Source organism: Coturnix japonica, chromosome 3 (genome assembly GCF_054131305.1).
Source record: "Coturnix japonica strain WE chromosome 3, WE-NBRP24, whole genome shotgun sequence".
Lineage (NCBI taxonomy): Eukaryota > Metazoa > Chordata > Aves > Galliformes > Phasianidae > Coturnix > Coturnix japonica.
Genome location: NC_140665.1, coordinates 75738724 through 76027081, shown reverse-complemented (window position 1 = coordinate 76027081; position 288358 = coordinate 75738724). Strand labels below are relative to the sequence as shown.

At 37.9% G+C, this 288358-nt stretch overlaps 2 protein-coding genes and 4 long non-coding RNA genes across 9 annotated transcripts; 4 read left to right on the top strand and 2 right to left on the bottom strand.

Annotated features, from left to right (window-relative positions):
* Nucleotides 1-23989: 23989 nt before the first annotated feature.
* On the top strand, nt 23990-41731 carry LOC107312023 (uncharacterized). 2 transcript variants are annotated; one of them, XR_014944204.1, is made up of 4 exons: nt 23990-24095; nt 35709-35771; nt 36202-36283; nt 41674-41731. It is a non-coding gene; the product is annotated as an uncharacterized LOC107312023 (long non-coding RNA). The 2 variants fall into 2 exon arrangements; XR_001554352.3 differs by lacking the exon at nt 41674-41731 and having other exon boundaries at nt 36202-36370.
* A 2876-nt stretch (nt 41732-44607) lies between these two features.
* LOC116653234 (uncharacterized) lies at nt 44608-56002 on the top strand. The gene is made up of 2 exons (XR_004306765.2): nt 44608-44705; nt 55585-56002. It is a non-coding gene; the product is annotated as an uncharacterized LOC116653234 (long non-coding RNA).
* Nucleotides 56003-136106: 80104 nt separating this feature from the next.
* HTR1B (5-hydroxytryptamine receptor 1B) lies at nt 136107-139111 on the bottom strand. Its single transcript, XM_015859058.3, has 2 exons — nt 137909-139111; nt 136107-137284 (listed from the first exon to the last, which is right to left on the bottom strand). Exon 1 carries the CDS (start codon nt 139109-139111, stop codon nt 137972-137974), a length of 1140 nt encoding a protein of 379 aa, XP_015714544.1. The 3' UTR covers nt 136107-137284; nt 137909-137971.
* Nucleotides 139112-159006: 19895 nt separating this feature from the next.
* LOC116652406 (uncharacterized) lies at nt 159007-194923 on the top strand. Of its 2 annotated transcripts, none has more exons than XR_001554358.3 (3): nt 159007-159447; nt 160606-160665; nt 165723-170277. It is a non-coding gene; the product is annotated as an uncharacterized LOC116652406 (long non-coding RNA). The 2 variants fall into 2 exon arrangements; XR_014944201.1 differs by lacking the exon at nt 165723-170277 and adding an exon at nt 194860-194923 and having other exon boundaries at nt 159135-159447.
* On the bottom strand, nt 166032-175043 carry LOC116653190 (uncharacterized). 2 transcript variants are annotated; one of them, XR_014944202.1, is made up of 4 exons: nt 174727-175043; nt 173261-173364; nt 169007-169042; nt 166032-166153 (listed from the first exon to the last, which is right to left on the bottom strand). It is a non-coding gene; the product is annotated as an uncharacterized LOC116653190 (long non-coding RNA). The 2 variants fall into 2 exon arrangements; XR_014944203.1 differs by lacking the exon at nt 169007-169042 and having other exon boundaries at nt 174727-175030.
* A 24800-nt stretch (nt 194924-219723) lies between the features above and the next one.
* MEI4 (meiotic double-stranded break formation protein 4) lies at nt 219724-273675 on the top strand. Its single transcript, XM_085542611.1, has 5 exons — nt 219724-219793; nt 221097-221375; nt 231325-231884; nt 243845-243976; nt 272660-273675. The coding sequence occupies exons 1-5, from the start codon at nt 219724-219726 to the stop codon at nt 272909-272911; spliced, it is 1293 nt and encodes a 430-aa protein (XP_085398737.1). The 3' UTR covers nt 272912-273675.
* Nucleotides 273676-288358: the final 14683 nt, after the last annotated feature.

Genomic DNA, 288358 nt, shown 5'->3' with positions numbered 1-288358 from the left:
GAAATTTCTGTTTTCACAATGAAGAAGGAAAGAATAAATGGGTGCTTTTTGAAGCTGTTAGTTTATTTTTAGTGAGTATTGTTGTTTCTGAATAATTTGTTCATTCTTGAAAATCTTCACAAGTACAGAAGTTAGATCTTACTCTCCTATATAATGTTCTCTGTATAGATATTTTATGGAGAAAAACTAACTGTGCATTTAGTTCAGGACGTAAGATGGATACTGGTATCAGATTATCACATTTCTAGTAGCATTTACTTCAGTGCCATGTTCAAAACTAGACCAGGAGAGTGATGTGTTTATGATTTCTAGGAAACTTTGCCTGCTAGAGGCTTCTTTCTAAAAATTACTTTGATCAGACTCCACTGGCCGTCAAGGGCATTCTTTTTGTGTACACTCAGCTTTTGGTTCTCCACAGACCAGATCTTCTCTGCAGATCTTAAACCTTCAAGAGATGAAGGAAAAGCTACTTTGGTTCATAGGGAAAAAAAAAAAGAAAAAAAAAAAAAGGAAGAAAAAAAAAAGAATTAAAAAAAGCATTTGATAGAAGGAAGATTACACTAGCTAGTGTATTATTCAGGGAAAAGGAATATGCATTTTTCCATGTATTTGGTTAAAATTATCACTATACTGGACTCCATGTAAAAATTACTGCAGAATTTAGTGGAATCAAAACTCAAACAGAGGACTGCACTAAAAAGTCACTCCAGACACAGAAAGCCATCTAGAAGAAAAAATGAGTAGAGGAGAACTGAAAAGGTGGGCTGAGGCCTTGAAAAAAGTAGTCTGCGGTCACTGCTGTAGTGCTGCTCAGGAGATGGAGTTTTGTTTCATCTCTGTTGTCAACAAATCACTGGGGTCTGACCATAAGGAATGCAGCTTCCACCCATCTAGTGCTTTTTCATATGGAAGAGTGTTACAGCTTCAGCTGTGGGTTGGTTTAGAAAATTCATAACCAGACACTTACTGATCTGAAAAAGCTAAACTCAGCTTGTTGCCATATAATTCTTTTCTTTTGTTCTGGTTTCTAATGTCAACAGACTGTGGAGATCTCTCCATATGTGTGAACAATGCTGGAAAGTGTATATTAGTTAATGGCTAGGGTTATTAGCAAAACCTGGGGAAACAGGACTGTTAGCATAAATACAATTTAGCTCCCTGACTGTGTACTTCTTGAGTATTCTTTTATTCAGTTGTCACATTTCTGTTTGCCAGTAGGTGACTTTTACTACACAGGGTACATCAATCCAGTGCACAACAATGAATTGTATTTGTGTAATGAAGGCTCAAGGGCCCTTGCCTGATTTGATAATGAAGTTGAGTATTACTGCAGAGAATAAGGGAAGTGGCAGAGAGAAAAAAGTCTCTAAAGGTTAAGGAAGATAAATATAAGCTTGGAAAATTGTTTTTTTTCTGTTGTTTTCTTTTTATCATTGCCTATGCCACAATGTTTGTGCATGAGGAAGGGCAAATTACTTAAGTAAAAATCTTCAGAACTGGACATTGAAAGGGCATTATCTAGGGATTCAAGTTGTGATAGCTGAAACATCTTTTTAATAATTGCTGAGTAATCACAGCTGCTGGCAGAGTTATTTGGAGATGTGCTTTGAATTTATAAATTGTTATAAAGAGTTTGTCTTAACGATACCAAAGTACTTCAGATTTACTACTTTAAAATCAATAGAAACTAAAATCTAATTGTTTGTTCCTTAGATGTAAAAATGAGAACAATAAAACTCAATCTCTAACCACCTACCCTTTTTATTAAAATCTGTACATAGTGATTGGAAGAGACCTCTGGAGATCATCCATTCCAACCACTTTGCTAAAGCAGATTCCCTACCATAGATTCCACAGGTGGGAATCCAGGCAGGTCTTGAAAATCTCCAGAGAATTTCTGCAGCACCTCTGGGCATCTTGTTCTAGTGTTCTGTCACATAAAAGAAGTTTCTCCTCATATTGTTAGGGAACATCCTGTGTTGCATTTTTTGACCACTGTTTCTCTTCCTGTCACCTGACCCCATCTATTTGACACCACCTTTTAGGTATTTATAAGCAGTGATGAGACCACCTCTCAGTCCTCTCTTCTCCAGGCTGAACATCCTCAAGTCTCTCACCCTTTCCTCACAGGGAGGTGCTCCAGGCTCCTCCTCGTTGTGTCTCTACATGGTCTCAATGAATCAGTGGAATAAATGAATAAGAGTGTGAAAAATGACCTCTAGAGATGGTCTCATCCACCCCCTCTTGTTGAAACAGATTCAGTCAGGTCAGGTTTAGAGATCTGTGTCAAATGAATTTTCAAAAACTTCAAATGATAGAGATACCACAGCTGCTATATAAATCCTGCTCCACTGTTTGACTACACTCAAAATAAAAATGTTTTTTATTGTTTATATATAATTTCCTGAAATTTAATTTGTGGCCACTGTTTTATGACAGCAACCAACGTTAGTTACGCTAGTTGATGTTTTACACTGAGCAGTGGGAGAGTGGAGTTGAGGTGAGAGTTGAAACATCCTGGATGCATTTTCACACAGCATGCTGTGCCTATACTTTCCATCCAGTGCCACACAAACATGATGTTCCTACCATCTGAAGGGATTTAAATATTACTACAAATTAAAAATATTATTAAGATATCTCCTTTTTTATTCCATCTTATTGAAACAGCAATTTATTATTATTATTATTATTATTATTTTATTTTATTTTGCCTTTATTACTGAGATCTAGAAAGAGCCCTGCAGGGTTTCTGTCTCTCTCATCCTACCGCAAACCCCTCGTGCAGAACAGCCTCTCCCTATCTCTCACCTACATGCTCTCAGCTGGCTCATTACCAAACAGCAGTTCCATTCATAACCATTTCTTTCTCACATAATCAGTCTTTACCACCCGCAATAACTAATGTCAGAAAAATAACCATAATACTCTTTCAAGGGACTCTTCCAATATCTGAAGAGTGCTTACAGTGAGAGCGGGGCAAGTCACTTCTCACTGGTAACAAGTGACAGGAGGAGGGGAAATGGCCTCAAGTTGCGTTGAGGTAAGTTTAGGTTGGACATTAGGAAACACTTATTTACAGAAAGGGTAGTTTAACACTGGAATAGGCTCCCCAGGGAGGTGGTGGAGTTGCCATCCCTGGATGTGTTTAAGAGCCGTTTGGATGTGCTGCTTAGAGATATGATTTAGCATAGGGTTGTTAGAGTTAGGGTACTATGGTTAGACTGTGGTTGGACTTAATGATCTTTGAGGTCTTTTCCAACCTGGGTAATTCTATGATTCTGATTCATCAGCACATTTGTCAGAGGGTGAGTTTTATGTTAAACTGTGTTTTACAGACACTTTTTCTATTAAAACAATTTCTTTCTCTGTGGTTGTTTCAATTGATGCCTCATTTTTGCAAGAAAAGTGAAAGTCTGTCAGAATGGAATTAAGAAAACTGATGTCAGAGGTTCCCTGGTCTCAAGACAGATGTTGATACAATTAGTCAAGCAAAAAGTCAAGGGTATATATCAACTCTTGATGCCAAATTTAACTGCACAGTTGTAGAACCATGCAGGATGTTTCTAAAGGTGATGCATGCTACGACAAAAACATATGGGATTTAGTACATAGTATGTTGCTAAAAGTTTTGATTTGTATATGTTTTCTCAATTGGAAGACATCCTCTCTACAGCACATCTCAGATAAAGTGGTTTAATCAGAGAACAGAAATACAGGTAAAGGATTTGTGTATTTATATGTCACAATTCCCAGTTTATTTTACTGGTTCTCTTAGCAGAAGAATAATGAGCTTGAAATCAATCTGGCAGCCTTTCTTCTTCAGGTCTCTGCCATCTAATGAGAAAATTAGGATCTGTTCCATACAACTCAGATGATGATTTGCACAACTTTAAATGCAAGTGATAGTTTGAAGCAACTAGTGAAAACCATGTATGTATATTTGTTTAGACAATAAATCCACAGCAAAATTTGCCTTGGGTTTATTCTACATAACCTCATCAAAACAAAACAAAACACTCAGCCAATTAGAAATATAGATAAAGGTCTGGTCTATGTTAGCAGACATTTTTCAGAAGATAGAATTACACTTACTTACAGTCAGATGAGTTCAGCATCAGAAAACAGATTTTATCCTTTACTTAAAACCTTTTTAAAAGCACCATCAAAGCTTGCTGCAAAAGTTAGATAAAGAAGGCAACCTGACACAAGATCATAGGAAAAATCAGATTGGAAGAAACCTCAGGAGTTCCCAGTTCCAACCTCCCACTCAGAGACAGCTCTGAGATCAAACCACAGTTCCTTGGTGATTAATCTGGATAGGTCTTGACAACCCTTAGGATGGAAACTGTGTATCCTTTCTGGGTGATTTGTTCCAATGTGGAAACTTACAAGGAAACAAAATCTAACATGCTGTACTTTTCAGAAATAATCATTGTACACTGATAATTATTTGAGTTGTTAAGAGGTTAAGCACTTCAGGTAAGACCAGCAGTCAGACTTACCAAAAATTCATACCTAGCATAGAAGAAGCTCCTCTTCTTCTGTACATTTCCCTCTTTCCCCTCAATTTAAGATGCAGGTCCTTGTACAGCCATGATGGTTGCCTGACTCCCCTGCTTGATTTCTTTTGCGGGGGGATGGAGAACTGTTGCACTCTCAAAATGTTGTCATTAAAGAGCTGCCAACACTGTTCTCCACCCAATGCTCTTAAGACAGTTTCCCACTCACCAGTTCCTTGAGCAGCCGGAAGTTTGCTCTCCTGAAGTACAGGGTTCTAGGTCTGCTTTTTGCTGGGCCTGCATTCCTCCAAATCACAAACTCCACCAAGGCATGTTCAGTACAGCCCAGGCTGCCTCCAGTCTTAACTTCTCTAATGCTCTCCTCTGCATTTGTGAGGACCAGGCCCTACTGGACCTTGGTTCTGTCCATCTATTACCTGGACCAGGAAGTTATCCTCAACAGACTCCAGGAATCTCCTGGATTGTCTGCCACCCACCATACCAGCAGATATCCAGGTGGTTGAAATACCCCATCATACAGGACACCTCCTGCAACTAGAGCAAAAAGGCCTCACCAACAGCATCCCCCTGATCAGACGGCCTGTAGCAGACCCCAACCACTAGATGCCCTTTACTGGACTGATTGTTGATTTTTACCCACAAGACAGTCCATGATTCTGTGATTCTATGATATAATATGGGAATGGATAAATGAAGAAGGAAACTTCAGATGAGTTAATCTCCTTGTTCTTTGATTTCTAGACATTGAGTGCAGGTCAGATTCTCAGACTACTACTGAGCAACTAGATAAAGGGGAAAAACTATCTGCCTTAGTTTTCAATCTGATTAATAGTTACATGTTTTCATTCAAGTTTATGAAATTTCTTTTTAGAAATTGCTAATTGAAAGAATGTGAGAGTCTTGCAGGATAATATTTTATTGCAATAAATCCTTACTTTACTTTTTTAAAAATTTATTTATTTAGTTATTTATTTTGAGGTCAACTCACTTGCAATCTATGTGTCTTAGTCTTAGTTTCTATTCTTGAACTTTTTCCAACAGTTATAGCAGCTTGCAAGGCATGGGATGGAGTGGTTTATCTGTAAATAAGAAATGAGCAGGTCCTGATGCTGAAGAATAACCAGAAAGTAGTATTTCATTTTATATGAAGAATTTTGTGACAAAGTACTTGCACAGAAAAATGTTCTTGGTAAATGCAATTTAAGATTACAGAGACCTCCTCATTTCCCTTTCCTTAATAAAATGACACTCCTTCAAGTCAAATTCCTTTATGGAATGAGATTGTAAGAACAGATGCAGACCATATTTTTGTACATTGTGTATGGCCAATGCAATTGAAATAAAGTAAACAAGCTCAGCTACCTCTTAGTGCTTCCACAACATTACGCAAACTCTGGCTTTCCTTAGAGCCTTTATGTAATGGTTGCCAAAATATTGTCAACTTAAGAATATGCAGCAATTTATATGCTAGTTCTTAAACCCTCTAGGATTCAGCTAATTGTACTCATTCCTTGCCTACACAGTAGAATAGATTTATAATCATTGTAACCTGAGAAAAGACTAATTTATTGGTGTTGAGCATGAGTTTTTTCACATTATAATAAAGCAACTAAAACTAAAGTCAGCAAGAGACTTTTCTCTGAAGTCTTATTGAACAGAGAACCGCTGCACAAATGTATTTCAGACACCTTGAATTATCTTTAAAAGCTGTAAATTCTCTTGTGATTTGTTTAGAAACCCATGCCACTCATGTAGAAATCCACATATTTAATTTCCATTCTATTATATAGAGCTTTTCAATGATAGCATATGATTTTAGTGTTTTGTGTGATCTATGGAAGTTTCCAAGGGTTTGAATATGTATGCACTACAAAACCTTCTTTAAAATTTGTATCTGGTTCTATTGATCAGGTAAGTAACTATTAGCAGAAAATAATAGTTGTTTTCTTGGTACAGAAACTGTAAACACATCCTTCTCTTCCACACAGAGGTAAATCATAGTATGTATGCAAATGGTCTTTTCTATTTTACAGATACTTTTCTTTGCTAAATCAAACTGGAATAATATCTCCCCTTTTCAGGGCTTTTCTCTGTGAAGAAACAAAAGGCATACAATCTCAACTCATAGTTATTTTTTGCCCCATACCAGCAAATAGGGTAGGCAAGATGCGTTATTTGTCTTTGTTCATTAATGTCTTATGTACCTTGTGATGTAGAACTTCCTTTACCTTATAGTCAAGTTGCAACTTATGGAGTTCAGAATTCTAAAATCAAGTTAAATGCAGGGCACTTGCATCCATCACCAGTTAGGTGACATTTTAGAGCTACTTAGGTTTTCAAATGACCTTTAGGGTGGTAGAAATATCTGTGCAGCCACTGCTGAGCCATCAGCTCTGCTGAAATCCAAAAATCTTATTGTCTTAAAAATATGTCCCAAAAGACATTACCCTTTCCAGGAAATAAATACTTTGATTTTTTTAAATTCATTTTCTTTCCTCTCTCCTTGCAGTTCTGTTCTTTGAAAACAGCTGGGTAAGTAAAGCTTTCAATGGAGACAAGTTTGACCCTGATTTAGAGTCTGCCCAGGTGAAATAACTTAAGAACTGAAATTCAAGTAAAAGTAATAATCTTTTCTATGTAATCTTTCTATACAGGTTAAGTGTTTGAGGCATTTGTATATGTTTCAGTGGTTTAAATGTCCTAGATTTTCTCAGAAAGCCCGCCCCACTTCTAAACACCCCTTCCCACCCTTTCCCTTCACATCTGGCCAAAGACAGGCAGTGAAGGGAAGGGAAGTGGATTTCAACAATATTTCATAGTTGTGTACATTTTTAAAAGAAGTACACATTATTGTTCACTGGAAGTGCTGTTACCCTAAAATTTTTAAATTTGAGGGTCTTTTTACAACAAAAGCAGATTTTTAGAACTGAAATTAATACATGACAGAGTAAGCATGTGGACAGAGGCATCATATTTCAGTAGCTGCAAATTAGATCTGTCTTAATGGAGAAAACTTTAAAAATTAAAAAAAATATATTTTTTCCAAAATTAAATGGAAGGTGGCAGGATGCTACATCCCTGCACAAGATGTAGCTATTACTAGTGCCAGAAGCCTGCTGAGTGCAACGACTCCTGCACTGTACTGCAAAATGTTTAGGCATTGCTTCCTCATGGCCTTGTTAGCCAGGGTTCTTCCCTTTCCTCAGGCTGTCTTTTCATATTGCAGTGTTTCATCCCCCTCCCATTTGCTGTTATTTCCGTTCTTCTCCAAGTTTCTTTCTCTAAATGTTCCCAGATTCACATTTGCTTAGTGTGCTTTATTTTTCTGTGATTCTTCCTTCCCAGTCCTGATTTCTGTCTCAGTCTCATTCTTACCAAAAGATCTTACTCTTTAATTCATTTCAGCAGCTCAGCTTCCACTGCTTCCTTCCCACATTCTATAAAAAAATCTTTTATTTCACAGTTCACCATCTCTGTTCTCATGCTTTCTCCTTCTTTCCAAGCTTGCTGTAATTGCTGCCTTTGCTCCTTTCAGTTTTTGTCTCTCGTGTCTTTTCCATTTTATGGCATCATCTTAAATACTAATTTAAAAAAGTTTGGGGCTAGACTGGAGATGTGAATAAACTAACAAATACTATTCAAAGAAATATTCAGATGCCCAAAGTTCTGATCCAGCAAAGTTTTCAGTAGACCAGAGCTTCACAGTCAGAGAAGGTCTCGAGGAGCCCTAGTTTTCATAATGTCAGATTTACGTAGCGCTTTCACTCACAGCTGGCACTTCTGAGAAAAAAAAGTGAAGATGCAAAGAGTGAGTTTATAACCTGGGCAATCTACTAAGGTATTAAATAAACAACTTAAACTACCTAGAAATGGCAAGTGAAATTTTGCCTCAGTGAAAGCTTGTATTAATTTAAAGCACAAATAAGGTCTTAGAAACAGGGATCAAAACGAGTACTGCTGCTATAAAATCTTGATACTTCATAGTCTGAGTTTCTCAGAAGAAAAACCAGAAGTTTCTTAAGCATGTATAGTGTATTGAGAGAGATGGGGATCTGATTTAAGAGCTTGCTAACAATAGAAAATACAGATAACTAGAAAGAGAACAGGAGTAAGAATTGAGGCTTATGAACTCATTGTGATCCTTTGTAAAATATATTCAACCTGTAAAAAAATAGTGAAACAATTAACCTACATGGAGAAGACAAACAGTTGTTTCTAATTGGCAGAGCTATGTATCTATGACATTTTCTCCAGTCTTTCTTAAGATTTGTATTGTCATATCCCATAAATTTAGACAACATGTAAAATGTACAAGGGTAAGATAAAACAAATAAAATAAAATTATATAAACACATGCAAATTGGGCTGTAGGAGCACACACTGAAAGCCAAATTGGGAAAAAAGTTGGCTGTTAAACTCAAAACATAGAAATGTGTGTGTGGGAGGGTATTATTATAATACATAACATTTCCTCTCTATTGAAAAATTAAGCTATATTCAAATATCTATAATTTCCTCAAAGGAAATGAAAGAAAATAAAAAATTTAAGTGCACACATTTCCTGCTGAATTTGTGTACCTAAAGAATGAAGAAAGTGCTTTTACTGATTTTTCAAGGCTAGATGCGTTAAACATTCTTCTTTTTCCATATATGCATGTATATGTCCCTGTAGACAGGCACAAGCTACATAGCCATTTAATGATGTACTTTCTTGTAGGAAAACCATCCTTTAAAGTTGTTTTATTTTGTATTCATTGAGGTCATCCTCTGTCTCTCATCTTTGCAAGCAACTCTCACTCGTGTCATAGGCAGTTTAGCAAACTTAAGCTCTATAGCATCTTTTGGTCCCAAATGTCTTCTGACTGAGCACAGTAATCACAATGCTACCAAACTCTGCTGCATATGAAATTAGTAATGTACAACACAGTAGACAACTCCGTAGAAAGAGATAGTAAATACAAATGTACAGTCACAGAAGAACTATGACAAAGATTTCATATTGTAAAATCTCCTTAATGCTCTGCTCCCCTTATGGGAGTCCTGCTTTTATCAAAGCAGCTGTCACAGTTTCATGGTTTTTCATTGGTATTCCACACCATAATATCTTGCAGTGGGCTGGGATTTAAAGAGTTAATGCTGCAGTTCCTTGGAATGTAAATATTGCTTTTGAAATTTTTTAAATTATTTTTTTAATTTTTTTGGCTTTATGGCCTCTTTGTCTACAGCATCAGAGTAAGGACTTATTAGGTTTCAAAAACTCTCTTTCTCATTTTAATTGATTTTTAGCTTCAATTCCAAACATGTTGTATTATACTGTATTATCATCTAACATTCCACTACAATATTTAGTAAACTAAGGTGTGTTTTTTGTTTGTTTTTTTTTCCTGTGGTTTCACACAGAGCTCCTTCTTCCTCCAAATAGGTAAATAAATAACAATTAAAAATCAGCAAAGAAATTCAAATCCCTGTACTAGTACTGTTTGGCTTCCCTTTCACTCCTTGGGACTACATCCAGTGGTATCCCCTTCTTCTGCCTCCCACACTTAACCACAGCCATTCCTGTGATGAGAGTCATGGAAGCAGACAGGAATTTATTTTGTTTCTGGGCATTTTCAAAAACAAAGTAAAATTCAGGCAAAATGAAGATGAAAAAAGAAAAAAAGAAAAAAAGAAAAAAAGAAAAAAAGAAAAAATAAAAAAAGAAAAAAGAAAAAAAGAAAAAAAGAAAAAAAGAAAAAAAGAAAAAAAGAAACACCACAGCTCTTTCACGGCTGGTAACTAACTGAGTTAGTTTTATATCTATGTGTGCTCAGCATGAGACATCCAACAGCACATCTATGGAAGCCTTGAGCATATACCTGCAGCTGAAATCACTTAAAATTTTGCTTTGAAAATACAAGGTCCTGTGAAATGCTAAGTGTTCAGGAGGATCCTGGCATCATATTTTTAAATTAGTTGCCCCACATTAGTGGTTACTTTTTGACTTCTTTCAACTTCTTTCAACTTTATTTCCCAGTGGGTAAAGCAAAGATAAGACCCAGTAATTTGAGATGCTGTCAAACTCAAATAATTAAGTTCTCTGAAACGCTAAGCTTATGTTGGAGAAGACTAAGAAAGACTGTGCTGAAAGCAGTATTTTAGTGTTTAAACTAACTGCCTTTTCTTCCCCCAGAAGCAACATTTATTTCAGAAGACTACCCTTTTTATGAAATGCTTGATGTTTGCCTTCCCAAGTTCTGTGAAATATTTTCAAACCTTCTTTATTGAAATTTACTCAGAGGAGACACCTGATATAGGAAATCTAAGATTGATGATTCAGGCTTAGAAAAGCTATATGGAATAAGAATGAGGGATGGACAGGCAATTGTCAGAGAATCGCATCTGTACATGTGCCAGATGCTGCTAATCTACCTACAGTATCTAGGTATGTCGCCTACATACTAGTGTCACTATTGAAGATTTAAAAGTGTGCGTGTCACAAGCTAATAAATATACCATCCCTATTCCTTCTTTATACTTTGCTGGGATCTTAGCAAGGGTAGAATCTGGAAACTCACAAACTGCTTTGTGTGGGCAAAGTCGACTCTGATGCATGGAATTTGAATCTTGGTCCCTGACAAATTGCTCAGCTGGTTTCAGTGACCTCATGCTAGGGAAAGTCCCAGGTTACATGCAATACAAAGTCTCAACAGATGGAAAGATGAACTCTTGATCCTCTCATTAGCATAATACATTTACTTGTTGTGAGCTAGTAACATCCCCAGCCTTGACATTCTTATATTAATACAAGAAGTGAATATCAATAATTTCATAGAAATCAGTATATATGAATGTAACTGGGGAATTTTTACTTAGCTAATTTTAAAACTCACTTAATTGTAAGATTTGTTTCTCATTTGATGATCACTGTAAAGTAAACAAGCTTTACGTGTCACTCCAGAGACATAACAAGGTAGGATCTGCACAGCTATGTTCTGTTTCTGGAAGAGATCTTAAATTCATCTTCATGAATTAGAGCTGCTAGAGCTACATTAGGGACCACTAAAATTTTATGGCCTTCAAATTAAGTGTTACTCAGCAGTTTTTCTAAACTTAACATCCAGTCACAACCAGATAATAAAACACAATATATACTCAGAAAAGCTATGAAAAAAACATCCCAACTCAAGGAAGGAATTTTGGGTAAATTTAGCACTTGATATTTTCACATTGAATATATTGCTTATTTTTAGAAAATATAAGAAACCTTGCAGAACTAATCCCACTACTGAGAAATTATTTCTGTCAGCACCTAATTCTTAGTAAATCCTTTGACACTAACAAAAGAGATGACATGTATGACTTCCCTAGAGTATAAAAATTGCAGCCAATGGAGGGAAAACATCACAGCTGCTTAGCACTTCGGAGCCATAAATGTATCTACAGTTAAGTAGCTGGATGGTCAGTTACAGCCATATCACACAGATCTTTCACTTGAAGCAGCAACACCTTCAATTTTATTATATTCATCATGTGGTTCAATTTAAAAAATAAAAAAATAAAAAATGAAATCTGGTGTTGAATATTTGTTGTGGTTTAACCCAAAAGGCATTGCAACACCTCACTGTCCTTTGTCCACTCCCCTGTCATTCACTGTAGGTATTACAACAATTAATCTATTTTCTTGTTTTCAGAGTCAATGCAACATAAGTTAACACTTATTTGGAAATCCTTTGCAGTTCTGCAGCACCATATTCAAGGAAAATGACACAGATTAGGATGAATTCTTAAACAAGATCCTAAACTGACCACACTACAAACTGAATATCCTACTATAAAAACATGACACGGTATATACTTGCTTGCAAACATTCTAGTCACTGCAGCTTATTAAATTAAAATTCATCAGCTGAGTGATTTGGAGGATTGTGAGCACATCTTAAGAAAAGCTGAATGCTCGGCGCAGCAGAACAGAGGTTTTATTGGATCTTATAACCAAGATGAACTTGGATGCACCCATCCAAAGGATCAATTTGGATTTTGGTTTCCACTATGTTATAAAAAATTATTAAGATCCAAGCTGAAACAGCAGGGTAGCCTTTTGATTCCCCAGAATAGGTTTTTAAGATTAATTTTAGTCAAATTTGATAATGAAACAGCACTTGAGAGTGAAACATATACCTAATGCTTCAAGATAAGATTATATATGCACTACATAATAGAGAGAAGAACAACGAAGTTGGTAAAGGGACTACAAAACAAGATTTATGAGGAGCAGCCAGAGGAACTGAGGCTATTTAATCTGAAGAAAAGGAGATAGAGTGGAGATCTCATCACTTTGCATAACAGCCTGAAATGAGGTTGTAGTGAGAAGAGTACTGGTCTTTTCTTGCTCCAAGTGCCAGAACACAAGGCAACAGCCTCAAGTTGCATTAGAGGAAATTTAACTTGGATATCAGCAAGAACTTCTTCACAGAAAGGGTGGCTAGGCATTGGAATGGGCTGCTCAGAGTTATGGTGAAGTCATCATCCCTGGAGGTAATTAAGAGACATGTAGATGACACGGTTTAGGAATGGATTTCTAGTTATGTGGATGGCTGGACTTGATGATTGTATGAATATTTTCCACTCCAAATATATCTAGGATTCTATGTACATAATTTTATGTGCATATATATGTGTGAGTGTGTGTTTATAAATATAAAGTATATATCTATACATAATATGCATAGACATGTATATAACGATAATATAAATCCTGAAGCAATAGACATTTTGTACATTCTGAAGTTGTGTAAAGGATAAATTAATTCTACTTAGCATTTGCTTTTTCCGGCTGAAAAAAATGGCACAACATTTCAGACAGTTTAGAGAAGTGTCTCCTCTTCAGCAGAATGACAATTTTTGCAGTACAGCACTGGGATGTCAGCACCAGGTTAGCAGCAGGTTTTTATTTTTGTAAAAGTGAATTATGAGGCTCACTGTCTTTCAACAGCTGCGGGAACACCAGCTAATGATGCAGTTCCTGGAAAGCAACATTCATTTCATTGCCATCTTTGAAGAACTCTGAAGCAGCAGGAATATGGGATGAGGATACATTGTCTGTACTGTAAATCACATTGTAGTCAGCCATAGTTTCCTCTGGTGAACTCATGGCTTCTAACAGCCCCTGTGGGATTTTGAGTAAAACAAACAACTTCTTTTTTTAACACATGTAAAGAAGAGTGTGTGGCAGTGGAAAGGGAAAAAAAGAAAAAAGAAAAAAAAACCAAAAAACTACTGGCTGGAAATGTTTTAAGGATTTCAAAATATATATATATATGGGAACTGATATTTGTCATGCTTCTTTTAAGATAATTGTTACCCAATTACATTAATCACAAATGAAGTAAAAATTCTCTGATTCCCAGTGATTTCTGTTAGTCCCACAATCTGACCGTGACATTATCAGTTACTTTGATTAGCAGAAATATTTTTTCTCTATGAGAAGAAATAGCTAAGATATTGGAAGCCTGGAAAAGGCTGTCCAGAGAAGTTGTGGATGCCACATCTCTGGAGGTGTTCAAGGCCACCTTGGATGGGACCCTGTGCAGTCTGGTCTAGTATTAAATGTGGAGGTTGGCAGCCCTGCCTAGGGCAGTGGGTTGAAGATTCATGATCCTTGAGGTCCCTTCCAACCCAAGTACAATACGTTTGCCTGTTAAAACCTGTATGAAAATCTGTAGTAAAAATCTTTATTCTGATATAAGGATTGCTACGGATTTACTGATGGTTGCAGCATTTGCTCAGTTCTAAGTCAATATTTAAGGTCTTAAACAAACTGACCTACTGATCTTCAGTATTGACAAAAAAAAATGAACTTGATACTGGTTTCTACTGAGAGTCACAAGAGACCTGGTTAACTGAAGCTGGAAAGTGCATTTTGAGAACTTGGGATAGTGCTTTTAAAAGTTGCAGTTTGATCCAAAATCAGTGTTATTTATTTGAACAGTCCTGAGAGTGGCAGACTTAGGTTTTTTTTCTGAGCCTTGGTGTTTGAGTACATGACATTTAGATGCAGGGCTGACAGTAAAGAGGTGTTGTGGTTTAACCCAGCATCAACTCAGCACCACACGGCTGTTCGTTCACTTCCTTGAAGTGGGATGAGGGAGAGAATTGGAAATAAAATAGAACTTGCAGGTTGAGAGAAAAGTTATTTACTAAGACAGAAAAGGAAAACAAACAACGAAAAAAGAGGTGAAGATAACGTTGTCTGTATCTGCAATGCAGTTACTCACCACTTACTGACTGATGCCCCACTAGCAAGGAAAAGCAAGGAAACACCTCACCAGCTATTTGCTGACACCCAGACAATCCCCAAACAGCATCCCACCTCCCACTCATTCAACTGCCTGCAGCCTTATGGCCTTCTGCATGGCATCAGTAGCATAGAATCACCCCTGGCCTTATTCATGAACCCGACCTGGCTCCACCCCACCTCCTGCTTCCACTCCATTAAGAGTGATGGCTCTTCCTGACTGACTGGCTTGGTTCTTAGTGTACTTCTGTCATTCAGAGGCAACAAAAGCATCTGTGTGCAATTAGTAATGTGTCAGCTGAAGCCAGGACAAATGGGTGAGGACTAATGCCAATTTTTTTCCTCAGCCATCTTCTGTAGCTACTCTCTACCTATCTTGTATCGGTTTTCTATCTGTAGAAGTATCAATAGCACACCCTTTTTAATTTTTGGCTCTTGGATTTTGGCATCTTCAAATTTTCAGATATGCATTTTACTCATTTTTGTGAATCACCAACTACAATATGATACATATATCATTGAGGGATGCAAATATGACTGGAGAACAAACACTAATTAATAGAGTTTTTCTGTCAAATTCAAGGCTCAGCTCTCAAACTCTTCTTGTTTGAAGATAGGAAGGTGGGTAACTTGTGGAGCTGGGAAGTCATCCACCAAAGAGAGTCACATAAATGAGATTATTGTGGTAGCCAAGTTACAGCCCTAAGTAAAAATTCAGTTTGAAAGAAAGTTTACTCCACTTCTGAGGAGTTTATACATAGAATTTGAGTTCAGATAATCCAGCAGCCTGCAGCATGCAAACTTTTCCATTTAAATTATAAATTTGTTTAAAGTCCAAATCCTTGAGGATATTTGTTTAAAATGAGGAGAGAAATGGACAAATGGGATGAAGAACAGTGCTTGGTGATTGACCAGTAAGCTATTTTTTCTTGTTCTCTGGTTCTGTATTTAATCAGTCTTGAAAAGAAATAAGGCTATGGGCAAGTACTGCAAAGGTAATTTTTGTGGGATGGTGGTTGTCAAAGGAAAGCAGGGATGGGGAGTTTCCATTCACTCTGTTATTTCCTTCCCACTTATGCTCAAATACAGTAATAGATTTTGGAGACAGGGTCAGTGGGCAGCTGTTGTGCTGGCTCAGCACCAATCTTTGGGCATCCTAATGGAGATCCTCAGTTAATAAGATGCCTGTGCTCTGTCTGGGAGAAGCAGTTCAGGTAGAGGTCACAGGAATTGGCCAGTGTTTATGGCAAGGACAAGCATCTGAGAGCAGTGCAAACATCCTTTCTGAGTGATCAGTGTGAACCATTAACATGGTTCCTTCATGTTAACTCCACTTTTTAGTATAGCATCTTCAGAAGCAATGGTTCCAATCAATAACTCCATAGGAAACTTCCATTAATTTTCCTCTGTGCATGTGTGTGCATGTGTGTTCATCCTCAGTGTATTTTCAAAGCTTTCTACCTCTGGAAATTATCAGTGAGGGCAATTAACTATCACAGCCCTCCTAGTGGAATCCACAGGCTTCCTGGTACCATTCTTTCATGACTCTTCTTCCCCCCAGAGTTTTGTCCATTTAGACCACACTGACAAGATAGGGGAGGAAATAACGGCTATGTCTCTTGACTATCTCAGGAATTAGTATTACATTCCACAAGCAGCTCTTTGTGTCAAGTGCTTGACTTTTGAATATTGTGCAGCCTAGTGCTGTGTGTACTATTAAGAAGGCAAAGACTATGCTGTGACATTGAGCCTTCCCAGGAAATGCCAGCAGTGAGGGTTAGCATTCTAAGTGCTCCAGGTGTATAACAAGTCCATTCCAGAGAAATGTGATTATAAGAATAGTGTTGATTCACTCATATTTTCCTTAGAAAATTTTGGCTTGCTTTCTGAATAAGTCTGACCATCATTAACCTCTTTCAGAGAGCGGGAACTAAAACCAGAGACTGCATTTCTTAGAAACATGAAGTGGGTTGTTTGTATGCTTTTGATTTGTGTGTTCGTTTGTTTTTGGTTTGGTTTTTTTTTTTGATAAGTGATTTCAAGCTTCAGCTATTAACCTTTATTCGTGAATAGCACTTTGTAATAGGAAACAGGAAAAAAAAATCCAGGACATCACTCAGATATTACAGGGCATATTACTAAGCTTAAATATCTCAGAGGGTGGCACTGCAAGATATTGTTTCTCTTGCCATGTCTGAGAAGGGGCATTTCTGATTCAGGGAGAGCAGTTCACTGAAGATCTGAACACTTCCCTGCAAACTCCAGCTGCAAAATGTGACATCCAGCTTTCTTTGGAGCACAGCCAACTCTGCTAGTGATGGATGAGAAAGGTGCCCCCAGAGGTAACTTGTACTATTACGCTAGTCCACCTCAGAGTCCATTATAACAGATGTTTTATAGAATGATGCTAACTGTACTCAGAAACGGGAGTGAGAGAGGAAAACCTGAATGTGACCTGGCCCTATCATGGCAATTCCAATTAGCTGGTCAACACTCAGCACTGTAAGTAAAGGGACTGCATAGCATGAGGTGAAGCAGGCATTATTATTTCCAGGGTGTTGTGTTTGGCAGATGACTTGGATGTAAAACAGAGCTGATGGATAGCCTGAGTACAGGCACAGACATAAAACTCAGTGTGATTCATTGTGGTTATTTCTGGGGTTTATGAAACATGCTATGCCTGTATACAGCACTCTGAATACTATGCTGAGGTTAAGCAGGTCATCTGTTACTCTGGGGAAACATTTTTCTCTCTTCAGACCCCCATATTTTCATTGTGACATTTCCTGTGCACTATTTTTGTTATATTCCTCCTTTACGTTCCCCAGTTGCCATGCTCCTTAGGGACATGTGTGTAGAACTAGTTATGACTGCTGTAATCTCTAAAGTCTTTGAGTTTTGAAATAGACTATGGTATCATTAAAGACATCCTTTCACTGGCCTCCTGCCATGCTTTGCAAGGAAGCACAAAGGTGAGAAAGGTTAGTGCTTCAGTATGGATAACAGCTAAATGCGTTTGAAAGGAACTGAAGGTTTTGTGCCTTAGCACAATGGTTATGTCCTCCTGTGCTGAAGTGACAGTGTTTGTGCATTCTGATATTCCAGGAGCCTGCAGCAGGTAAGATTCTCTATTTTATTTATACATTCTTTCTAAGTCTGAGATAGCTGAAATCACAGGATATGCTTCCTGGAGTTTAAATAATTTGGGTTTGCACAACAGACGTATTTGTCAGTGTGCTCTTTTGCTTTCTGCTTTACCTTTACAGCACAATCCATTTCTTTATCTGCTGGAAGAGTGAGATATTATTCCTGACATTACCTAACTTTATTCAGTGTTCTAATTATGCTAGTTTCTTCAGCCAAGTCAGCCAAAAAAATCTAAGACCATGCCAGAATGTATGTGGGCAAATCTCCTATTCACATTGTGCATTTCCTGAGGATTCCTTGGTTTCCTTGAGTCAAAATAATTACCACTTTTTATCAGCTGACTCTCAATTCTGTTTTGTGGTTCAGAAAACAAACTAAAAATATTCTATTTGTTTTACTGTTTACAGAGCTGAGATTTGATTCTATTTCTGTTTGGATGAATTTTACTGTCACATCTGTGACACAGAGTTAGCTGTGCCTATAATAGAGCTTTGAGTAGTGGAATGGTATTGAAGTGTTCATTAAAATACTTGTTTCTAGGTACAGATGCTGCCAATTCTATGACTGTGAATCTCTGCAATTCTGTTGTCCTTGGCAAGCTTGATCCTACTCTTTCAAAGTAAGCAGAGATAATATCTCAGAGTGAGGACAAAGAACTGTAAAAATAATGAAAAATACTTTCTTGATCTTTCCATCTTTCCTTTCAGCTTCAGGGAGCATGTCTACTATCCACAGTCATGAAAACTTGATTTTTGATTGACTCCAGTTTCCATTCTTTAGCACTTTTCCTTACTTTTCTGTCCTGAACTTTTTTTTTCTTTCTTTTTTTTTCTTTTTTTTTTTTCTTTTTTCCCTTTGCTAGGAAGAAGCTGCATAAAGAAATGAGTTTTGAATTAATAAAATGCCTCAGTTAATCTTTCATCCGTTGAGAGCTAATTCCACTACAACAGAGATAAAAGGTTAAGTCTTCATGCAGCACAGGTTGAGTGAAACTGTATCCCCTAACCACATCACATAGCAGACATTAATATTTTCTTGCAAATCCTTACTCTCTGTAGATCGCAGCTTACAGTGGTCAGTTGACTCACTTGAAGACTAATTTCGAACCCTTTGTCAGATTTCTTAAAATACTGAAATTGGAGGAGGAAGCCTTTCCAACCTGAATCCAAAGGATGGATTTTTTTCTTTTCTTTTTTCTTTTTTTTCCAGTTTTCCACTCTGGATGAAGAAAATCTCAGAAATATGTGTTGTGAAGGATCCTCATTGCAGTGATTTATGATCTGAGAGTAAGAAGGTAGAATCACAGAAACTGTGTGATCTCAAGGCTGAGTGACAACTACTGCACAGTGTGACTCATTGTCCTGTTTATACTGGGATCTATAGTTCTTTTTCTAAGGCAGTTCTGCTCTCTTGAAGGAACTCTACTTGTTTAGTCCAAGATCTTGTTATCCTTAAAGGGAAGAACCTTTCTATGTTGGGTGTTTCCCAGGAAGTGTTTTCTTTTTCTGACTATGTTGTCATCTCTCCAACCTTCTTCCAAGCTCTTTCCATGTTAGTATAAAATGTTCGCGTCAGAATCTGACTGTGGTAGCAGATTCATATTTCCCAACAGAGTTCATTATAACCATGACACCACCCTACAGCGTCATCAGTTTTCACAGCATTACTTACTATCTTTGCTTTCTAGCAGGCAGCCCAGCTTCAAAAGCTAAAGACATTATACAAGAAAAAAATCCTTTAAAGTTTGGAGAAAAAGAATTTTAGCTTCTGTTGAGCTTCCATCTTTCTCCAAGCTAAATCTGGTATTTCCCTTGCATATAATGAAATCACAGGAGTTTTTGCACCTCTTAGATTTTTAATACATTAAAATGGCATTTTCTTTGTCTGTACCTGTCTGGATATGGGGAAAGGCAATAATTCTTAATCTGTTTCAAAAAATAAACATCCAAAATTCAGAAGATTCAGGCTGTGTGGTTTAAAATGTTTAGAACAGTAGCTAACATTTCTTTTCCAAACCATCGATTTTTAAAATTATTTTATGTATTTTTGCTAAGTAATATTGTATTAAAGAAATACTAAAGCATCAGAGCTTTGGACAACTAATCATACTGACTGATGAGGCAAAGTATATGTTTGACAGCTACCATTCAGTAAATACAGCTTCTAGTTAAATTATATGTTTTTCAAAACAGAAACAGATTACACAGCCTTATTTCCTTATTTTTTTGAAGGGAGTTGTCAGAATCCTCTGTTTAGGAAGGCAAAATGGAGGCCTTGATTGACTATATGATTAAGCATTAAAACATTTTTTTTATTTTTTTTTTCCCATTCTGCTAAGGTATTCTATCCTACTGCCTACATATAATGCATCTTATTAAGTAGTTTTTGTTAACGCACCATATCAGAAAAATGTGGAATCAGAAGAGTGATTCAGTGAAGCTTTTAGCACAAATATGTGCTTCCATAGTTGTAAGGCAGTAGGCCTTTCCTAGATGGGGCCAATGTGTTACACCCATACTGCCATCCATTTTCTCTGTTTCTGTCAGCAATTCTATCTTCATCAACTCCTAGTGTCTACTGTGGCCCAAAATTCTGTGTCCTGTGCATTTCCCATGGCAACAGTGATGGGTTAGCTATTGCAGGTAGGAAGTCCACTAAGTTTCAGGGCCGGATATATATCAGTCATCTGTTTGAAATGGATTACTACAGCTCTCTGTGCATTCTGAGCCTTTATCCTGTCCTCCCAACACATGCATGCCAGACTGCCATCTGAGGGTGGTATTGAGAAGAAAAATATATGTCCACTTATTTAGTGCATGTCATTTACCCTCATCAGGTACTCTACCACAGATCTCACTAAGGACCTGTAGTGTCCAGTACAAGAATGTGGTCTTCCAAATCAGAAGAAACAAGGATTTTCAACAAAAGGTTGACAATATTCCTGCCAGTCCAATATCATTTCTGTTCAGTTCACAGGGTAACTGGAAGATTGTTCCAAGCTATTGTGTATTGTCTTGGCAAAGCCTTCTTCCCCAGCTGCATTCTGTCTTGAAAGGGTGTTGGCTAAACCATATAATTGATAATTCACCGCTACAGTGCTCATAGGAACAGTACTCACGCATATTTATTTTCCCTTTGGGGGATTCTTTCCTTATTCTATCAGTTTACTCTCAGACTATTGGCAACTAGGCAAGTTATGCGTGTTTGGTTGATACTTTCCTACTGCTAAAACTGCCTTTGATAAGTTGCTGGAGTGTTATCTAAAAATAGTCAAAGAAGGTACGGATTCTGTGCTGGCCAAGTTAACCCGATTGTGTTTCTACCTTAAAGAGACCCTACAAAATTAAATAGGTTGGACCAAAATTAATGCTTCCTATTTATTTCCATGTAAATAACAGCAGATACAAACAATGCAATATCACCATTTGATGCAAATTCTCACACTTTTTCAACATTGTCACCACCATTAGCCATGTATTTTCTCCAGCAATGAACAAGGACCTTCATGCCACACTAGTAAAAATCTGCACCAGCAGAGGTGACCCACCGTTTCAGTGTTTCTCCACCCACTGCCTCACTGTGCTCATATCCCCTATTTGGTCTCCATAAGCATTCAGCAAGCATTGATGAATGTCACTGGGTGCCATTTTGCCATTTCCATACATTTCCATGTCAGACACCATTCTGTCAGACTGTCCTGCTGTCATCTGTTGCACAGATTCAAAATACAACAGCATACTGGCAAGAAGGTTCAGCCTCTACTGTCTTACCATCAACATCCACTTTGGAAGTTGTGGCCCAACATAATAAAATAGGATTGAATTACTTTTGGAGCAGCCCTCATAAAAATATGTCTTTCAATCTCAGAAACATCTTTCAATATAAACATGAATTATGCCAATGGAGAACTAATTAAAACAGAGAGCTCTGGGCAGTGAGTAAGGCAAAGGTAAGAGTTCATACATCAGTTTATGGTCAGTTGTGTTATTCCTCTTTAAGGTCACTTTAAAAATCTCCCAAGGGCCTCCCATGGGCCATAAACTGCACAATTGCCTGTGCATCGTTAATATGACTCTTTCTGTGGGCAGCGGGTTTTCTCCTGGCCAGAGGCTTCTGGCTCTCTGTTTTCTTGGCATCTCTTTCCTGGCTGCCTGCCTCCATCCCTGGGAAGATATTCGTTCTTGTCATGCTCTTTTTCAGAATAGGCAAACTCTTGCATCTTGGCCAAGAGGACTAACTTGTTTCAAAGTACAGCCTCCTTCTTGAGGCTTCCTGCCTGCTGTCCAGCTGCAGCCTTTCAGAAGACAGAATACAGGACACAGTAAATGAACAAATTAACCAAATGTCATCCATTGCAAATCCTGAAAACCCAATCTAGAAGACTTTCATAGATTAGAAAAAAAAAAAAAATGGTTATGAGTTGCATTATGTGGCAGTCTCAGATATCACTACATTTGAAGCACTATCAGTCTGAAGAAATATAACATGCATACCTACCTGCACTGAATGATTGTACAGAAAGGAGTACAAAGCCCAAGCAAGCAGTAAAATAACAAGTAATTTTCCAGTGCATCGTTACAGTAACTTAAAAGAACATTAGTGCTAAAATATATATTTGTTATTTATTAAACAGATAAATTTGCTTTTTGAGCTATCAAATGTAAGTTCAATCTTAAATATTTTAAGGCTGCAGTCCTCAAATAGTGTGAGTTGTACTTCACTGTTCTCAGGCTAGTCATGTTCGAAACAGAAACAAACAAAAAATCCTTCTACTACTTATCCACTAGGTTTAACTGGCAACTAAGTTGTTGCTGATAAATCTGAAAGCAGGTATTTGCTGTAAGATCTTCCAAGCTGACACCATCCAACATAAAATGTGTTTCTATTCTAAAAGAAAATGTAGTGTAGACTGTGTAAAGTTTTTTTTCCCTCCTTTCGTCTGTGTCTGTTATTGGTTTGTATGTGAAAATAAACTGTAGATATTTTGAAAGCATTAAATCTTTGTCAAAATAGCTTTTGACCGAACGCTTCAAAAAATAAACATCCAAAATTCAGAAGATTCAGGCTGTGTGGTTTAAAATGTTTAGAACAGTAGCTAACATTTCTTTTCCAAACCATCGATTTTTAAAATTATTTTATGTATTTTTGCTAAGTAATATTGTATTAAAGAAATACTAAAGCATCAGAGCTTTGGACAACTAATCATACTGACTGATGAGGCAAAGTATATGTTTGACAGCTACCATTCAGTAAATACAGCTTCTAGTTAAATTATATGTTTTTCAAAACAGTGTTTCCTTACAGGATTTTTTGATCCATGAAACCATCTGTCAGAAAATATCACCAGTGTCAAGATTTTACTAGATAGCAAAAATAATGAAGCATTTATGTGGACTGGGAGAACATCCATACTCCCATTAGGCTGAGCTAAGATTATTATCATTTTTTTATTAGGGGTGTGATATTTGATCTTCCAGTTAAATCACTGAGAATGGCTCAGGACTATCAATTTATGTTAAGAGAATAAACTAGCCATGAAATTTATGAAGCAGAGGAAAGAAAATTAAAAAGCTGTTCTGCAGCTGTTTGTTGTAGGATTTCTTGTGACTTCCTGGTAAGCATCTAACCCTTGCCATGTTTAGGAGGTAGGTGATGAATTACTTAGGTGAGAAACGCTAATGTCCAATAATTATTCAGGCTCAGGCTGGAGTCTCAATGAAGCACTCTTTGTTCAGACATTTTTGCAAAAGTTGGTGTTCTAATGGGTAGGAATGCCATAACAAACAAACAGCAAATATTTATATCCATATCACTGACAACACTTCCCTCTCCCAGCTCCCCAAACTGGGTTATAGCCTATCTGGGGTTGAGTTTTCAATTTATTTCCTTTTAAGGCATCCCCTTGAGAAGGTTCTGGTTTAAGACTCCCTGGCCTTAATCTCCAGGGTTACAGAGTGTCAACATTACAAAGACTGTGACCCACAACTCTCCCAAAGTTACTGGTTTCCCAATTGTAGCTCAAGCCTCCTCCTCCTAGTTACATTCAGTTACCCAGTCCCTCATAGCAACAGGCTGCCTGGCACTTCCTGGAAGGACAACATAACATTCCATATATCACACTTGCATGCTTTTTCCGTAAGCATAAAGCTGTACGTATTGTACCTTAACTTTCTTCTCTCTCTCAACTTAGTCTATTTCTAAGATTTGTAATTTTCTTTTCCTATCCTGTTCCCACCACCTACTTTTCCTTCATATGTCTATGGAGATATTTTGAAATATGTTCAGTTTTTTCTTACCTGTAGAACATGAATTTCTTGCTGCTTTTTTATTTTTTGTTTTATGACTTTCTCAAATACTGTTGTTTTTTCCCCTAAGTATTTCCTTTGATATTACTTTTTTAAAATATCTGAAACATTTGCTAATTACATCTCTTCTGATCATAGATTAATTCTTCCTTTCAGACAACTCACAAGATGTTTTTTTCTGTCACTACCCTAGGAAAAATTGTTATTCAGTCATTAGTTCTGAAAGGATTTAAATCATCTAGCAGAGGAGGAGGAATGAAACTGAATATCCTTAATTTTTTCCCCCAAAAAATGATATATCATCCTATTTCTGCCTTGTTGTTCTCATGCAGCATTCTTGCACTGACAATGGTAATAGCACTTGTAAGTTCACAATGTTCCTGTGGGCTTATTATGGTTGATAAGCTGCAGTTTCATGGTTAACACAGACAGTGTTCATATATCTCACGTGGATTATTTAAGCCTCTTTTCATGGATACATCTGGCACAGCTCATAAGAGAGCCTAGCAGGAGAGGTACCCCGCTAGGTCTGCTGTTCACAAGCAGAGAAGGACTGATGGGAGATGTGGTGGGTGGAAACTGTCTCAGACACGACAGCCATGACATGTCAGAGTTCTTGATTCTTGCTCAAGTGAGGAATCGGATCAGTGAAAACACTACCTTGGACTTCCAGAGGGCACACTTTTAATTGTCTATGGCAATGGCTGGGAAAATCCCTTGTGAGACAGTCCTGAGGGGCAAAGGGGTCTAAGAAGGCTGAACCTTTCTCAAGAAGAAAAGTTTATAAGACACAAGAGCAGGTGTCTCGCTCCAATTTACAGGAGGGAGGCAAGGTTCTTTGATATGCATATATACCTGGCGTGAGATTAAGAAGCAACGGTTCAAATGTTGGTCCAACCAGTTTATTAAAGTCCTAGCCGTTTTTAGGGAGATGGGGAAGGGAAGGTAGGTGATAGGGAAAGTAGGAAATATAAGCAAGGAGTCTTTGCTGAGAGCAAAAGAGATAGTCACCACCGTAGGTCCAGTGAGGTACACAGTAGGTCCGGTGATCTCAGGAACTCGTCTGATCACCGCAGGGGATGGGAGACAGCCAGGGAGCTCCGCAGCAAGCCGGTCCCGGGGGTTCTTCTGACGAGGTTTTCCCCTCAGGGAATTCTCCGTCAAAGGTGCCTTTGGGAGTTTGTCTCCAAAGTCCCCAGTTTAGCAAGGGCCTTTTATCCCCCATTTCGGTGGGGGCTTTTCTTCTTCTTAACAAACACTTCTTTGTAAAATGATTTAAAACTAACTTTTCTGACATTCCTGTCCCACAGATAAGCCGGCAAGGGTTGGTGGTCTCTGTTGCCAGACACAAGATTTATCGCCCTCTGCAGTGGTCTGCTCCTTCCAGCAGCACCCCTGGAAAAGACTGCTTGTCCTGTTCCTGCTTATCTTTGCAATCCTAAGCAGGGATGGCACAATAACACCCACCATTCACCCTCCTGGATAGTTAGCAGTTGCCTGTCAGAGTCTTATCATCAGAAAGGCCTCACAAAAGCAAGCTTTGAGACAACAAAAGAAAACCAGTTCTGTCTTTCACAGCAGGTTGTCCCCATTTGCCATTAGATGAGCTGGTGGGGAAGAAGAATGGCCTGGCTGAACAGTGAAATTTTGCAGAGACTCAGGGGAAAGAAAAGAGTTTAGCACCTTTGGGAAAAGTGACAGACATCTCAGGAAGGGTATTAGAATGTTGCTAGGATATGCAGAGAGAAAATCAGAAAGGTGAAAGCCTAGCAAAAACTTAACCAGATTACTGTTGTAAAAGATAACACAAAATATTTTAACAAATACATTAGCAACAAAAGGAGGGTCAAAGTGAATCTCCATCAGCACCAATGAGGTGTTGAGGCATGGCCAGAAAAGGGCAATGAAGCTGGTGAAGGTGGTAAAGAGCACACCTTCATAAGAAGAGCAGGTGAGGTAACTGATTGTTTAGACTGGAGAAGAAGAGGCTCAGGGGAGAAACCTTATCGCTCTCTACAACTACCTGAAGGGAGGTTGTAGCGAGGTGGGAGTAGGCCCCTTCTCCCAGGTAACAGCAATAGGATGAGGGGGAATGGGTTTAAGTCATGACAGGTGGGTGCAATTTGGATATTAGGAAAATCTTCAGAAAAAGAACTCAGGCATTGGAACAGGCTGCTCAGGGAGGTACTGGAGTCCCCATCCCTGGAGGTGTAACATTTAAAGAAATATTTGGATGTGGTATTTTATGGAGGTGATTATTTGGTGTGGTGGTGAGGGTTTGATGATTGGACTATATGATTTTAGTGGTCTTTTTCAATCTTAATAATGCCATTATTCTATTACTCCATTTTGCTTCTGAATTTATCTCTTCCAGTATCTCTTCAAAACCACCATTTATGGATCTGTTTTTGTCTAGCTGAATACTGGACTCAGAGAAACTGCACTATTGCTACTCCAAGCACTGATAAACAATAGCTTTGATGCTGAAAATGCAGAGAATAAAAAGTCCAGACCAGATATCTCGTATTGGCATTTCAGTTCATCTTTCCAGACTGTGTAATTTTGCCTTGGCTTCTGTGTTTAAAGGTTCATTTTAGAGAATATGACTAAGACCTTTCTTTCTGAGTGCCATAGAGGAGAGAAAACTCATGCTTTTCTCCCTCTATAAGAATGAAGAGGTCCCTGAAGAGGTGCCTAACAGCATTCTGGAAGAGGGCTTATAAATGTTGGGGTGTTTTTGTTTGTTTGTTTGTTTTAAAGGAAGTATTTAGACACCCAAGTAATTGCAGTCTCACAAGATGCTGCAGATGACCAAAATGCAAAGGGATTCCTATTTATTATTTGCCAGATGTTTGATAATACAGTCATTGATTAACATTAAAAGGTATCCCAGAATAGATCCCTTTGTAGGAAGTCCATAAGCTACTGGAAGCATTTACCATGAGAAGGGCAGCTGTATACTTGTCTGCTTTTTAATTCTTCCCTATTTGCTATCAACCAAACTCAAAAGCAGGAAACTAGACTCATGGGCTTTTGGAGTAATAGTTGTTTAAGCATGTTTTGAAGCTTTCATGTTGCCCTTTATCTGACCACGTTCTTTTACCAGTATTTGTCCTGTCTTCCTGGTTATTCTTTCTCTGAATGCAGATAAAATGACTATCATTTTAAGCAGAGAACAGCACTCTCAAAGAGATGAGTTTTCACTGAACAGAATTTAGTTTGGTGTCAGTAATTGTGCTTCTAAATTGGAAAACTCCAGGTATTTAGGTGGGAGTACATCATCACTATTTGCCTTCATTAAAGGCCATTTTGTTACTTTTATTTATCTACAGTTTCTACAGTTCTGTGTTGCATCTGTTCAAGAAGCTCCTGAGTCTGTTAGAGAAAAAATTGTATCCAGCAGGAATGAATGTATTCTGTCTTTCACAAAAGCTCTGCTGCTTCCACTCTTAGGCGCTTATAGTATTACTACTGATGAACTTCTAGATTTATTTTTAGGTATGTGAATTTACTTCATTCTATTTATTACCATGCATCAAGTAATTGTAAAGAGAGTGTTTCCAGAAGGCTAAGGAATCACAGTTTTGTGAAAAAAAAAAAAAAGATCCACAATTATCTTGAAACTATCCCCAACTCCGAGTGCAGGCTACTGTGTTATTAAAATAGTAAAACACTGATAATGACATAAAAAGGCTGGGGCTCAGCAAGGGTGAGACTAGCAGCCCATAAGAAGAATGAGAATAGTATCTGCAAGAGCAGAAGGCAACCACTGAATTTGTATTCAATTTTTACAGTACATAATATAATCTTTTAATCTTAAAATTATATTTGTGTAATCTGGGAAAAAAAAAAAAAAAAAAGAGAGAGAGAGAGAGAAATTTCAAAATAACACAGGTTAAGTACAGGAACTATATTGTTAACTGCAAGTTCCATGAAGAAACAGATGGGAAGACTGGTTGTTGAAAACAGCTTAAAACCATACTTTAGACAACTAATCATATATCAATACCATAAGATTCCCAGTGTAATGCTCGTGTTACCGAGCCTAATGGAGTTCTTTTTGAAAGAGTTCTTAAACATCTGGTTTCGTTTTCAGGTAATTCTATGTAGAGACAAGAGTTGGACTCGATGGTCCTTTGAGTCCCTTCCAACTCAAGATATTCTCTTCCATTCTGCTCTGCTCTTTTGTGTCATGTTGTGCTTCATAATATTCTGATGCTCAATGCTGACCCACATTTCAAGCAGCATGTAGTCATTTTGATTTTATGAGAAGGATAGTTGAATATGTAGTGAAACATTTGTTCTATTTGTTCTTCCTGAGAAGTTTCCTACCACATACCCCTTTTATCTCGATCTCAGTGGGTGCATACGTTTGCTAAAACATTCAGAGCACCCTGCCAAGTGTGTGTGTCCCAGAATATTATCACACCAGAAACTATCTGGAAACACACAGTTTGATTCAAGCTTAAATTATGATGGTGCACTGTAGACCCACCCTTCATACTTGGTATTGAAATGGCTGAGGTGCTGACCTAAAGAAAAGCCCTAATGGTTTTTCTGAAGGGACTTCAATCAGAGGGAATAGCCAACAAGATGGGGGGGATTAGAGGAGACCTCTTCCTTCCCATCTGCCACCCACTTTTCAGAGACCACTGGTGCTACTGGGTTGACTTGCACAAAACAAATCTGCTGAACAGGAAACATTCAACACGTGTACTTGGCCTGCCTTCTCTATGCGTGTGGGAGCATTCTTCAAAGTGAGGAGCCACCAAAGGGTCTAATGCACCTCTCAGCTGTGGACTGGAGGGTGACTACAGTTCTCCTGGCATAGGGAGAAACCCCTGCTTCAGCATTACCTGATAGTTTTGTTCAGTAAAGACTGGAAAGAAAGAAAAAAAAATATGAGTACTTCCTCATTAGTCCACAGCAGGGCATGGCTAACTCCAGTGCTCACTGGGAGCTAATTTCATGCCATGTGGAGAAATGAAAGTGTTGGTTTTAGTTTTGAAGAAAAGCTGCTTCACATCATTATCTCAGCTGCTTAGCAAAGCACCCTATGAGATGTGATATGTGGATTTTAGCATCGGTCCTTGGACTCTTTTGAGCCATATCGCTACATCTGTGCTGTAAGGGCAATATCACCACAGGAGGATAAGTCACAGTCTGATTTTAGGAATATCTCCAACTTCTCATTGAAGCACAGGTCAAAGGGAGTAAGAAATATCAGCTGAATGAGTAGAAAGCAATTAGTGGTACATGCAAATATCTAATTTTCTTCAGCAGGAGCTTCATGAAATTGCAGTTGTATTATATTAGAACATAAAGAACCTGCATGGGGTTACGGAGCAAGAATGAATTTGCACATAGAACAGCACTGCAACATTTTATTTATTTATTTATTTATTGCTGTTGGGTAATTTTCAGAATGTTCAAGAGGCTGGACTGAGACAAGAGCAGAGTCTCTCCTCCATCCTGTATCCATCTGGCATTCAGCAAACTGGTTAAGATCTATTTAAGAGAGATGAAGGAAAAAATACAAGAAACTTTTCCTTCCTCATTTTTCTTATGCTCTTAGATCCTGAGATTGGGGTATACACTGGAGAATGTCTAGACAAAACCATGCTTGCGGAATCCTGCAGTAAGTGGCTTAAAGCGAGTCATTGTTGCGACTGCTGCAGAAGATGTAGATTTAAAAGTCTTGAGTATACATTTGTGCTCTGTGCTAAAGAAAGAAGAAGTGCTACTTTCTCCTTAGTGATATTCTGCTTTTTTTATTTGTTGGTAGCTTTCTTAAGATAAGGCTTATTTTCAAGCGTTGTTTGTGTTTGTCATTTAGTTAGACTCAGAGTTTAATTGGAGATGTAGTTCAGTATATGCATTTTTCTGCCTCTGCAGTAGCAAATCCTGCAGGACATTTGCATGCATATCAAATCTTTATTTACTAGGTTCAATTCCTCTATGGAATAATATGATTAATTTCTACAACATATCAGACTAAACTCTGGCAGGAACTATCTGAAGATTTTCCCACTGCTGTCTTTTTCTCAGTGCTCTCACAGAAGTCGTTTTTTCTTCCCAAAAGCCTCAGGTCTGTAGCTTCTGAAATAGTTCCCCTTTAGAGACATTCTTAAGAATGATTTAATAGATCTCACTGATGAAAATAATAGGGCCAACTGTTAGCTACAATAACAAATGAAATCCTTCTCTGAGCGTTTCCATGTGAACTTTCAATCAAGGTTACATTCAGTGCAAGGTCACTGTTGCCTGAAATTTTTTTCTGAGGACTAGGAGAAATTAAATATATGTTTTACTTTAAAATTGTTTTGAAGTTGACCCGAAGAGTGAAAGAGCAGTCTTAAGGGACCTGTGTCAGCAGCTTCTTGATGTACTCAGAAAGAAGTCAATATCAGTGCTGAACTTAGAACCAGAAAGGTAAAGGTGGAAGTTGAAATGCTGTAGAAGAGGAAGCCAAATTTAAACTCATGTGAAGTTGTCAGGAATGTTCTGAGCTCTAGTAAGTGTGTGAATGATGTTTGTTAAGATTGGAGGGTAAGCACAGAAGATAGTAGACAATTATGTCAGGGGTTTTTAATACAGCTTTCTGAATTTTGGGGTTTTTTTTTTATCTTTTTCTCTTTTGTGTGTGTGAGAGAGAGATTTTTGTTTTAATGAAAGAAACTTAAAAAATAGCACATATTCCTCTTTGTAAATAGAAAATTTAGAGGATATCCATTTCAAAGGAAAAAAATAATCCTACTTTTCATTTTGTTTCTCTCTCTCTCTGTGCATGTATAACTCCCATTAGAAAAAAAAAATTGAGCAAAGATTAATGCAGTATTAAGTGCAAATTCGCAGTCAAAGCCTTAGGTATAATTTTAATAACATCATCACTTCCTTGATATTCAGAGAATGAAAAGGTCAGAGGCAGAAAACACAAAGCAGGCAAACATTCTACATTACTAACAACATCTTTTGTTTTGGTCTTCTCATCTTCTGTTTTACTTTTGTATACCTGATCACAGTGTGCTGTAATGTTTCTTCTATTTGCTATTTGCTATTTGCTTAACATGTTTTAAAGTACAATTGTTTCCAATGAGGATTTAAAAGTTTTTGGGAATTTAAATGCTAGATGCTTTGTGTGTATAACATTGAGACCACCACAATGAAGAAACCAAATCAGACTGATATGATTATGCTGGTCCTACCATAATAACATTTAAATCTGCCTATTGCTGTAAAACTTTTTTTTTTTTTTGTCTATAATTGTAGGAAAACACAAGACCATTTCTTATTAGTATCATGTGGAAGTAAATGTGTTTTGGAATTCAGGTTACCAGGACTGGTTCCACTAGCATTAAAAGTTCAGGGCTGCTGTGAATGAGCTGTCAAGTCTACATGTTTTGTCACTTGGGATATTATAAGTAGAGCAAGCAAACTGGAAATCTAGGTTCTTTCTTCTAGCTCTTTATACTCCTTTCTCAGTCTTAAGAAAAAAAAAATATAACAAACTGGTTTTCCTTGAAAAAACTTGAAAGAATTCACCTGTCCATCTAGAAAGGCAAACGGTAGGAGGAAGACCATTGTCACACAGGAGCCTTTAAAAGAAAGTTGGAAAAGCCTCTTGCTACTATGACCTTTTCTACTGTTAGGGAAATCCATTTTTTCTTTTCCCATTTCCTTTCAGAACCACCTAAAATTTTGCATTAAACCTATTTCATTTTGTAATGAGTCACTATTTTCTCTGCTGTTCACCCACTGAAGGTCCTATATTTCCTCAATTCTGGCTGTTTGCAAACTCCAACTTTTAATGTCAGCTTCATTTCATCAGTTCATACATTTGAAGGCCAGCAGGGATCATTAGATAACTTAAAATGAGCTAAATATAATATCGGCAGTTCAATTTCACTTAAGCTCTGTGGTAAGCCAAATAACTTATAACGTGGCTCAGTACAGCCATCAGCCTTGATTTGATTATATCAGTAACTGGGAAAATACCTAAACTTTCCTTGATGATTCTGATAGTTCATCACTGCTGTAGTTAAACAATTCAAACTGATGAGGCAAATATGTTTACCTATAAGCTCCAGCCATTGATTCTTGTTAGATATATTTCTCCACTAGCTAAAAAAGCCCATTGTGTCCAACAGTTCTCTCAGTTCAGTATTAATGTTCACCTTCAGGGCAATCTATGCTGCAATAACTCAGTAAGCCTCAGAAAATATCACATTTGAGAGCAGTTAGACATTGACATTTGGATGCTTTCTTTACAATCCATATTCTGCAAAGTTTGCTGATAGCAGACTACTTGGATGTGCTACGTGTCATCTATGTTAGAGGCATCAATGTTGGGAACACCAGTATTGATTTATTTAACCTTGATTTGTAAGGAAATTAGGCTTTTTAAGTCATACGGTTTGTCCATCCCTCTCAATTCTCTTTTCCCAGGGATCTTGGGAAGATGCTTTATACTTTTTATTTGATAGGTCGGTAGAAATCAGAAAGCTTTTATGTTCCTTTAACTTTCTCTACAAGACAGAGGGATCAGAGAGGCTTCCATGCAGCTCTACCCATCTCTATCCAACTGAAGGAATAGCTGTTGCCTACTTAATTGGTGTCAGTGTCAAACTGATCATTACCTAGGTGGTTCAGAACCAGACACATGACATACCTTTTCACCATCCATCAAGGAGAAGCAGTGTGAAAAATTTAAAGGAGGATGAAGAGAAGGTGGTTACAGCATGATGGGAAGAAGAAGCAGGAATCACCTAAATGCAGGAATTACAAAAATGAGACAGATTAGAGGGACATCAAAATTCCCTGGAGGAAACTGCTTCTTTGGTTTAGCTTCTGAGCCAAACTGTGACAACTTATTTCTGCAATCAGTCAGAATTCTAAGTCTGAACCTAGTAATTCCTACAATATATTTACCAGAATCACAATCAACAGTCCACTGTGCAGTTTCTTTTTCTAGAAGGAGTGTTAGAGTTTAATGACCGTAGGTGTATATGGCCAGAAGACCTGCAACATGGTTGGAATATGCTGTTTAAAAGCAACTTTCTCAGTTTTTATCCTGCTTTGGGAGCACAAAATAAATAAATAAATAAATAATCATTTTCCTTGTGCTGTCATATTCAGAAACTACCTTTTAGGGCCAAAATATAAATTCAGGAAAAACAAAACAAAACAAAAAAACAGGTGTTTTTTTCTTTTACATTTTCTTTTAGATGTCTCTATCTGCTGTCAGGCTTATTCTACAGCCTATATTTTCCCTTTGTGTCAACAATATCTGAAAAGAAAATAACCTCTCTGAACTAATTAATGAAGATTATAACTCAGTGGATTAAATACGTTTAAAATAATTAACCATGGCATTTACTGGATGAAATTCTCACAATTTCTCATTAAGGTATTTCAATAATGGGTTATCCTAAAAGTTACAGTGGAATATAAATAGGTACCTGCTGTGTTCCTGACAGAAACTTCTAATGACCTTATTTTACTTTCCATTCAAAGCAGTTATATTTTCAACTGTCTCTCTCATGCATACAATTCAGACTTAAAAAAAAAAAAAAAAAGACAGCAGATTTTATACAAAAAAAAAAAAAAAAAAAGTTCTTTGCTGAGGGAGTCCTCTTTTGCAGAAGGAGGCCATTTCACAGCATTACCTGGTGTGTGTAAGGGAAAAAAGGTAAGGGAACTGAGAACTGGGCTTGTGCCCGAATTGATGCATGGACTTTGAGAGCAAATCTCATAAATTTGGTGTAATATTCTGGGGAATCTGAAGAGAGATACTTCCTCAAATATTTTTTTTCTTTTTTTGTTTTTTTTTGCTTTTTTAGGAATCTTATAATTCACTTGAAATATTTTTCTTCAGTCTGATCCCTCAAAAACAGCAATGAACCCATCTAAAATATTTTTCCAAAGATTTCAAAATGAACTTGAAAGAAAGATTGATATTTATAACTCTACTGCTGAAATTCTATGTTTCTCAGTGGCCCAAACCTGTAGAGACTGGCTAACATTAAAGGAAACTAATGGGAAAAGCAACCCTCTACCCTTACTGTTGTGCATAACTCTATTGAGATATATGTGTATTTTTGAGACTGCAGAACACTACACTGTACAGATCAGATGAGAGATGTTTTAAACTGACTTCTATTCCCCACATACAGTAATAATATCAGTATTAACTTCACTGGCAGCTGTATAAAACTCTAGACTCTGGTACTATAGGTAAATCTAAATACTATTTTAAAACCAATGGAAATATTTCTGCTAACTTAATCAGTGAATGGCCTGCTCCCTAATTCAAGGATCTCCTAATCAAAGAACTTAACTGGCTCAAATAACATAGAATAATACAATCTATTTTAATGCTCATTATCCAGCTTTCCCATCTCATGCAGTATAGAACAACTGAACAAAGCTTTGGTGTTCTATTTGTATAGCAGTCTCTCTCCAACCTGAGAACAGTTAAACAATTTCACAGTTTTAAGTAGTTGCTAAAATTGACCCTTCACTTTTCTAAACTACTCTTGACATCTTTGAGCGTGTTTAGGTTAGCCAGTTTTGGATTTCAAAAGCCCTCCATTCATGTTTCTAAGGTGATTAAAATGTATACCAAATTTCTTTGCATCCATTGCTTCTGATTGCAGCCAAAGAAGAACTGGAGCTAGATTTTATGATGGCTGATCAAGGATCTTTATTTAAAAGGGAGACAAAACCTCCACCAAAACAAAGATCAATTTAAATGTAACTGTGGATGAAGTCTTATAATTAAACAGAAAATAAGAGTTTAAGGCAGAAGACAGAATCACTGATAAAAGTGACAATTGGGCTGCAATGCAATTAGCACCTAAGCAAAGATGATAGGATGGGCAGCAGCCAGTTAAACACACTGTTCTGTTTATAAGGAAGTAAAATGACTTTTGGCAGGTTTGTGGTTGTGCCAGGCAATGTATTTGTAGGTAAGACGATTGTCATACACAGAAAGAAGAGATGAACTTACTCAGCTGCTGAAGTGGCTCTCTAGCAACACAACACTCCTTCTCCAGAAGTAGCTCTCTTCACCGGAGCTATAGCCTTCATATGCGCTCTAGTTTACACCTTTGTCTTTAGGTGTTACCTATTATGTCTAGGATAGAGATGGTTATTAATGATTCCAGATTAGGAGCCTTTAGTAGATTTACAAATCTTCTTCCAGACATTCCCAGTTTTGTTTATGTGTTTTTGTGCTTTTTTTTTTTTTTTTTTTTTTTTTTTTTTGGCACTGTTATATTGTGGGAAGAAAGGGGATTTGGAATGTATTTTGCACTTGCCATTTAGTCTTATGATTTAAGAAAAAAATCTCTAAAGAGAGACTGTTGTGTTAGCAGCAGCAATTATAATGACTTCTCTGTTAATAATAGTACATGTATAGTAATGTCATTATTTACCTTCTGTATTTATCTTTTATAGATCTCCTGGCGTAAAAGCATGGCTTTGGAACATATTCAATTGAACAGTCTTGTTAATGTTAGTGTAAGTAAAATCTGAATTTTAGTCAAATATCATTAATTGCTATCACGAAATCTAACAGAGATATACATCACTTCACCCCAAAAACCTGTCACTCCATAAGTAATATGATTCATGTTAATTAGTAGCCCTGATGTGATAGGTTTTTTCTTTAAACATTACCCAGATAAAAATCCTTCAAAAAATAATGTTTATCTATGTTTTCCTGTTTATTTTCTGTTTAATAAAGATAAAAATGACTGAATATTTGAGCCCAGAAGCTCAAATTTTTTTTTGTCTCAAATTTATTTTGTCTTAGAAACACAAATACTTAATCCAGCAACAAATATGTATTCTCTGCACAAATGTCTTCCTATTGTTCTATTCTATTAAACTCAAGAAAAACTATTAGGGCTAGCTCATGAGAATCACCTTATGCTGCACTTTCCATCAGAGTTCCTTAGGACACCAGAATTGAAATCAGTGGAAATTTTGGAGGTGAGAAGAACTACTCAGAAGAAGCAAGGATTATCCAGGTTACACCTCTACTTCTCTGAGTTTCTCTATTTCCTGGTAGTACATCTGTATCATTATTTTCATTAAAATCTTCCTGATTCTAAAAATGTGTAGTCAATTACCTATTGCACTTAATGTCGCCTTTTCAAGGGGAAAAAGGGAGATCTTGTTTGTTGGTTACTATTTTTCTGAAGCTTTGTTGTTGCTCTTTCTTCAGACATATGTGAATGTCTTATTTCTATGATACACTCAGTTCTTTTCCAATGCATATGGTTCTCATGTGATAAGTATGGAACAAAAGAGATTTGGTTACATAGCTCGTCTTATAGAGTATGACACATGAGTATTAATGAAACACGATACTTAGAATTAGAACTTGAGAATGAGAGGTGGGGACTCCAGGAAGTTCAGATGTGAAAAAGTTATTCCTGTCTTGTCTCATATCAGGATCTGGGTGTGGGAAGGAATTGTTAGTCATGGATGGGTTTCAGGTTCTCTGAACAGACTGGGTAGAGAGATGTAAACAAGGCTGCAAAACTAAGGGAGGAATCCCACAGTTGCAGAAAACCATGTGGCTGGTAAAGCTATAATCTTGCAAAGGGGGACAAGCAATCACAGGGCTTGTACAAACAGCATGTAGATCCCTAAGGGATCCTTATTTATCCTCCTGGAGAAGACAAGCATCCTGTGCCTCTAGAGATACTTGTGACCTGTGCTGGAGAACTGTGTCCCAAGAGCCCTAATTTGACTTAAGCTGTGAAGATGAATAGATACCTGATGAAAGGGATGATTCAGTACAGCTTTTATTAGCATGCTAATTTTGGCAGAAATCATCTGCCAATTTTTGAAAAGCTGTCAAAGGCTGCTGTTTCAGTATCTTGACATTGAAAACGTTTTGCTGGCTTCAGTCTTGTGAATTCTTAAACCACCTGGGACAGCCTTTGTTGACATTTAATGATTTTAGTTTTCTATATAATTTTTCAAAATTTAGTTATATCTCTATTAAAGATACTGAAAAACAACAACAACAACAACAACAACAAACAATTTCATACAGAGAATGAGTGTGCAGAAAGAGCACCCTCTGATCCATGCTACAAGGACTTAATTATTTCTCAGGTCGCTCAAGTTGCTGTGCTGACATGCCATAGAGGTGTGGGCAATTTCACGGTAACAACTGCTTTGTCTTTTTCTGCTATGTATGTAAGATTTTTTTCCCATCATGTTTATTTTTTTCATCTACTTCTGCAGTTGGTATGTCTTTTTCTTATCCTTGGTACCTAATGCTTTTTTTTTGTTTGTTTGTTTTGTTTTGTTTTGTTTTGTTTTTAAAGGCATCATTAAAGTTGTGCATTTTCCTGTTCCAATTTTCTTTCTTTAAAGAAAATGTTTATTCAGGGGATGCCTTTGCCTTCTTTGGTCTGGGATCTGTCAGCGCTAGCACACTCCCTAGAAATTCACCTGGTTATTGAAAAACACTTGGTTTTATTGTGATAATGCCTCTCTAATTGCCCTTATCAGGACAGGGCATAGAGAATTCCCACTCTACTTGTAACTCACAGAACTCATTATCCTCATTCAAATGGAATTTTTTTCACCGACTTTCTCAGGTCACCTAAATGAGACAGCAGATTCTCCTTTTCATTACATTTGATGTTTTGACCCCTGCTGCTGGGGCAGATCATATGTTAAAACCAACTAAAACCTCGTTCTGCTCTCGGGGTTGCTGCTGCAGAGAGGATACAGGCAATTTTTTTTGGTGGCAGGTAGCTTGCCCAGTTCACTGCCTTCATTACTTGGAGCCCAGAGAGCTGCCATGATGACCTCTTCCTCAAAACCACTCATGCCAGTTTCACTATCCAACAACAAGGCAGCAAGCATAGAAGGAGATGAGACAAGGCACTGCTGGGGAGACTGAAGAAAGGCAGGAACTCAGGTGCTCATCTTGTCAGGAACTGGGTTGAGGGTTTGTAGGAGGCCATATTTTGGCTAATGGCATTTTCTCCTGTTTGCTGGAGATGATATTGATTACACACAAACAGCACTGCAGCCTTTTAAGTCAGTTCTGACAACACATTCCAGCAAGGAGCCAGAGCTTGTGGGGAGGCCCTTTGAAAGAGAAAGCAAACTAAAGCCTAACTCAGTGGGAGCATTAAATACCTTCTGACTGAGTTTACAATAGCATTGTCAAAAAGAAAGTTTTCAGTTTTGAGTGGACTGGGGACTTGGAGGAAGGAGGTACCTGCAGAAAAGAAGTTTCAGCTTAATTTTCAAATGTTATACATTTTAGCTAGTTACATGTATTCAAAGGCATTTTAAAACTGTGTGATATTTTAAAGGGATGTAGAAAATTCTTTGGAGCAAAAGGAATCACATGGGATTAATACAGAGAAAGCACATTTAAATCTTTCAATGTTCTGCTTTTTTGAGGTGGAAAATTGGGAGGGAAAAATATTTTTTTTTCTTTCTTACTCTTGAGATTTAGCTCTGTTCTATTTTATCAAGCTTCCTTGTGTAAGAAATGAAAACTGGATTGTAAAAAGTAGTAATTGAAAACAGTTATGTGATTTTGGATGTATCCTGGAGTATTATTCTGAAACCTTTAAATACTTCCAATTTAGGAGTCATCAAGTGCTGTTTCTTTGGCTTTACACTTTTTATGATTATGCCTCTGTAATTGCAAAAGAGAAAAGATTTTAAGCATGTTTGAACTTGGAAATATGTGAAAAGTAACATGGCACGAAAGTTCTAAATATAAACAGGTTGAAAAGTGTAAATATCTTTCTTTGGCTTTGGAAATACTATAGGAAAATATACTTCAGACTGAAGAATAGTAACCCACTATTAATTGTATTGTGTTTCCACAGTGTGAGGAAATTTGACACTTCAGAGAAACGCCTTGTTGTAAATAATCCAAAAAGATTAATGAAACCTGAATGACATTGCATTAAATGTCATATGTAAAAGTGAATAGCAGAGGTGGAATGTGCTTTATTCCAGTACTAGCATATACAGCATTTCATCAAGCATTTTCTTATGAAATGCTGACTGAAAAAAATCAGTCCCAAAATTAAAAAAGATCTAATGGATCAACTCAAATATCTATGTGAGTTTTTGTCTTCTTGTAGGAAAAAATCTGTACCTTATAGGTGAATGCATAATTGAGAAATTGTTGTTCAAGTGGATAAAACAATTTTGGCTGTCAAAAATAAGCTAGCTCTTTTCAGATCTCTTTTTATAACTTCTTCCTTAGTGAAGTCACTACATGCAGTACCTCCACCTCCTCCTAACAACCCTCTGCTAAATCATGTCCCTCAGCACCACATCCAAACAGTTTTTAAACACATTCAGGGATGGTGACTTCACTTCTGTAGTGAGGACTGGCTGTATGGAACAGAGGTATTGCTACTCAGCAAGGCATTAACAGTTGTAGTCACCTGTGCTCAACAAGGTTATCAGACTGGCATGTGGAAATCAAACTTTATAGCCACAAAGTAGTTATAAAACAGGTATGTTTAATCGGTGATGTGCATACACTCTGGTGCAAGAAGAATAGCTCCACCTAATTTGCACACTGTATGGCATAAGCTTGGTATAGATACAGGCAGAACTAATACATTATCAATGATTTTCCCAGAATTCATATACATATTCATTATATTTCCAAGAACCCCTTAGCATGCAGTCCCTCTCATTCGTGCATGCATTGTGAGCAGTGGGGGTACCCTCCTGGTGGTTGTGGGATGAAGGCTCATTATCTTCCTTGAGAAGGCTCATAGTGTTACTCACTGTAAACTTTCAACCCCATGGGAGAGGTAGCACCCGAACCAGTTCTAACTTGCTCTCTGACCACCTTATCATCTTATCACCTCCTCTCCATGTGTTCTTGAGCTGTTCTCAAACCCTTTATCTCCTCTGTCCCCTGCATAGTCCTAATCCTAGCTTGTTACTATTCTTTTCTTCTAGTGGCCTCTATATATTTTTCTTTTTAAACTATCTCTAACTCCCTTCTACCCTCAGTTCCTGTGGACTTTTTATTACCCTCCAATTTTCTAGCTTCTGTGAATCCTTTCTTAATCTTCAAGACAGTGCTGCTTTTTAAATAAGAGACAAGAAGTCTGACCAGGAAAAGTGTTGTGGGTGTGTTCTAGCTGACTTAACAACTGTATTCCTTCATCCTGGAGGGCTTCTTCTATGTGATCTAAGGGACAGAAAAGGGGTAAGAAACTGTTGCTATCTATCTATCTCCTCTTTTTTTTTTTTTTTTTTTTTTTGTTACACCAAGTAATTCCCACCAACACTTTCATGAAGCAATACATTTCTAATGATCTAAGCCTGGAAAATTTCCAAATCTGAACATGTGTGGCTTTTAAATGTTACAGATGTACAGAGCAATATAATGAAATTTAGCATGGGTTCTTAGAGACACAAAATCCCAACAGGATTTAAAATATTTTGTATTGAAAATCTTATTTTTTTGTAAAAATGAAATGTTGAATCACTATAAAATTTAATTAGTCTAATCTAAAGTAGCTATTTTGCAGGGAAATGCCAGGGAAAATGAACAGTATTTGTTCCTGCAACTGACACTGATGTTGCTCTTGCTGAAATATTGCAGTCTGGTACTGGAGCCCATAGACATCCCAATTTTAAAAGATATTGATAAAATGGCGCAAAGAGTTGAGAGAAGTGACATTGATCTGAAAAATACACTTTATTAGTAAGACTCAGGACATTTGTTCCCTTCAGTTTGCAGAAAGAGAGTTAAGGATCCTTATATATGAGGCATGGAAAAGCTATTCTAAAAGATACTTCGGTTCAGCAGACAAACAGAAGCCACCAGTGGCTACAAACTGAGGCTGAAAATATTCAGACCAGAAATAGGAAAGATAGTTTTATTTGTTGTGACAATAAACTCCTGGAAACATTATGTGCACAAAACTTTGTTACAATAAATGTCATTTATTTTTCTTTTCCTAAAAGCAATGTCCATCCTTTTTCAAAATAAATTTAAATAAGGAGATCTTTTTGTGTAATTGAAATGATCCTAGTTGTTTTATAATATGTGGAATCCTCACTGCAGTGTAGGAACTTTTTATAAATTTATATATTTATATATATTTTATTTGCTCTATAGGATAGAACCACCCTATGGGAGTGGTTCGTGTGGAATAAACACATGGAGAAGAGCCTATGACCGATTATTTTCAGTCAACTTAGAAAATGCTGGGTTTTTTGCTTGTTTGTTTGTTTGTTTTTTAACAGCAGCTACTCAAGCTATAATGAGAGGTGCTAACACACTGCTCCCTTGTACAAAGTTGTGTACTTTGCTTCACCATTGAAGCAGTTTTGAAACTTTTGTTGGGCTTCTTAATGGTTCTGAGCTATGTCCTTTGATCTTTCCATTTAGTCTTCATACCTCGGGGCGTATATTGTAGTTTTCAACAGACCTTCATTTTTTTTGCAGGTAAGATCCACAGATATTTGGTAATGTCCCAAAATAATCTTATTGCTATATATATCCTCTCCCAGGGCTCTGTCTTGCAGTCTAATCACTGAAATTTGTAACACAGAAGGTGCAAAGAAAGATTTCCAAAACTTAAGCTTTACTTCAGTCAATCTAGCATACAGATCCTGTCCTTCCAAGCCTTTTCTCTTCTCTTCTCTTCTCTTCTCTTCTCTTCTCTTCTCTTCTCTTCTCTTCTCTTCTCTTCTCTTCTCTTCTCTTCTCTTCTCTTCTCTTCTCTTCTCTTCTCTTCTCTTCTCTTCTCTTCTCTTCTCTTCTCTTCTCTTCTCTCTCTTCTCTTCTCTTCTCTTCTCTTCTCTTCTCTTCTCTTCTCTTCTCTTCTCTTCTCTTCTCTTCTCTTCTCTTCTCTTCTCTTCTCTCTCTTCTCTTCTCTTCTCTTCTCTTCTCTTCTCTTCTCTTCTCTTCTCTTCTCTTCTCTTCTCTTCTCTTCTCTTCTCTTCTCTTCTCTTCTCTTCTCTTCTCTTCTCTTCTCTTCTCTTCTCTTCTCTTCTCTTCTCTTCTCTTCTCTTCTCTTCTCTTCTCTTCTCTTCTCTTCTCTTCTCTTCTCTTCTCTTCTCTTCTCTTCTCTTCTCTTCTCTTCTCTTCTCTTCTCTTCTCTTCTCTTCTCTTCTCTTCTCTTCTCTTCTCTTCTCTTCTCTTCTCTTCTCTTCTCTTCTCTTCTCTCTCTCTCTCTCTCCTCTCCTCTCCTCTCCTCTCCTCTCCTCTCCTCTCCTCTCCTCTCCTCTCCTCTCCTCTCCTCTCCTCTCCTCTCCTCTCCTCTCCTCTCCTCTCCTCTCCTCTCCTCTCCTCTCCTCTCCTCTCCTCTCCTCTCCTCTCCTCTCCTCTCCTCTCCTCTCCTCTCCTCTCCTCTCCTCTCCTCTCCTCTCCTCTCCTCTCCTCTCCTCTCCTCTCCTCTCCTCTCCTCTCCTCTCCTCTCCTCTCCTCTCCTCTCCTCTCCTCTCCTCTCCTCTCCTCTCCTCTCCTCTCCTCTCCTCTCCTCTCCTCTTCTCTCCTCTTCTCTCTCTTCTCTTATGCTTGGAGACAGGCTTCCTGAATTCCACATTATTAATACCCTTTCAAAAAACTTAAAAACATGTGCTTTTTTTAGTCTCTCCTGTCATCTAATTTCACAAAATCTCCATCATTTCTTCAAACCTGTTACTTAATTGGTTGTGCCTTCAAGTATGCAAATTTCCTATATTTGGCCACTTTCTTTAACTTAGTGAACTAATGATCTCCTATAACCACTGTCATTGCCATTCTGCAATAGAGCAGTGGCACTCATTATGTGATGATATATGTAAAAGTCACCATAGTTTTACACTGGGATTCACTGACTGTACATAGCCTCTTCAAATATTCAGATCTTTATAGCAGGCATCTTAATTATTTGGAATTAATTATTTCAAATGATTTAGAATTAAACATTCGGGGAGTGCTGAAATATTATGTACAACAGCATCCAACTTTTCTGGAGAGGTTGTTTTTTCAAAGTTATGTTTATTATTCAGAAAAATCAAAGATGTAAGATAGGATCAAAGCAGTTGTACTTCAGAATGACACAGAAGGAGGGCAGTAGGAAGAGAATAAAGAATTCTGACCTACTTGAAGGCCCTTGGGTTAACTTTACTTTTTGGTTGAATGCATCAGCAATGCAATATTACATCTCTAAAAACAAACATTTTGGGGCAGAGCTTATATCAGTGTTAATGCTTGCTAAGATTGTGATTTTCTGAAAATATTTTTTTATGTAGGGCAGCTAGAATCATAGAATCACAAAATAATTTAGAATGTCAGGAGGTCATCTCTCCAGCCTCCTGCTCAAAGCAAGGCTTTGATGTTTTATTGGGTTGTTGTTAGGTTGGGGATCTGTAAGGGAGGATCTTAAATATAGAAGACAAAATTCTGCCCTGTTACTGCATAAATCTAATCTACATCAATTTATGTCTATTGCGAATAACTATGTGTATCCCAGATCATTCTGAAAATATTTTCTTTTGCACTCTTTATAACAAGAATTATGCTTGATGAATGAATTACTGTCAATATCAGGCAATATTCAGGATCTAGCAAATAAATGCGTTGGTATGGCATTATAATTTCCTGACTTTGAAATCTGTGAGATTTGGCTGTATTATATTTGTATTGCCTAGGATATTATTATTTTTTGCTTTTATGTGTAATTAACAATAAAAGCCAACAACAAGAAAAGCAGGAATTAATGTAGTTCTTCAGAAATAAATAAATAAATAAATAAATAAATAAGAAACTTAAATAAACTATTGTGAAACCTGAAAAACTAAGAGAAAATCTTAATTCTCAATACATTTTGCACTCCCACGATTCTATGGTAAGGATTCAATTCAGCATTCATTCCAGAGTTGTTCTTGAGTGTTGTAAAGAAAAGTGTCCTTTCTCTCTTTAATTTTACTTCTAGATGTAAGTATGTAATTCATTGTTCTGTCTGGGACCTGTTGATCCCACAGAAACTAAGTATTGTTTTCATTGTTGGCTAGAGATTTTTTTATTTGTCTGAAGAGAAAGTTGGCTAGGGTGAAATGAGGACAAGAAGCGAGTAAGGATTTTAAAATGATTGAATTTAATAAGAATGTGTATTCTCTGAGCTAATGCACATGTAATTCTCCTTCCCAACTACTCAAAATGCAGCTATCAATATTCTCTTGATGACAATAATATTTTTACACTGCAAATCCTTGCATGGATCCCCTTGTTTTGTTGTTGATTGAAGGATCATGTAAAATTCTTGTGAACATCTTTCTGACAATCTGAATTTTTCACATCCATCTTGTCCCCTGGTCTCTGGTGTTTTTTCTGCAGATAAAAAATTCTCCTTTACATGAGATATTGGCCTGGGAGAACTATCAACTCTCCTTTTTCTTTTCATAGGTAGGAAAACCAGCAACAGAGAAGACAGGGTAAGAGATTCAGTACTTACTTTGCTTTTACCATTTATTTTGACAAAGTAGAAGGTCTCTGGGAAGAGATTTGGGTCTGCAATTTGTCACATTTTAAGTACAATTCAGAATTCAATGCAATAAGCTTAAAGTAGCTATTTGCTGCTGGATTGGGCAAGGCAGGTAGGTTACAATTGCAGCATCTAAATCTGGGAAATTCAACCTTTTGCCATCAAGCTGCACATTTGCCACTTTGATATCTACAAGCAAGCAACATCAGAGCTTGAAATACTCTGTGCATCATTATTATGGAATGTTTTTATGTTGTTTTTTCAAAGATGAACTACCTTATTTTTTTAAGTCTTTGTAACCATTAATTACATATTTCACTCCCTGTCTTCTTTCCTATTATGTTTTACTGCAGACTTAAGAGACAAGATACCAAGAAAACTGCCTGATCTAAACTATCCTAGAATAAGAGTCACTGCTGCTTAATCATTTGGCCATGCCTCAGAGTAGTGAAATTTGCCAGGAGTTGACCTTTGAGCATATTCTTGATTGTATTTCTTTGAGCAGGCCATTTACAAAATGGCAAAGCAGTGTGACATTCATTGCTTCACCAAGAGAGTAGGGCATGAACTACATAAGTCTATTTTCAGTGTAGAAATTACTGCTTTTTCTCTTACTGGCAATCTTCCCAGTGCAATAATGATTAGTGAATTAGTGTGTAGCAAACATTTGTGATACATACACTTCCTCAAGCTGTTACCAAATAAGAAATGAATTCTATCACCAAGAGCCTTGGAACTCTTTAATGATTTTCAGTAGAACAGCTAACCTGATTTCTGCATTCACAATCTTGGCTGTCCAATACAAAACAGTGAAAGTCATCAAATACTCATGTGGATGACCATCAAAGTCTTCTCCCACAGCTAGTGCTGCTAAGTTGGCAAAATAGTATAATCAGTGCCACTATCAAATGGGATGTGGGTTTATCTATAGACCACAACAGTGGGTTCAAAGGATTTTGTAAAACATAGAGTCACAGAAGCTTTATTTGTCAAAGATTTCTATTTATTACAGATCACCACTAGCAAACATACTATGATTAACAAGGCAAGGATAGCTAGATAGATACGCTATCACAGACTATTCTGTGGATAAGGAATTTGTTGAATGATCGCAGCCACAGTATTATGATCAATGCTGTCCAAGTGGAGGCCAGTGACAAGTGATACTTCCCAGGGTCTCTTCCAACTTGGGAAACTCTATGATTTTCTGAATATCTACTTTTTTTTTTTTTTTCAGTAGTCACCGCAAATTTAAAAGAGCCAGAAAGTTGTTTTCGCAATAATAGCCTCACTGCTGTAGATAAGGACAGACAATTAACTGAAATTAAAATTTTTTACTCTATACTCAGATGCTGGTTTAAATGTTATTTCTTGTAATGAGATTGATTGTATCAGTTTTACTATGACTGAGAACCCTGATAGTTATTTGTGTTCTTGTAATCAATGATTATATAACACCTAACAAATACTTATTATTTTGGGGAAATACACAGGAGGTGCCATCATTAGCTTGTTGTATGATGTTATAAAGAATTCAAGAGATTTACTGAGGTCCCTGACATAATTCAGTGGACATCTTGACCAAATATGGGAGAACTTGACAGCAAAAGTCTTTACTGCATGAGGCAGAAATCTAACTAAATCCACTACACAGGCACAGTCTTTTGGTGTTTAGTGATTCCTGAACTTCATACAGCATGTAGCATCCCTATTTTAAAGACACCTTTACACCATGAAAATTTCAAAGTCTCTGTGAATCCAAGGTAACCATCAGCATTCCCAAGCAAACATAATCCTACATTATGAATAAGCATCAGAAATATGTCCTCTTATTCCTCTTGAACTTGCTGCATCATAATTATACTTCAAACTCATTAGTTGTTTGTGGAGAAGACAATAACCAACTGTTCCTTGTTTTCTGTCTCCATGTCACTTGTGATTTTATTTTACCCCCCTTCAGCCGTCTCTCCATGCTGAAATCACCGCATTCCATTTTTCCTCATACACAAACCCCTTTGCATTTTAGTTGCTGTCCTTCTTCGTATTAGTTCAAAATGAACATATTTTGAAAAGTAAAGACAAGGATCACACAGAGTATTCGAGAAGTTTTTCACTTTATATAATTTTAAGGTGGTATATTTTTTTCCTCATTCTTTTATTCTCATCTTCTACACCCTATTTGCACTGCTAATTACTGATAAGAAATGAGTTCTCCTTTTCATCAAACTAGTTTAGTCCCTAGAGTCCATTCATGAGTAACAGCAGCTAATATAAAGCCTTTCTTTATGTATGCAAAAATCAAGATCATTTCCTCCCCGTGCAAATTGTTTCTCCATACAGACCGAAACACAAGCACAGAAGCAGAATTGGGTTTCACTCCTCTATTTATTTTTATTAAACAATGTCTCAGTAGTTTTTGGATTACCCATGTATGTTGTTTTATTCCCCATATCAGGAGGATGTTTCAGGAGAAAAAAGAACAGCACCTAGTGAAACTCTACAAATGACAGTGGCATTATCCTCAGCTACAATACTGTCTGTAACAGAGCTACCAAAGTACTTCAGATGGGTGTAACATACATGTGCTGTGGTTTAATGCACTCCAGTAAACTACTGAATTATCTTCCAAGAAGCTTGAGAAAATGTATGTGGTTCTTATCCACTGAAGTTAACTCATGCAAATTGCTGATAAAGTATACAAACATGGAGATACTATGTTTTTTTATTAATGAAGCAATCAAACCAATTCCTGATCCTCAGGGGAAACCTAGAAAACATCACCAGAAAAATAAGCATAGGAGCTTTACCTGTGCAGGATACTAAAAATCCCAGACTGGAGAGGAATATTTGTCTTAAAATGCATTATAATCTTACTTTTCTCTCTCAACAGTCTCTCCACTTACTACTGGTGATAAATAACCTTCCTCAGTCTTATATCCATGGGAGATAATCCCTTTCTCACCTTTCCCTGCTATTATTCTTCACCCCTTCCTCCCCTTCCCCAGTCCCAGCTCCTGCATTTTACAGTTACTTTTTTCTCTTTGGTGATGAACTAAAACTAGTTAAATCCAAGGCAGTTTTTCTCCACCTACATTTAGGTTTGAAATTTTGTTTCTGCGCATTTATAAACCAAAGTTTGCCCATTATTTTCTAAGTAGAACAGTAAGTTGAGATATTTTCCCTACAAACCTTTACCTCATCAGAATCTTGAAGGTGACTTGTTAATTATTTCCTTCCAAATGAGTGATTGTTTCATAAGATGCTAAAAATTCCAGTGACCCTAGGTACTCCTGTCAAGTTTCAGAGTATTGAGTACTCATCAGCTAAAAAAACGAGATCATTAAGCACCTCAGTAACTAGTACTAACACTGTAGAGTTTTAAGAAAGGAGTAGACGTTGGGAAACTCATTCCTCCATTCCTCATGTATGCTTATTAAAACTAATTTTAATTAAACACTCATACATTTTGTTAATTTCTTTGAGTTTTAATATAATATAGCTAATTCTTCAGCTTCTTGAAGGCTTCCTCTTAGCTATGACTGAGTTGTGCTTGGCACTTAATTATATATGAAGAGTACCTGGCTACATGGATGCTTTCTGTGGGCTGTGATAGTGAGAGAAAAGTTCATTTTCCTCAGAGATGATTATTTCTATTTCTTCCTGCACTTGACATATTTACATCTTAATGAAACACAGTGTTCAAAACAAATTAACCTTATCATTATCATACCTCTCCCTGCTACTATTACTATAGCCTAAATTTAGCACAAACTTTTGTAAAACATGTACAGAGTATTTGTGCCTTTGAGGATCAGTGCCAGAAAGCAGGAAATATGCCTTGAGACATGTTTAGCTTCATGGAATTTTCAATTTCATCCACTTTTATTTACATAATTTCAAAAAGAAATCCAGCTCAGAGTGGTATTTTCTAGCTGGGAATATTCATACAGTTCCTGTGTGGACTGACATTTTGGAAATGGAAGGTATGTGTAACCTTCAAGGGTTACAGAGTCCTTGTGCAGCATAGCATTTTGCAGATCATTACAGCTTAACAGACCTGTTAGGTTTTGGTCTCTGAGCAGGACTCCCAGCCTAGATTGCTGACTCATATCTGTGCCATTAAAATACTAACACATCAAGTAGGGGTTTGGAGGTGTTTGCTGTTTTTCTTTGATGTATATGCCATGGCAGAATGACTCTGTGGAGTAATTCTGTAGCAGGTACACTGCTTGATATTTTGTGACCATAATCATACCAAATTCTCAGTAGTGGCTGAAAGGAACAGTACTGCTTTGAGACAGAAATTAAGAACTGAAGAGTAGAAATAAACCGTGACTTGGCAAGCAAGATGTTGAATCATGGCGTCCCTTTTAATATTTAATATTCAACAGATACTGTTGAATACTTGTCTGTATGAAAGAAATAAGAGAGCATAGTATTGTCAGTGTTGCTAGAAAAAACAATTCTGTTTCACTATTTGAGATATCTGGAAGCTCTGGATCCACAGCAGGTGTGTTAGAAAACTTGCAAATCAGGCAATAGCAGCCCTTCATAACTAAACTTTGCTAACTTGACAGTCATTGACAATGCAGGTTGCCAATGATAAATTATCAATTGTTAACAAGCATTACTGTAAGTTATTGATAGCAGTCAGTCCTTAAATTCATATTGTGCTTTATCTTTGAGTTTACAACACTAGGAAGCTATGTCTTAAAATCAGACCTGATAGGTAATACAGTGGTAGTAGTTGGTCTTTGGCAGCGTTTGTCTTTGGCAATACATATCATTGTGAGCAGTGCCACATAGAGTAAAGGATTTATGAAGTTTTTCAACTTCTCATACTGTCCTGTCAGTGAGGGGCTGTAGGAGCTCAAGAAATTAGGAGGGGACAAGAGCAGGACAGCTGCCCAAACTGGTCAAGGGGATACCTCTTGGAAGCTGGAAGGTATAAATCAAGCATATATTGATTTTCTAATACTCGAGGTAAGCAGGTTTCAGCTATTTTATTTAGCTGATAAAAATTAAGATATACCAAGTTATATACCAAGGTATATCTTAATCTAGATTTTGATCAGACAGACCACTTTTTGCACACCCCTGTAATTGCCTTTAATCTCTCTTACTGGAGACTCTTAGATTTGGATTACACAGAATCACAGAATGACCTGGGTTGGAAGGGACCTCAAGGATCGTGAAGCTCCAACCCCCCTGCCTGGCAAGGCCGCCAGAATTCCATGTTTACTAGATCAGGTTGCCCAGGGCCCCATCCAACCTGGCCTTGAACACCTCCAGGGACGGGGCACCCACAGTGTCCCTGGGCAGCCTGTTCCAGTACCTCATCACTCTCCTAGTTCAACCTTCTTTCTTTCTTTCTTTCTTTCTTTCTTTCTTTCTTTCTTTCTTTCTTTCTTTCTTTCTTTCTTTCTTTCTTTCTTTCTTTCTTTCTTTCTTTCTTTCTTTCTTTCTTTCTTTCTTTCTTTCTTCCTTCCTTCCTTCCTTCCTTCCTTCCTTCCTTCCTTCCTTCCTTCCTTCCTTCCTTCCTTCCTTCCTTCCTTCCTTCCTTCCTTCCTTCCTTCCTTCCTTCCTTCCTTCCTTCCTTCCTTCCTTCCTTCCTTCCTTCCTTCCTTCCTTCCTTCCTTCCTTCCTTCCTTCCTTCCTTCCTTCCTTCCTTCCTTCCTTCCTTCCTTCCTTCCTTCCTTCCTTCCTTCCTTCCTTCCTTCCTTCCTTCCTTCCTTCCTTCCTTCCTTCCTTCCTTCCTTCCTTCCTTCCTTCCTTCCTTCCTTCCTTCCTTCCTTCCTTCCTTCCTTCCTTCCTTCCTTCCTTCCTTCCTTCCTTCCTTCCTTCCTTCCTTCCTTCCTTCCTTCCTTCCTTCCTTCCTTCCTTCCTTCCTTCCTTCCTTCCTTCCTTCCTTCCTTCCTTCCTTCCTTCCTTCCTTCCTTCCTTCCTTCCTTCCTTCCTTCCTTCCTTCCTTCCTTCCTTCCTTCCTTCCTTCCTTCCTTCCTTCCTTCCTTCCTTCCTTCCTTCCTTCCTTCCTTCCTTCCTTCCTTCCTTCCTTCCTTCCTTCCTTCCTTCCTTCCTTCCTTCCTTCCTTCCTTCCTTCCTTCCTTCCTTCCTTCCTTCCTTCCTTCCTTTCCTTCCTTCCTTTCCTTCCTTCCTTTCCTTCTTTCTTTCTTTGTTCTTTCTATTTTATTTTTTTTGAAGAAAAATATTTTCAAAGTATCTACATATTATGTTTTTCTTGTTTTTGGCTTGGTATTTCTCTTTCTCACTCTCTCTCTCTCTTTAATTTTACTGAGATAAAATTTCTGAATGCATTACAGTCACCTCACTTTTGCTCCTGTGAAATTTTTGAACATTTCGTGAAAAGGTTTTAAACTCTTGCTTGTGTGGGTTGTAAAAAGAAAATGATAGTAGTTCAAAACTGACAACCATTAAAACTAGTAAAACTCATAGAAATGTATGTCCATATTATTAGTTTTGGGCATTAACAGACTTATTTTTAGAAATTTTCTGACCATAGGATTTGAGCTTTCAAAAGTATTTGTGCAGAGATATTTATCAGGAAATGTCATTTGTAAAGCTTTACTCTAGTTAAATATGTGGCTTTCAATTATCATCTTTCATAAACAGTCTAAATTCATAAAAGAGACATTTTAGTGGTTATATCATAAGAGATATGGTCTGAGATCATGTAGTGGCCACACTCATATGTCTCTAGATACTTTCTCCTTTGTACTTTTTTTGTTGTTGTTTATTTTGTGGCAGGAAGTCTAAAAATACAAAATAACAAAATCAAACAAGAAAAAACACACGCAAAAAAAATCACAATTATTCCACTTCTAACTTCAGAAAATTGAACTTTCTTTCTATTTCTACCATTACAGTCATTAATAAGCTTCTAGACATTTTGCAAGTATTTTGACCTACAATCTTGTTTGTTTCAAAGGTGAAGACCTTGAAATGCCATGCAGTTGGTAGCATGGTTCTTAATCATGCTGTCAAAGTGATTGCCAGGAATTTAATCTTATTAAGCAGCTGTAAGTTCTAAAACCACAGCTGTTAAGTAAAGTGATTGCTGGAAACTGGAAAATAAACAGAATAATAACAAACAACAGAAACAACATCAACAAACAGATAACAACAACCAACAAAACAAAAAGCCATAAATTTCAGTATAAAATTGGACTCATGTTTGAATTTACCTGATGGCTTCAAAACCATATCCCCATTTGATGTGTTGCTCAGAATGTGACACTCTGAAGACTGTGTAAATCATTCAAGACAAAAAGATATTTGGGGGTCAGACTCTTCTTCCCTGTAACTAGCACGTAACTAGCAACAGGATTAGAGGGAATGGCCTCAAGTTGCAGGAGGGGAGATTCAGATTGGACATTAAAAAAAACTTACTCTCCAAAAGAGTGGTTGGGCACTGGAATGGGCTGCCTGGGGACGTGGTGGAATCACTATCCTTGGAGATGCTCAAGAAATGTTGTACTGAGTGAAAGTGGGAAATACTGGTGGCAGGTAGAAGGTTAGACTGAATGATCTTGGAGGTCTTTTCCAACCTTGGTGATTCTATGATTCTAAATAATAGAATCTTAGAATCACTTTGGTTGGAGATGGCCCTTAAGATCATCAAGTCCAACCAGTCATCTAATGTTACAGTACAACTGCTTAACTGGGTCCCTAAAAACCATACTCGCATACATCTAAATAAACTCCTTCAGGGATGGGAACTCTACTGCCTCCTTGGGCAGTCTGCTCCAGTACTTGACCGTCCTCTCCATGAATAAATTCTTCCTGATCCAATTTAAATTTCCCCTTGAGCAACATGGGATGATTTCCTTGCCTCATGTCTCTTGTCACCTGAGAAAAGAGACTAACACTTTCTGCAGCTTCCCTTCATGTAGCTGCAGAGGATGTTGAGATCCCCTCTCTGCCTCCTTTTCTCCAGATTGGGTAGCCCCAGTTCATTTATAAACTCATTTGTCTTGTTTTCTAGTCCCTTCACTAACTTTGCTGCTCTTCTCTGCACATACTTGAGTAACTCAGTATCTTTCTTGTAGAGGGGGGCCCAAAACAGAGCACAGTACACGAGGTGTGGTCTCATTAGTGCAGATGGACAATCCCTTCCCTAGTCCTGCTTACTACAATATTTTTGATGTTAAGGATGCCACTGGCCTTCTTGATCATGTGGACAAACCACTTACTCGTATTCAGCTGGCTGTCAACCACAACCCCAAGGTCTTCCCACACTTCTTCAAGCCTCTAGCACTGCATGGGATTGTTGTGACCCAAGTGCAGCAGCTGGCAGTTGGCCTTGTTGAATGACTTGTGACTGACCTTGTCTATTTTATATTCAGAAGTGACTACATTGTTGACTCAAGCCTTACCCGTAGGTGTTAGCTGTTTCATTGGAAACATTATATTCTGAGTGGAACCCAGTAAAATGAACAGTATGTTTTATGTTCCAAGTGGCACCAAACTTGCAAATAAAATTGTGGCAAAGTATATACAAAAGGCAGGAAAATTAAATTATACGAATGTAGTTGGTAAGAGGCCTTGATGCTTTTCCCTAAATATATTTCTAGCATTCTGGCTCCACTATTAAATGGTCTATTTAAAAAGTAAATAGAAATGCTACCATAATTTGACAAAATGTCTCTATTGATTTTAGGGTTTTATTGAAAATATGATTTTTTATTTTTTTTTAATGGAAAATGATTTCTTAGTTCTCACACTGAAAGATGTGGGTTAACCTGTCAAATTGAAGTGCACTTTACCACAGGTTTCTGAACTGCTCAACGTGACCTCAGCGTGAGGTGCAATCAACGAGGCAGGTAATAGCATGCCAGCAAGAATATGATCTACTGAGAGAGACCAGTTTCAAGGAAACTAGACAGCATGAGTCCTTTGAACTTCCATTGAGCACTGCAGCAGGAATAACTAACATAATTTTAAGCTGCCCTGATAGTTTCTATTGTCTGACTAACTGAACTACTTAAATTTATTTGGAGTAATCCTCATCAACCTTTAAGTTAGATTCTCTGATGGATACACTTGGGTTTAGTCTAGATGGTTTTCTTCCTAAAGTTTCAGCGAGCAATGAAAATTCTCCTACCACTATGCACTATATTGTAGCACTTTGCTTATTCACTGAATTACTTTTACTGATTTTTTGTACTATGCTTTTGGACACTTGACATGGATCACCAAAAATGCTTTCTAATTTATCCACTTCACATATACTGAGTAGCATTGTGGAGACCAGGGCACCAGACCAAGATAAATGTTGCATCCTCCTTTGCATCTGGCTTTTGTTCCTGGGAAAACCAAGGAATGAGTTGTCTTTGAGCATGTATTTTGGGTGCATGTAGGTGAAAAAATTGTCGGGAAAGAAACATCTTGAATTTACCAAGAGTAAATCCTGCCTAGCCATCTATGTATGATATAATAACTATGCAGATAGATGATGGGAGGGCACTGGGTTCCATTTACATCAACTTTGGCGAAACTTTAAAACTGTCCCTGGATTAATCTTGTATCAAAACAAATGGATGGACAAATGGATTGAGTAGCTGGAAGGATTGGCTCACAGAGTTGTAGTTAATTGACCATATTCTACCTGATGATTGACACAGATGGACTACAGTGAGGGGCTATCCTGGGACATAACCTGCTTGTCTTCTTTCTTGTCATAGAGGAGCTGATGGCAGACACCTTTATCTACATTGCAGATGATTTCAGGGAACACTCAATACGCTTAACAGCAAGGTGACCATTCAGAGTAGCACAGAGAATTTGGAGGAAAGAGACAATTTTTTAAAAAGTCAGCAAATGCAAAGTGCTGCCCCTGGGAATGAAGAACTCCTGGCATCAGTGCAGGTTGGGAATTCCTGACTAGAAAGCAGCTCTGTGAGTAGGATCCTGGGGGACTTTGGTTGGTAGTAAGCTGAGTGTGAGCCAGCAGAGGCCCTGGCAGTATCAAGGACTATCATCATCCCAGACTTTATTAACAGGAACACACTGCGCTGATGGAGGGAAGGGATTATTGCCCTTTACTCACATTCATCACATCTAGACTATAGCAGACTTGTTTTGATTTTCCTAGTACATGTAAAGCATCAATAAATCACAATAAGTTTATTGGAGATCAAAAAGTCGGTGATGGCTGGATCTCTTGCTCTGTGAGAAAAGGCTCAGGGAGCTGAACTTAGTAAGAGTGAAGGAGAAATGGCTCTGAGGGGGGGCCTAATAGCATTCACTACTGCCTGCAAGGAAAGTATTAAGAGGACAGAGTGCTCTTTACAGCAGTGCAAAAGATATTTATCATTGACTGAATGAGCAAGGCAGAGAAATTTAAGGCTATGTTTTTCTCAACTTCCCAGTCCACAATGTACATATTAAAATAATCGTATGGTCGAGAGCTGTTAGTATTATAACTTACATTACCGAGACCTGTGTGGATAGGAAGCACTACAAGTAAATCACATGCAGGAGATTTCAGAGTTTCATGGATTTCTTGAGATGGGAAAGAATGAAATGGAATCCTCAAGAATTTACTTAATGGCTCATCACTACCTGTAGTCAAATGTCTTGATTATACAGCACTCACATCCTGTTTCAGGCCTAGTGTTGTTCATGTGAGGCATAGGAAGCCCTCTTGAACTCTCTGAAAGCTACAGTTTTGTCACTACTGTCTTAGGCAACAGGAATTTTATTATTTGAGCTCTGTGTGAAATCAAAATCTGTAAAGATGCTCTGCATGAGGACGTGCCAATTCTGTTCAGAGAAGATAAGTGAATTTATCTGTTTATGTTTTCTTTCAGATACACCGCTTCGGCATGCTGTAGGCTCAAGATTGCTGTGAAAGATCATGCCATTCTATTTCCACTGACTTCTGAAACTTTTTTCTTAATCTGTAGTTATAATTTCCTTACAAAGTCATCCTCCCTTTTCTTTCCTCTCCCCCCACAATAAATAAATAAATAAATAAATAAATAGATTTTTTAAATATTACACAAATGGTAAACATTCTAAGTCCATTCTTTATAATCTGACATCTCTTTATTTCCACCAGTCTTTACATTAATACAAATCTAATTGCTGAATTTAGTTCAAAATGGCTTAATGTTCAAAAACGATCTTGGCTTTAGACAATGTCAGAAGAGAAGTTTTCCTTCCACAGAGCCTGTACTTGACAAAAGTGTCAAATACGTTGAATAAAATATGCTTCTTTCTGTGATATTTCTGTATGTGCTTCTATTCCTTTTTGACATTCATTGCAGTGAAAATGTGAATACCTCCCCATGAAAATAATTTTACATAATTTTATATTTGAAATTATGGAAGTATCTGTAAGGTAACTGTTAAATTACGTCCTGTGTTTAAGAACTAATGGAATTTTCTTTAAAGCTGCACTGGGCTATCAAAATATAATCTATGGATGTGTTTTTGTTGTACCTTTTTACATATGTCTTCCGGGCCTTGGAAAGACAGATGATCCAAGCCACAGGAACATTTTGACCATGTTAGGACTGGGAAAGACTGAAGACTGCTGGTGCAAGTTCCTCTCGAAGAGCTGGATATTGGTAGGACAGGACTAATATACATAGGGAAAGGGGCATTCTCCACACCAAAAATGCAAGCAGTGCTAAGAATTGTCTGGACCTGGAAGATTGCTTTCTTTATAAATAGGTTATAACATAATAAAGCTTTGCTTCATATTTGCTTGGGGATATAGAAAAGTGATAAAGTATCACCCTTCAAAATAAAGGCATTTGCAAAGTTTGGTTCTTAGTATAAGTATTTTGATGACCTATAAATTCTCAGAGACCTTAATTGTACTGTTAATATAAAATTGATAAATTATGCAAATGAATGAGTGTTTAACCAATTGAATAAAGTACTCAATGTGTAAAAAGAATCTATGACTCCGTTGAGCTGTAAGTGAATATGCAAATTAAATAGCTTTGGTTATGAAAAGACTTCTGTAAGAAGTAATTACTTCTTGCTTCCTATAAGCTGATGCAATATTTCTTGGCTATTACAGATTTTTCAAGAAATTATTATGAGGATGAGCAGGATAGCAAACCGCTAGCAAGTTTTTTGTTTAGTTAAAGCTCTTCTTTAGATTACTTTAAAAGGAAAGCTAATGCTTTTATTTCAATTCTGCTTAGCAGAAATGATTAATACTAATTGGGCTTAGCATAAACTCACTTTAAAATGACAATCAACACAGTAAGTTCTTCCACAAGGCATGTAAACTGTAAAACATGTTGTCAAAGCAAGCCACATCTGGCTTACACACTATTGGTACGAGAGGACCTGAGAGAAAACATTTGAGACAATAGTGTAAAAGGGATTATTTCTCTAAATAGAAATGGCACGTATTTAATGTCTCCTTAAGGAATTCAAGGTCAGAGTAGCATCCCTTCAAAGGCAGTCCCCACAACTCAGGGTAGAAGAGCTGCTCTTTGATATCATGATTTAGTCCTTAATTTAATGTTTGTCTTATTTATTTTCTCCAGAAAATAATAATAGTAATGATAAAAATATATATTTAAAAAACAATGCAAATTCAAACCACCTGTTGACCAATGCCCAACCAGTCACTGAGCAGTGGCTGCCCTCCAGCCAACTCCCCATATTTTCAGTATTTTTCACATAACATCATGCAGTATGGAATACCGCTTTGGCCATTTTAGGTCAGCTGTACTGATTCTGCCTTCTCCAAGTTCCTTGTACTCCTTCATCTCCTTTGCTGGCTTAACAGTACAACATGCTGAAAAAATGAAACATCCTCAGCACTATGCAGCACTTCTCAGCAAGAAGCTGAAATAGCCTTGCCTCTGTGAAGCTGCTGCTCAGCAACAGATAAAATACAGGTGTGTTATCAACATTGCTTTTCTCCTAAAGCCAAAACACAGCATCATACCAGACATGATGACAAAAACGAACTCTGTCCCAACTGAAACCAATACAATACATTCTGATTAAGCTTTTTTTTCAGACATTGAACAAAGTGTATAAATATAATCTCCTAGCTTGCTTTGATGGTTTGTCAATAGTAAACCCAGTCTCAGTGCACAGACTTGTTCCCTCAGCTCTCCCCATCACATGAGCTTCCTTTGCACCTCTGACTAACTCAGCTTTCTGCAGGGAGGATTGGCTGAGTAGTCACATACACCTACTCTCAGTGTCCCACCCAGACTTAAACCTGGCAAAAAAATTTAAGTTCTCCAAGAACCATACGGACAGGCTGAAACTTGCCTGAAAATGAGATTGCTGCCTTATGGCTTCAGTCAGAACATTTTTTGAGGGGGTGTGGATTGTAAGGGGTGGTGTGAACAAAACCAAAACGAGACACAGAAATGAAATGAAGAGTAAAAGTCATAGTGTACTAATCAGCAATTCATTCAGCTTCTTCAGACATTAAAGAGATGAGCAGATCATGTTGACAGAGAAATATAATATATAAAATTTCCAGATCAACAATTGTTTTGTGTCTGATTCAGACTTCAAGAAGCCACAGAATCCCTTTTTTAAAAAAAAACAAAAACAAACAAATAGAAAACTTTTCTGTTTATTTCTCCTAAGGGCACTGGCAGTCCCCATGGTCTCTTAAAACTAAAGAACTGGAAAATAAACTATACTGCTCACTTAATTGACCCTGTCCATGCTGGATTGTGACTTACTTTTTCAACAAAGAAAATGCTATTCTTCTTGGTGAGTTTGGGTCATGACTCACTGTGAACTAGAACAACAAAACAGAAAACTAGGTGGTAAGTGCAGCTGTAATGACGTTTTGCATATAACACATTTTATATTGGAAGAATGTGAGATGTTCCAATGCAGAACTTATTCTCCTACAAAAGAGAAATGAATAAATATATTTACATATGGAGGTAGAAAAAATGAAATATAAAAAATGTGGAGAGAAAAAAATAGGTTTGTTTCAATATAGCAGAATTTCATCTTTTAGTATAAGTGCAGAGTGTTATGAGGTTGTACTCAGTCAACTGCCTTTAGCAGAAAACACTTATGAAGAAGGCAGTGGGTTTGATTGTACTTGAAAAAGGATGTACGCATCATATTCCTGTGTTATTCCTAATATTAGTACTTTTAACAGATAGGAACTTTTAGTGAATACTAAAATAATTACAAGATAAAAACTTCATATTTCTGTATGAATACTTGGATAATTATTATTGAAAAAGCAGTCTAAATAAATGTATCCATTATGAATTTCAATACAAAGAGGAAGACAATAAATATAAAAGAAAATCAAGTACTAAAACCTGCATTTTTGGTTGGGGAAAAAGGAGAAATTTGGGAGGCTGGAAATGATCGCATTCATTACATAAATATTTAATTGAATGTGTACCTCCTAGAATCATAAAATTATAGAATTGCCAAGGTTGAAAAAGACCTCCAGGAGTATTCAGTCCAACCAACCACCTACAAGCAATATTTCCCCACTAAACCGTATCCCTCAGTACAACATCTACCTGTTTCTTGAACACTTTCAGGGACTGTGACTCTGCCACCTCCCTGGGCAGCCTGTTCCACCACTGGCTTTTGGATAATATGTTTTTCCTAGGGACATCTTGGTACGCTACAGTACTCACAGCATATCTTGGAATCGATAAATGCATGAGCAGAGATTCAGTGATTTCACTTTAAATGTAGTCATTTTAGACATTCAGTGATACAAGGCAGAAGAAATATTTAAGAATTAAATATTTATTTAATTTAAAACTCCTATGCTAATGTATTACTGGGGTCCCTACAGCAGCCTAGGTAGATGACACAGGTGAAAAAATGGTAATGTTATGGAGCTTAAAAACTAGTCTCTCGTAATTAACTTTTATAGCCTGTTGTATGGTAATTGTTAAGTCACAACTAGAACCACTGATTGAGCACCCAAGGAAAGGACCTGGTTAGCCCGGAGAACACAGGTGAAGGCAAAGGGTGGAGCCTGGCTGCACCTCATGTAGACCTCACTTAACAGCTGACTGCCACTGGGGAAGGATTATTTTCTGAAGATTCCTCTTCTGTGGCGCTCTGCCTTGGGAGCCTAGATCTTCAGAGATGGGTGAGCAGTCCTTTATCCTTCCCTTATAATATCTTTCTGTAGCGTTGGTCTCCTTGTCATCACACCTCTTATATCATCTTTCCACTGTTACACTTGCCAGCAAAGTAGTTGAGCCTTACTGAATTTAGACTGCCTAAATTAAGTAATTTGTAACATTTCAGATCAGGTGAGAAAGTCAGCTTCTGACAGGAAAGATCTTGGGGATTCATGAGACTCAACTAGTTTCAAGACCTAAATTTAGACCATGACCGGTCTCAGTGCTGAGCAAGTCAAGAGCTTGGAATCTGTCCAGAGTATCTGCATACAGGCACGCAGTTATGTGTAGTCAGGCTTTGACACCACTTAATTGACAGCTAAGTTTCTGAAACTGTTGAGTGTTACTGATTGTAAGCTGCCTCATTCATAGGTAAAATGTACTAGAATGTGCCTTGGATCAATAGTTTTAGGAGGTCTATTTTTGCCTGGGCCATTCTAGGAGTACATGGGCGTGGATTAAGCTGATGAACACTAATAACTCAGAACTGTTGCCACTGTAACTCAGAGATGTTAAATACTGTGTTTCTGTCCTTTCTTTGATCTTTCAACACCAAAGCATTATTCAGATTGATTCTCTTAGCTTATCTCCACCTCTAGTTTCCTCTTAATTGTACTCAGTAACTGTTTAAAAAAATAAATAAATACAATAAAAGTATAAAAGAATAAAACACATTTTCTTAGAGGAAGGTACGTGAAGTAAGAAAGGATTCAGTCGCTACCACTTTGCCTTTTTCAGCTGGAAGTTATTTCATTTGTACATACCCATAGAGGTAAATGTAGCTGTGGGTGATGTAAGATGTGAACCCTGATTATGGTTCTCCACCCACTGACTGTACAGCAGCACTCACCTTGTTCTTAGCTATTCTTATGCTACAGGGGGCTCTCTGCCTTTGTAAATCAATAAAAACGATTGTGGAAGGAGAACAAAGAGTCTTGAAAGAACCTCTTCTTGCATTTCAAAGATACGCAGTTTGTCTTGGACATAAAATGTGAGAGTCACTATTCCTTGTAGCTTTTCTCCTCTGTTTCCCTGAAGGGGGGAAGTAGTAGAAACTAAAACTGTTTTATCTTGACTGTAGTTTAAAATAGCTAGTATAATTAGTCCAAACTATCACTGCAAGAAAGCACATACATTAGTCAAGTAACATCTGCCATTCAGTGCCTAAGCTTAAACATTATCTGTGTATCAGAAAAACTCTTCTAGTAATTTTAGTGCAGTTTAATATCATTAACACTGAAGTATGCAAACAAAAGCAGACTAGTTCCAAAACAGCAGCAGCAATGATATTCCTGCTGTTGTTACTTAGTACCCGTGGACTGTGTACAGCTTTTTTTAGAAATCAAGCCTCTTGTAGACCCAACATCAGCAAGACTCATACTGTGGTTTAACGTTACACATCCTGTACGTTACATCAGTTTAGTTTCACATGTACTAAGAACATTGTATGAAGACAAAAATTTTGCTGTGTTTTTAGGCTGAATTTAATATTTGCCAGATGCCACTACTCACAGAACTATTTAATTTTAAAAGCATTTCAAATTGGATATCTGAAAACTGACATATCATACGAAGTATGTCGTATCATGTCACTTTAAAGCAGCAGCACAATGTCTGAGACCCCAGGTGGTCCAACTTCATTTCACAGTGATAATGTACATGGAGCAGGGACCATCCTTTGTTTTATGCTTTCACATTACCATGGCTGAATTTGGAGGTGCTACAACAGTATGGTCTGTCAGGCAGACGGTGGCAATTGTATTATTTTCTTGCTAACAAATACTGCATACCGATATTCTTCAGGTCGTTTGAGAACAGAACAAGAAACAATATGACTTCTCTGTGCTTCCAGTCCTTTCCTGGGTGGTTCTGGTGTAGTTGTAAAATGTTACAAACTGGGGACCACAGTTTTGTGACCCAAAGAAAAGAGAATTCTGCTTAATTTTATTTGGGTAAAGGTGGGAGAAGTATTGATCAGATTACTGCTACTGACAAAAGGCAAAAGGCCAGCCACCTCAAGGGTGTGTATAACAGGGGGTTCTCTTGCAACCCTCTATGAATGCCTACATCTTCTGCTTGGTTTTCTTCTCTGATGCACTTGCATACCAGTGCGCACAGCATGAGGAATGAACAGGAAGAATTAGAGATCTGTGTGCAATTACAAGGCCGTAACCTCAAATCTGTCTTGTCTGTACCACAACTGTAGGGGTCCATGGCACATACTGGTCCAGAGACTGGACCTGAGGATTGTACCCTGTTTATTTAGCCATGTCAGTATAGTCACAGGAATCTGCTGTGCTGTTGCTCCATTAGCATAGTCTACTTCCAGAACTACAAAACCTTATCTTAGCACCTCTCAGATCACTTTTTCTATGGAGAGGTCACATAGGGGTTAGTGCACTAAGGGGTTTATGGTGTACTAGTTCCTGCTGAGTCTGTGTTCCAGCGTATTTGCCACTTGCTTGCTGCTTGTCTGCAGCTGCTGTGGGTAGTTCTTAATTTATAATAATATTCAGTGATACAGTCCACATACAATCCACATCACTTAAGTAATGCATATTTGACATAATTGCTTTTTTCTCAAAAGGGCTGTTTCCCTAGGGCTGTGTTATCTCAGTGAAGCAGCATGTGTTTAATGCCAAAACTTCTCTCTGCTGTTTCAGTGTAGTTGTAGTACCATATTCAAATGTAGTTTCCAGATCTACATGCTCATCAGGCCTACTCTAGCATAAAGCTTTACCGTGAGTCAGCTCTTCTGCTCTCCAGCAGTTACCTGTATTCACTCTCAGTCTTCTGTCTTAGAGGAGTTGCTTTTCCTGCCCTTCTTCCTCTACACCACACTACTGATTACTTTAAAAAAGGTGTACTTCACATTTCCCATCAGCATCAACACATTTTTGAATAAGACATTCAGTTCAACTGGAACAGAGGTTGTATACATTCCTGTGATTTTTCAATACTTCAGTAAAATTAAACACCAGTAATAGATATTTTCTGATGAGATCATGCATTCCTGAGTCAATGATATTCGAAGATTGTCTGTGCTGGGACGAGGACTGTCAACTTCTGACACTCACACTGGTCAGTGGGAATTACTGAAGCAGTCTCACATCAAGTTCTGCCCGTGAGTTTTGTTTCATAGCATCTGACATCTGCAGGAGTGCTTACAAAACCTATTTTTCTCAAATGTAAACATCTACAGGGTCTTTGCCTTTAGAAGGCATGTTTAAGTTGTCATGACATCCAAATACTTAATAGTTTGCCAGATTTGGTTATTCTCATTTTATTTTTCTGATAAGGATATTTATATTCTGAAACATCAATTTTAATGTCACTGAACAAAGAGAAAATAAAACAGGGAATTCCCTTCTGAGTACATGTGAATTTCTAATAGCAGAATCTTGATAGTTTTTCCACACACTGTACCTCCAGCTGGCTCAAGAACTTTGACTGCCTCCATGTAGTAGAAAAATTATACCCCTGCTGTGCACTTGTGTTAAAATTTCTGTTAAGACTCAAAATATAAGGCTCATGCCACCCTATTATCAAAGCTGAAAAGGCAAAGACTCCTTCTCGTGATATTTTAAATAATACCAGAATTTAATTGTGATTGATTTAGAACTCTTTTGTAAATAAGTGAACTATGTTAAATAAATGGTTTTCTGTTGAATCTGGGTTTGAGCAAAACCAAGATTAAAAAAGACATAAAATAACTCAGAATTTACTGTAACCTAGAAAATTTTTAGCAAGGCCTTTATTGTACAGTTATTCCCTATTATACTGTATTCTAGACCTTACATTCATCTGTATATTAAAGGAACAGTGTACTGTGTTAATGTATTATATCTTTGCTTACGTTCACACTAGTTGCTTGGTATTCTTACTGTTGTCTTTTGGTAGGACTTTCATTTTATTTCATGCTTTATTTTTGCTGTTTTCTTTTTAAAAATGATCTTACAGATAATGCCTTTTATGTTCCTGTCTGTAACAGTTAAGCAAATATATATAATAACTACAAGATGGAGAGATTAGTGAGAATTGTCTTTGTCTTAAACATCTGAAACTGTCTGTAAATTACAAACATTTTAAAAGGTGAAGGTGACCTGCTGTGTAGCTTACTTTCAGAAAACAGAAGTTTCAGGTAATTTATTTATTTTCAGTTTTCAGTGGGCATCTTCTCTTTGTTTTCATAGTGAAAGTTAAACAAAGATAGTAAACAGAGCTCTGAGAATTTTGCAAACTGGAAAAACATTCTTTAGTTATTTTTGAGTCAAAGGCTTGAGAATAACCAAAAATGGGATGCAGGCATTATTAGATAGATTATAGTTAGGCTTTCATGAATGCAATAGGAGAGTTATCTGTTTGATCCCATGCATCCTCTCTGCAGCCAAATAAAGGATGGCTACTGTCTCTGTCCTTGCACTCTGAAGTGGGAAAGAGACTATGGCCAGCAGTATTTCCTGCCCAAATAGATGAAGTGGACTGCACCTCTGTCCTAATTAAGGCCAGCTGTCACGTTCTACCAGTCACATGCTCCTATTTTTTAATTTATTTATTTTTTTATGTGTGTGGGAGTTGCCAGTTCCCCTTTCCCAGAGACAACAGAGCATATATGACATCTCTGAACTGTGTGTTACATTCTCAGTAAATATATCACTTTTTTTCACCAGCCTGTGTCATAGCTTACTGAATGAGCTTTTAGTAAAGGTACTTATTTTCAGACTTCTATTAGTGCCCACTGAGCAAAGTCAATAGAAATCATTGCATCTCCAGAAGAAGCACCACTCATTGCAATACTATCATAAAAATGAATCATCTGCAAGCTGCTTGCACTTACAGCTGTCTTGCTTAAGTTATTGGATGGCGTGTTGCCTGCTCATGTGGTGTTTAGATATAGTACAGGGAATAGGTGTCAGAAAAGATGATTTTACTGGGGTAATTTAAATAGAACAACAACTGTTAGCTTGTTAGCAATAATTTCCCTTTTGGTGACTGAACAAGAAAGCATTATTCCCTCATGAAGCTTTCCAGCCTGCTGGCACGTTCTCCCTGCTTCAGCATTAGGAAGTTGCAGTTAGTCAGGTTCCAAAACTTTTCATGGCTGAGGGCCATTTTTGTCAGGGATACCAGCACATCAAGGAGACATTTTTTTCACCTTACTCAAAGTATAGTTCTTGCTTTGATGTCAGAGACCAGGAAAGTACAGAAGAGGAGATGTTTCCTAGCCAGTGGTGTGTCATATTTTCTTTCTTTGTCTCCTTCTGGACCTAATTCTCCCCAGAGTATTTATCTTTTCAACTGGACAAAGTGTTCTGAATTATTATTTTTTTAAACCTCTTGCATCTTTTGTAAAAACCTCATCAAAGATGATTTCTGAGAAAAGGCTAAGCAAAGCCATGGCCTCTGTTTTTAAACACTCTGAATTTTTATGAAGGAGACACTGACTCTTTCCTTTCAGGCGGGTCAATTAATTGCAGGAATTTGAGTTTGATTAGCCTCCTCTGCCTGTTTATTATTATTTTTTATTTCCAAGAAAGTTAGAAGTGTAATTAATTGTAAACATGAAAATAAAAAACTCTCACTCAGTTTCTCATCATAGTGCAACATAGTACAAACCATTTCTCTACTCCCACTTAACATTCAAAGAACAGAGCATCTATTAGCACCTGCCACCTTGCAGGATAGTGCCATATGTGATTATTCAACAGATTTATGTGGAGATATTAAAGACAAACTTAATGTAGAGAAGAATGTTTTCTACTGTGGGTTCTGCTTAGCTACCAAATAAAATGTGTGTGGGTATCCCCATGTACCTTTTGTCTTGTTTTGTTGTTTGGGTTTTTTTTTTCTTTTTTTTTTTTGTTTGTTTTTTTTTTTTTTCTTCATCTGCAGTTTAAATAAGATATGCCAGAAGTAAGACAGCAACGTGGATAAAGATGCTTGAGCACAGATATGGAACACTGCAGTGTGTTATTGATGTTTTATTTGCTGTTAAAATCTGATCATATATATCCTGAAAATATCACTTGAGGATGTTAAGTATACCCTGGTTTCAAGAACAAAAATGTGAATTTTTGTTCTCTGTATCTCAGTAGACATGATAAAAATATTTTTTAGTTATCTGAAATGGAAACTGATTAGCAAATTTATCCTTAAAATACTTGTGTATTGAATTTTATAGTCAAGCCTCATCAAATCAAGTTAAATAAACTATGAAAAGATCTCTGGAAGGAGAGCAGAATGTATTTGTTTCTTAAACTGCAGGAGTAAATGTTACCAAAGATGTGTATTTTAATAGCAGACTTCACTCTAGTCAGCTGACAGCACTACAATGTGTAGAGAATGTTTCTATGAAATGGAGGAAAATTAATGACTTTTTCCCATGATTCATTTGATTCCTTGTCTTCCTGTTGGAGGAAAAAAAAAAAACAAAAAACAACCATGATACATTTTATGAACAGCAGCTGTGATCAAAACTGACTTCTAGGAGAATTCATTAAAGATTTTCTTCATATTTATTATAATGAAAATTCAAGAAATAACCATGTTATACATAGTGGACATAATAAGAATGAATAATCTTCGTCTCTATCATGCATTAGCATACAAACAGTAGACATCTAATATTTTTAGCTGCTTTCTTTATTCTTTCTCCTCTAGGTGTATTTGACATGTCACTCTTGAGTTTTTCTCATACCAGCTGACTCTAAGAACTAACTAAATACTTGTTAACAATCCCGAACTATTTTAGTAGCTCTGGAAGCTAGATGCACCATCCAACTGCCCAACAGAAGCCTTGATGAGATCCTTGGAGTGTAGTTGTATAACCTGTAGAAAACTAATTAATTCAAATCAATTAAAAATAAAAGATAGGTACAGCCTCTGCTGCAGTCCCAAAGCTGCCGTAAGCTATCAACTGGAACTAGTGTTAACAGGAACTTGAGCTAATTGATTGAAATGAACAAGATTCAATGTGCATCTTGAAATTTTAGAATAATTCTCCAGTGCTATTCATTCTGAAGACAGGGAAGATATTCCCTGATGAACTCATGACTGCTAATAAAAGATTTTTAATTCAACAAAGGGTATTGTGGGTAGATTACCTGGAATACTGTATCCAGTTCTGGGCTTCCTGGTACAAAAAAACCAAACAAAAAACAAAAAAACAAAAATAACCAAAAGAAAAAAACAAGGATCCCCTGAGAAGAGCCCATCAGAAAGCCACAAAGATCATAAAGGTCCTAGAGCATCTCCCTATGAGGAAGGACTAAGTAAACTGGGTCTGTTCAGCCTTCAGTGATTTTTGGGGAAAGGACAAAGGCAAAGGGAAATGCCCGTAAGTTTGAGCACAGGAAGTTCCACTTCAACATGTGTAAGAACTTCTAGAACAGGTTGCCCAGGGATGCTGTGGATTCTCCTTCTCTAAAGATATTCAAGACCTGCCTGCATGCCTACCTGTGCAGCCAGCTGTAAAGGGGCCTGCTTTGCAGGGGGGTTGGACTTGATAATCTCTGAAGGTTCTTTACAACCCATATAATTCTGTGATTCTTCCACTTCCAAATTTAAACAGCTTGACTCCCAAGCACAAAAGAAGACTTTTACAATAGTCTGTGAGAGTCTCAGATGAGCAACTCTATGGATTCCATAATTTAGGAATAAGGAAATATAGCAAGTGAGTCCTCGAGAGGATGGAGAAATAACATGGCTCCTTACTGGCAAAGAGAACAATGCTTTTTATTTTCATGATGTTTTAATGTACCGTTTTCACTATGTTTGACATTTCTCCTGATGCACCTTCCATAAGCAGATATGAGCAAGAGGCTTGTAGGACAATGACAATTACCAAAATGGAAATACATAAGCTACATCATAGCTGAATTGTGCAACACAAATTCAGTCTTGCATATTATGGAGGAGGTGAGAAAGGCAGCGCTCTTTCCCCAACCTCGCACTTTCTCTTCCTGCTAACAGGAAGCTCCCAAATGGTTTTCTCACAAAAAGACATCCAACTCTTTCCAACCAGTTTCTATTTTTTCACATAAATGAGGAAAGTAGGAGGAAACAATCTATCGTTGTCCTACATGCATCATAATTTTTTTCAGTAGAACTATTTTACTTCATAAAATGGTGCTTCTTTATGTCAAACAAACAAAACAAAAAAATGCAACCATTTGTGGAAAGACAACAGTTTACAACAAGAAATCTGCCAGGATCCCTGGGGAGAAAAGAGTATTCAGAGACATGAATTTCAGAGGAGAATTAGCATCCCAGGAGGGGTGGTTTATATATTGAAATGCTTAGTGCTATACTGTGTACCAGCTGCAAGTGGCCTGATGCCAGCCCTGGGTGTAGAGCAGCTTCAAGAGTGGCATTTGCACCACTGGCTCAGGCACCTACGCTTTCCATGTACTGAACACAGAGAGCTGGGGATGCTGAAGAGTTGGGAAAGTGCACAGTTCAAGCCTCCAAAGATACTGGGCGAAGCATGTTCCTGAAGGAATACATTCCCACAGGACAAATATCTAGCTGAACTCTTTCTTCCTCTAATGTTAAAATGTTCAAAATGCTATTTTTCCTAACTGCTTGCACCTCCATGAGGACTGAGGAGGAGTACATGTACCTGCCTTGTTTGTGTTAGGTAACATGTAACACAAAATCAGTTTCAGATGACTAGCCAGATCTTCAGCAAAACTAAATTACATCCACCATGCCAAAGCAAAGTGAGGAGAGAGTGGAGTAGGTAAAAAACAACCAACCACAACTAAAAAAAAATGAGATAGATACATAAGATCTGAGTAGCGTAAGGATTATTCATTTACATCTTTGCTCCAGCTGGTGGGAAGCTGAGCTCCTAGGGAAAATGAGAAGTTAATGCTAATGCATACTCATGTATGTCCTCTTGGGTTCCTTCATCCCACTCCTCCAGCATGCTATTTCTCCCTCACAGATGATGCATGGTAAGGAGGAGGTAATGCGCATAGGAAGAGTTTGGTGAACAGTGGTTTGTGCCTGTGTCACAGGGCAAATAACATACTCCTCAGTGCTCCCCTGTTATAGCAGGAATTGTTTTGACAGATATAAACCTGGAGGAAGACTTGGGCAGCAAAAGAGGCCAAATGCTGTCCAATTTGATTATTACAAGTTCTAAGCAGCTAAGGAATGTGGGGAAGATGGAGAAGTGAGCAATAGTAAAGAGAGAAATCCTAGTGAATGGTTTATACAGCAGGATAGGGATACCTCTCTTTTAGTTCACCATGGCTTTCTTTAGTTGTCAGGGGACATCTATGTTTTGTTCGTATGGGGAAACAGCACATCCATAGTACGTGCCCCTCCCAGTTACCTTCCTGGGTAATTGGCAGTTGATCTCACAACTGTCACATTGTGGGCAGCTAGGTAAATACACTGACTACATGTTCATTCTCTCCTCTGAGATGATCTCCTTTAGTCAATTTGAGTGCCCCAAAGGAGCAACAGCCAAAAATGGTTTCCTCTGGTTACCCAGTTGCATACGTTTCTCTTACTGCTGAGCTCACAGTAATCATTAATCACAGAAGCTTACTGAGCAGGTTATGCCTTGGATGGGTACTGCTGAACAAGATTTGAGCCAAAAATTGTTCCAGCTTCTCACATCTCTACAGTTCATTTGTCCACAACACAGGACAACTGTTGGGCACTGCAGCTCTCTTCTTCATGCACTCAAGCTTCTTTAGACAGCTAGAGGAGAGGCCCATTTCTCAGGTTAGACTGGAGTTAGAGATGGTGGCTGAGGGCAATTTTCAAGGAACCAAGACAGCAGCATGCAGAATACCTGCCTGGCCAGACAGTCGCAACCACTGGTAACATCGGTCCAAATGTGAACAGGAACTTCTTGCTCTGAAGCAGGCTTTTTCAATTGGACCCCGTGCTTTGAAGTGTAGAGAAAGGTGAACACATCAGTTATTTGCAGCCACCTCTGTCTGCAGTTTCTACATCAGTAGGCTGGCATTATAAATGCAGTGACTTTACTGGAATATAGTCGTCCAGTCACATTTACAAAATGTTAAGAGGGACTATTAAATTCTTGCATTCTTGAAACACTTCTGATCTTTTTCATGTAGCCTCTCTCTCCCGACTTGAATAAAAGAAGTGGGAGTTTAAAAAAAATAAAATAAAAATAATAATAATAAAAAAAATTAGAACAAGGTCTGAAGAATCTCATGAGTATACAGTGTATCATTTGTAGGTGGTGATATAAAAATTACAAGAAATGTTTCTCTCCGTTACTGTATGCCTGGCTGGTTAAAGCTACCACAAACACACAGAATATAATTGTAGATGATGTTGCTGAACATCATTAACCTCCTTGTTCCAGTAACCTCATTAGTAACTCTGCCTTTGAACTCAGTTTCTGTGAATTTTTCTTGCTGTCTCAGGAATTAATTTATCTGTTGCTGGCTCTTGCAAACACTTGCTTATCCTAGCTAAGGTGGCACTGTGTTGTCTGAGCTCTGTGTGTCAGTCATATGTTACTCTGCATTGTGAGCTGTCATTCATTTTGATAGCTTGGGTCTTGTTCTCCTCCACTCCCAGGCTCTAGGGAAATTTCTATATTTCATTTGTAATTTTCAGGAATTATTGTCCCATTTCTCTCTTTTACTTCGTTAGATAGGAGAACTTTCAGCAATATCCCATTTTCAAGTTAGTCAGAAGTATAAACTTAGCTTTTCAAATAATGTCACTAGTATCTCGGGCAAGTACCAGAACAACTCTATTAAAACATTATCAGTGTGTGAAACCTTCATGTACCAGTTCAAATAAATGGAAGTCTTAACTTTTTTTCCCATTACTTTAAAAATATCCAGAAGAATATAGGACCGCCTGCAAAAGCATCTTCTGCAATGAAGTATTGATTTTGAGGAAGTTTTTGCAATAGAAAGGTTTATGAGATCCAGAACACTCCAGTCACTCCTGATGGCAGAAGGAACAAGAGATCTGAAATGAAAACCTGGTATTATTGATCTAAAATGGATGGTTTTGATAGAGTGCCATTTTTGAAACCAATAAAATATGGGATTTGTTCTACTGAGAAATACAAACTAATTTCATAAGACTGCCAGACTGTGTGGTGCTAATGAGTAACACGTCAGGAGGGACTCATACAGTTACAAAGATTAGACATTTCTTACTCATTTATTTTTGTTATAAAATGAATTCTCTGAATAGGGAAATCCCTGAATGGGTAGAAGATGTCATCTCTATTACAGCATTTGCCGAAAGTGGCTAATAATGTATGAAAAACATTCCACCTACAAAGAGCATCCAGATGTTCAAGGCCAGCTCTGATGCTAAAAACACCGCTCTCCAGGATAATGGACTGCGGGGGCAGCAGAGGCTTTCCCATTTCTGAACCTTGTAATACTGGGCTGTATGATGCGGCTTTCCCTTCATGAGTGAAGGTGTATGTGAGAATGTTTATTCTTAAAGGATGGCTGAGACACAAGACGATATCACAACCTTCCAGCAGCAGCTTCAATTGCTGTACCCATCATCTTGCAGGTGTCTGTAGAAAAAGTCAGTGATCTGAATTTCTCAGGGCCCTGCTGCTCTCCCAAGCTCTCCCAGCTTTTCCTGTTCTGGAAGCAGGCAAGACAGCCTGATAGGCAGCTCTGATAAAGGTATAGAATGAATCAGTCCTTTGTCATTAGAGACAAAGATACAGAGGTTTGTGGTTTGACTTCATCTGACAGATAAGCCCACCACCCAGACATTTGGGTGGAGAGGGGTAGTCAGCAGGGATAGGGAGGTGATTGTCTCTCTCTACTCGGCTCTTGAGAGGCCCCATCTGGAGTACTGTGTCCAGGTGTGGAGCCCTCAGAACAAGAAAGACATAGAGATTTTGGAAAGGGTCCAGAGGGGAGTAAACTCTTCGAAAGGGCTGACAATAGAAGGACTAGGGGAAATGGTTTAAAGTTGAAAGAGGGAAGATTTAGGTTGGATGTTAGGGGGAAGTTCTTCACTAGGAGAGTGGTTAGGCCCTGGAACAGGCTGCCCAGGGAGGTTGTGGATGCCCCGTCCTTGGAGGTGTTCAAGACCAGGTTGGATGGGGCCCTGGGCAACCTGATCTAGTAAACGTGTGTGTTTGGTGGCCCTGCTAGGCAGGGGGTTGGAACTACATGATCCTTGAGGTCCTGTCCAACCCGGGTCATTCTGTGATTCTATGATTTGCTCATTACCTCCCAATCAGGATGAGACAGAATCACTTGGTAGCCAAAGGGAGAAAATACTAATGTGTAGAAAGCAAAACAGTCTGGCTGCAGCAACCAAGCCCTTGTACAGTTAATGATCTTGTGTGACGTGGAACCAGAAAAAAGTGAAGTTCAAACCCTGAATTTTAGAAGAGCTAATTTTCAGTTATTTTAAGAATTCACATATGACGCCTCCTGGAAAACTGTCCTTGGGGATAAAGGAACAGATCAGAGCCCTCCATTTCAACATGTAAGAAATTAAGCAGGCAAGTCAAGAAACCAACATGGCTAAGTAAGAACCTGCTGGTCAAGGCATGTTGTAAGAAGGAAATGCATAGGCAGTGGAAGCAGGGACTTGTGGCCTGGAAAGAGTACGTGGATACCACCCAGACATTCAGGGATGAAATCAGAAGAGCCAAAGCAAAGTTCTTCATCATGTTTGAAAACTCATGGCTGTCAGGTGAAGTGACTTGTAGAAGGGAAATATCACTCACATTTTTAAGACGGGTAGAAAGGAAGACTTGTGGAACTGGAGAACACTGAATCCCAGCTGTGCCCAGGAGTATCATGGAACAGATCCTCCTGGAAGAGTTATTAATGCACATAGGGAGATTAGTCAGTAAAGAGTTAACAAGGCTCCACCAAAGGCAGAGATGGGACATTTTGGTAGGGCCTGTACTGATAGAATGAGGTAAAAGAGGGCAGATTTATACCAGATATAAGGAAGAAATTTTGCATAACAGGCATAGTGAGGCACTGAAACAGGACAAGAGAAGATGTAGAAATTCCATCTGGGGAAGAAGAATTCAGGATCAGTCTGGATGGGCTTGAGGCCAGTTTTTGTAGCAGAAGGTGTCCCTGACTATTGCAGGGGGAATGGAATTAGACGATCTTTCAAGTCCTTTCCATTGTAAAACATTCTATGAATTTAGATTTCATCATAATACACTGTATGAAATAAATAAAAACAATACAATTTTCCTTTGGTCTTTTCCATGCTCTCTTTTGATTTCTTGATAACGTTTTTTGTAATATTTCTTGTCCTATCAGCAGTTTAAAAACATGCAAGATTTAATTTTTAGTATAGTTTCATAAGTTTTTCAATAATGTTATTCTTTTAATGATTATCTGCCTTAGATCTTTTGCAAATAAACTGAATAGTTTTTCTCCTTTGTTTGCTTTTGTTTCCTCTCTGCTGTGCTACTCGTAATTTTATACAAAAATTAAACTTTTTTCTGCTCATGCATTTACCTTGCTCTAGACTGTTTTACAGACATTTTACAGACTTCTTTTCTGTATTTATAGTAGCAGTAGCAATTTTCATTTATTCTCAGATCCAATAAAAGCTTTTAGATTTTTTCCCCCCCACCAGAGAAAGTTTTCATTGATCAAATATTTTTCCTTCACTCAGTACCTACATATCCCTGAAGCAGTGGCCAGTAGTCAGATATTGGATTTTCCCAAGAGCAGATGAAGATAAGAGAGTTTTCCTCTAAAATATATATATATGTGTGTGTGTGTGCGTGTGTGTGTGTGTGTGTGTGTATGTGTGTGTGTGAGCTTCAGTTCCTTCCAATAAATTTATCCCTCTTATATTGTTTATATGTCCTCTTACCTAATTACTCTGCATCTCTGGAGCAATACTTTGCATGTCATTTTCTTCTTCTTTTGACCACAACTGGCTGTTCACCTTCACTCTGAAAAACTGCTGAAAAAGCACAGTGAAGTTTTCTTTCTATTTTAAAAAGCTACGGCAAATTAACTAGAGAATGCAAACAATTCTGAATAACATGTACATAAAGCAGATTTTTTTAGAATCATAGAATCACAAGGTTGGAAAGGACCTATAAGATCATCTAGTCCAACCATCCTCCCTTTACCATACTTACAGAAAACCCCTAAACCGTATCTCCTAGCTCCCTATCCAGGCGCTTCTTGAACACTGCCAGGGATGGCAACTCCACCACTTCCCTTGGCAGGCTATTTCAGTGCCTGACCGCTCTCTGAGAGAAAAAGTTCCTTTGTATGTCCAATCTAAACCTCATCTGATACAACTTGTGGCCATTTCCTCAGGTCCTATTTGTTGCCTGGCTGAAGAGGCCAAGCCCCTCCCCATCACAACCTCCCTTCAGGAAATTGTAAAGTGCAAATTTAATGTAAGAGCAAATGATTGACAAGCTACTGAGCAGAAACAATCCAACATCATTATTATCTGACTCTGGTATTGGACAGCAAACAATGTACTGGCAGTGCTCATTTTCTTTATACTTGAGATTAGAATAACTTTTAATCTCTACCTGTACATATGCCCATTAATTAAACAGATTTGTAACCTAAGAAACAAAATAGTGGTGGTAATTCTATTTATAAACAAATACTTAGCATAAATATCTTAGGCAAATATTTTCTAATTTCTATGTTACACATGGATAAAACTTACTGTAAATCTGCTTGGTTGTGCTATTGAAGTTTGAGTTCATAGTTCGTATTTCTGACATATGTTTGAAGGCCATAATGGCTGATTGTTTACATTACTGAGGCTATAGAGACTCCAGCCTGACAAAATCCATAATACTGTCAGACAATGAACAGCACAAACCACTCAATTCTGCCTTGAAATTCACCAGTAGCAATGCTGACACCGCTATTTAATGTTTCCCTTTCACAGTAAATGTTTAAGAAGGTTGTTAATGAAAGATTTCTCTTACGTGAAGGAAAAGTGTTGTAAAAATTTCTCAACATCTGAAGAGCCATTAGGCCCTTTTATATCAAGTCTGCATGTCACTGTTCTCAAAATAAGGCTTTCATTCTTGAAAAAGTGTTTTAACATTAACTGTCTTTAGGGATCACTTTAAATCAATTAAACCAATTTAAGACTTGGTAACTTCTTTGCTAAGTATGAACAGGAACATCTCAGGGACAAGGACAGGCTTTTTTTGTAAGGGAAAGACTTCAGCCCACCCTTTGAAGCTCTGTCTTCTGGCAATACTGTAGTTCTTTCCTTTGAGGAACTTACATATGGATTATTTCCCATAACAGAAATAAAACCTCATGTTTCTTGGGAGTGGATAAATGTTTTATTGGTAGGTTGCTAGCAGAAGAAAGTTCGCTGTGTCTGTGCTGTACAGGTTTGAATGATACTGCTTTCTCAGGGACTCTCCATATGACATTTCCTATGAGCCTTAAATTGTTTAAGAGTTCTTAAAGCATAATTGCAGAGACAATTTGTCTTCTATTTAAGTGTGCAAACTGAAATAAAATGCATAGCTTCTGCTGAAAAAAGAGTTGAGACAGTTCTAAGCTTCAAATGCTAACAGTTTAGCATAGCAGACTCACAGAAATACCACTCAAGAGAATCTGTAAAATAGCACCCCTTTGAGAAATTTGGATCTTTCCACATTCTTAAAAGCAGAATAAAGCTTTGCCCAATGAACCCTCTGCTTTATTCAGGCCCTGAAGTCTCACATAACTTCATATCTTCTTAAGACTAAACACTGTAGAAATTAGTCAGGAAAAATTTGGCCTCTTGTCAAGTCTATTGGAGTCCATGGAAAAATTTCCTGTTAATGCCACTTTTGCCATTGAACTCAGCAGAATTTTACCTCTGTTCTTATATTCAATAAAAAAACTATTTTAAAGGATGTTTAATGGACTCTGCAAATTAACTATCAGCTGTCTTTGAGTATTAATTACATTTCTATCATTATTTATCTAAAAATCAAATATTTTTATTATTTCTTATACAGACCAAAAAGTTTTGATCACCAGCAAGAACAGATGGTGAAAAGAATATATGCTTTTAAAAATCTGATGGTATGTTAGCATAGAAACAGGCTATAATATTTTGAAGCACACTGAGGGCATTGTATTAAGCTTCAGTGCTTTGAAGAAAAGCCAAGATGCTATTCATGGCACATATATATTACAGAACAAAGAGTTCATTGAATAAATATATATATATATATACTTCAAATTTAAGATACACCATTAAAATGTCTGTCATGGGCAATGCACTAGAGGAAGAAGATTACCAAAAGGGATCACATCTTTCTGTCACAGCACTGACAGGAGCTATGCAAAAGGAAAAGGCTGGTAAACAGGCCTGAAAAGTAGGAGTGTTGAAGGAAATGGTGAACACACTTGTGCCAATAGCAGTGATGCCTTTGTCCTAATCAGGTCTGTGAATATTGGAATAAACAAACACCACTGCACTGAGTTGAGCCAATTTCCTTCTCAGCACATGCTTTTCAGAACTTCCCTAATCAGAGAAGTTGAGTATCTCATGTTTCTCCAAGTACAAATATTTCTATATATTTTTATTGCAGTGCTTCTGTGGCCACCTTATTCTTGCACTGTGATGTTATCCAGTGAGACTTGCAACATCAGATGTGATAAAGAAAGAAATGTTACATTCCTATTGACAAGATCTTTTATCGACAGAACATTAGATCCCTGAAGACTGTGTGAATGCACGTGATGTATTCTGGAGTGGCAGTTTTGCATATGGAGTACAATTATCACAACAGTTATTCACATTTCAATTATTATTACTAGGAATCATTACTAGGAATCACTACTTAGCTCCTGGCAACACTCAGTACACAGAGGCATTCTGCAAACAGAGAACATAGTGAAACTTTAGAAAAACTAGAAAGAAACTGAGAGGAAAAATAAACACATCTTAAAGTAAATGGCACGTAAACAACAGAAATCTGGAACAATATTCATCTACTTGGTATTTAAGCAACACTATTTCAGTTATGTGAATTCTACCCCAACTACCCTAGTTTTCATTTGGTGCAATAGAAATGGTACTTGTTCAAAGGAATGCTTTAACATGTTGTTTTCCACACACTTGCAGAATCTGCTTGCATATCTCATTTTAAAGGTCGCCGTGTCTTTTATTGTTCTCTAATCAGATTTACCAACTTACATGCCTGACAGTGCTCTCTACGCTATAAGAACAATTCCTATTGCTCTTTTTATTTCTTTATTTCAAATTAATTCCCCCCACTGCTTCTGCAAAGTGGTCACAAAGCTTGGAACAATACCAGAGGCTTTTAACCACATAGAGGTAATAGCTATATAAGCCTCCAGATTGCAGGAACATGGGTGATGCATTATGGCTACATTTAAAAGTCAAAATCTCTTCTTACTCAAGTGATTACCCTAATCTTCTGAGGTTTACTTTAATTTTATAGTATATATATGGACAAAGAGTTATGCATTTCAAGCAACACTGTACTACCCTTTAGGCTGATCTTTTCTCTTCCCTCCCCCTCCCCCCCACTAAATACAGCATCACCACAGGACACTGCATTAGATACCATCTTACAGAAGGCTCACACTGACAGACAAAATGACTTCCCCAAAACAGTAACAGCACATCAAAACTTCAGTGTTTTACTAAGAGTTATCTGACCTAGAATTCAAGACCTTTCATATTTAGATGGAGAATTATGTAAGCTTATCACCTCTCAGATTTAAAATATATGATTTTCCTTAGACAGAAGTTTTATTGTAAACTAATTTATCACTTTTCTACCTACCGTTAATGTTATTCATGGAATAGGAATGCTATTCATGCAATATTACTATTGGAAATATTCTTCATTGAATAGAAAGAACTAATGAGAAATATTTTTACTTGCTCAAGGAAAAGTTTTTTTTCTGATTAGTTCCCAAACTATGTCATATTTTGCATAATGATGCATTACAGGACCACATTAGAGGCTTGTGTTGTTTGCTCTAACATTTGGTTCAGTTGCAGGTTTACAGTTTTAAAGCATAAGCTGGATAGGCACATACAAATATTTCTTCAATTCCAAAATATCCCTCCCTCCTCCCCCCATCCATCCATCCAGCTTCAATTCTGGTTGAGCTGTGCAGAGAGAAAAAATAAACAGCATCCTTCTTAGTAAGGAGCTGACTATAAGTCAGCAATATACCCTTGCAGCGAAGAGGGCAAACATCCTCCTGGATGCATAAGAGAAAATGATTCCAGCAGGTGGGAAAAGGCAACAAATACTCTCTACTCAGCACTGAGGCATCTAGCATACTGGGTCCAGTTCTAGGCTTCCCAGAATATGAGAGACACAGATATACTGGAGAGAACCCAACAAAGAGTCACTAAAAGGAAGAAGAATCAGGAGCAGAAGTCCAAAACCTCTGAAACTATTCAATTTGAGATCGTGCAGTTACCAATTAAAAGAGAGGATATCTGTCAGGGCATGGATACAGAAACATGCCCTTACACTGCTTCTTTCTATACCTCTTCCTTTTTTCTTTTCACTCTTTTGAACCCTTCACAAGAGTTGGGGGGGAGGGGAGGACATCATATTATTTGATATAATACAAGGAGTATTCCATAACCTTTCTTGAGTAAAGAAACTAAAGACCAGATAATGCCTTATTTGCTTCTATGGGATTAAAAGTTGCCTTCTTCCAGCATGAAATTATTTGTTTATACAGAGCATCATCTACATTGTGTCTGCACCTTCAGGAATTCCCCAGTGTTCTTCCTAGTTTCTAGAGATTTATTCTTATACTTCATCACATAAAACTTTTGGCTTCTGCTTAAAAACCATATCAGCGTCCATCAGCCCTAATGCCAGATTATATATACTAGATATGTCCCACTTGTCTCCAGGTCTCTTCTTGGGCCCTTCCAAGATATAATTCTGACTTCTCAAATAAATCTCTTCACTTTCATTTAATTCCACAGTCAATGAATTGATGTTTGGATTCTGTTGCAGTCCTTTGGAATGAAGTTGGGAGCAGTATTCCCTCATGTCCTGGCTGAGGTGTGCATGGATTTTTGCTGGTGCTAAACCTGACAGAACAGCTGGAAGGACTGTGTAAAGTGAAGGAAGCTACATCTAGGGGAGCTTCTGGTGCATACTAGAGTCCTTGATAGTTTGCATTCCCCAAATGATACCCAGTGTCACCCAGAGATCCCTACCTGATAGGTGTCAGTGCAGAACATGGAAGTCCTGCATAAATCTTGCAGACAGTCAGTAATGTAGTACATAAGACAAGGAATGAGTTGATTTGCCGTTGTTTTAATTGGTAGCATATAAAAATGACTCCAACATATGAAGCTCATCGCAGTATCAGGAAAAAGGCTTTTTTTTTTTTTTTTTTTTTTTTTTAAATTAGTTCTGTCAGTGGCCCTGTATCCTAAAAGAAACTACAGAATTCTCCTGCTACCTCATGAAACACCCTCATATTTGGCAGTAATTTATCACTCTTATTAGTTTCAGATTCATTTGTTATTTAATTTGGAAATAGAAACACTCCCACACTGGCTTCTAGCTGTAGTTCTGTGGCCCAAGTAGAGCACAGATATCAACCATTAAAATTATTTTTCCTCATAGTTTATCAATACTGATATTATAATAGATCATGAATACAAATACAGAGAGGTCATTCATGGAAAAGTAGTTAAGACCTGACTCAGAGCATATATATATATATATATATATATATGCACAAGGAAAACCTAGATACCTGAAATTAGTGAGTCAACCTATTTCTAATATCAAGAGTATTGACAGTACAATATTTATTTCAACTGAAATTGATTTTCCTCTTTACATTTCTCCACAGAGTTTATAGATTGACTTTCAACCAAACCTGAAACCTTGTACACACCTTTTTTATAGATTTTCCTTTCAAATTGTTGTCTCTAGACACATTTAGTTGTTGAGTGTTTGACGGACAAGCTCTGCTTTTGAGTCTTTAAAGTAATTTTCATTTTCCTTACAACATCTTGAGATGTCATCTGATGTATTTACTCTGATAAAGGAAAGAGAAACGAGTTGTCAACCAAGACTGATTTAAATGAAAAGAGAATGGAAAATAGGAGTTTAACTAGTACACCTAGCTAAACTAAATTGCTTTATCATATTGATTAACATCTTCAGAATTCACAATGGAAGGTAATCAAGGGATTTCATGGGTTATATTTGCAGTGACAGCTTCACTTTAAAGCACAAAGTGAAGTGCCTTTTACTTGCCCCTTCAAAGTTAGCAGACCACTATTTTTCCTGAATTGGATTTGGTTATATTTTGACATTCCTAGGCATGAAGCTCTGCTCTTATGTCAGACTGCACCTTCCTACCAATAAACTGATAGCTGCACTGGAAATTGGGAAGCTAAATGTAATTGCCTCATTACTGTACCTATACATAAATGGTACCTTTGGTCTGTGCAAACAGATGTATCTGCACACTATGGTTTCAGTATGGCTGGAGTGGAAAGCTTGAACTGCTGAACCTCAGCAGTGCAGCCCAAATGCTGAAATTGGAAGATGTTTCTCAGCTGCTTATAGCTTTGGCAAGCAGTAAAAGCACCTACAGTAAAATCATATCCCAGACTCCTGTTGTTGCACGAAGGGTAAGTTCAGATAAGAGTAAGGGAATAACAGATAAGAAGGAAGGATAAGACCTCTACAGGTTTTAATTTCCTTTCAAGTTTTTTCTTCTTTTCCAAACAGTTGCTAAATTTAATATTCATTAAAACCCAACCTTGAGCTGTTTTTCTCAGCTGGTAGATTTTACCACAGGGCATTGCTTTGATTTTTAAAGCTGATCTGACCCAATCACTCTAGTAGAGAAGTGTAATTTACATTGTTGCGGGAGATGACCAGAAGTAGCTGTACTGAAGAGTCTAACTCTTCACAGAAGAGAATAATCTTTTAATTGGAGAAACTGGGCAAAAATCCTAGCCATCTTTAGGGAGGATTCGATCAGTGTATTATATAGGGAATTGTGCAACATGGTTGCAGAGCTGGCTCTAGGCCAGGCAACAGTGGGTAGTTACTTAGTTTAGCAGAATTTCTGACAGGGACGTGGAAAACTTGGCTCCAGATCTTTAGGTGTACTAAAGTGCTACAGTTTCCTGTCATTTCTTTAGACTTTTTACAGTCTTAAATATTAAAAGCTCCTGACTACCAGGAGACGTAGCAAACAAAACAGCTTAAATACCTATCACTAATTTTGTTCTCAGTGGACTCTGACAAAATCTCCAGGGAGGAGTGGTATCATATCACAGCTTCTCCCACACCCACCCAGCCTCATCTTTCTTCATTGGTATGATTTCAGCATTGTTCTGCTTCCAAAATAACTGCTTTTGACAGGTTCTTGGCAATACCAGGTAAGTATCTGCAAGCAGTCCAATAGTCATACACAGAAAGAAGAACTCACCAAGCTTATGGAGTTCTCTAGCCATGCAGCATTCCTTCCCCACAAAGCAGTTTAAGTCCAAGAGGGAATCTTCCTTTAGTGACTGCCCTTATGAGTCCAGGGTGGCTCACCCTGGTTCCAGTACTTCTGGTTGGCAGCATAGGTGCAAACAATGTGCCTGTGCTCCCTGGGCCAGCCACACACCTTCCCCAGGTGCTTAATCACCAGTTCAAGACCTGAGATTACAGTTCCCCTGCAAGAGTGCCCCTTGAAAGTGCTCTTTCCTCTGCATGTTTCAGAGAGGACTACCTAGAGAAATCACTATTTGAATCTACTTAAAAAACTCGGTGTGTATCTCCCTGTGAGTCTTTTACTTGGTCCCAAGTTACATTGCTCTTGAGAAGTGACAACTGGTTCCCCCAGCAAAATAACACTCAAGTGCCACAATCAGAGATCCAATGAAGGCCAGCTTGAGCTGCAGTTGAGAGTGTGGAAGCCCACACAGAGCACATTAATGTGGTACATTAGAAGACTTCTGAAAAGGATTGAAGGTATCCCTGACCTAATCCCACAGCTTGAGTATCTTCCACTGCTCCAAACCAATCTCTTACTGTGTAAGAACTCAGGTGTCATCACAAGGAATTTGTCATGATTGTGACTTATGACAGAAGACATATTTCCAGCCTTTGATTGCTAAACACTTAGGAAAAAAATATTACCTTGAGTTTCTCTTCTTCTATGAAGCACAGTCTGTGATATAGAGACCTATCACACATGACTTTTGTGAAGGAAAATTCCACAGTGTATTTCAGCGTGATAGTATTTGAAACATGAGTGGAGAAGATAGAGGGTGCACTTTGGTGAGCATAATATTTGGTAAGAGAGTCAGCTTTCTGAAAACCTTGGTTGCTAGCTCTTGTTCAAATGCTACCTAGATTTATGTTAACCCAGCTACTGGGAGTCTGGCATAGTGAGACAAGTCAGGGGAGTCAGCAAGGTTAGAAAGAATACAGAAGAATGTGTATGCATTTTCTGAAGCATTTTGCTGTATGATTGCAGGGAAAAAAAATAGAAAAATAAATTATTTTTTAAAAAATGGGGGGGTGGGGGGGTGGGGAGGGTGAGGTTGGGGGCAGCATGAAGTAAAGGAAGGAGGTGGAATAGTATCTGCTTAATCATATTAAATCATATACTTTCTAAGTCACTGGTTGGGTTATAACTGGACTTTATTTGGAAAAAAAAAAAGAATCTGGCAGCTGAAGGAGCAATGGATGAGGACAATCTGAAGAAAAATATTAACTTATGGGGAAAAGTGTGTGATAGAGGACAGTGAAGACCTACTTTGGGAGCAAATCAAGCAAAATGGTTCTCTGAAGAGCAAGTAAATGAGATGCTATTGAAATATTAAATCATTGCCAGAAAATAGAATACATGAATTTACACAATATTTATGACAGATAAATTATATATCCTCCTAGAAAATAGAATTTAAGAGTAGCAGTTCTAAAGGATGCTTGGAAGATTCCAGATAGAGATCATTAAATTGGAGAATACCTAGTGAGTGGGTAAACAGCATCAGTCCTTCTAATCATTTAATGTATACTTTTGATATTAGCTGTTTCCTTTAGCTATTGATTTTAGCTATTTCCTTGCCTAACTTAGATTTGTTTCTGAAGTACAAGCTGGTGTTTCATACAGAGTCTGAAGATGACAGGAATTTCAAGGCTGGGTTTGGTTCAAGATATAAGACCTCCTTAAAAAGCTTATTCAAGAAGCCAGTAGTTAATAGATTCATTGTCCTTTAAAAAGAGAAAATGGATGAATAATACTTAAAATCATCCTTCATAAAATAATCACTTCTGGGTAAATAGTTCTGTGAGTCTAACTGTATGCAGTTTACGAGTAGATATATAACAGTATGTTCCACTAAGACTTCCTGTAGATAGATATCGTACAGGCACAGGACAAAGAAATTGAATTATCAGAAATGAAGTGTTAAAACAGCACTCTGTAATCACTCTATAACATTTTGACTCCCTGATCTGTACATTACATGAGTTTGATACTCTGATCTATAAGTTTTTGAAAAATGATTTCTAAGTCTCTTTTTAAAGTAAATTTTGTCATCTTTCAGGCTCAGTAGCTTTGTCCCATTTTATCACCTCAAGCTGGTTGCTATTTGTTAGCTTTCTTTGCTTGAACTGAGTAGTGGAATAGTATATTAGGCTTTTTTTTTCTTTCTTTCTTTCTTTCTTTCTTTCTTTCTTTCTTTCTTTCTTTCTTTCTTTCTTTCTTTCTTTCTTTCTTTCTTTCTTCCTTCCTTCCTTCCTTCCTTCCTTCCTTCCTTCCTTCCTTCCTTCCTTCCTTCCTTCCTTCCTTCCTTCCTTCCTTCCTTCCTTCCTTCCTTCCTTCCTTCCTTCCTTCCTTCCTTCCTTCCTTCCTTCCTTCCTTCCTTCCTTCCTTCCTTCCTTCCTTCCTTCCTTCCTTCCTTCCTTCCTTCCTTCCTTCCTTCCTTCCTTCCTTCCTTCCTTCCTTCCTTCCTTCCTTCCTTCCTTCCTTCCTTCCTTCCTTCCTTCCTTCCTTCCTTCCTTCCTTCCTTCCTTCCTTCCTTCCTTCCTTCCTTCCCTCCTTCTTTCTTTCTTTTTGAATTTTAAAATGACTTTATGTGATGAACACTGAACTGTGAGGTAGATCTACTCTAACTATTCATGGACTCTTCAGAACTTATAAATGTGAAATAGCTTCTTACAACCTGGCACTTTTTCAATAATAAAGTAGCAGAAGCCAGCAGTTCCCTATCTATGGGCATTAAGACTTAAATATTTGGGGACATGAGCCACTTTGGTGTACTTAGATTCAATTCTTACCACCAGTTTTGTCTATAAGCAGTGAAGAATACCATATTCATCATAAGACAGACAGTGCTTCAAACTGTGGAAACCTGAAACTGGTTAACCATGTCCCAAAGGGTAATCCCATTAAAAACAGTGTTAGGCCCATAGGATGCATTCTTTTTGGAAGCCATTTGTCTTCCACTGATAACAAGATAACAAGGAAACCTTCAAAAGCAGAAGTTAGATGTTAACATCAAAGAGTTAACCCTATATAAGCATTGTGTCATTAATTTTCAAGGCCTTTTTACCCATCCTTCCCAGGGAGAGGCTGGTTTTAGGCAGGTGAAATTGCAAAGATCAAAATGCTTATTAAAGATTTATTATGGTAACGAATATACTGTACGTACTATGGAAGATGATTTATATATCCTTCCACACTTCTGCAAACAGTAAATTTTAATAGATGCAGGGAAGGCTAAGAACTGTCTGAAAATGTGGTGGCAACTCATGTAGTAAATAGAACAGGCCAAGGACTGGCTCCTGAGGCCATCTGGCACAATTTATCCACAGGACAGATTTTTCTTCATCCCAAAACAAAACAGCAGCATACACACACCCATAGGATGTGGTCACTGACCACGTGAAGCCTAGTATCGTGCCTGGGAGGAAAGATAGTGTGCTTGGGACAAAATTTACTAATGTACACTGTGAACAGTTTCGTTCCAAAGTCCTATCAGGTCCACTAGTACTGTCTGTGTATTGGTACAGACTTAGCCAAAGACTACAGTGGAGCAGATGAAGAATTACAGGCAGCAAGGAAGGCAGCAAAGGCAGTGGATGTATTCAGGTCTGGGCTGAGGTTCAATAGATAAGGTGCAGATTTAGAATTTAAAAAATAGAGTTCAAACCATAGATGGCTGTTCAAGACACTAAACTCCTTATGTTTAGGCATATTCTCCCTTTTAGTGGCAATGAAGGATTTAGTATAATGTTAATGACATTTAAAGTGTCAGATGGTTTCTGCATTTTCTTTCACAGCTTCTGCTGTGTATCTAAAGGGATATATGAGGATAATTGGCAAATACCTTCTAAAAGCAAGGTAATTTACAAATATATGTGAATCACCAACCCACATAAAGCTATCAGCAGGGCAGTGTTGTGTAAGATTGCTGTTTAAAAATTGCTGTGCTTCACAGATATTAAATGATCACCGTATCCTTAAGATAAGAAAAAGTTTTGGGCAAGATTGTGGCCGGTTTCAAATGTGGCCTTTACTACAGATGTCATTCTTTCAAGTTTTAGTTTAGATAATTTCTATAATTTTACTATTTGTTACTGCACGTAGCTGTAGAGGTCTGTAGAAATACCACTCTGTAAATGGATTACTAAACTCTTCCCCCTAGCAAATAGCTATGCTGTTTAGTGGGAGTTAGTCATGAAGCGTGATCAACTCTTATGATGTTATTCAAGAATTATAGCTTTGTAATAAATTATAGATATTTCACGTGGGAAAAAAAAAATGACAGAAAAATTAGGAAACAGTGAACTGTTTTTATAGGAGTTAATGCCAAGGTATATATGAAGTCCCAAGGATCCTACAGTTCATTATGTTCATTACACTGTTACAAAGACAGAGTTTAAAAAAACCTTGAACTAAATTGTCATGGTGCTTGTGCATTATGTCAGAATAAAATCTGGACTGATGTGTCTGACTTTGTAAAGAAAAATTATATCTAGACAGTAGTCATCCAGACTTTTCTGTGGTGCTCCAGAGGAATGAGTTGTTGACCAGAAAAATAGAAATTCCATGTGGACCAGGTTCATAATATGTGAGGAACATGCTGAAGTCTAGCTTCTATTAAAATAAAAACCATATGCTTAAAGGTAAGCAAAAACTTAAAGTATTCTAACTTCTCTTTCTATTACTTTTAGTGAATTATTTTTTTATTAGTCAAGTTTAGAAGTCTTCTGTTGCTGTCTATGTTAATGCTTCTTAGATTTGATCTGGCTGTTAGCAACCTTGCCCACAGCAAGTGGTTGAAACTAGATGATCTTTCAAGTTCCCTTCAACCTAGGCCATTCTTTGATTCTATGATCTCAGGTATCTTAATTTGTATCTACTATGAATGGAGATCACCAATGAATTTCACATAGCTTTTCAAAAGATTCTGTTCTGTTGCCTACATCAGTTCTGCTGTAATAAACAGAAATAAATCTTCCAGTACATTCACCTCCTCCTGAGCTGTTTATCAAAGCTCTTTGTATCATTCTACTTCAGCTTCTGAGAAAGATAACACAGCCCAAAATGGCACAGCATCTGCTGGATTGCACAAAACCCTACATAGTTTTATTATAGAGCTGCCTGCAAAGTCTTAACTGTTTGCATATGAAACGATGACAAACATTGTTTCATGAAGTGGTGATATTTTGATTGCTGACTAGTACCCCTATGTCTGTTTGGATTGTGTGTATGTAAAGAGGTTAGTGAATTCACACTGTGTTAAAAGTGTATATGCAAAATATTTAGAGAAAGAAATTGCAAAAAACTACACCAAAACCAACAACAACAAGAAGCAACAACAAAACATGTGGCCAGCTCTGCTGGCACAAAACACTGGTTTCTATTTTGTTTCTATTTTGTCTGAGAAAGAAGCTGGCATGTTTTTGTTACCTTTGTTACAGAACCTCCCAGGCACATTGCATTTAGAGCCATCTGAGGAGCCAGGCCAACTCCGCCAGCTAAGAGCAGTCTCCAGGCAAGTGCCAAGCCAGCAGCATTCATTTGTTTGTGGATGGTAGATTTTCTCTGCTCACTGACTGTCCAGTACAGATGAAAAAGCACAAGGAATCATAGAATCACGAGGCTGGAAAGGACCTACAAGATCATCTAGTCCAACTGTCCTCCCTTTACCATACCTACAGGAAACCACTAAACCATATCTCATAGCTCCTCATCCAGATGCCTCTTGAACACTGCCAGGGATGGCAACTCCACCACCTCCCTCAGCAGCCGTTCCAGTGCCTGACCACTCTGAGAGAAAAAGTTCTTTCTTATGTCTAGTCTAAACCTCTTCTGGTACAACTTAAGGCCACTTCCTCGGGTACAACACTAAGCTGTTACAGCACATGCTGAAACTTTACCTCATGGGAAGCATTTCATAACCATTTCATAACTGATCAAATGCACCAACCATTTTAAAAGTGGAAAGATACATCTTCCTTTTGAGACATTCAGTCAAGTGAACAGCATGTGCCCTGAGTTTTTTGAGGCAACTTTAGAAATATTTATTTTTTCAATTTTATATTTAAAATCAATATATATATATATATATAAAAATAGTATGTATACTATTTATTTTAAAGTCAATATTGTCAAATAATACAGAGCACTTATCTGTTTTCCAAATCACTGTAGAATTTGAAAAAAACTGCTGCTGTAAGTGACAAGTTGTTCTGTGTACACATCTTTGTTTTGTTAGACATAATTTAAAAATTCTCAGTTTCACCTCAGCATGAAAGAGATCAGGAGGATCAGTTTCTTTTGCACATTATTCAGAATGATTCTTTCTGAGAAAGTTTATAAAATGTGGCAACTGTTCAAGGAAAACTTAATATCTGGAAACAGACATAGCATGTATTTCTTTCTGTTCATGAAATGATGACATTCTGGTATGCAAGTACAGAAGATGACTCCCCACTCTGTTGTCAGTATCTATCCTGTACAGAGGATTTCCTCACCAAAAACCTCTGAAAAAGAATTTTGTCAGTCTCCCTGAGGCACTGTGGCTGTTTGTTAAATCTTCCTTTGCCTGGATGCTAAGGCTCATCATATGACATTAAATACTCATACAGTGATATGGATCCACAAGTCTGATTTGCACAGTCTAGATCTGATTTCAGCCTTGCTGTGATTTTGTGCTGTTGGATCTCTTCACTTTCTTAATGTCATTAGAAATACTCTCAGATTACACCAGAATAACCAGAAAGTGAAATCAAATGTCTGGTCAGCTTCAGCTTAGCGTGGTCACGTTGTCAATCTAGGACTAATCCAGAATACCTTCATTGTTTACAAGATATTATAGTCATTAATGTTTCTTTTTCATACATATACTTATGAGAGCTATCTAACAGTCAGTGTTGTAACACTGTTGACAGTAAATTTTCTGTACACTTTTAATCCTGCTTCTTTTCCATAATTATGTCTGTAATAGATGTAGACTGCTAATCTGTATCAGTCACCTCATTTTTTGTGCAATACTAGTACTTTGAATCTTCTAGATATATTTTTTAATTTATTATTTACTTTGTGACTTAGTTTTTATATTACAAATTACCACCAGAGACCATTCCATAGTGCTGGTTGGTCACAGAATTTAATCTAGGTCACAAGTAATATTCTAATCTAAAGGCATCAGTACCAGACAGAAGGCTTAAATCAGTGTGTAGAGATGGTTATAACAGGCTGCTGTACTTTGGTTGCAGCCAGGCTCTGTGTTCTGGTTAGAATGAATGGGTAGAGGCTGTCCTGGAGGCTGAATGATGGTTTCTTCCAAAGACAGTGAGTACAAGGGAATCCTACCAGATGTTCTTGCTCTTCTGTGAGCCCCTAAGAGCTGCTGTTCTATAGGAGTGTCTCTTTTCTAATTTTTATTTATTTATTTATTTATTCCTATTCCTGGGACATATGAACTCCAAGTGCACTGGGAATCAGCAAGAAGAAGTGGCAGTATTTCAAAGTTGTTGTTTAATAAAAGTAATAGCTGTCTGATGGGATGATTCATGTAACAGAAACATTAATATGAACAGTATATCTTATTCAGGACAGACAGATAACAGAAAAAGATACAGGTGTTACCTTATGTGCTACTCTACATGAAGATATACTTTCTCGGAGATTAAGTATAAAAAAGGGCATGGAACGCTTCATTGTTCCCGAATGACATTTAAAGAGGAAAATGTGCTAATGTTTTGATGGCAGTCAGTAATGGGACACCTATCAAGGAGATGCCTTTGATGTGATGAGTATTATCAGATTTTTATCTTTACAGATACCTTTCAGATTTGATTCTCATAATCAGGTGAATGCATTAAGGAAAAAGCAACCATTAAAAATAACTTAGGAACTTGGTGAGTTATCATGAAACAGCAGAATTCGGGAGCAGGAAACATGCTTCAGCAGAACAGATCATAGGCATTCAGAGAACCAGAGAGAAACTGTGGGAGACAGTTCTGAGAGAGAATTAAAAATAGAAAATGGTTCTTTAAAGAAACTATGTTAAATGCAAGTTCACACAGAACTATGCAAAATAAACTAGGTGAAATGGCAAACTGTGACGGTATGGAGGAAGGATAGGAGATTTAGGTCTCTTACCAAGAATAAGACGTTTTCTTCACAGCATTTTGGTGCACTAACAAGTACAAGAAGCTAAGGAAAGACTAGATCCACTTCTCTGAAGAGTGAAGGCACTGGCAAACAAGGTCTGAAAGCCTAATACTATTTTGCTTTACTCTGAAGGTCAATTGTGAGCAGACAACATAAAAAACTTAGCACCCATAACAAACAAACAAATAAATAAATATAGGGAAGAACTACTTTGAGAGGGAAAAGAGATATTTTGATTTGTATAGATAAACAAAATATGTTTGATATGTTTGGTTTGTTTGATTTGTGTAGATAAACAAAATATGATATGTAATATCATCTAGAGCAATATGACATTCTCAAAGTCTCAAAAAAGGCTAGAAAGAGTTTCTATCTTTAAAAAGATAGTTTAAAGTTTGAAATTATAAACCAAGCAGTTAATTTCAACTCCTGCCAACATTGTGGGGAAAAAAAAATAGCATTTTTTTGGTAAGCATTTAGAAAATAGTATATGAAGAAGAAGTTTTCAATAAAAATCACACAAAACCAAAGTAATTCTATTCTGTTATGGGATAACATAGCTGTATAAAAGCAGTTAATGCAACATTATGATTTCAGTGAGTCCTCTGACATCTCCTAGAACACTCTCATAGGAAAGATAGGAACATATGGTCCATATGAAAATGTTGTAAGGGAAAGAAATCAAGGTACAGCAATACGTTGAGTGGGTTTTCTCAATAATCTGTTCATATTTTAGAATTAGTTGATATTTTCTTCAATGGCTTGTCTGACAAAAAAGAGAGGAGCTCGTATTTGCAAATGATGCCTGGCTAGAAGGAAATGCACATAGACATTTCAAACTGAAAATATTCTTGGTAATCAAGAGAAATGATCTGAGAAAAAGCAGGATGTAATTCAATAAGAAAAAAGCGTGTGTGTCTCTTTACTTAAGAGGTAATCACGATCTGCCCAAGCATGGTTGTAAAGGTGCCCATTTAACTATCCGTGTCATCTAGAGAGACCTTGAGAGGTGAGCCCATGCAAACGTCATAAAGTTCAGTATGATCAAGTGTTAGGTCCTAATCCTGGATCAGGGCACTACCAAGAACAACTACAGGCTAGGTGGAGAATGAAAAGTGTTTGGGAGAGTTGGCTGATGAGAAACAAGAGCCATCAATGTGCACTTGCAGCCAGGAAAGCCACCTGTATCCTTGGCAGCGTCAAAGAAGCCTGGTCAGCACAAGGTGAAGTAGTTAATTCATCCTCTCTAATTAGAACTAGTTTCTGTACACACTTCCTGGCTAAAAGACCTTTCTTAGGTATTTGAATCCAAAAAGCTTCTACTTGTCTGAACATTTTCCAAGGAGAGCTAAAGAAACTGAGTCACAGAACAATCTAATAAGAGCAGAGCTGCCACAAAGGTGGACTGTTCCATACCAACTCCAGAAAAGGCTTTCATCAAGTAGATACAATCAGGAAGAGAGAGATTTTGAAGGGTTCTGCCACTGTTATCTTCTAAATCTATCACAGTAACAGAAATAAGAAGCTTTCATAGCACTGCCATTGTCCCGGGAGTTACTACACCACAGCAGGCTGACACGTTCTGTTTGTGAAATACAATGTACAGTACATGTTTCCAGGAAAATCACAAAGGTATTTATGAATTACACTGGAATTATGTTGGATTCCCTTCCTTTCTCTCAAAAAGATGGATTCATTGCTGCCCAGATAAATAAGTCAGTCTCTTAGGGGGAAATATGAAAGTGTAGTGGTGACAAAAAGCACCTCTGATACATGACCAGATCATTGCATTACACATTACTCTTATCCATCCCCAGCCTTAACAATCAGCACTGAGATCTGCTGCAAAAATGGAACTGGCTTCAAATGCTGAGGAATTAAAGCCTTACAAATGGATTTTATATGAATAAATCACATGAAGTCCTCACTGTCAAGTCCTCAGAATGATGTAGTTTCTTTTTTTTTTTTGGGTGGGGGGAAGGTCACTTTGAGAAGAATATGAGAAATACATTTTGTGGCAAACTACTACACCTGTCAAATTATTAACATTTTGAATCCAAAAGCAGCTAAAAGCTGCTTAAGAGGTGATCTGATGAAGAGGTGAAGATGAGATCCCTCATCTACCTGTCTGATCACCCAGATGTTAAATTAATCAGAGATTATGGATTGCTGGGCAGATGAGATCAAGTGTTATCATGAATTCTTGTCATGTAACCCTGAAATTTAAGGTAATGTCAGAGTGTGTGGTTGATATGTGTATAAGACCAGTACTTTTGAAGAAAACAAATGAAATGTTATTATTTTTCTCTTGGGTTTGGTGACTTGTTTGTTGAAGGGAAATCACAAGGCTTCAGTAATTGCATAGGTCACTCCAAAAATAATGCCTCCTACTTATGTCTGTGGAAACTAAAACAGACACAAAGAGCACAGTAATATCATTTGATTCAGTAAATTCTCAGCTACAAAGCACTATCTTTCAGCATAGTCACCACCAGCAGCTATGCATTTTCACCAGCAATAAGCAAGAGCCTGCATTCCACACTGATATAAATCTGTGCAAGAGAAGGTAACCCACTGCTTCACAACTGCTATGGTGGCATCATTGCCAGGGAAATATTGTCCATCTTTCATTGGCCTCAATCAAAAGGGATCAGAAGGTACCAAATCCAGACTATGTGGTGAGGGGTGTTAGGACAGTCCAGACAGGATGGACAGTGTATTTGGACAGTGTATTCTGTCATTTTCAAACTGATGTGGGTCCTGGCATTATTGTATCAAAAGAAATGTCATCTTCTCTTGCCTGGCTCTGAAAATTTGAGCCTTCAGCTTAGTCAGTATCATGATGTAGTGGTCAGAGTTTATGGTTTGTCCAGGTTCCAGAAACTCTGGAAAAACCACCTCTTTCTTATCACAAAAGCTGGTGCACATAATTTTACCCATGACAATGGAGAATTCACATACTGCCACTCCATGGACTGCTCTTCTGACTCTGGCTCATAGTGGTGACACTGCAACTCACTGCTGTTAATGATGCAATCCAGGAAACCACCACTTTCAGCCTCATACAGGATCAATAGGTCCTGACAAACTTGCATACAGTGTTCTTTCTGTTTCTGTGAGAGTATTCTCACAGAATGGGACCCACCTGATGCAAACTTTGCAATATTCCAATGTTGCCACCATAGTTTCCAACTCACTGAAGCTGATATTCAGCTTCATACACAGTTCCCTGGTTGTAATCCATAAATTTTTGTGGTTGATCTGCTTACGACACTCCATTTTGTGGTGTGGCAGCTGTGCATGGCCATCCAGAATGTCTTGTGTTTCACATCACTGTCACCACTGCCAAAATGCATCACTGCCTCACTGTGCTCACATCCATGGTTTGTTCTCCATAACGTTCAACATGCATCAATGCAGATGCATTTATTTCTGCATGGAGGAATTCAGTGACATACCTTTACTTCATATGAACTTCCATGTCAGGTGCCGTTTTGTCAGACTGCCCCTTTGCTGCCATCTGTCACATGGCAACAAAATGTAATGGAATATTGACAGGAGTGTTCAGCCTCTACTTCCATACCACTGATATTCATTTCTGATGATGTGAGCTAACATAGTAAAACAAGTGGCATTACTTTTCAGAGCTGTCCTCACGTAGGAAAGTATATGAGTAACTATATTAATTTGTCCTGAATGTGAAGAATATCCACACTGCTTTAGCAGGAGCAGCTGCAGTTTCCCTGGACTTCAGGAACCTGGATTCAACACCTGGAGGTGGAGTACTTGTGGAATTCTTCCAAGCTGATGTGTGAGAAACCTGTCACTTGGGCTGTCATTAGGAACGGCAGCAGGCTTGATTATTTGTTCCCAGTGTGTTTCTGCACACAACCAAGCTAGAAGAATAATTGACAATAGATGCTGTGTATAGAACTGAACAGATTGATTTACTTAAGGGAAAAACTACACTGAGAAATTTTTACATTTTTAAAACATACGGTCAGTAGTCAAAGCCAATAATAGTCAAAACCAAAGTAGTAATATGTTTTCATTTTGGTCATGATGAAAGCTATAATATTAGTTTTGTTTATCAGTGGAGATCTGACTTTTTGTTCTTTAGATACAGATGAATAAGAACTTGAGTTACACATTTTATTAAATAAATGTAACTGTTTTGTTCTCTGATTTAGGAGCACAGATGGAATGTGAAAGAGGGCAGGTGAAGGAGTCTTGAACATGAATTTGTAACAGGAATGAGTAGGCTAGATTACAACTTGTAAGTAAGAGTCATGTGATATAAATATATTATGACCATGTGGCCCATTTGGACTCTACATTGAATGTAAAATAGCACCTAAATGTCTGGAAAGCAACTACTTGCCTGGCTATAAGACATCTGGCTTTTTTCCTCATCTTGAGAATAACTTGCTGCTACAGCCAACTGTTGTGTTTCTGGGACCTGTTTTATTTTCCAGCATAAAATGTAAGTGTAATGTGGCACAAACCAATTTCCTCTTTTAGATCATTATCAGAACTTTTTAGTTTGTTGTTGTTGTTGTTTTGCTTTGTTTTGTTTTGTTTTGTTTTGTTTATTTGGGTTTTTTTAGATCTCTGCTGCAGCAACCTCTGCTTCTTTTGCTGCCCTTTTTGGCTACCCTTCCTAACCAGTTTCCTGGACAACTAGTTGGGTTGGTTTAATCATATATTTGGTATAGATTCCATGCCTTTAAAAGACCCAATACCTTATCTTAAGGGTTATTTCATTAACACAGGCCACAAAAAGATCACTGAATAATAGAATTTCTTAAGCTGGAAGGGACCTTTAAAAGTCATATAATCCAATCCTTCTGCAATGAACAGGGACGCCTACAGCTAGATCAGGTTGCTCAGAGCCCCATCCAGCCTGACCTTGAACATCTACAGGGATGGGGCAGCTGTCACCTCTCTGGGCAACCTGTTCCTGTGCCTCACCATTACCCATCATTTTTCTTATGTCCAATCTAAGTCTCCTATCTTTTAGTTTGAAATTGTTTCTCCTTGTTCTACCACAACAGCCCCTACTAAAATGTCTGTCCCCTTCTTTCTTACAGCCCCTCTTTAGGAACTGAAAGGCTGTTCTCAGGTCTCACTGGAGCCTTCCCTTCTCCAGGCTGAGAATCCCCAGCATTCTCAGCCTGTCTTCATAGGAGAGGCACTCCACTTCTTGGATCATTTTTGTGGCCCTCCTCTTGGTGTGCTCCAACAGGTCTGTGCCTCTCCTGTACTGAGGACTCCACATCTGGATGCAGTACTCCTGGTGAGGTCTTGCCAGCACAGAGCAGATGAGCAGGATCACCTCTCTCAACCTGCTGGCCATGCTTCTTTTGATCCAGCCCAGTATGCATTTAGTTTTTTGGGCTGTAAGGGCACATTGCTGGCTCCTGTAGGACTTGCCATCCACCAGTATCTCTAAATCCTCCTCAGCAGGGTTGTGGTCTACCCTTTCTTCCATCAGCTTGTATTGACAATAGGAGTTGCCACAACCTGGATGTAAGTCCTTACCCTTGGCTTTGTTGAATCTCATGAGGTTCCCCTGTGCCCAGTGTTCAAACCTGTCTAGGTCTCTCCAAATGGCATCCTATCCCTCAGGCGTGTCAACCCCACAACACAACTTGGTATCTTCAAAACCCATGGTAAAAGTCTTGCTGTTTTAGGAGCCAAAATACAGTCATCTTAATGGTTTGGAGCTGGGAGACTGCCGCTACTTCTGTGTATATTACACTGTCAACGATGTCTCCTGGTGCTCTCTACCAACCTACAGTCACAAGAGTAACTTTCTTTAGATCTTTACTGATTTCTCACCCTCCTGAGGAATGCTGAAGCATCTAAAAAATAGTGTGGAAGCATTCACTTTTTGGAGAGTGACATAGTGGAACAGGGAGCTACAGCTCACAAGCTACAATTCTTTCTTTTTTGAAATTTCCTTTCTGATAATAGATGAATTGAATCCACTTCTGTATTTCTGAAAACCACTGAGCTAGATTAGAAGTCAAGTCTTCCACTTATATGTTTTCTTTATCTTCTATTTCCCGTCTTCAAACGTTTCGTGAAACAGTCTCTGACAGACAAAGAAGCTGAACCTAAAGACCACTCTTTCCCACTTGTTTTCCCAGGACTGGTTGGTATATAAATGTTAACTTTTCTGGAGTTATGAAATGATTATATCTACTCTTCTGAATAGTTGGGCTAGTTGACATATAATCTGGCTTCTGTTTGGGCAAAAATCAAATTAGGCATTTTGTGATATGTCTTTTAGGACAAACTATGGAAAAAGCATTAGTACATGTAATTCTGGCAACAAAGAATGGAACATTTAGGGAGCGAAATGAGTAATAATACTATTGACAGGCAGAAAAAATATATATCTGTATGTGTGTATTTATATCTATAACAACACTTAGAAAAATGAAAATTGTCTTACCGTCCTCTCCTGATGACTTTTTAGCTCTGAGCCAAGGTCCTTAGCATGGTCTTTTCCCCCTGCTATTCACAAATGGGTTGCAAGGTTTAATTTAACTACAATACAAATAACAAGACACTAATTATTGCAACTGAATTAACAGACTGAGGCAACAGAATATATGGAGTTATTCAACTACATTTTATACTGTATGGGTTCCTTCAGAAGAAAAAAGAAGCTATAGCTACAGCAGAATAAAGTTTCTCCCCCCAGAACGTCGTGTCTATGGTGTTTTTATTTGAAAACTCACTCTTTGGTTATGGTGCAACAGGAGGAGTTTTCACAGCAAATAAATTTAATCAAAACAATCATCCATTTTAGCTAAATTTGTATGTTCATGTAGTTTTAAAGAGAGCATGCATTCTTCTGTCCTTTAAAAATACATAATCTGATTTGGCAGGGCACGTTTGTGGTGCCTCTGTGGTAGGTTTTCTATTAAACTTATGTAAATGTTCCCATTCTTGAGAAAATAAGTCAGATGAGTTGGTCTGAGACATTCATTAAAGCCTACTCCAAAACATGTTTTATATGAAAAATGGCCTTGCTACTGAGAATGATTGGTATGTCAAGAATTTCATTTCAGGCAACATTTTTGTTATTAGAACAAGCTTCTGTTGTCTACACAGGGGTTTTGTTCAGAAAGATATAATGTGAGATAGGAAAAAAAGCATCCTTCCAGTGTTCTTATCTACTATGCAGTACTTCTATTGTAAGCATAGATAATAACAATTCTAATATTTTTTTTCATTTCCTTGGGTGCTGCTTCTTACATCTTATAATGGTCCTCATGATTTTACTGCTCCTTCTCTGGATGCTGGGAAAATAATCAGAGCTTGTTTCGTGGTGATCAGAGTACTTGTTTATTGATACCTTAGAACTGGAAGCTTTAAAGGTGATCTTTTAAATCCCTTTTTAAATTTCTGTATTTCTATGTAAAATGGGAAGACAATCACATTGAAATATTTTCCTTGTTGTTTCATACATCAACGCAGCATGATACAACCATTTCTCATTTTTCTGTTTAGAAAAATTACCAGCTTTTGAAAAGAGAATAAGGAGGCAAGATGGCAGATAAGTCACAGCTTTTATTGACATTGACCTCAAACTGCCCCAACAGCCAAATCATCCTTACATGGGGAGGAAAGTGAGAATCTTATTAAAACTGTTTCATGAAAGGTCAAAGAAGTTTGGCAGAAAATAAAACCCCGCGCATTCCACCTTGTCCTCAGATGTCAGAGGTTGGAGGCAACTGAGTTTAGATCCTGAGCTGTGTCCAATCCAGCACATTTAAATCTGGTCATGTTCTAAACATAGAATCATAGAATCAATCATAGAATCATAGAATCACAAGGTTGTAAAGGACCTACAAGATCACCTAGTCCAGCCATCCTCCCATTACCATTGCTACCGCAAGCCACTAAAACACATCTCATAGCTCCTCATCCAGACCCCTCTTGAACACTGCCAGGGACGGCGACTCCACCACCTCCCTAGGCAGGCCATTCCAGTGCCTGACCACTGAGAGAAAAAGTTCTTTCTTATGTCTAGTCTGAACCTCTTCTGGTACAACTTGTGGCCATTTCCTCAGGTCCTGTTGGTTTCCGGGGAGAAGAGGCCAAGCCCCTCCTCATCACAACCTCCCTTCAGGAAGTTGTAGAGTGTAATGATGTCTCCCCTGAGCCTCCTCTACTGTCCCTGAGCTGCTCCTCATAAGACTTGTGCTTCAGACCCCTCACCAGTTTTGTTGTCCTTCTCTGGACATGTTCCATGGACTCAATGTCTTTCTTGTAGTGAGGATCCCAAAAATGAACACAGTTCTCAAGATGCAGCCTTGCCAGTGCTGAGTACAGAAGGATGATTACCTCCCTGCTCTTGCTGGCCACACTATTTCTAATACAAGCCAGGATGCCGTTGGCCTTCTTGGCCACCTGGACACACTGTTGGCTCATGCTCAGCTGAGCATTGGCCAGCCTCCCCTAGGTCCCTTTCCCCTTCACAGTCATCCAGCCACTCAGCCCCAAGCCTGTAGCGCTGCGTGGGGTTATTGTGGCCAGAGTACAGGACCCGACACTTGGCCTTGTTGAACTTCATCCCATTCACCTCAGACCAGCAATCCAGCCGATCCAGATCACTCTGAAGGGTCTCCCTACCCTCAGGCAGATTGACACTACCTCCCAACTTGGTGTCATCTGCAAACTTACTGAGGGTACACTCAGTCCCCTTATCTAGGTCACCAATGAAGATATTAAACAAGATGGGCCCCAGTACCACTTGTAACAGGTCACCAGCTGGACTTAACTCCATTAACCACTATCCATTGGGCACAGCCTCTAGCCAGTTCCTTACCCAAAGGAGGGTATACCTGTCCAGGCCACGGGCAGCCAGTTCCCTCAGGAGAATACTGTGAGAGACAGTGTCAAAGGATTTGCTGAAGTCCAGGCAGACTACATCAATGGCCTTTCCCTCATCTACCTGTCTGATCACCCAGTTGTAGGAGATGAGGTTGGTCAAGCACAACATGAACTATCATGATTACAGATTGAAAAATAATTCACTGCTCACTTGTTCTAGCTACATTCTAATGGGCTCTCACAACTACCCTGATGGAATTTATCTGTACCCAGTAAGAACTCTCACAGATAGATTAAGAAATAGTGCAGTTAGTTAGAGCAACAGATTACAGATTCTTTTGCACTGCGGATGATAAACACACTGTCTGCAATACATTTGAAATTCACCAAGAACATGAGAAATATGGTGAACCACAAATGTGTTAAATCATGGAATAACTGTAGAGAATTCTAGGCTTCTAGGACAGCACTTGGCACACTAAATGTGTAGACCTGGCTCAGCCCATCAGCTGTTCCCAGGTCCTCCTCATTTATCTGTGATGGTATCTTCCCCAAAAATCCTACTCTCTTAAGACACTTTTATTGTATCTTCTTACTTTCAGGTAAAGCTTGAGTGACTCTAGTCAAATATACCTTTGTTTTTGGCAGAAAGGTGGAAAACTGCTGGCTCAAGGCTGACTCAGTAAGACAAGATTTCAGTAGTCTCTATTGTATCACCCTTGCAGGATGATCCTGGGGTTTGGCCAGAAGACTTCTATCCCATTCCACACTCTACCTTGCTTTTTCTTAATGTAAGAATACAAGGTTCCTCCATTGTTTGTTGACATATTACATTGCTTGGGAAAGTGTCATGGAACTAATTATCTACTATATCCTAAGCTGAAGGTTTATCTTCTCTCAAGAGGTGGACATTTTAATAAGTTACCCCAGTAAAAGTTCCATATAACCTGCCCTGAGTCTAGAATCACTCAAGCTTCACAATACTTAGAAGGAACTAAGGAGATCACATGCAGTGCTGTTACTAGGATCAGAGCTCCAGAGTTTCTTGGGCTGCTCAGTGTTTGTATGGTAAGATGGTTGGCTCACAGTCACAGTGTTTAGCAGAATGGTCCTGAGTAAGGCCTTAGGCATAACAGCCAGGCCAAAGGAGGAAGCTGGAAGAAGGGAGGAGCCTACCATCACAAAAGAAAAGCAAAACCAACCAACCAAACAAGTAAATATATCGAACCAATAATTTATGCAGTGGGTTTCTGTGGTTTCTGTTTAGTTTCGTTCTTGTTTATATCCTGTTCTACCCTTTCCCTTTTGGATATATTATTATTTTTTTTCCTCACACTTTTGTATGTGCATATGTGTGTACCAATAACTAAATATTAAAATACTCTCAGAACAATACAACCCAGCAGGCGCCAGAGTCTGTGTAGGACCATAGGTTCCTTTGAGTAGCAGATAGACATTTCTCTCCATCTTTGTAAACACCTACTATATTTTATTACTGTAGAGACTATTTTTAGACAACCCTTGTTTCCTGAACTGCAACTGCATTTCCAGAGGCTGTTTGCATATGCAAGTAGCAGATAAAGTTAACACGTTAAGCAGCTGAGGCAGCTAAAATGTAGGGATAATTCACAAAATGATGCTTCCTCTCTTTCAGTCTCTTTCTCTCTTTCTCTTCTGTTTTTTGTTGTTGTTGTTGTTGTTTTTTATTACCCTAAATTAAAGCATACAAACAAACAGAAAAACAAAACAAAAAACAACCATCCAAACATAAAACAGAAGCAGAAAATGGAAGTGTGTAATACATGCTGGAAGATAAAGCATCTCAGTGTCTGCTGCCTTGGATAATAGGCTGTTTGTCACCAGAACTCCACAGCTGTCAGATATGATGCACCATAAAACATCACATGATTACATGAGCTTCGTGGATCTGCTGTGAAAGCATCACATTGTAGCTTACTTCAACAAGTGTTTTCTAGTGCCATGGGTAGTAGGCTAGATTCCTGCAGCTTCTGAAAACACAGGAGCTGTTTGAACACCATCAGACAAGATACTAGCAACAAAGAAGACAAAAGGAAGATGAAAGTAGAAACTGGAATTATCTCATCACCCATTGTTCTTTCTGAGGTCAAGGTTAAACTGGGTGAAGGACAACTAGCAGTTTTATGTTTGCAAGCTGAGGAGCTGAATGCTGCCTCCTGATGGGGAGTGCTGCAACATGTCTTAATTACTCCTCTATCATACCTCTAATCAACAGAGTTCTGTGATTTCCAACTACTTCTCTGCTTGCTTATTTCTGAATGTCAACAGTAAGTAGAGCTGACATACAGTGGCTGAAGCACTTAAGGAATCTGCAATAATTAGTGAAGGAAGATTATAATTGTTTGGATTTGTACTTGATTATTTAAAGGTCAGCTCTCTTCTACACATTATCAGTTTTCTTTGCTTTTGTTTTTACTTTAACATCTGCCAAATCAAAATAATTAATGAGAAATTAAATATGGAGACAGCAAGGCACAACTTAAATGCACCAAAGATTGCAGAATCACAGAATGGTGAAATTGGTAGTGAATATTTGAACATCACCCGTTTCAGTGCCTGCCCAGGCAGGGACACCAATAACAGGTTGCCCAGATCCATGACCAAGAGGCTTTTTATGATCACCAAGGAGAAGACTCCACATTTCTTGACAACCTGTGCCAACATTTGCTCACTGATGGGTAAATCACAACCTGACATAAACTCAAACCTAACTGTGATTCGAGAAAGATGTTTGGCTGGAGATCTCATGATGTACTTTTCAATCTGAACTTTCTTTCTTTCCAACCTGAATTGAGCATATGATTCTCTTAAAGAAGAGTGACAGGTGGTTGCTGTCATAAAGGAAATTCTCATGTCAGTATTTTAGTTTTAATTTTTCAATTAAACTTGTAATATTCATTCTAATATCTTCACATCTTATATAAAATATATATATTTTTTTTTCTCAAGCACTGTCGAAAGTATGTCTCTGATCAAGAAAGCTCTAGAAGGCTCCATATTTTTGATTGTATGCATATGTGTTTATTTGTTTTTATCTTTAGGGTATTTTTGTTTGTTTGTTTGTTTTTTTATCTTGCATTTAGCATTGTGTGAGTTTGACAGTTTTACGTAGCAAAAGTGCTAAGGTCTTAGTTTTCCATTACAACAAAGCCTAGTTTTCCCCTTAGAGCATTTGCTACTTCTACCCCTGATTCCAGTACAATAGAAATATTCTATCCACCTGAATATGAGCATCTTACTCAGAAAGTTAGTTGTAGCTAGTGTTCAAACAGAAAGGGTCTCAAAACACTTCCATGGCTTGACTGACTGAACAGAGTAGCAAGCTGGAATGTTCAAATATTGCTTTTCTGTCAACTTGGCCTGTGTTCCACTTGTGCTCCTGTCAGAAGAAATCTGCTCAGTAGCTAGCTTTACATTTGTTGCTTTTTCTTGCTCTAGATCCTAATCTAAATTCAAGCCTTTACTTCTCAGTTTTGTTATAGGCTTAAGTGGTCAAGTTTGTATGAGTGATAACATCTGAATTTAGACTGATCAAGTTATTATTTTTGTCTTAACAATTTATTAATAAATACTTAATGGAAAGCTGCTGATAATCCATAGAGGTAAACTTATGCTGGATTGTAATAATCTTTGAAGTGCTAGCATTCTTCAAAGTATAAAAGGACATACTGTTGTGAGGTGCTTTTTATACATATTTCTCTGCCTAGGACATAATCCAGATGTCACTGAAAAAAAACCAAAATGCTCCAACAGAAAAATCCCTTAATCTGTGTACCATATATATCTGTTGTCATTAATGTCTCTACCTTCTCCTCTCAATTTACTTTATTTTTTTTCTGAAAGAATCACAATGTTGCAGTCTCCACACAACTGGCATTTTTGTTGAGAAGCCCAGGCTGTATCCTCCCTTGGCCTTTATTTCTTTTCTGTCACATGGCAATGGATTTGAACAGTACTCAGCTGTGATTAAAAATAACTTTACTTATTTAGTGAATCACTCAGCATCTTCATTTCATATGCAGAGTTGTCATTAAAGAACATAAAGTGTACAATAACCCTATGTACAATTTCAGAAGTTGATATAACTCCTGCTACTTCTGAAAATGAAAAGAAAATTTGATGTGTGTATTTCAACTGTTTTATTAATCTGTGATATTGGTAAACTAAACATGATAGTGTCACAGGTTACCTAGATTTACCTATGCCTGTGACAGGAGGGAGCCCCTGGGGCCCGGAAAGGAGGGGAAAAAGGGAAATGGAATAAAAACAGTGGCAATCTAAGGAGGAAAAACTTATTTTACTAAATATGATATCAGAATACAAGATAACACAATATAATATAATTGAGGCTAATAAATCGAATGAAACAGAGAGAGAGAGTCCCCGAAAAATGAGATGCCTACTGTGAACTCTAGGCAACACGGCAGGAATGCTTCCCACTCACCGAGAAGTCCGAGAGTGAGAACTCCAGCCTGGGAGCGAGATTATATAGTGTCCTGGTCCCGTGACTTATCCCTGACCGTGATGTTCTCTGGGATATGTAGTCTTCTTCTGTGAACTGCACATTCGATAAAATTATCCATGCTTTACATGACGTTATGATGTGGAATACTGATAGCAAAATTACAAAATTACAAAACCATGACAGATAGAAATCAGATATGAATAGCAGAGTTTTATTTGCAGATCCTTTTCAAAGGCATTCATAAAAAGAAGGATTCAGATTTGCTAAACAAAAAGATATTTAATATTATTCTTCACATTTTATCTCCAAGTGCTGCTTCATAAAGACCCAGGTCTCCTATATGTCCTGTATTATCTGGTAAACCATGCAGATGCCTCAGATACCCTAAAATGGTATCTAAAATGACTCCAAGTGCTTATGAATTCAACTCCAAGTACTTTTCGTACTCTTGATACTACTCTACATTATAATTAAGTTTTACCTGAAATTTAAGTTAAAATGTCATGGACTGTATTTGAATTTTGTCTTAATTTTTCATGATACTGTGTTATTTTAATCTTTTCAAGACACAGAAACTTAAAGAAAACTTTAAAAATATAATATGTGTATTTTGTACAGTAGTGAGGCAGAAGAGGCTGATGTGTGGAGCTTGTGTGTAATACTGTCAGGCATTCGAATGCCTAGTCTATTGTATTGTTTCTCAATGATGTTCAGATAACATAAAGCATTTTATGATGCTTATTGCAAAGTTTTTTCAATAAGCTTTATATATTTCTAATCCTTTCAGAATTGTTTCCTTGATTTAAAATCAGGCAGATGTATGAAGACAAATGATCTTACTTGTTTATGACGTGCCCAATCTGCTGACTTAGACTCACTTCATTTACATAATGACATTCTTGCTAAATAGTGAAATCTTACTAATAAGTACTAAGACTACTCTCTATTCATCCAAGCAGGCAAACCTTTACCATTCATTGGCTTACCTGTAATGGGTCAGTGTTTGGAGGGAGAGGTGATATTTATCACCTCAAAATTCCTTTAATTCCCTACAGTTTTTGAGCTCTTTCCTGTGGTTCTTGAAGAAGAAGTAAATGATGCATCTAATTACAATTTAGAATTCATTATCCTCTCCTTCTACGGGCCACCACAAATTAGTCAGTAGAGGCCAGTGTCAAATCATCAGAGGAGCTTGGCAGAATACTGAGAGTAGGAACAATTACCTGACTTGGAATAAGCAGTAAGAGGTTCGTTTAATGAAGAATATACCTTCTTAGATTGATTTCAGCACTCCCATCCATGGGCAGAATTTTGGGTAATACACTGAGTATGTACAGCCACAAAAGAATGCTTTCCAAATTAATTTCTGTCATAAGAGTTTGAGGTTTTGCACGAGCTGCCAAGAAAAGAACATTTCCCTATAGGATTTTTAAGCTGTCTCTGAAAGTGTGTATAAGCTCTAGTATGTATTGCATATAAATTAGCAACTATGTCTAAAATCAGTGGATAAGAAAAAGCCATTTTCAGTGGTAACACATATTTTATCAGGAAAGTGCTATCTCAATTGTCAAAAAGCTCATATTTTACTAATAATTTTAGCAAATGTTTTAGTGGATGCTGTTGATATGGTCAGAGTTTTTGGCTTCATGGGTGGCAGCGGACAGATCCTGAGAACAGTGCTGGCTTGGTAATGCTGCCTTTATGTAAAATCTGTGTGTCTGCATTTACCATTATGTAGTCTGATGATACCATAGAACTTTACGTGCCATGTAAGCTTATCAAGAAAGCACAGTGATGCTGTCTGCTTACAACACATGCTTTCCACAAGTCAGCTCACTGCAGAGTAAGACAGAGGGTGCAGGCAGCCTGAGCTCCAGTAGATTAATGAGTAACAAGAGACAGGATGTGTATTTGCCAGTCAGGAGATGCATGGTTTGGACTTCCTCACCATCATCCTGCTAAGCACATAGAGATTCAGAAACACTGCTGAAGGATGTGGGGCATTACACAGTAAATGGTGAATAAAAGAGCTAAATTTATTTATTTGCCCTTCTATGCTACACATTTCTTTATTTTCTGTGAAAATCTTAGTTCACACACAAGCAGTATATAAGCAAGCAGTAGGCACATTTAGGCATGCAAATCTGTTCCAATCTGAGTAATGCCTTAGAACATCAAAGGAAAGCATTCCTTTGTCACCTGCATGATTTAAAACAAGAAAAAACTCTGCAGTAAAATTTCCAGTTTGATTGTTTTGCTTTCAGTCATTGAAAATACATAATTTTTTTAGCTTGTAGAGTGTCGTGAAGTTAACACGCTAAGAGAGTAAAATGTATGCTTCATATGCTTTTCTTTCCTACCCAGGAGTCTTCTGACAGCCACCTGATGCCAGCTACATTTTCAAATATCCCATCTTTTCCTTATTGCAGATAATTAGAAGCATCTGCTCCATTCTCAAAGTGCACACTTGCATGCCTATAGCTGAAAACTGTGATTGCATCATATCCAAACATCTCTCCATCTTCCCAGCTTCAACATTTCCTAGCTTTGATCATGTACTAGAGTAAGGAGTTTGTTACTTTAAATGGTCTTTCCTTAATTTACGTCAACTTGAAGAAATTGCACAACTTTTGTAATTTTCAAGTCAATTCTTTCTCTGCTTGTCACCTGTGAAATAAAAATTATGTGCTTACCAAAAGAGACTTAGTAGCTAGTGGTCAGTGATAGGTTCCTCTACTATTCCTGAAATCTTGCAAGCATTACAGCTTGGCTCACACAGCAGCAGCAGTTCTGGGGTACAGGAGTACCTGTGTTTCTACAAAGCCAATGAGTTTAGTGAGCAATTCAATACACCCTGAGGCAGAGTCTAGGGGCTGATCTGATTCATTCCCTCCACTGACTATGAAGAGTCCTCAGATGCCTGTCTCTGTGACAGTAACATCTAGTAGATAGCTATAACTGGCTGTCTGAATTTGCAAATTGTATGCCTCCCTGATATCATTTCCATGAAAGGGAACTGCTATTGTAGGAGTTAAAGGCCCTGTACATGACTGCTTGGGGAAGTACAATTGGAACTGGGTGACACTAGGGGATTTCTAAACATTTCTTCCCACTCCTGACTACTTTTCTATGAAACAAAGATGAAAATACCTTTTCTATGCTCCTCTTGTAATTCATAATCCTTTCTACCACCTTCCCATTCTCTTTAAACCATTATCACTTTGAAGCTACCAGTACACACAGCGTTGCTTCTCCTTGTCCTCTTCCAGATTTCAAAATGATGAACAGCAATACAGGTGGTGTCTGAAAAGTGATATTTTAGTCTGAATTACACACCATGGATCCCTTTACAACAAGCCCTGCCTCCCATCATCATGGAGGTCCTCTCTGTTTTCCCCACCATTTTTGTGCTATCTGCCTCCCTTTGACTTCTTTCACTTAAACACTTCCTTTCATGAGTGCCACAACTCATCTTCTAATGCCCCATGCTTTAAGAGGCATTCCCCTGTAGCCAACATTTGTTGACATAATTTTCCCTTGTCTTGAAAATAACATGACTCCACTGTGAAATTATTCCTGCAGAGAATATCTTTATAAAATAGTATTCGTGAAAACTACCTATCAAATGGAAGATTGCAACAAGTATCTTCTTTCTCTGGTGGTGTTTGCCAGCAGTCATGTTTCGTGATGCCATGCTGGGCCAAAGAAAGCTGGCTCAATTAATGTTGTTTATTCCCAAGAGCTGCCTAATCCATGTAAATCAGCCAGGGCAAAATGCTTTCTACTTAGGAAGGGTATGTCTTCACAGTAAGATGCATACAGGTGCAGTAAATCTCTAGTCTGGAAACTATATACTCTACATGATATATTACATTTCTTTGGAAGGCCTGAAAGTACATCAGCTTGACTATTTGCTGTCCACTAAAGAGGGTTAATGTCGGGGAAAAAAAATCCCAAACCAAAACAAACAAACAAAAAAAAAAAAACCACAAAAAAACCCACATCAGTCTACACAGTGAATCTTAGTATAGTTTTGCTTTGATATTCTTTCTTTATTACTGAATGGCTCAGTTGTCCATTTCCAGCTTTAACTGGATACTCAATGACATTTTCCATTCAGAGCTTTCTGTGCTATTGGATGCTTTTTTGTCAAAAGTATAAGCAGGCCTAACAGCCACTCTTCTGAGAAGTAAGCTAGCAGTAAGTTAAATGTACTTTAAACTTCAGTGCATGAGACTCTATAATGGAATCCGCAATTTGAATACAGAAGACATTGCAAAAACAAGAGTCCAGGACTGCTGAGACCAGGTATCGGATCTGCTCAGAGGTGGTGGAGAAAAAGCAAAGAGAACTGCAGCCCTCATCTACTCCCAAGCCTGTCAATCACTCCCACTTTCTTTTCTGACAACTTTTGACTTTACTAATAGTTGGCAGGATCAGACGACAGGTGATATTTGCTTTATACTGTGAAAGTCAGTATTAGCCCAAGCACAGTGTTCAATAACTAAATGGTTTTTCTTGCATAACAACTCATTCTCATAAATTAATCATGTCACAACAGTCTCACTCTTGGCTAACTCGTCGTGCCATTTTAACTCATTTTCCATGTTCTGAATGTGGAAACATTAAATGTAGGTCAATATTTTCAGTAAATCCAATAAATTATTCACTGAATCAATTATTTTCTTGGGATGTTTTGTACCACAAATTTTTGACTTCACACCACAAAACCATTTTAACGTTCAAAGAAAGAAAACATTTTTTCCTTGCTAAGGAATTCTACAGACATGCATCTTAATTCTGAATTTAACATCACTGGGCATATCACAGCAGGTGGTAAGTGAATTTCAAGCCACCACATTTAATAATTATTATACTGAGATATCCTTGTTTCTATATCAGCTTATTCATGAAATCAAGAAAGTGAAAATCCTCTATTAATGCAATAAAATTTGTATATTCCTAGAAACAAGATGTCATTAAGTAATTTGTCTAACATTGGTTGTTGGAAACTGTAATATAGCTTCTGATCACTTGTCTAGTCTTCTAAATCAAAATGTGCTTGTCTTGGTTAAGCAGTTCTTTTTCTTGTTTACTTACTTCCATTTTTATTTTTGTAGCTTGCATGTAGGATTATCATAGCAAAACAAAGTAAAATAAAAAAATATATAGCTAAAAATGATAATAATCTATTTATTAGAATTATAGGTTTTCCACAGATTTGAACTGTAGGAAAAATTGCATGAAAGAAAGGTATAGACATCTGACATACAAAGATGAATAAGCAGTTCTAACAGTAAGTTCTGGGCAGACAGAAGGGAGGCAGGAACACAAGTAGGATGCAAAGAAATGGTTTGGAGGGCACACTGGGAGGCCTGTCAACATGGGGAGAGGCAGATTTAGACACAATGTCATGAAAAATTCACAGAACTCTACCACTTTAGATCAAAAGTTAAAAGGAAACCTTCTGGTAAAATCCTGTCAAAGCTGACATGCTCAGTGTGCTCTTCTTTACACATGCACCTCAGCCACAGTACTGGTAATGAATGATTTGAGCTGAGATGCTGCCAAAGAAGTTTCTGTCGTATTGACCAGCTGATGCTCATTGGCTGTGTCAGATGTTGTTAAAACTGGCAAACATGTCCCACTCTACCTGTCAAGTTTATCTTTCCTTTTCTCTTACGTGTTCCATTTCCCTTTCATCACTGTCACATCCGTCCTTCAGAACAGGTCCTCTTAATCAGTTGCAGTCTTAGCAAAAATTCAGCATGTCAAGCATGCAGGACATGATTAGAACCTTTGCTCCCACTCACTTATAAAAACTAAATCTTTTCCCTTCTCTTCATCCTTGACCTGTAAATGATGGTGGCGAGAGGAGTAAACTGCTAGTGCTGCTCCACTGCATTTGGATTTGAAATGTTCAGCATTGTTAGAGCTGTAATTATTATTATTACTATTTTTTTTAACCAGTTTTCCACACAGATTGACTAATGTACAGATAAAAGACATCAAATGCCAACTATGGCCTAATAAAATTAGACAGTGAAGAAATCAGAACCTGTGACTTTCTTAGTCATTTCTCCAAGTCTTTTCTCCAAGCCATTCTCTTTCAGGAGTTATCTAATTACATAATATTTTACACAGTAAATGCAATCAATGTACTTTGTTGGCATATCTTACATCTCTATTAGAAAAAACTAATTAGATTATATTTTCCATGTACAGGATGAATATGTGCTTTCTAAACTAAGATACATGGGGTTGAATGTTATGGTGATTAACAATGATTCAGTGCACAGTTTTATATGTGGGATTCGAACATCAGTGATAACAACACTAATGATGTATGTACAGTGTTTTCCATTAACCATCTGACATTTTGAGATAATGAACTATCAACTAAAAAGTGTTTCCCTTCCTCAGAGCTAAGGTAGTGAGTCCATATAATGACCCTAATGTTGTGTCATTGTTAAATGTCACCCAATGCTTCCATAGTGCAAATATTAATCTCTAAAACAAGTAAGTAGACATCAGTTCCATCCAAGCTGTGGACATGTCGTGAAACATGTGGCAAACACTTAGTATAGTTTAAAGCATGTTTGCAAAGCAGTTTGTTGTGTCTAAATGGCATAAAAGGTTGACCTTATACTAAGTTCTATATTATGCTTAACATTTGAAATTTTGTTACAAAACAATGGAAACAAACTCCATGTTAGCTCTTGTATCTCTGCTTAACCAGAAAAAGACTTCAGCACACTACAGCTTATATGACAAGACATTTCCTGTCACAGGATGGTCCCACTAATAAACAGAGAGAAGCTGGGAAGGTCAAGGATGACAAATTAAATCCCTGAAACACTTATTTTTGAGATCAGAACAGGAAGTGGTGAGAACAGCCATTTACTTTTATTCCGAGCATCTCAGCTCAAGAAAAATGAACAAATACAATGCGAGTTGTATTGGCAAGCAGTGAGTCATTGATTCCTTTTGTTGATTACAGCATAGAAGAATCCCTCAAGAAGGAAATAAACTCTTGAATTGGATCTTTGCCTCCAGCAGGGGCAAAATATGAAGCACAATTCTTTTGTTGCAGCTCTGTTGTGGTACCTGGCTATGTAAACCACAGCAAAAATTATTAATTTAAATATGTAAAGGAAAATGAATAGTCAGGGAATTATAGATAATCAACTCAGCTTTCCCTCTAGCCCCTTTATGGTGTCTGATTTGGTGTTACAACTACAGTTTCATGATTTCACTGACTCAGACTGCTGAGTGCTGCATAAGCATTGCTTTATCTTTTAGAAATATAAGAAAGCTATAGGCACAGCTCCTTAACAACATAACTTGTACTTAAAAATCCCTCTTGTGTGTTTTCTGGCCTTTAGCTTGATGCAAAATGAACAAATACCTCTGCAGCATCCTGCTACCCAGTGCTTGCTTCAGGCAGAAATGAGGAACTAAGTGGTGAGCCTGTGAACACTGAGCTTAGGGCTAGAAAAGATGGTGTCAAGAACCAACTTACTGTTGCTTACTGAGTTGCCTGGTGTGAAGTCAGCTGAAAGTGTATGGTAGCAGCTATATATCGCAGTGTAATCCTTTACACTGCTTCCTAATGCTCTGAGTTGGCACTAAGGAACCCCAGTGAAGAAAAGGTATTGATGTAAAAGTAGATTTTCTACTCATTAATTCTATTTGCAACTTGGAAATCCAGACAGGCCATCAAATTATCCTGTTTGATCTTTCTCAGTCTGTTGAACTGGAAAATAAATAAAAATAAAAATAAAAATAAAAATAAAAATAAAAAAAAATAAAAATAAAAATAAAAATAAAAATAAAAATAAAAATAAAAATAAAAATAAAAATAAAAATAAAAATAAAAATAAAAATAAAAATAAAAATAAAAATAAAAATAAAAATAAAAATAAAAATAAAAAAAATTTTTGGTCCAACTCAAGAATATTAGCCTTGACATAAGAGTAGGTTTCTTGTTTTTCCTAGCCTCTGACTCCTTGTAATGTCATCTATCACCTTTCAAATTCTACATTTTTCCCCGTAAATGTGACTTTTTGATTAGTGTTTTGTTTGATTGTTTGTTTGTTTTTTCCCCTTCTGTCCTGCTGCTTTTACATTTTTTTCCTTCACATTGAAGAAAGTTTTCACTTGTTGTTTCAGCACAGTTGAACAATGTTTCACTTTGTATTTCAACAGTGTGTTGCATTTAATAAGAGATATTTCCAAAAGGGCCGAGGGTCAGACTTTCAAGTTTGTGCACTTAACAGCTGCTTATGGTTGAGCTGAGTGCTGTAAAAATTCCCTGCTTCATAGCACACTGAGCATGGTCATGCAACACAATGCATTGTTGCATTACAGATTCCTGAAGAAAATCCTAGTGAGTAGGAGCAGCAGTTTGAAGATTTCCATGTCGGAGTATCTGGGCTTCATGATTTTCCACCTCCCAAGGCGATTCAGGTCAATATTGCCTTGACACAGTAACACTGTGCCTTCCAGGTGGGGAACTTGAATTAAGCTTGCTTTATAGCTAAAGTGGAACTAGCCCATTTTCTTCTCAGTTTCCTGCATATTTTAAAAGAATCTGGCTGTTGTAACAATGTTACAACAACTTCCCTAAATCTCTCTTTCTAGTCTTGAAGGCTGCACAGACGTAATGTGTCTTTGTAATTCACCTAAATCTAAATACCTGGCTTGTACTTCATGTCTACTGTAATTATCATTTTGCTGAACAATGAAAATAAAAAATTATATTTGTAGATAAGGATCAAATTCATGACCTTTAAAACAAAAAGAGATTTTTCTGTTCCAAATTCAGTGCTGAAATGAAGTTCAGTTTTTGGGAAGTTTTCATTATAGTTTCCTGGAAAACACATGAAGTATTTGTAGTGTTTTGCAGTGGACACTCTGCCCATGACAGATTTTTTATCACTTATTCTTTTTTTTTTTTTTTTTTTTTTTTTTTTAGCATAATATGTCCACAATTACAAGCAAGAACTAAGAAGTTTATAAATCATCTGACATTCTAACAGAATGCTGTTTTCTGACTTTAGATGACTCATTGTCATATTCATTAGCTTGTTCATCTATTAAATTGAACATGCTCTACAGCAAGTGACCCATTTCATTTTCAGTTCTTTTTGCCATTTTGGAACTTTCTAGTCTGACTTTCTCTCATCTGAGTGCCAAAGGTTAATATCTTACATTTAGACATCTAACAAAATTGGACCAGAGTAACTGCTAAAGGAACACAGCAATTATAACTTTGCAGCTTCATCACTTCTTCTCTTATCTTTCGATAAACAGAAACTTTCCTTCAAGGTTTTGACACAGTTCAGTTCTGAGCTAATAGCTATAACATTTATTGTCAAATTCAAACAGTTCTGAAGTTATGAGTAACAAAATAATTAGTATAGAGCTCTATTAAAATTTGTAAGTATTCTGTTCAAATTGGAATACTTGATTACACACTGACACAGAATATAAACACAAAGCACATTTTCATGCTAGATATACTTGAATAATAAATATATCTTGATTAGCACACATGGATGTGATGTAATCATCAATGCCACTACAAAACATACACTTTAATGGTGTTCAAGATTGTTGATGTCTGGCAATCTTTAAAACTACTTTAATATTTTATAGTAATAGTATTGCATTGATTTCCTTTAGGTATTTGTTTCCTCTGAATTGAGCTTGTGAATCTGCTGCAGGTTCTTTGCCATGTGTATCCAACATCTGTTCAAGATTATTGTGCCTTTCCTTCCATTCCACATATTGTTTTTTCAGCTCTCACTCTTCACTTCCAAGAAGGCCAGCATAAATGATTTCTGAGGCCATAAAGGCTATGTAAAATGTCTGGATGACAAAGTAATGAACACTTTTTGTGACTGGAGACAGCGCAAGTATTTATTGCTAAGCAACAAAGACTGATGTCAATGAGTTTTGCCAAATGCAGATGGTGAGTAGGTTTGTTGAAAAAATGAAATCACTGTAACATAATTCTTTACAGTGGATTCTAATATAATAGAAATGAAATGCACTCAGCTGGTCAGAGTGAAGGGCTCCACAGAGAGAGATGAGGTTAATTTAATAATACTTTCTGCTGGCTTGGCCTTATTTTAGGAAGTTGCTCATATGTGAGAGTACTCTTAACTGTCTCTTCTGAAATATCAACAGAAAAAACTTAAGGAAGGAGTCTTCTACAGAGCTTCCCTAAAGTTCCAGCCTTATCAAAAGCTACCATCCCAAATGTTATTGAGAAAAAGGGGAAAAAAGCAATTTCTGGGTTGTTGGGGTGGAGGGTGGATGGGGGAATATGCAGGTACAGCATTACTGGCCACTTTAGCTTCCCACAGTGTAAACAATCTTTAGTCCTGCACAGTGAATGCCTATAAATGCTTTTTCTGAATAACTCACCAGGTGTGAGAGATGGGCTGAGATTAATGATTATGTCACTGCGAAGATGAATGTGTGCCCTACAGGGAATGTCCACCAAACTCCTCTTATCCCTGTGTGAGACCAAATCTGCTGCAATGAAGAAAGAGAATGCTCATTTAACTGCTTTGAGAACACTAATGAAACACAGCAATCTTTATGCATATTCTTTAGGCAGAGCTCATCATCAAAAACAGATGCAAATTTTTCTTATTCCCAGGAAAGACAGACAAAAGCAGACTTTAGTCCCAAGCTGTGAGAAGGTCTACCTCTCACAATGTTCTGTTTGATCTGAAAAAGGTGAAATGAAATGGCTGTTGGCTAGCACTTAAGGACAGTGCAGAAAGCAATCTAATCAGATTTAATCAATCAAATGGTCAAAACAATTTGCTACGACTTCCCTTGATCACAGCTTGCACTAGGAAGCACCTTTTTCTTACCTGGAAGCTGTCTCACCTACGTACCTTGCTCATTCTCTCAGAAACAACCTGCACATATTTAACTTGACAGATCAGTTCTGCTGCCCAGCTCCCAGACATCCCTTATCTTCAGTGCATGGAGGATGAATGCCTGACCCAAACTCCTTGGTCCTTGGCCCTTAGTTGGGTAACATAGAAAGGATGGCATTTTCCTGGATTCTCTGTCTCCACAGTGAGTCATCCTTGCTGATCTATACCAATAATAGCATTGGCATAGGGGCTGGAACACTAGCCCATGAAAGGATAGGTATGTGAAATGATTTGGTGATGGCCATAAATTAAAATATACACCAACAAATCCAAAAGGCTCACATCTTGTTATAAAAGGTGTCCTAATTTTCTTCTAAGCAAAGATGCTACATTAAACAAGTCTCTTGCATGTGAATGAAAAATGAAATGTGTATGAAAATTACTATGTTAGATTTACTGAGAGAAAATTCACCCATGGCTCATATGTTGCTTAGCTTAACAGGAAAAATAAATAAATAAATAAATCTTGAAGTTATTTTTATTTCTGTTAGTTGTGTTAGGCAAGTAGCCATATCATATCAACCAGCCACAGCAGAAAAAATATGAGTAGCTGTTATATTAGAATTAAGTAAACTCACTTGATAAAAATGGTAGTCTTGAACAGTGATTATATTTGGGAAAGATTTTAGGAAAGGCTGTAATTTTTTGCCACTTGCTTTGCCGCTTGACATGTTGGTTTTTTCTCAGTTTGGATCCAGTTGCTCAGATTCAGTTCTACTGTTTGTAAATATTCACTAGTGAGAATAAATGACTTTTCAGAACTTGAGGTATTCAAGGATTATTCGTTTATGCAGTTTGTGGCTGGATATTTACTCACTTGATGTCCAATCAGGCAAGGAAAAATGGAAAGTAACTGGTAAAAGTGGTAGTGACAGATACATACTAAACAATACAAACTGATAATTTACTTCTTGGGTTTTTTTATTTGAGTGTTTTCACAAACATTCATCCATTAAAATATTTATGATATAATATGAAATATCATCTAGGTGCTGTCAATTTAATTTTAATTTTGGCTGTTTAACAGCAAACCCCTTCATTAATCTGTTTGGATAAGGAGAAATTCCTGATTTTTCAGACAGTTCTATTAAAGCTGCTTTCTCCCTGATCACTAGGTTTGTAAACAAAGCCACAAAATCCTGTTTTCTCCGTATCTAATGCACTGCTGAGATATCTAGCACACTCATGTCATTTAGTCTTAAAAGCTATTAATGCACTTGGAAAAGATGGAAAGCCAAATATCAAATCTTGTCAAGCCTTCTGAAAGCTGTAGACAGTCTTTTTTAATAAATATTTTTCAGAAAGTCAGTTTTGTCTATGATAAATGCAATTCTCCAAGTGCAATACTGCAGATTTAGTACACAGAAACTGAACTCTATATTCTGTGATATAACCAAAGTGGATACAGAGACAATAAAACTTTTCAGCCCCATCAAGGTTCTTTATGCTTGAGCTGCTCAGACCATCTGTAGACGTGAGAGGACACTTCCTTTTCTGCATCCATTTGGCTGACAGCCTTTCTGCTGAGACTGGCAACAAAGGATTGAATTAGTGTCAAAATGTAAGGGTGGAATTTAAATATTTAGCAGAGCGTGGACTTGACTCTTGATTTCCCACATGCCATGTGAGTGCCTAGACTGTAAAATTTTGTTGTCCCAATAAGCTCATTGTTGTAAAGAAGAGGAAGGACTCCTCCAGGTCAGGTCTGGATACACTGCCATCAGCAGCCTTGGGCTGTGAGGTGACAGAAGTTCCTCAGCCTAAGCCTCTATTTCCTAAATCCTGGACAACTTCTAAAGCCACTGGACAACTTGTGATACATGAGTTTCACACCCACCATGTCCACTAAGCTCTCTGCCTTCAGATCCAGTTGACTACAGAATTGCTGCAGGAAGAAGAAACACCAAACATGAGGCAAATTGTTTGCACCCAATCTAGAGTTTGCCAGTTTCCACGCAGGGTTCCTTATAATGTCCTATTAAACATAATCCTCCTCTTAAATAAGTTCAGTACAGCAAGCAGAGAGGGCCAAACTGACACCATGAGTATCTTACTCTATCTTTCTTCCAAATCATATACTCCTATGGTTCAAAACCTCTTGCATCTCATTTATTATAAGGGATATTAAATTGAATCTCACACTCAGAAGAACATTATGTAACATTTTACAAAAAGTTTGCTCCTTAATTTTGATCACAGGCAGCTTTGAATTAGAATATCAAAAGAGCTTAACAATTTCATGGAACATAGATATTTCTTGTCATTGCGATTTGAATACTGAAATAAGAGACTTCATCTTAATTTTGTCAAAAGGTCGTTAAAAAGCGAACTCTTCAGCCCTTGCAAAAACTTATTGCTGTTGTCTTAAACATTAGCAATCAAGAGGCAAGTTGAAATGAATAACAAATCCCAACTTAATAGCTTTCATGTTTGTCCAAACTTAATATGCAATAAAGATCTTTAAAATTGCATCTATCTATAATTTTCCTTGCTGTTTGAGTTATGCCATATATTAGGCAACTCTTGTCTAAACAGATCTCTCTGTATTCATGTGATAATATTGCCCTGCAGGTATTGATCTCTGAGCAGATACTATGGTGTTTTTGGTTTTTTTTTTCAACCAGAAACGCTTGTAGCAAAGGCCCTTTGAAAATTAAATTTTCCTCTCCGTTTAAAGCAAAGACTGGAAAATTCCACCAAGAATAAGGAGTCAACTGCAGTGCATATCTTCCTTATGTATTGATTGACAACAGTGTTGATATGTTGCAGTAGCCTTAAAATAATACTTATTATAATACTTATTATAATAATAAGTATTTATGAAAAATATTAAAATGTTATGAACTTTTATAGCCCTGATACTGATTTGTTGTATGTAATTTTTGGCTGTCAGCTGGCATTGTCAGGATGATGTGAAATGATATATTTCTTCCATGAAAACAACAAAAATTGAAAAGCTTGTTTTACTGTTATTCGTCTTGTTCAGGATGTGTGCTAGCCCATATCACATTAATAAGGGGGCTACAATGCACACCATAGTGTTATATGTGAATAAATTTTTCTTGGAGAAAACAGAGAAAGTTATTTGAGAATATGGCTGTCAGCTACTTCTGGCTGTGGTCCCAGAAGCCTTCTGGTAAATCTGAATTCAAATTTCAAACTTTCAGCTACGTCAAAATGTGTCAAATGAAAGTGCATTTATTTGGCTCCTTTGATGTGCTGTATATTGAACTGTCTGATAACTCACTTACAAATTCATGTCTTGTCTTTTTAGAAAGATGGAGGAAAAGGATGGGCCACAGAGGGACCACCTTTCAGAATCAGCATGTTTACTTGTTCTCTTAGAGAAGAAAACAAGGAAAAGTAAGCAGAAGCAGATGACATTTTATTTCAGAAAGCCATCTCTCAAAATTATGTAATATAAAATCTCAGTAACTCACGTAACCTGTCTGCAACGGAATTTATACTTGCTATTAGGCCCATAAATTTCTCTATCTATTGCTGTGAAATGTTTGAGAGAGATGAAGGTGTGATTCTGAAACAAAATCAGAGATAACTAATAATCAGTCACAACAAATATTTTCCATTGTTTCTTACTGAAAACTTGCTTGACATTCAAGTTAACTTCTTTTAAGGAAAAGAAGAAAAAAGGGAAAGGGAGAAAATTCCTTTCTTTTAAGGAAACTTCTTCTTTTAAGGAAAAAAAATACCGTAAACAGAAATAGATGGTAGTATTGATCTTTGTGCTGATGAAAATTAGGATACTGAAATGCCAGAAACATTGAAATGCAAGAATTTTGATCAACTTAGAAAATGAATTTTGAGTCTTAAAAAAGAAACTTTTTAAATTAAATCACTTATAAATGTCAGTGGAGTTTATCAGCTTTAAAATAAATGTACATATATATAGGTGCAAAAAAAATGTCTGTGTATCTTTTACACCAGCACAGAATTCAGCCTTGAAAAATATGTATCTTTCTTAAAAATTAGGAGGCTTCAACATATTTTTTAACTTGTATGCATGTTGATGTGCACAAAGGGGGATTAGAATCTGTGTGTGCATGTGTGTGTTTTGTGTGCATCTTTTTTATTTTCTCATCAGCTGCGGTACCTCCTGCTTTGCTAGAGCCAAAGTGATCCCTATTACCAAACTGTGTTACTTTGGATGTCTTGCTGAATGGTTCTGTTAGTTCATGCAAGAACACATTCGGTACCTCATGAAGAGCAAAGACATATACTCCATTTTTTAATGATTTTTATTGATGTGTTGATAACTTGTTAATGAACTTGATGTGATAGTAATTATTTTATTTTATTTTATTTCAATCCAAAAACATCATGGGTAAATATTAATGCACTAGGCTATACAAGTTAAGACAAAACTTACTTCGTCCAATGATATAAGGAAAAAATCTAGAGAAAAATATCTTATTCAGTATCCTGATACTCCTTTAGTAATCTAAACTTCCCTATAACAGTACCACACAGGCAGAAACAGCAAACAGATGATGGCATAAAGCTCTTAACAATGTCACCAAACTCCCAGGGAGGGGGCAGGAAAGGCCATCCACCTTGTTAACAATAAGCTCTATTCAGTGTGATAGTGTGATAGTTCCAGTAACACATTTTCTGAACTGCATGCCTACTATTCTGAAAAACATCTCCATATTAGATAAGAATAAAAGACATGGCATAAAGTACACAGCTTACACCAAAGCTTTTACAGAAAAGTAGTCACTCTATACAGTCTTGAAATTGCCTCATCTAATCAAAGCTTGCTAAGATGTTCTAATGCTCTTTGCTGAGAAGAGTTATAGTTTACATAATGATCATAACATTATTTCTGTGATTGTCTGCCTCCACAGAATCACTGAAATATCAAAATCTCTTGAGTCCATTACCGCTCTTTGTCCTCCTTTGAAGTAACTGTGTAGTGCAGTACTGCTGTATGTGCTCAGTAGAAGCTTGTTGGTGCCCCATCACCCTGAAGTGGTTAATCACAACTGTGTCCACTTTCAGTCAAGTGCCTATTTATTTTTGTCATGGGTTATAAGTATGTATCAGATATGTTAGAGAATATAAAATACAGTTGAAGATACATTTCTCCACGTTAGAGTCAAAAAGAGAGGAGAAATGTGAAGACTTTTCCATACTCATCAATGCAAAGGTTTATTAATTAGCTAGTCAAGGACTTTTCTTTAGAAAGAGAAATTTGCATCTCCAAGGAGCTGAAGTAGAAACAGTTATTTTAATTGAGAAGAATGATCAAATAGTCTCTTAGAAAAGGAAGGAAAATAATAAGTTTCAGGAAGAAAGATTTGATCTGTCTAAGCTCTTTAGAATGTTTCAAACAAGAAATATATTTTAAGAGTTCTTGTACCAATGGAAGAAACAGTGAGTATCAGGACTAGCTCAGTCCTCAGGGTATGCCACAAGCCTGCTTTGTTGAGTGTGCTCTGACCACATTCCAGCACAGCACTGGGAGACCTAAACAAAACCCTAGTCCCTTCAGACCTGTGGGGATACATCCTTGGATTCAGTCAGGCTGAGGAGTTTCTGAAGACAGCACAAAAAGGCAACAGCATCATGGACATTAGCATTTACATGGCTAGGATCATGTAGAGGCAACATGTTTCTGCCTCTCCTGAGAAAAGGAATCATTTATGGGATAATTAATGTTGCTATGCCAAGAAAAAAAGCAAGAAAAAGTGTCAGTCTCATTCCTCCTGTTCCCAGGAACAGGAGGAACAGCATGCCCAAATCCCCACAGCTGTCTTGCTACTGGCACTCAAGCTCCACCTGACTTCCATGGTAAGAAAGCAGGCCCTGGTTGCTCAGCCATGGTTTGTGAAAATTAATATCCACCTACTTAAATAATAAGCCTTGAGCAAGTGATTGAAAATGCATCAGGCATCCCTAGGTTCTCATTAAAAACCCTGTTTTTACAGATCTCAAACCATTTATGCAGCTCTTGTCTGAGTGTTCTTCAGGTCCTCACAGGGATTTTGGAGGGCAGTTAGTCTTCAGTAGCAGCATCACTAATTCTGCAGACAGGGATATTACTGCCCCTTTGTTCCCCTCTGCTTGTATAACCAGCGGGCCTTTGGCTTAAACCTTTTTTCCCTGGATTTGACTGGGCAACTGTGCTTATCTTGGTAATTTACTGATACCTTACATTCTTAAATCTCATCTCATTCTTGAATATGGGTGCTTCCCATCTGAAAAGCCCTGTTTATTATTTTGTTGGTCCTGATGTTGTTCTGGTGGAGATAATGCTTCTACCAGAATGTTAGAAATGTCTCACAGAAGGCAGCCTACAAGAATATAAAGGCTCAGAAGCTCTAAAGTGAGACTTGTTGGCTAGATGGAGGGATCTATAGAGTAAGTCCACCAGAACAGCAGATCTGCAACATGCTGCTAGCTGTTAACAGTGCTGTCTGAATTGCATCCCTTTTAAATAAAAATACAACCACATATAGGAGGAATCATTGCAAGAATTTTTTATTTGTGTAGAGATAAGATACCAGTTGGTAGAGCTTAAGATTACATAGCTTAGTTCTTCAGGCTAAGATCAATACAGCACATACACTGCCAATATTATTCTCTGTGGATATCTTTGTACCAGCCCGGGTGCTTCCTCTGAAAGGTGAGAGACTCTTCAGAATATCTCAGGAGTCAAAAGCAAAGAAAAGGTAACAAAACAGGAGGGAGGAAGGAGATAGTTAAAAGCAATTAGGAACTTCCCCACTATTGAGGAACTTGATAAAAGTTTCTTGGAGCACAGCAAAAAACCCAGTAGGAACTGCTCTTTTCTACCTGTAAAGTTGAATTGCTCCATAAAGGTGCCTTTATAAGGTCAGAAGAATAAGAGAGATGTCTAAGCACAGTCTTGATGTTCTGTCTTATCTTAAATTACAGTATTTTTTGCTTATACATTGTCTTCCCAAACACTGCATGACAACCCCAGAAAAGAAGCTCTGAAGAATACAACATCAGCAGATAACCCTTTTTCCCCAAAACTAATTACTCATGAATTCTAAATTTAATCACTGTCAAACATTTTGAGGTTCTGATAAGCTCTCCTTCTAAGCAATTTAAATTAAAAATGAGCCTAAGCACATACCCATGGGGCCTGGACAGGTGTCCTCCTGCAGAAATGGTTTAAGAATAGCCATCCTTGTCAATTTAATCTGACCCAGATGGCCTTCCATTGGAATAGGCAACCACACCAACCACTGTGGCACCCAAAGGCAGTAACTTCCTACAGTGCTTCAAAGAGATCCCAACGAGAAATGTCTCACTGAGTGCTCTAACACAAATCATAGTCTCTTCATAGTCGGCCACTGTTTAAATGAAAAATCACCTTTTAAATACAAATGAACAAAAGTAAAAAAATCAAAAAGTCAGAACACAAAATCATACAATTCAAGATCTGTACTTCGAAACTGTCTGGCCTGAAAGGCATGTTCCTCAAAAACAGCATTTTCATGTCTCTTAATCTATTTTACAGGCCTATTGTCTTTGTTAATGATTTTTAAATATTGTCAACTAAAACTATCAACTCGGTTTATTCTAGTGGCACACAGGCAAAAGCTCCTGCTCATTTTAATCAGCAACAAGACTGGGTCATTTATATCTGTACAGATGTGTGTCTTTAGAGACGGGAAGAAAACTGGATGTTAAAAAAGGAGCAAATTGGTGTGGGATGCTAGCTGCTCTTTGTAGTTCAGTTTGGAGCAAAGGATTTTCGGTAGTGCAAGAAATTCATGTCCAGTTTCCAGTTCATTTCATTGCTCTTCCCCAAGCACTAGCAGCACATTTGGATATCAGATGGGATGCCAGATTGTGTTTAGAAACTCTGGTGAAGAGGATATGTAAAGAATCCCACTCTCACCTCTGTGAACAGTCAACCACAATAGTTACCCAGGTTGCAGTCCTCCCAAGGGTCTTTATACAAATATGTACGTGTTGCTCTTCTCACCTTTCTTGAGCCTCCTGAGCCTCCTGATACTGTAGTCCAGGTAGCCATGCTGTAGTCAGTGTCAGTAGGATGCAGCCGGTAGGCATTTCATGTTATCCCTAAAGAGAAAGCATCAGGGTGCCTCTGCTCCCTCTGTAAGAAGGAATAACAAGAGCACTCCTTTTGTCTAGACTTGTTTGACCTTCTATCTGTATATCCCTTGTAGCTGTGGCCATTACTTCTAAGATTTTCACTAAAAGTACTTAAGAAAGGCAAGCTTGTTGACAACAAGTTTAAACTCAGTATACAAAAAAAAAATATATAAAATAAGACTGAGAGTCAGTGAGCTGGGACTCCTAGGGCCAACAAGCATTTCCTTCTTTCATGCTGTTGATACAAAAAGAAGAAAAAAGTGTTGCAACTTTCCTGACATTATTGAACATTCTGAACCAGTGATCAATGAGGTTTCAGACAGCTTCCCTGTCAATCTAATTTCACTAGGGAAGGAGGAGGAATTACTCTTCATATGGGCCTTCGACCCTCAACTGAAGGTCATGAGCAGGAGGATTGATTCTGCTTTTTCCATGCTCATAGGATTCTCTCTTCTGCACTCTAATGCTCTCTCTGCAATGCCTCTGGCTCTCAGCAGAGCAGAGGGTAAGAGCACTGTGAGACAGGAAGCACAGGCAAACATGTCCAGTTTGCAGCCTTGCTCCTCATGGACCAGAGAGGCCTTGCAGATGCTGCTGCCTTAGCTCCAACAGGAGAGTGGCAAAGATAGGAAAACATAATTTGTTTCTGTGCAGAACAGAAATAAATAAATAAATTTTATTTCTTATTTTGATTTTGAGGTTACTCTGCAGATGACAGCACCTAAAGGTGTAAGACAGAATGTTTCTTAAGGAATGAAACAGATTGTCAGTAGCCATATTATATAGAATCTATATGCAAAAGTTATACATGTTCATTCTTCTCTTCTGAGGCCAAGAGATGAGGACTAATTAAGTATATCAACAACCCACAGAACTGCAGTAGTAACTCTTTGACTCCCAGTGTACTGTGTGATGTTATGATGAGGAATAATTACAAAATCAAACAAACAAACAAAAAACAACAACAACAACAAAAACAAAGAAACAAAAACAAAAAAACATGGAATCATGACAATAAGGAAAGAAACTTTTGCCTTAAAAGCATCATGGTAAGAGACAAGGCAGGTATAAGTACTGCTGCCTCCATGCTTTAGACTCCTTCTCACTCTTTACTCTGATAATTTTATCATTAGTTTTTCACCTCCCAGTGCTGTCTACAGAATGTATCCGAGGTTCTTCTTTCCTATGACTTAGTTTGTACTTAATATGCTTCCCTCAAAATCATCTCAAGACACCCTCTAATAATTTTTGTGATCAAAGGGCAAAAATTATAATTAGCTCATCCTGTTACTGCCTTCTAATCAGCAGGATAAATGTTCTTCCTTGGTGTCTGTAGCCTGATCTTCTCCCAGTTAGCCTCCTCTTGCAGTGGAACTTTGAAGACTCTCACTCATCTTTTCCATGACCCAACATTCAGCAAAGTCTTTGCAATTGTGTTTCCTCTACTTTTTTTTCCTCTGAATAAATCATATTGGTAAATTAAATTCATCTACCTGCTCAAGGCTGATGATCCATCCACAGAAATCTCTCATTTTCTCCAAACTAAACCATTTGTTATGTTGACATTTCCTCTTACTTCTTTGACTTAAGACTTAAAGCTGAAATGCAATATGTCCAAAGAAGAATCCTGTCTTTCTCCTTGTGAGAGGAGAGCTTTATCACTGTGGGAGATGCTACAAAGACTTACAATCAAGAATTTTCTTGGAATTGACCTCTTTCTCCTTGTCTACTTTGCAGTTCTCTCTGCATAACACTTCTTTCACAGTTGAAACTTATAACTGCATTGCTCACTATCTTATTACTTACTTTCCACAATATTATTTTCTCCGACTATGACAAATACCGTCTTGCATTGCTTCTAGTCTGTCAGCTGAAAAGTTAGTTTTCTTAGCTCGTTTTGATTAAGTTGCTTATTCTCCTTGTATCCTATAACAACAAACATTCCTACTCTGAGGGCTTTCAAGATTTTCTGACTGATCTGTCCTTCCTCATTTACTGTATTTTCACAGTTAAAGGCCACATTCAAGTAAATAACCATACCTCAGATTCATCTCCACACACCACCTAAATATATCAGTTTCAAATATCCAGCCATATCTGCAGCCAGACTGTTAGCAACTGAGCATTAAAATGCAGCTTGCTTGGTATTTTCTGCAAGCTGAGCTGTGGAACAGTCTTTTCCACCTCAACCAGAAGTCATGTGATATCGGACAGCCCAAGTCAAAGGCTATGATGAAGATTATTAACGAATTATACAAATGCTTTAGTAAGCCAGTCATAGCATGAATTTGCTGACCCAATCTCAAAACCAGGCAACCAAACACAACCCTATATTCTCTGTGGTGCATATTTCCTTACTGTTGCCTAAATGAGAGACAGACATACTCTTACCTAAGATGCCTGCTTTGTAAGTATGTGAGTTTCACTATTGACCTCAATAAGACTGTGGCAGATTATATATTTAAAACTTAGTTTTGAACTAGACCCTAGAATTTTGTGCAAAAATGGGCAGCATTTCTTCTAGAATCAGGACTTCCTGACAGTAACAAATCTTCTCTTGATCATGACCTTATTGTCATTTTCTACTTTATGAGGCATACCAGATGCCACATTCAACTCCTTAGGGTATAGAGCTCCTGACCTCACTGAGTGCCAATAATCATCATATTGTCCCACACTCCAGATTTTCTCATTATTTACCTTTGTTGGAACAAATTCATCCAAGTCTTCAGAACTTAACTTAATCTCCATCAGCTATCAGTTTAAGCACATGGCTTCTTTCCAGCAATCAAACCTTCCACTGACTCAGTGGTAGATTTTTCTCTCACTAGTAATTACAAAAGCAAGTGGTGAAAGCAAGAATGAGAAAGATGTTTAAAATAACCATTAAATTAGATGGGGAAATAAAGATTAAGAAAATCAAGAACTCAAGTGAAGGAGGATTTTTTGTTAATCAGTATAGTTTAAAGTAAAATTGAAGTAAGAAACAGATAAACTTAAAGACTGGACAAAGATATGAAGAAAGGACTAGAAGGGCTAAATGCAATTAAAGAGAGACTAGGACAAAGGTAAGTTATAAGTACTGATGCTAAAATAAAATAAAATTGACATCTATTGTCTTAAATTCCTTAGGCTCACACCCACTCAGTGTTTTACTCATGGTTAGAGATATACTAAGACAAAGGTTGTAATATGTGCCTGTATGTATTATGCCATTCTAGAACATGAAATCTTCATTGAAAGCTTTGTATTTTCCATAGATCTTCTATTATAGTTCTTGAAGAGGGAGTAGCAGCTAAACAAATACATGTTGTCAATTAATTCCAAAATAAAATGTTCCACACTTTGATAAATTATTTTCTCTTTTGGCTTTAGAGTATCTGTAGCCTACATGCAATGTGTTGCTGGCCAAGTAATTATTTTCTCATAACGTACTGAATGACTCTTTAAGAGCAATGAACAGCTCAATGAACTTTTTCTTTCCCTTAAGATAAAAAATACCTTCTTAAATTCTTTTGACCTTCATGGTCTGCTCAAATTGTTTCTCTTGCTGCTCTATCACTTAGTGCTATGCTTTTAAGTTTTGTAGCAAACTGGGGTAAGGAATATCTTGCAAAATACCAGATGACTATCTGGATCTATTGCTGGTAAAGTAAAATTAATTGACTTTATAAATAGAGGTTGTCAGTCATAGAATACATTATTAATACATCTTAATACATCATTAATATTGCTCTTAACAATATATGTTCCTCCTGAGCAAATTTGAAGAGCAGTTATGTTCTACCTCATTCATTTAGATTTGGCTAGAATTTTACCTCCTACTATTCATTTAAACAGGGTTGATTTTGTCATGATTTCTTCTTCATCTGCCATAGGCCTTTCTTCTCCACTTACACATCTACTTGGGCATCCAAGAGTACAGGAAAAAAGTTAACCTCTTTCTGAATCATCTCAATGCAGAATGGCTCATCTCTTTAAGGAAGCATTCTTTCTCATTTCATATGTGTGATGTCACACAATACTGAGGACTGATGAACAATTCCACTTTCTCCCCTTTTTCTCCCTTAAGTTTCCACAAGCCAAACTGCTACTTTATCTCTTAATTAGCACCTTCAGCCTTCCTTTTTAACAATCCTCTTAAAGAACATACATAAAGCAACTAAAGATACATGACAGTTTCCATAATGCAGATCCAACTGCATGCTTTTGATTGTATGGATTTTCTCCTATCATATCAAGATGTATTTACATTGCTATGTACTCTATGTTGGTTAATGTACACATATGAAAAGTGAAGACCAAAGGATGGAGAAGTTTCTTTCTGAAGACTCTTCTGAATAGAAGACTTACAGGTGGACTTGTAATTTTCTAATGGTTTACTCAAGAGCAGAAGACCAAGTGAACTGTCTTTATTTACTATCTAGAAAACTCAGAGAACAACAAAAGTTCAAGGCTCAGAAGAGAGCAGAATTTTGCAAGTTGGAGGAAACAGATAACAGTTTTGTCAGGAAGTAAAAAGGGAGCTAGAAGCCTTTCCTGGCTGAGCTAGGGGGGAAGCAATTACTTAGAATGATGGCCTAACTGAAGAGTTGAGTCTGACATGAAAGTTTGGATCCACGTCTGGAGTACAAGACAAAGTAGAGACTAACACTTCTAGAGTTGGATAAAAGGGGACTGGATCTGAGCCTTTAGCATGAATGGCTGTGAGTGTCCTGGTCAGTCTAAACAGTGTAAGGAAGAAATGTAATCTAATATAAGTGACAGGTAAGAGTAGAGTAATTTCCTTGCTTTTTCCACTGATCTGTCTAATGTTGATGTACATACTTCTGTTTTCTTAACTTAACTGGACTTAATGGGTTTACAGGTAGCTCTTTAAACAGCAATACATTTTATCCCCCTAGCTTGGATGTTCCTCAAAATCAGGATCCTGGGACAATCTAGGCACAATCTGAAAATTGGTAATGGAGAAATAGGACTGGAAAAGTTGGTTAAAAAAGCTCTGTGACATTCAGCAATGTAGAGAAGAGTATGCAAGGACCCTGAATGTCCTGCAACAGCACCTGGAACTCATTAAGTGGAAGACCACTGGCAGCCCAATGGAGATGCAAACTAGAGGACTGGTGAGCTGCTCTATCCAGTTGTCAAGCAGGCCTGAATTTTGCACCACTTTGTATTTCTGTCCTGATATCAACTATATTTGTTTTTTCTCTCTTAAACTGTAAGTAAATCACCAGCTGCCATCAGCTTCATTTTGCAATGAGAAATAGAAATGCAGCTTACAGAAGGGAACTCACTTTGAGGCACACAAAATAGGAATTATGACAGGAAAAGAGTACTATGATTCTTGAGCTTTCTAGTCTGACTTGCAACAGGTAGACAGCAACAGTACCTGAAAGTGAAAAGGATTAATAATCCTTTTTGTCATGTTTTCCATAACTATGTATGGGGTGGGAGGGTGCAACTGTCATTGTTTTTGTTTGCGAAGCATTAAGGGCCAAATTATGTGAGTATTCTAATTAATTCCTACACTCTTGGAAATCAGCTCTTTACAGGGCTTACATAAATGTGCTCTGAAAAGCATAGGACAATAACAATAATTATTTCTCCAAAGGAAGACCAGCCTTCCTTAAGAGAGGGGCACTGAGGCACAGAATTACAGGTCAAACCCCTGTCTGCCTTTCCTATGCTCCCAGACCCATCTGACAATCCCTCCTAGGAAGTATGCTGTCTAAGGCAGCTGTAGCAGCAGCACAGAGAATGGTGCAATTATGGGCCATGTGGGCGCAGTGCAGGATAGGGGAAATATAGTTTTGGTAGCCACTACCTTGTGAAGGTAAAGAGTGGTAAAACATGGGGAGCAGAATAAAAATGGTTATCCCCTAAGCATAATGTCTGAGAGCTCCTCTTGCTTTGCATTTTAGAATTTTGAGGAAAACTGAAGTTGATGTTACATAAGCAGTAAGGATGGGGAGCTGCTAAAGTGCTGATAGAGGTCAGGCAATTAACATGTATTTCTCCATCTGCTGTTTCTGTTGATCACAAAATTCCTGACAGGATAGGAACAGGGAGCCACCTCACACATCCTTCAGCATCACACAAGCCTTACTGTCCTGCTGGACCTGGTGTTAGAAGTGTGAGAGCTGCTGCCAGCTGGCTCCCCAAAGGGGACGCAGTGAAGCTGGTTGACATGTACAGATGGAATTAGTCCTGAAAGTCCACAACTGCCTGGTCAGATCTAGGAAGTAGAATGTTGACTGATTTACAGCTATAATATCACTGCCTACTGTCCATCAGGGATAACTAAAATCATTCCCAACTCAAGAATCTTTGTCACTAATGGAGGACATGTTGCCTCAGCCAGAGGTAGTAGAATTACCCCAGCTGTTTCCAGTGGCCTTTTATGCATTACTTTAAAGTAAAATTGCAGCCATCACAGGTATTAAAGGAAATCAATATTTGCCAACATGCACTGTGCAACAGTTCTGAAAAACTACATGTCTTTACTAATCTAGTAGATGAGGAAATATGAAGTCTGTAGTTAAATGGGTCTTTTAGCCCTCAAAGTTTTCCTCTGGACTTGGAAGTGTTCGTGATGACAAATGCAGATCCCTCAGACAAAAAGCTACCACCACAGTTAGGCAGTCTCTCAAAGAATATATTGTTTACCTTGCCCATGCCCATTTTGATATCTCTTTCTAGTCATTTTTAGTTTGTTTGTTTGCTGTTACTGAAAGAACGTATGAGACATGGAAAGGGAAGTACATGAAGTTTGAGTTTGAGAAATGTGAATTTGAAAGTTGCAACTTTTCAAATAATCAAATTAAGTATGTAGGAGTATTTTTAGAGCATTAAAGCCTCCACTTTTTTCTTATAAAACTCATTTATGACTAAACAAACCACATTGTTACTCCTCTGCTTAGGAACAACTGCTTCATTAAATACAATTGGAAGTACTGTGTCACATTTCTTACTATCTTTTGAATTTTTATCCTTTAAAAATAAATGGTTTCTCTAGCTAACTCAAGAATTTAATCCTCATACATCACTCAGGCAAAAATCCCTCATGTAGAGGAAGTTGAAAGAATGTGAAAAGCTTCATTCTATATAATGAACTAGTAACCATGCTGCTTGGACAAAGCTTGGTAGAATCCCTTTAGGACCTTATCCCAAGCTTGATTAAAGGAACTCAATTATATCTGTTGGCAAAATTCTCAGAATATTTTGTATACTTTAACTGAAGTGTGACTGAAATGTGTCATTCAGGCAAAAAATCAATTCACTTTTCCTATAGTAAAATGTAAAATTCCCAGTTCTACTAACTTACTTAATTGAAATAAATACTGCTGTCTAAAAGGCTAGCTGGGCAAGAGTATCCTACAGGGTGTTGACATCCAACTGTTTTCTGTGGGAGCTGAGTTATAGCAATGCCAATTTGTGTATTGGGGAGGTCTGCGTTTTAACTAAAGAGAGAAGAGACAAAATCCTTCCACCGTAAGTGAAAGCTAATGCCCTTTAATTGTGTATAGATGAGGAACAAAACAGAAAAGCATGTGAGAGCCTTTTTTCCTCATAGCACTGGGAGCCTGCAGTTCTAGGAAACTGCAGCTTGATTACTTTTCCAAATATACAGTTTTTCTGCACATGTAGAGACACAGCATGTAGCAGGCCCCAGGAACTGAGCCCTGGAATTGCAAAGTAGTACACCAACTCCAGCAGCCTCACACTTTGCATGTCTAAGACCTAAGACAATGCTTGCTTTGAACACAATCTTTACTGTGTCATTCAATATCCATTTTAGTTGTAGCTTAATGTCTGACAGAAGGGTCATGCTGAGAGTCTGTGACAGAATAGTCAAGGGTCTTAATACTTCTGCCTAAAGAAGTAGGGCAGGCTGGGCTGGGGAATCAGCATTCCTTTGGACAACTGCAAGCAAGAAAAGTGTCAGAAATGTTTCCTTGGGATTTTCAGGCACAGTGGAATGAGGCTGAACTGGACAGCTTTTAGAAATGTGTCATTTTCTGTAAAAATGTTTGTCCTCTGAATGCGCCTGCTTTCTCTTGCCTCACTCTTAATTAAGGAGGAAGCCTCAAGCACAGGCTCATCTGTCTTGGTAGTGAGAGTGCAAGACTGCTTGTGTCCAAAAGAGGCTTCAAACACACTCTGTTGATACTTTTTTTTTTTTCCTGCATGTTTTCTAGTTCTACAGCACTGTTTCTGGTGTAGGTTTGACCTTCTTGTAATGCAGAGAATACAGGATATAGGAATTTACAAAATGAACGAATATCATCTTTGCTTTGTTTTCTGCATCCGATCTTTTGTTTGTTCCTTTGAGTGCAGCTGTTTTCCACAACACACTCCCTGATGTCTCTAAAAGTGGTTGTTTTTTGACTTCTATTTGTACATTCACAGTCAGGATTATTTTCTCCAGTGTTACATTACTTTGGCCTTCTCAGCATCACTCTTCTTTTCTTGCTGATTTTCCAGCCCCCCTAGTGTAAATGTTAAATAGCATATTTCCGGGACTTGGATATAGACTAAGAGGAGGACTATTCCTCTTCCCAAGGTCTCTGTGAGGTCTCAAATCACAGACTTTAGAGATCACCTTTTACTTGTGTTTGAAATTAAGGAAGTGATTGGTATCTTGATTTATCTATAGGTAAAAACACTGCTTGTGAGTATTTAAACATGTGAATACATTGCCCAGGTGTGAATACCTGCTCAGTGCCTTACTGACAGTCTCATAAGGAACTAAAAGTAGCTCCTGCTAGAATTTTAACCAAAGCACACACATATGAAAAAGGCTGGCTAAGTTATGATTTTCCTTCAATCATCTTTTCCTTTAGTGTGGATTTCATCAAAGTGCAGAAAGCTTACACAAAGGCACTTCAGATCTATCTGTCTGGTATGTAATATCTCAACTTGCGATATTTAAGATCTAGTTCTGGCCTGACACATGAGGACCTTGATTCTTCAGGGCCCCACAGCTGAGAATAGATTTGAATACTCATTTTTCCTTCTCGTTTTCTCTTGATAGAATCTATTTGTTAGGTTACATCCTGAAAACCTTCTCTGATCCCCCCAACCACCACCAAATGAACACAGAGATGATGGTAGGAGAGGGGAAGCTATCGAAAGCTCATTTCCACAAGACCAGAGAAGCACAGAAGCACAATGGCAAGTGATACGGGGGAACTCAATTTAAGGACCCATAAGAAGTGGGAAACCCAAATAAAAGACTTAGAAAAAAAGCCTGAACCCACGTGTCCAGGCCTGAAACCAATCACAATAAGTCAACAGAAACACCTTATGGAATGAAGGTATTACTGACAGTAGTATGGGACACACAAGATGCAAGGGAGAGCATTTGGGTTTTGAACAAGACTTAGAGTGGAATATTTAGGGAAGGAATTGAAGTTGGAGGAAGGGAGATTTAAAAGGGGTTTGGTGAGGAGCAAGTGTTGGAAAAAGAGATGGTAATAAGGGGATAAAAGGGGCTGGCCCTGTGTTGTCTGATTATATTGCAGTCTAGTGATGCCCTATGCCTGACCAGTGTAGTCTGTCATGTCCTCTTAAACTCAATTTTGAACTTTTGTGGGTGAGGAAGCCTGTTTTGTGTGCATGTGTGTGGCTGGGGGTCCAAGAATCAGCAGGACCACTGTACTCAAGGTGCAACAACTGGAGAGACCAACACAAACGTGCCTGATTGCTCACAAAGATGAAGCTAAACTAGCTGGAAAATAGGCAAGATGCTCTGGGAGCCAGGCATGTCTGTATCTAGGGGTAGAGACACATGAGTGTGGAATGCACAAGAGGCATTAGCTACCAGTGGGACCAAAGGACTTCCAGCCAGTTTCCAACAAGATCTTGTGTGCATGTGGGGCCTAGCAGTGGAGCATCAGAGAATAGTAAGGATTCAGAACCAGTTTCTTTCTGGACTTCATATCCAAGGCCAGTTACTATGGCGTGTGTGTTTAAAACCTCGACATTTTGTGCAAGGCCTAAGCTTGCTGTACAGTTCTGTTTATATCGTATCCGTGTACCCCAACTCTACAGCAAATTCTTCTAGGAACAGAGTTCAAGGAAGGACAGCATTCTCTTGTAAATAAGAAACAGGAGCCTTGCTGGTTTTTGCTCCAATTGTCATAAATGTATTGCTCCTAATATTTTTTTCAGGGGCTGGACTAGAGAGCTGGGTCCAAATGTGGCCCATGATCCAAACATAGCACACAGGTAGAAAATAGCACCATGTAAATGAAATTTTAAACCTATAGGGAAAGAATGAGTGAGCTTGGAAAGTGTGTGCCCCAATATAAAAGTAGGTATAAATCTACTATAAATGTTAATGTAATAATATAATTTAATAATATAATCTGGGAATATCTAGATTTTAAGAAAGGATCTTATGAAATTAATATTAGGATAGCGACCCCACTAAGGTACCTGGGTGAAAGGAGATTTCTAATTTAATTTCCACTTCTCTGCACCCAGGAAATGTGTTTATTTTTGTCCCACTCAACCTTAACACTTTCTTGAAATTTAATTTAACCTTGTAAATGCCTAAAATGTCCAGATACTGTCTTCTTTTTTTTTTTCACTGTAGTTCTTACCTTGGTTCTCTAAGGGAAAGAAATACAGAAAACGGGTTATTTTACATAATGATACCCTGTTCCTGTCTTTTCTATTATTCTATGACCATTCAGCCTAAAAGACAGAACATATGATTACTCAGTGAAAGCCTTGCAGCCATGAACTCTGACTGTTTTATAGCCTTCAAAGCATTATTTGTATAAAGACAATAAAAAAGTCTTGTTCCTTTATAAGGATGACTGCAAGGAGTTTGATCTCTGAGAAGAACAGCAAAGCATTTCTTTCTCCAGCTCCTGAAAATGACTCAGTAAGAGATTTTGATCTCTGTATTGTAAATTTGATATCCTGTGGATCTCCTCTTCACCTCACCTATTGAGTTGCCTGCTATATTACATCTTTCAAGCTTAATATGTGATTGATTAAAAAGCTTCATTTTCAGCCTGCTTTTCTACATGATCATTCTGAGCTTAAACATTCCATGATCCTTATTATTACCAGCCCACTGGCATAGAATAGTCCGCTTTGACTATGTATGTATTTTGTTTTAGATGCTAATTATTGAGATAGATAATTTATATATATATATATATAAATACATCTATACGTATTTTGTCAAAGCAATATAAGCCACAAAAATTTTAGGGAAGATATAGTCAGGTTTTCAAGCATGTATGTCAAATATGTGAAAAACATAATGCTTCTAACACACAAAAAGAAGTCAGCCTACTTTATTGAATAAACATACACCTGCAATTTTCCTACATCTCTGTTCTCTCTGAAACTGTGCTCACCTGTCTGCTGGAGTCCTGAGACCTGAAAGTAATAACCCCTTTTTTCCTCACACCAAGGTCAAGGATTGCAGATTGGCAATGACTCCCCTGTCCTCTCTCTTAGCTGCAGACTGTGTCTTTGCTGGAGAAACTCATTCTTCACAGTCTTCTATAGTCTCAATTTGAATGGGATTTCACCATTTGAATACAGGATTGCCCTTAGCCATCCAGCTTAGCCTTATTTGCAACTGCAAACCACAGGTGTTTTTTTTTTCCTAATATCATAACTACTTGTTGTCACTTTATTTCCTGAAATAATTGCTCTAGAGGGATGTGGAAGTGTTTACTTCTAGCAGTATTCACTCCCTTCTGATCAAGCGAGGCCCAGAAGGCTGTGGCAGCACCCGACTAATGGAAGGCAGGTGGGCCTTGGGCAGGCCATGGCAGAAGAATTGTGACAGAGCACTGCTTCTCAGCCCTACTCCACACAGCCCTGATGAGGCTGTAGGCCAGTCCTGCTTGCTGGGGTGATGCAGCACTGAATGTGGTATGGATTTCCAGAGAATTAACTGAAAGTCCTTTAGTGCTATGGAGCTTTGGCATAGCAGCCAAGGCCTTTTCTTACACACGCACAAAAGAGAGAGTGGCTTGACTTCTGCATGGGGGTAACAAAGGTTCATTACAAAAGATTTTTCCTCTTAATTTCTATAAGCTACATCTGTATTTTATTAATAGCAAAAAAATAAAGTGCCTCTTAAGAACAATTGCAAAATACTAGCAGGTAGCTGCCCTCTCTCCTGCAGCCCCTGAAGCAGTCATGTATCTCACACTGTTCACAGCCAGCAGCACTGCCACAAACACACCCCTCACTAGGAAAAGTGGGAAACACAGGGCCTGCAAATGTGTCATCAGTTTCATACCTTGGTACCCAGCAAACATTTTTTAGAAGATCATTTTAGACAATTTTTAAACCCAGTACCAAAAATAAATGAGCAAGTCACAATGCTTCTGGAATGAAAGACCAAAACAACACAGGCTTGGGCACCTTTGAGGTTTAGGGTTTACCTGTAGGATCATGAAGAGGTTCCCATGGAAAAGTAACACAGAGGCAGAATCCTCTGAGGCCCTTCTGCGAGAGATGGAGTGGGCTGAGAAAGTAACCTCTTCTGCTGGAAATTCCAGTTGCCACACACAGTGAGGGGTGGAGAGGCAGGAGAACATCCTCAGATCCCTTGGAGCTCCAGAAAGAGACAAAGCATCACCACAGCTCCTTGAACACAGTTGTGTTTTAAAACCTACCCAGTATGAGCTGTGCTGGTCACAACGTAGTCACTAGCTCATGCAGGTCACCCTTCCTATCCTCAAACATTCTAGTGAATCTTTCCATCCTAGGACATTTTTCACATATTTGCATTGCAACGTGCAGCATTTGACCTACGTTTCTTCCCTTTCACTGTGAACAGGTACACATCCTCAGGCTTCCTATCTCCCTATGGGAAGCGTTTTCCAATCAGGACAAAATTGCTCAGGCAGCACAAAGCCTTCAGTCAGTACAGCTCCTCTGTTCTTGGTTTCAGACCCAGTCAGTGTCCCAACAGTGAGCATCAGCTGCTTATTCAGAAAGTTCAGAGCCCCAGCTCTGAAGGGGAACAAAAAACAGGGAAGGAAAATTTCTTTATATCCAACCTCCCTGCTTCTCATCAAAAATCTCACCTCACGAAAGGGAGCCAGGAGTTTCTGCTGTCAAGTTGATCACATACCCCTCATACAGCATGAAGACTAGGAAAGTCCAACCCCCAAGCTCTTCATGTCATATAACTATTTAACACTGATCAAGGACATAAGTTGCCTGTGGAAATGCTGAAAGCATTCGTTTTATGGTCTGATTTCACACTTTTAGACAGATAAATATCTTGATTTCACCAACAATTTGAGGTAAGCCAAGCTAATTCTAATACTACAGCATCAGAAAATGTCTAATTAGAGATAGCAGGTTAAGAACAGCAATGTTAGATGCTATCTTTCTTGCTTTCTTCACCCAGTATATTTCCAAAAAAAAAAGTTTAAAAGCAATTTAAGCATCTCAATAAATAAAACTTTTCTTTTAGAAGATTCCTCTAATTAAATTTATCATTAATAACATAAGGTGGCACTTTGTAGAAGCCTATTACAGTAGTTCTTTTTTACAGAGATGTGCAATTTGGAGGCAAGACTTCTGGATTTCTTCAAATTACTGAAACATTTACTTTCCACTACTTGAATGTGTATCATGATAGTTTCCCTTCTGCCCATGAAAATACACCCTCTTTACATTTAGTGCAGAGGCACAGATTCCTTTTTACCGTCCATTTAAATCCTATTATTTAAATGACTCTCTGAATAATAATAGGTAGACAAATCACATGAGATTTTTGCAGCACTTATAACAGCCCTACCTGGAATGCACACATACAGCCTTAAAAAAAAATTGCATATAGTATCCACCAAGTGCTCAAAAAAAAAAAAAAAAAAAAAGTTTGTTTCCTACAAATGGAGTAAGAAAAATTTGCCCCAAAAAATACCTACAATTCAATTTTGGATTACATACAAATAATAAGCATTTTATCTAACAGTGCTGTTTAGGATGAAAGCAAATCTGCCTGTTAAAAATGTGACCAGAGATTGAAGCTTGCAATTTCAGCCTTCATCAATTGCTTTCTTGAGTGACTCATGAAGTCAGTATTACCTAAAAAGTCAATATCAAGAGACCAATAATTGGTAAACCAATAAACACTCCTTTTAGTCACACAACTGCTACCAAACTCTCTTGAGAACACAGTAAAGCGTTTTATTGTTTATACTCATTTTCATTTACACAGAGGAGAAACAATCAATGCAGTTCTATCACAGCAGGTGGATCATATCCCAAAACTCTAACTCTGACTGCTGGATATTTGCAGACCGGCCTTCAGGTCTGACCAGAAAAAAAAAAAAAAAAAAGGGGGAGGGGGGGGGGGAACTAATAAAGGGAAAGTAGGGAGGAGAGTAATTTCACTAACATCAGTTTATTCATGATTTATGGGTATTTATTTTGCAGGTGATACTGCTCTTCTGTGAGAGCAGATTGCTTCACTTCTTTACAAAATAGACATTTAATAATGTAATTACTTAGAGTTCTAAATTTTGCAGTGGTTCATGCGGTAAGGGTGTGCAACTGACACAAAATGGAAAACACAGCTACAACAGCAAACTGCTACTTCTATTCCCAGCTGGTTTATGGAAAAGGTCATTGGACTTCTTGTTTCCTGCTCCTGAGTTACAGAGGAGAAGCAAGAAGCACTGACTTCGTGAAGACAACTACGAGGACAGGCTATAGATACGGGTGCAGTTGAACAGGTCTACAACTCGTTTCTACTGTACTTGCATTTGCTATTGTTTGGAAATACAAACATAGCTTTTGCACACTGCCACTTCTCACACACATTCAGCTGAAGGAGTCGTGCACAGAGTTTTCTGTGATGCCCTTCTTTTCCTTTTTCTAAAGCTGTTTTTTTGTTGTGATGTTTGTTCCCCCTTCCCTCCCCCACCCTCCTTTCTAAGGCTCGTGAGGAGTGAGCAACTCTTTCCACTGAAAGAAAGAAATTACAGGTGTGCAGAAGTACAACTACGCTACCAACACAGACAGAGACAACTGTGCTCTTGTGCACACCCCTACAACTGGCCGGAGAACAAATTAAGAAGTTAAGCCTGCAAAATAAATTGAGTTTACTCTCAAACTTTTTCTTCAGTCCGGATGAATTATAGACCTTGATTCGAGGCTGCCCTCTTTTTTTGCAACTGATCTGCGTGACTACTGGAACAGCATCTCTGCCAGAGTCATTACACTGAAATGCAGAGCTGAGCAGTTTGCTGGCAGTATGTATTGACGTTTTTGCAGCATCATGAGTCTGGCAACTGGGCTTGGGGAAGTTTCAAGCAGTGGGTCTTTACAATAGCAACTTGATTCTGCAGACAAAAAGCAAGAGATTGGCAGAATTATTAAAGGATCCCAATAAAGGCAAAGCGTGTCTTCTGCACAGCGTAGAACCGAGTGGGACTGGCAGCTCCCAGGAAGAGCAGTCAGAGCCGTAAGGAAGCTAGAAAGTAGGCTGAAGTTTAGAAGCACCCTTAGCCTACGGCCTGTCCTACTTTCCTCCCTTTCCTACATCACACACCCATCAAGGCTGCCCAACGGGTCTGCCCCCGGCGCTGCCCGGCTCCGGCCCCGGGGCCGCCCCTCTCCCCGCCCAGCGCCGCCGCTCCCCGGGGCTCGGCAACAGGAGCCGTTTAGCTCTAATTAGCCTCAGCGCGGTCATTAGCATACGAATTGCCGGCAGATTGGTTTAATAGGTGGGATAAAGAGCAGATTGCCGTGAGTCACTCCCTGCCAGTCGAGGGGGACACACGCTGTGAAATGTCAGGAGCGTGTAGCATCGCTGCCACCGGCAACGCAAAGGGGCTGAACGGCAGCTGGGGAGGGAGACGGCCCGACCCCCATCAGCCGTGCCCGAGGTGGGACGGAAAGCGGTACGGTGAGGCCGCTCCCCGCTGGCTCCATTCCCCGTTTCCTCCCCGTCCCATCGTACCCACCTGTGGCATCGGGCACGGGCGTGCGCGGGGGCGGCCCCGGAGAACACATCGCATTCCAAATGTTCAGCTTGTGCAGCGGAAACGGATGAGTTTGTGGAAAGCTTGCTTGAAGTCTTCGTTAGACATGGTATAGATGATGGGATTGATGAGGGAGTTGAGATATCCCAGCCAATTGAAAAAGTCAAAGATGGCCATGTGGAACCAGCAAGCATCCTTGCAAATAGGCAACACCAGGCTGATGATGAAAAAGGGCAGCCAACAGACGATGAAGGCTCCTAAAATAACCCCTAAAGTCTTTGTCGCTTTCCGCTCCCTAGCGGCCGTCAGCTTCTTTTTCTCCAGCAGGGCGTCCGACACCTTCACCTTCACCTGGTTCATGTACACGGGAGAACCCGTCTCGCTGGGGCCCTCGGGGGCCTTGGAGTTGATGGATGTGACGGAGGAGGACGACCCGGGGGAGTCCGTGATCAGCTGAGCCCGAGTCAGTCTTTTCCCCGCTTTCTTTGGCGTCTGCTTCAAAATCCTCGACCTGGCTTCCACGTAGATCCTCCCGTAGAGGGCTATCAGCAGCAGCGTGGGGAAGTAGAAGGCTCCCACCGTAGAGTACACGGTGTAGAGGACGTGGTCCGTGTTCACCGAACATTTAGAGGCTTCCTCGGCCTTCGCCTGCCGCCAGAACAGCGGGGGTATGGAGATGCAGATGGCGAAGACCCACACCAGCGCGATCATGCCCGCTGCCCGCTTGGGAGTCCTTTTCGTGGAGTACTCGACGGCGTCGGTGATCGCCCAGTAGCGGTCCAGGGCGATGACACAGAGGTGCAGGATGGACGCCGTGCAACAGGTGATGTCCGAGGACAGCCAGATGTCGCAGACGACCTGACCCAGCGTCCACTTGCCGGTCACAGTGTACAGGCTGCTGATGGGCATGACGAGGATGGAGACGAGGAGGTCGGTGACAGCCAGCGAGGCGATCAGGTAGTTGGCCGGCGTGTGGAGTTTCCTCGTCTGGTAGACCGTGGCGATGACAAAGGCGTTGGAGAGCACCGTGGCCAGGGTGATGAGCGCCAGGAAGACGGCGAGCACGATCTTCCCGGAGAGGGGGGTGGCATCCTGGTAAACCCCTTCCCCGGCGCTGCAGTTTCGGCCGTGGTAAGAGTCGTTGGCGGGGAGCAGCGGCGCCGGGCAGGGGCTCGCCGGCTCCATCCCTCCGCGGCCGCCGCCCCCGCGGACGGCGGGGCTGGGCTCGGCACGGCTACCCCGGCAGGACCCCGTCGGCGCCGGGGGAGGGCTGCAGCATCCCCGCGCCGGCACCACCTCCCTCCCGCGCGCCCTTCCGGGAGCGCGGAATCTCACTCCCCACGGCCGAGGGCGCAGGGCGAAGCGGGGGCCGGGAACGCCCGCCGGCTCATCGCCCCGCCGCCTCTTCGCGCGGCGCGCCGAGCCCCGAGCATGGGGCTCCCCTCCCGGCCGCCCCTAGGCGCAGCCCCGCCGCCGGCCGCCCTGCTCCGCGTCTCGACGGGAGCGGCGGCAGCGCCGCATGCCCGCGGGCGGCGGCGGCTTCCCCTCGGCTGCGGGAGCGACGGCGCGGCTGCGAGGGCAGCGGAGCCGCCCCGCCGGGTCCGGCCTTCAAGCGCAGCCCGCCGCCACGAGTTTGCTGTCACCGCGAGTGCGGGGGGAGGGTCTGTGGGAGGCGGGTGGGGAGCTCCCCTCCCACGGCACCCCGCCGCCGGCCATGCTGTCGGGGCCCGACCTCGGCCCAGCGCCGACAGCCTTCGGCAGTGGCCGGTATGAAGGAGGGCTGAGCAGCCGCCGCCCCTTTTATAGCCCGCGGCGCGGCTCCGCCGGCACCGAGCAACCCGTGCCGCTCCCGGGCGGGCTGCCCGCCTGCCCGCGGAGGAGGAGCTGCCGCCTCCCAGCGCCTCCCTCCCCGCGTCCGACGGGGGGGGCCCGGCCTGCCCGGCCCCGCGCACCGCCCTCCCTCCGTCCCCCCCGTTTTGCAGGCGGCGGGAGGAGCCGAGGTTCGGCAGCGGGGTCGGGATGGGGGAGCGGCCCCCCGCGGCCCGACGGGGATGGGGCGATGCCGGCTGCCCGCGGAGCCCTCCCGGCGTGGCGACCCAGCTCTTCTCGTGCTCCTTTTCTTTCTTTTTTGTTTTATTCATTAATTTTCAGTGTGCTCCGCCCCGAAGAGCCCCGCGGGATCCCCGAGGTGCAGGAGGGAGGGGATGGCCGGGCTCCCGCCGGCGTTGGCTTTGCAGCAGCAGGAAAGTTTCGCACGCGATAGGAGATGAGAGTCAGCATTGTGCCCGGTCAGGGCGATTCCGAGCTCAATGAAATGCCTGCTCCAGTACACATTTGCCTGACACGACACTTCAAATCTAAAGAAAGGGGAGGGTCTGTGCCTCGAGGCACAGCTGTGCGCACCTGTACGCACCGCTGCTCGCCCCATCTCCCTACTGGCAATCCTTCAGATGGAGGGACGGGCGCACTGAGGAGATGCGGGTGGGGGGAGGAAGGTAAGAGGAGGGTGGGGCGGTACTGAAACGGGGTCCAGGAAGAGAAACGCCGAGCTAAGGGAATCGGTTGGCTCAGAGCCCTGTAGGGGCTCCTCACTGCAGCACTGGGCAAGGTGCCCCGATCTCGGGATGAGCTCAGCACCCACGCGTCCCCTGGGATCAGAAGGCAGAGTGTGAGCTTGGCGCTGCATAAAGTGGGTCCCAAATCAATTCCTGAGACATTCAGAGTGCAGGAGAGAGAGGGCTGCCTTGGATCCATCACAGTGTGGTGGTCAAGTGTGCCCAAGTTCACCAATCTGACAGGAAGGTAAAACATCACTAAACATCAAAACTTTCTGTTTTCCATTCAGGACTTGGGGTAGGATTTGGTCTGTCTCCATGTTTTTATCTTACAATGCCTCCTTGTCCTCCACAGAGCCTGGTAATTGGTTGGAGCCTCTATGCTTTGCTGCACTGCAAATAATAATGTAGAGCTATCTACATTCTTCTGGTCTCTTTGTTGAGCACAGACTTTATAATCCCGTTTTCTAATATCGTCTGCTGTTGCTTCCACTTCTGCTCAACATTTCTGGCTGAATTTAGTTGTGCTTAAGTTGGCAGCTGCCCTCTAGCCTCCGTAGCTCAGTATTTTTTTCCCAAAAAGGGCTGCATACTTGAGGCTGATTTAAATTTAAAACACAGGGAATAGCAAGACCAAAATCTGGTCCCTGCATTATGCTTAGGAACTGCTCTCTCCCATGGAAAGACTCATCTGATAAAACTGTATAATCTCATAAGGGCAAGGTTCTCACTATGCCACTGCTTTCGGCTGTGCTGTGTAATGCAAATACTTTGTGAACAGGGGATGAGTTCTGACCATCCCATTAATTTTGTTGTTGACAATTGTTATAAAATATTTGTGTTTTCTGAACACTGCTTTTTTTTTTTTTTTTTTTTTTTTTTTTTTTTTTTTTCTGTCCTTCTCCATTAATTCTGAGTTATTTACATGAGAGATCATTGTTCATTGCTTCCTTCTTTGCCTTGGCAGGTAGATAATTTTCCACTCCTCTCTGGTTTGCTCTCTGTTGTAGTATTGTCTTGCTCTTCACTTGGGTATGTAGTGCTGCTGCCAGTGTTCAGGAGCACATTCACAGTCACTCTGGTGACTTCAAACAGCTTCCCACAGGGATCACCTGGTCCCCTGGCAGGTTCAGCAGTCATTCCTGTGCCTTCCCTCTGGGGCTTCAGTTTGGGATTTGGAACTGCTGCATCTACAACACAAAGTCAGCTTTCCAACAGACAGTGCTCCATACCCCAGAGAGGTGCATTGCTGCAGCTGATGCTTAGAGAATATATGCCACTAAGCACTGAAGCAGCTGTTCTCCAGGCAGCGAGTGGTGTATCCCAGAACTGGTGTCAGAGCAGGAGCTTACCCTTTCTCTCTGTCCAGGCTGCACGCAGCCCATGCCACAGCTGGGTATACAGGTTGAGATTTGATGGCAGCAAAGAAGCAGGTTCTAGCTGGGTTGTCAGTGAAGTGCTGATGTCTTGGAGCACCAGGCAGAAACATACTGTGAATCATATGTATCATCGCATGGGTGATTGTATCTCCCTGCTGTGCTGTCACTGCGAAGCTTGCATTTCAAAGCAGCAGCCACATGCCCGCTGTTTACCTTCCCCTCTCCTAACTGGATCTAAGAAGATGCTTATAGGACAGGATCCCATTCCCTGAAGCTTTTGGCTTCTGTGCAGATGCAAGCATAAAATTAATTTCTTTCTGCTGGCATGAGGCTATTAATGCTCCTTATTTCTAGATTTTTATGTATTAATATACCAAAGTACAGAAATAGCAATGAAAACTGATCACGTTACTGGTCTATTGCATCACAAACTGCCCATGAATAATGGCTCATATGGCACAGATATAATTAGTGACTTGTAAATAAATTAGAGAGAGGGAGGGCCAACACACAGAAACAAAACTAAGTGTCAGAAATGGAAATTTCTACAGTCATATCTGTTTTAAATTCGGATAATGCTGTATGAGTTTTGGCTTTGGGGTCCCTTAAGTACATTTGAGCACAGGGCTCAGTGCACAAAATGAACTTCACCTCTGCCTTTGACCCAGGTGGCAAGTTGCATGTAATGCCATCTGTAGCCTCCTGTACGGTGATGAGATTCATCCTCTTATTTTAAATAATGATATTCGTAGTCCTTCTGTTAGCAAAGATAACCTTCACTATGTAAATCAACGCGGTGGTATTTTGTTGAGTTTGCCAACAGAAAAATAACACTAATATATGTGTGAAGTTTCTCAATGCTAACTTTGAAATATAGCTGAGGCCATTTAAATGCCAGCACTTTTAAGTCACTAGTCAAAATAAAAACACCCAGCTTGAGCTACTGAAATTTAATTATAAGAAACAGCTGGGACTGGTTTTGATTTTGACTCTGAGGACCCAGGAAAAGAAGAAAAATCACGTGGGCTCAGCAGGCACTCATACATACGGACTTCTTCATCCCACGGGAGTAAAGCTAGATTGAGTTATCTCCTTGTTCTTCACACTGGTCAGGTACAGGTGCCTGAAGATGCATTCAAATACCCTCTGAGGAGTATTCAATTACTCTTTAAGTAGACAGCTGGGGTTAAGCAAAAAGAAACTCCAGTTCCCCTTATACCGTCTCTGCATTTCATCTCCAGACACTGCATCTACCCTGACAGATTTTAGTTCATGGAGGCGGTAGTAAAGCTTGGTGGCTGTTCCCCATTCAGCTACGGGGTTTGCTCTCTAATGATCTTCTTGGATATGCTCCACAGGAAAGCGCTTCAATTCTACCCCATCACCTCTCCTTCCATGCTCCCGTTATTCTCTGGCTTTGTTAGTGAGCAGAAAAAATGACTGAAAAGGGCTGCTGCTGCTGCCTTGTTATTGTGCTTTCCATCTGAGGTTGCTGGAGCCTCTAATTTGCACTAAAATCAGTGCAAATGCCTGTTTTGCAACCAGAGAGTTTGGCTATTCAACTATACCCATGCCTTAGGCAGGCTTCAGTTGTACACCTGAAGGATTTTAAACCCACCAGGATCTGTCGGCATTGAAATTCATACAGATCCATTGGGGAATGAAGTGTTGGAAATGGCCGTGACACTACAACACAAAGGCACGGCTGTCTACCAAGACCGAAAGTAGATGGCATAACATTTAACTCCAGCCTGTCACATAAGGAAAAAAAAAAAGAAAAGCGGCTGTTCAGCATGAAGGGAAAGGTCCCTGTGTTTCGACTCTGTAGGGATTCGAGTGAAAAAAAGTCTCATGTTCTGTTCTCAGAGCTGGCAGAACATAAATCCCCCACTTTCAGATGTGGGCCTGTATTGGGCTTAAAGCTTCAGCCCCTTTCAGTACGCTCAGATCTTTCTTTCTGCTTCACAGGATGAAATCAGTAAGGGTTTCTTTTTAGGATCCACAGTTGTTTTCAGATAGGTCCCAAATACCAAGTTTCCAGGAATGAAACATTGAATTCTGTGTTCAGAAAAAGAAGTCTGCACACGTTTTAAGCAACAAGCTACTCACACAGAAAGCTTAAAGGAAGCTCGTGCAATGCAGTGAATCACAGTAAAGAAGTAAAATGCTGAAAATAAGGAATGTTACTTTCCTTGTAAAATTAGCACATCAATGCTGATTTAAGGGGAAGTACAGATTTATTCTTACTAAGAATATGGTTCTTCTACATGGTTAATTAATATTTATCTAGAAAAGAAGGTAATGTATTTTAAGCCCACTGCCACTATGTATAAGCGTGCTCTAGTCTTCTTTGTTCCCAGAGGTAATCAGAAACGAGGAGCTTTTGCTGGTATGCAGATTTGGGCTGCTAATTTAATAAAATGCATTATCCATTAATTTGAATCCTTTTAGGATGTCACTTGACAGTTTCTTCTGCAGTATGAGACTCAATTGCAAAATTTAGTTGTCTATACAGCTTAGCAAGAAGCTTAGGGAGAAGATCTTGCAGAATGCTGAAAGTCAGAAATTCTGAAGCCATGAAGATCTTGTAGGTCTGTGTAGAATGCAGACTGCAGCAACAAGAGTAAAGCAGTAGCAAATGGCTGTCCAAATGCCGGAGCCTGCCGAGGTCAGGAGGTCCTCTGAGGGAATCAAGGCACATGCCTTAATCTCTGCAGCACTTTTTGAGGTACTGCCGAGCTGAAGATTTCCTTCTGGTGGCAAGTGGGCAAACCAGCACGTTCCAACACAATCTGTTCATGGAGAGACGCTGTTATGAAACTGCAGGTCTGGATACTGCAGTGTATGAGATTAACTCCACCAAGGGATAATCCAGCCAGCAAAGGTTGTGCTCCTTGTGCAGTTCTTTCTTTGAAGAGGAAAACAAAGACTGAGAAGCAAAAGCTTCAGTAGAGGTAGATAAAATTGTGCTACTTCAATCTTGCCACTGACTGATGGCAGATCCATATCACACTTGGTTTTCAGAAGAGTAACCAGGTAAAGCTAGGGAGCCAGATCAGCAAGCTGGGTGAGCCTCACCCCAGTGATTTAATGAAGCTGCTGTGCCAAATGCCTGTTATTTTCCAATCTTTTAATTATCCAAAGACTCTTAATTGGCATCCGTCCTTGATGCTTGTAAAACTGTGTTTCTCGATGTCTAGTGAGCTTCTGTGCCGTTGGGGAAAGGAATACTTAACTGTAAAAGAAAGATATGATCTCTGTTCAGAACAGTATGCTTTATTTTTATCTTTTTTTTTTTTTTTTTTTTTTTTTTTTTCACAGGGAGAAGGTCTCAGGTCAGAACATGCTCAGGTAAAGGTTCTGCACTGGTCTCAAGAATACCTTGCTTCTGAGTACCGCCTTTGATACGCTAGATTTTTAAAGCTAGAGATCTGGTCTCTGGTCTTGTCCTCCTTTACAAGATTGTTTCCATAATTGTGGAAGTAGAACTAGAAAACTTTAGTATTTAGCTTTTAATTTCATGAGTTTCCCTTCCCTTCCTTGGAAAAATAAGTCTTATTTCTTACATAGAACACACTGTAAAGTAGTTTGTTTGTTTTTATGTTTTCTGACAGATTATTTGTCATACCTTCTGTCTCTCCTGCTTTCTTTCTTTGTAAGAGACGCTAATTCCATGCAACTGATGGAACTGAAAGATTCAAATGTGTCTACAGATAGCTAGAAGTAGATAATCATACTACCAGAATTCAAAACAAATTAGCAGAAATGTAAATCCTCATACTTTATTAAAATAAATATGACCAACTACCTAAAAAGAGTTTGGAAAGAAATGTTCTCTCTACATGTTTTTCTATTATGTTCATTATGAAGTTGTCAACACTGAAGTTTTTGGTCATGTTTTAATACTAGCTAACTGGTTGCTGGTTAAGACAGCTCAGCCAACACAGTAATCCATTTTACATTAGATGTTTTTTACATTGTTTCTATTTGAGGGATGCTGGGCTAATAACTATTTTCATGGTTTCAGGATCATCTTTTGTGAGTCTGTGGTAGGTAGATTCCCTTCTAAAGCATGTGGGTACAGTCAGAGTCAGACGATGAAACTTGGTGGACTACTGAGCAGGTGTGAGAAAACCATTTGTTTCAGGGTCTTATGGGTTGTAAAGGGCATTGATGAAGATGCTGAACAAGACACTGGGGAACACCACTAGCTAAAGGCCTCCAACTGGACTCTGTACCATTGATCACAACACCCTGAGTTCTGCCAGTCAGCCTGTTCTCAGTCCACCTCACTGTCCACTCTTCTGTCAAAATTGTCTTATAACACATTAGGCTGCCATATTGCTGTGGTGGAGCCTTCTAGCTAACATTTGCCAGGTTTCTATATTGTGGATTGCTAAACATGGTCCCATATACTGACAGATATAACTAGGTCCATCATCTGTATGGCTGATTCTTGCCCCAGCAAGTACATTCTGGGACCTTACTGACCATTTGCTCTGGGATGTGTCTTCCCCAGTGCTGGCTCTTCTCAAAGTACTTTACCTGCTCTCTGAGAGATTTGCAAAGGCACCAGTGGATGCATGGTTGTTCACCTCTCTAAGAGCAAGCCTAGGCTTCTAAAGCTAAACACTCTTTCTTCACTTTCAAGTTGTCCTCTCAGTGGCTTTTTCCTGTGGCTCAGCACACCTCTGTATGGGAGCTCATCTTTCTACTCCCCAGACCTGCTCTGTGTCCTGTAACTGGGAAGGTAGGATTCCCCCAAGACTCCAGGCCTGCCTTATGTTTAAAACAGAGCGCTAAATACTGAGGGATTTTTATATTCCAAAACCTAAAGACCCATGTACGATGCTGGGAAAATTTAGGGTGGATTTATCTCGTTGGACAAACTGCCTTTTACTAGGTGGAGCTGAAGAGGTTTAGCAGCTATACTTCCAGCTAAGTCTCTATCATGTTAGATTTCATATGGGTTTTTTTCTGGTCTTGAAAACTGCACTACACCTGCCCAAACACTACCACATATTTCTATTACATAATGTTCTGATCATGGTCCCTTCACTTTTTATCTCTGCTTTGTGCATCCCTTCCCTTATCTCACCCATGCACTAGTATATCATTAACAAACCAATCTTCTTTACACAACTTTCAGAGTTTTTAGTAGCTTATCCCTTTCTCATCACATATTCAGGTCAATTGCTGTCTCCCACTAGCCTCTGATACTGGCCCCTCCCAGTCTTATTTGATTTCAATCAGATGTCTTCATGCTCTCCCAGGCTCGAGAGAAGCTCCCTTAAAAGGCACAGACATCCTCATTATCTTACCTAACAATCCTGCTTTGCTGTGATGTCTACAGACCACACTCGACAAGAGCCAGGCTGTTGATTGTGACTGCTGCCTGTTATTAGTAATCTGTTTGGTTATGTTCCTCCATCTGTGTGCCTCTATCTTAGACTGCAGTTCTTCAGAACAGGCACTACCTCTGTGCTTTAAGTATTTGCAGTGCCTTGAAAATAGCTGTTAATGGTCCTGATTGTGGGCTTTGAGTGGCCTGCTATATTATCTTTATATCAGCAAAAATTACTTACAGTCATTTGTTTTGCTGGTATTCATCTGTGTTTGTCAGAACTCCCTTCTTCAGTGATCAGCAGTACGTGACTGATCGACTGATAAGGTGAGTGCAACAGTGAGCTCAAAATAAGGTCTATCAGAATGTACAAATCTCTTATTTTCTGTTTGAGGAAAACTGTAATATTTTACTATTTAGAAACAGTAATAAGAACTGTCCCTTATTTCCATTATGCAACTAGTTAAAAACAAAAGAAAGCAGAAAAGTAAACTATTGCAATGTAATGCGCAGCAGGATATTCAGTTCTATGGCAGCTCTGAATTTCAAGCTGTAGAGACAAAAGGGGAAAAAGGATTGCAAAACATGTTTCCAAAGGCTGGGGTTCAGGAAAAAAAAAGATCATGATTTCCCCTTCCAGTATGTGCTTGCACTTATCTGTACTAAGAGGACAAATTCTCCAAATGATCCCCAGTCAATAATTTCTCACTTAATGTTTGATTGTAAGAATTGCAGGTTTCATCTTGGGTGATTCTGCCTAACCTCTGACTAAAGTGTACACACAATAAAACTTTAAGCATCTGGAAACAGCAGTCAGAATTCTATTCTCAACAGTTTTCCAAGTCTCTCCCTCTCTCCTTCAGTGATAGTGCAAATTTTGGCATTCATTCTAAGAAACCTGTTTCATTAGTGTTATGTTACTTGCCTCAGCAAGGCAGACTCTACTGGCTCAGGACTGTATGGAACACTGGATGTTAATTTGTTCTTGTCCTCTACCATGCTGGTCTGCTAATGGCCCTTGTACTAGTGGTAGAAAACCAGGTAGTAAGGGGAGCTTTTCTACTAGCTCCAATATAAACTTGATAAGATCTCCACAGCACACCATTCCTCTACAACAAGGATAGTTTGTAACTTCTAAAAAAGTTTTTAGTTTCATAGTCTCAAAGAGATCTGTGAGATTTTAGTAATCTCCTTTAAAAGCAAACAAACAAAAACTCTGGGTTTTGATAGTACTTTTCATCTTTGCCATTTGATTGCCGGGAAATGCACAGAGTCCTCTGAGACATGAGCCTCTCAGGAGAAGTGCAATGGGTTAGTCAGATGCTAAGCCTGATGTTAGCTGGCTTAAAATTATAAGGAGAGATATTCCTTGGAACTGATAGTCACGTGTGCACCTCTTCTTGGGTTTGATACATGAAAATTATTATAGTATATGTCCCTAGGTAGTTTAGATGTTCTCTTTCATTCATTGAAGCAAGTTTTGGAGACTTTAGGCATACTTAGAATCATCTGCTCTCTGTTTTCTGGAAAGAAAACATGAAAACCCTGGAAAATTCCTTTTCCATTTATGAGTCAAACTGCAGCTTTTCAGCTCCTTTCTTTTCATTACTATATCGACAGTTTCCATTGAATTACTCCTTGTTGGATTTATCGAAGACACAAAACCAATGAAATGAAAAAAAAAAAAACCAAACCATACCCTAATAATTTGGGTGTTTAATCATGATCATGCTTGACATGACTTTGAAAGTGGAGGACTGGATGAAGTAGTCCTAGGGCGATTTTTTGGAAAAGTTTCTACATTTTGCCCTCTGACATTTAAAATGGCTAAGAGTACTTAGTGGGAACAGCAAGATGTGAGGAAGGCACTAGATGAATCTGAAGATATTTATTCAACTATGTAAGATAATTCAAATCTTTGCATTTTAACAATTGTAGATTATATAAGCAGTAGCCTCACTAAATTATACAGTATTCAAATAGAGGTGATTTGCAAATGTTTGTGTCACACCAGGAATGTACAGCAAATGACCCAAGAGACCAAAAAAAAAAAAAAAAAAAAAAATTGTGATAAAATGAGGAACAAACCCTGCTATGATTTAAGTAATATAACTGTGTTCATATGCAGTTAAATTCTGCCTACGTTACTCACACACAGGATAGCATTTTTTGAATGTTTGATATTTGTTAAAGAATTTGAGTAACTGCCTATGACAAACAGAAGAAAAAAATGAGGTAATGGCAACATCTTGATAGAATATTTTTAGGCTGGAGTCATGTCAAGTTTGGACAAACACAGAATGAGATTTTTAGAATGTGATAGCTTAAATATGGGAAAAAAAAATATTGGTGGTCAAACATAAGTAGGATGGAGTTGTGCTTTTTCAGATCAGAGAGAAGACTCCAGGGAGACCTCATTGTGGCCTTCTAGTACTTGAAGGGAGCTTACAAGCAGGAGGGAGACTGACTTTTTACACGGTCTGACAGTGATAGGACAGAGAAATGGCCTTAAATGGCTTTAAACTAAAAGAAGGGAAAAATAGGTTAGATGTTAGGAGAGGCGCTGCCTCAGGTTGCCCAGTGAAGCTGTGGATACCCCATCCATAAATATAATTCATATGCAAGAGAATGAAAATGGTTATTTACTCCTAGAGTACTACCCTTCCTTATTTACCCAAAATCAAATATGAGGGAGTAGAAAGGCTGTTAGGGACATCAGTTCCTTTACTCTGATAATATGAAGGTCATCCTAGTTAAATGTTGTCATTGTCTACATGGCATAAATTAAAGCATAAGTAAACATTATTCAAGAAAGAGATCCTTCTCTTGATTTTGAAATAATCGGAGATAACTGTAGATAATACTAATAAAGTAAGCATTACAAGTAGTTTGTTGAGTTGTGAATTACCCCTTGGGAATCCCAGACCCTGGAAGTAAGAGAAAGAATCTGGGGAAAATAAGGCTGCCCCTTGGTCAAGGAGAATTTGGTCAGAGATTGTCTAGGCAAGCCCAATGCACATAAATCCATTGGCCTCAATGGGATGCACCCATGTGTACTGAGATAGTTGGCAGAAGCAATTGCTGAACCACTATTGTCTTTGAAAGGTCACAGAGAACAGGAGAGATATCTGAAGACTGGAGGATAGCCAATGTACTCCAGTCTTCAGAAGGGGCAAGGAGGAGGAGCCAGGAAACTACAGGCTAGTCAGCCACACCTCTGTCCCAGGGAAGATATTCTGGATGTCATCTCCAAGCAAGCAGAATAGATTATCAGGAGCAGTCAACATGGATTCACCACGGGGAAATCATGTTTAACAATTCTGGTGGCTTTCTATGATGTCATGACCAGCTCGGTAGATAAGGGAAGAGACAAAAAGACCTGGGAAAGGTCAGCCTGGAAAAGGCTGACAGAGGATATCAGTGCTTATAAATATCTAAAGGGTGGGTGTCAAGAGCGTGAGTCTAGGCTCTCGTCAGTGGTGTCCAGCAATAGAACAAGGGGCAATGAGCACAAACTGGAACACAGAAAGTTCTATTTGCACTTGAGGAAAATATTCTTTACTTTGAGGGTGACAGAGCACTGAAGCAACTTGCCCAGAGAGGCTGTGAGATCTCCTTATCTGGAGATATTCAAAACCTGCTTGGATGATTTCCTCTGCAACCTACTATAGGGATCCTGTTTTTGCAGGAAGTTTGGACTCTATCTCCAGATGTCCCTTCCACCCCTTACCATTCTGTGATTCTGTGAACAATCAGAGTAGCAAAGAGTACCGGGAAAGGCAACATAATGCTAATGTAGGAGATGGTATAACAGAATGGCAGATCACATGCATCTAGAGCCTGATTGAAGGAATAGGAGCTGTTTATACACAGAAGCAATGTAATAGTTGAAATACACCTACTTATCTGAAGCTTCTTGGAATCCATAAACAGGTTAAAAATTTTTTAAGGGCTCGGGAAGTATTAGAGGTTTATTCTATAGCCATGGGCTATATGATTTTACTGGCCCTATTCTGACTGAAAAGTTAGTGAGTAAAGAATGAATCATGCCACAGAAGAGGGAGATAGGCAATACACTTTATCATCCCAGCTGTGATAACTGGAAGAAAAGCAGACAGTTTCTAAGGGACATGAGAGAGGTCTTCAGCTGGTCACACAGTTGAAAATTGACCCACCCCAAATCATTCTCCCACATCCCTTTTTAATCTACTCCAGCAGTGAACTGCTTCCCCTGATAAAAATTTCCATCATTTTCTTAACGTGAACTTTGGTGACTTCAGTGTTCAGCAGTTGATTCTTGCATGCTTTTGTCTGTTAAATTAAAGAGTACCTGGTATCAAATGACTTGTACTAGTACAGCTCTCTGTAGCCTGCAATCAAGCATCCTTCGTAACCTCTTTCCGAAGGTAGAAGAGACTTTCTGTCTTCAATTCTTTATATCCCCATTGCTTCTTTTTGTGCTGTTTGGCTTTTCAGTCTCATTAGTTCTTCCTACACCTTTTTGCAAAGTTGTTTGCCTTACTTGTCTCAAAGCAGGAAGACTGAAATATATAGCTGTAGATATAGGTAGATCTCACAAAAAAAATACCATTATAAATACTATATACATATGTGTACTATATATATACCATCATATATAAATTATATATATGAGATACATTATATACAAAATAATACAAATATGCACATATATATATGTATGTGTGATATACGTAAATATATATGAAAGATGATCATATAAAGGGAGGAAAGAATCTATTATTCACAACCACGGTGATTAGTAGTGAGGAGGTTTTTTTACAACACATTTGGAAAATTTTGATTCTACCCTTAGAATAGTTAGGCTCTCGAGCTGTCTTATTTCTAGGAGAATCTCAAAATAGAACTAGTGGGAAATCAGGGCTGTTTTATTTTAAGATATACATACGTAACAGAACTGTTCACTAGTAGATTACAGACATACTCCACCATTATATAAACTAATCAGTGAAATAAAATCAGGAGATATTTCAAGGAGGAGCTGTCTCTACAATACAGTGCTGGTGCAGGTTGGTCTGGATGATTTCCAAAGGTTCCTTCTCCCACTAGCATTTCTTTTCTTTCTCTTTTTTTATTTTGTCTTTTTTTTATTATTATTATTTTTGTTGTATTAATGCAGCAAGGCTTCTAAACATACCCACAAAGGATTAATTAATATTAATAACTGAATGTTGGGAAGATAGCATCAGCTATCAAGACAAGACTTTTACTGACCATTATACAGGTTCATCACTTTCAGTATTGTACGTGAGTGGGAGAGGGGAGAATCATCTCTGAGATTAAAATCCAAACAGAAAGTCCACCCTGCTTGTCATGCCACTGGCCAGCACTCTGTGTTAGCAAAATGAAGGTGACTTCATTTTGGCAGTGGGCTGCTTGGCTTTCAAAACAAAATGCTCTAAAATCATGGGAATTAGAGAAAATGGAAATCAGGGTAATGAAGTAAGAGATATGAAGGGCTGCCAGGAATGTGGAAGATCCCAGTGAACAAGAAATAACACCTTTCCACTGGTCTGAGTGTGATTCAAGGAGGGCTGCAATGAGCAGAAAGCACAATTGATGGACTAAAGCAACTGTGTTTAGATGATTATTGATTGAAGCAAAGTTTTGCCTTAGCATGTATGAAAGCAAAGTGCGACAATTCAGTTACTGTTACTGTTGCTCCTATTAGATATCTAGAGCAACTCGATAAAGATTGCTTTTGTGCTAGGCAAACCCTGCGGAACGTATGCTTTTCATCATAACTTTCATTTAACAGGAACATTCAGTGTTTTCTAACTTTTGTTTCATGCTAATAGAGTTTTTGCATGACAGGACAGCTCTCAGTGATGTAAGGATTTAATAAGAGGTTCGGTTGCAGAAACATTTTTCTGAGAAGCAGAAGGATATTTATTTTTTCCTCATAGAACTGTGAGGAATGCTAAGTGAAGAGGTTCCTAGTTAGAGATTAATATTAGGTTTAATGGACAGACTTCAGCAGAAGCGGTTTTGTAACAATCACCGCCATGAAGTAGAGAATTACTTCATTTGTTGCAGGCAAGTCAGATATCTGAGTCTTCCATAAGCCTGGAAAGTAGCCTGTAGTTACACGTTGGAGTTTAGTTTTTCACTGATAGACTACTGAGAGGTGATGTGACTGGATGCTGCAAAATGTAGTTTCATGGAGCCTGAGCTCTAGTAACATTCCATCCCTGTTCACCCTGCCTAGCCTCTCATTAGCTGGAATGAAAGACTGGCAATCTCGCTCTGATAAAAGGTATTTGTGGGTCACTGTTCAGCCACCAATACAGGCAGAGAGCCTGGTCTGAACTGATTAGCACTGTTAAATGCTTTGTCAGGGAGAGGGTGTTGAGAAAAGATGTGGTGCTCCACATATATCTGTGCTGCAGCAAAATCAAGGAGCCTGCCTTATCCTCCTTGTCTCTGCAAATAAATATTTGCAGCAGGTATTAGATTTTTCCTATGAATATGCCTCTTTTGCCAGAATTATATAAGGGATCCTAATGTAAATGAGATGCAAACACATATTGTACACTACAGTAATGCAAATTTGTTACAAAAGGAAGCGCTGCTGTTAATGAAGTGCTGAGACATATCCATTTTGAAAGCACTGTGGGGAAAGAACACTGAAGCAAATGATTAGGAAACAGGGAAAACTAATATTTTTTTAATAAACCAATGTTAAGTATGGGCAGTAGGTTCTGGTTACAGCTTTGCAAATTCAGATTCACTTGTCAGTAATGGGAAGGAAATACTCCCTATTGTAGCCTAAGCTGACACCAGAACTGTCTTTTAATTAAATCACAATTAATTTTTTCTGGTAAAACTGTAGAACCACACTACTGTGGGCCATAGAAATCTGATATTTAACCTTGCAAGCCTTCAAGATTTTTTTGTTTGCCAGTTGTCTTTCTGTTCTCTGTTGCTTTTGTGATGCCAGTTACAAAATCAAGCCTTATTTTTATCTGATATAATACTTTTCCATGGCAATGGCATTCATGTATGTTACATAGTCAAAACTCCTCCAGTAAGACCAGCCAAGGCTAGGAAGCCTGTCTGCACAGCACTTGGGATTTGGCGAGCTGGTACTTGTAGAATAGTGAGTGGAAATAAAAGCATTGTTTGTTGTGGTTTGTTTTGCTTTTCTTTGACAGTGAGTTCAGTAAGAAGCCAAATACCAATAAGGCGGTGGCAGATTTAAGTATCTGGATATTTCTATTTATTTGATGCTTTCAGAAAATACTTTACATTTTTGAGATAATCTCAAAAATCATAATTCTGCTTACAAGGAGAACTGAGAGCATTGCAACTCAGTGCTGTTCTTATTCAAACTACCAATTTGTTTCTTTCAAAACTTTTATAGGAGGAACTGACACACGTCTTGGGCACCTAGTGTTTTGTCAATATGTGCTGCTTTGAATTCTTCTCTCTCAGAACAGAAATCTGAGCAGATTTCTTTCCATGTGATTAGGCACTTCAGCAAATCTGTACCCTCATCTACTTCAGCTCCTCCATTTAACCATGTGCTGTTTTGCTGAAAACACCTCCCTCCTCTAATCACTGCACTGAGCTGTAATCTCCTTATTTCACCCTTCAGCAGTATCTTCTTTTTGCTCACTCACTTTTTTGCAGTCACTGGATTGCTGTCATAGAAGTGCACCTTGGAATCTCCTCTCCATGTTCTTGAACTTCCTACACGCTCCTGACACTGCGTCATTTCTCTCCCTTCTCTTATATCCATGGTCTGAGAAATCAGTCACCACCGATTACCCAATTCATCTACATGGGGCCAGGGCTGCAATTTTTATAGAGAAAATATGGCAGAATTCAGACTTCAAGGGGGGTCTCGTTATATTGGATCAGTCTGGGCTGGGAATGTCGGAGTAACTTACTGTTCTCTGAAATGAAAGCTCCCACCACTCAATAGCTCAGACCTTTCAGAACATGTTTCCTTTCAAACCAGGAAAATGCCTGCTTTGTCCTCTCTGGAAAAGCTAAATGATATCAACAAAAGCAAGGGAAGGCTGTTGTTAATTCAATTATTATTATTACTGGCAAATAAAGCACTGGAGAAATCTAAAGCTGTGTTCACAATGTGATATTCAAATAATGCAGATGCTCTCTCAGATAATTATTTAAATGCCTAATCAGCCAGTAGCCACAAAATAATAACAAGATGTTGGGCCAAGGAATCTGTGGGGTCACATTGATTTATTCAACAGTTGATGCATTTCATATGATCGCAGCAAGCAAACAGAATTGATTTAGAGATGCTATTTATGGAGATAGCTCACCATGAGCTGTAACCATTCAAGCTCCTAGAAGAGCCCCACACTGTATTACTCAGAAGCAGTGCAGACTGACAAACTTCTGAGAGTATTTACCCCACTCGTGGCACCATGAGATAGGTAGAACTGAGCCTTTCTTGCACACTGTGTAATCATGTTTCTTTACAAATGACTGTAGATGATAGAAGAGTTTTGTCTTATGAGGTGTCCAGATTGATTCATGAGGAACCAAAAGGTGAGGAAACTGAGGAAATCCAAGAGTGAAAAGAAGAGTGAAAATTAAACTTTGGAGAAGGTGAAAGCAAAGCATTGGAGCACGGTGTTTTCAGCACATACTCAGTGCTTAGGAATTCACACAGCATTAATAGAAGATGCATTCAAAAAACAAATCAAACTTCTAGCACTTGGTTTCCTAAGATTGTTTTGGAGGCTTATGGAAAGTTTTAGAAATTGGATCGTCATTAAAACATGCAAATCTGAAAAAATATATTCTACAAACAACAGAAAAGGTGTGCTTGATAAAGTGTATTTTGTTGTCTTTGAAACCTAGGCTAGCCATAAAGAGGTATTATAAAGGGATGTGCTGCTTGTCTGCCTTGGGAAAAGGATAATGTAGGCTCATTCATGTAAGTTGTGCGCTACACCACAAAATGTGATAACATTCAGGAGGTGCATTTCAAAAAGGCATGCTTTGAATTGCAGTTTGCAAAAACAACAGTTGGTGGCACTTTGAAACAATTTTTATTTGTAAATGCACATTTGCTGATTGTAGGTGTGTAGAGGATGACATTAAAATATTAAATCACCAGTCTTCATCAGTTCAAATTGCAGTGATGGTACAGAAGTCACCAACTGTATTTTGCACGGTTCACAGCTTGCTTACACAGAATTTGAAGATCTGAATTTATAAAAACAAGGAAGGTGGTCAGGGCTACAAATTCTACTTCAAAAATGTTAGTGAGAAGTTACCAGAAAAGATAGTAATGACAAAAATAGCAGTAGAAGTCACCACTAATTGAGAAGATTGCTCCAACCCCTAAAGGCATCAAGGCCTGAAGCAGTAGCAGCACAGCACACCTCCATGGACAGCTCATCTTCACCTAGTTTACATTTTGTTATAGAGTTTTGTTTTTTTCACAGCACTGATGTTCATGGTGTCTATCAAGTATATAGATCTCTATTTTTAACCAACAGTCACTGGACAAAGAGATATTTTCTAAAATTTTATTCCCCAAGAAGCGTGAGGGAGAAGATCATAAAGAGACTGAGGTCGTCATTGCAGAAGATCAAAAGTTCATCCATGGTAATTCTGCCAGTCAAGTGCAATCACACTGCCTGCATAGGAACGGTATCATCAATCTGATATCCCTCTGATATCAGAGGGAAAGCTGGGCATTACTGGAGAACACTGATGTATTGAAAGACATCTTTTTGTGTCATCACATACCTTGTCTGAATACCTGATGTTTAAACTAGCTGAGAAGCCAAATCCCTTTTATTAGAGATTACAGATAATCATTTGTTCCACAGGTCAATTGATTGGGGGTCATTTGATTCCAGAAGAGACTCTACCAGAGAGACAGCCCTGAATACCAGAGCAGCTTGCTACCTTGGCTGTGGCCATTTGCCCAAAGAATGGAAGATCAGCACACAGCTGGTGCTTGGCAGTCTTCACAACTTGGCCAAAGGAGCTTCAGCACCTTCTGTTCTGTCTCTAATCTCACACATTGGAATTGAAAAGTCTATGTCAACAGAGGATAATAAATCTGGAGCCATTACTGGGTTCTGCCCCTCCCCTTCATCCTGTGGATTAGTTGCAGATGACTCCTGTTTGCAGTGCTGGCCCTGAATATGTTGGTCTTGACAGTATAAGCCATAAGTGATTTTTATTTGGCCTTCTAAATTACATATTTTGCAGTTACTAATAGATCTTTATATTGGCTACTTTGAGTTCTGTGGAAAAATGTTTCATTTAGCTTCAGACAAATGCTGCCTGATGCATTTACAAATATGTTCTTGCCTGGGAATATTTTGCTGCTTTCCTATTTAATTCCACAGGGCTGCTTGCACTGAGAGGAAAGCTTGTCATATCCAGTATGATAAAGCAAACTTCTTTTTCTGAAGAGTAATGCTGCCTGGCATTCTAAATTTTCTGTAATGTGCTGCTAGATTTGGTGAAACCGTGAGCTAAATACTGATTTCACATTTTCTGGCTTTTGTATCTTTCCACATACCACAGACTTTTGTAATGTTCTCACTTCAGGTATGCTCATGTGATGCCTAGGAAACCCAGCAATGCCCACCGCTTTCATGCATGAGCATCTTTCTGGCTCTCCACACCCCTGCATGCCACTCTGCAGTAGAAAGCTGCTTTTAGCCTAAGAGCTTCTGCTTCAGTCTAAGATGATGTGCTGGGGCTTCTCCTGTCACTGCTCTTCAGTCCCTAAATAGTAATTTGTACCTGCCCTCTCAAGAGACAGTTTGCTCATACTCACATTGTTCTCTTACATGCCTGACCTTGTGTTTACAAAAGGCTTAGGCGTCCTCTTTAAACATTTTGTATACCTGCCTGAGCAGTGACTCAGTTCTCACATACTGCAGAAATACCTGTTTGCTACCCAGCTCTTACCTTATTTGTATGTAGACAAATGGCATTTTGCACTGGCCATCAGCCAAGGCATTCATTTCTGCCTCAGCCAGTGCCTTCATTACAACCCTGACCTGCAAGCTTGGTTGTTTCTATCACACTAGACATAATCCCTTTGTTCTCTCTTGGAGCAGCTGTTCCAGGCATACACCTGGCTTCCTGCTCCCCACATGGCCAGCAATGTGGCGGCTTCAGCTGGAAGGCTGGGCTTCAGCTTGGGAGCCCTGACTTTACCCTGTTCTTTTGGCAGCTGCCATTACCCATGACTTTGGACCTGCAAACCACATTCACAGACTGGTTGTTCTGAATAGTGTAGGCTGTTAACTATTCTGGCCCTGATGTGTTTTTCCAAGTAGGTGTAAATCTGTGTCCCCTCCAAGGTTTTCTTGCAGCCAGGTTCTGGGACCAATTTCTTCCCCCATTCTCTTAACCAAGTTTTATGAGCTCTCAACAGAATCATCTGCTCCAGAAGAGCATCAGGTCTGAGTGAGTGAAAATGTGTGTTGTGTTCCATTGCCTTGGTGTACTCCAAGGAGAAAAGGCAATTCATTCCAGTGGGATTCATCGCTCCCTGAGAACACTAGGACCTCTGCACTGTCAGTGAAAGGAGTGACGTGCCTAGGTTTGGTGGATGAGAATACCCTCTGGAGCATCTGAAAGCACCTCTCTCTTTTCACTGATGACAAAGCTTCCTTTATAATAAATACATGGCGTTATATTCAGTGGACTGGATCCCTCTCACCCTCTTTATTCCTCCTTTCTCTTTGTCCCTTCCCTCCCTCTGTTTATTTCCTCCCTAGGCCAGGTGCCAAAAATGCTAGTGCAGCAGTATCTTAGCTATCAGCTTAAATTGTCAAACTGGCTTCCACCTCTTTCATTTCAGAGAACACTGTAATTGAAACTCCTCTTATTTTAGGTGATGGTAGTATTTTAAACTCAGAATTATGTAAAGAAATGGAGATAGCGCTGAACTGCTTAGCTGCAAAGGGGTGGCTACAGACCAAGTGAGGAAATGTTTGCATAAATTCTATGTAGGCAGATTCTCACCTAGAAAAAGCCTGCATTTCTGCCAAAATATTCAGAATCTCTCTGGCATCCACCGCAAGCCAATTGTCAGACTTGATTTGTCCGGCAGAGAAGGCTTTTGCCTTCATTTCTGCTCATTTGGTGCCAGCGTATATCCCTGACAAGTGATGTGAGAGGTGACTGGAAGAGTTCATTGACCATGGAGATGCCTACGCAGGGAATCACTTTCCTTCTTCTGCAGAGGTGAGTAGAAGCCTGCAGACACACTGAGAAGAGTGGGTTGATGTTGCGCTCAGTTTTTGACAGTACCCAGGCTGCATGGGCTGGTGCTCTCAAGCACTGCAGGTGGAACGATGCACGACTCTCAGTGAGAAAGCTGGGAGGCATCCCAGAGGGGGAAGCTTAGATGAAAAATGCCTTGTAACACAATTATTTATTAGTAAGGCTAAAAAATCAGGGACAAAGGTGTCCCAGAATCCAGTCTAATGCTTTGGTATTTAGGTGGTAGGTAAAAAGTAACTCTACATTTACTATATCAGAGACTTGATTAAGCTGCTGTTTGCCTCTTCCGTGCCTATTTTATCAGGCATTGGGAAGCAACACCAGAAAAGGAGACAGACTATAGGTTATGCCAGTTCTAAATGGATCAGGCTGGGCTTCCTACTGTTTTGTTTCCAGACATTTGAGCGTTTGTGTGGCAGAATGGCAGTGGGAGGTTTATTTTGTTTTCTTCCAGTGGTGGCAAATTATAAAGAGTAGGATTTCAATGAGATGTGCTTCACTTAAGTTGTTTTCATTTATCAATTGTACTTATCAATTCATTAAGAATAATCTTGAGGGGAGAACCTAAGGAAGAAGTTCATCCAGAAGGACTGGATGCAAGGACAGGACTGACTTGCCTAAGCAGTGGTTTGCAGTCCAAGGTACTGGCAAGGGGAGCAATGAAACATGGCATTATCCAGAAGGGATAAGAGAGGTGTTTTATGGAGGCTGACTGCAGGGTTGTTGACCTTATCAAAGAAAGATTTCTTATACTATGTGTAAATTAAATTTTTAAGGAAGAAAAAAAAAAAAAGAAAGAAAAAAAAAAAAGGAAACACATTAAATTTTGATTTGTTACTAGAGAAATTCTGCTCAGCATGTCTCATAAGCAGTATATCACATGCCACTAGCAATGAGAGGTAAAGCAGAATATCCTTCTGGAGGTGAGTGCACTGGAACAATTGAGCATCTGTGCTAGAAGCCTCTTGCATGGAATCAGCATTGGTTTGTTCACTCTGCTTCCTTATGAAAACATTTTCTAAACATTCACATTTTATGCAGAACTGGTAGTTATTTCTCTGCCATCTCCTTAGTTGCTCTGCTTTCGATCTGAAAATATCTATTTAAACTCTGTTGCAGCCTCCCAGAAAACTGGGATGTTCTGATGAAACCCATTCTGCTACAAATCTCCCTGCCCAGGTAATACCAGATATCCATTTGGAATTGCAGATGTAAGAATGATATATAGAGTTGTTTTCCCATTTTAACATGAATTCACTTACCAAGGACAGCATCTTCATTACCCCACTTCAGCATGCATGCCTGCTAAATCCATTATTCATAGAATCTGTATGGCATTAGCAGAAATTTGCCTATGCTCCTTCTGAAATGGGGTGTCACTGCATAACCTCACCTAGCCAGCTGTCATACTGTGGGTAGGTATGTGCAGAACAGTACTAAAAGCAGCAAAAGTGCTTATTTTTGTGGATCATTTAGTTTTAGGTAACACCATATGTTACAGCTGTGAGTCTGGATGTATTAAGAGCTGGCTTATGAGGTGATCTAGTTTTATCTCTTACCATTTGGAAGCCAATCTTAGTTGTCTCTTTAAGATAAAACAAGCCACTAATGATGTCCCAGTGAAGTGATAAAAAGAAATAAGAGCTGTTTCTTATAGATGGTTGTTAAAAATTAGAAAAATGTCTTCCAAAAGAGAAAAGCATATGTGCAATGTGTGAATCTAGCCCTAGCAAAGGTACTGACCAGTGTTGTGTCTTATCTGCAAAGTGTTTCCTATGGGGCAGAGCAGTGGCTCTGTAATTAGGGATTACTCACACAAGTAAAGGTTTGTGTGATACCCTATAGTCGCTTGTCCATTCAAAAACCAAACAAACCAAATAAAATAAGTTATTTGCATAGGAGAAGCCACTTTTTAAAAAACAATTATAAAAATCAGAGAAGTTTTAAATGGTTTGGGTTGGAAAGGACCTCAAAGCCCACCTGGTTCCAACCCACATTGCCACCCACCAGATCAGGCTGCTGAGAACTCCATCCAGCCTGGCCTTGAGAGCCTACAGGGATAGGGCAAGCAGTCTGTGCCAGGGCCTCAAACCCCTCTCAGTAAAATGATAGTATGATATTTGCTAACGTTGTCCAGGCCAAATGGCCAGGAAAAAATAAAATAAAATAAAATAAAATAAAATAAAATAAAATAAAATAAAATAAAATTAAATTAAATTAAATTAAATTAAATTAAATTTAAAAAAAAAAAAAAGAGGTTTTGAAGTTTCCAATCAGACACAGGCTTTTGCATACACTGTCAGACTTTTTTTTGCTTCACTTGTCTTCCTGGGTGAGACAGTCACTCAAACATGGGATCAATGACGCTGATCGATACCTCGCCCAGTATTGTGAAAGGTCATACATCATTGTCTCCTAGCACTAGGGTAATTTGCAAGCAGATGTTACTTGTATTGGAGTGGAGCCCAGAGGACTGGAGCAGGATGCTCAAACACCATTCTGCTGGACAGACACAAAAGAACACAGTCCGTACTTACCGCTGAGATAGGAAGGAGCTGTGACAGCAGTAAAACGCAGGTAGCGCAGTCTTGTGAGGGAAGGGGTAAGTGAAAATAATGGCAGAGGAATGGCAGAGCAAGGCAGTGCCTCTGAGCCACTGTTCCCTGAGGCTGAAAAAGTCTGCGAGGGGCAGCTCATTAGAAGACTGCAGCTGCTTCCAGCACCTAAAGCAATAAGTGGATTTTTCAGAGGAGCTGGTGCCTGAATGTTTCTGAAAATCTCCTCATAGCATCACTGTGGGAGCCTTGAGCTTCTGAGTGCTGTTGAAAACTTGGTGTTTGCTTAGCAGATGACTTGGAAGCTAAACTCATCCAAGTCTGTGTTTCGGTGTGGCTGTTTGCAGCGTGAATTAGTGCGTGTTCCTCCTCCGTGTCCATTACCAGGCATTATCTCCTAGATGTGGGAATTACTGATGTCATCAAAGGTTAATAGCAAAAGACATAATTTCATTTGCAAGTACCCCCAGCTGAGAAACTGTTAATCATACCCCAGGAGAGCTTGCCAGCTTGCATTTCTGAAGATGAAAGGAAACAATGTTCTTGCCTTTGTTATTTGTTTTACAGCGCTGTCTAATGAGTGGGTGTCTTGCTATTTTTGTGGTGTTCAGAAATGAAATATGGCAGTCTTGAAGTGTTGCTGCATTTTCATACACTTCTACTGGAAAATGGCGCACACGCATTATATTCCATATACACAGAAACTCTGATCTTTCTTTAGGTTATTATATTGACTCATGCATAAAAAATAATATTTATTTGCAGGTCAAGATAAAAATATGGAGTGAATTTGAGCTTCACAGATGAGGATGGATTTCACTGGCTGTGAAATCAGAGGGAAACATTGCATTTTAAATATTTAATTAATAATTATAATTGTTTTAAGTATACCATCACAGTGTAGTGGTATTTGTTGTTTTTCTTTGCAAACACATTTATTTCTCAATTGACTGTTGGACAACATGAGAAATACATCAGGAAAGAATCTATGGTAACATGATCTCTTTCACTGAGTGTAATGAAATGTTTATTAGCTGCCTCTGTCACTGTGTGCAAGTACTTTCATCTGACTGTCACTGGAATGTGGGTATACAACAGGGTAGATAACCTTTTCCAAATTCTGGATGACCATTTGTTTCCTAAAACTGGAGAATTCATGCAACTTCTAAGATGACACATGATCCAAATTAATTCATAACATACAGATTTTAATTACTGACTACTCTGAATATTGAATTATATCTCCTAATCATATACATGACCAATTTTCTTCAATTAGTGTGAGTGGCTTTTAAAGCAACACCAACTCTTCTGCACAGATTGCAAGATTTCTAGCTTTCTTTACATTCATTGTAGGTAAACACAGACATGATATCCTGCAAATAAGGAATTACAGTGGCAAATCCATCAGCTGAATCTTTGATTCACTGGCATATATATATATTCTGAAAATCATATGAGGTGGACTCAGTTGTAGTTGAAAGTTATATATTAAAATGAAACATAAAAGAAGGCTGATACGGCAAACAGATTTTTCAAGATGAGTATTTCATCATTAAAAAAATCCAAACTGTCCCAGTTTGAACCATATTGAAGATTCTGAGAAGAAAAAGCTTGACTTGACTAATTTTTATGCAGTACAAATTTGACATTAAGAGACGGTCTAAGAGAATCAACTACTGATTATACTAGACTACTCTGTGATTGTGGTATTCACATGGAGCATCCCTTCCTAAATGAAAATTCATTGGACTGACACTTTTATTTGAAGAACACAATGGTCCTTTTTTCAATAACAGCCTGTGAACAACACAACCCGTCTAATGGTGAAATGCTGTCAAGTTTGTTAGTCCAGAGAAACTCTTCTTCACTGTTCATGTGCCACCACTGAAAGTCTTACTATCACAAAAATGCACAAACTGGACCTTGACATTATTGATAGAATATTTAGCTGGCAGAGAAGAATTAGAACGTGACTGTTGTGACTAATTGCTTTGTTTCTTTTTCCTAAGAAATAAACTGACCTTCTTATGCCATACGGTCCATATTTTTATGTAACTCCTTGGAAATCCCAAGTTGTCCTCTAAAATGCAATTACTTTACAATGCAGCAACTATTAAAGACCTTAAATTTACAAAAGCCTGAATCTACATCCTAATCTTAGTCCAAGAACTGAATGGTTGGAATATCTTATTTTAGCAACATTCACCTTCTAAAACATGAAGATCAATTTGCAAATAAGAATGCAGCCATCTCCAAAACTGAGTAAGTGATCCCAAATGCTCGAATAATTTAGCAACTTTAAAGAGAAACTTATTAACTTTTTCCAGCTATGGGAAACTCTTGTGCCATAAATCTAAATCCCTTAGGCAAACTTGTCACAAATAAATTCTATACCTCCTGAGAGAATTTACACCATAGTACCAACATGTTTTCTGAGGGGATTTCTTTTTTTGAGGAGGTTAGAAGTAGCAGCTTTATATTTAATAATGAAAAATGTATTGCAATGTTAACTACAAGGAGCCCACTCCTATTCCATAACCATTAAGACGCAGGAAGTCACCTATTCAATAATGCAGAATTGTTGTGTATTAAAAATTTATATCTATAAATATTAATAAAACATAGGTCAGTCTTTTAACCAACAGAGATAGTTGTACACACAGCTATCATTGTAAGACTTACAGGTCATGCATTTCTTATGACATGGAGCAAAAGAGGCACGATAAAAGGTAGTTGTCTAATAAAGGAAATTATGATTCTCTTTTAGACGAACAATAAGAACATGAAATCTAGGAGTAACTCAGGGGTCTGTGGTTGTCATTTGGGAAAGACGCATTTGTGATTCAATCAACCAAGCCAATATGCTGGAGCAAGCTTTGAAAGGCCGTGGCATGAAGGTGCTTGTAAAGTGACAGTGGCCAAGATTGCTTTCACCAGATTCATTCCATGACACTACTTTGACAGAGTTTAAAGGACAGAAAGATTATATTATTTGTTAGTTCCTTGGTCTGGAAAGGCCTGGGCAGCCTATGCCAAACATACCCACTACCACCAGAGAGGTGATTGCCATGCAGGTGAATGACATGGCAAATAGAAGCAGGAACGTATGGCTGCAACATGAAGCAGAAGGGTGAGTAGTAGCTATTTCATCCTCCTCTCCAATGCCATGAAATAGGTCTGCTTTCATATCATATGAGGTGGATGTAGCATATGTCTGGTTCATCTGCCTGTGTCATGTGGTTGGAAATGAGGCAGCAGTAGATGCTTTAAGAAATAGTTTTCCCTTTGTGGAATTAGTTATGTTCATTTAGAAGAAATATTTATTGAAAACAGATCAGGGAGTAGGAGAGAATGACACACTATCATGGAGCCAGGTCGGAATTTAGGGAAAGGCTACTTATACTGTGAAGGACAGGGAACTTCAAGAAGAATATGAAGGAGAAGAAAGGATGCCAGACCTGTGATATCTTAGTTTGGGAAATGTATAAGGATGACACAGACCTCCTGAGCTCTCTGAGCCAAAGCAAACAGCACAGACCATGGACACACTAGAAAAACAGTCTCAGAAAGATGCATTTCTGCATGTTTGGTCTGGTTTTGTGGTTGTTTGTAGGTTGTTTTTTTGTTTTTTTGTGTGTGTGTGTTATTATTATTAATTTTCATTTTTTTTCTTCATAGAGGCTGATGATTCTTCCTTCTGTCCTCTTCAGGGAGAGTGGTGAGAAACTGAGGCCAGAATAGAAGTGCAGTAATAATTCTCCCACATGCTATAGATAAAGCTGATCTTCTCATCCTACACGTTGTCCATTGGAAAAATCAGGAAAGCACATATGTTTTTACCATTTCACACAATGACAGTGTTGAGCGCCTTCCCAAATTGTGCTGCGTGATACTTCTCTGGCATTGGACCTTGGTGAGCCCAGCAACAGACTACCAAAGACATGGCTTCTTTGGACCTTCTAAGAGATGCTGTAGCCAGAATCACCAGAAGCTTTTATCATGCTGATACTGTTTTCTAGAACATCTTATACCTCGGCTGGGGGTCTTCAAATCTCCAGGCTCTCAGAGGTATCTCCAATGTTTACCCTGCCAGAATTTGCTGAACTGGCCTGAAAAAAAAAAAAAACAAAAACAAAACAAAAAAAAACCTGATCCATTTAATGCATTTAGGAATCATTCTAAAGCAGATTTTTGGAGCTTTTTCATCGCTCTTTTCCTGGTTTCTGTCTACTTTTTAATCTGTCTTACTCCTCACCAGTGCTTGTAGCTGATATATTGTAGCCACCTTCTCCATATCTACTGAAAGCTCAAATTTCATTGGAAAAATAAGAGAGAAATTAGTGACAGAAAAGTTCTTTTTTCTTTCCTTAATATTAACTTTTATAAGATCCAAAGCTGGTGTGCAGCTAGAGGGACCAGCCCATGTAGGGAGAAAAGCAGAACATCTGGATATCCTCAGCAAATCACTACAAGTTTCTTATTTAGCTGTACAGGTAGGCAACAAATCAATTTAAAAAGTAATAGTCAGATGTCACCTGCATGCACTGCAGGTTTTGTAAAACTGTCATTCCAAAGGGAGGAGCCCCTATATGATCCATCCATGTGCTTAAAATATGATAGGATATTAGAGCTTAATTCAGTTTCAGACTAATAAAAGTCATAAGTAACTAGTTTCACAAAGTCAGTGGAACTAGAAAAATGTAAGCTTGATGGAGACAGTATTCAGTTAATTCAATGTTTTGAAGTTACTTTGAAATGGAATGAGTGTTCAGGCATTCTGGGCCAGGTTGTGTCTAGTTAGCAAGGTTGTATTTAGTTATCTGACTCTGACAGTGAAAAGCAATTTCATAGTTGTGTCCTAAACTTCTCCATCAGTGTTTCTTGATATGCTACTTTGTGGAAGACTCCCTTATTGGTGTGGCAACTCTTCAAAATGTTTAGGTCTGCTATTAGCATAGCAGAGAGCATACAGGACCCTATTAAGCTATACATTGGGTTTCAGAAGCCAGCCAATGGCAGACCTCTGGTCTCCTTAAAACTGTGCCCCTCTTAGAGTGGCCATTTTTATCCCATTGTAATTGTCTCTTTTGTGATTATGATCTGCTGAACTCTGCAACTCTAAAGCCAAATCATGATGGATCAGTTGATCTGACTTGGACCTTGTCAGCAGGAGGAAGGCAGGATGTAGAGGGAGTGAATTATTATTAAATACGAGGTTAAGTAGCCTGAGGTTAGAGAGGAAAAGATCAGCAAAGCACTTCTAATCGATTTGATATGGACAACTTAACCGTATTCACTCATGATCAGCACCCATGCAATAAAATATAACTGCAGGAAAACTCATTCTTATGTACATTTTACCAATGTCTGTATACTGTCTCATGGTTCCTGCATGACTTTCCAGCTGTATTCCACTTCACTAATTAGTTCACAGCTCCGACCAGATTAATACAATCTATGATTCTACTAACCTCACATAACTGCACATGATTAACAGCACTGCAATTTTTAATTCATTTTCATCACTTTAATTTATTGCCAGAGTTTTTTTATTCTTTGATCCAGTAATTGGTTCCTTTCTTCTTTCTCAGTTTATAATCTAATCTTCTAGAAATATTGATCTTGGCCACTCCTCGTGCCCAGTTCTTGCCTTCTCTTTTTTATTATTAACTTCCTTCCTTCTTCTTCCTTCTTCTCCAGTTTTCTCTGCTTTATACAGGTGAAGAATTTAGTTGTATGCCTATTTTTGGGCACTTATTATTAATAAATAAAACCTTTATCCCGCTGTGTACCCTCACAGAAGGAGTGTGGACTGGGAAGCCACGAAGATGTGGCTTTCTGTGTATGGTGACACTTTATGTCAGTGCCAGGGATTCTCTCATTTCCAGAGAGTAGATAGACATGTTTGGTGTTGTCTCTTCTTTTGGGGGAACCAAATTCCTTGCTAAAAAAACTAGTGGGATCACTCCACAGCAAAACGTGATCTGGCATCTGTGTGATATTTCAAAAGTGCACGTTTTTGCATCTTCTCTCAGCATTTTTCCTTTCGGAAGAACAAAGGAAATACAATAAATACCAGACTGTTGTTCTATCAGTGCCATTTCATGGTTTACACACCGAATATACAAAATCTGTGATGGATGTGAGGAATTTTATTCTTTTGGCCCATATAGGGCCTCTGCTTTGCTGAGATATTTTGCCTTTTAAATAAAAACAAGTAAGTTTCATAGAGAAATCAACACCAAAATACAGCCTAACACAATCACAAACATTTAGTAGAGATAGCAGCTTGGTCCCCACAACTAAGCAGTCTCATTACCCGAGGGTCCTGCATTGTATTGACATTTCTGTGTGGCTTTTTCTTCTGGGTAGTTATGATCTCTCCTCCACATCTGCCCTCTCTTCCAGAGTAGCTGACCAATGTTAAGCCACGGTTTGCTTTTGCAAATCTCCAGTTATGTTCCCACTTGAAAGCAAAATCTTCATAGAAAGATTTACAGTGACAAAAAGATGCAAAAGGAACACATATGCATCATATAGGGATATAAATACTGAGTCATTCACTTTGGAAGAAAACAAGAATCATATATTTATGTACATGTCCTAAATGTAAAGGCATAAAGCCTTTGAACATGTATCACAGCAACAAAATAGAGACTTGTGTGGGAAACATCAGTAAGTTTATCGTATAACAGCTTTTATTTAGAATTTATCCTCGGTTTTTCATAGCATTCACAGATGTAAAGGATTCAATTTAAACGCTATTTACAATTTACAGTATTTACTGTAAGCAATGGAAGTTCACTGGTGCCTATAAACACGTATTTATCAGAGTACCACATGTAGTAGTCATGAGGCTTGGAATACATATAATGCTTTTAGATGACTTTTGCAAGGACAAAAATCTGCCCTGTGTTTTAGCATTAATGAGGGACAGAAAGCAAACAGAGTTGTTATCATACCTATATACACAGCAGATCTTCAGCCGTATTAAGAGTCTGTTCAAACAAGAGGGAGAGGTATGAGTAAATTCTTCTTTCTTGTTTACCATGAACTGAAAAGTCGATTATGTAAGATGCAGCAACTCATGCACAAAACAGAGGGTGGCTGCAAGGTACCCAAAAATGGAATTTATTTAACACAGCCTTCATTACTGGTGATAATGCTTGAGAAGAAAAGAAAGAATCCAGGTTGACACCCATCTAGAAAGGTATTTTACAGTGCTTAAACACAAAGCTGTTAGAAAACTCTCTGAAAAAGTTTAGCACTATAACAGGTCCCATGGAGACAATGTGAAAAATAAAAAAGATGTCACAGAAGTAAGTAATGCAAAGCCTGATAAAAAAGATTGTTCCTTCTCTTCTGTATCTGAAAGTAATACTCCAGACATAGATCAGTGTTGTCTGGGAAATATGTAACTCTTGCAAAAAAAAAAAAAAAAAAAGCAGAACCTCAAATATAGTCCTTTGTTCTTATTTAATATCTCGGGCAGAAAAATTACTATCACAATTCAGTAAGCAAAATGTTGCAATTTTCTATTATCATGTACAATACAGCATTTGAGTTTGTATAAATAGTGTTATAAACTGACAAATTAGAGAGGCCTTTACTATCAGATGGGGAATTTTCTAAGAAAGTGAATACATATAAAGCCAATGATCTTCAAGTGAATAATCTAGAAGACATTAGATTAGAGCAGTCCATTAGTCCATGGTGTATGTTGTTTGTGTTTGGATATGTGTATATGTGTGTTCTATTATAGATATGCACTTCTCCAAGCTACAAATTAGTTATGGTTCCCCAGTGCAATGTGTCAGATTGTCTGAGAACAGGTACAAGATTTTTCCTGTTATAGAAATCCTCTATGCTCCTTCTCCTCTGAAGAAGATATGTATTTTGCATTAATGTTTAGAACTCTTTGGCTCATGCCTTACTAAGCAGAACACTGATTGATTTCAAGTGTAGCTAGAATATGAGTTGATATTTATCTGTATGAGACTAACATCAAATCACACTTCCAGGATTTCCTGTAAAGCACATCACTAACATGGGTAGGAAAGTTTGCAGCAACTTGATGCAAAATTTTCTTCATTGTTCAACATGTCTCTCAACTATAATATACTGGTTGCAGTATGATAACTATTGATGTGTTACCACACAGTATGTGACAGTATTGAACCATCCTGTTTGCTATGTTTCACCATTAACAAATTTAATAAATAATTAGATATTATACCTTTTGTTCGTATTCCTTTGTGACTCCAGACACAAATACACCTAAAATTAAACTGTTAAAAGTACACCATAAATTAAAATGTTGTGGAGAATGGTTCTAACATTGTCTCAATTGGACCCTGTAAGTGTGTTCCTATTAGTCAGTCAAATAATTCTATTTTTTAGGAAGGTTTTGCCATAATTAAAATTCACCAGGAACATATTTTCCTGCTGTTGTCTTCATGCTTCTGTAATTTAAACTATGACTATCTCAAAATTCAGAGCAACAGGGCAAAACCAAGGCCCTTTTAAGCTGATTTAAGGTCAAACCAATATCAGAACACTTAGAACTGGCCTTGCTGGGCACTGCTGATGTTATCATACATTCATAGGAAATCAGAGGAGAAAGTCCTTCATGGGGTCATTTTGTCTGTTAAAAAGAAACAAGACAATATATATTATAGACTGGATCGATGGGCCAAGGTTAACAGCAGGAGTTTCAATAGGACCAAGTGTTCTGCATTTTGGTCACAACAACCCCAGGCAACCCTACAGGCTTGGGGAGGTGTGGCTGGAAAGCTGCCTGATGGAAAGGGACCTTGTTGTACTAATGGACAGTCGGCTGAATATGAGCCAGCAGTGTGCCCAGGTGGCCAAGAAGGCCAATGGCATCCTGGTTTGTATCAGGAATGGTGTGGTAAGCAGGACAAGGGAAGTCATCCTGCCCCTGTACTCAGCATTGGTGAGGCCTCACCTCGAGCACTGTGTTCAGTTTGAGGCACCTCAGTACAAAAAGGACATGGAGATACTGGAGCAGGTACAGAAAAGGGCAACAAGGTTTGTGAAGGGCTTGGAAAATCAGCCCTGTGAGGAGAGGATGAGGAAGCTGGGACTGTTTAGTCTGGGGAAAAGGAATTTGAGGGGAGACATTATTGCTCTCTTCCAGTATCTGAAGAGTGCTTACAGTGAGAGTGGGGCAAGTCTCTTCTCACTGGTGACAGGTGACAGAACGAGGGGAAATGGCCTCAAGTTGTGCCAAGGTAAGTTTAGGTTGAACATTAGGAAACGATTATTTACAGAACGGGTAGTTAAACACTGGAATAGGCTCCCCGGGGAAGCTGTTGAGTCACCATCCCTGGGTGTGTTTAAAAACCCTTTGGATGTGGTGCTCAGAGATATGATTTAGCAGAGGGTCATTAGAGTTAGGGTACTATGGTTAGGCTGTGGTTGGACTTGGTAATCTTTGAGGTCTTTTCCAACCTGGGTAACTTTATGATTCTATGATTCCATGATTCTAAGAAATGTCAGTGGGTTAAGTGACTGCGTAGTTGTTGGTGGTGGAAAATTCCTAGTTTTGAATATGTTTTTAGTTTTCTTAGAATCATAGAACCATAGAATGCCCTGGGTTGAAAAGGACCTGAAAGATCTTAGAATCACAAAATCATAGAATTACTCAGGTTGGAAAAGGCCTTGAAGATCAAGTCCAACCGCAGCCTAACCATAGTACCCTAATCATCCCATACCCGTATCATCTAGTTTCAACCCCCCTGCTATGTGCAGGGTCACCATCCACCAGACCAGGCTGCCCTAAGCCACATCCAGCCTGGCCTTGAATGCCTCCAAGGATGGGGCATCCACAACCTCCTTGGGCAACCTGTTCCAGTGTGTTACCACCCTCTCTTCTTGTTCTGTAGAAGCACGTCTTTTCCCGTTTTTCATGTTTTCCCCACTTTTCTTCCCTGTAGTGTTTGCCCAAATGCCAGTTTTATAGTTTTTCCTTTTTGTCAAAATGATTTTTTTTTTTTTCAGCCAACAGATCTCTCAGCTCAATGTCACAGCAGATCTCTGCTTCTCAGAGGACCCTCTTGCACCCTAGCTGAAACCAGCTTGTAAATGGTCCTTTTTGCTCAGGTCTATGTGAAAGACCTTTTACTTAACAGATGTATTAGCTAAGGAGGAAAAAATGATAATATATTGACAGTTAAAAAACAAACAAACAAACAAGCAAAAACCACACACACTAGGTTTGAGAGCTGAGTGATTCCTGCTGTTTTTTTTAATGTGTGATTTCTTCAGAGAGCAAGACAAATTTTGTTCTTTGTTGCTTAAAATACCCCGGAGTTTAAACATCCCTTAAAGCACATTGGCCTCCAGGCGTGTGGTGTCATTCATTTGTCTTCCTCTTCCTATTCCACTGACATAAGTTTCCTGGCCTCTCAAATGTCATTGCCATCTCTCTTCAAGAGTTTTGCTAAGCTTGCATAAGTCCTCTGCTTTTATGTCGTTGCTATTCCTTGCTATAGAGTGCACTCTGCATACCCTACCTGTTTGTTGCTCTGAACATCTCTGGCTTTCTAAAATCCCACTGACCCTTCCAAGCACTGGGGAAGACTCAAGTGGAGCAGCTAATAGAGTACTGAGATCACTCTAATAGGTTTGTAAAAGAGTATGAACTATAAGAAAAACTGTATTCATTTTTAATTTTAAAATTTCTTTAATCCTCAGTTAAGATGGTAAAGCATTCCCAGTAGAACAGAAACAACAGAAAATGCTCATTTCAGAAGACTTGAGTAATGGAATTGCTCCTCTCCACTTAAGCAGTGGAGAGTTAAGTCTTTTGCCCAGCATAGGTGGCAGTTTCTTTACTTATGCTGGATTTATCACTAACCAGGCATCCATCAGGATAGTTGTGCCAGTAGCTGCTAATTGCACAGTGGTTTCAAGTTGTCAGTGCTGCCATTTTGATGGATGGCATACAGAGAATTTTCTTACACCTCATCTTCTAATCTGTCTTAAGTATCCTCGCAGCCAAACCTAGCTGAAATGGCTTTTGTGTTCTCTGCACTAAATTTTAGAGCTTTTATTATCTGTAGAAACTTGAGATGACATGTCATTAACTGCAGGGATTTGGTTGGTTTTGTTTGTTTGTTTGTTTGTAAGCAAGGTTTCACCTTTCATGTAGAAGCACCTGCTTTGGCAAGATGATGCTGACTACCACTTACTCACTATTACTTCTAGCATCAGTAGTTGTACTCTTGTAATTCCTTCAGCTTTTTCTTGATCTCGTTCCAACAAATTCAGGAGTCCACTGGCACATGAAGTCTGCCTTAAGGAAAAGTACAAAAAATATTATTCTGTAATTTTCATTATATAAATGCTAAACAGGCATCTTTCAGTGATACCTCAGAAAAGCTATGCACTAATTTGCCATTTAACAATTGCACTGCATTGAAGAGAGATAAGTCCTGAAATAAATTCTTAGGTATAGTCATCCAAATCCCATACATTTTTTACTCATATTGCAATTGCTGACACTGTTACTATCTTCTAAATGATAAACAAGTCTAGCCTTACATGAAACATATATTTCAATGGAAATGCAAGTACATTCACTCAGAGCGTGTTAACCATTTTGCATACCAAAGAGCACTATGTTGAAGAAAGGATAACAAGAACTTTGGTACTCTGCAAATTTTATGGAAAATGTCTGTGTAGGTATTTAGCAACAGAAAGTTTCCATTTCCATTAGAACAATGAGTGAAAGGATCTGAGACATTTAGATTGTTTTTAGAGAGGAGAAAGTTAGGTGCAGTTGCACATAATGATTGCCTAGTAACACACCTAGGTTTACAAGTTAGCAGGGTCATTGATGTAGGCTTATTTAGTCACTAATACAGAGAGAGAAGAAAAAAAAAAAAAAAGAAGAAGAAAACAAAGCCAGCAAAATCTGTTGCTTGGCTAGTTCTGTTTTTTAGTATTTTGTGAGCAACGTAGTGATGCCAAGCTCTTAGAAATATATGTTCTAGAAATGTAGGAACAGAATAGAGGGTTGTTAGTCATTGCTTTTGTTGTAGCAATAAGAAAGTGAGTTTTGCCTTTGGGCTTGGATTAGATTTATTTTCATTCGCCTCGCATGTCAGTTTTCAAATATACAGCACGCTTTGGATGCTCCTCTGTATGCCCTTCTGCTTTAATAAATATTTGTTGATACACCTTTTGTAATAACTTTGGACCTGATCCTGAGTCTAACTTACATTGAAAGCAGAATTTATTTAATAAGATCACTCGTGTCTTCAGCTACCACTCCTCATCACTAAGACTGGTAGAATTAAATTCTACTTAAGTCTAGACTGATGAGATTTTCTAAGCATGTGGGTTTAAATCTATACTTATGTATTCAATTTCTTGAAAAGTATTTTAATTTGCCCTGACATTGAGTACTTATAGTGAACATAAATTGCCATAGGCATTTTTTAACCTCAGAATGCCTTGATTTAGACAGCACTGAAAAATTTTCCATCAAAACATTCTTGAAATTGTTGGTTAATACATACAGTTCTCACTGCCATATTCCTAAAATTACTTCTTTCTCCCAAGCATGTTACAGCTTTCTGTCAAAAACTCTTCTCCAGCAAAACCAGGGATAGATACAGAAGTCACCGTGCAACAGGTTTCCTAAAGGACTTACCTTCTGTAGGTCCATCAATCCAGTTTTTCTGAAATGAAACTCTTGCATTTAGCTTTTTTCATTTCTGCCAATAAAAATACTTTTTCATTTTTCTTTGTCTTTTTATCTTTTTTTAAGGTCTCGTTTCTAACTTTATTTCATATTTAAAAGAGATAGGAAGATCTCCTCCTTACTTTCTATCTCCACCAAAAATGAAAATAAAAAGGAAGGTTTTCTCTTGAGCATTCCGACTCTTAATTACCCTCTCAAATTTGATTATTATTATTTTTTTGATACTCAAAGTAATTTTGTTTGCCAGCAATTAGCGCTAGTATGTTGTACAACAAAGTGTTCCAAGCACTGGAACAAAATAGTTTCCATGGCATTAAGTCAGACCTGCACTACTGTTGCTTAGTGAGGAGAACAAACTGAGGCTCAACAGCAGCAAAATGGAAGGGATCTGTTGTTCTGGGTGTCAGTCTACCCATTTGGTCACACTGGCCAGCACTGCTGATGTGCTGTGCCACAGTTTGGATGAAGCATTTCAGCAAGGTGAATTTCTTCAAGATTCTTGGTCTGAAGGCCAGATTATAATGTTTTTCTTTCCATTTCACCTGCACAGCTCTGATGAATAAAAGATGTTGCTAGCATCTTTTATGAAGGGGGAGATCTACAGAGTTCCCTCCTTCAAAGCCCATGTTCTTCCCTTTGCTCACCAGTCATGTGCAGGAGGATTTCACTGTTCCTTGAAAAACATCCCCGGGCTTCTTTGGCACTGCTCCAAAGCTTCACAGACTCACCCTGCAGTTGGAGGTAAGCTACTGACCATCCCAAAGCAGCAGTTCAGAGAGTCACAGCTGAAACCAGTGTTGCAACATTTTAAAGTCAACAATACTATTCCTGCCTTGTGATATTCAAGGGAAGAAGGCAAAGGGAAAATCTCTCTGCAAGGCCATCTGCAAGTGGGACACGTTCAGGTATAAAACTGCATAAGAACTGAAGACTATTGCTTTAATTTGGATGAAGATGGAACCTGGGTATCTAGCTCTATTTAGACAGTGCTAATTAATGTCTAAGAGTTCCCACAAGGCATCCTCGTATTGCCCTCAGCCCTCTCCCTCTCAAATTAAATCTATATATATACATATCTCCTAAAGAGAAAAGAGATGTGTTGCTCTTGCCTTGATTGCAAGCAAAATCTGGCAGACTCAGAGACTTTTCCTGTATTTGTTCTGGACAGTACACTGCCTGAAAGCACTGCAACCATCTTGGAGATTCAGAAGCCCCAAAATGTTCACTTAATGGATGAAGGGCTCATTTTTGCCTGTTTTTGCTGTGGCTCACACAAAAGCCTCCTGTCGCACATCTAGGAGAGATGGGGTGGGTAGCTCAATCCTATTATGTCTTATGCTCCGGGATAAACAGGGCTCTTTTTAGTGTCTGCTTAGGGGTACACTTTCCTTTCTCCTTTTTATCACCCTCCCTTAAGTGTTATCACCAGCAATGGTGCCCCAGTGGCACACAGCTGTGGATTTCTCTGGGCTCTTCCCCATGAAGCTGTAGTTTTAGCTACCACATTACACTGATTTATCTGTCCCTGTTAACTCTCCATCCCCTGCAGATACAGCCCTGCATTTCACTGTCAAGATAGGAAAAAAACCTTTAATGTGTTAAGCAAGTCCTGCCCACAAGTGCTCCATTAATTCCATCAAATCTATTTTGGTCTTATTTCTGCCATCACTTCTGCCACATTTTGCACCAGCTCAAACCAGTAAGCTAAATTATTAAGCCTGAGAGTCTTGCTCAGAGAATACGAGCTCTTTCTGAGCAGTGCCGGACAAAGGTTAGCAGAACACAGCAGTGGAAAACAAAGCACAGAAGGGATGTAGCAGAAAGACACTCGTTTTCATGCCAGTCCTAGCATTAGTGCACTTAGTATATTTTCTGTGTTGTTTACACTATTCTCTTCAAAGTTATTTTTGTAATCTGAATCCAAGGACTGGGGCTGAGGAGAACTCTTTTGGCAAAGGAGAAGCTATATTAACTATTTGAGAATTAAAGCAGAAATAGTAGAAACACAGAGAGAAGCTGGAAAAATTTGTCTGGGAAAATGTGTTTCATTTGACTTTCCACATGCTATGAAATGAGTGTAAAACAGATACAATTTATGTGAGCAACTTTAGTCTAGAATGGTCTCAAAGCTCTTCACAAATTCAGGCGAGTTTATTTTCAGTAGAAGGTACACATTCCATTGAATAATTGTATGGTGGCTGGAAGAGAAAACTGGGAATAATTCCTAGATTTTTTCCTCCTAACTTGAGGAGTTAGGTGTCCAAATACTATATCATACCTCCAGCAGAGACTTTCAACAGTTAATGTGCCTTTCCACCTCATTATATCTATAGTAGGGACTTCAATTTTGTCTGTGTATTTCATCTTCACCTTCAGGGAACTCCCCAAACAGGCAGCTGCTCTGTAAGCAGTTCTTATTTCTTCTGTTCAGACAAATGGCAGAAGTGGTGAGCTAATGCTGTTCAAGCAATGTCCTTTTGCCACTTGAAGCGGTTGTGATGAAAGAATGATCAAATTTCCCATTTCAGGAGTTCCAGACCCTAAAACTGCCACTGTCTATCTTTGCCTGCTTTTTAGATATTTGCCACTTGTTTGAGATGGCATTGAAATTGCTGAGGACATGTTATCAGTGCTGGAATCAATGAGAGAAATTAGGCATATCTTTTTCATAAGAAGAAGCACTACTTAAAATGCAGGTACATAGATTCTGACTAATCACATTTTGGGACTCGAACTAGAAGGATTGCAATGTAGGCAGAGCCTGGAATATACACATGCATCAACAGCTTCACTCGTGAAATTCTGTTTCATTGTCATGCTTTTCTGAAAAATGTATTTCTCCTCCTCTAAAATCTGTATCAGAAGGATGAAGCACACTGATCTGTAAGATTTATTTCCTTTTATCTTTCTCATCACTATCCTTCACTTGCATAAGACAAGGAAGCTTACTTCTCTGTAGCCCAGAGTTTCAGTTTCTATATGTTTTTAGTATAAACCATTCAGTCTCTTCATAATCTTTCTTATTACTCCCATCTGTACACTTAGAAAGACTCTATTTTGAGATAGGCCAACCTGGGGACAATATCCCTACTGAAACAGATGTATCTTGATTTAAAAATGTGATTACGGTCTTTCTCAGTTTATTCTTCATACGAACCTTTTGTAGACAATCTTTCCATTTGTTTCCTTATTTTCATCTCTGTTAGGCTGTGATCCTTAGAGAACAGGGATTAGTAATTTAAGACCGCATCCAGATTTATAGTAGTATTCAATTTCAAATTGTTGCCTCACCACACTGCCTATTTCCCCATTTCTTTCTAGTTTTGCCAGGTTTATCCTGACCTATATAATTTTCATATCTTGCTGTTTTATCACCTTCCCCAGGGTAGATATGCTACACATATATAACTGTGCAAACCAAACATATACTCCTGCTGTGCCACCAGCAAGTCACCATTCCTTTCACTTTTTTACTTTTTCCTTGTTTCTTACCCAGTTTCTAGTTTGTGGCAAAAAAAACCCCAACTCATTCTCATCATGAATTCAGTTCACTTCTTTTCTGTTCAGCATGACGGATTTTTTCAAAGGCAGTTCGGAAATCTAAATAAATCATGTCGATTAATTTTCTTTGTCCTATAAAATATTTTCCTGAGAATGCTGGATGGAAAAGAAAACATGATCTTCCTTCTAGCGTATTCACCCCACTGAACCTTATGGGCTTTAGAGGATGTATAATTATGGTTATAATTATCCTTACAACCACTTCACAAAGTATACATTCAAGAGATTAGAATTTTTCTAATAAAAAAAATAAAGATTTTTATCAGATGTTAAAAGTGTATTTGAATTAGAACAAATGCTTCTGAAAAATCTAATGCTTTTGATTTATTTCTGAGTAGCAAAAAGAGCTTAGACTTTGTGGAAACTTTCTGCATTCAATGGATAATCTCCCATTTGCAAGTCATTTGCGCAGTCATTAGAAGGGAAGGACAGTGCTGCACTGATCTTTTAGAACATACGGGAGATCTCAGTACTACTGATGTTCTCAATTACAGCCACCTTGTTTGGCAGAAAAGTAATTGCAAGATTTAGGTGAGTCATTCTTCAGAACCCCAGACTTGTTACAAGGGCCTCTATTGGACAATGTGTCAAAGCATGCTGACATAAATCAAGCACCCTATAAAACGTGAACTTCATATGCTTTAGGGTTGATTTGGCATTAAGGTACTTTGACATATTTGCTTATTTAAACAAACAGCTCCATTAACGATTATAAGCCATTGATTTGGACAGTCTTAAAAACTAATTTTCCGATTAAATAGAAGTTAAACCTGTTAAGTAGCAAATTAAAATGTTAGATCACACTTTTCCTTCACTTTCCCTCTGCAATCCTACATCACTTTTGCAGAGGTAGTAAATGTAAATATTGCTTATCTACTTGGTCCAAATGTGTCATCCCTGTATTCTAATCCCCGTAGATTTCTGCTGTGTTTCTGTCCAATCACCATTTTTTTCCCCCCATTTTGAACTGCCAGAGTTCAGAGTTATTACTGCAGCTCCTTCTAACCAACAAGTAATTTTCTGCACATTATTCTCCTTGTTTTCAGCTGGGATAAAAAATACTTCCCTAAGCTTTGGAAATGTTCTGGAGGCTTGTGGATTTATTTTCCTTTTGACATCACCCACAGAAACATCAGGGCCTCACTTCAAGCCTGGGGTGATATTATAATGCTAGAAAAACTAATGGCCTTAAAATTATGAAAACAGGGACTCAAGAAAGCTTAGTAAAAACATTTTGGCCTTAAAATTATTAAAATAGGGACTCATGAAGAATATATACATATACATTATATATATATATATAACTGATTCTAAAGGAATTTTAGACCTTTGGTTTCTTTTCCCATTTTATAAATGAGTTCCTTTCCACTTGAATGTGTAGATTTTCTCCATGTGTATAGACAGACAATTGAAATCAACTTTCATTTTTTATTTTACCAGAGTACTGCTCTGAATAAATATTTAATGTATGATTTCCTGAAGAAAAACTAATTTTCATGATGGAAAGTCACTAGAAGAAATTTAAGTAAATAACATTACTTCTGATAAGACTGATATTTGTATATTAAATGTTATGCCTTGAAAATGTTATTGTCAGAATTAAGTGATAAGAAAACAGAAGATTCTCTAATGTGTGCTCCTGTACTATTTTACTCCATTCCCATGTGCTTACCTCATTTTGTCTCTGGAGCACAGGTTAGTTATCTACTCAAGCTAATACTGGATGTAGCCTAAATGTGACTAATATCTTTAACCAGATGACTGTAAAGATAGCCCTTTTTCTATTACTCTATTTCATATTTTTCCTGCCATATGTTTATTTTATACATCTTCTAATTACCTGTAATTCAAAATTTTCTTTATGAGAGAATCCACAGAACAGGAAAATGACCAAACTCTTAAATTTTATGTTCAGTTCCATACACCAACAACTTTTCTATTCTATTTAAAAATAATTCTGTTATCATATCCAACTAATGTTGCTTCCTGCGTGATTCTCCACAGAGGTATCTTCAGAACAAAAAGGGTTTGTCCATTGACTGAGCAAGATGTTTGTTAAGACTGTATCTGTCACAGCTCTGCTTTTAGGTATGCAAATCTCACCATCAGAGGTTGCATTTACAAGAAATGAGCTTGTTTTCCTGCAGAAGTACCATCATCTCTCTTTACAACGGAAAGATATCTGAATGAATATTTGATTTTTCAAGTAATTTTGGTGACTGTGTAGCTATATTCCCAATTTGAAACTGAATGTTCCAGCTTTAAATTTACTTATGTGAATAATGGCATGGTAATAGGTTTTGTTTTGTTTTGGTTTGGTTTGGTTTTTTTTTTTTTTGTAAAATTAAACATATTGCATGTGCAATATCTGACTAAGTATGTCTCTATGTAACCATGCCGGCTATAGTCTATGTACTGACTAAGAGTTACAGATAGTTGCCTAAATAATCTACTCAAGAAAAAAAGAAAATAAATAAATAAATAAAAGTATACAACCTTTTTTTTTTTTTTCATAAAAAATGCAACTTTTATTGCAATTAGATATTTGTAGTCAGGTGACCCAAATGGCATAAATCACACTGATTTATGTCAACTTCTGTATGCAGTAAGTGGGGAGTCTTTAATTCACTGAGATTTCCCAACTTGTTCTGATTTTCCATTCAGTGTCTCCTACTACCAGTAGAATGGTATACAGTTTGCTCTCATCAGCTCCAAGCTACCACTATGATCATCAAAATACACCTATTTTATTTTCTTGGTGGATCAAACAATTTTCTTTGTGCTATTTTGAATAACATTGGGATTGCTTCTCCTTTGGAGGTCACAGATCTTAATGTTTTCCTTATTTGCTGCTATGAAAATACATTCCATAAAGTCAAAATTTATCATGCTGATATGAGTTGTTTCATACTTTGAACACAGCTTAAATAAAGTCTTTAAACTTATGAAAGACTTTATCAGAAGTGTTTATTTCAGAGAGAAAAATCTCATACAGAGAAAAAGCTAATTAATACTGGCAATGGATTCACCAAAAAAGAAACAATATTCGTTTCATATAGTCAAATAAATGATACCTTTGTACTCACTAAATCAGAAAAGTTGTGATGTTGCCAAACAGTGTAGTTCTGTGGTCCAAATACCAGAATCTAAAACTATACAAAAACAGATTTTCCCACACATACTGGACAGTTTGTTCCCAGAATGAATCATGTACTTTTTGTGCTCCAAGTAGTGTCTCCACAGGGCTGAGAATGACCCAAGGGAAAGAGGAAGGGTTCAGAGGGTGGAAGCGATGACAAGAAGGTGACTGATGGGCTCCATAGGCTTTTATGGGCTAGAACCCATAGAGATAATGCTAACAGGAGCAGAAACTGACCCCTAACCAAGCACCCACAGTGGCAGAGAGAAATATTTTACGGATTAGAGAGAGCTGGCTGCAAATGAAAAGGCGCACTAACCATACAGAGAAGCAAGAACTTGCCTGTAAAGATGCAGTGGGTGGATGAGACGTTTATATACAATTTAATTTCTATTCTGCATGAGTGACTACAAGTTTTGTCTCATTAAAAGGCTAAATATTTTGGCTTATATTTAACAAAATCTGCCTTTCAGATGAAAAAGTGTTTTGGTCTTCTGATCTCTACCTTAATGTTAAGTGTCAAGACATCCACCTCAGATCCTTACCTGACTCTGCTCTTACAATACTGTGCACATCTCTTGTTTAACAGTACACGGGGTTTAAATTTACCAGAATTGGTGACAAATCAAGACTTCCATCCTGTGAAAATGTCAGGACTTCAAGATTTGTTATGCATCAGACAAAAGAAATATTGACACTTCTTTTCATGCAAATCAACTTTCATGGCATCCTCTTCCTTTGTTTTGTCATTCTAAGCTAAACGGCACATCTTGACATTTCCACTCTGAGCTCAGCCAAGTTCTTTAGATTCATCTTCATTCAATTTACTCCGCAACTTGAGCAGTAAATCCTGATGACCCAGCCTTCAAACCTCCACTCTATGTTAACTCAATTCATGAAGCTTAATCTCTGTGCTGCATAAACCAGTCCCAAACTAAATATTTCATCTCCCAGTGACATGATGAAATATTTTATCCTCTGCTTTTGGGTTTGGGAGTTGTGGTTTTTGATTTTGGAAAATTCCCAATTAAGTCTAGTTTTCATGTATAAAAATTCCAGTCTTTATCTAACAAAGAACTAAGGAATCCAGTAACTCTCAAGTTATTTAACAATCACTATTTTATTTTTAAGTTGGCAGCATAAAGCACAATCTATTTCTTCTCCTAGTGGCCTCTTTCCCCATTTGGACACAGTCCTGATTCATCCATAAACTTTCAGAAAAATCTCCAAACATTGTAAAAATGTGTATTTTTAATTATATGTTTTCTTTCCTTTTACTTTTCTTTTTATAATTTCCTTTCCCCTTCTTTTCTTCTTTTTTATTTGTTTTCTTTTTTTTCCCCTCCTGATTCACTGTAACTGTATTTTCTTTGTAAAGTATTAAGTTATAAGTATGGGTATCTGGATTGTGAACCTTATATTTCAGTATCACTCCTATTATTCTGAGTGCCTTTTTGTAGTTAGGGCCTTAATTCAATTCCTAGAATAGCTGCTATTTTCAGATTCTGCCTCCCTGCTTCCCTGTTGGTGCTCCTTCCTTATCTCCTCCTGCACAGCATTTCCTTTCTCCCCTGCTAGCTTTGTGTGATCTCCTGCATTAACCACAAATACTATTGCTGAGAGCTGGGAAGAATCATCCAAAGAGCTTCTTGGTTCTGTGGGAAAGGCACAGATAATCTTGGGTCATCAGAATTTGTTACTCGTTTATTTATTTGCAGGCCAAGATCCTAATCTTTAGTTTTAATTGATTCAAAGTAATTTAGGGGTAATACTCATCTTGCCAAGCAGCTCATGTCATTAATTATTCATGCTTCTCTTGTTTTAACCAGAGTTAAAATCTTGGGAGTTATGCCTGAGATGCTAAATGGCTTCCTAGTCTAAGTGCAAGGGAATATTTTAGGTGCCTATTCTTTTTGACTCATTTATTTTTTAAGGAAAATATGAATATACAATGATGAATCTCTTAAAGCCATTCTTTTCCTCCATACTTTCTTTCTAGCCTACCCCCCCCCCTTTTTTTTTCCCCAAATATAATTCAATACTGAAACTGTGTAATAGCCAGTCTTTACCTTTAGTATGCTGCCGTATTTCTGCACTGCTTTTCTTGTTCCACAATTACAGTGAAATTTTAGCTTGTCCAAACATATTTTTGAGTTGAGAATTTGATAAGAACCGCGTCACATTTTTATTATCAATGCATACGGTTGCCTTCAAGCACTAATTGTTTCTGTACTAGTCTACGTGACTGACTAAAAGGTAAGTGAGAAAACATTGGAGAACACCCCATTTCCTCATTAGTATGCAGTTTTATATGTGTATATGTGTGTATATCTGCACACACAAACATACATGTATCCATTTCAAGTCAAACCAAAGGTGATAATAACTGCCCTATGGACATGTGTGAATATTCTGAAGTTTTAAATAAGATGTTTTTACATTGATGTTATGTCCAATAGTCATAATATTTGTGAAATTTTCCATGTTAATTATACAGAACTGTATAATACCTATCTAATCATATCACTATTTTTGCTTAAAATGTCCTCAGTATTATGTTGCCCACAATAACTCTTCTTAGAAATGGGAGAAAAGCAGACAAATAATTAGAAAATACCTAGCCGTATCTATTTTCTTTTCAATATGTTGAGAATTTGACTTCAGATTATGCCATTTTCTTCTTTCTTGATATCAAATTATGCTAGACGACAACTTATTGCACATAAAACTACTTTCTTGGAACCTCTGTTATGAAATTTCATGCTGAAATAATGTATTTTCAATCTCAGTACTGTATCTCAAAATATGAAGGCCTGGAAACAATGCAAATGCATGAGACACCTTTCAGTGCACCAGTACTTCACTTAAAATAATTGAATGCAATGTGGCACACACACAATAACTGGATTCCGTGCCTGATTTGAAAGCCCAGAGGTAACCACTGGAAAACACGGGAAGTGAGGTCCAATGTGAATATGTGAACTCATTATTTGATCTAGAATTAATGTGTTCTGGCTTATGAAACTCTAACTTTGTTTAAAAGCCACTCTGTAATAAGCAACCAGTAAACAATAACTGATTCAGTCTACCTGTTTTCATTTTGAAGAAGATACAGAAGGAAAACTAGAAAACAGTAAAGCAAATATACGGCTAGATAGGAAATAACAGCATGTTATCACACTACCCACATGGTTTATTCTGTTTTGACAGCAGCTCCTAACTGCTGTATATATGTGATTTAAATGAAGAATGACTAGCAGCAGTTACTGTGCTTTGTACTGCTAGTTAAGCACTGTTTCCACAGTTTCCCATGAAGGAGGTTCCTTCACATTCTTATTTCAAAGGAACAGATCTATTCCACTGCAAGATATTTCCTGTTCTATTTCTAATCTAGTGCTAAGAATTTTAATATACTTAATCTTCACTTGATTTGTTCATCTGCTTGATTGTTTATACAGTGATCACTTGTGTAGGTGCCTCTGGCATGTACTTTCTCTCATATTTTTTGTAAATTTGCAGTTCTTTGGGCTGCATTCTTATCAGAAGAAGTCATCTATGTTAGGCCTCTTTTCAATTATATGGCTGTTGCATTTCACCTTTCTTATTTGTGTAAGGTGATTTCATCCAGAATGTTATTTGTCTTGCTCATTATTATGCAAAAGAGTATTTCCAAATAACTTTCTTTCTTATCTATAATTTGCTTTCTCATAGCTCTTTCTGACTGCTTCAAAATTTCCTTATTTGAATTCCCATGGTCTGACTCTCTTTTCAGCAGGAGAACAGGACAAGTTGGACAGTATATCAAAGTATTTTGAAGCTGCTGGTATTGCTGATATTAGTTTTCTTTCCTTCAAGCTCAGCTTTTTCCTACTTCCCCTTTTTGCCCATCAAGTTAGCAATATCCTTTCCTGTGGATGTCTTGCAGAGCAAGCATCCTTGAAGTAATATGGTGTGTTGTGCTTCTCCAATGCTACTTGTCTTATCCTATTTCTTCATACTGGAAGATGTCCAATAACACAGCTCTGCCTCTAGTAGTGCAGATATGATACTTATAGAGTAGCAAAGTGACTCTTTAGATCTTTACACTTAAATGAGGCAATCTTACTTTTATTTCTTTGTAAATGTTTAAATACAAAAAAAAATTTTTACAGACTCTAGAAGGAAATATTCAAAGGGATAGATCACAAGCAGGTTGTTTAAGATGTCTAGGGACAGAAAAATACTAATTCTAGATATAAACATTCAAATTTCAGAAGATACAGTTTAGAAATTCTTGGCCTGCCTTCTGATAGCTGCAAATACAGGTTTTCTTACTCCTTCCAATAAACACCCCTTAGAAGAGGTAATCCTTAGGTGCATAAAGAAAAACATGCGCATACGGACACTGAAACTGAGCTAGCAAGAGTATGGGCATCATTATGACTATCATCAGTGGTAATTTAAACAGATGCAGTCAAATGTCTGTACCTATGAATTGCTAAATTAGTCCATTGCACTTATTGACCTGAGTGAAAAATAACCTGAGCAGTTTTACAGCACAGGCTGCTTCTGCTGGGATTCTTTCCCAACAGGCAGGCTGGAAGTGGCTACCCTTCCTCGGAGGCTAGGACAACATGGGCACAGCCAGCCAAAGCCATCGGGCCTGGGAATTTGTGAATGAAGCATGCGGTGACTTAGTACCCTGTATTGATGTCACTTTCCTGTCCACTGAGTGCTTGATGACGTGGTAGGCTGCAGTGAAACTGCAGTTAGATGGAAGAAAACAGAAAGATTTTGGTCAGCTGTCTTCTGCAAGGATTGCCTTGAAGTATTTCCACAGATCCTGAAGACAGGTTAATAGAGGTCTACATTTCTACTAAATTCTTATTACTGAGATTACAACTTTCCAGGCATATGCTGGAGGACACATATAAATAATAAGGCTCAGTTATTACTGCATAGGCACTTGCACAGGAGTAACAAATATAATGGATTAACAGTCATAACTAGAATATGTGTTTTTGCACCATGATGAGTTGACAATTGAGTCATTAGAAACAGAGCAAAATTTAGCAGCATAAAACACAAAGCAAAGGATTAAGGAATAGTTTCTAGAGCTTCTGCAGTGAGTTAGGAGCTCAGACTGGGAAAAAAGTAATGTATCTGATAATAATCCTGTGATAGACTGCTGCAATAAAAAGAAAACTAAACAGAATTCCAGTAACAGTTTACCTGGAACGTAATGTACAATTATGCAAATGAATTAAGCATGATAAAAGGCACAGAAAGATAATTAAGATAATTAAGGTGAAAAAAGGTTTTCATCTGAGAGGAACTTGGCATTCTCAGTCTAACAAAGAAGAGGTCTATAATGTCACATGCTAATACAGCAGAGAAAATCTATTTGAACTAATGACCACTGTTGGCACAAGACCAAATGAGCATATACTGGCCATTAATAAATTCATCCTGAAAAGTAGGCTTCTAAGTATAAGAGCAATACAATTTTTGAACAGCTTTCCTAATTGCTGCCAAAAACAATTGTTAGAGAGCATGATCACAACCAAGACTGAATGATGTGATTGACCAAAACAGCAGAACCAGGATGCTTTTTTATGGCCTATATTATGAGAGGGAGACATTACACAAGGTTTTGGGTAATAGAAGCAAGGATCCTGGACGTATGTTTGAATTCACTGCACACTAATAACAACATTTGTTTTTACTGATTTTTTGTTTGCATCACTTAATGTTTGTTTTCTGTATCTGTTGTTAGTAAAGAAGGGTTTGTTGTCTTGATCATACAGTGTCCTACTAATGAGATGTTTAACTATATTTTTTTTAATTATTAAAAGAATTAATGTAGTTAAACATCTCAGTCATTAGATGTGCATTAATTCTTTTAATAATAAAAATAAATAATTAATTATTCAAGAACTACATAAGACCTTTGCAGTATTGGTAATTTTTAGTTGTATTGTTACATTTCAGTTTGGCATGCTGATGCATAACGCACATTCCCTTCTCCTCTTAGGTTTCTATTGGTTGCTATAGTTACCAGCCATTTCTCCCCTCATGTCATTTATGTAGGCTAAATTTCTGATGACACTAAATATCTTATCATGCCCATCTTGCTGTTCCAATTTCATGGAAAGGCAATGCACACAGCTTGAAATAGGAAGAAGACTTAGGAAAAATGAATTTAGCTCATCTGCATGACAACCTTGGTCCACAGGTCTGAATTGCCATATATTTGAAATCGATGTTGACAGTAACACAGCAAGGTGATGCACATGATGTAAAAGAGACTGTCTTGATATTTAGTATTTAATCTATTAAAACATTTGGCTCTGTTCACACACAGTTGGGGGACCAATTAAAAGTCCAGAAAAACCATACAAATTTTCTCATGTAATTAGGCATTTCAGGGCATGCTATTAAGGGCCATCTGTTTTCCTGGTTGACTAAAACTGAGAAATGAGATGTTTGCATTTGCAGTTGGGGTTCCGTCTGTCTTCAGTCTATATTTGATTAATGCTTTGAGGGGTGGGGGCTGAATTTATTTCAATGGCCTTAATTTGCCTTGTCTGCTAAGTATGTTTCATCAGGTAGGATGTTGAACTGCTTACCATTCTGGATGTCCTTTATTTTTTCTGTGCAAATAAGTTTCTAGAACAATTTTCTCCACTGTTTTTTCTTGTTTACTTTCCCCTATAACTTTTTTTTTTTTTCCTTTTCTACCATTTATTACATTTTTCCATTGGAGCACATTATTATAACTAGAGAGAAATCACTGGTTTCTTATGCTTTTTGAATTTAGCTAGTAAAATCAAGCAGATCTGAGCATAAAAACAAAACACATGCTGTAAAGGTATGAGAATAGTTTCACTATAAATTTTGTAACTTCTGTGTAGTCCCAGTGAAGGTAATAGAGAATATGTGACACAGCAGCACAATGTGTAGGTACCCAAAATAACTTTTAATTCAAGCATCCCTGCTATTCCACCAGCCTTGTGTGTCAGTACTTTTAAAAGGAGAGCTCAGCCCCTTTGAATTGGTACAGCTGGTTCTCCACATCTTTCTCCTGGCACCTCTAAATCTTACTACTGCAATGATACCTAGCAATACTTCCATTTAACACTTCTAACAACTAATTGTTTCAGACTGAGTTTTACTCTACCACAAAGCCTGCACCCACCTCTAAAAATACTTTTACATATGGGCTTATGCAAATAAAATAAAAAGTCTCATATGTTCTGACAATAAAAAAAATGTTCACAATTGCTGTGCCAAGCTACCTCATCATTCTGCTTTAGTTGAGACATGGTGCATTAATATTTCACCTGCTGCAAGCAGTAGGTACAGTTATAGCACTATTCAAATAATGTATCTGTCCATTCATTCATTCAAATGCTACCTTGTATGGAAATTAAAATTGAAAAATCTGTTTATAACAGAGACTGTTGCTGGACCCTTCTCACTGTTAATGTTCCTGCTCTGCATTACCCATAGGAATGTTACCCCTAGCAGTTGCTCAGGCCTGAAGTCTTCTTGTTGGATTTTGGAAGGGTTATCAAAGTCCATAAGGAGTTTAAGATCAGTATTTAATTTTATTATCTGATAATTTTATTATCAGTATTTTTTAGGTCCTTAGGGTAGGATCGTTACACCAACATTTAGAGAAAGTTAGTTATCAAGGAGTGAATTACCTATCTTTATCTCCTTTTAAGGTCAGTAGATAATAATGAGGAGGATTTCCAAGCAGAGAATATTTTCCCTAACTTAGAGAGGGTATCTAATTACATGCAATTAGCTATCTTATTTGTAGTGAGATGAATCACAAAGGAGCCTGCAGCTCTTATCACTAAGAACTAAACTTTGACTTGTCTGTCTAACTTTTGACTCCCATAAAGCTGATTTCCTTCCCCCCTTACTCCACACATGGCCTGCAATGGAAAGAACTCAGCATTTTCCAGCTGTTCATAGATGACTAAAGATGTTCTTCCTCCCTCTTGAGAAACAAGGGTATGCATTTTTCTACAAGGACAATAGAAGTGCAGCCACTGTGACCATGAAGCTACAGCTGTTCATGATGCGCACCATAATGAATACAATTAATAAAGTCGTCCTAAGTTTATTATCCAGTGAGAAAGAAATGTAGATACTTCTGGATGTGTTTGGAAAGATAATGATAATTAAACCTCCTTTCCAAAGAAATTTCCCTGAAATAAAACATTTCTTTCTTTTTAAGTGAGTGAAGTTGCTTAAAGAACACAACAAAAGCTATTAAAACTTTGACAGATGTTCTGCTATGGTGAAATGTAAAACTGCGTGTTAATTTTAACCTAAATGACATAGACTGTGTCAGAACGTTTTGTTACAATGTTTTGCAGACTGATTTTTTTATTTTTTTTCCCCCTCAGAAATTACTTTATTTCAAATTTGTAGTTATTCTGTACTCAAAAAGCTGGAAGAAAACTGGATTATTGGATTTCTGGATTTTTTATTTTAGAAATAATGCTTGAAAGCATCAGGATTTGTGAGAATTAGAATCATCTGAGAAAAGGAATTTTCTTCATTTTGTGCACTCTACTTAAAGGATCATCTTGCAAAAGTTTTTCATCCTAGGATTGATCACGTGTGCTCCACTGTGATAATAATGTACAGCACTTCACACAGATTTTATAACAAATCACCACAGATTACATCATTATGATAGCACTGCGATTATGGATGTTTTTATATAAGACAGATTTCTGTGCATTTCAAGACCTGTGTGTTCCATGTCCAGATAAGCACAAAAGCTGATGTCCAAAAAACAGCAGTGCAATGATCAGGATGGAGAAAGGTGACTTCTTCAGCCACCTTGGCTTTCTTAGGCATTGGGGAAGGTATGCAGGCTCCCCAGGCTGCTCTCCAACCTCAGTAAACATGTTTATAAAAACTTACAAGTCTTTATTATAATCTTAATATCTACAGTTTCCATACAGTTTTGATTGAGTGGCCAGAGATTCAATGAGGTCTCTGCTAGTCAATGGCAAGAGTGCTTTTTCACCATCTCCTGATCCTGCTGCAAGAGTCCATGAAAGCTTTACAGATGTTTTCTCTGACTGCCACGAAGACAACTCCCTCTTCATGTCATCACACCTCCTGCATTCCCTCTGAGAAGAAATTGTGGAGTTTGTTTGTTCTCACTGGTAGATGGTTTAAGCCCCATGCCCTTTGTCCCTTGGCCCAGTCAACTCTAGATACCCCTGCAGTTTGTGCCTAGGTTCCTGAACTTCCTCATGAAATGGATCTGGGCTAAAGCAGCAAAACACAGCACTCAGCCCTTGGGGAGCTTTTATATCACTTAGATTAGCTTACCTTGTTTTAGTAGAGATACTTGCATTACTAGAGATAAAATAGGTGCACGTAGGTGAAATCTCTCCAGTTAGTAGAGACGTTTCATCTTTATTTTAATCAAGGATATAAAAAATACAGACTGAATGCTAGAGACTTTTTAACAGGCAGAAAGAAGGATGAGTGAGAGCTTAGCAAAGTAACACAAGCTTAGAAAATAAGTTTCAATGATCTTTTCATCACTGGCTTTTTGGGTTTGTAGAGGAAGATAATTTATTTTTCCCCATGCTTCAGTATCTTTCAGTACAGTGGAACAACTTACTTTAAATCAGCCTTGAGGGGAGATATGCTAAATACTGGAAGTTTATTACAGGTTTTGATCAAAGCACTGCACCTTGCTATTTACTTGGGCAAGTCAATTACATGTGTAGAAGCAGAATTTCAGTATAAAATATGTAATCAAGTGATGGTGTGGTAAGTTATTTTGCTCTGACTCTGACCAGAGGGTACCAGAGGACCTGTGGTATGTTTTGAGATATTTGTACCGGAAGCTGAAAGAACAACTGGACGTTAGAGAGCCTTTGACAGCATTCAGAGGTAAAGATGGGTTAAGACTTTTTAATCTGAAATTACAGATAATTAAATTTTCCTCCCTCAGTTCCCCTTTAGTTCCAATTAGAGATGCTATTTCTCACTTATCCTCCCAAATCATGGTGCGATGCCGCTGTGCATTATTGAGCAGCTGCCTCATTTGACCCCAGAGGTGACTGCTTTTGGAACTGGATGGAGCCAGCCACACAGATTCCTTGACTACACCACAGAAATATTTTGACTGGTTTAATTAGATAATGCACAAGAAGTGTTATGAGATACTTGGATTAGAAGCATTATGTAAGGCCAAATTAATTATGAGTATTAATACCATCTTGATCTAAAGAGTAATTTAAATAAAAGATAAAATAATAATGAGATCTCCATGAGTCACATATAAGAGTGCTTTGCCTCACCGTATAAAATATCTCCCACACCATTTAAAATGTTTCTGCAGAGCAGAGCAGGGAGGGCAGTGCCGCTCAGAAGTGACAGAAATACGCACTGCTGAATGTGAGTCACAGCTGAACTCCAGCACTCATTCCTTTGTTCATGCAATGGGAATAAGACATCCTGTTCCCTACTACAGAATTGCCTGTAGTTACCTTGATAGAAGGGAAAATGAAGAACCTGCCAGACAAAACAGGTTGTTTGGTTTTGTTTAGAGGAGTGCGGGTTTAGCTTTACTCCCTGTACAGATCTGTAATACGGCACAACCATTCTCATCACAGGGTGAAATTCTGATGTTTCTGAAATCAAGGAAATATTTCCATTGACTTCAGCAGAACCAGGATTTCAAACACTTTTCTAGTGCCATGCTCTTTCAGGTAAGGAGATGCAGAAATACAGAAAGACAGTGTAAGTGTATATGGCATGTAGACAATTTCTCTACAAAAACAAAAATGGAAAAGTCAGTCTGAACTGATTCGACTGTTCTACAAGTGTCTCTTGACATCTGGGTGGCCAGCATATCATTTCTCTTTTGGCCTGGTAAGATTTATATATTTTATTTGGTATACCAAACTAAAAGGTTTGGTATTAGATTTATTCTAATAAAATTTGAGTGTATGGAGATCAGACTTTTAAGTCTAAAGTTCCTTTATTTCCTAGGATTGATTATTTTGATTAAATATATTTATCTACAGGATATGGAAGATACCTTAGTGTGAACTGAGCTGCTTCTAGATTGGCACTGACTCTAAGAGACAACTGCAGAAAATAAGTAAGCTTAGTTACATGGACTTCATAGTTTTCTACTTAAATTGTGATAAGTACTTTAGAGCTTAAAGAAACAGGTCTTAAATACTGATTTATTTAATGATATTAAGCTAGTTAGCACAGAAATGTGAGTACAGAACTGTATTTTATTTTTAAAAGCAGTGTATCCTTGCATATTTCTTCTTTTGTTTACTACATAATTGAGTATTTGAACTGAACAATCTCTGTTTTTTCATGTACTGGGCAAATATCTCTAATGACTAGTCTTCACACAAACTCCTCTTACAATACCACATTTTTACATGCAGACTTCCTCATTACGTAAAACTTCAATTGGCCAATTACAGCAGAGCATATAAATGACATTCTGAACATTTAGTTCTAGTTCTTTTATTTTTGTTTACTTCCTTGCTTCATTATAATGAGATACACATTTCTGTGTGTCAAGAATTATAATTACTCATGTCCATAGAGCAGCTCACTAGAGACTATAATTATTGCTCACATTTTGGCTCAAGGCGAGAATTAAACTAGCAAGTCTGACATGGTCATGACTCTTACATATTAATTTGTTCACCTCCTGGTAGCACCCAACAGATCACCTACATCTATCCTAATTTCTCTTTACAAAGAGGTGAAAATCCTACCTCTCTTCCCTTATTTTTTATTTTATTTATTTATTTATTTATTTATTTGGGGGGGGGGGGGGAGGGGGGGGAGGAGGATGCTCTTCATTCCTTAGCATGAAGTACACATTACAAAATTGCAGAGCTGTCTGAATTTTCACCTGGTACATGGACAAGAATGGCACATGGGGTGGCTGGCCACACTTACAGCACAGCCAGTGTCACATAAACGTCCATGGCTGTGGAAGGACTGGGTAACAAAGCTGAGTACACAAGGCCAGAAGGTATTTTATTTTTTTGCTGTTGTTGTTTGGATGAATTCAGCAAGGTCATAGGGCCAGTTACCAACCTACAATGGCTGAAGAGATATATTCAAGCTGGAGATGGATGACTCTGACTTTTTGCAAAGATTTTCTTTCACACAAGGGAACCCTAACCACGTCCTGAGACATATGCTGTGGGAGCTTGCTTTGGAAATGACATCCCTAGCATCGGCCTAGACTTCTCTATGATTCTATGTAGCTTGAGTGTGGACTGCATAGACAGCAATAGAGCACTGTGTAAATACTTCTTTTCCGAAAGAGTGGTCAAGCACTGGAACAGGCTTCCCAGAGAGGGTGTGGTGCAGTGCTAACTCCACCTCTCGTACCCACCACACAGGTGCAGTCAAATCAAAACTTGCCTGTTGCACACATTATATTCACTTGTGCCACTGGGTGAGTAAAACGCAGTGATTACTGATAGGAAAATTTCAACCTACCTATGTCATCTCAAAAGAAGGAAGAGCACACAACAAAAAATATGTAGATGAGCACTTCTCCATTGAGACAAACTGAGGAAACAGGAAAATGCACTGAAATAAATTTGGAGAGTAATGCTGCTAATTTCAAATTTTAGACTTTGGCGATAGATAAAAGAACTGATACTACAGATTCAGCTCAACTGGACAATCTTATTAGATGTATTAATAAGGAATATAATGTCACTGAAGAGATGGCTTCTTTGGTGCCACTGACAAACAGTTAAATCACATGATTGTTTTAATAAAATATATAAAAAACAAACTGTTTTGTTACTTATATACATTAAATAAGTACAGACCTTATACGCAGTTCAAGACAATTCCTGTACACTCAGTGGAGCCCTAGAAAGCCAAAAGTTTAGACACTTGTGCTCTATACCCTTGGATGAGGTCGTTCCTTTTACCTTGTCACCATTTCCAGCTGGCTGCATGGACTTTACTAAAGCCATGTTACCTCTGAAGGCAGGGTCAGGAAATACAGAATCTCCAACCTTCTATTAATTTTCTGAATCATGATTAATATTCTGTCATAACATTTTCAGTATTAGAAGCCAATTGCCATTTTGGCCATTAGGAGCTTTGCTGAATGGGATATCTCACTTATTTGTTAAAGTTAAAAAGGACTTTAAAGTGTTTTAAATTGTTAAAGTGAAAAAGGACTACTGTTTTTAAATTCAACATGGGATCAGAACTCGTGGGAGGTCCGTGCAAACACAATTGCGATAAGTGTACTGTTTATCTCATTCCTGAATTTAGCCCTGTACAAGTTCTTATAAAACAGTTTTTTTAAAAAATTAATTAATTAATTAATTAATTTTTTTCAGATAATTGCCTGCACTACAGAAATGCTGGAAGTGGTAAGAAGAGAGTGAGTTAGTGGTAAATATTGCACTTTCTGTTTTAATAACTCTGTGTTGTAAATGTTCACCAAAAAGAGTGCAAATCAAAAACTCAATTCTGCATAATTTCACTTGCATCTTCCATAAGACATCTCACTGTAAGATTTTAGGTGTTTTCACAAAATTGCTTAAAAAAAAAGATTCTGATGCTTTTGCATACACTTGAGATATATCTTTGCAATTGTTTGTTCTCCTGAGTTCTTTTACTTATGGAATAAAGACTGTTTAAACTTTTACTGAGACAACTTGTAATTTCTTTGTAACAAATAATGAAAGCATTAAAAGAAGTATTTAAAGAAGATTTAAATACAAGAAAAAAGCTTTTCCATGAAAGCAAAACTCTAGGAAAATAACATCAGCTCTGACACTGAAATCTTTATTATTTAATTCAAATCACAGAAAGCAGTACTTTATTTCATATGTGTTAGGCATTTTCAGTCCAAGAAAATGAACTAATGCGTACTTTGGGAGAGAAAGGCACTGGGAAAATATCATGGGAAGGCATCTCAAACTTAGCTTAGTTGCTGATAATAGCAGCTCATGGTATATGTGTGCATGAAAAAAAAAAAGAGTCCTGCCCTTTCCTTCCCTACTCACCAGGTACATGTATCTACATTGATACCTAACTCGTCTCGCTAGCCCTTTGCTCTGCATCACAGTGACCCAGGTACATCCCACATATCTCGCTACTGGGTCTCAGGAGTTACCAGAGTTTGCCCTTAACATGCAGCAAATACACTGTAGCGTTAAAAGAGCTCCTTTTCCTCAGTGAGCAATTTCCTCTATGTAAGGAAGGATATGCATATGGTCCTCGCAGTACGCAGCCCTGATATTTCAAATTTCTATTGAAGATATTAAAATGCAATAGCAATACAAATAGTGTTCTCAATAGCAATGAATTACTGTAGTTAGAAAGCTAATGAAATAACTATCCCACACCTTTCTACGCTGGTTTGCCAATAGCCCAAGGCTACTGTGAGTTCACTGGAAAGCAGTAAAATGGCTGGCTTTCAAAAATTAATGAAACATAAAATCACTGCAAAATTAAAGGTGCAAGCAAAAGTGGAAGCAGATTATTTGCACTCCTCAAAGATTATTTCTGGACACATGTATCCATGGAAGAGGGAACTTGATACTATTTATAAGTCAGTATATTTAAAGTAATACTTCCAATAACATCTAGAGTATTGATCCACTTGAAAGCGAGATAGCAAAAAAGAACAGCGTTCTCGTTATGTGAAGTGCTTTTTAAATTAAGAGAAAAAGTGACCTACTGAGTAAATTCACTACATCCAACACCTGTACAGAAGATAAATGTTACCAGTGGAACAGAAAAAAGAACTAAGCCTGTTTTTGTTCAATACAAAGTTTCTTACTCAAATGTCCTCAGATTTTTTTATTTTTTTTTAATGTCAGCTCTGTTTGATCCTTGTATTAAAGATGTTTGTGAACAGAAAATGAAAGTCTTCCATTTGAAAATAAGAAATAACTTAAATTTGATTAAGTACATTTGATCAAATGTCAAGTGTGGCACCCGTATGTGAATATGAAGTATAGTAAATGACTTTTTTGAAGGTAAAAAGTTATTTGCTTGATAACATATACACTTGCTGTACCTTATCTTTTATAACAGAGCTGTTTTGTCTGATTGCGTTTTAAAAGTCACTGAAGTGAAAGCCTTGATCAGGCACTGCTTCTTCTTAAAGCTGACATAAACATAGAAGCACATTTCCTAGCACACTTAGATCAAGCTTTCCTTCTGCTCATGAATGAAGAAATTAGAAGTGGAGTAAGATGATAAAGGCTTTCTCAAGGCCCAGAAAGAAAGATGAGGTGGAATTTTCTTCCTAAATTTCTTATAAGACCATATGTGTCTTATGCATTTTGTAAACAATGTTTTCAACAGATTGGTGACAAATGTGGGTTAGCATAACCATCATGAGTGCTACTGGGAGTGAGTGATTGTAAATACTTCTCCTAGACTGACCAGAGAAGGACATCTCTTTCAGACAGTCCCAAAATGCATATGTAGATGGATATAAAAGGCCAAGGCCATTTATATAAATGAAGCTCAGTTAGTTGAATAGTCATTGAGCTTCAGCTAAAACACCAGCACTAAGGTCTAGGTGGGAGAGAAGAGTCTTCTGCCATCCCAGGCATTGGAGATGGTTCTGGGCTTTTGGAGGAGCAAGGAAACACTAAATCCCACACCTCTTGTGTAATTCAGTTTCTCCTCAAAATTCAGTAGACACCAAATTTTTCTTCTTTCCACCATTACTGAAAGGAGGAAAAATAGCTTTCCACGTCAAACACTTCCATATCTTTTGCCTTTTTAAGTGGTTCATCAGTACTATCTTCTGAGACAATAAGATAGTCACGCAAGTCATGCTGCTAGACTGTCAAATTTTGCTTGATCCTGTGCAACGTTTTCCATCTCTAGCTCAGAAGCTTATACCATGCTCACATCTAAGCAGTCTGCCACTCCAACGTATCAGAGTAACAGTCTTCAACTTGTTGAAGAACTCATTTCAAGTTGTTTCTGTTTGACTGCTTTTATTGGTTGCTGCGTTGCTTGTTTGTGTTTTCTTTTTTCTTGGTAGAAAAGTATTGTTCATTGATGCTGAATTCCTTTCTACTCTGCATCCATCCCAGAGGTTTGAAAATGAATTATGTGAGTATGAATGTGTATATGCACACATGTATACATACAACAGCCCCACCTCCAACATCCACATTGAAAACTGAACAGTCTGTTTGATATCAGAACACGTAGATGCAAAACTGAACTGATAACGATGATAATGATAATGATAAACAATGATAATGATAAACTTTTGTCTTAAAATTTCTTCTTACTGAGACTGCCAACATAACTAACACTGGTCACTTGTTGACAATTAATTTACTAAACATTTTGGTTTAAATCTATTTTTCACGTATGTTTCAGAAGTGTGAGATTCCATAATTACATACTATTTCACTAAACATCCAACTTAATCAGCTCAGTTTTCATTTACTTGTGAGAAGGATATCAAAGAATCTCAGGTTTTCTTTAATCTTCTTATAAAGCTTTAGAGATCTCTAACAAGACTCAAGATAGAGTAATGTCACTGATTGATACAAACAAGTTTGACGCCTGAGAAATGAAATGACTGAAATACTGAAATTCTTTGAAGATTGGATTTCTTCTAAAAGATATCTCCCTCAAACAACTGACTTGGCAGTGCTCCATGAAACTGAAAAGCTTCATGGCTTTCCAGTTAATAAAATTAATATTAGCTTAACTAAACTTATTAAGTATTAGAAACAACTTGCCCTTTTGTTAACCAGCTTCTTGAAAACCAGTTGTAACCATCAACCCTGGTATCATGGCTGAACCAACCCAAGAAGGCTTGGAGAAGTCTTGGCTCTAGATAGTTCATTGGAAAAGCATTTTCAACATAAAAATAACAGACGGTTTCCAACAAGTTTTTCATTCTGTTTCCTTAAATTATATAAGATGGATTTTTATTCTCTTAATACCAAGAAGGAGCTAGGAAAATTGAACAACAGCCTAGATAGTTGGTTACATATAAGATGTTGAATATTCTAATAGGATGTGACATGTTGCATATAGCAAATGACATAAGTCATTAAAAAACTTAAAGAAACATAAGTAATGTATGCAATTTATTGGCTAGTCCACAAATCAGTGTTTCCTGATTAATGTTATACTCTTATGGGTTGTTCAACTGCCAGTGGTCAGTTACTTTCTTTTTCCACCACCTTATTTTGCGGTTGTCATTAGCAATATCAGCTAATACTTTACTGAACTTCCATTTGACTGTTTTCACACTGCGGAGATAAATTGCTGTTCCCTGCAGCCAAGTACCAACACAATACTGTGAGTAATATCATCTTCAAAATTTAATACCATGATGCATACATTTAAGAACACAAAAAATTTTCAAAGAGCAGTAAATAGAGTCAAGCCAATCTTCTACTGGTTGTATTGTTAAATTGGCAGTATTGTTAAATTCTGATTTTTCTACTTAGATTTGTACATTTATAGGACCATAAAGTTCATAAAAATACTAGTGCGTGGTCATTTCTATGAATATTGTAACAACACACACCCCTATATTAGGAAAATAGAGCAGGAAAAGAATGAGAACTGAATTTTTCTATTAATCATTGAACAGTATATAAAATTCTACTATGAGCTATTTGAAGTTTCACCTGAAAATTTTAGCAGTAAGTGGATACTGAAATACACATATAACACAAAAGAGAATTTTATTAACTCCACTGAAATGGAAAAACAGATGTCAAGCCCATAGAATTCCACAAACTATTAAATGATCCTTTAACATCATCCTCCCCATAAGGTAGCTGAGTAAATGGATTACCTCTTTGTGGGAGAAAATAACAAGCCAAATGCTGTTACTTCAGCCTCTCATTTTTATTTTTAAATTGCACAGTGCCCAAATATTTTATTCCTATAATGTGACAATTATTTTTTTCAGTATGCCTTTTTTTTTGTTTCATGAAATGAATGAAAAAAAGGATAATAAGAATAAAAAGCGGAACTATGTATAGTCACGCATCTCTCTGTAGAAATGCTAAATATCCTTGAGCTAAGGATATTTGCAGCCTCAGGTGGCAAAGGGTTTAAAGAGACAGCTTTCATTGGTAATTCTCAGGCTTATAGGCTACTTGCAGAAGTCATCCACCTGTTCATTTCACATCTGCATCTCCTGACATGGTCACTCTTGTTGGATGAAATCACGTTTGTTGGAGAGGTATGACAGGAACTACTTTTCCTAACCCAAGCTGATGCAAGAAGTGTCAGTCTCTCTTATAGCATGATTCCTTTGCATCACCCACTGATTCAAACCATGCAATTAGACTCACTCTAAAGAAGAAATTCACTCTAGATTCCATCTCTAAAAAAAATTTATTGTAGTATAAATTACAATCAGTGAAGAGAGGAGAGATAAATAAATGTTATTCTGGTATTCATTCCTCTTTTGTTAATACTATCAATAAGAAAAATCCCTCGCCTTCTCAGGCAGCTGGGAAATACATACATCTAAGACTTGACTAGTTTATTTACACAGGTACTTTTTGCTAAATAGACACATTCTCATATCTTCACAACATGAACAGTAGAAGACAAACAAATACCCCATGGAGAAAAGGTACTTATTTAATTACACAACAATTCACTTGATTTTCTTAAGCTCTTTGCATGTTACTAACTTGATTTCAAGCCCATTTATTACACAGAATAAGCAATCCTCAGAATAAGCAAAACTTTTAGATTCAGACATCAGAATAATGATCAAGTAAATAGAAAATAGATTTTCAGTCTCTAGCACATTAAAAGAAAAATCTTTCCCTCCCTTGCTCTCCCTCACAAGCTTACACCTTGTCTTCAGTAATTCACCAGAAATGTGTCTACCAAAACTGTTAATGCTAAGACTAGAATTAGAATATAGAAGAGTTTCAAAATTATTGTAAAGAAACATGGCAATAATAGAGGCATTCTTATGCTTCAGTTTAGTATGTCCTCATTTGGGTTACTGGTTTGCAGCATCAGCATCTCCTTAGAGCCCAGGCTAAGAAGAAGGCCTTAGGATAACAGATGTAGCCTCAGGCAAGTTTCCTTGCAGGGAAAGGGACAATTTAATATTTTCAAGTCAGCAGAACCATGTGTGTGTGCAGTAAGTAAGAGGGGCTTACCTGTAGATTTAATGTGGAGCAATTACACTCCTGAAAGCTCTAAATCCCTTCCCCACTCACAATTAAAGACATAGATAACTTCTTAATGTACAGCAGCTGCTAATTCAGATGATTGAAAACCAGTATTTATCAGTCTCTGTTTACCTCTTGTTACATAAGGGGAAAACCAACCATACATAGAATACACGGGGGACAAAAAGAGCTTGACTAGCAGTATCCAGCAATACATGACTGGGTGTTTCATTTGCAGAACACAAGTGGAGATATCAAAAGAAGAAACAATTGCTTCAATTACCCTTTCAGGTGAATTTTCATGATCCTAATGACTTTCTTAAAATGTCTGCCTGGTTTCTTAAGCTTCTTTTGTTTGCATTTTTGTCCTCAGAAAGATAACTGCCAGAAAAGTTGGACTAGCAAGCATTCTTGGAGAGGGGGAAAAAAGGAAAAGGTGGGGGATGTTAACAAGTACAATTAATCAACTCCTGAAGTCTCTCTTCCGTTCACTTTAAAGCTTATACCCCTAACCTGATCTGTAAGCAGCTTTAATACTCAGTACCTCATCATGGGCTTTCAATGCTTAAAGAGGGCTCATAGGGTAGAGATTTTTCACTCCTTGTCCTACTCACTACAGGTAACAGCTTTAAATTAAACAAGGGTAGATTTAGACTGGATATAAAAAAGCAATTATTTACTATTAGGCCCTGGAAAAAGTTGCCCAGATAAGCTACAGATGCTTCATCCCTAGAAGTATTCCAAGACAGATTAGATGAGACTCTGAGCAACCTGATCACATCCTTGGATGTGGCCTGCTGTGCTGGGCTGTGAAGCTTTTAGATCCATCAATTAAACATTATTTTTCATTATTTGTGCCCTGAAGTTCAACTACTTCATTAGTAAAACCCACCAGCAAAAGCTGATTTTAATGCATGCTACTGCTGTCTCATAGGCTACAGAACAGTCCCTGATGGATCCAAAGCATTCATGGCTTCCCGCAAGTTCTTTGGAGGTAGAGAAACTTTCCCACATGTTTCAGGACTTCAAAAGCAGAGTTAATGCCTGGGAGACTTGACCTGCATGGGTAATCTTCTTAAGCACCCTCATAACTCTGATACATGTTCTTGTATTTATCCTGTCTGTCTTGTATCAGCCAGGATATAAAAGGAAGACTGACAAACAAAGCTTTGCAAGTAGGAACCCAAAAGAAAAGTTAGGATCACCTCTGAAATATCTGTTAAAACATCCCAATTTTCATACTAATTTTCAAGTTTATTCTCTCTTTCACCATTCTCTATTAATTTCACAGAAGATTCCAGACCTATCTTTATCATGGAGACATTTCAAGGAATTTATTAAATAAGAGTTTAAAGAGGATAGCTAATAATAACTTAGTGGTACTAATTGTGGAGTAACCAAGGATACCCAAGACATGAATTCCAACTATCATTATTCATGGATCCAAACAAACAAGCTTACATCTTCAGACTTTTGGCACAGGCAGAACTTTGTAAATTTGTACTGGGCCTTAGAAGCAATGAAATTGCTTCTGGTAAGTTCTTGGCAATACCAGGCAAAGCATCATAAAAAATCACAAAAATTATATGTAGTATAAAGTCAACTCACTCATGTGACAGAAGGTCTCTAGCTATAGAGAACACCTTCTCCAGGAGCAACCTTCATCCAAGCCAGCTGTTACAGGACCCCAGGAGGGTTGGACCCAGGCTCTGCTTTTTCTGGTCATGTGGAAAGCACAAGTGAATTACTTGCACCTCTGCTTCCTGGGCCAGACATCCCCCTTCACCAGATACTCAATCATCAGTTAAGGCCATGAAGTAACAGTTCCCTTACATGTGCAGTAACTGGCTTGCCTGCCCTTGTAACTATATGTAAGTCTGGTAGATTCTTGCTAAAAGCTGAAAAGTAGCAAATCCTTCTGTTGTCCTCAGAAGATGCAGTGACTTCCTGGCCCTGACCTGAAAACCTACTGCTCTAAGAAATATGTGGAAGGAACTGAATTAAACCTGTGAGCAATGTTTTTTGAAAAGCAGAGTCTACCCTGCCTACCTACTTAACAATTCAAGTAATTCCTTGATATTCAAAATATTTTCCATAAGAGAAAAATAATCTGCAATCTTTGGAATATCTCAAGTACCTTGTACAATGTTATATTTCAATGATATGACATTGAAAAATTCAATCAAAACCTTCCTGTGTCACTTCTGCTGCTTCAGGATTGTATTTCAGTCTCAGATTGGCAGCAGACTAGGGCAAAGCAGGTACGGATCTACACTGATATGATTTACCTCTTTTTTATTCATTGACCTAAGTGATTGAAAATCACCCTCATAAAAACTGGCACCAAAAAGGCCTGATCAGCTGTTTTTCACCTCACTAGTCATTTTACTCTACATCTGCAGCAGTATTTTTATATATGGAAAGAAAAGATTCTTGCTTTGATCTGAAAATTTCCTTTGACTTTTTTATCAGTTCAGTCACACTCAAGTAGCATATTTTTGTGCTTAAACATACTGCACAGAGACTTGCATCAAGAAAAGCAGTGAAGGAAGTTATAATGATTCTTGGTTCTTGTTTTTTCTGTGCAGAAAATTTCTACAGTTCTTTTCATCAAGTTTCTAAGTCTTGGTGTTATTTTCTATTGTTACTATTACCAGGTGTTATTTAAAGAAGACAACATTACAAGGTGTTTGGATTTTTTATTTGTTTTTTTAATTTTTTTTTACTTCAGACATCAGAATAAAGCAATCTCTTCAATAAGTTTTAAAAACATACTTTAAAATGAAATGTTGCCAAATATTTCTAAAACCTTTCAAAATCAAAGATATAATTTCTATACCTTTTGTAACCTCATTTTTGTAGCTTTTAAAAATATGTTTGCTGTGAAACAGAATCCTTCCTCCCTTCCTTCCCTTCCTCCTCCCTTCCCTCCCTCCTTCCTTCCTTCCTTCCCTCCCTCCCTCCCTCCCTCCCTTCCTCCCTTCCTCCCTTCTTCCCTTCCTTCCTCCCTTCCTTCCTCCCTTCCTTCCTTCCTCCCTTCCTTCCTCCCTTCCTTCCTTCCTCCCTTCCTCCCTTCCTCCCTTCCTTCCTCCCTCCCTTCCTCCCTTCCTCCCTTCCTTCCTCCCTTCCTCCCTTCCTCCCTTCCTCCCTTCCTCCCTCCCTTCCTCCCTTCCTCCCTTCCTCCCTTCCTCCCTTCCTCCCTTCCTCCCTTCCTCCCTTCCTCCCTTCCTCCCTTCCTCCCTTCCTCCCTTCCTCCCTTCCTTCCTTCCTTCCTTCCTTCCTTCCTTCCTTCCTTCCTTCCTTCCTTCCTTCCTTCCTTCCTTCCTTCCTTCCTTCCTTCCTTCCTTCCTTCCTTCCTTCCTTCCTTCCTTCCTTCCTTCCTTCCTTCCTTCCTTCCTTCCTTCCTTCCTTCCTTCCTTCCTTCCTTCCTTCCTTCCTTCCTTCCTCCCTTCCTCCCTTCCTCCCTTCCTCCCTTCCTCCCTTCCTCCCTTCCTCCCTTCCTCCCTTCCTCCCTTCCTCCCTTCCTCCCTTCCTCCCTTCCTCCCTTCCTCCCTTCCTCCCTTCCTCCCTTCCTCCCTTCCTCCCTTCCTCCCTTCCTCCCTTCCTCCCTTCCTCCCTTCCTCCCTTCCTCCCTTCCTTCCCTCCTTCCCTCCTTCCCTCCTTCCCTCCTTCCCTCCTTCCCTCCTTCTCCTTCCTTCCCCTTCCTTCCCCTTTTTCCCCTTTCTTCTTTTCCTCCCTTCCTTTCTCTTTCTTTGAAATTGATCATTCAATCCCTAACTGAAAAGTGTCATCTAGACACCACGTAAGCTAATCTAGCTTCTAAGAAATGTGTCTAGACATTAAAAAGGATAGTGTTAGCTTTTATTATATGGTGAAAAATAATAAAAAAAAACATGGGAAACATTTCATGTGATTTTGTGGATACTCAATTTTAAGATTTCAATTTCACATTTTCTTTTAATTTGACAACAGCAATTCACATTTTTATCCTTTTTTCTTTTTAGCTTGAACTGTTTTAATCACCTGACTGTCAATTATTCAAGATTTTATTATATTAATAGCTCAGAAAGTTCCCTCTCAAGGATCTCCTTTGAAAACTCACAAAGCCCTTACAAAAGACTGATAGGAGATGCATATATGATTTTATAGCTAAGGACCTGTCAGCTTTTCTATTATAAAGTTTTACTGTCAAGGACATTTACATCATCTCTGAATTCCTTCAGGGACATCTGAATGATTCTTTCATGGTTTCGTATATTTGTTAGGAACTGTGTGAGCTACTTAAAACATTTAACAGAGATTTTCTTAGCTCTGTGATGCAAGTTTACTGTATACAACTCATGCAACTGTGATTTAAGTACAGAAAATCAGTACTGTATAACATTTGACAGAGTTATTGATAGCAGGGTTTTCAGGCACAAATCATATAGTATCTTTGTTTGGAAGTTCACAGATTAAAAAACAAGAAGAAAATGCCTTGCAAATTTGCAAAGATTTTAGGATTGTGTTTGGAATGACAGTTCGTACACATGCTAAAATCTACTCTTTTGAATTTACAGTCAAGTTAACTAAGCACCTGGATTTTGAAAGCTGCATTAACATCTCTGTCGTATTAATGTATTTGGAAGATATATAGTGATGCTTTACATAGCCTCATCCTGGCTTACAGCTGCCACTCCTCCAAGGGAAGAGGAAAACAACAACAACAAAACGTAACCTCTACTGTCTAAGTTAATTAATTACTGATAACTTGTTTAAGTTAATTAATTATTGTTAATTAATAACTTTGTTAATCACATCGGTCGAATAGGATAACCAAATCTATTAGGTAGAGTGCTAGTAAAGAAGCTGGAGTCAGAAGTTTAATTTCTCACTCTGTTGTTGATTCCTTGTGTCACTGTTTAATGAAGTTTGAATAATGGCACTTTTCCACCATGAAAATGTCCTAGTTAAAAAGGAAGATGCTCAGATACGGTAGTAATGAAGGGCTCAGAATTGTTTAAAAGCTGAAGCAAAGCACAATGGAGAAAACAGATGCCAGCCAGAAGTCTTCAAATATCTTTCTAACAGTCTTCCAACTGCTGTTGTAAGAGAGAAAAGTAAGTCAGACAGACTCTGGATCTCACCCACTGGGGTTCTTCTTATGCTTTCTGTGCACTTCCATGTTTGGTGTCAATTCCACTAAAGTTACCCAATCTGGAGACCCAGATGAAACCATATTGTTCAACTTTCTAAGGAACGATCCGTGTTACACTGAGATAATCTCTTTGCTGGTATATGAATTTCAAAATGCCATGAAGTCCCAGAGCACTCAATTAGTTTATCCTTCTCTGTTTTCCACAAAGAAATTAAAAATGGTGAGGACAAGCTGGTATTCACAAAAACCGGCAGAACAAATTCTACTTAGGAAAACAAATATATAGATTAATTATATCAGAGGAAGAGAGGTGTTCACGGCATGTGAGGAAACACCAGTGACAACACAGGCTTCTCTGAACTCTGTGCCTTAAAAATTCTGGAGCAGTCTGGAGCATATGAAGTATTACTCCTTGAAGATATTTAATAGTGTCATGAGGGTTACCTAAACAAATATTTCAAATGAAGAAACCAAAAGGAAAGCATCTTTTTTTTTTTTTTTTTACTTTTTATACCATCTTCCTTGAAATGGCCTTAATTATGTTTGAGAATGAATGTCTATCACAAGAATCAGAGGTTTAAAAACCTAACCTATGGTGCTGACATTTTTTCATATTTGTTCACAACCCAAATATGAATTATTATGAAAGTGTGCTAAAAATCCACTTTGGCTGGTCTTGAGCTGTGGAATATGAGCAAATAGATTCTGAATCATTTGAAAAATGTTTAGAGTGCCCTTTTATACTCCAATTCAAGTAACATTTAGCTTGACTTATACCTGCCTTTGGCATGTTTAAAGAAATTTGGTTTTTAAATCACCAAGTTATGCATCTTAAAACTACATACCTCAATCACAACTGTGCCTCATTGCATATTTATTGAAGGCCACGTTTTCCCTCAAGAGAAAATGATTTCACTGAGAGTCATACACACATCTGTGTGTAGACTTTGGTGATAAAGCATAGATAAAATAGTAAAGTTGAAGAAGGAATGAAAACTGTAAAAAGTATTGGAAAATAGCTCCCATTCAAATGCAAGGTGCATTGGAATAGAAGAGGATTATCTCAATAAATACATAGCCTGGTCCAATGTCATCACAGATTCTCACAGATAAGTGCAGAGGAAAATTTCTGATTAAATCTTAGTGTAACTCTTACAAATCTTAAGGAGATGACATATAAGCTACATATGTCAAGTGTTACAAATATTCTACTGAACTCAGATTACTTCATTCTTAGATATGAATTATCCAATTAACCTACATAAGAATTTCAGCCTGCTAATTTGCTATTTTATTTTTCATTTTCTTCCAAATCCTTGAGAATTCAAGTTATACAACAAATCAAGCTTATAGTAAGGGGCACTAAACCAAATGTTAATGTGCACTGATATTATAGAAACAGTGGCTGTTAAGAAAATAATGAATTATTTCAACAAAAAGGCTAAAATCAAGCTCAGACCTGAACTAATTTAGTTAATTTTATGAGCATAATTTATGCAGAAGCTTTCACAGATTGAAATGAAATATTCACTCACAGGAGCCTCAGTGATGTTGTAAATCACGACCACTTGGTCTAGTTCCAGAATTACACATATCATAGGCTTATGGTCACCTTCTTTCTGTATTCTTTCCTCATAATCATTTGTTTTGGACTAATTCCTTAATAACTAATTGGGAAACCTTGTTAATTTTTAAAATTCCTTGTGATGTTTTTTTTCCCATCTATTAGAAACATGATTAAAGACAGCATGCATGTTTTGTTAGATGGATAACTGCCTCTTAAATACTACAGAATGGATATTTGTGGAGTCTTACAGGCACGTGCAGTTTTCTCCCCTTAAAATGTACACAGCCCAGCCTTCATGGTTCTCTTCTGCAACCCGCAGACCAGTTACACACCTGTGTATTTCCAGGATTTCTTATACAATTTCATTAAATCTAAAATCGTGTTACTTGAGCCATGCCATGCAGTTGCACGCAATGTCATGGTGCTCAAATTTCTGTATCAACACCATTTTATTTCAGGCATGGGAATCACAGTAATCTGTCTCTCTCATGCTCTCACCAGAAGCTCTTCTACACAGCAGCAGCTCATCAGCTGGAAAAAAGGATTTTTGCCAGGTCTTCCTTCCCAGATGGGCTTCAGGAACCCCAGGAAGCATAGCATATGAGTTTCAAAGCAGATTCAGTATTGACCCGAGCTCTCTTGATCTGTTAAAGTTATGTTCAAACCTATAGCTGTAAAGGACATTAGCCACTGAACTAGGATGTGATTTTTCTGAGGAAAGGAAAACTGACTGTACAGGGTAAAAAGCATTTGCTTTATCTTTAGAAGCTAGTTGGAACATATTAGTCAGATAACAAACATTACTTTCTTTGCTTCTTTATTATAATTTATTTCACTTTTTCACTTGTAACTATCTTTCTGCCTGTCTGCCTATGTATCTATTAATCTAAATGTGTGCGTACATACATCAGTATAAGTACATATTTTTGTACATGACCTATCCTATTTATAACATATATTGCATTAGAAATTAAAGTTATAATTCTAAAAATATTAAGTTTTTCTGAGCAGTATTTCTTTTTTCTCCTCTCTCCTTTCCCTATTTGCTAGATACAAGGAATTCAGGGCTTCAAGAATCTACATTTTATCTGAATCCTATATTTGACGCCAGGACAAATGAATGTGTTAACTGTTTAAGCTTGTTAAACACAGTGGGATACATTTACAATTAGAGCAAAAGGACAAAACTCCTTTCAATTGAATGAATCCATAATAATTTACTTTGCTGATTAAATTGCCCTCCCCATCTAGGAGAGCAATGTGTGTCTTTTGAGGGAAGGAGTTGCCCCAGTTTTGAAGATCAAACAGGACTGCTTGGCCCATAGGAGTAGGTCATTAACTGCTAGTTATGTGCACGCCTCTGTATGCGAGTGTGCATAGGCTTCCACAAAATGAGAAAATGTTTGCATTCCTTTCTGTGGACTGAAGGAGAAAAAGTCTTTAGGCCATATCCAGTTCACAGGCTCTAGGTGTTGAATAGCCATGTCTTTAAACACTGAAGCATAACCATCATTCTGATTATCTGCTGTATGCTTTGCCTTTTTCTTGACCTGGATTTGTGGGTATTTTTTAAATTGGTTTCTGAATGGTGATATCCCTGATGGGAAAGTTTTTCTTTTTGCTTAATGTATACCATATAGATGAAAACTGAATCTGCTGTCATTATCTTATGTGTGCATCTAGTTTTAAAGTGTTACTTAAGTGAGACTGGAGCACATTCAGAGAAGGGCAAAAAACTGGTAAACAAGTCTTATGAGGAGCAGCTGGGATTATTTATTCTGGAGGAGGCTCAAAGTAGACTTTATCACTCTCTACAGCTACCTGAAGGGAGGTTGCAGACAGGTGGGGGTTGGCCTCTTCCCATGTAACTGGCAATAGCAGTAGAGGAAATGGCCTCACATTGCTCCAGTGGAGTTTCAGTTTGGATGTTAGGAACTAGTTCTCCAATACAGTGGTCAGGAACTGGAATGAGCTGCCCAAAGAGGTGGTGGAGGCATTCAAGAAACATTTAGATGTTGTACTGAGGGACAGGGAATCATAGAATGGTTTGGATTGGAAGGAACCTTTAAGATCATGTAGTTCCAACCCCCTGCTATAGGCAGGGACACCTCCCTCTAGACCAGGTTGCTCAAAGTCCCACCCAGCCTGGCCTTGAATGCCTCCAGGGAGGGGGCATCCTCAACCTCACTGGGCAACCTGATCCAGTTTTAAACCATTTACCCTTGTCCTATTACTACCTGCCCTTATAAAAGGGGCAGCCTTCCCATAGGCCCCCTTCAGGTACTGGTATATTGCTTATAAGGTCTCCTCAGAGCCTTCTCTTTTCTGGGCTGAAGAGCCCCAGGTCTCTCAGCTGGTCCTCACAGGGGACATATTCTAGCCCTCTGTTTATCTTCATGGGCCTTCTCTGGACCTGCTCCAAAAACTCCATGCCCTTTTTGTGTTGAGAGGCTCCAGAACTGGATGCAGTACTTCAGATATCATGGAGTACTTCAGATAGGGTATCATGAGAGCAGGGCAGAGGAACAAGAGCAGAGTAGAGGGTCAACGTGGTTTAATGGGAAATATTAGTGACAGGTGGACAGTTAGACTGAATGATATCAGAGGCTTTTTCCAATGTTGGTGATTCTATGATAACATTGAAATAAATCACTGTGAAATATCTCTTCATGACAGAGTATAACATGGTAATCAATGGCATATTGCCTCTTACTGGTGACAAGTTCTTTCCCTGTTCTCAAATCATGCCTAACTTTTTATATTGCTTTTGGAAAAGGGGAATTTTTACTGCTTCAACTGCTGAAGTTTAATCTCCTTCCTGATGGTAATGCTTTATTTCTGAGCAGTAACAAAGAAATCATTGCATAACTCCCTGAACATCCTAAATCAGATGATTTGTTTAGAATTGCAGATTATGATCAAAGGGGCTAATAATATACCCGAACCATATTTCTGTCATCATAAATACATACAAAATAGAGCCATTGAAAACACTTTACAATCCATTTTGAAGAGCGTGATGCCAAGTAATCAAGATGCATGATGCCAAAATTTTTATTCTTAATTAAATACAGAACTGTAACACAGAAGAATGAAAGCAGAAATGAGAAGACACTGGCACTGTCAGTGATTTTTGCTCATTCTTCTCACGTTAGTAAGCGCTTGCTCCATATCAGCAATACAAAACCGCAAACTACAACATCATTTGAGAGAACATATTTTGTAAGTGTTTTCAGGCACTTTTGGCCCGTGGGTAAATTGAGCTGCGCTAAATCCTAAAGATGTCTAATGGATTCTGACAATCTGTAGTTCTTCAAATGAAAACTTTTACTTTCATGTTTGCTTAAATTGTTGTTGATATTGTAGGCATCCAGTAACAGCAGGGCCTGCATGTACTAAAGAGATATAATTTATTTATACTTAACATTTGATTGAAGGTTGTGCTTTTGTGTTCTTAGTTGACCACTGACCTGTTTGTAAATATTCAGCATATACATTGATTAAATACAGAAATTGCATGACCTCTAATGTGATTAAACACCTGCACTGCTTTTATATTTAATTATTAATAAAAGCAGCTAATTATTTGCACGACCTTTAGCCATGAATATATCTTTTGACTGCTTTTCACATCAAAAGGCACCTTCAGAAATAGAGATCAAAGGAATTTATCTTCAGCTAGTAGAATCGGCTCCCTTCACGATCTACAAACTGCTTATTTGAAGTCAAAGCTTGGTTTTACTTTTGCTTTGCCTGAGATTACATGAACTGCTAATCACTCCGTGTTTGGATATTAAAATGGAAACTGTATCTTATTTTTTTATTCATTGGTTATCCCTAGTTTGCACACATGCACAAATCCACACATGCACACTCACTTGATTACAAAGCTGATCTGTTAGATTATATAATCACTGAGAATACTTCAAGCTTCATTCTCAGTACTGCTACTAACCAGGCTTGACACCAAGCACACATCAGTGCAAAAACGTGTGTGAGGCCATTTTAGGTGACTCATGTGATGATGAGCTCCAAATAAAAGCACTACCTCAAAACTCAAGCCCAGTTGCTCCAGGCCATGCACCAAAGCCACTGCCTCCAAACCCTTCTCAGGGTCCGACTCGTCCGGTTCCCTCATGGAGGGCACACTGAAGGCAGAGAAGTAGCTGTTAATTCAGCCATCTTCTGCAAGGCTTCCCCACTTTCCCTGCCCTTCGACTTTCCCTCAGTCTAAATCGAGGCCGAGCAGGGTCCTTTCAGCCTCGGATCCAGGTGCCTCCTCGCCTCGGCGCGGCCCCTCAGAGCGGAGCTGGGCCGCCACCCACGAGGGGGCAGCGGGGAGCTGAGGGCGGTGGCTGTGAGCGCAACTCCCCGCCGCTGCCCCTCGCCATGGAGCCGAGGTCCGTCCCCCAGGGTGGGGAACTTGCTGCAGGTAGGTTGGGGCTTCCCTGAGCTTCGAGCTCTGTAGGCTGGTGAGGTGCTAAGGGAGGCCCTAAGGGAGGCCAGGCGAGCCCGCGGCCTAAGGAGATGCCCCCGATCCGCCGCCATTTCAGGGCCGTGGGTGGGCGGTCCGTGCCTGGCTTCGGCTGCTGAGTGGGCGTCAAAGGACTTTAGTGTCTGGGCATGGCTGAAGGCGAGACTGTGACTTTGTTTCTTTCTTTCTCTTTTAATGCAAATAACATTGAAGCACGCTGTATTGTTGCTAAGTTGTCTTTTGTAGGTGTGATTTAAAAAAAAAATAAATGTCCTTCTGCTTTTACAAATAAGCTTAATTGGCTTTTTCATTCTATGCTTTTATCAGTGACTAACAGGAAATTATTTCCTTTTCTTAATTTGAACGAAGTAGTTCTTGAATTAAAGTGCAAAACATTTTCGGTGGTTTCAGTTGTGAATGCTTGGCATGTCACTTTCTTAGTTCGCTGTCCTTCAGTGCTTCATAAATTATTACTCAAATGCTTCATTGTGGTTATAGTTAGGTTAGTGTCTATAGTGTAGTAAAACTTTGGTCTTTTACTGTATGCTTTTCAGTAGACTTCTGGGAATCTATCTCTGTGCCTCATCTCAAGAACGTTTGCTTACTTCTGGGCCATCTCACCTTTCATTCTTCCAATATAAATTTGTATAGAATCACAGAATTGTAGGGGTTGGAAGGGACCTCTAGAGATCATCAAGTCCAACCCCAAAAAAGGAAAGGAAAGCTGAGCTTTCTTGTAAGTTATCTGAAGGAAACTTCTCCTCTGAGAAGTACTGGTGTGGCAGATTTAAGAACTTGTATGAGAATGGGACTCCTTGGATAAAGTTGAGAAGTATGATGAATATGTTCCCATATATTCAATGGGAAGAGGAAGGGTGCAATATAATCTCTGTATAACCTTCTAGACTTTTTTTTTTTTTTTTTTTTTTTGTCAGCCTAAGGTTATGATTCAGAGTCCAGAATGCCAATTGTGGATTTATATTTAATGTAACTGATTGTTGTTGGCACATGTGAATGTTTGTAACTGACTGAAGATCTGATTTCCACTTGTAAATCTGTAATGAAAAGCATATCCTTAATTTCCAAGGCAAGTGGGGTTACATCCAATTGATTTGATTACAGCTGTGTTTTAGAAAGGAAACATCTGTGCCAATGTAAGTACAGAAAAATGTGCAGCATTGAATTACACTTCAGTTTCTGAGCAGCAGGCTTCATAGAATAGAATTTGTGTCCACCCCTGAAAAATGCGGTACAATATGGCACAATGATTAGATAACGTTGTAAGTGACACAGCAAAAACAAACATACAAATCTGAAAAGTAAAACCAGTGCAAGAACAATTTTCTGCTTGTATTTAGAATGTATGCATAATTTAAAGCAATCAGAAATCTCTTGCTTATGTCACATTTTCTTATTTGACTTATTCTGATGGGAATAGAACAAAAGCAGAATCCTTTTATCTCTTTAAGCCTTCTGTATTTCATGCGCTGTCCTTGTTATCAATCCTTTGTAATGTTTCTTTAATAAGAGTGACAGGATTGAACTTCTGCTTGATTTAGAATACTTCTCTGTAAAATCTGATATGGTTTTTCTCTTATAGAAGTGTCACTACAACAGCATGTTGGGGGAGGAAAGGTTTTAAGAGAACCAACCCTGTCCACTGATTCTATTCAGAAAGCCAAATGTCAGAACAGCCCAAACTTGCAGAGTTGTACATGTAAACATGTAATATAGGGATGGCAGAATTGATATTGTTGCCGAGAAAGTAGTTTTCTTTGGTATCTAAAAGTTTGCACATTTTCAAATGGGAGGAAATAAAGTACCATTTCTTCATGTGATCTTACTGAACTCTAACATGCAGTAACATTGTGAAGGGCTAAACGGGTTGGTTTATGTGCATTTAATTCTGGACATGCTTGACGCTTCACTTGTCTTACTTAGCACATGTATGCAAAGTTTTCTGTGCATGAATGCTACTAAGTGTTAACAAGGCTGTTGTCAGTTTGCCCAGGGAGGTGGTGGAGTCTCCTTCTCTGGAAATATTCAAGACCCACCTGGACACCTACCTGTGTAACGTGGTGTAGGGAGCCTGCTTTGGCAGGGGGGTTGGACTCAATGGTCTCTAGAGGTCCCTTCCAACACCTACAATTCTGTGATTCTGTCATTTTCTTTTTCCCTATGATTTTTGTGTGTTGTTAATTTCTTCAGAGATATCCAGAAGACCCAGGATTACAAACTTCTTATTATAAGTGCTAATTTTAGCCCTTCCTTGATTCCCTGTTTGGATTGGCATTATTTTGAAGATCTGAGCTTTAACTGATTGTAGTGCACTCATCTCTCTGAAGTTTTCTGCTCACTAGATGTATTTGTACATCACATCTATTCATCCAAACTCCTTCTGAAGTCCAGGGAGGGGAACAATGACTTACTTAATCACATGGTAGATGTACGAATCACTTCATTTATTGTTGACTTTAGAAATCCGTTTCTGCCCATCGATCTTAAAGGAAGTCTAGACAGTTAGCTCAGCTAAAGCCTTCTACTCTGTAGATTTCCATAGGGAGAAGGGATAAATCCTGCTTCTGAAGTCTCACTGAAACCCAGAGGGGATTATATTTGCTTATGTACTTAGTGCTAGGCAATAATTTATATAGTTTATAGTTTTTATAGTTGGTGAATGCTAAAAATCTCTTCAATTATTGTTTTCAGAATTTGTCTGACTTCATTTCAGAGGCCCAAATGATTGAACAATTAAATGGTTCGAAGAAAGAAATTTCACAATTCATTTAAACTGAATTTCTTTGTGCTTTTGGCATATTTAAACTGTTGGGTTTCTTTTTTAGTTTCAGTGTCATTTTAACATCTTGAGTTCTTTTTTGAGAGAAGAGGTTTTGAAAAAGGGTTTGCTGGGGGTATTGTTTAGACTAATGGTAGTGAAACCGAATGTCTCAGTAAGTATATACACATTATGTATCTTTGTTTAAAAATGACGCACTGCCAAGCAGCTTTGGTTTAATAAACATTTTACAAATTTTACAATAAAAGCTGCTTAATTGGAACACAAGGCACACTTTAGTTCATCTTGATTATACAGCTGTCCCATTATCATTATTTATTATGTACATAAAAGACAGCGTTATGTTAGGCATACTAATTAAATCAAGTTTATTTTATTGTTGCTTAATGTTATAGCCATATGTGTCTGCAGCTTAGCTCAGTTCCGCTAAAGCACATGCATCATTTTGTGACCTACTTTGTGTTCCATTATAACAGGTCAGTAACTTGGTTGCCATCATGTAATGCATGAGATCATGCAGATATGGGTGATTTTTCACCTTTATCCACAGCGTGTAATTGACAAACCTGTTAAAGTGAAAACTGTGCAGACAAAACTGTTTTTCCTATTATGTTTGTACCATTAGTGCCAGACCATATGCTTAATTTGGATCGTAGACTTTTTTAACTTTTATAACGTGATGTTGTGTAGGACTGTTAGGTAACTTTCAGCTGCATAGCAGTGATGACAGCAATTTAATGCTGCCCTTGTAAGTCCTTTAGTTTGTAACCGTCTATTTCAAGTATGAGGAGAACAGAGCCCTTTGATTCTCTGAAAGTTAACTGCATTATAGTCTATTTTGTGTGTTACTGCATAAATTCTTGAAGTTTTCAATCTTAGATAATAATGATCTGAACAAGAAATTGATGTCTTCTAAACCGTAAGGTTTTTGTCAACCACATTTGAAGTTTCTTCTATTGTTGGATGTGAGTTACATGTGTGAACTTAGGGTTGATGCCCAAGGTGTGCTGTCCTGTAACAGCAAACAGTTCTTCAAACACTTAATTATTTCAAATAAGTTCAGGGTTTGGTTTTATTTTCAAAGGCTCGGTATTTCCCTTTTTTACGAAGACCACTGATCTAACCATCTTTCCTCCTATCATTGCAGTTTCCACATCTTCAAGGTCAGTTGAAAATTTATGAGTAGGGTTCAGAATGATGAATTATTTAAAATTCACCTCCCTTACCCACAAACACTTCCTGAAGGAGTTCTTGAAAGTTCTTGAGCAGAGGCTTTGACTGGGTGAACTGATTAGCTAATCCCACAGTGTCTGGGTTATGCAGGCGCTTTCTGTGATAAGAGCCTGATAGGGGAACCCAGAATTGCCAAGGGAATGACCTTGGGAGTGACTCATCCCAAGGTCAATGTTATGGTGAGGGTTTTTTGGTTTGTTTTACTTCTTTTTTTTCTCCTTACTGACCAATCCATTTTGATCTTGTTGTGCTAGGGCAAGTTTAGGTTGGATATTAGGAAGAACTTCTTTACAGAATGGGTAGTTAGGTACTGGAATAGGCTCCCCAGGGAGGTGGTTGAATCGCCATCCCTGGTTGTGTTTAAGAGCCATTTGGATGTGGTGCTCAGGGATATGATTTAGTGTAGGGTTGTTAGAGTTAGGGTACTATGGTTAGGCTGCGGTTGGACTTGATGATCTTCAAGGTCTTTTCCAACCTGGGTAATTCTATGATTCTATGATACTATGATCTGACAGCTGACTGTAAGTTTAACCCTTTCTGAGCTAATTGAGGTTCAGGATGGATTTTATGTAGAGGTTCTTCACCAAGAGACCTCCATAACTCCAATGCTTGTTTTTTCATATTTTTTTTAACAATAATGTGAAATCTTTGATATTTAGCATAGTGCTATGTATATGAAATTTCCAACTGAGAATAAAGCAATCTTTAAAGATTATTATCTGAGAATAGTTTTGTTTGTTTTTTTCTTATTTTTGGATATTTCTTTCTGTTTACATGTTGTGGGGCAGCCTCAAAACTGAGGTGAGATTTGCCAGAAAAGTATCTTCCTGTACCCAGGGGTCTAATATGAACTGCTGCATCAAATGCAGCTGCAGAAACAGCAAATCAGTGTAGAAAGGTAGTGTTCATGACTTCAATTTAGCCTGATTATTTCTGATTTCCTGCTTTTTTACCCAAGAGAATGGCATGGAACTGGAACAGACTTCCCAGGGCATATGCCCAAGCTGCAGGAGTTCAAGGAGTGTTTGGACCATTCTCTCAACTATAGGGTTTGAATTTTGGGTGTTGCTGTGTGGAGCCAGAGGCTGGACTCAATGATTCCTTGAGTCCCTTCCAACTCAGAGTATTATATGATTGTATAGATGATTATATAAGGCCAGAGATTCCCTCCTTAGCACTGAATGCACTGCCCAGGGAGGTGGTGGAGTCACCGATCGTGGGAGTGTTCAAGAAACGTTTGCATGTTGTGTTGAGGGATATGATTTAAATGGGAAGTATTGGCGATGGTGGGACTGGATGATCTTCTAGGTCTTTTCCAACCTTGATAATTTTGTGATTCTGTGAATGAAAACAGAGATTTATAGGTTGTTATTCTTACTATAACTTCGGTACCAGATGTGTTTTCCTGAAAGATTCTTCTTTCAGTTCCCACTGATATATTTTGACATTAGGAGCTAGGATTAGCTTGATGAATTCTTTCTGCTCTTGTCATGGTCTTGTCTTGTAATTTCCAGCCTAAGAAAATTTCTGGTTTAGTTCTTAACCTTTTTCTACCTAGTCTGTAGTGTCATTTCTGTGCTGATGTGAGCAAAAATATTGTTGATATCACAGTAGCTGCCAGTATGCTTTTAATGGAATGCATTCACAGTTGCTTGTCTTTGGTATGATACTTCCTGAAAGCAACAGCTTGCCTTGCAATTTTTGCTAATGCTCACTTGGCAAATCTCTAGCAGCAGCATCCAGTGTGTAATATTCTAGGAGTTTTTTATACACTGGCTTGTGAGAGAGCAGCTTTCCATTTAGAGAGGTGTGGGAAACTGGAATTGATTCCTGCAATTCCTGCTTTTTGTCCTGGAAATCATCTCTTTCCATTATCATAAAAGAAGAAGCAAAAGAAAGGAGATAAATGTGGTTAGGTCCTGGAACAGGCTGCCCAGGGAGGTTGTGGATGCCCCGTCCTTGGAGGTGTTCAAGACCAGATTGGACGGGGCCCTGGGCAACCTGGTCTAGTAAATGTGTATGTTTGATGGCCCTGCCAGGCAGGGGGGTTGGAACTACATGATCCTTGAGGTCCCTTCCAATCTGGGTCATTCTGTGATTCTGTAAATAAGCTGTTTATTCTCTGTGAAATCTTTATAAAATTCATTGTTTCCAGAAATACGCATCAACATTAGCCATGAATTATCTGGTTTCAAGATTCCGGTAGAATTACTTCTCCAAATATTGCGTTTTTTGTTATGTTTCTGAAGAAAACCAACTTCAAAAACAGTGCTGCTTTGTGGGGTTTTTGTTGTTGTTTGGTTGTTCTTTGTTGGTTTTTTCTTTTGAGCAGCAGTTCTATGAGGGTTTTTTGCACAAAAGTAATTCCCTTTTCCCAGAGTAAGTCTGTAGAAGTCTGTAGAGAATCACAGAATCACAGAATTATCAAGGTTGGAAAAGACCTAGAAGATCATCTAGTCCAACCATTACCAATACTTCCCAGCTAAATCATATTCATCAACACAACATCCAAACGTTTCTTGAACACTACCATGGTCAGTGACTCCACCACCTCCCTGGGCAGTGCATTCCAATGCCTGACTACCCTTTCCTAGAAGTTTTAAGAGGAAGAAACCCATTCAAATACAAATTTCATTGCTTAATGCTGTGTTGTGAGGACTGATGTGGATTGCTGTTAAGTGTATTGATAGCTGGGTTTTAAAGCAGAGCTAGAATGGTTTATATGATTTATTTATTTACTACTCAACTACAAGGGTTGAGAACTTGGAATATTCAGAAAGAACTTCCTAATTTCATGGACTTTTAGTAATGTAGACATGTCCTTTCGGTACTGGATTTTCAGAGGATGTATGGATTTATGAATTTAATTATTTACTTTGCTAATGAAGAGGTATGGACCAAGACGTATGAAGTGCAGGGTCATAAAGCATCAGTGGTCAAGCAGCCGACTGATTCTTTGTTGTATGAGTGGAAATAAACAGCATGATAGGAAAAAGGTATTGATGTTGCTTCTGTAATGATAAATAGCATGTGGACAGTCACAAAGCACTCAAATACTGTTCCCTGCCCCATACCTTCTTGCAGCTTTCTTGAATGTAATTTGTGAGAAAACGCTTGTACTGACATAACATATTACAAAGCAGAAAGCTGGTATTGCCTTTCCCTTTTATAAAAGCAGGTGAATCAGAAAGATTTTGCAAAGAGCTCCCCAGAGAACTCAAAATGAGAAAGAAGCAATAAAATCCACTTGTAAGAATTTCTGTCTGCCTTAATCTGTAGCTCTGCTCTGCAGATAAACTTTGTAAGAATGGAGCTTGATGTGTGGCTTGAGTGATACCTGGGTGAAACTTACATTTAAGAAGATGAGAATCTGGGGAGCGTATTTCAAGTTCAAAGCCAAAGTTCTTTGATCCTTAAAAGTTACTACATAACTCTTCTTTCTGTGTGATTCTATGTATTTCATTTTATGCACAGCTTTGATGGCAGCTCAATTACTGGCATGGTTCTGTGTTTGCAAAATATTTCCTTTGATGTAGTAGGCAAAAGAGCCTTACAGGAGTTTGTTGTCCCACAGCAGTGTAGATTCTTTTTGGGGAGGGATTAACATGCTTTTTCTGTGGAATTCTTAACTGTTTATGAATAAGTCATATTGAAATGTATTTTACAAGGCAGAAAGTATGCAAAAATACTGTTTGTATATTTAATGATATAGATATCTAATGGTATATTTAGTATAAGTTAGTTTCTAAGGTCTTGCTCTGTCATCAATTTATGATTTGACTAATTGTTTTTGCATGGGTAGAGCAGGAATCTAATGGTTCAGGTGGGGAACACTAATTCAGAGCATGGCTCTAGATGGATCCCAAGGAGTTCCTGTCCTCTTGCCCTTTGTGCTCATGCTTCAAGGTGTGACCGGTGTGTATCTGAATGGACGGCATGCAAGGAATGTACAGGAATTCTTCATGTGTTTCAGAGGCATTAGGAAGGTGGAAAAAATGTTTAGAAGGCATCTCTTTTTCTAAATGCCTCTGTTGGTTGCATAAATACATCATGTTAGATGACTTACTGTCTAAATTTGAGGAGGAAATCATCAGCTTAGTGGTATCTGATGAGCTGGTGAAAGGGTGGCACAAAATGCCTCAATGAATTCCGTGCTGTTACTATTTCACAGATGTTCAACACAACTTATTGTAGGTCTTAATTTGTAGTTTCTTGGATAAAAAGATTTTAAAAACTAGGATGATGGAGATTTTTTTAGTGTTAGGGCCAGAAGAAAAGCATCATTATTTTTTTAATGCTGAAAGTGATACTTTTTTCAAGGAGGCAATCAGCGAATTTGTCTAAGTTGTATGTGAACATGTGAGTTCTTATTTTGAGTTGAAAGGATTAACTTTACAGTTGTTGATGATAATAATTGAAGAAAAGACGCCTTTACTTGAGGCTGAGTCTGCATTTTGTTAGCAGAAAGACCTTTCTGCAGGTGTGGTATATTGTGGACTTAAAACCAAAGTATAGCAGCACTAGGTATCCAAAACTGGAGGCTAGCAATATCCTCAAGTGTTTGTATTTTCAGAATTGAGACTTTTTGATCAAGAAATCATGTGTTGGGCTTAAACTAATATAACCCCATTCTTCAGCCATAGGGTTTCAGTAATTTTTCTTCTTTTATTTTCTCTCGTAGGATTCTTAGCATTTTCACTTCTGTTTTAGTTGAGATAACATTGCTATTTAATATGTTGTAGTATAAGCTTGTTTGAACTGTTTTCCGTAATTGTTATCAAACCCTATGCTTGTTGTTAGTACTGAAGCGCAGCTCATGTATGTTTTATCCTCACATTGTAGACAGCTACTTATATTTCTTCTGTTGCCCTTGATTGATTTTTGGATTGTGGTAGAAATAAGATAATTGGTCTCACTGTTAAAAGGTTTTCAAAGGTAAGGAAAGCATGTATGATTTGCTTTAATGTAATGCATGAATGTGCGGAAGAACTTCTTTACGGTGAGGATGACGGAGCACTGGAACAGGCTGCCCAGGGAGGTGGTGGAGTCTCCTTCTCTGGAGATATTCAAGACCCGCCTGGACGCCTACCTGTGCGACATGGTGTAGGGAGCCTGCTTTGGCAGGGGGGTTGGACTCCATGATCTCTAGAGGTCCCTTCCAACCCCTACAATTCTGTGATTCTGTGTGATTCTGTGATTTAATAAAATTATGGTGAAGGTTTTGTTTTGTTTTGTTTGTTTGTTATAGAAGTCAAAGGCAGAAGAGAAAATCAAATCTGGTATTTGAAAATATCGAAACTGGCGCTGGCTTTTGCCATTATTCGCTCCAAGCCACCAGGAAAGAGCTGCAAAGAATACACTGAGCACCTTGCCAAAATTGTATCTGAGCAAGATTTTGACTACAAATCAAAAGTTACAGCACTAGAAGCTGAAGTTTTTAGATTACGTCAGGAGCTTCTTTTGAACAAGATCTGTCAGAGAGTCTGCTTGGAAAATGGTAAGTTTCTGAAATTGTTTCTGACAATCCACCATGCTGCAGTAGCAAGAAATAAAATAGCTTTCATATTGCCTGCTCTGTTTCTTGTATGTGAATACTGCATTTTGAAGTGTACGTCTTCCTGGCTTTCCAGAAACCCTAAGGTTGTAGGTCAGTTATATCAGTTGTGGTGAGATTTTGCTTGAAAATTTAACACTTTGCCAGAACTTACATTTTAGCTCTCAAAAATCAATGTGTCATATGGAATAATTCCAGAAAAATACAAATACTACTGTAGATATGTTATTTAAAAGTATTACTTATTCAAAATATTATGAAGATGTACTTCTCCTAAGATTAAGGTCTGAGGGAGGTAGTCTTGCTCAGCTTGTAGAAGAGAAGGTTCTAGGGAGGCCTCCTTGTGGCCTTCCAGTACTTAAAGGGAACTTAAATCAGTCTTCCGTTTCTATTGTTTATTGATTTATTTCTTACATGGGCTAATAGTGATAGTGAGGGAGAATGTTTTTCTGCTAAAAGAGAGAAGATTTAGATTAGATGTTAGAACGTTTTTACTTAGTTGATAGTGAGACATTGACACAGGTTGCCCAGAAAAGCTGTAGAGGCCCCATCCCTGAAGGTGTTCAAGGCCAGGTTGGATTGAGTCTCGGGCAGCCTGATCCAGTTGTTGGCAACTGGGTCAGAAGGGAGTTTGGAACAAGATAATCTTCGAGGTCCCTCCCAACCCAAACCATTCAGTAATTCTGTGGTACTGGAATGCTTTTATACTGAAACTGTGCCCTCTTTATTGCCTTGTGAAAAGATTGAAAAGATTTCTAGACTATAAATTTAATTGGGAGGAATAATGTATAAGACTTTACTGAGAAATTTTACTACTTCTTTTTTTTATCACTAGACCTTTCTCTCTAGAAAAATGATTTACTAACTATTCATATTTAGTTATTCTTTGTATGCCTCTTTTCTTTAAGTTACTCCAAACATGAAGAGTAGTTGTGGTGAGATCAGCGGAACGTGTTGGTAGACTACAGATTAAACCAGTTTACACTGCTGATAAACTTTTTAGCTAGAAAACATTTTGACATTTTAAATATTTATTGTTGTTCACATCAGCCCCTCCTATCTCATTTTCTGTCCAAGATGAGTAGGACATTCATATTTCTTCAGAAGAGCTTTCCTTAACATTAAAAGTTCCCAGCTTTTGGAGTCTAACTTTGATATGTTTGTCTTTTATGGTGTTTCCTTTGACTGATTGACTCTTCCCCCTCTCTCTCCCCTCTCCCCAACATTACTATGGCATGTAAATTTTTTTGATAATGAGATTGAGCCATCTGTTCTCTTGGAAGATATTCTTCATTGGATATGTAACTGCTGAGTGAGCATTCACAGTTACCGTTAAACTGGAGACGTGCTCAGTCTGTTACTTCTGAGTAAAGAAAGATCATTACTGATATCTAATGGGGTACCAGTTGGTAAGTTCTGTTCATTCTGCCGTTGCTCTAGTTGATTTGTATTAAGAGCAGAACACCCAAGGCTGCAATTTAAAGGAAGATGGTTGTAGAGGCAAAACCTGCCTGAAATAAGGGACACTCTACTACTGAAATTTTCTGCTCTGGAAAAATAAAATTCTTCTCTGTTGTGCTTGTCTTGAGATGTTCAAGTTTTTGGGTAGAAACCAGAAGGTGCCTAGTACGGAGATAGAAAGGCACAAGGAGCTTGACTGCATTTTGGAAAGTAAGCAGTATAAACGGGGCTCCATCCTGTTCGCCTGAAGGTTACTGTATAGACACTAAGTTTTCTACCTAAGGTAGCAGAGAAGTTCTCCTTGGGGCTGTGAGTAGATAGGATTGTTCCTAGAGCCAGGTGTCTGTACACCATGGATTTTCTTCTGCCTTCATTTGTTTCTACAGCCATGTATTTTTGGTTGGCTTTCCACCTAAAACAGTGCAACCTTTTAGAAGAATTCAAATACTCAGCTTTTCTTTGGCTCTCTTGTCTTCTGTTTAACAATTCTATTAATACAAAAATAACAGAGTTTCACAAAATCTGTCACCTGAAAAACTTGCACAGTAAGCATCAGATACTGCTTGTCTCCTGCTGCCAATTCAGAGCTAAAGAGTTTGTCTTTCAGCCAAGGTTCACCTTGCAGCTGAATCTTCCCTGCTCTCTGTTCTGAATAATAATAATAGATTTTTCAAAGGCTTCAGGAATTATTAGAGATGGCCTATGGAATTTTATTTCCTTCTTGTGGGAAACTTGTGAGCTCCTTGAAACTGTGGTGTTGTTTTCTTCGTGTAAAGATAAACATGGTGTGGATGTACAAGCATGCGAAGAAGAAAGCAAAAAATACCTATTTTTGAAGCCATATTATCTGAATTGTTTTTATCCAACCTTGCTGGAGACCCTAAGAAGTGTGAGTATCCTTGATGAAGGGGAGAAACATGATTGAGGTAACTTTAATGTGCTGTTTATGGAGTTGCTGTAGTATACGTTCACTCATGCTGTGTGGAAACTTCATGTTTGCTTCATGTGCAGTTGTCGTTCTGAATGCAAGGACTTTGGTATCCCTTTCATATGGGGGTACCTTGTCTGTATGTCAGCCATCCAAGAAGCAAACCTTTTTGTGGAGAGACTGTGACAGGCTGGACTAATGGGACCTCATGCAGTCCAGCAAGAAGTGCTAAGTCCTGTACTTTGGGAGAAACAACTCCAGGTACCTGGACATTCTGGGAGCCACCCAGCTGGAAAGCAGCTTGGCAAAAAAGGACCTGGGTTTCCTGGTGAACTCCACATTGAATGTCAGCCAGCAATAAGCTCTTGCTGCAAAGAAAGTTAATAGTATCCTGGGCTACATTAGGCCAAGTATTGACATGGAAGTGATCCTTCCTCTCTGTTTAGTACTGCTGACACCACATATCTCGGGTGCTGAGTCCAGCTGTGGGCTCTACAATACAAGAGGGACATAGACAGGAGTGAATCCAACAGAAGGCTACCAGGATGATGAAGGAACCAGAGCATCTCACCTATAGGAAGAGGCTGAGAGAGCTGCTCAGCCTGGAGAAAACTCAGATCATCAGTGTATAGAGGCATCTGAAAGGAGGGTGTAAAGAGAACAAATAAAGGCTATTTTCAGTGGTGCTCAGTGCCAGGTCAAGCGGTGATAGACATAAACTGGAATAAAGAAGGTTCCTTCTGAATGTGTCTTAGTTTCAACTAAGATGGAATGTTTTGGTTGTTTTATTTTTATTTTTTATTTATTTTTTTAAGTGTGTCTGGTAAGATGCTATGTTTTAGTTCCAGAAGAAAAACAATGTTGATAACACACGCACTTATAGTTGATTGAAATTTGATATAGAGAAGGAGGCACTACTGAAGAATGGGAACAAAACATTTGAGCTTACTGTTGTCTCTTTGCTTTGGAGCTGCATGAAAAGACAAAAGGTCTTACAAAGAATTGATTGATTTATTCACAGGTTGAAGCACCTGTCATCTGAAGCAAAATTCCTTAACCATGATCAATTCATCATATCAACAATAGTATTGTCTCTTGGCAGCTCTGATGAAAAGATCTAGAAAAGCTTCAGCTGTTACTCCAGAAGGCATTAATGGAATACTCAGCCCTTTTTGCTCAGCAAATATTTGGGGAATGACAATTTAGAGGAGATAGATATGTTGTTTTGATTGTTTTAGGCTGATAGGCTTGACAGATTCTAAGTTAGTTATCAAGGGTATATTAGCAAAACTTGTGCATATCTTCTGTTTTCCTTATCTTCACCATCAATCTTGGTTTATATTATTCCATTCTTGTGCAGGGGACAGGAATTTACTGAACTGGTTGCTTCTCTAATAAAAATTAATAATCAGGGTTTTTTTTTCCTCTATTTTTTTTAGTATTATTTTACTAATCCTTTCTTGTGTCACTTATAGCAGGTCTTCATCTCCCCTCCTGTGTTTTTAACTTCAGCAGTAGTATGTGGTTACCAGCCCATTTTTCCATGATGTGCCTGTGTATGAAGGTAGAAACTGAACTCTGATTCACTGTATGCGAGTACGTGACTGATTTATTCAGCTGCGTCTTGAGGCTGTATTTCACTTTTCATGATTTTCTCCCCTGAATTCTGCTTACTGTGCCAAGACTTTTGCAGTAGCTTTTAGCTCTTCTGTAAATAAGAAATGGAGACAAAAAACATCTTGTATCCCTTGCTTTAACTTTTTAACTTACGATGTTTCTTGAGGTATTTAGCTGTACCTGTGGAAAAAAGAAGCAGTTTTCTTTGTAGATTAGTATGAATGAAGATGCTTCAGTCTCCTTTCTACTTGCTGTAAGTTAAGAATTTCTGCAAAAGCAGGAGCATATAGAATTAGAACAAACTAGACCTGAAGTAAAAACTGAAACTTTACCGAACTCCATGTAAGTATGCTTGTTTTGAGACAGAGTCCTGCTGTATCTTCCCTTTCTGCTTCCCTGTTAGTCAGGGATTGTCAATTAGGTTAATTCAGAAAGGTCAGACCAAAACATTTGCAGGTTTATTAGTGAATATATCTGCAGTCTTGGAAAGAAATGCTTCTCTTCAGTGGCGCATCTTTGGCTTCTTTCCCTAAATTACTTCTTCTAATGTGAGAAGATTCCCTGTTGGGCAGAAGTCAGTGCTTAGTTTGATATTGCTATGGAAAAAATATATATTGCCTTTTGTCTCATGCTTGGGGATGTTGTATTTCTACATAAAGAGATTTTTTTTCTTTCCTCCCCTGCAACAAAGGTGGCCTTCTGTCTGTACAGATCCATGAGGGAAGCCCAGTCTACCTAAGCACCATGTCAGCACTTCCTCTAATGCAAACAGTACTTCAGTAATGAACAGTCAGTTGACATCAGTGTATTTTAATGCTTCTACCAGCAGTACTAATGCAAGCGGGCAGCACAGCACGTTGTGTCTTGCAACCACAAAAACATTTTGTTTTTTTTTAAGGAAGGGAAAAAACAGATATGATGTGATAACATTGGGGTTAAAATGTGTTTAGTGTAGAATGTGGCTCTTGGAATACTATGGACAGATGTGTTCCCTGTAATTGTAATGACACAATAAGGAACTTAATGAAAGCTGAGGCCTTCTCAGAATAATTAAATAAGTGAATTTGCAATCTGGAAGAAGCCCCAGCTGGGACATAATCATTCACTGAAATTTTGGAGTTCTGCTCCTTCCATGTATAGCAGGTCTGTTTGGGTTGTAGAATTTTCTCTTTGTAAGCAGATGCTGTCTGTCTTGTCAGCTGAAATTGCTGCAGCTGTCCTAAACACATAGTTGGAGCAATGGGACCCAAGGAACATCCTTTGCTGTCCAAATTTCTATATAACAAACTCCTTTAGAGGTGAAAAAACCCTGTTATGCCAGCAATCCAAAGAGTTTGTGGTTATAACGTACATTTCTTGTATTTATCAAGTTCCTGATAAAGTGCACGATAATATTTAGGACTGAGGCTTGTGAAAGCAAGTGGAATTCATAATTCCTTTCTTTTGGTAAACAGAATGATAGTTCTGGGAAAAACAAAATGCATATAGTAAAAACTAGTTTAAAAGTGTTGCCATGGTAATTGGAATTCTCTTGCTTGTATGTCTACTGTGGAGAGCTAAGAATTAGATTGTTCTCATGAAAGACAGTCTTGGAACGGCTGAGGTTGGAAAGGACCTATGGAAGTCATCTAGCCTGACCTGCACAAGCAGGGCCATCAAGAAACACTTTCTCAGGACTATGTCCAGGTAACTTCTGAGTATTCCCAAGGAAGATACAGCCTCTCTGGGCAATCTTAGCTTAACTGAAACTTAACTTTCAATTCCTCAATTAGCTCTTTTTTTGTTTTGGGGAGGGTTAGGTGGGTATATACACATAAATGCCAAACATTGACATTATTTTTTTAAAAATATGTTGTTTGAAATGTATAAGCCAAGCGATTTCTTAAGGAGAGTACTTCATTTCAGCCTTGTAAGAATAACTGGAGCTATATTCCAGTTAATAAAGTTGCAGGCAGAGGATTGCTATGTGCACTGGCTGATGCTTGTCACTTAGAGAAGCTGAGTTTGTTTGTAGATACAAGCTATTTAATAAGACCTAATATTGTAGTTCAGACTGGTAGTCTTCATGGGTAACATGGAGCATGTCAACCTAAAATACCTTACCTTTTAACAGAAGAGTTTTCTTTTCTGAACTGTTATAAACTCCACAGAAATGCAGAAGTGTTGAAAGCAGATCTTCTAAAAATTGCTCCTTATAAGAATCCTGGAAGTTTTTTATTACTATTATTTCAAACTGTTCAAATAATAATAGCTTGAATATGCGAGAGATCTGGAGAAAATTTACTTTGATGCATACAGAATTATACCTTGGTTCCAGATCAGGACAATGTTTTATTAATTTGCAGATTTCCAGTGGTCTTTTCATTTTTCTTACATCTGCCACCTTCAAGCCTGTCCTGTGAGAGAATGTCTTCCACCACCATTCTTTTATTACAAATGCTGCCTTTCATATTTATCATTGGGTAGGAAGGACTATGACCATTCCTTTGTCTCTTCTGAGCTTTAAGAATCTTTATGACAGCATTGCTGGCTGCAAGTACTCAACCAACAAATGGTTTTCCTGCAGCTGATCTCCCTTTTATGTCCATGTGTTGTGATGTCTGTGTTAAGGTAACTATTCTGAAGTGTCAGAATTTGTTTCAGGGGTGGGGTGGATTCTTGTTCAGAGAAGCTGAAAACTCCACTTTCTTTGATGGTGAGACTCGTTGGCATCACACTCCCATGATAAAAGCCACTGTGCCCCTGTGGTCTAGGAGCAATATCTGCATTTGAGTTCTAACATATTTCACAGGGTTCCTTCAACCTCACTTACATACTGTTCGCAGTATAGAAGTCACACCCTTGTTCCTTGAACAACTGTTGATTTTCACATCAGATGGTTTCCACAGTGGTGGATATGTGTAGAAGGGTGCCAGTTCTTCAACCTTTGCACCCCAAGGCTTTTATTGTGTTTGCATCTTGGTTTATCTGGTGAGCACACAATTGTGGTTGTCAGATCAGGATTATAATGTGCAGAGGAGCTGAAGTCCTAAATGGAAACTGTAAGTGTAAATATATCACTAGTATGATGTGACATTTATAAGGAGACTATAAAATTATTCATGAACAAATATTCCATTACGTATATATAACAGCATCATAAAATTTTGTGATTAGTGTATAATGCTCGGTATTTTTTATTTCTTTAGTATTTTTATAGTCACAATTTCTTGAAATTACCATTGAAGGATTGTTAGTACTGTGAGACAGGCTTAATACCATTCCTTTTTTATACTTGCTAACTACATAGTGTGAACATCAAGACTGTTTTCACATTTAAATGATAGGTGAGTATAACGTGATTAGTTTTCCTCCTTAAAAGAAATAAGTGATGTTTAGACATTTTGAGGGAAATCAGGAATCGTATTTCCTGTTGGGGAATTTATTTATGTATTTTAAATATAGCTTCTCGTTGCTTTCCATGTGACCGGAAAAAATAAATCACTGAACATTTTTAAAGTGTTTTCTGTTATCAGTTGAAGTGGGGGCTTACTGTAACACTGATTTCTGAAAGCTGATCATGGCAGAGAAGTTTCCTATTTCAATGAATAGGAAGTGAGGCACAAAGGCAATATTGTCTCTTGCTGGTCAGAATATTTTGTTATATATGCTACATCTTTGGTTTTGGGATGGTTTTAGTTTGGTTCCTACAGATATTTATGCATCACTATTTTCTTTTTAGTTTTTCCTTCTTTCTTCCTTCTTATTATTTATTTATTTATTTTTCCTTTATGATAGTCAAAAAATGAACATGTTTTTTCCACATGCTTCTGTGCTTTGCTTCTTTGGAATCCTGGAGTTGCATCCCTGTGAACAATTTCCATGTTATCCCATAGGATTAAGAACTGAACAAAATATTCATTAGTGATTCTCATTAGGAGTAGATGGGTTCCCTAGAAGAGCTTCTTTAGCAGCAGGAAAAAGAATTTTCAAGTTGTTTTTTTGTGGAATGTTGCTCAAAGCAACAGGGAAAGGGAGTTGGACTCGATCTCTAGAGGTCCCTTCCAACCCCTACGATTCTGTGAAGAAGACAAGAAGGTCTGATACCTGTTTTTGTTACTCAAACCATGCCAAGTTTGCTCTTCTTGTTTGTTTGAGTTTGATTTGCAGGGCATCTGGAAACTGTTAATAATATCTGAAATGGTAGGCCCCACTTCTGCCTTCTGGAAATGCCAGTTGATTTCCCTGCAGTTAGACCTTTCATTGTGAGTCAATTGGTACCTGTTCTGTTTTGACTTTGAATGTTAAAGGGGCATACAAGTAAAATACATTTATAAAAAATGGTTCATATTAGTTATAGGAAAGACTTTCTGAACTCTGAAGGTGGTTGGATATGGAAGAGGTTTCCTAGCAAGGTGGTTGCTGTCCCAGACCTGTCAGTGTTCAGGAGACATTTGGTCAATGCCCTCAATAACATGCTGTAAATTTTCTTATTAGCCCTGAAGTGGTCAGGCAGTTGGACTCAATAATCTTCATTCCCTGAAAAAAAACACAAGTTTTCTATCAATCAAAAGTAGTGCTATTAAGATTGAAACTCAGTATCAGAGTATATTTTTATTGACTGAAGTAACAGTCAGGATTGAATTTGAAATTGTATACTTAATTAAGTCTTTAGAAACTTTTAAATAATAGTTTTTCAGTAGTGTACAGTGCTGTGGACTGCTGTTGTGTGATGTTTTTAATGTTAAAAATGCTTGTTAATTTGTTATGGATGCTTTGAAACGTGTCATGTTAATATGGTGTTTCTTATGTGTACTTGCCAAACCATCTATATTTTTTAAAATTCATTTGGGAATCCAGACTCAGAAATGTGCATTATCACTTGTGGAAAATGTAAACAGTAAAATTGAATAAGACTGTGTGTGGCTGTGCTTTAGTAAATGGAGCACAGCAAGAGGTGGAGCAGATAGGGCTGTGGTTTTATCTTGTATCACTGAGATGATCACGTGTGTTGTTCTTCCACTTCACTGCTCTAATGTCTCTTGCATGTTTTAACAGTAATCTTTTGCCATAGGCAGGATGTAGCACAGTGAGAGCCTCTGAGTGTCATCTGTCCCTGTGCCCTGAGGCACCAAATTGCAAACATCTAAGATGAAATAAAATGGTAGAGGTTGTACACTGCTGTATGGAAAATGATTTCTTAGAGCGCAAATGTAATAAATGCCATCTGAAATACAGTTTGTGTGTTTTTGAAGAAGATAGTGTAAAATAGAGTTAAGGTTTTTGAGTATTTTTCTTCGATAAATAGTAAGAAGTTCAAGTGTAATATTCTGTTCAACTTTGACTTTGTTAGAATTCCTTACCTGGCTTAGTGCAAAAAAGTGTGGGTAAAGGAGAAAATCTTATTTAATGCAGTTACAGCCATAAGTCCTTGCTATTTTTAAAGCACCCTGAATTCACGATAATAGAAGTAGTGAAAAATGTTTTGGAAGGCAGAAATTTGCATGTATTTCCTTTCCTGGGAGTCAGATGTGGTATAGATATCTGTCTGCTTAAATTTTCTATGTAATTTCCACTTCAGTTACCCTGTGAACCATCAGAAATCACAAACTCAGAATTGTAATTCATGCTACTATCTCCATGAAACATCTGGTTCGCAAATAAATGTTACTTCCTAAAAGTTTTGACTTGAAAAACATCACCTTCTGCAGCAGCTAAATGTCATGGGAAGTTCTTGGGCAGCAAGCACATATGATGTGATTTTGCGTGGAAGCAAAAGGAAGACAAAATTTGGCTTTTTTTTTTGTTTGTTTGGTTGGTTGGTTGGTTTTTTTGTTTGTTTGTTTTTGGTTGTTTGCTTTTATATTTTAACTACACGTAAATGTAACTTTCACATTTGTATTTCAGGAAAACCAGGTGCCTCTGCTGAAACTCTTCTGGATGAGGAACGTTTGAATCCTATGAGTTACTCAAGCCAGCTACAGGACTCTGGATGTGATGTGTCTGATGACTACGCATTTGAATCTTTAGGAATAGCTTCTGATATCCAAGAACTTGAGCACAGTGTCAACACATCTAAACGTTGGTTGGAAATAGTTCCTCCATTGAATCTCTGCTGTGCTAGCAAGGAGGAATCTTTGACTGTTCCAGTGCAGTTTTTTCAACATCTGCTTGAAATAAGAAAGCTGTCAGAAGGAGGAATGCTGCAAGCAGACTTCACAGAGCTTGAGAATGATTCTTTCACTATATGCAATTCAGTATCTCAGCTGCTCGATGGTCTAACTGTTTTTTACAACAGTCCTGAGTTACCAGTTTCAAGTTTTCTTACTGAGGCAGTTTGTGTTTTGATCAGATTAGTAACTGACGCTAAATTATCTAATCATGTTCTGAAGAAGTGTTTCAGGAAGCTGGAAGAATTTATGAAAAATCTAATTCAGATTATTTTAAGAAACAGCAATGTCAATAGGGTAAGTTTTAAACATCTTCCTTCTTTTCTATACCACTTAAGTATTACGTGATATTCTTCTGATTTATTTAGTTTGTGTGTGTGTGTGATATGGTGGGTAAGTGCTGCAAAGCAGTAGGAAAATTTCTGCTTATGCACACAAATTCTTCTGGTCTACTCCTAATTATATGACTTTTAAACTATTAAAAAGGCAAATTAAAAGAAATTGGTAGATGAAAAGAGACAAAAGAAGGTTGTTTGTCCTGCTACTTGAGGATATAATGTATACTCAGAAAGTAACAACCATATAATTTTTATTATTATTCTTTTTAATGCACCTAGATAAAATGTTATTTTGCTTCTGATCACATCTCTAACTCTCTAGACATTTGCAGACTTGGGTTTAAAAGTAAATTAGCAAATGAGTAAAGAATACAGGGATGGATGGCACATCCCTGGCACATTAAGCAAGTAGGACTAAGCTGCATTTTGTCTGTATTCATCTCTTCCACTTACATGGAACTGTTGTTCCATGCATCTTCTTGTTAGTTTCTTCTTTGGACAAAATATCCATTGATTTTCTTCACAGAACTTCTCCTGCATGAGTTTCATTGTCTGTCTTAAGATTTTCAGGTTTTGTTTTGACTTTTAGAGTAACTATAAACAGACAAGGTGGTGGAATTGTTTGAGCATTAGATGTCTCAGTGTGGTGTCCACATACACATACCTACACTCCCGTGATAATAAATGTAGTTTGTATTCATGGAACCTGAGGAACGCTGACTGGGTCTTATGTGTCTCTTGTAGGATGAGCTCTCAAGTTGCCCTGAGCAAAATGAGAGGTTAGACACCTGCTATGTCTGTAGATACAGATATGCATTTGTTGTAATTTAAAGTGAATCTTCACGTCACTGTGTGTGTACCTCAGAATGTAAATATAAAAAAAACAAAGCCAACAACCAAGAAACAAAAACCAACAATGTTACCAAATTGAAGCGGGAAGGGGACACGGATTTAACTGGATTTTGGTTGAAGGTAGAAAAATTAAAGCATTCAGAAATAAATGTGTTCTATTGAAGCTTTTAAGGTAGACTGGAGTCTTATGTCTCTAACACAAGGGTGCTTTACCTTTCAGTATCACTGTAGTGTGATACTTATTTTTTCTGTAGGTACATCCCTACTCTGTATCTCAAAAAGATGTCAGTGTGTGTAATGTTTTAGTCATGCAGGTGTGTCTCCTGTTTTCTATCTTAGACTAGACATAAGAAGAACTTTTTTTTTCAGAGAGTAGTCAGGCACTGGAATAGCCTGCCACAGGGAGGTATGGAGGTAGTGGAGTCACCATCACTGGCAGTGTTCAAGAAGTGTCTGGATAGGGAGCTAGGAGATATGGTTTAGGGGTTTTCTGTAGGTATGGTAAAGGGAGGACGGTTGGACTAAGTGATCTTATAGGTCCTTTCCAACCTTGTGGTTCTGTGATTCTGTGATCTTTTTGTTGATCACAAGATACAAACAGAAGGTGTGAGTTCTGTGAGGCCTTCTTTGTAGTTGATGTCCATTCTATCCATCTATTCTTTTCTTCCACTCAAGCTTGAATTTTATAAATAATAGAAAATAAAGTTAATTTTAGGCACGCAAATGAGAGGCTCTCCAGACAGGGGTTGTTTGTTGATTGGAGGAATCTAGGGGGAGAACAGTGTGCAAAGAGAAGGTAAGGGAAAGATATTACAGATTAAATGAGAGAAAATACCCTGATAGTTACAGATGTTTCAAGACTGCAAAGTGCTTTTAGAAATCATTCAGGAAGGGTGGAATATGCCCACATAATTTGCAAGTGGCATCTTTCCTCTGAATAACTTCACTAAACAGATGGCTTTTTATGAGATGTTTTATATCTTGCTTCTACCGCAATATTGACTGAACAGTCATTCATGTCAGCATTTAATACTTCAATCAAACAGCTTTCAAAGACTTGAAAAATTGTCTGGGACAATTAGAAATTATCAGGATTATCCCTTGATATCTAGGGAAATGGGGAAATGTGTGTGCTAATTGCAATGTTTATAAAGATTTCCTGAAAAAATCTGTATGTTTATTTCCACAGTTTTGATTTGTTTAAAATGAGCTAAAAATGGAGATAAACATGTAAATTCCAAATTAGTTCTGGAAGTTGTGCAAATAGTTCTTCACGTGCTGTGTAGCAGGTACCTCCCAGAGGCACTTGATGCTTCACTGTTAATCATCACTGTTTACACTCAAGTTGTGATTGAAACATCAAGATTATAGGTTTAAAATAAAGTAGCCATTAATTACAAGGCTGTCATCTGAAAAGAGTGGCAAACTATGAATTTTGGTTCCAGGAGGATGCTTAAATGCCGGCAGTATAAAATCATTTGGAACTGTGTTGAATCTAACCCTACTAGCTGTCAGAAAGCATTTGTACAGCCAGCTATGGGTGCAGCTGTTGGATCTGATGCAACTTTCCCTTTGCTATCTTTACCTATAAAACTGTCAGGATCTGTCATGGAGGACAAAGAGCTGTAAGAAGCACCTTCAAAAAGTGAACTAAGAACAAATGGCTGTGGGTTATGCTGAATGCCTCGTCTTCAAAAGCAATCTCAGCATTCTGCAGAGTGAATTAAACAACTTTAAAAACCTTTGAGAATTGTACAAAAGATAATTATTTCTACATTAGATGTAAAGAAAGAAAAACAGCAGTAAAATTACTTGCTTTAAGTAGTGAGTCCCATTGTTTGAGAGAATTCTAATTATAAAGCATTGGAAGTGCCTTAAGAGCCAGAAAGACATTTACCTTGAGCTTCTCTGCCTGGATTCAGTTGCATAAAGGTGTGCACTTTGGATAGAATGTTTCACCTGAAACTACAGATGGACATAAAACAAAGAAAATGCATCTTTCATTTTAGATAGAGAGGTAGAATAAAAAAAAAAAAAAAAAAAAAAAAGAAATATTACATAAAATATAAAACCATTTAAAATCAAAGAACTACAAAGAGAATTAACCTTTTGAATTTCCCTTTTGTATTTTCCTTTTCTTCCTCTGTGTACAACTGGCAAACTGTCTTTTTGCAAGGAGCCATCTGGAAGTATCTAGAAGAGTTCTTAAGTCACTGTTGCTAAGGATAATGCATGAATGTGCTGAGAATAAATCATCTGTTAGAAGACCTATCTTTGCTCTTTCTGCCAGCGTGATCATGGAGCCCTGTATTGCTGACACAGTAAAGCTTGTGAGCATCTTGTATCTAATTCTGGTACACATGAACTCTCACACTGTGAAATTTGTGACAGTCACTGATATCTTTGGATCAAGTTCTTATCACCAGATTGTGAATGTGCGACACAGAGACTCTTGGAGGTTCACGTGGATGTGTTGCTGTTTGTGTGTGTGTGTTACCTCTCAGTGTGTGAATTGTTCATTCAGTCACTCCTCTGTCAACAGCTAACTCAGTCCCCTTTCTCAGAGTCATATTGAATGAATGTACACCTTCCCTGCTTTTCGATCTGTCCAACTCCAAGATGAATTACTTACTTTATTTTCCATGATGCACTGGAACTAGGGCTCCTTTCTCCTGTTGCAGGAAAGTGCAACAGTCAGGGACACTGGGAATTCCAAACTCCTGCTGCGTTCAGAATACTGTTTGTTTCATGTTTCCAGGGAAGGTTTTGCACAGCTCCTTGGAGCAGGGCACTTCTGAGAGGACGCTAAATTCCTTTTACATGGAAAGCATGCTGAAGCCTGCCTGCAAATCTACTGTAGGGAATTTGAGCTGGCTATAATTTCATAGCATATGGAATTAGCTTTAAAGTCAAATCAATGCAACTTAAATGAAGTTACTTTGTACGTGTCTTATTTACATCCTTAGTATATACAGCTGTGCAGATCATCAAAACAGTTATTGGTAAGCAATTTAGAGTGTCGCTCAGTACTTTGGAGAGAGAAGAAAAATACTTTTTCACATTGCTGCCTTCAGTTGAACTGTGTTTAAGGCCATATAGTAGAGGCCATATACTGCCACAGGGTTCTGCGATACACAGGACTGATATGATGTGATCCCTGGTGATGTCAAACTACTTTATCAGCATCTTCACTGAAGTTCACTTCACTGGTTGTCTTTTAGGTGTTGCTGATAGTGTAATTTGAAGTGTAACTAATGCTTAAGTTGCACGCAAGGAGACCCTAGACTTAACCATGGGAGACCCGTGCTTGTTTGTTGGACCTCTTGTTTTAAGGACTGAATGAAATCACTGAAATAGAAGACAAAATTCTGCATTGCTTGAAGGATTCCAGACTACATGTGTGCTGTGTGGGATTCTCAGGCTATACTATTTTGTGGTGCTTGGTTTCTGTTCAACAAAAAACTCACCCATCTGCCCCCTCCCCCTCCACTCTCTTCCCCACCCTTCTAATCTCTTTAGAACCAGGCCCAGAAAGAAAAGAGCCCCGTTTCAGTGAACCATGATTGTTCGCTTCTTCTTTGCTCTATTTAACACATCAATACTGACTTCAAAAGATGCTGTCAAGAGTCATGAATTGCCGCACCATTTAACAAAATGAAAAAAAAATGTTATTTGCTCTTTCCTACCATTTCCTTTTTTATTTTTATTTTTTGCCCTTGTACTTTGAGAAATGGCTACTCTGCCTCTGGGTGGTAGAGTGGGTGGCTGTGAGTTCCCCCAGACAAGCAACTTCTGTCAGCAACTGCTGGGACAGAACTTGACTCCTCAGTTTACTTTGCCTGCTCCGAGGCAAATAATAATTCAAAGCAGTTACTCGTATCACCAGTAGATCTCAAGTATGAAACTAGTGAGCTTCAGTTTTCTGAAATTAATTGAGTTCAAAGGGGAGTATTGTGGCTCTTGAGACACAGTGCGTTTTGGTTGGCCAGAGAATTTCGCCTACATAGTGGAACAGCAGTTCATTTGCATGAATATTAGAATGCGTTGCTGGAATTTTATGGTCTACTAAGAGTCAATGTTTGAATCTCTTGATTGTTGAATTAATTTTTCTCAGCAATCTGTTGTCCTACGTGGAGAGCTATTTAAGTCAAATGGTAATCATAGTCCATTGTCTTGTAAATCGCTACAGTCTAAAGCAATCACCAGATTGACTGACTCATTTACTTCAGCAAAGTGGATCATAGGAGTAACTAAACAGGAGTGAATGAAATCAAATTTTATCTGACTCTGAGACTTTTGTCCACCTTCTCAGACATCCTCAGCTGATACACAGCATGAACAAAAGCTACAGTTTTTGAAGAGTTATGGGATGAAGTTAGCTGAATAGTTTTTTCAACCATTAGGATAAAGGTGGTATGTGTTTCTTTTGTGGTATCCAAAATGCCTGCATTGCAGTAAATCCACATTGAGGTTTTGGTTAGTTTTTTAAAATGTTTGTTATGTACTGTATAATAACAAGAACCGTGGAATTTCTTTGTTCTTTTGCCTGTTAGCTAATGAACCTTTTTTTTTCTGCTTAAATTTGTCATGCTTCTGTAGGAAATACGTATGTGTGCGTATGTGTAGGGTGTGTGTTTTTCTTTCTGTGATAGAAATGAAGTAACCTCTATAGAGCCTGTTCTCTCTAAAGCTTGTTCCAAAAGATATTCTTTGTGTAGCGTTCAGTGCTCAATTCTGCTGTGAAATCTGCAACCCTGAACAAGTTACCTGTTCTCTTAACACAGTATGTGCTAGATAGCTTTTGCTTCTAGTGGATTTAGTGGTGTTCAAAGTTGCTGGCACGTTGAGAGCAGAAGGGAGTGAGAGATTGAGAGAGAAACATCTGAAATCCATTTTCATTTTCAGAGATTGTCTGTGAATCCTAAACAACTAAATGAGACTTTGATTTGCATTCTTAAAATTCCTTAAGGGTGACCAGCTCACCCTATAGTTTTTAAAAGTTAAAAATGAAATATATATATATATATATATATATATATATATACATACACACACACACACATTTATGTGTGTACATACATGTATACATATATGTATATACATGTACATATATATATACACACATATTTATGTGATTTTATTCAGTATCTATTTCTAAGCAGCCTGCAGATTAAGAAAATGAATCCATAGCTCTTCTCTTTTGGCTGAGCTCTTGTTGCTTAGAGTCTTCTGCATCTTTTACTGTGGCACGGGCACCCAGCATCAGCAGGCAGATGGCAGTTCTGTGCACTAACAGTCTTCTGACCAGTGCTAGCTAAGAAGGGAGGATCAAGAGGAGAATTAATTTGCATTTTGCAGGCAGGGAAGACTTTGCATTTAGAGCTGCTTATAAATAATCAATAGGTTACTTACACTAGTTATTTTAAAAATGGGCAGCAGCATCAGCAGCAAACATTGACATGAGCTCTGCTCTGAGAATGTTGTTTGTTTAAGTGGGACTAATACTGTTTTCTTGTTGATGGTGTTTACTGGTCCCAGACTCTTGGTTGATTTAGGTGCATAGATGCCTGCTTCATGAATCACAGAAAAGGTGCAGATGTTCAAATATTGACCCCTGCCAATACAGCATTGCTTAAAGTAGTGATGAAAACACAGGATCTTGAAGGATTGTGAGTGTATTAAGTATTTAGCGGGATGTCTTTGTAGATCAGTTTCTTGTATGTAGTCCTCAGAGATACTCACAAATTGTACTCATAGATTCAAAATTGGAAATAAAAGATACATTTGTATCCCATTAAACTGAAGGGAAAAAAGTAAAATTGTAAGGTTAGAACAAAAGACTTGAAGATGGTGTTATTATGGCTGTAGAATTTCTAATATAGCGTGGTCTCTAATTGAGAGTGAAAGTTAAGAGGAAGTTATCTGGGTAGCGTTTTATTTCAGTAGCATACAAAGCTCTGTGTCACACTCTATCAAAAAGCTTTTCAGCCAAAGCTCACCAAAACAGTGCTGATGTACTGCAATATAAAAAAGAAACTAAGACGTTAGTTAGTAGTCCTAGCAGAGAAAATAAGATTTAGAAGAGTCTTAGAAGCATGGACAAGATTAGAAAGGGCTAAGTGCAGAGCAAGGGCTCACAACGAAGATTACAAAGCCAAGAATTGTAATAATGTAACATATTCCTATGTTTGGAGGACAGGAGAAATAGTGCAGTGTAAGCAGGGGGGGTTGATGAATGACAGAGACCAAAATAATGAAAGAAACTGCACGATGTTAAGATAAGGAATAGCGATGCTCTCTGTAAATAAGTGATTGGTAGTTGACCTTGATAATTTAGGCATGAAGGTTAGGGTGCGTGGGCTAAACAAAGTGCAAATGTAATATAAAGTCAAAGTCAAAAATACTGCTTTACTTGTATTGCTCCATAATTTGAGGTTACCTGTTTAATTATTTGCCTTTGTCTTATGTTGCCAAATATGCCAGTTGCTTGGAGGAAAAGTGGTGTTAATTGATGCGAAAGCTGTAAACTTCTGAAAAGAAGCTAAGGTTCAATTTTCATATTCATAATATATACTGAATCACGAAATTCAGGAAGCAATTATTTTGCTTGCATAAGAACTAACAATTTTGAAACCTTTTAATTTCAAAGCATATGAAAGTCTAACATATTCTAAACATGTAGTTCATATGTAAAGATTTTTATCCCAATTTTCTGGGGAGGCAAGCCTGAGTGCTGTTTGTCTTGATCACTCTTTTACTTACTAGTAACTTTTGAAAACGACCAGTTTGAAATTGCGTAAAAAGAGGAGTGAAAAGTCAAAAACACCTTCCAGTAGGTTTTAAAATTGACAGGCTGCAGGAGAGACCAAATCAATATGCTTGAGGCAAGCAGAAGCATTGATACTGTATATTCATTTTGGCAACGCACATCCTTCCCAGCCTGATAAAGGTTGCTGTGCATCATCAGGAACAAGGAGAGAGGGCGGGAGCTGGAGTGTGGAATGAGGGTTAGGAGCAAAGAGTCTACCAGACTCCATTATTTTCTTGTTTCTGGTATATTTTTTGTTTGTTTATTTGCAAACTTATTTTCTGGCTACTTCTAACTGAGAAATCCTGAACAGCGCAGGTTTTATTTCATCTATACCAACTCAAGGGATTAAAAGATTTCTGTTTTTTAATATTTGTTTGATAGATTTGAGAACCGAGGAAGTGTTTTATTTTTAATGAAACTGCATATTATTTGAACTATTACTACTCTGAATGCTTCTAGAGTTTAACTAGCAATGTCTGAACATCACTCTGAAGGATGAAGTCTTGCTTTTCTTCAATATTTACGAATCCTTATCTGATATAAATTTGGTGTGCTTTTAATATATACAGCCTCTGAGGAGAGTTTTTGGTTTTTTTTTTTATTCTTTCCTTTCCCCCTTTTTTAATGTACTAAGAGATGCACCAAAATGCAATATTGAATCTGTGCTCTTTAATAAATCACTAGCAGGTGGGATTTTTCAGAGGCATCAATACTCATATCTCAAGTTCCGTAAGTACCATCATTATAAAATCCCTATGTACTTCATTTAGTAGAGGCCTATGCTTTAAATTTGAAGATTCCCTATCACCTATTCCTACAGAATTCCTACTAGAAAATGGTAACTCTTGCCAAAGTAGAAGGAATATAGACTTTTTTTTGAAAGATTCTCTTTTGAGAGTGTTCTTTGGGAAGAGTAGCATAGAAAAACTACTTTATCAGACCTAAAGCAGACTGTGTTATTTGATTTCTGTCTCGGAATCATGGTTGAATCAATGAGTTTTGCCTGTCTAAGAAGCATGGAGTACTGAATAATGTCTAATGAAAGCTCATTAGTTTGTGAAGGTGTCTTCAGAGCACATTTTATCTCTTCATTCCTTTACTTGGGCTTGTTTTGCTTTTTTTTCTTCTAGAGATAGCTGCATGTGTTTTTTTATGGAACATTTAATTTTAACATTTTAATTTTGCAGATTTTCAAAGCTATACATACACATTTTCTGAATTTTCTTTAACATCAGGAATTTATTATTTATCTGTGTCAACATGAAGATTTGATGTTGATCATAAAAACTTGACTGTCGTTTATAATTTTCTTGTATTTAATTGGAGTTTACATGCTCAAAGCTGTGGTTAATAGCAAAGATTCACTAAAGTTTGGTTGTTATGATTGTGAATAGGAGATTATCTCATAATGGGCAAACGATAGCCAAGCTGATTGGTTGTATTAGGCTGGTAAATAGGCATTATATCAACTACTGAGCATTGTGGAATTAAATACTGATTAACTATTTCTACAGTGGAATTAGGAAATGGGTGAGAAGAGGAAGATGCCAGATTGCTGTAGCAGAGTGTGACCATACTGACCCATAGTCACAGAGAAATTAAAGCAGGGTGATTGTATGTTACTTTCCTCAGGGATGTGTGCTCTTGGTAGAATTGTAGGCTAAATAACCTGCTAAATAACTTACATATGAAATTTCTTTATATTCAGGTAGTAGATGTACCTGAAAACTTGAAATGTAAACTGTGATGTCCTGGAGATTATAGTTCTGTGGAGAGGAGATCTTGAACAGTAGAGAACTGGGAACCAGTACTAGTTTCATGATGGTACTAGTATAGTCTCAGCAGCATAAATTGCTGGGATACAGTTGAAATATCTGTGGTATAAATATGCCTGAAGATACTGAGCCAGTGTTGTGGGTATTTCTTTGCTTCCATAAGCTTAAAAAAGTCAAAAATGTATTGTCTAGGACTAATAGCTATGTAAGTGTCAAGTAAGGCATTATTAAAGTTGTAACTCTTAGAAACCTTAGCTAATAAATGATAGTTAATCCATTTAAAATGTGAAAATAAGTAAGTAAATCTGTAAATTGTATTCATCCTGAACCATGGAAACCTGAGCACTTTGATGCATCCTGAATGCCATCACATCAAGTTAAAGACTGATTGATTTCATGCTTGTGTAAGCACTGCTTTTTAAGTAAAATCAAAGATATCATTAGCTGTGTTTTCTTGGTAGTAGCAGTATTTTGATAGAAACTAAAACCGGTTGACTTGGCAGTCAATGCCTTGAAACAAGGCAAAAATGTAAATATGGATTCATTGTTGATATCCAATTCTCTACTGAAGCAGGCTCAGTCAAAGCAGGTTGTCAGGGGCTGCATTCAGTCATGTATTGAATGCCCCCAAAGATAGAGACTCCATAGTCTCTCTGGACAACCTCTATCACTGATTACTCTAACAATAAACAGGTTGGCTGCTCTTCTCCCTTTACCCATTCAGCTAGTCATCTAATCCTAGAAGGCTATCAAGTTGGCTAAGTGTTCTCCTTTCTAAGTCCACAGTGGTGACTCCTCATTACCCTCCTGACCGTCATCTGTTTGGAAAAGCTTTTCAGGAAGATTCATCCCACTCAGACTAGTTAAGTGCTGGTTCATTTGAGCATGTGAATATACTTAGAATCATAGAACCACCAAGTTTGGAAAAGACCTCAGAGATCATCTAGTCCATCTGTGCACCTACTACCAATGTTTCCCCTCTAAACTACATGAACCTTTAGTTGAACATCTGATGTTTCCTGAACACCTCCAGGGACGGTGTCTCTAACACCTCCCTGGACAGTCCATTCCAGTGCCTGACCACTCTTTCAGAGAAGTTGTTATTCCTAATGTCCATCCTGAACCTCCCCACAAATTCATAGCCAAACAAAATAGACAAAAACCAGCAGTTGGTCTAAGTATAGGTGTGCATAAGCTGGCCAGAGGAATAAACTACTTACAGTAGTGCTTTTGAGTGGTTAAGACAAGGTCCGAGTACTGTTTTGTTAGTCAAAAATATCCATCTGCAGTGTGTTAGCTGTGCAAAAGCTACTGAATTTAATGCTGTAAGGGTATAAAGTTTTATAATCATTATATTTAATGTATTTTTTTCTTAGAATTTATGTATTAGAAAAAATATTCTAGTAGTGTTTTATGAAATTACATTTTGTTGCTGTCTGGAGCAGTATGTTACATAAATTGCAGCATTATATAATGACTGTGCATTACACTTCAGGAAACTAAGAAAATAATTTCTGTTTATTTTAAATAGAAAGGAATAGCAACCATAAATCTCATTTAAGTTCACATAACTCCTTTTGTGGTTGAAAAGACATGCCTATGTAACAGCCAGTTAAACAACAAATTGAAGCTGATTTGTTTAAACTTGAAAGTCCAGTGCTTGTTCTATCAGTTTGCATTTAATCAAGTTTATTCTTGGTAACTCTTTTGACTGAAACATCCAGTATAGCTCTTAGCTTGCTTATTTCAAATAACTTGTTTGTTCATTTGCCTACTGACAAAGTTAGTCTATGCCACTCATTTGCTATGACAGCAGGAAGTGCACAATGGCTGCTGAAACCCAAGAGCTGCCCTCTGTGGAATTTGCACCCTTGGAGACATTTCTTTATATGATGTAGTGCTAAACTTAAGAGAGTATCACAGAATCACAGAATTGTAGGGGTTGGAAGGGACCTCTAGAGATCATGGAGTCCAACCCCCCTGCCAAAGCAGGCTCCCTATACCACATCACACAGGTAGGCGTCCAGTTGGGTCTTGAATATCTCCAGAGGAGACTCCACCACCTCCCTGGGCAGCCTGTTCCAGTGCTCCGTCACCCTCACTGTAAAGAAGTTCTTCTGCACATTCGTGAAGAAGTTTCATCCCATTACCCCTTGTCTTGTCCCCATGCACTACTGAAAACAGACCAGCCTCACCACTATGGCTCCCACACCTCAGGTATTTATAAACCTAGATCAAGTTCCCTCTCAGCCTTCTTAAGGCTAAAGTACATGATTTCTGGGTAAAGAGTGGGTTTTCATAAAGGTATATGAGAAAATATATCTCCAGTATGCTATATTTACCTTAATTACATACATAGGCTGTAAGAAAAATGAATTTGATTTCATTCTTAAAACAGTTGACATGTAAGTCTTGTTTCTGTTCAAGAGATTTATTTGGGGTAAGAGAGTGCAGATTTTGAAAGATGACATTTCTTTTTAGTTTCAGGCATTGGACGCTGTGTCACACACTCTTGTTTTGCTAGGAAGGAACAACGTACTTCGAAATTCTTTAGTGTCTTTTCTGCTATCAGAACTACAGCAGTTTGCTGAGCAGATGTGGCAAGCTTACCAGGTACTGCCATTTTTTCTTCTGGACAGCATCCAAGGCTTGGTGTTGGGGAGTGTTTTTTCTACATGTTTGTTTCATGGAATGTCGTCAGTTCATCATTCTGTAGAATGCTGTACAGGGTCTGGCTGGGATGGAGTTAGCTTTCCACACAGCAGCTATACAGTGCTTTGTTCTACACTTATAGCTAGAATGTCATTGATTTACAACTGGGCTTTTGCTATTGCTGAGCAGTGCCGGCATAGCATTTTAGTCAGTTGGTCATTCTCTCAAATGTGCTGGTTTAAGAATCCTAATTTTACCAGCAGATTCAAAAGAGATAGAAGGGAAAATAAAAATTGCTGATGGACAAAAGTAAAGTGATCAGAGTGTATAATAGGCTATAGAGGTTCTAAGATCATGCTGTGTATTTTGAAAAATACTTGAGTTAATATTAAGAGTTAGTTGAACTTAATTCATTAAAGATATAAATTGTGAGCTATACAGGCATACAACATTGGTATCATGCTGGACCCACACAGAATTACATCTCTCTTTTTCCATTTGTACCTGAGATTGAAAGTTGTGTTATTTTTCTTCCAAATATAATTTGTTGCTTCACATTATATTAATTTACATGATACAAATGTTATCCAGTGCTTTGAGTTGTACTTTGTTGATTGTGATGAGTAGGAGATGAAAAGGGAAATGGAGTGAAGATAATATATTTGGTAAAATTGATTTCTTATTTACATTTTTATATTGAAATGATGTGGAGTTTGAATAGATGGAACCAGCATAATTTTTTTTCAACTAAACTATATAGTTGGAAAGAAAGAGAGAAAGAGTAGATGTTCCTTTTAAAATCTGGAGAACATGTGAGATCATTTGGGTTTTCTTATATTTTTCATATGTTTTTGTGCAGTGGTGTATATCTAATTAAAAACGGTACAGTCTCACTTGGGAATATGACTTGATTGTGTAGTGTCCTACAAGGGTCAATGGAAAGAAAGCATGCAGCTTGTTAGTAAGTGGAAAATGAAGTCGTTTGTTTGTCTAATGAATATTCATCATAGGTATATCACCAACACTGTGGGCCAGCTTAAAAAATATGCTAGGTGTTGCTTGAGCAGTCTTTATATTGTTCTGTAATGCATGATGTCTAAGTCATAAAAAGGAAAGATTACAAAACTGTGTTACTTGTAGTTGAGAAAATTAGAGTAAATTAGTATCTATGATTTTAACACAAAGGTAACACAGAAACAACTTGGATTTTTCTAATGATAATTTGATTTTATTACTTGCAGCGTAATTTATATGTTTATGGGAAGAAATAAAAGATTGGATTTGTACATAAATATTAAAAAATTGGTGATTTAATCTTTAAACAATTCCTATACATCAGCTGGCATAGTAAATGGATTAAATGTCTGTTTCTCAAGGATGGCTTGATGCCCTTAGTTGTTGAGTACAACAATTTTGCAGTTTTGTTTGTTTTTTAACCAACGTAAGCAGAAAGAATGCTATAAGGGATTAACGCTTGTACCAGATATAGGAGTTTATTCTGTAGAGTAGGTACAGTGGGAAATCTAAAAGATACCACAGAGTTTTTCCTCTCTATATATTATGTTATTTTCCTATGTAACCCTTACATAGGAACACCTACCTTCCTTTCCTATTTTCCTTCAGGATTTTTGTGTGAAACGTCTTTGTGTAAAGAGGTGTCCTGGTTTCAGAACTCAGGAGAATTTCTGGGGGACGGGAACTTGCACTCCAAAGAAAAAACTAATCATTTTTTTGGTCTGTTTCTTCATATTTTACTATATGTTAAAAAAATAAGTAAAAATCAGGGCAGCAAAACACATTTGTTACTTGACTTCTTCAGCTTCAGGACCAGGTCTTTTTTCAGGTAAACTCATTGCTACCTATGTGTCTCCTGTCACATTTTACTTACCTTTTATTTGTGTTTACTGCAGATCTTTTCTGTTATCAATACATAATGCAGATTTCCAGATTTTATACTGTCAAAAGCCTTTACAAAACGCCTCCCACCTTTAATACGAGGACATGTATTTTCACTATTGTGCAAAGGGAAGTGTAGAAAGATCTTCTGACTTAATGAGTGTTAAAAAGGTTAATAACTTAATGAGGTTTCCTTGTATCCCTTCTTTAAACAGCACGCTCTGTGCACCCTTCGGAAGATCTTTTTGAATTAGCTAGTTCTCTCACATTCAAGAATTTAGAAACATGTTTCCGTAAAGAAAGTTTACTGCTCTGCTTCTATGTCCTTCCACTGTTAAAAATGTGCCTTCTGTTCCTGAAATGATGTACCGTCTTTTATGTATTTATTTCTGTATTTTTTTTCTTCCCATCAGTGTTGCACTGGGTTGACGAGGGCATATTGCCTTCAGATTAAGGAATTTGTGTATTCATATTTTTCCTATCCAGTGTTAATAGTGTTTCCTGGGAGGTTATTTGATCTTGATCAACCAATCACAAATTCAGGGCTGGAAAAGGAGTTTCGTATAGTTTTACCAAGACTTAAGGTGCTTTCTTTCATCTCTTTTTAAAACATGCTGCTTTTAAGTATCCATCAGAAGAATAAGATTCATATATTTAGGAAATTTCCAGTGTTTTACAGGAACAAAGCAGTCTGGAAATGTTCATTGCAAGCATGGAGGTCAGACTTTGTCTGAGAAATACAGAATGTTCCAGGTGACGGAATATGTAACTACAGGAGCTGTGTGCAGGTGTCTCTGTAGGTGAACATTTTAGATCTTGACAACCTGCAGTACATATGGTTCAATGTACATAACTGGAGTTCTGGCTTGCTGAGAAATGCATGTTTGCAGTTTCATGCATTTTGTATATTTTACTCAGGTGTGGCAGCCATACACAGTATGGTGTCATCTGTAAAACTTTTGAAGGTGCACTCTATCTACTGGATGAGATTTAACAAAAGTAAGTGTAGATTCTTGCACCTCAGGAGGAATAATTGCATGCACCAGTACAGGTTGGGGGATGACCTGCTGGAGAGGAGCTCTGCAGAGAGGGACCTGGCTGTCCTGGTGGACAACAGGTTGTCCATGTGCCAGCAGTGTGCCCTTGTGGCCAAAAAGACCAATGGCATCCTGGGGTGCATTAAAAAGAGTGTGGCCAGCAGGTCGAGGGAGGTGATCCTCCCCCTCTACTCTGCCCTAGTAAGGCCTCACCTGGAGTATTGTGTCCAGTTCTGGGCTCCCCAGTACAAAAAATACAGGGATCTCTTGGAAAGAGTCCAGTGGAGGGCCACAAGGATGGTGAAGATCCTGGAGCGACCTGGTGTAGGGAACCTGCTTTGGTAGTGGGGAAGGATCACTGGAGGTCCCTTCCAACCCTTATGATTCTATGATTCTGTGACCTCACTGTCAGTGTCATTGATGATGATATTAAAGTTCCAGTACTGACCCTTGAGAGGCACCAGTCATCACTGATCTCCATCTGGACACTGAGCCATTGACCGCTGCTCTCTGGGTACAGTTTTGCAACTAGTTTCTCATCTACTGATCTGTCCACCCATCAAATCCATCTCTTTCCAATTTGGAGAGAAGAATGCTGTGAGGGACTGTATCAAAGACCTAAGTGAAGTCCAGATAGTCAGTGGCTCATTTATGCCACCACAGAAAGTCACCAGATTGGGCAGGCAGGACTTGCCCTTGGTGAAGCCAAGATAGTTGTCCCGTGTCACCTCCCTCTTCCACATTCCTTAGCATAGCTTCCAGGAGGATCTGTTCCATGATCAACCCTGGCACATAGATGAGACTGATAGGTAAGTAGTTCCCTATGTTGTCCTTTCTACCCATATGTCTGATCTTTTCAGACATATGTCTCTATTTGTTGTAGCAGAGCATTTATGTGGAATAGAAAAATTCCCTGCTACTTTTCCCAGATATGGTGTAAAGTGGCTTAAGTTGTTGACTAGAAGTAGCTGAACATGTTATGTGACTGTAAAAGATACTAAAATGACTGACTGTTCAGCCTGTTTGGATTTTTGCAGTTTCTGCTGTTGACTTTTACTTACACATCAAATTAATAATACTTGATCCATGTAAAAGAAGTGAGAGTTATGCTATGCAGACCTCATGAAAATAATTAAACTGGCATCTGGACATCTGTTTTTCCTTCTTAAGATGTCATTTCTTTCCTTGTTAAGCTGGTAAACACAGATTGTAACGTACTTCAAACTGTGAATGCTGAAAGTGAGTGTTATAGCTAAGTACAGAATTACTTGTTATTCCATGTGACTACTGCTGCTACTGGTAACAAAGGAACTGATAGTTTTATATAATAATCAGTAGATCTTTTTTTTCCCCTCGAAGATGCATACCTGGTTTGGAGATGCATATCTGTGAAGTCATAAATCTTTCCCCTAAAAGGCAGCAGTGAAAGAATGATTCAGGATCCACTGTATGTCAGAAGAGGGTCATATATCTTTGAAACATACGCCTACCTTTGTGGCATATGTCATTCCCTATTAAAGATTAGATTTTAAGATGCATATAAAATAATATGGCATGTCAAAACCAGAAAATTAAAAATGGTTCGTACAGTTTCTCTACTCCCTCTCATACTATCATGAAATGATAGCATTGGGGAGAAAGGAGTTGAGAAGTGTTCTTACAAAGCTAAGGGGTGATAGGACAGCTGTTGGCAAAATTGAGGATGACATAAAATCAAAACAGCTCAGGTGTGTTGGGGAATCAAGCCAGATACTGATTACATGAGGAGAAATTGATATATTTTTACAGGACACATTAATGTATTTGGATTGCTTCACACTTATTTCCCTCTCTAAATATGTAGGATGGTTCTGTCCATAAAGAGTTATAGCATTGGCCTGCCCCATTGGGACCTTATTTGTAGCTAAATTTTTTTGTTAAAAACTATCTTTGAAGCTGTGGCTATCAACCTGTTGAGTTTATGCATAGTCATCACTGCTGAAATCATAATATCTAGAGGATTAGCTGATGTTTGTTCTTTCTAAAATGTTCTAAAAGTGCTGTGAGATATAACCACAAAGCACGTGCGCAATGGTACATCTTCTGTGCTGTTTCATCAAGCATAGAAATACTGCTTCTGAACCTTACATGTTCTTTGATAAGCAGTGTTTTTGCTTTGCAATCCATTTTTCTGTGTGCTTGGGCTGAGCTCTGCATTTTCAAGGGACCATATGGCTTGGCTTAGGTTGTTTGTTGGTAGGAATGGCTGCAGTGGACTTGCACCTGATTTAGGTTTAGGATTGCAAAATAAGGTTGTCAGCAAAGAGGAAAAAGACTGAAAGGTAATATTTGCCACATCTTAACTAGCTGTGCTTATATGGCTGCCTAGGTTTTAGTCAGGCCAGAGCTGTATTAGGACAAACTCCCTGGATACGCCCTGAGCTGAAACTATCTTAGACAACAGTTGTGGTGGTGGTTTGTTTTTGGATCTGCTTTTGCTGATGAGCTGCAGTGAGCACCACATCTAGTAGGAACTGCAGTCATTTGGCTCCAAAAGGGGCAGACCTCATTGCTAGGTTTTGAGTGATGTACAAGTGATCAAGAGATTTTGTGTCTGCACTGAAAGGATTGGCTGTTTGAGGTTTGTTTTGTAGCTAGGGTTTGAGTTCTGGTTTGTGTGGCTGAGGTGAGTAGTAGGTTGAATCTAATTCAGTAGTTAGACAAGATCTTTGGTGTCAGCACTTACCTGGCTGGTTTAAGGCTTGGGATGGCAGGGCAACAGGGATATTAATGATGTGCCCAGAGTGGGAGGTAGGTTTCAGGACAGCAGGAACTCCCAGGATTTGCAGGATTTCTAACATGGGTTTAGGATGCGGTAAGCTAAAGTTGAACATGTTTATGGACTTGATAGAGTTGTCATGCCAAGGGCTTATGAATTTGTAGTATCGGTTTTAATTATGCCTTCTTGATGCAGCCTTCTCAATCCATGGTTAAGTCTATGAATGTAATTTATGCTTGGGTTTGGGTGAGTGCAAGAATGAGAAGTGAGTTTGTTAATGTATTTGCAACTCCTAGGAGATTTGGAGATGCAGGAAGGGGTTGCTGTGCTAGGTTTATGTTGAGGGAGAAAGGCAACAGCAGCCAACTTCGTTTAGATCTGAGTATCAGTGGTGTGGTCTGGTGTTAAGCTAGAGAGTAAGATTTGGATGCTCAGGATTTGTGCAGCAGAGAATGTCTTGGAAATGTTGGAAGTATTCCAGATAGAGCAAAAAATAATTTGTATGGTTTGATTAAATTTAGGATTAAGATGTTGTTGATTGCATTCATGAACTTGGATGAAGTACACGCAACCTGATACTTTTGTTCATCTGAACCAGTAAATGTACACATTAGTAAATGTACACATTCATAGAACAACTTACAGTAGCACAATTTGTGTTGCTTGTCATACAGAATTATTTCTCTCCTGCTGAAGGAATTTGAAATTAATGTAGCACTAAGAGAATTAAAATTAGTTTTAGGAAATAATATTATTGAATCTATTCAAGATGACTTCCTTATGATGGTACATTTTCTTTTGTTTCCAGTAACAGCTTGCAAAGGCAGAAATAAATTGAGTCAAACACATAGGGAAAGAAAATAGGGAGAAAAAAATACAAGAAAAATAAGAGAAAAAATTAGCTTTTTGGTGTTTGTCTTTTATATTCTTTTTAAGTGTAGGCATGCCAAGTTACACGATTACAGCTCAACCTTTGAGGATTTAGCTTGTGTTTTGTATTTTCTTGCTTCTGTCAATCCCTGAATTTAGCTGGCAAAGCACAACTAAATCTCTAGGTGTTAGGTCTTGAAACTTTTGGCTTCATTTCATCCTTAAAATTAGTTCTTTCATTAAAAGTTACTCCTAGTCTCTGAGTTTTCAGAGTATCCAACTTCTAGCTGAAGTTGCTATTTTAAAGAACTCTTTTTTTCATGTAGCCTTATTTAATGAAAACTCTTTTACTAAGCCCAGCTATTACATTTATGTAGGATACTGTAGGGAACTGTATATGAGTGAGAGAGGTTACAGAGAGATTAAAATCTGAGTAGTACTTCTGCCTATAGGAATAAATTATTGGCAGAGTTTAGTTTAGGTTAGTGTATTCACTTTGAACCCTTCCTAAAATTGTGAGATACAATTCAGTTCTGTTAACTTACTTAAATAAAGTGATTTCATCAGATGACCATAGAATTAATAAGATTGGAAAGGTGCTCTGGAGGTGATCTAGTGCAGCCCCTCTGTTCAAAGCAGGCTCAGCTTGAACAGGTTGCTCACACTATGTCTAATCAAGTTTTGAATTTTTTAAAATATGTAGGCTACAACAGTCATTTTGTGCAGGCTGTTCCAGTGTTTGGTAACCTCTAGCAGCTTATATTAGAAGGCCGTCAGGTTGGTTAAACATGATTTGCTTTTTTGTAAACTAGTGCAGACTACACTTTCACTGTGTTGTCCATCATATGTCTGGAAATAGTTTCCAGGGTTATTTGCTCTGTCTCCTGCCTTAGGGTCAAGCTCAGATGAGCTGACCTGTAGTTCTCTGGATGTTTCTTTTTGAAGATTGGTCTGTCATTTTCTGTCTTCCATTCCTCAAGAACTCTTCCATTTGCCAAGACCATCCAAAGATAATGGCCTTACCATGACATTGCTCATCTCTCTCAACAATCATAGGTGCAAACCATCAAGTCCAGTGGTCCTATATGTCCAGTTTCTTGAAATGTTCTTCAATCTTGTTCATCTCACTCGGGGTAAATTTTGCCTTCCAAACTTTCCCACTGATCTCACACATGTAGTGCTTCAGAAAGCTGATCTCACCAGTAAAGTTCAATCTGAAGAAGGCACTGTGCCCCTCATCACCTGTTCCATTGCCACATTTTTAGTTATCTTCTTTTTGCTGCTTGTGTACCTCTAGATATCTTTCTTGATGCACTTCATATCCCTATTCAGATTCAGATAGACTTTTACTTTCTTAACCCTGTATCTTGGACAGTGTTTTTGTATCTTTTCAGAGTTACCTATCCTTGCTTTCACACCTTAATGCTTCCTTTTTTATATTTGAGTGATGCCAGAAGCAACGTGTTCGCTCATGCGGGAGCCATGCAACTTTTTCTTACCTGTATATTAGGCAGAGCATTCTCGAGCTTGAGCTTTGAAAATTAACTCTCACACATGCCTATTCTCTGCAGAGTCATGCCATATTGCAGGTTTTTCTCAAATACGTCACTGGAGAGGCTGAAATATATTCTCCTAACACCAGAGGTGATGACCCTGCTTCTTGCTTTTGATAAATTTTTCAGTAGTAGGTGAGATTATAGTTGCAAATTAGTTGAGTTCTTGAGGGAAGTATTAATTCATACAGAGATAAGTCACTTTTCCAGCTATCAAGGTGCAGGAAAAAACTTCTCAGGAAGTTTTACAGGTGCTTCAGTAACACACTCAAAGTTAGCAGTCTGATTTATAGGAAGATCGTTTTTATTGAAAGCAGACTAATAATTTTCAATTTGTGGGAGTATGAGGTCAATATTGAGACATGCTCTGGACCTCCTCCTTTACACTGAATTCCCTTTAGTATATAAGTAAGCCTGAGTATGGAATCTGTTCTGGAGGACTCTAAATACTAGATTAGCCCCAAGTCTTCCATGGTCAAAAGATATTTTAGAGGAAACTTAACAGATAGAACACCTCCCTATTTTCTATATGCCTTAGCATATTTTCCAGGAGGATCTGCTCTGTGATCTTTCCTGGCACAGAGGTGAGACTGACAGCACAATAGTTCCAGGGGCCAGCAAGGTCATAAGATCTTGTTTTTATTTGTTTGTCATGGCTAATGCTAACCTTTCAGGCTGATTTTTCTTAGAGGTATCTACCTCAGGACTTTTTTATATGTATTTTTTTTTTAATTTTATTTTTGCCTCTGTCAGTGCATGAATACAAGTTTGAAATTCAGTGTGTGAGAGCTCACAGCTTTGATAAAAGCCAGTAGGAGCTGTGCTTTGAATTCATGCATCTCTGTGTAGTGCCAGACACTGTAAAATCACATCCAAGTTCACTTTAAGTTTGCCATCAGTAGATAGTGTGATTATTTCGAGGATTATATATATATATATTTATATTCTATAAAATAAAAATGTTACCACTCTCTAGAAGTGCTACTGAATTATAAGTAATTCATGTAGTATGTGTGAAATTGTCATAATGATTGTCATTAAAAAAAATTAATCTGTATTCAGAGCACAAGGTGAATGCTGTGCATTTTATGTTCATGCATATAACAAGGATGGAAGAAGTACAGAATAATAATATTCCTCCTATTTTGATGTGATTAGTAACAGTAGCAATTATCCTTGTGAAAACAAAAACAAGACAGTAGTTGATCGCGTTACTAAACTATAGACTCAAGAGAGTCATATTAGTCTTACAATATCATTGTGTTGGTTTAAAATTGTGGTTCCTAACTGAAAGCAGGTAGATAGTAGTGCAAGAAACCATATATAACAAATAAGATGATTCATTTACGGTATTGATTATAATACTCTGAATTATAACCATTAATTTTCTCAATGTTTCATGATTCTGCTTCTGAGTTGTTTGACTAACCCTTGGAATATATGCAGCTAGCTCATTTCTACGTGGTGATTGCTCAGGTATCACTTGAAATTAGGTACATAAGGTCTGTCCTACAGGAACTGGAATCATCTGTCTGTCAGAGAGAGGATGGACAGTAAGAGCAGCTGTAGTAATCATTCAGAATGTGAGAAGCTGCCTTTTTGGTTCCTAAAGAGAACTTGGTGATTAAGTGTTATAAGCATGTTTTTTGTAGTTGTTAAAACGCTCTGACACTTGAAGAGTAGGTTTTTGGCTGCATCATAGGATGGATGGATTGAGCACACAGGAACAGGCAACACAGAGGACTTTTATGATGGTTTTCCAGTACATCCATCTTTCTGGGGAGGCTTCAGTATACTTGAACCCTGGGAGTCTGGATTAGAAATTAATCACCTGAGGACTCTTTCAGCTGTAAATCTGAACTGTGCTCACATTTATTTACTCCATTAATATTTCTAAGTGTGATCAAAATTTGAATTGGTTGCAAATTCAAAGGGAGGGAGGGAAAACACTACTGGATATGTGATCTGTAGATTTATGTAAAAAACTAGACAAATTATGAGCAAAGCATAATCAGTTATCTACACAATTAGCATTATGTTGTATCAACTTGAGTCAATAGTATTAACTAGATATTGACTCACTTTGTTATTTATTATGTATTTGTTATTTATTAAAGAAAAAAATCAATTTTTACAGACCATGAATGGGTTTCCTTCTAGCTAAGAGTTCAGAGTTTTCTTCAGCTAGAAGATAATTCACACTGGTAATTCTTATTTTGGCCCCACATAAAGCATAATTTGATCATTTCTTGTTCTTTATGAAAGCACTTTTAATGCTGCCTGCACTTATCAGTGATGCTCTGACATAAGTTTCTCTATCTCCCTTCTCTGCAGAGAGTACCAGTTTTAGCAAACTTGAAGTGTTCTTCTGTTCACGTTCAGAAACTTATCAGTCACTGCTGTTATGATTCATAAGGAAGGAAGGAGTAACAGCAGTTTATATTCAGTAACAAATGCAAATATCAGGTTTAGAGAGAAAACAGTAGTGTAAATCTCTTCATGATTGTGATCATTTTCATTCTGTCCGTATAATTTGTTCTAACAGTTTTAAAGTACGGTACAAGATAATTAAGGAAGAAATTGGAGATTTTGAGTGGCTATAGGTACAAAAAGTAAGATATTTGAGATTGTTGTAGCAGTTCAGTCTTATTTGTTCTTAACAGTATTGAAATGAGGAGGAAGATGTGTTAAGATTTTAGTTCAACCTCCTTCCCCCTTCCTCAAATTTGCTGTATTATTTTGGCTATGAAAAATACAAAGTATAGTTGCCATGGCAAAGCATTTGTTCTTTCTTCTAACTGTCGAAGAATCTGAGAGGGCTCTTTCTTTACTGAATGACCTTGGCACCCCACTGGCCTCAGGTACTGTGGCACAGCAACCAGCACTGACAGCCCAGTGAGTAGTGCATTCTCCCTTTAAAGCTGTGGGGCCATTTGCTGCCTCAGCATCACAGCACATCCATCAATTTCAGGTAATTGGTTAAATCTTCTACCTGAAAAGTAAGGACAGAGGAACCAAAGCTGGGCATTTTCCATATCTTTGTTGGCACACATTAAGGAGACTTTAGGAAAAATCTGAGAAACTGTTACTGTTGCAGGGATGCACACCTAATTCTTCTAATAAGCAACTTAGTATTAGGAGAGGAAAGGAATGTCTTTTTTTTTCTCTCCTAATTGGTATCAACATTCCGTTGTGGTTTAACTGTGTTTGACAGAGGGTGACTTATGTGTTTAGAAGTAGCAGCTCCCAATGAATTTCTGCATAAACCAGAGCTGGTTTAATATATATATGGCAAGTTTTATTGTCATTTATATATAGGACACTTGTGTGTGTGTGTGTGTGTGTTTGGTTTATCAGAAGGGAGATTTTTGGAATTTCACTCACAGAGGTGAGATGTTTGTAATCATTTGGCCTGCAGTATCTTATCTGTAAAGCATCAGCCTGTGCTAAAGAACAACTTGTTTCTAAGGAACTTGTTTCATTACATGTAAGTTTAAAGAGAGCCAGGAGTTACTATTTTGCATAGTATATTTGACTGGAATATTCTGAGCAACTTCAATGAGCGTAGTTATAAAATTGGTCTGACAGTACAGCCTGTAGGATCTTATTTATTTATTTATAAATTGAGGCAGATTGATTTAATTGGCCTTGTGGTATATTAAGGGTCTGCACAGCAAGCAATGAGCCATTATCTGTCACTTTGTAACTGTTTATATCGTTGAGAAAATGTAAAAGCACTATATCTGAAAAACAAACTCAGATTCAGTTGCAGCTGACATGTTTCTAACAAAGCATTCAAGACTTTGTTGCTAAAGTGGAATACTAACAATTAATGTGAAATCTAATAAGTGTGCTTCTGCTAAGTTAATAAATAAAACATAGACTGGTTTTACTAGCTTCCAGTTGTATCCAGAAACACAAGCAGTGAACTGTGATAAATTGGCATCATACAAATACTACTTGAGAACTAACTATAGTCCTTGAAATGATTTGTCATAATAATAAATCTTACTTTTCCAATTCTTCATGCTATTTTAAAAATTAATTAAATATATAAAAGTAAATTACGATTTTGTGATTGAATCAAGTATCTGCTTTGTACGAGGGTCTTTCTGAGGCAGTAGAAAGATCTATGCCTTTTGATAATCCTTGTTTGCAGACCAAACTGTGAACTGTTCTGTTTGTATTGTACATCACACTTTCTTGCCCAGGAAGTTTTGTGGTTTTTTTAATATTTACAGTTAACATAGGCAGCAGAACCTTGTTCCTGTTCATTCATATATATATATATATATATATATTCCTTTATATAGGAATATAGTATAAAGAAAATCTACTTAGCAGGCAAAAACCCCACTGCCTTCTTAGCAAATGCTTTATCCTATTGAAATAGATCCTCCATACAGTAATCTAGGGCTTTAATATACACACATCTGATGTTTTAACGTGGGTCTTGATGTTATGAAAGAAACACTAGAAAGGCACTCTGAAAAGAACATTGAGAGCATCCCTTATTAAAGTGTCAAGCTGTTGAAGATGCTGTTTTATATGTCCTTTTTCTTTTCAGTTCTGTACAGAATATCATAGGAAATAGCCATTTGTTCTACTCTGAAAATGTAGCAGTAATTTGACTATTGCTGCCTTCTCCACTTAACTAAGTAGTTTTCATGCCTGCTCATAGCTACAGTAGCCTTGTTTTTCTGTGGTATTGCTTTTTATTTCTAATATGCTTTAACATTCTTTTTAGTTCATGTAATCCCTTTAGCTTTTCTTATCAATCACTTGTATTCTGAATTTTTGCTTTACCTTCAGTATTGTTAATTGCTTCATCTTCTATATGTGGATTACTTAATGTGTTATCAGTGCTTTCATGTTTTCTTTTAATAGGTTTGTTTTTACATTAGTATACTTTTTCCATCTGTAATGTTGACAGATATGTATTCCACTGACAGATGATAAGGAAAAATGGTGGCTCTCATAGATTATCATCTATAAGAGAAAGCTAAGCGTTTTTCTGAGAGATGATTGAAATGCAATTCCTAGTTTAAAAAACAAGTTTGATCCTGGAGAACATTAATAATATCATAGAATCATAGACTCACAAGGTAGGAAAGGATCAATATGTCTACATGGACTACAAGATCATCTAGTCCAGCTGTCCTCCAGTGTCAAGCTTTGTGGTTCCTTCAAGATTTAAAATTGAAGGATACATAAGAATATCATACTACGTTATTGTGCTCTTTGACATCTTCATAAATGACTACTGTAGGGTACCTGCTTTAGCAGGGCAAGTTGGATTCAGCAATCTCTTGAGGTGCCTTCCAACTTCTTCAATTCCATGATTCTGTGTGATGCTGACAGTGCACCCTCAGCAAATTGGTGGATGACACCAATCTATGTAGTGCAATCAACATGCCCAATACACAGCATGCCATTCAGAGAGACCTAGACAGGCTTGAGCAGTGGGTCCAGGTGAACCTCATACGGTTCAAAAAAGCCAAGTGCAAGGTCTTGTCTAGGTTGTTGAAACCCTTGCTATATCAGTACAAACTAGGGGTTGTAAGGATGAGCAAACCCCTGCTGAAAAGGACTTGGGAGTACTGATGGATGAGAAGCTGGACATGAGCTAGCAATGTGCCCTCACAGCTCAGAAAGTCAACCATATCCTGGACTGCATCAGAATTAGTGTGGTCAGCAGATCAAGAGAGGTGATCCTGCCCCCCTGCTCTGTGCTGGTGAGGCCTCCTGGAGTACTGCGTCCAGTTGTGGAGTCTTCAGTACAGGAGAGACGTGGACCTGTTGGAGCGCATCCAGAGAAGGGCCACAAAATCGATCCAAGGAGTGCAATGCCTCTCCTATGATAATGGGGTGAGAGGACTGTGAAAAAGAGGGCTATGGGGAGATCTTTTAGCAGCCTTTCATTATCTAAAGGGAGTCTATAGAAAGAGGCAGACTCTTTAGTAGGGTCTGTGGTGGTAGGACAAGATGAAATGGTTTCAGACTAAAAGAGGGGAGATTTAGGTTGTCCATATAAGGATTTTTTTTTAATAATAATTATTATTTTTTATGGTATGGATAACACTGGAACAGCTTGCCCAAAAAGTCTGGGCAAGCTTCATCCTTGGGGACATTCAAGGTCAGGCTGACCATGGCTCTGAGCAACCTTGTCTAGCTGTGGATGTTCCTATTTATTGCAGGAGTGTTGGACTAGATGACCTTTAATGATCCCTTTGAACTAAAACAATTCTATGATTCTTTCCTATGATTATTTAATATTCTTTCAGATGTGTGAATACCAAGAACATGAAAATATTATTTTAGGAGTAGAATTACGTTTCTGTCTGTTTCCTTTCTGTAAATACTTTAATTGCGAGCATTTGTTCTGAAGAATCTGGATTTGTTTATTTAGTTTGTTTTTACACACTCTTCCCTTCCAGGCTAGATGTGCTGTACAAATGCCAGTGAATTCATCTGAGTGTAGGATTAGGAAGGGAAAAGTAACTGTCATAACACAGCAACAGAAAGAAAAGCATTTTCAGAATTAACTTAGAAGTAAATGAAGTAGAAGCAAAGGAGTGTTTTTGTTTTGTTCTATGGACTGTGTAGAATTCCAGGCTTCTACACTCCCATGTATACACACAAAATAGAATGTCCCAAGCTTAAGGAATAGCTAACTAAGGGCAGACTAATTGTAAATTCTGAAATTCTGATTTCATATTGCAGTTGACTGCTTCTGGTTCTTCGTTTGTGTGAGCGCTTGGAGCTAACATTTAAGCAGTATATGTGATTTTCTTTTATAGTACGCTTCTCAAACTGGACTAGCATATCACTATTGACTGTTTGGCTTTTTGCTGTCAGTTTTTGCATCTTTTTTCACAGCTTTTTGCAACTTCTGTATTTCTTGTTTAAAGAAAACAAAAACAACGCAGAAATTCTGTCTTGTAAGACTGCAAGAGTTCCATCACAATGGAACATAACTGAAGAGGTAATAGTGCTTCCACCTGTATGTGCCTGGTTCCCACCATGAGATCTTTCAGTAAGCTCCTGATACAGGGCTTGGGAAGAGTGTATTTAAGGACAGGCTTGACAGCAGTAGGTACAATGAGTGGGAAACAGCTGTTCTATGAAGTAAGGAAAGTTAAAGTAATGGATGTTTCTTAAAGTTTGTGGGGGGTTTGTTTTGTGCAACTCACCTGAGAATTGTGGTTTACAGACTGAAATTGATTTTCTTAGTTGAACCAAAATCTTTTATTTCAAGTTAGAAATGGAAAGGACGAAATTTCCATACACTGTTTAAAATGAGGTAATTCAGTAACAGTGCTTCTAATGTCCTTTTTTCCTAGGGTGTTACTTTCTTCAGAAATGATAGCTTTGTACAGTTTAATCTCTGATTTAGACTGATTGCACTGTTCTTTGCAGTCTACTGTTTCTACCAGGTGATATGAAATAACCACTTACTTGATATTCACACTAGGTTAAATAAAGAAGCAAAGCAAAACCAGTCCAGTATTAAAAAGGGAATGTACTTCATACAAAATAATCATTTTTTGTGTCACTCTCCATAATATTTGTACACCACAGAAGAGTTAGTAGAATCAGGAATACACCTTCCAGACACGTTACATTTTTACAGTCTTGCTAATTCAGTTTCATGTCCAAAAATATCCTTTAGTACCTTATTAATCTTATCTACCTATATTTGTATTTCATTCATTAATAGCCGGGGTTCCTTCTTTAAATGCAAGGGCTCCTCCAAAAGTAATGCCTCCTATTTTTTGATGTTGGCCTGCAGTGTCAGAGGCAGGTAGTGCTTATATGGCAGTAAGTGCTGAACATTCCCACCAATATTCCATTACATTTTATCACAGTGCAACAGATGGCAGCAGATGTGCAGTCCAACAAAATGGTGTCTGACTTGGAAGTGCATATAAAACAAGGTGTGGTATTGAATTCCTCCATGTGGTAAAAATGGTACCCATTGACATTCATTGACACTGAACATTTATGGAAACTAAAGAATGGAAATGAGCTCAGTGAGGTAGTGAGTGGTGCATTTCAGCAGTGGTAACAGTGTCAGCGGGTCACCTTTGCTGGCACAGATTTTTAAGAGTTCATGCTTGTTCATCTCTGGTGAAAATGCGTAGCTAATGGGGGTGACTATTGAAAAATAGCTGAGAATTTTTGCAGCTGAATATTTGCTCAATCAGATGGTGTGATTGTGCTCTTTGTATCTGTTATACTTTCCATGGACATAAGTAAGTGGCATTACCTTCATAGTGACCCATGTAATTGTCGTATGTGCATTAGTCTTTTAAGTATTAGTATCATTATGTTCTAATAGTACAGTGCTGTAGTTATCTAAAGCAGTTCAGAACTCAGTTGTCCATCTCTTTAGTGAGCACTGAAGCTTCTGGAATAATCACTGTACTTAAATTATTCAAGTATTAAAAAAAAAAAAAAAGAAAGAATTAAGAAATACTCTAAGATTTGCACAAAGTCAAAATAAACTAAAAGATATATACCTGTGTTACTGTAAAGTTATTCCCGTCAGTTAGTAATTGCCTTCTCAAAGGTTTTTAATATAAATGCAAAGGGGACATTTTAAAAGAAAAGTAATTGAAGGCTATTCAAAACTGCTTGCAAATATGAATATTATAAAACCAATAGAATGGCTATTACAGTCTGTGTAGAATATTAATGTGCTACTTTACATGTAGTAGGTCTTTATTATGAGCTCATTTCACAGGTAAGCCAGTGTAGGTTGTTTTCAGTATGAAATATGATAGGCAGCTGCATTAATAAAATCTTGTTGCACATAGAACCGTCTCTTAATATGCAGTTAAACACAGTTTTAAATTGTAAGATAAATCATACTGCAATACAGAAGCAGCAAATTAAGAAACACTCCAGGTACTCTATCATTTTTTCATAGTTCAGTGTAGCAAGATGGTGCTTACTATTTTAGATTTAAATTTGGAAGATTTCAGTAAGTGTAATTTTTCATTTTTAACTGTAATGAATGATTATTTTCTTTCACTGTTAAGAGTGAATTTCACATTATTTGCAGAAAACAAACATAGCTGCTGTTTCCAGGTAGAGCAACTGTTTTAAACTAATTACTTCCTTACTAACTACTTAATAAACTACCTATTAGGACTATGAGATAAACTAATAGAGATGTAGATTTTGAGTTGCAGCAAGCTTGGTCAAATTGTCATCTTAGAAAATACATAAGTAATATAAAGACTTCAGATTGAGATAAGAGAAGCAGATCTGAAAACATGCAAGGTCATCTCTTGAAACTGGAAAGAAATTGTTTTTTAAGGAGGAAAGAAGAATGAACTGTGCAAGTCAGAGATGATACCTTTGTTCAAAGCTAACATTTACTATGTTTTCTTTCTCTGCCTAAAGATCCAATGCCAGAAATTTCTAGCTAATTTCTCCATGTGGGAATTCCATGAAAATTCTCACTATATGAGCTAATTCTCTGAAATCTTCTTTTTCCCATCTCTGCTTTTTATCTTTGGATTATTGATATCACTTCAGGTTTGTTTCTTTCTAAGGCAGTAATTTTTTGTCCGGTATTTTATGGTTCTTTGAGGGTCCAGGTCTGATGGCTTCAAAGGGTCAGACATGTTCCTAACATTTATCATGTTCTTAGAAAGCTGCCCCTGATGTTTTAAGATGTTTCCAAAGCTTTTATAAGCTTCTCAGAAGGAAAATGGGACAGATAGGCAGATGGTCAGCACAGGAAGGTCATATGTAAAGTGGAACTACTTCCTTTTCAGAGAAGTCTCCTACCTTCAAGCACTAGATGCTTTCAGGAATAATATGTGTGGATTATGTCCATGGAAATATTTATAAGTGCTATACAGCTTGTATGTTGAGCTGTTTTTCTGGTAAAAATGATTCCAAGGTGAGAAATAGCACTGGTTCAGGAAGAAGGTGCAACTAACTATCTGTCACTCCATGCTGTTACATTAGATGGATAGCAGGACATCATAAAAGTCTCTAGTGTCAAACTATCCGATGAACAGATAGATTTTAAAAAAAAAGACCCAACATAGATTGCTTCACTTTTCATTTTGTTTAGCTGCATGGTGGTGGGAGTTGTTACTTGTGAAGTTATATGGGATGTAGATGGTAGATTATAATTATAAAACAATGATACTCTAGAGGTGAGACCGAGAAGTGCAACAATAGAATTGGGAAGTTCTTTACATCATCATTTTCTCCTGGCTAGATATCAGGCTGTCTATAAAAGTTCAAGGTTCTGCATAAACTGGTCCTTGCCCCTAATTTTTTATTTGTTTTGTTTTATACTGTATTCAAGTAGTTTTCTTTCCAAGACCCATTCTGTTGACCATGATATTGCTATAGGCAGCAATGGATGTGCTTGATACTCCTCTAAAACAAAGGCCACGTCTCCTAGTTTTAGTTTGTCATGACTACCTATTCATTCTTTCTGATGACATAATGGATGAGGTCTTTCATTAGAGATTTTAGAAGCAAATTAAAAGCCATTAGTGACACTTCTTGGTTGTTCCACCAGTATTTTCCACTGAAATGATGTTAGTCTCACCCAGTTGAACACCTCTTTGAGTTTCACAAGGTACCTACCCTCATATTGGAGACATGCTTAAGAGGCCCAATGCATTCCTTTACTAATTCTCTACTTTTTGCAGTTTTTACTATTATATGCAGCATGTGCATTTCTTGAAGAACAGATCTCTGTGCTTAAATTGTATTAGCACAGCTAGAAGCTGCTAGTTTTCCATATGCTCATTCTGAATCATACTAGCCCTGCTTCTTTTCAAGGATACTGTTTGTGAAAATCTTTTATGACAGGTTGGGGTTTTTTCCTCCTTTCCAGAATGAGAAGCAGTTTCCTGTAAAATGAAATAAGGCTTTGCAGTTTATAGACTCTTATCTTGAAAAGTTATAGGATGGAAATTGGTCTAGAGCACAATCACTAAGTTCTTTCATCTGTATGTGAATTGATACTTTCGAGGTCAAGGTAGAACATGTACATGAAGACCTTTCTTGTTTGTTGATAAATTAATGTGTTACCTACGGACTAGGGAGATGGGAACAGGTCTTGAGGCATATTTTATTCTTAGAGATAACTATCAAGAACCTTCATGGTTCCCTTTAGGGAAGGTAAAACCGCAGAGAGGTATTGGCCTCAGGCTGCCCTGGTACAATTCTGAGAACAGAGATCCCACTGAAGGAACAATAGATGGGAAAGGTCTAATTAGCCCATTAGGATTAAGGAATTAACAGTCTTTCAGTTCTTATTGGCCAGAGGACTGAGGACCGAAAAGAGCATTAAATGAACCACCTGATGTTAAGCCTTCCATGTATGTAAAATACATGGTAATAAGGTAAAGAGATGGACCTGTGTGTGGGAAGGGGGGTGAAATAGAATTCTTTAAAGAATTTATATACTGGAATGCTTAAAAACATTTCAAAATCAATGGCTATATGCCAATGTAGCATAGAAGGGCTTGAATTATATTTAAATGAATCCAGTCTGATAGCAGAAACAGTCACAGCCTGAGTTCCTTGTTGGGTAATGTGGTGACATCATGGAATCCGCAAGGAATGTATTTGATGTCTACTCTAAAGCCATCAAAAATGTGGCAATACTCTCTTTCTTCTTCATGGTCTGAAAATCACTGTACTGTCCCTGAATTTTTCTCTCTGTTAGATTAGTGCTCTTTAACTGAATAAGTGCAGTAAAAATTGAATACAAAAAATTAAAAGAAAATTGGATTTAGATAGCGACTTTATTCTAATGAAGAAACTGTAGCTGTTAAAACAAGAGTTTTATTAATACTGCAGCTGTTGTCTCTCATTGATTGATAACTAGGTTGTGTAGGCTACATCTTCTAACAACTAAGTTTGCTAGGTTCAGCATAACAAAGATGATTGTTGCTCCTTAATTTTGATTGCATTTGATTTTGTTTCTTCTCTCATCTTTTAATGAGTCAGTCTGTAATGATTTCCTGCCATATTTTTCTTAATGTAATACCTTCAGTCATCTGATATCATTTTGAAGAGATTTGTAACCCATGTATTTAGTATAATTGGTTAATGCTATATTTTAATATCTTGCACAATAGTTTTAATGCTTGCTAATAAATTTTCATGTTAAATTGCATTAAGTGTACAGCATTATATCTGTTTAAAGTAGCAAAATTGGATAGCTGAAGAAAGAGGAATGCTACTGGGTTGCTAACAGCACTTGGAGAAGTATTGTTGCATTCCTGTATGCATTTGCTTACTGGTAGACTTTAAACAGAATCAACCATTAAAATATTTGTGCTAAATAAAGTATCAGGTATTTTAAATTAGCACATCTGGCCCACAGTTAGAAAGAAGCAATGCTTTATTTCTCCTTCCAGAATAATTTAATTTCATACACACACATGTATCTTGTCTCAAACTGGCATTCAAGGCCAGGCTGAGTGGGACTTTGAGCAGCCTGCTCTGGAGAGAGGTGTCTGCCTATAGCAGGGGTTGGAGATGGATGATTGTAAAGGTCTGTTCCAACTCAAGCCATTCTACCATTCTATGATTCTATAACTGTTTCTAATGAACATCAGAATTGGTGATTCTACTTCAAATCTAATTACTGTAAGCTTCTCTTATATCTCTGCTGTTGAGGTGCAATAATCTGATTTCTGGGGGATTCCATGAAATGCAGTACACTGCTCATCATTTTTAGTGTTATTTTTCTGAGATCTTTGGCTTACTGTGAGTACTCAATGTAATTGGTAGTACTTCTGTGTAAAGGTACTCAGCCCTTAGGCACCCTGCTCAATAGCACTGAGTTGTTCCTCACAGAATCCTTGTCCTTGTAAAGGACATGGTGGCCTGTACTTCTCCACCAGCTGTCTGTTTGAGGTAGTGTAAGTGATCTGTGCTGATGTTTTGGCATAAAAACAAATGATGCCAAAGAATGAAAAACCACATGCTTCTCCTGCCGTATGTAAATCTTCTAAATTTTCTTCAGCTTTCTTCTAGGTCATTTCAAATTCCCAGATTCATCATTTCATGATGACATCCTGCTTGCACAGTGAATAGGTTCTGCTGTAAGTGGCTGTGTACTTGCTGAGGCTGTTGTTGTACATCCAAATTTTGATGTACCTGCACTTTCTACAACCTTTTATTTTAGCTAAGACCAATTCTGTCATTGCCAACTACTGACAGATAAGATTTTCAGAACTGTTCAGATTGGACATTTGTCCATGCATGCACTGTTACTTGCACAGCAGAGATCTCACCGCAGGCTACATTAAATGGAGATCTTAACTGTCCTTGAGATGGGTATAGGAAGTCTTTAGACTAGGTTCAGCTTGGTTAATACATCTCAATAATAATAATAATGTTTAAACCACAGACCTTTACTCTAAATCCTTTAGTGACTGGTTCAGATTATATTGTAATATAGAGTTGTGTTTTGTTTGTTTTTTAATACATAATCGTGTCTGTTTCTGCGTCAAAATCTGAAGGTAAAACTATTTGGTTTCTAACAGCTAAATTGTTGTGTAATCCCTTTCAAGTTTCCTTTATTGTGGGTTTTTTGTTTGGTTGGTTTTTGGTGTTCTGTCAGAATGCTACAGTTTTCATACAACATTGCAGAAGTTTGTCTTTTTCAAAAAACTGTTTCTAAATATCTGTCCTTAGAGCATCCCTCCTGGCATTCTGAATTTATAGAGCTCGTCTTGAACTGCATATTGTTCCTTTCCAGCAGAGGTTCTGCTATGACATAAGTTGCAAACTGCTACTCTGATGTTTTTAAAATCCTTCTTTTTATAGTTCTGTACTGCTATAGCATTTAAAAAAACAATAAATAAAATGCATGCAAGTTTCTAGAAAACTACTGGCCTGGGATTTTCCAAGAGAGCATGACATGAAATTAATAGGAGAGTAAATTTGCAGTAGAAGCCATATTTACACACAGTCATACCATTTAGTTACTGTACAGCCTAAAAAGATTGTAGGAAATAATCTGTTCAATTTTGTGTTTTGCCATGTTCTAGGCAAGGGAGTAGATGCTTCTAAAATGAAGCTTTACAGCATGTATGCAATCTTCTAGATTTAATATGGTGTGCACTTTCATGATATTTCTTGTTGTGCATGACTTTCAAGTAAATATTTTGTTTCTATAATTCCTCACAATTTTAACCTGAGTAAGTAACACCATTTTCATATGATTGAATTTTAGTAGTCTCTTCAATATTCTATGGGTACGTTCAACAAAATTTGTATACGTTGAATAAGTAGCACTGCATGTCTATTGTCACTAATGTTCATGAGATTATAGAACCCTACCAATAGTTTTGTGGCTTCTAGTTAAATTCTGCCTTTAGCAGTATAATGTGAAAGTTTGGGGGAGGTTTTGGATTTTGGTGATATAATTTCAGTGGAAAGCTGGTGTTTTATGCAGGTGTTTGAATCATACAGAGCTACATGAGGTGAAAGAGAGCATCAGTAAAGAAATGAGAAAAAGAGAAATTGTAATACCATTGAATGAAGGCTCAAAAATGCTTGAAAGGTTGCTTTGTTTACTGTAAGTTTAAATAAGGAATTGTAGGTGGTGTGAATTTTGCACTCAAAGAGCATGTAAATCAGTTTGAACTTTCTTGGCAGGTTGATGTGGTTAATGGAGATTATGATTACTGGGAATGCTGTTAGGGAAATATGCATTTCAAAAACAAAACAAAAAGCAATTAAAGAGAAATGCTAATCATCTGAAGACTGAATCCTGAGGCACAGCAATTTGTAAGATAATTATCTTTTAACAAAAGACAGTGGAATTAAAATCAGAACAAAAATATTTCCTGTAAAGTCTTTCATGCGTGCCTGCCTTAAATATTTTAGAGATGCTTGTCAGCACATTACTGAAACACTAAACAGCAATTAGAGATACCCTCTGTTATCCTACAGTGTGCTTCTTATATGATATGAGTTGTTGTTCCACATAGTAGTTATTCACATGTAGAACATTGTTATTCACACTGTAGAACAAGCATGTTAAAAGTCTTTGTTGTTTTGAAGTAAAAAGCCTTAATATCCAAACATACCTGAAGCATTCTGAAAAAGACTTTGTGTTGTGCATAGGACAAGAACGCAGCAATTAATAGACTGAATAGGGGTTTCTCAAAGGAAAGCAGCACATCAAGAACAGAACTCACTGTCAGAGCTGATCGTCATATAGTGAGAAAGAGGTAGTATTGCTGTCTGTGGAAGCAGTTCAGTCATTCTTGAAAGATACTTGCTCTAGGCTCTGGCTCAGAGGCTGGGTAAATGTTGGTTTTACTCCTGATGATGTATTAGAAGACAATATTTGCAACTAGGATGATGAATTTGTTCACTAAAAAATAAGGTATGTCAACATCACCTTAGCAACCATACAGAATTTACTATATGCTGATCATTTGAATGGTAGAGTTTCCAATCAGTTGATTTCAAAATTCTTTTACTGGGAAGTATTGCTTTTAATTTAATGATATGATTTTGATTATACAGTTGTTAGGAGTATTATATTGTTAAAATATTGCAAACAGTTTCGATCAGGGCAAAGTTTCTTCTATATGTAGCCAAAGTGGACACAAAAAATGTTTTTGTTTGTTTGTTTTGTGGACTTGGATGTCTGTATTGAGTTTGCTGCTGCCTTGTACTTTAGTCTCTTAGCTCTACATGGACCAACCCCTCCCATTTCCAGAATTGAAGACAGCAAATCATGGATCACATTGAAATGCAGCAAGTAAAGAGACAGTGAAGCAATAGGGAACATTTTAAAAGTAGCACACTTTGAGATATTTTTTAGGATAGAAAATGGCAAATACTGGAAATATGAATGTGGTGCTGTTTACGGTCTTGTCTCTGTCATCAGTTGGTCAATTCTGTCACCTAACCATAAAATGCCAGGTTTTGTGAGTTGAATCTGCTATCGCATGGCTTTGTTTTGATTACCACTTAAGGCAGATGTTCTTTTCCAAGTTTTCTCGTACTGAAATGTTTCCAAGTTTTCCATTACGTTTTCATCAGAAGCACAAAGAACTTCAGCAAATTTCTTTTGCTGCTGGACTGTATTTTGTAAGGATGTTATTTTCATCTGTATGCTTCTCACTTTGTTCTCGCTGTAGTTCAGTGGGTCTGAAATTTAAAACCCTGAAATTACGAAGAATTTTGATAGAAAACTGTCAAACTCCTACTGTTCATTTACCAGAATCACAGAAATACTTCATTATCCTGCTGGGAGGTTACTGTGCTTTTCCTTTAACCATATTTTTATGTTTTCTTTAGGGAAAAAGTCTTAGCACTTCCTCTCATCTCTGTTACAAACAAAACAAATCTTCTAGATTAAAGCGCTAACAAAAGCACTGGAGTAGTTCACTACTAAAACAAACAGTCCGAGGATTTTCTGTCTCTGGAAACATGTAAATCATACTCAAACATTTTCTAACAGTCATGCTGCACTTCAAAGAGGAGGTATTTTTATCCATGCCATGTGGGATGTCAACTTACACAAGTTCTGTGGCCTCTTAGCCCACAAATCTTTATTTTCCTGCCAAGAATTCAGGTGGCACATGTACCTGCCTTTGCCAGCAGCCTTTTGCAAGGAACTGGGGGATACTGAAACTATTCACTGAGATGATGCGTTGGTTGGTGATAGACTGTTTTAAGATAGATATGTGTTATTTGCCTGTTCCTCAGTGCTCTGAAGAATTTATAGGAGTATTGGTTCCATTTGTCATGCTAAGGCTCATGGAGAAGTCCCTGCTGGGAATGGATGGGCAGACTTGGTTGTTCTGTCCTTGGTACTGCCTAAGTATGGAAGTGATTATTTGCAGCTATGGCAAGCGCCGCCTCTGCTTTGCCTGAAAGGCAGCATTAGCATTGCTTTAGCAGGCCTTGTTTGTTTGGTCTTTACTTTCAGTGAGAAAAAAAACAGTACGCATGTGAAAGAAGTACCAACTTTTAGCACTTCATATTTCAGTGAAATCTGGAATAGGCAGACACCTCAGGAACATACATATTACAACTGCTGGATAGTAAAAGTTTTCCAAGATATGGAAAAAAGATCAAGAAAAAAAGTTATAAAAGAATAAAACTCTTACTATTGAGGTTTGGGCAGGATAATTTTCTGTTAAAACAGCCATCTAATATAAATGTCACCCTTATCCCTTTTTAAATATCAAAACTGTTGTATAAACACTCATCTTTCCAGTCTGATTCGAATCTATATGAGAGTTTTTGAAATTTCTGTTCATATTTTATATAGTTTATATATTATATGTAATTATTTGTTGCAATGTACATTTAAACTTGGTTTCTTCATAGGACTAGAAACCCCACTTTCCATACTAGTTTCCTTGAACATGCTCCACGTCTTTTCACCTTAAAGTATGTTTATGTTTGTAAAGTATGTATTGTCTTTCCTGTGTAGGTCCTTTGAAGCATAAAAAGAGTAGAAGTTACTTGCCTGCACTCAGAGGGTGGTATCAGTCTGGTGATGCTGGTATAAAGGTCTAAAATCCCCAGAGCCCCAGAACATCACTGGTGGAATGCTTACTTTGGTTAGCTGTTAGCATTCATTTAGCTGGAACTTCATGAGAATACTGTCTGTCTTGTAGGACAGCTAAGCACTGATCTATGTAACTCTCCCATGCTTTGACCCTCCTTTTTGCTTGTCTTGTATCTGTCTTTTTTACATTTCCATCTCCTCTCAAATAACCTGCCCCTAACTATATTTCCCTTACTGGTGCCTATTTTGCTGTATCTGCACCCAAATTTGGTGTTGCTGATATTACTGTCCAGATATCTGAGAGCTGACACTTGTATTGATGAGACAGTTTTTCGTTTGTCCTTATTGCAGGATTCCTCTCTCTCTAAGGTTCCCACTGTTCCCCTTCAGCTGGCTGTGATGTTGGCTGCTCCTTATCTCATATCTTTACCTCAAACCAGCCATCCATGACTTGTGTCAGTTTCTTCCATTGTTACCTGTCATATCCCACAATTTTTTATATGATATCCCGTAGTTTTCAAGGCAGTTTTTGTTACTGTAGCCTTGAGGCAGAGGGCTGAGTAGTCATTCTCCTGGAGAACTACCAGTAACAGACTCAGCATGCTGGCACTTGTCCTCTGCAAGGACATTTTTCTGTAATTTCTGGAGTGTCTTCAGCTACTGAATAAAGATATTGTCCAAACGCATCTTGAACTCGGGCAGCTTGGGGCCATGCTCCCTGGCCTATGGATCCCAAGCGCTGCTGGGCTGATTGGAATACCGTCATCAGCTGCTTCAGTAATACCCTGCAATTCTGTAGAAAGCAATGTATGAGAAGAACATGGCAATATTTATGTTAATCATTTTAATTAGCACAGTCTGGGGGAAAAAAAGAATATATATATATATATATATATATATACATACATATACAGCCATGTTGGAAAGAAGGATAAATGCTTGTGGTTAGGATAGTGACTACAGGTAAGCAAGAAAAGAGGAAATCTTTATATGGTAGAAGCCCAAATGTTGTAATTTGATCTGTGAAAAGTATTCTTTCTTTCTGAAAAGCAGGGTCAATGTAAGACTAATATATTGTTGGTATGAATATATTTTGAAATAATCATTCATATAAAACGTTTGCATTATGAACCCAGTTTCTGAACTTTCTAGATACACGTGCACAAATATATGAAGTCTATGTCTGTGTATATATATGTATGCTGCTACTCACTTAAATACATTGGTGAGCAAGGAGAAAAGGTTGTTATTAACTAGCAGTAGCTGTGAATGTTCCTGTCTACTAATCCTATTGCATAAGTTCCAGTTAGCAGTAATTACATCAATTAGTGTTTAGAAGGAAAAAAAAAAAAAAAAAAAAAAAAAAAAAAATAAAAGTTCAGATTATATTAAATGGGTTGGAGAGGTTTGTATGCTTTGAACCAGAAATTGTTGTAAATTGATTTTATTATTTTTTCCCCCTGGTATTATGAAAGTATTTTGAAGTGCATTCATTCCCTGCAAAGCAATTACCTCAAAAGGAGGCTTCCTCCTTGCTCTCAGAATTACCCTTTGTGTAGCTAAAATCATTTTCTTTTAGGGCAGTAGTATTTGTAGATGAAAGGTAATTAATTACCTTGTGGTTTCTATTATATGTAATCAATTAGGTAGTTTACTAAGTTGCAATTAGTTGCACTTTTTGAGGTCCGGTGAAAGTAACACAATTGCTTAACTGCTTCAAAAAGCCTAAGGTCATGGGGATAAGTGAAGTGACATAATTCTCTTTTCTAACATATTTCCTGTCGATTGCTCATATGAAAGGAAGATCTGAGTGAATTTCCAAGGCCAGCATGTAAGACTTAAACATGGATTTTTTGCTTGTAAGATTGTACTTCCAACATTCAAATTGTAGGAGCTAAAAGCATAGAATTTCAATCTGTTTCTGCATTTCTGTTTTGCTGTGCAGAATCAAACTTTCCTACTGTAAGTTGTTTCTTTTTTTCCTATAATATTTAATGAGAGATTAATATAACTTAGTAAGCCATGAATATTCTGTTACAGAAGAAAAGAATGTGTATTTTCAGAATGTTAGTCATACAGTGATGTCGTATGTCTTCTAGCATATGACAGCAAAGAATTATTTCCTTCATAGTTTGAAGTTATAGAAAGATGTTTTCTCTAATTATACAATTGGATTTAATTGGACTTTACAAGCTTGTAAGTATTTAATGCTGTGTTTCCATCTTTTTGCTATCTATTGTGGTAACAACATCAATATTAAATTTTCATGGGGTTTTGAGCTGCAGGCTATTCTTACCAAGATCCAGAGAGACACAAGTGAAATGTGCAAGGTTAGGGGTAATATTTTCAGTAATTAACTTGATTTTCAGGGTGTCTAGAACACAAGGTTCTGTCTTACCAGTTGTTCTCTGTGTGCAGCAGCTGTAAAAACTTCAGTTTGAAATTGCACTTTCCAAATGCAGGACAGATGCATTAGAATGAATTCTAAGCTTAACAAACTGGCTGTTTCTCTTTGTAATTGACTTAGAGGTATAGCACTGACTTGGATATTTTCAGTTGATGTTAAGAATCCTAACGTGTTGGGTTCTTTTGTTCTCTAGAAGCATTATTTGAATAACAGTTCTTCATATTAGAGATATTCTTATACTTTTCCTAAATTCTCTGGAAGCAAAAAACAAACAAATTTAATTATGTATCTAAAACAAGAAAGGTTTTTGTTGTTGTTGTAAATCTTTAGGTCATAATTATATGTCACAGTCTATGGATATTAGAGAAAGTCTCCTATGCATCTTGGACAAGAGGTTGACTTCTCATTTGACAGTTTGATGGAGTGTTTGCTGCTTGGCTTCCCAAAAAAAACCAGATCTTTCCTTAGAAATCATGTCTTGAACATATAGCCATTGTAATTATAGAAATGTTACTTGTCTGAGATAATGGGCTTCAGAAGTATTATTACACCATGTTTATGCATCAATTTTTCTTTATTCACAGGTCCAGGAAATGTATGATGTTACCCAGTATGAGAATATTTTTTCTTTGTTCATGATTCTGGAACAACTTCTTCACAATGACACAGAAGAAAGTAAGGCTTCAGACTCAGGCTATGGTGAAGAAGAGAAAATCAAATTCCTGAAGAATCTTGATGAAATTATTCTTCATCTTTCAGATGAATTCCCTTTGTTTTCTTTATATTTATGGAGATTGAGTGTTCTTTTGAACTCAGCTCAAATACGAATTGATTAAAACAAGCAGCCTACTTTTAAGCAGTGCACTGTTGTGAGACTAGATTGGAAAATGTTTGAGTCAGACAGAAAATTGTAGTTATTGGAAAATATTTATTTTGTACTTCCATGCTATGCTTTTGTTTCAGAGATAATGAAATTTAATAATACGGGCCCTGTTTTGTTTTGTTCTGTGTTTTGTTGTTGTTCTGTTGCTTTTAATAAATGCTATTTCTTGTAACAGAAAACAGTTTATTGGTATTTGCGTACACAGTGAAAATGGTAACAAAGAAAATAGTTTCAGTTGATGCTTTCTATAAACACTATGAACTTTAAATAATGAGAATGTAGAGCTAGGCTTTTGTATTAGGAAACTGTAGGTTGTGTGCCTTCTCTGTACTTTAGAGACATTGGATGGTTAGGTATATTGATAATATGAAATAAAGGACTGACCATCAGAAAGCAGGTGTGTTGATATGCTCAGTGTAATTCAGCAGAGATTACTGTCTGATGATGAAATCAGAAATAACAAGAAAGAATATATTTAAACTTGGTAACATCACTTTCCTTCTAGGATAGTCTTAGTTTTTTGTTTAATTGTGGTCATTATCTGACCAAAATAACATCTGATGCTTGCTTTTTACAACTTTGTTATGCTTGGTTTTACTTGTGCATGCATAAGCAGCAGGCCTAATTCACTCTGAGTTGACTATTGATTTCAAATCAAATTTAACTCCTGTAGTTGCTTTAGAGCTTTTTGTTCAAAATAAATGAATAGTGATAAAATCTCCTTTCTATATTTATGTACTGATTTTTATTTTATTTTATTTTATTTTATTTTATTTTATTTTATTTTATTTTATTTTATTTTATTTTATTTTATTTTATTTTATTTTTTTACTTTTTTTATTTCAGTACAACAGAACTGTATTGATAGTAATTATTAAATTCACATATTAATGGAAGTACATTGGACATGTAAAAATTAATTCAGCAATAGCTTTACCAATACAGAACAACTCTGGTAAATTTGGGGAAGGAGGGTACAAGTTTTACAATGATAGCAGTATTTCTAGTAAACAAACATCATTTTAGTTGTGTCTTCTAGTAGGGCATATTCATCAGAAATATAAAACATTTCTAGCATTTACTTTATTCTTTCTTTAGTATGTTTTTTCAAATCCATTTTAATGTCCAAAAAATGCTCTGAAATGTGGCTTTATTAGTGTAAATAATTGATCTTAGTTATATTTATCTTGTTAGTTTGAATGCGCTTATTTTAGATACCAAACCTTTTTTTTTTTTCTTCATAGTTAGAAGATAGTAACATTTGCAAAGCAAGTTACTTTGATGTTGAATTGACATCTGAAAGAGATTCTTAAAATTGTCCAGCATACTAGATTCTTAATACTGTCCAGCATCAGAAAGGTGTATGTTTGGTGGCCCTGCTAGGCAGGGGGGTTGGAACTACATGATCCTTGAGGTCCCTTCCAACCCGGGTAATTCTGTGATTCTGTGATTCTGTGATCAGTATTTTTCTTAAACTTAGTATTTAGTGTGTTCTGTTGTAATGTTTAATTATTCCTGATAGCAAACTTTCAAGAGAAATGTGTTGTATTTGCAAAAAAGAATATCCACAGTAGAAAATCAGAGTTTTACCAAATTAAGGAAAATAAAAACAAATAAGGATATAAAATTGGCAGTCACTCAGGAATTACTGTGCCTTTTTAGTTGTCTCATTAGTTTTTATTTGGACAAGGTTCTCCCACCTCCTTACACCATTCCTGTAATAGCAGTAAAGGCATGATTACGAAAACAAAGCAAGGAAAAGAATAAATAAAGGGAACTGGTATCTATTTGATATGGTTTATTTGTTCAACATTTGGTCATTTTTGTATTTGAGAAATAACCAAAAAAAAAGAACAGCTTCAAAAATGTCTTGCATAGAAATGATTAAAAAGACAGGAGAGTAATGGAATCTGAAAAATAGTAGAATGTGTATTGCATCACAACTGCTATCTTGAAAGGCGTCCTTCCTTGCAGAGCATCACATTTTCTCATCAGCAAACTTCCAAGGCCAGTGGAGGAGCAATGGATATTTTGGGAAGTATATGCATCATTCCTAAGTTTTGAATCAACTTCTGGCTTGAGACATTGTTTATGAAATCTTATAAGGTTGGGAAGCAGTTTGTTTTGGAGTTCTGAATATATTCAGGCAGGGTGAGAGTCCCCACTGTAATACCACTGTAGCAGTTCAGACAATTATTAGCAAGTACTGTTTACCCTTGAGCTCTGCTTGTCTTTCATTGCAAAATTAAATAGTTTGTTAATTCATCTTAGTGGGCATACCTCGGCTTTGGTGGGAGCAATAACCTCTACAACTGGAATGGCTGTTTATATCATTGTCTTAAGTTTCCCAAAGAAGTAGTTCACTAATGTCGGACTCGCCTCAATAAGAAGGTGGCACAGATGTGGACACATAGATGTCTCCATGTAGTTGGGTTGTCTAAGCTATGAAAAATCTACAGAATGGAGCAATATTTTGTGCTGAGTCTCCAGCTGCTACAGCAAAGGAATGAAGCTTTTAAAGAAGTCCTGTGTCACATATGCTGTTTTCATGTAGTTGCCTTTAATACCATGGACCATCTTTAGTAGCACTGTCACTAGAAGTGACAGAATCAGAAAGTGGTCTGACCTGTTGTTTCTTGGGAATGTTCTACCTGAGTTAGCCGTACAGTTTTAATATTAATAATTCAGCATTTATTTCATCATACTGATTTTCTTTATATGAATGTATGTACTTTAAAAATTAGCAAAATGCCAGTGTTCTGAAAATGCAAAGTATTCAAGCTTTTATATAGATACATATAAATATTATAAATATTTTTATATATATCAATATATATTTTTGATCTGGTCAAATTATGTATTTAATATATATATTTGTATATATTTTATGTATTTATTATATATTTATATGGTCAAATTAGCATTGCTTATTCATTAGTAGCCAAGTAGTTGGTTAATATTTTGTAATTTGTTACTTTGCCACATTTGTGGCTATCCAGGTTACTGTGCTTTTTAACTGTCTGCATCTATTTTAAATAGAACCTTATGCTAGTGTGTCTCCTTTTATGAGTATCACAGAATCACAGAATTACCCGGGTTGGAAGGGACCTCAAGGATCATGTAGTTCCAACCCCCCTGCCTGGCAGGGCCACCAAACATACACCTTTACTAGATCAGGTTGCCCAGGGCCCCGTCCAACCTGGTCTTGAACACCTCCAAGGACGGGGCATCCACAACCTCACTGGGCAGCCTGTTCCAGGACCTAACCACTCTTCTAGTAAAGGACTTTCCCCTAACATCCAACCTAAATCTTCCCTCCTTCAACTTAAAACCATTTCCCCTAGTCCTGCTATTATCAGCTCTTTCGAAGAGTTTACTCCCCTCCTGGGAGTAAGTTCCCTTCAGGTATTGAAAGGCTGCAATGAGGTCACCCCGCAACCTTCTCTTCTCCAGGCTGAACAAACCCAACTCCCTCAGCCTGTCCTCATAGGGGAGGTGCTCCAGCCACCAGAGTAGAAAAATTACGATGCCAGGAAAATAAATGTTTATTATTGTTTCCCCACTGACTGTTTCATTCACTTAAAAATTTTATGTCTGCTAATAATGACAGTAATGGGTAGGATTTGAAGTGAAGATGTTATTATAAGCTTAATTTGGAACCTTTCAAAAATGTGTGTGATTTTCTGATTTTAGATAGTTATTGCTTATATTTTTTGGTAGTAGTAGAAATAAAATTTTACCTATTTTAATCCTGTAATAACTTTGTAGTGTTATTGTTCCAGTTTTCTGTGTGTCCCTGACTTATAGTTTACTGTGACACAACATTCAGCTTACATTCATATGATCATAGTAGAATTTATGTTGAAAGGGACCTCAAAAGTCCCGTCAGAACTCCTGCTCAAACAAGCAATTTAGTTTTTAATTTAGACCAAGTTGTTTGTTGCTAGTTCAGTATCCAGTCTGATATTGAAAACTCCAAAGACAGAGACTGTACAGCCCCTCTGGATAACCTCCTCTTTTGCTTGACTGTCTCCATGGTGAAAAAGATTTCTCTTAGTAACAGCCTAAACCTCTGTTTTATTCTGTTTGTTTTTTGTCTTCCCACCATGTAAGCTTTGTCCCCTTCGTATCTTCCTCATAGGATCTGGAAGCTGCTTTTAGGTCCTCCTAAAACTATCTCTTCCCCAATCCAAACAAGCCCAACTTTCTTAAACCACCTCACAGGGCAAATGTTCCAACCCTGACCATCCAGGAGGTCCTCCACTGAATGTGTATCAATTTATCCTCTTTTTACTGGAGGAGCCCCAAGTAGGCAACAGTTGCCTGGATGTGAGGTAAGAAATGCTGAGTAGAGCTGAGTATTCCCTTTCCTTGAGCTGTGTTCCTACTGATGTTCAGCTTGCTGCCAACTAGGCCCCCAGGGCTTCTTCTCAGCCAGGCACTCCCAGCCTCTATCATTACATAGTGCTTGTCTTTCTAGGTGGGTCATCTTGTATTTGTCTTCGCTGAATTTCATAGTCTGTCAGCACGTTCATCCAGTCCATATTCATACCCCTAATGGCAGCTCCACCTTCAAACACATTGACTGAGACTCCCAGTTTGATGCAAACCCAGTCATTTTATCCTAAAAGGTAATCAGGTTGGTGTGGTATGATTTACCTTTAGCAAATCTACGTTGCCTATTTCCAATCACCTCTTTCTCCTTTATATGTCTAGCAGAGTGCTTCAAGAAAATCTCACCATGATTTCTCCTCCACAACCCAGAGCTCTTTCTTCCTCTGGAAAGTTTTTTGTTTTGATACTAGAAACAAAGGGGTATGTTTAAAGTCAGAAAAGGAAGATTGAAAGATTAATTTTGTAGTTCACTATCTTTCTGCTTAGTGACTGGCTCCTTTGAACCTTTTTTTTGAGGGGAAAGGGGTGGGAAGGAGGACTAACTCTTTCCAAAGGCAGACTGTTTTCAAAACTGATTTTCATAGGGTGTCAGAAAATCTTGCTGATGTTTGTTGCTCATCCTGCAATCAAGATCAAGGCTTCTCAGTCCTTAGAGATAATAGAGAGTCAAATATTCTTTCAATTTGTTTTAGTAGCTGTCCATAAAATAAGGTCCCACAGGCTGATATAATTCCATGTTGACCTTTCCTGCAGCTATCCTGTCCTCAGAACACAAGGAAAAAACGAGGCAGATGAGATGAACAAAGAAATGAGACAAACTCTTATTAGACCTCCCAGAAAGTGCAAACTCTAGTGAAATTTTTTAAAAGCCTTCAGCAGTGTCATCTTTTTCAGCAGTGTCCAAGCTGCATGATGAAGCAATATGATGAAGCCTGACTGTGTCCTTGCCATGAGGCTGGAGCTAGCATTCCTGCAACCTAGTGCTGTGTCCTAAGTCCTGTGCAACCATAGGGTCTGCATCACTGGCTGGTGAGTATTGCCAGAGGATCCAATGGCACTTTTGGCAGAGCAGTTTGCTACAGCTCATCTTAATAAAATTAAACGTCGTTTCCTTTCTAAATAGAGATCTGGTTGACTTTTTTCATGCATTGCTTTTAAAGAAAAATAATAATAATAAAATGTTCAGCATTCCCTCATAAGTGGGTAATTAAATTGCTAAAAATCTCATTCATAGTTAATTTTTCCAGCTAATTATAACTTACTTTCTAAGGCAAAGAATTAAACTTGAAAGTAGACTTTCTTCTTCTTTTCTTGTGTTTGTCGGAAGGCTCTTTTGAACAGAGAGAATTTCTAAGAAATTATGCAACATTTTAAACATTAGAATATAATGGAATAGATTATTTTATAAGCTTTTGGTGCAGCAATTTGCTCTGCCATTCAGAAAGCATTTTGTACTGTTCGTTCCTTAGAAAGTACATTCATATATTAGAAGTTAATAGAAGCAAAAGGAAGCCTGTTCCACCACTTGAATCCCTGTTCATTGTGGCACTAAGGTATTGTTACAAGCACTTCTGAGTAATATTAATGTAAGTTTCTTGAACAGCATGCTCTACTTCTTTTTTTTTTTTTTCAGCTTTTTTTTTTTTTTTTTTTGGTCCAAATGATTATATAAAACAAAATTGACATTCCAAACCATAAGAAGTAAACAGACTGTGAACTTCAGCATTCTGTTTGGCACTTCTAGTTTTTTATTCCAAATGAGAAAGAAAATCTGTTTAAAATAATTTATGTTGCCGTATGAAAATAACTGAAGGCAATAATTGAAACAAGTGAGTTGAAGAAATACGTGTCAGTCATGTATATCATTGGAATTATTTTTGACACCTGTTGTTTTTTCACTTACTGGTTTGTTTTAATGTTAGAAAGAGTACTGGAGGCAGCTTACTTTTAATCCTTTTCACTGTGAATTTAATGATCCTGTGCCAGACAAAGTGCTTTTATATGTTTTTGGTAGTTGTTTTTAAATCTTCTTGGCATAAATTAATGCATAAATTAATGTTTTTTCATGTCTAACAGGGGAAAACATTGACAATTGATGTGCTTTGTTGCATTCCGTTACTAGACTTCATGCAAATATCACATCTACCATTACTGTTAACACCCTTCCCTCATTTCTTCAACTTTAGTTAAACAGACCATACTGTGAGAGTTGATTAGCACCTGTTGGGCAGCTAACAAGAAAGATAAAGTATTGAAATTGTGCGATCATAATTGTGTGTTATAAAATGAAATATTCAGGAGGTTTTCTTACCTATTTTATTTTTGCAGTATGTTACACCCTTATTTTGGTTGCTGCAAGCACAAAAACAAAGCTGTTAGACCTTATATTCCTTACTCAGGGTAATTCCAGTGCTGGTGGGGCTTGGGTTTTTTTGTGTTTTTGTTGTTGTTGTTATTGTTGTGTTTTTTTGTTTTGTGGGTTTTTTTTTTGTTTGTTTGTTTTTTGCTTCAGTTTCTCATTAGTTTTTAAAACAATCTATTTTAATTTGAGAATGCATACATGATGCAAGAATTAGTGAAAGAGCACTGTTGCGAACCCTGTGCTCCCATAAAATGCCTGCCCTAAAGAGCAGAAAAGATAAAAGCCTTATCACAGTATCACAGTCTTGTGCGGGTTGGAAGGGACCTTAGAGATCATCGAGTCCAACCCCCGGGATTCGAGCATTTGTGTAGCAGAGCGGCACTTCTACCTGTGTAGCCTTATGGTAATATTGAAGCCTGTGTATTTATTTTATTTTATTTATTTTATTTTATTTTATTTTATTTTATTTTATTTTATTTTATTTTATTTTATTTTATTTTATTTTATTTTATTTTATTTTATTTCATTTTATTTCATTTTATTTTATTTTAATGCATTTCTTCTAGATGATTTTCAAAAACTTTTTGAAGGAAACTGTTTATGGTAACCAAACTATCGAATCCACTTCTAGGCTCAGTGGCAGAATTCTTTTCATCAACAGTATAAATTGAAAATTAGAATATATAAGCGAACAAATATCAGACTAATTTCCAGGCTGATGAACAGCAGGTTGTTTAATTTGTCCTTGCAATGTGCTACCAAGCATTAATAAACAGGAATAAATCCATTTAATATTCTGTACCTCTGGTTAGGACTCAGGTTCTTCATTTGCTTTCATTTACTCTCTTACCTATTCCCTATTATTCAGTCTATTCTGAAGACTGATTTGGTAATATCTTTCTGATAATATTACAATGCTTGGAGAGTAATACTAAATGTGAGTGAAACATGATTCTTTTTAGTATGACTGAACCGTACCATGTCCATATTGTATGTGTAGCTCATTTCAACTGAGATGAGTTCTGGCTGTAAGCAGGAGAGCAGTTTAGGTGGACGTTAAGCCACCATCATCTCCTTTCCTCTTTGTATTGTTAATTCATCTCTCTCTCTTCCTCTTTCTTCATCTTCTTGTGACAGACACCTATACTGCTTGCTTTACCCACCACGTAGATCAGAGGAAGACACTGTGATCTGTAGGACTTCCCACAAAATGCATTTGTGGCTACCTTGTTTCAAAGGATGTTCCCTGAGAGCAGTAGTAAAGATGTTTGTGCTTTCTTTTTATGGAGCATCCAGGTAGGTCACTCATGGCTGTGTGGAAAATCAATGATTCCCTGCTCAACCTTTGTTGCAGACAACTATTTTCAGGAAATGAAAGCGGTTGCTCCCAGTTCAGTATAGAAAATGTAAATGGTTACATTGTAGGTGCATTCTCATTAATCTCATATGACCAGAACACTGGGTAAGAGTGCTGTCATTAAGTGGCTATCTGCTTATTGCACTGTGTGCTGCAGCCTGTTTGAGGCCTACAAGATTCAACAGCCACATTCATATCACACGTGGCCAGGGGCTTCCTCCAGCCTGCCTGCTAACCAGCTTAGTTAACTAACTCAACCAGCCAGTTAAGTGTTCTTGGTCTTCTAAGTGTAGCTTCCATGTACAAATCAGGAGGAGCAGTCTCTGATATGTACCAGTGCCTGGGCTGAATTGTAAGGAATTGCTTGGACAGTTGCTAATGAGCAGCACCAAATGCGTAACAGGGACTGCTCTGGAACTACGTTGTGATGGATGATTTACCCTAACACTCTGTGTATGTGCATTAAAGTCCTTGGGTTTCTGAGGTCATACAGGGATGGAAATAGTTTTTTGTTGTTTTTGTTTGCTTTGTTTTTTGCCAGTGTTCCTGTTGTCAGAAATTTGTGTATATGTGTTATGTTTTGCCTAGAGTCCAGTCACATGTGAATTTAGAAATTCCAGTGCAGAGTTTCTGCCCTTTGCTTTAAATGTCATCCTATCCAGAAGGAAATGTCAGCAGAGGTTCTCGGGAGGCCTGGAGAGCTTGCCAGAGGAGGCCCTAGAGGAAGCAGGGAAACAGAGCTTTAGGCAGATTATAAGCCAAAAAGTTTCAACTCCCAGGAAGAAGAAGAGAAGAAACTCAGGAAAAAGGGATTCCTGAAAGATAGAATTAATGTCTGTGCCTGTAAAGAAGAAGAGCTGGATCATAATTCAACAGTCTGATGTAGGAGATTATCCTGGACTAAAATCTCAGCTATATTTGAGACTGTTTTCCTCCTGGAGACATTAATTTTAATTTTTCTGTTGATTGAAAAAGTCTGTGTTTTATTTATGTCTTTAGTTAATCTTCCCCTTTGCTTTCTTTGTCTTGTTTGTGATTTGTAAGTTCTCTCCATGTACTATGCTAGTGTTTCAGAGGATCACTAATACAATCTTTACTCCTTCTTGCAGATTACTTATGACAGCATCAGACACAGTCAGTTTTAACACCATTTTCTTCAACACACCACAGGATAATTGTCTGCAGTCAGCTCACCATCGGTGATCATTACTTTTTTTAATTGCTTCTTTGGTCAGTTTTTAATTCACTCAGGTTGTTACAGATAGTAGCCCAGGGGAAGTTTCCAAGGTGAAATTGGAATGACAATCAGCAGAAGGTCTCTGAGGCAGAGGAGAATGAACCAGACTTGAACAGGGGATGATCAAAGCTGGAGATCCTGTTATTTATTCAGATTCCATCTTCAGCACCTGCTTAAATCTTTGATAGCCACACTGGTCTTATCCTTACATCAACTCTGGTGTTTATCAAACTAAAGGAAATAGTAACAGTAGGTGGGAGCATCTGGCAGTGAAAGAATTAAGACACAGGGGAAGGGAAATCACTCGGAAAAAAAGAGAACAAGATCTCGTTTTGACCTTCAGAAGGACAGCTTTAGTTGAAACACAGCCTTCAACTGTACTCTGGAAAACATGTACAAAAATCTGTGATAATTCAAATAAGTGCAATAACAAATACCAACTTCTGAGGAAAGACTCTCTCCTGAAATGGCTGTAGCTGGAGTACTGCATAAGGAAAACACTGAAAGTAAATTCACTGAGTAGTGTGCAAGAAATTCGGTAACTAAACAAACAGTACAATTAGAGTGAACAGTGGCAAATGATACTGACTTCTTCAGCCTTAATAAGCTGATTAGGGACTGTGTTAAAACTGAATTTTATGTTACTGGAGATTTCTGCTCATAACACTTTAAGCATTTTTTACAGTGTTGCTAGATGAAGTCAGGAGAAATAATTTTGCCTTTATTTTACAGTTGAGGCTGATGAATTGGTGTTAGTAGTCTTGTCATTGAGCTATTTTATTTGCTACTTTCATTAGAACTTCAAAATCAGTCACTGCTTCTTTGATTTTCATGTGTTGTTTTCCTAATTTATTTATTTATTTTTTGTCAGAAACCACATAAGAAATATGCAGATTTTGAAACCTGTAGTTTAATTTCTAAAAAAAGAGGTCAATTATACCCTGTACCAACAGTTATGCATTGAAGGCTTAATAATTGTCATAGAATCATAGCATCACAGAATGGTTTGGGTTGGAAGGGACCTTTAAGGTCATGTAGTTCCAACCCCCTGCTATAGGCAGGGACACCTCCCCCTAGACCAGGCTGCTCAAAGCCCAATCCAGCCTGGTCTTTTATGCCTTCAAGGAGGGGGCATTCACAACCTCACTGGACAACCTGTTCCTTTGTCTCACCACCCTCACAGTATGGAATTTCTTCCTAATATCTAGTCTAAATTTACCCTCTTCATGCCCATGTAAAACTATATGCAATTTAAACAGAGAGCAAAATTGTTTCAGTGTTTTGTATTCAAACAAAGCTTTAGACAACAAGTGACTCAACAGAGTAGTTGTATTTCAGGATTTCATTCAGCAGATCAGATTCTATTAGGAACACCTCAAAGTTGTTTAGACAAATGTCAACGATGAATTCTGTGGAAACAAATGTTACTCATTAATGAGTTTGAGCCCATTAATATACAACTCCTTGAATAAGTAAACTGTAATTATATTGGAATGTAATCCTCTGATGGAACAGCTCTGAAGTTTGTCTCTTTCTAAAAGCTTTTCCTAATGCCTCACTGATTTCTATTTCCTACACAATAAATTATGTTCTAATTAGTGTAGAGCTTCATTGCAGAGAAACAGCTTTCACTGTTTAAATGTCAATCGTTCCATTTTTGGACTTTCAACAATAGTCTGTCTACAAGTGATGCATTTTTTCATTGAAGTTTCCATTTCATTTATGGCTGAGGTGATGAGAGGTGTGAAAATCATGATTATGCACGCATATGTGCTTACTTGTTTCTCAGCTGTCTACATGTTATTTAAAGATAAGACAGGAAACAAAATTCAGGAAGAAAAATTGGGGAAACAAAATTTTTACTTAGTGATTATTATTTAAGACTTTTACATCGACTTCCTTCCAGTGCAGTAGAAAAGAAAGCTTGAACCAGGATAGATCTCTTGCCTGGATCCAAGTACAGGCTCCTTGCTCTGCTGCATTCTGAATAAGGCATGAGCTTGAATGTCTTTCTATCAAGCTGTGTGCCTTAGTTTACCCCTCAGTCTCTCACGTTACTAATATCCTTACTGTTATTAAGATCTGATTAATCTGGTATTTTTAATCTTATCAAAATTTCTACTTCAACCTGAGAAACTTTTCCAAGTAAAATTTATTTCCTTAATTATTTCTTTCCTGTAAAAAGGCTTTCCTTTAGCAGGTGGATATTTTTCCCTCCAAAATATATATGTGTATTTCCTAGAATGTTCCTAGTCAGCTCTGCTGTGCTGTTGCAGGAGGAAAGGAGAGCAGTTTGCTACCATAAATCAAGCACAGCACTTACAAATAATTTGTGGAGCAATTAAAATAGCTACTAAGGTTTTATGGTGTGCAATTATGTTTCTTCCATCAGAACATCATTAGGAGGAAACTTGTTTACCCTTGCAAGTAGAGCTTGTTAAACGTAAAGAAAAATGCAACTTGCAAGCAATAAAGGGCAGATTAAGGGACAAAAAAGATGTCCAAGGAGTTCTTCATAAGTGAAGTTTTTTGTGTGCTCAGCTTTTGGTTTTGTATCCTTTCCTGGAATTATGGCTCAGCAAATCTATTGAAGCCCAAACAGTTGACTGACAGTTTTAAATGAAAATTCATGGATAAGTAATTGAAGATACCACATTATAATTAAGTAAAAAAGTAGCATACACTGAAGTTACGTATTCAGTAGTATTTTCTGACATTCTCCTGTTCATTCAGACATTTAGTCAATCTCCAAAAGGCATCTGTATGATTTTGAGGATTGTTGGAAAATTCATGCAGAATTTCTAGTTCAAATGTCTGCTCAACGCAGAATCAGCTGGAAGATTGAACCAGGTTGCCTTGTGAGTTGTACCATGAAGTTCTGAAAACCTTTGAAGAGAAACTGAATGACTTGAATCATTGAAAATTTCCCAGTGCTTGTCTACATGTCAGACTTTTACCCTCTGTTCTTCTTCCATGGGAGCACTAATGATACCAAGGGCAAACTGGAAAAGATTCAATGGAATTTCAAGGCTCAGGGAGCCCAGATCATTTTCTCATTAATCTTGCCTGTGAGTGGGAGTAATGTAAGGAAGAGTGGATGGGCTTTGCAAGTAAACAACTAGGTGCACCAGGAGAATATCAACAGGTTGGAGCCAAGCTGTTTTCTTTGGTGCCTAGCAACACAGCAAGAGGCAACAGGCTCAAACTGAAACACGGGAAGTTCCATTTGCACATGGGAAAGAAATTCTTTACTGTGAAGGTGACTGAGCATCAGAACAAGCTGCCCAGAGACACTGTGGAGTCTCCTTCTTTGGGGATATTAGAAACCTGTCTGGATGTGATTCTGGGCAGTGTGATCTATGTGACCCTGCTTGAAGCAAGTGGTTTGGACTAGATGATCCCAAGTGGTCCTTCTAGCCTTAACCATTCTGAGATTCTGTGAACCACTGCTAAGAAAGAGTTGATGGAAAATTTCATTCTATGTCAGAAACTTGAGATTTCAGTTGATATTTAAAAAAAAATAACAATAAAACAAAAAATAAAATAAAAACCCAGAAATTAGGTTGAGATGCACATTCCATTTAAACCTTTGTTGGGACGAGATAGAAACTGAATAAGGTCTGTTTAGCTAACAGAAAATTTCCAAATCGCGTGTTCCTGTAAAGTGTCCTCATGTTTTAGGGGAAAAGTGAAGGAAGGAAGAAAAGCTTCTGTTTACTTGAAAGAAGAGTAAGTTTCTCTGTTTCCTTGGCAGGCTGTTTAAAAGTGTTAAAATTTGTGTCATTTCTTCTTTTTCTTTTTTTCTTCTGATCAGTGCTCCTGGAGAGAAATAGAAGTCTTCTCTGCAGCACTGTACTGGATTTCCGGGTATCTACACTGAAAGTGTATTATAACTTCTCTTTGCAGATTACTTTGCTGAAGTCTACTATTTCAGCCGATAGTGTTTTCTATCTGAGGCATGGCAGTTCATTTCCTCCTTTAAGCTCGGCAGATAAATTGATAGGTAGTCAATAACTTGGGTAATACTTTCACACAATGTTGTTCAGAACACGCACCTGTTCTTCTCAATTGTACTGACATCTCTTACTAGACTGCACTACAGGTGAACATGGGATTTACAAAATAATAAAAATATAGGTTTCTGCCATAAATAATTATGAATCTAAATTCAGTGTAATGCAGCAGTAAGCCAGAGTTAAAAGAATAATTTTAACAGCATCTGTCAGAACATTATATGTGTAGATTTTTAAACTTTGATTTTAAAGATAATGTCCAGAGGACAATTATGATACATTAATCCATTAATCCATTAATACACTAATCCGCTCAAAAAAATCGTGGATTTTTTTGGTATTAAAAGCATAGAAAGCGGGATTTTAAATTCTACAGAGTAGAACTCCCACACACTTTATATTTCTGGATATGCATATGACAAACAGTTCCAGACTGAAGGCTTGTTTGCATTTGCAATATGTGTAGGTTATTTCCCAAACATTTCTGCTCTTGACTCTCTGTGAAGCATCATGTAAAAACGTATGATAGTTCTCTCTTCCTTTTCTCATCCACCACCTGAGATGAGTGGGATATTTTATACATAGTCAGTATACAAGCTTTGTATTTGTTTGTTTATTTATTTATTCTGTCATCAACCATTAATGGCTATCTATCCAGTGGCTAAACATTGCCAAAACTAACTACACGAGCAGGTCCTGGAGTTACTCCCTGAGTAGTGAGACTGGAAGCCTCTTATTCAGCTCTGTATCTGAAATGCATTGTGTCTTTAGGTGCCATCAAAATTCTCTGATCCCAAATCTTCAAAGCCCCTGAAAGGTCATTTGCCCAGTGACCTTGCATAGGAGATCCTGCCTCCCTCAGTTTCTCTGTGAAACCCATTAGCAAAGTCTTTTCTACATGATCCCATCAGTTTATGAACTCATGGCAACAGATTGTATTACGTTTGCTTTGCCTTTATCATCTCCCCCTTTCTGGGAATCTTCATGAGATAACTGAATCTCTGAGAGCTCATTTCTCAAGCTCCTGGCAATGTCAACATTGCATCTTTTTAAGCTGTTCAAACATCTTTCTAGTTTTGATGGTATCAACAGGAAAGCAAAAATAATAATAAATAAAATGAGTTCTATGGCAGGTACTCTGTCTTTGCAGAGAGTGTATATTTGTGTGATCCCTGCAGGTTATAAGATACATCTCATTCAAAGAACTAGTCTACCTGTGTTCCATTGAAAACCTTGTATCCAGATGCTGGAATCCTTCTTCAGCAATTTCAAAAGGGCTTTGCTTTTCTCCACAGGAAGCAGTGTCCAAGGTTGCTTCTGCTGGCAACTATGAAACCTAAAGGTATTATTATCTCCTGCTAGAGAGTCTTAAACTGGATAAGTGAGTTGTATTGTGGTCCAATGAGACTACAGGGTTGGAGACTGTGCTGAACACTCACTAGATTTCAGCAAAAGCTCTGCCTTTATAAGTAGGTAGCTGTAGGTAGTAGTGATACAAGAGAAGTCAGTAACCTTGTCATTACTGATACCAGACAGCTACCTTCACCTAACTGCAGTTTATCAAACAATATAGTAACTCAGTGCATTGTGTAATTGATAAGTGCTGGCTAGTTTGGGCCTGCACTTTCTGTTTGTACAGCATATGTCCGAGATCTGTTTTGAGTCATACACGGTATGAATGTGTGTATAGGCAATGACTTAGAGAAATAACAGAATGATTATTCGTCATACACATGTTCATATGCACTACTGTGCTTCTTCTTACAGAACACGTAAAATTAAAAACTGAATTACTCTTGAATTGCAACTGCAGTGGAAGCACAAGCACATGGATCCCTATGAACTAGTAATGTATTTCTTGAATCTAATTTATGGAAACAATGCTTCTGATAGGCAGATGTAAGAGGAAGACAGTCTGAATGCAGTTTTGCAGTACCCATCTCTGAGCAATAATTGCAATAAATTTATGAGGAAATCTACTTTCCATAGCTATAAGGCTTACTGATACGGTTTTAGACGGTGTGTCCTATTCTGAC

Coding starts and splice junctions, on each gene's coding strand:
- HTR1B (XM_015859058.3), bottom strand. CDS start 139,111: ATGGAGCCGGCGAGCCCCTGCCCGGCGCCGCTGCTCCCCGCCAACGAC.
- MEI4 (XM_085542611.1), top strand. CDS start 219,724: ATGGCTCTAGATGGATCCCAAGGAGTTCCTGTCCTCTTGCCCTTTGTG. Junction 221,376..231,324: donor GAGAGTCTGCTTGGAAAATG/GTAAGTTTCTGA, acceptor TTTGTATTTCAG/GAAAACCAGGTGCCTCTGCT. Junction 243,977..272,659: donor AGATGTGGCAAGCTTACCAG/GTACTGCCATTT, acceptor CTTTATTCACAG/GTCCAGGAAATGTATGATGT.